Source organism: Anabas testudineus, chromosome 13, assembly GCF_900324465.2.
Source record: "Anabas testudineus chromosome 13, fAnaTes1.2, whole genome shotgun sequence".
NCBI classification, from domain to species: domain Eukaryota; kingdom Metazoa; phylum Chordata; class Actinopteri; order Anabantiformes; family Anabantidae; genus Anabas; species Anabas testudineus.
The window spans coordinates 11158569-11417005 of NC_046622.1; the positions used below are offsets into that span (position 1 = coordinate 11158569).

The window sequence follows — 258437 nt, forward strand, 5'->3', positions numbered from 1 at the left end:
TAGTAGTAGTAACCAGTGATATAAATATCTAAGTACTATATGTCTACCTAAGTCCAATTTCAAAGTACTTAGTATTTACATGTTATGTAACCATTACCTTGCTACATTTATTTATAACTGCTTTAGTTGATTCTCATGCTCAGATATTCAAAAGTATATCGAGAGGTTAGAATTAGCTCAATTTAATATTTTTCCGGTAATAAAAAATGTACTTGTCTCCCAACATTTGCTCTTTCATTAACTAAAGGGTCAATTTCTAAACTTAAAAATAATAATGAAATACATTTTCTTAAGTAACTGAGTTGGACTGAAATCAGTTTTTTAAGCTTCTCTACGTCTGTATTTAAGTGATGTACTTTAACTTGTGTTGAGTGTTTTTTTTTTTTTTTCTGTAAATTTCTATAATAAAACTGTGTAGATGTGAGGTTTCACACATAATTTGAGTGGCTTACTTTAATTAATAGATTTTCTAGAGAAACCAATGGAAACTTACGTTATACAACATTATCCTGCTAAAGACACTCAGACCAACTTCCTGCTGTTTTCTGTCTCATGCTTACAATGTGACTGGGAGCTGATGTACAACTATATTGAAGCTTTTAAGTTAAAATGGGATTTTCATGTCAAGCAAGTCAGCATCAGGCCACTGCTGCTGTCTCTATGTTTAACAATGTTAACAATGCAAACACAAACTGTAGGCGAGTGGGCGGACTGTGGGACCAAACTCCCTGAAGTGAGCTTTGGGGGGGGGGAAGAGACAGTGGAGACCACAGTGATGGTGCTCAGCTGCTCAACTTGGTCGATCACCATGACATCTACACTATATGTTTCTCCGGCTGTCTTGGATGTCTCATTTTTTTCACATTGAACCACCAGTTCAATTTATGTAGCGGCCCACTGTGAAATGTCCCGACCTTCCAGATTGTCTACAATTCTATCTTTTTGTATGACTAAATACTTTTTTAATTATATAATGCCCTTCTCTTATAGCTGGCAAATTATCATCATGCTTGTTTTTTCTTTAGTTTTCTTCCACAGAATACAGATGAGCTCCTGGGAAAGATGAAGAATCTGTGTTGAGTTTTATCAGTGCTATCTAGATGTCTTTTTTGTGTGTAAATCTTATTTGCACTACGGGCATATCTGCTTGGGTGCAGAAATTTAAACAAATGTTTTTTTTTTTTTTTTTGGATGCACTGAGCGCTCAAAGACAAAATCAAATCTCCGCCTGGTCTTCCCTCTTTTCAAATGCAAGCACTGAAGTCATGATGCTAGCTCCTCAGAAACATGCAAATTAGACTGCACTGGCTCATATAATCTGATAAACATCCTCTACTGAATACCAAGTGCCTAAACGCAATTTCTGCAGGAAATTATAGTACTGATGAGCAGGAGATATGTTGTTATAAATGGGGGTATAAAAGCCCATCAGGGATCTGCAGTCACAGTCATATTGTCTTTGAAAAATATGCTCATTGTGGCACATCCCCCTGTTACTGAATTACGAAAAACTATTTTACCCTCTAATTAGCCAAATATTCTGACCCAGATATGATCTACTGGATTTAGAAACAGAAGACGATACGCCTGCGGGCAGCATGTCTCCGAGGGCTATCTTATCCGTGAAAGCAGAATCCCAATAGAGACGACCCACAATCAGCTCTCTCTCTTCCCCAGACGGATCATAACCAAAGTGTGCTGCTGAAATCCAACCACCAAAGTCCTTGAAAGCACAGCGAGAAACAGGAAAAGGATTTAAAGCCTGAAATTAGCTTTAGCTAATCGCATCACTTGATGCTGTGGTAAATTAAAAATGGAGAAGTTGTTTTAAAAGGGTCTTTACGGGACTTGCTGTTCTCTAGTTTTAAAAACGGGGGAGTAAGTCAAATACATCTGTTCCTGCATTAGCATCTTTAGCAACAAACTCTACTTTTCACCTTGAGGGTGACGATGAGGATCTGCTCTCTGTGTTATCGATCTAGTCAGAGATGCAGATCACATTTTGAAGGAGTGGCTGTTTGGATAAGGGCTGCATGGCTGATAAGTGTGACTGTCAGCTGACATTGGCTGTGCAGCAGTAGATGAACTCATTAGACTAATGAATGGGGGGTGGAGGGGTGGGGCATTGAATGATGCTTTGCAGAGGAGAGGGCAGTACAGACTGACTGAAGATTGAGCAAAGTGAGATATGAAATACCCAGGTTAGCTGTGTCAGCGCTTCTGCAGCACTATCTGCAAATCTGGAGTTTTGGGCCTGAAAGCAAAATGTGTAAGAAATGAAGCTTTAAAAAAAGTTTTTAAGATGAAGTTTTGAAATGAGCTATTTATTAATTATGTGTTTTAATTCCACAGTTGCTAATTCGTGTTCATCTGACTGCATTCCTTCTTTAAGCATTTGAGATATTTCAAGACATTCTTATCTTTACTGTAATTTCTGCTTTAAAAGAGGGAAGAGCTTTGTATTTACTTATGCAGCTGAAGAAAGCCGCAGCAAAAGAAAATGTGAGCAGAGAAGTCGAGACCTTGTGAGCATGTTTACTGCAGCAGGCAAAGCCCATTAAATGAAAACCACAAATGAACATCTGCAAGTCTCTTTGTAATGAATGAATTCTGCAATGGGATTTCAGATTGGTGATGTTTAAAGGCACAGCTGGTCAGCTTGCATCAAAAAAGCTTTGATAAGAGCTTGACCAAATGAAGTGAGATACATTTTCTGAGAGGGTAGACGCTTTAAAAAAAAACTTTTAGGTTTCAGATTTTTACACTTTAGATATAACACATTTAATAAATTGCTTTAGAGATGCTGGCATCAAAAAGAGCCAGGCTGTTTCCCCAGGTTACTAGTCTTTGTACTTTAATTTGCAACTCAAACGCAAATTAAAAAGGAAGGTCATACACAATTAAATAAACACTATGAATTAACGCTGCACTGTGAAGACATGTTTTTTTTCACCATACACCATACACCATACATTAAAATATATTCACATACAAGCTCATGGATGCATTACACGTATTGTATATACTCACACACTACATAAAGGCACTTTGAGGATTTAAACAAAGGTGAGGTAAAGGGGTCCTGGGAGGTTTTATGGGCTGTCCTGCCAGTGGCCTGCATAGGAAATTGCTTCCACAGGGCGAAAATGACTGTGAGTCTCCTACTAAAAAGGCACAGACTGATGGGGAGAAATGCAGCAGAGACCGAAGGAGAAATGAGGGTCAATGAAAAAATCCCATGGGCTGATATTTTCTGGTTCAGCAGAAAAACTGCATTTCACCAGTAATTTCACTAAAAGAGCAGGTAGCAAAAATAGTCCTCGTATTTGTTATAGTTTTTGTTCAGGCCTTCTTAGAGTCAAGAACTTTTCACGTTCTGGCTAAAGGAAAAAACGATCCAGCTTGGCAGACAGACTAGAACAAGTCGAACCACAAGGTTTGTACAAGCAGCCACTAAGACTAATGCCCACATGCATTCAGTTCAGCACACTCCACAATTTTGATTTAGTATCACTGTTTTCTTTTAGCATATGAACCAGTGCATTCTCCTGTGTACTAAAGACACTCATTTGGTAATAGCTGCAGGGAAAAATCTCCATAAACAATTTACAATTTGCAAGGGTGAAGGCTAAAGTGCACAACTGACAAAGCGAATGTGCATAACGACACTAGTAATCACTGTTTTTAAAATAAATAGGATAATAAAGGGGACAGCAAATTCTCCCATAAAGCAAAATCTGCGACCTCTCCACAGAGAGACAACATGTCATTCGATGTGAATCCAGCAACGTCCCTCAAGTCCTCCAAAGATTAATACCCAGTGTTACACAACGTGTATTTACACAGTAAAGCCCTTCACCAGAGCAGTATCCCCCGAGCGCAATAGGCTTGTACAATGTGATTTCACAGCATACATTTGACTTAGTAAACACAGCAACTAAATATAGTAATAGAGATAAAAATTGTGTAATTATGTTATGTCCTATTAAAATGTCCTGCCTGGTAACACATACAATACAATAGTGATATTTTATAACTATTAACTTAGAAGACAGTTTGAAAATTGATGTTGTTGAAACAGGACTTAAGGAGTTATTTAATGAATCTGCAAGTTCGTGAGGAATCGTAAGTAATTAAGTGACCCATTATTTTGTGATAATTTTACATAGGATAAGATGAAAGACAGCAGCTGAGGCTGCAGCTCAGTGATGTCAAATGGGATTCTTTAAAAGCACGGACTCGCAACAAGCCAGAAATAAACAAGATAACTGACTCAGAGAGGTCATGGCAAAATCAGATTGGAAGTGAAAAGTGTGAATACTTTCAACTAATTAGGGTAGAAACTGAAAAAGAAAATATTTAAAGAAATAACACGATTATCAGAATTTTTTTTTTACTTGTGTTCCCTGCTGTCAAGAAAAAAATCTCTTTTTATAGTTTCTTCCACATAGTTTTGTGACTGCTTCTTGTATTCGCAGTGTGTTGCTGACAAATCAAACCGGTCTGGTGGCTGAATCAACCTTTGGATTTGATTCAACATAAGAGAGATTAAGCATAAGTCCATCTGTGTGTCTTTCACGTTAGGCTATCATTTAGATTCACTGTCGATAATAAAAACATTTAAAATATTTGTTTTAGTTTTAGTCAAATTTTTTGTTTAATTAATTTAATTAAATCAATTGATAATTTAGTTATACAGAGAAATTAGCAATATAAAAGACAAATATAATGATCTCTATGTCTCTACTGAAGCTAATTTTAGTTTGACTCACTAGCTAATGTAGCTAATGTGTGGTATGATATTAAAATCATGTAATGTATGTACAACCATATAAATCAAACAAATCAACGTCATTTCCAGCTGGTGAAGCAGGCCTCATTAAATTTATCACTTTGGTTCCCCATAGGTGAAGTCCCTGCATTTGTCAATTTGTAACATGAGAAAAAAAAAACCTCTAAGGAAGATGTATATACAGTACATAGAATAATTTTGTATTGTGTCCATATATTTTCAGTACCCCCACCATGTATCAGGTACTTCAGGTGACTGTAAAGGTTTTGACACTTTGAACCTTCAAAGTAGATGTGCAGTTAGACTTGAGCAGTGGCAAATGAAGAAGCAGAGAAATCAATGCAACAATAACACCAACTGCAGTCCTTTATCAAATCGATATCAGCGTGAGATGGTTTTTCTATCCGCGATTTATCGAAGTAATTCACTTCCTGATGAGTGAGGAAATGTTTTTTGTCCTTAAGATCCATTCATCACATGGCATTCAGCTCCTCAGAATTCCCACCACTCTCATTTACTGTAGATTTTTTAGCCCTTGATGAGCCTATCCCAGTAGAGCCACCACAGTTTTATTACCGTCACTGTATTCTTGATGCATAGGAGAGCAATATTCATTTATTTTCAAGATTTTCTAGCCGGCCTGGCGATTTGACGATCATTTTGTGAAAAGTCAGTTTTTCTAACCTAGCACTAAAGCACACACCATATTCTGCCAGCATCGTTGTATATTGTTTGTTGCGTGCTGTTGTCTTCCCATTTCTCCTGCGTCTTTTACTAAACTCTAATGCATTATGTTGTAGACACACAATAGCTGCAAACATCTGTGCAGTATGAATAAATAAAAAAGTTGGGCACAGCGGGATGTTGATTTGTTTTTCCTGGACAGGACACCATTTGAGTGCTGACTGGGCACCACTGAGCTTTTGAATAGACGCTCACACAAACACGTGCATAAACAAGCATATTTTTTCTTTGGCGACAGACACGGACGTTGATCATAATCAAAATCATTTTCAGGACACATTCATACAGTAGACAACAGACAAAATGTATGACAACACCAGTATTTGTGAATATAAAACAGCTGGACCTGTCCTGTTTTCTGCTTAAAATAACAGAAAGCACAAATACAGTCCTGTAAAATTTAGTAAAATAATACATGACAATATATTCTCATCCTGTAGTGTCACATAATGTGGCGTTCCACTTGGCATCGCCATAATCACAGTAAAGGTGCCCTTTGGCTTCACTAACTGGGAAATGTCCTCATGACAACAATCACAAACAACTGTGTACAGGGTGGAAATGACATGGTTAGGGTTAGGCATAAATTCTTCAGGGCTAAGTTAAGTTAAAAGATAAAGATTCAAAGTTCAGTCTAATAGGTCATGAGAAGATTAATGAGACACATAGCTTTGGGACTTTAATCCTTGCTATTTTGCAAACAGCTATTTAGACAAGGTGGTGATGTTTGGTGAAAATACTCGCTGACATCTGTGACAGGGCAAGAGGCCATTACTACAGAGCAGAGATGAATAAAGTACTGAAACCATTTACTTAACTAAAGGTGTCAATACCACAGTTTAGATGTGCCGTGTTTTAAGAAAAGGTTTAACTTATACTGCGTTCAAAATCTTATAGTGTATTTTAGAATTAATCAGACTACAAAAAACTCCTACGGTTAGTTAAATCCAGTGGTATAAAAACGTTTCATATTTGCCTCAAAAAGGTATTAGAGTCTTGTTCTTAAGTTTTGAAACACAATGAGTCAGTAAAGAACTCCCTGTAAGGTTTGTAAAATGGAACATACAAGAATGTGAAAGTCAGATAAAGATGTTTAATGCTAAATTAGCAGAGGACTGGTTGAGGAAAGAGAATACTTTAGATTACAGTTAAAACTAAACTGCAAATCAAGAAGGAAAAACAGTAGCAAACAACAAAAAACAGAACAGTGCAAACCTTTATAACGGGGAACACAGAATGAAAAACAGAAACACCAAAAATCCACGAGCCAGCCTACGAGTCCCAGGCAAGTCTATGAGCCAACTTACAGCTCAAACAGAAATAGAACAGAGTCCAGCACCAACAGGAGCCAGTAACAAGCAGAGAGCACACAGACCAGGTTGTCTAAGAACAAGACAGGACAAAGTGTGACCGTGAGAGAAGGGTATAAATGTTCTTAGCTAATTATCTTTCTGGCTGCCGCTGGGAATCATTCTGACTCAGTGTGTGTATTTGTAGAGGTTAAAAAACAAAAATTACTCTTCTTATCACAGAGTAGTAGTCACCAGGAAAACTGGCTCAAGAGAAGAGGGGCCCTCACACATGTTGTTACCGTGAAGCAGGGAAATGTAGAAAAGAAGATGATCACAAGACCAAAAGGTCTAGGCATAAGGAAAGTACCAAGGAAGAAACAAAGGACTAATGAAGCAATAGGAAGAGGTAAATAAAGAAAAAATAATTTATTTATTCAGTTAATGTATAAATGTCGTGCCAACCCAGACTTTTCTTGCCTAAACCTTGACTTTAGCCTCAAACTCGTGTCTGCGGCTGCTTAATATACATCCACCACCCACCCCTACTACGTCTTTGCGGCTGACTTTCTGTTAATAAATGTGACGCTTAATTTAGAACTTAACCATAAGGAGACAGGGCTGGTCATGCATATGTTCAGTTGCTCTTTCGTGTGGAATTAGTTTCATCACTTTCATCATCATTAAACACAAACTGCAACCCGTCTAGAGATATGTAAATGTCAGCACAGCAGACCATTTTATATGAAATTTGGCCAGATGTCAATAATGTATCATATTTAATGTACAGTCAGATGCATCATTTATTTAAGTGCTGAAACATGAAGATCTCCCTCTCTGAACAATTGATCCTCACATCAATAAAATGCATTGAATTACCTATTTAACCTTGCCACCCACAACCCACAGAAAAAGAAAGGGAGTTCAGCAACACACTGATTCACATTCATAGTTAACACACATTCACATTTTTACTTCGGGGAGCTGCATTTATTAAAGCATAATCTTACACTGCTGTTAGCAGAAGTTGCAGGTTAAGCGCCTTGCCCTTATGCTTTTCTCTTGTAAATATTCCCAGTTTGTGCAGGGATTCAACCTAAAAGTCACAAGATACAGTTGTTTCTCTAACTCCTTACTTAGACTGCTTCACACCCACAAACACATTTTAAGCCTTGTCAAAGTAGGTCCAACGTCCAAGGTCATTATTGTTGCTCTACAATATTACTGCACTGATCTCAAACTACTGAGAGGCAATGGGGCATTAGTGAATAGGAATGGGATTAGTGATGGGAATGTACTGTATATAACATACGTTGGGTAGAGTCCTCTTATGTGCATCACCATCACTGGTGATGCACATAATTCCTCATCTGTCCACAGTACATTTCCATCAGTGGCATTTATTAAGGGTCTGAAGCGAACTGAGCCTTGATCACTTGATGAAAGAAAATGTTCAATCTTTCAAATTTTATTTTGCTAAAAAGAGCTGTTGTTGTCTGAAGCCAAGGCTTCATTGATTACCTCACTGGTTTCAAGGTAGCTGAGGATTTTCCTTTTTGTGCATTTTTTCACAGGGTTTTTATAGGTCTCTGAGTGCATGCCAGAAACTGCATCCATAAATCTGAAACAAACCTGCCATGCTAGCAAATCATGGCCTCGTAAGGCGAAATAACAATCTCCAGTCGAAAGCAGAGGCAGAAGTTTATTTCATGCTGCTGTTGGTGTTAGCAGTAATGAAAATAATAATTCATACAAAGTAATAACTAGTGAATTGTTATGTATAACAAATGACTGTATTTATTAGGAATATACACTTAGTTATACAGCAAACCTAAATGCCTTAATTAGACAAAGATTCAATTTAGAAACTACTAATGACAATCACTGTATTCCTGTTTCCCATGCACCACTTCAGAGACTAATAGTAATTAATTAATTAATAGATTAATACTTTCTTGTATCAGCTGTCAGGAAACAAGTGTTCATATGGTGAAACTTGGATATTCTGTTTTCAATATAACTATAACCCCAAATATTCTCAAACAGGGGATGGTGTGTATGACAAAAAGTATGAGGGAAAAAAAGAAAATACAGCTTTGCTGACAAACTCAGATGGAAAAGTGCTGCCTTTGAATTTTATCTATTGGAGGGAACATTGTTATGCAGTGGAAAATCCACACTAAAGAGACACTTCTTAAAACAGAATGATGTGTGCAGGATTTTGAAAAGCAGGCCTGGGGTCACTGAACAGATCATCTAATATATGCAGCAAATGTGTTGTTGAGTTCAGTTTTGACTGACTCATTTTGCCTGTTTACAGCTCCACTTCCAAACTGCCAGCCGCGGATAATCATACAGTATTTTTCTAGGACTCATCATAAACCATTTGCCAAAGCATACTGATTAAACTTCATCTACTGTTTAGTGGGCAGAAATAACATGATTGTGTTCCAGATCGCCACCTTAAATCACACCTTTTTTCCTCTTCTGACCTCTTGCATATCAACCAGATGAGCACAGTTGCAGCTCTTTGTGTAGTGATCCATAATTGCAGGAAGTGTAGTGTTTGAATCTGAGGTGGCATCTCCATCCTCATTAATTATGCAGCGCAGAAAAAAAAAACAGACGCTGCATGCAGGTCATATTGTTGAGCCTGGGAAAACTGAAGATTGCATGAGAAAACACCAACATAATCAGTAACAGGTAAATACTTGTATTGTTTTAATCACATCCATATACACTGTATAATAATGCAGTATTTTTATGGTGTAAAAATAAAATCTTGACAAGTTTGTCATTCCTAGACGTCATACACACAAAACAAACTGCCTCAGTAAATATTGTTGTATATAGTACGTGATGTAACTCGGATCTGAACAGTCTGTGCTGAATCAATATTGACAGTGGCAGTCCATAAGTACTAGATACACACACACGCAGTATCCAACGCACAAGCACTCATCCACAGGTATTTTGAAAAAAATGAACATTTTGCCAAGTAAAGTTTATAAAGTATATAACTTTTCTAGGCAGTCCCAGTACCAGTTTTCAGCCCTTAAGCAGACAAGAGTAGAGATGGCAGACTTTTCCATGGACTGAATTTTCAAATAGTTGAAACTCTGGACAACCCTGGAGAAAATAAAACAGAAAGTATCACACTTCTAACCCTACTGACACGTTATATTGACAACATACTTAACTCTTCCCCCTTTTGCCAACAGGTTTCTGTACAGGTGCTCACACTGCTTTAATATTACCCTTCACAAATCAGATCCCATGAATCATTTATGTATATGTGTACCATATACAGCGAATAGTACGTCAAATACACTCTCTAGAAACTCTTTAAAACTGAAGAGCTGTTATAGCTACTGTACATGCTGAAGCCTAACCTTGAAAAGCCTTCACAAGGCTAAAGTTTCTGCTGCAGTGGTTTCTTTCACTCACTTGCAAAAGTAACAGATGCTTAAATGGGGGAAGAAAATATGTGAATGAAAAGCGTACAGTTGGTCCTTGGAATAGCTTAATCAGACCTTCAGGCCTCCACCAGAGGAGGTGGTTAATCATTATCATGCAGAAGGTCGTCCTCGGTGACGAACAATAATACATCGCTGTCCTAAACCATCAAATCAGAAAATAGCTGCAGGTTATTTTCTTGTTGCTGACCTGACTGCAAAGGTGATCGTATCGGCCACATGACCCTTCAGGTGAAGAATGACTAGTAATACGTTGAAGAAACAAATGATGCAACAATTATGTGTTGTGGGTATTGTGGTTTTTTTTCCCTGCTCAGACATAGAGGAACTGCTGTTCTACCAAATTCATCCAATAAATAGAAAAGAACATCACATAAAATGAGAAGTAGCACTGTTATATAATTTATTATTTCTTTCCAACTTCAGATCCCACAGGAAAACAGTGATCGATTGCCTGGATGTAACATTTTTAAATAGTGGGAAAACATTTCACTCTAAACTGTTTGCAGTAATACGTACATAAACTAGTCCACTGTACCTACAGTATGATCACAGTCATTGCAAATCTATTTTCCACAGAGTACTGACAGCACTGCTGGTTATGTAAATTTGACTTGTCATTAGCCATCAAGATTTTCCTGTCTTGTTTTTATACTGATGTGATTTTGTTCAATAAAAATAGATCAAAAACATTATTTTATGGAGACTGGCTGCCTCTTAGGTGTGACTGCAAGCCCTGGAGTGTGTTTTGTTTAAGTTATGATATTCAAAGACTCCAGAGTCACGTGACACAAATCGCTGTGTGAAATGCAGCCGGAGCTACAACACAATTTCTCAGCCAGTAACTCTAATACAGAAAACTGCTGAAGTGAAATAGGCTTCTGCAGGTGAGAAGGGGCATATCTGGTCTGTAGGTACAGGAATAACAGACATATACAGTATTTTTATCTGGACCGGAGTGTCAGGAGCTCAGCCTTCTTAGAGATGCAGGAGTGTCAATCTGTGATTTGTAGCTGTCTAAGGATTTGCCCTTGAATCACAGGCGTCAGACAGCTGTTTGTTGATCCGTCTGAGTCGCTTGTACGCCCAGGACCCTGTCCAAATGATGGCCTAATTCAATGTAAATACAGTCCCTCTTCAGCCTCCCTGCTGTTGCCAAAGACAGCTGTTCATCGGGTGGACTTGGCCTCCCGCCACTTCCCTCTGAGCTTTGGAAAACAGTGCAGACCACTTTTCTCCTATGAATAAAACAATTAAAGTGTGATTCAGGTTATTTTCCACATCAGTCTTATTTTCATTTGTTTACTCCTTTCATTTGGTCAAAAAGCAGGAGTAGAAATATCTTTGTCACATCCCATTTTCTGTACTTGCACTTTTTTAATATATCTCATATGGACATAATAATGTAACTCAATATCAAAAATATATCAGATTTACATTTGTCTCATTTCCTTGCCCTGCAGCATTATTCTTTTTATAAATCTTGCTTTTCAGCTACTATCTTGAGTTCATCTGGGGTTTGTTCACTCATCTGGACAGAGGTATGGGACAAAAGGTTGACATATGTAGAATTGTTTACTAGTAAAGTGTTTAAATAAATAAGACTTGATATAACAGTGATTAAATTGAGTGATCATTACAGTTTTTTTCTACATTATATCAAAGAAATGCTGTAATCTTTATAAAAAAAGTGACAGATTTTGGTTGGGGAACATGTGTCAGCATACAAATTGTGCCCACACCCTATTCACTTACTGCCAAATTTCATAACCACACACCCATTCAACATCATTTCCTACATAATGGTGAAGTAAATATGATGACAACCGCCCAACGAGTCACAGAAGCACTACGCCCATCTGGGCAAACAGTGTAATGAAGACTCACCCAGAACAAAAGTAAAAGACTAAACACTTTACATGTGCTTTAACACTCTATGTCTGCTGCTGCAAATAAAACTTTTTGGGAATTACTTTTATAGACAACACTTATATTTTAGTCAAATGAGGGTTTAGTCTTGTTCCCACAGCTGCTCTCTAATTTTGGCTCTAGAGTAGCTGCTCATTTGTTATTAGGAAACAGGGCCAGTGCACCTTCAGTATCTATCAGTCTTGTTGAGGGGGTCACCAAGCAACACACTCACCTCCAAGTAATGATACAGCCCAAGGCCGTAGACTCGAGGAGGCTATAACGCAGGCTGTTATTGCACCAACCTGCTGCCCATTGATCAGTTTAACGTTCTTTATAACCATCACATACAAGCCAAGATCATTCATCCACATCAGGGGAGGGTTTATTGCTAAGGTGTCTGATCCAGAGACACGTATGAGGCAGACATTTTGGAAAACAAGTTGCCACAGCCTGGGCACACTCTCTGTTTTTACTGGTCACATATTTACTCTCTTGTATGCATTTCCGAACAGTAGCATAATTGTGTCTGACACAACACTGACACTACCCTTTTCTATTGTCACTCTGCTGTTCCTCTTCCCTGGAAATTATGTGCGTGCCTCTAGGCCATCCTGCAAGACAGGAAAAACACAATTTTGCAAAAGTATTGTGTACCGTGGACTGAATTCCATCTAAATACGACAACTAAAGATGTTTTTGGAAGATGATCACTGTAATTGTTTAGACACACTGAGCTCTTTGAAGGCGTTTCCTTTCTTATTGGCGTAGACTGTATGTTGGGAGCTCTTGTTGGATGTAGTTTGTATTGAGGACAAGTAAAAGAAAAGCAGGATATTATTGAAAGCTTTTTTTTTCACAGGTTGGAATTCATTTTTGTGAACATAGTATTCAGTGTGATGTACTGTATGGGCAATATAAGAACAAACACAGTGGTTGATTTGGTCAAGGAAAAAACACATGAAAAATGTACTGACTAAACAAAAACTATGTAGCGGTGATAACCCTCACAATAAAAAAAAGTGCCATTTGTGTCTTAATAAATTATTCAGAGCACATTCCTGAAATAAATTGTAGCAATAGCGGATAACATCAGTCTGTCTCTGGCACACTGATAACACTTTTTAAATGAAACATGCTCTTTTTCAGTGACACTGACTGATGATTACTTTTATTTTTTTTTAAAAACGATTTTTTTTTTTTTGTGTGTGGTTTGAAATATATGATAAAACCATTTATCATCCAACCAAGAAATGCATTAGTGCAACAATCCCAAAGTGAGTCTAGTTAGCCAAACAAAGTAGATTTACACTGTCTGGGTGCAACTCCCCACTTCAAAGTGTGTCAGAACATTAGATACCAGTGGACCCCCAATGATGCCAGTGGGGCCTGCCCGCCGGGCCTGGATCCAGCACCAGCAGCATACTGGGGCCCCTACCATCTGTTGCTTTCATACTGTGTGTGTGTGCTAGCCTACTCTGCTCCAATCTCTATCATGTACTGAACTCCAATACATCTCTATTTCCCTCTTATTAGGCCTGAAAAGATATAGCAGATGGCTTGAGGGAAAAAATGATACTCCTCCAAAAAGGCAAAAGGCACCACCCACAGCCATGGTGGAGCTCTGAAAAATTAAAGACATGACATAATTGAAACACACACGGTTCTAAAAACCTCACTGGTTCAGGCCTGACTTGTACGAAGAGCCCGCCTGTGCCCAGAAAGGATTGACAGCAGCAGATACATTGATCAAGTCTTAGACAGATTCTTGATGTACTGATGCAGTGCACATGACCTTGACTGTGTGGCTGCATGGCATGTCAGACCGGGCTCTGTGTGTGTAATCAAGTTCTGAATAGTGGAGTTAATTTTATTTATAGTCCTTCACACCAGCATGTTTCAAAGGATTCATATATCAAACACACTCCAGGTCACTATCAAACTGATGGTTCACTTGGAGTCTCCAGTAGACCTGACCTGCATATCAGAGCATGAATACTCCACAACACGATCGGCCCAGCAGAGATTGATTTTGCTATGTGGCAATGGTATTAAAGGACTAGTTTGTCATTTTGGGAAATATGTTAGTTTATCTCTGGTGAAGGGTTAAATGAGTGGATCGATACCAGTCTCATATCTGTCTGTTAAATATGAAACAACAGCAGCCAGAAGTTCTTTAACTTAGCTCAGCATAAAACACTCCTCCGCAAATAAGATGTTATACAACACTGTTTTCAAAAATGTTGTTACGCCTACTAAAACTGCAAATACAAACATGTATATTTGATTGAAAATAGGACAAAAACAGCATAAGTAATGAATCTGAGAATCAGTCTTTTCAGTTCCTAAACTCTGGGTGTTGTTACTTTTTCCCAAATTTTGAAACTTGGTAATGGCATTAAGTTCAAAACATATATTTAAAATAATAATAATAATATGTTTATCTTTAAAAATGCATCTAGCTTTTGTATACAAGCTTTTAAAAAGCACACTGATAATGCTTTTTAAATGATTATATACAAAAGCTAGGTGTATTTGTAAAGAATGTCATGCATTTGTTTCTATCATTGTGCTCCAAACCATGTAATTACAGGGGTGAGTTGAAATAAAATTAAGTTGTTTTTCCAACATCACATATTAAATATTAAAAAAACAGAGCCAAGTGTGACATGCAGTTCTGCGTTTACCAGAAAAGTTCCTGCCAGAAATGTTCTCGAAGGATGAATAGACACATCATCTGTAATTAAAAAATGACACTGTCACACAAATATGACATGGCATATGAAGGGTGCCACTGTAAATCCTGGCCAAAAAACAAACAAAAAAATGTGTGGGCGTGTTGGCATATCTGATTTATCAAAATCTCTTCCAGAAGAATCTAGCAGAATTTAGGAGGTACCACACTGACTAAAGTAATAATACGCAACACTCTAAGAAAAATTGTCATTTGCATCCTCCTGTTACATGTTCAGATCCCATAGGCTGTAAAGTGGGAAATCTAATCTTTGTCCATCTAAAAGTTGTCTCAGTCTGTTTTTATAGATTAATGTAGCTTTAATGTAGTTTCTAATATTGGTTTTAGCTTTAGAGTAAGCTGCTCACTCTGCATGTATATATACTATATGAATATAGATTAAGGGGGCAGTTTGATCCTCAAACAGTCCCTTTTTCTTTCTGTGATGAAGATGCACTGGAGCACTCATCCTTTCCAGTAAACTGTTTTGTCAAACACTCTCATGTTTTTTTTTGCTCAGCACCTCGAGTCATGAGAGGCCAGGCCGACTGATGGACCGATGCTCAAAATACCTCATGACACTTTGCAGCGAAATGTAGCACACAGTCCCCAGATCATCTGAGGGCTTTTCTTCAGGTTATCCAGGCTTACAGACACACGCACACCATCATATTAGTGGCTTTGCTCTTAGCAGCAATTTAGTGATTTTAATTCCCTCTTGGCTGCTGCCTGCTTTTTTTTTTTTCTTTTTTTCTTCATACTATGTGCAATGCAGAGTGGTCTGCAAGGTTTATCAGACAGAATTAAAAACACATATGTAGCAATGTCTGTGTATGAGTTTTATTCATTTTCATGCAAGTGATACACTGAGCAAAATCTGAGCAGGGCCACCACTTCGTGTTCCAGACTTCGCGGCTCAGCTGCTCAGACAGCCAGGTCTGGTCTAGTCTCCAGGCTCCGGAGGAGAGCTGGCTGAGGTGAGGTTTTTTGACCCTCACACCAGACGCTGTCTCACCTCCACAACAGACAGGTTCTTTATTCAGCGACGCCTGAAATTACACAGTGCACTTTTTGAGAGGATGGAAATGTTGTGATGAAATTGGAATCTCTGCCAAGCACTGACGCTGTGGTAGCATCTGGACACAAACGCTGCGGACGATCTATTATCCAGAGCAAATAATTATTTTTCTGTGCATGCAAAATCTTTTTTATTCCACCCGATTTCTGCAATATGCTTCTGCATGCGTGCTGCTCTGCGGTCAGCCATGCAGAAGGGATTGCTTTATCTGTGACACAATTGCAACTCTTCCAGAATTAATCCACCACTGCCAATTCTAACACATGGTCTTGTCTTATACAGCGTTGCATATGTACAAGCTGTTGTCTGCCATGAAGGATGTGTACAGTGAGGTCACGAGTACATCTGTAAATTGCAAAGACAACTGAGCAGGGATAAGAATGCATGCCAGTTACACATAGTTAACTCTCCTGGACAATCTCTTTATTTCTGTCTGCAACCACATTTACTTCTATCATCACCTCTTCCCCATCTTCCTTTCCTCTTCTTTTCTACTCCCCTCTCCCTCTCTCCACGCAACTCCCGTTGCCTTCGCTCTCCATCCCCCTCTCTCCTTTCAGTGCTGCAGCCCACCCTGCTCCGAGCTTTAATGGTACATGCCATTAGAAAGCCCATCTTTGGAAGGGAGGAGGGGAGGGTGGTCTCAATCTCAGCTAAGAGGCTACTTTAGTCCCCCAACATAAGCACATTCACAGATGTCTCTGCACGCGTAGAGTGATCTCACCCGTCTCGACAGAGCAGCCAGCTTCTGTGTGAACCAACAAGCCGCGGACAGGAGGAGAGAGGGACAGAGAGAGACAAAGAGAGGTAGAGAGGAGAAGCGAGAGCAAGAGAAAGAAGAGGTGAAGAGCCACGGAGCAAAACACATACATCGCTGCCACTCTGACGTCTCCCCTCATGCGCCTGTTTCAGTGTGTGAGAGCGCAAGAAGAAGAGAGAGGCAAGGGAGGAAAATAAATCCTGTGTGCTTGTGTCCTCTCTTTGTTTTGTATTTTCTTCTTTCTTCTTTTTTATTTATCTTCATCATCCAAGGCATGAAGACGGGTGTCAGCTGGCACAGCAGAATAAGAGAAAGGGATGCTTGAATGCTGCCTCTATTTCAACAAGGGACAAGAAAGAGGAAGGGGGGACAACACACAGCAGGCACAAAAACAGGATTTCTAGAATGAATGGGAGTCCTTCTGCCGCATGCGCTGGGAATAGCAGTCTCACACTGAAGTCTCTGAATGAGGTAAATATAATGATACCACTTTATCTTCCTTTTTTCCTCTGTGCCTGATTGGCCAGCAGGGTCAGATATAGATCTCAGAGGCACTTGAAAGCCTAAACATACGCTTGACAGAGATTAACCAATTTCCATGCTGATCAGGTTTGGAACAGCAGTGGGGAGATTGCCATCTTTGTCCCCGGGTCGCTGTGTGCAGCGGCACAGTGGAAGTAAGAGGGAAAATCTATGCATGTTGCATGCCGCAGAGAGGCAGTGGGAGATGGGGGCAGAGGAAGAAGCAGTGTCGGCCTGATGAAAAGAATTGCTGATAATGATGATGTGCGTTTGGGGTCCGAGATAGTAGAAGTAAATGAGACCAGTAAACCTGCGGTCAGTGAATCCAGCTGATAGATGTTTTCTAAAATTAATAAGAAATGTGAATTCAGTTTCTTATGGTGCAAATTAAAATTCTGTGTAAAAAAAGCAAAATATTTGAAGAGTATTTGAAGAAAAAAATGTGGTTGAGGGATAGAACAAAATGTGATTCTTTCTGAAGCAAAGTCTGACAGAGCACTTTCACTGGTGACCCTGGGGAGACGTACACTACCTCCTAGACAGAAAATAACAACTTGTTCAAAGAAGTGAACAAAAAAAAAAAAGGAGTATTGACTTAAGAAAAGGGAAACTTGAGTTGGAGTTAAGTGGACTGCTTGTTCTCATTTCTGACACCTATCCAGGTGGTTGGTTTTTTTTTTAAAGGATGCAGCGGTAGTCTCGACCAACACAGGTGCACAAGACTCTGCTCCTTGATCCTGGAAAGAAAAAAAAATAGTGTGAAATACGTGTTTCAACCTTTGTTCCACCCTTTCTGCTAATGTGAGATATTTGGACTCTTATGATCATTTGGGCTGCATGATATAAATAAAAAGAACAGGAAATGTTCAGTACAGTGATGGTACAAAAAAGAGTAGTCTTAATGTGCATATGGAGCGTGTTGACAATGGTAAAAGGTTCTGCATTTATAAAGCGTTTTTCTGCCCTAGCTGTACTCAAAGTATTTTACATTACGTCTCTTTTACCCATTCACACTCACGATCTGTGTTCCATCGGGCATAACTGCCCAGCTGCTGTCCTGACCCACTGTCTTGCCCAAGGACAGTTTGACATATACTTGGGAATCAAACCACCAACCCTACAATTGGGGGACTAAGGCTCTACCTCCTGAGCTACAATTCAGTGCTTAGTTACAAGTATTCCTGTAGTTTGCGTGGTCTGTGAGTCATCTCAGTGGAAAATGTTGCACAGTTTGCTCAAGGAGCCAAAAGGTCTGAAGTCATTGCTCGTGTGTCAAGACACATCAACCTGAGACTCACTGTTCTGACCGGTCCAGTCACAGCACACCGATGCACCATTATCACACAAAGAACAAAAAACAGAGGCAGAATTGTTGATAATTAATAGTTTTTGTTAATATCAAAACTAGGAAACAGTTTGATACTTCAGGCTAGTAAGTCTATGACGTCATGTGGCACAATGAAGTGTTTCATTCCTCCACAAACAATAGACTTAAGTATTATGCTTCTTCGTTTCTAATATTCTAGTCAACATACAGTACATGATGTCAACAGCCTGTTCCCCAGTCTGTAGCGTACAGTCTGCTGCCATGCTATAGAGCCGCGTATGTTCCCAGCTGTTTCCCACATGGGTGTTAGCATGCTTCTATAATGCTGTGCTCTCTGACCATGTATATATTTAGTTTCTGCTCAGTGTGGCAATGTCAGCAAATAGCACACAGATCTCATTTATCGAAACTGACAGCTTGTCATTTCATCCTGTGTTCAGGGGTTACCCCCTGTCGCCGTACAATACACAAAGTGCTGAGGGGCTACACACATGATGTGGGTTAAGTCCATCTGCTGTAACTCATGACTTCCTGTTCAATAGAATAGATTAGAAAAGTTGTAAATCCACAATTGTGGTTACTTTATATGCATTACCAGTGTGTCTGTCAGCAGTGGCTCAGTTGTTAGAGCAGTCGTCCATAAACACCGCGATCTTTCAGGGGTCAGTCGCCGCATGTTGAGGTGTCCTTCGACAAGACGCTGACGCCCAGTAGTAATGCTTTATCTACTGTATGTGCAGCTGTCCAACAACAATTTCCCCAATGGTATTAATAAAGTCTTTCATCATTACTTTCTAGAGCCTTCAAAGCATTTTATCTCTTTAGTCAATTAGCAAAAGCCCCATTAACATTTGGAAGAAGGTCACAAAACATTGTAACTGGAAAGTTAATTACATATTTTAAAGGATGATATCAGTCCTTCAGATCATCATGTCACGGTTACCTCAAAGATCCTATTCAATGGAAACTGGGCCTGCGTGAGTTCAGATGCACTATGTCTGGTTTTTACTCAGGTTTGACAAATGTCACTAAGCAGATCATCATAATATTTGTTTAATTAGACCCAACCTGACTCATTAATGCAAAATGCATTGGCTTTGTGTGGAATAGGCTGCTCAATGGTTTTCAATTGCAGCCTATAAGGATTAACTGGTGCTGGTGGTAGCTTCGCCATGGACATTAGGAAACATTCACCGTGTTATTCTGGTACTTACGTCATTCTTGTCTCTTTGTGAACAGGGACAACATAGTGAACTACTTTGCATTAGGAGAGGTGGTGGTCCACATTATCGCTGTACACTGTGAGTTTGAATGCAAATGTTGTCATAATATCCACAATATACAATATGGGTATAATCTTGTAGAAATGCAAGCATTGCATGTTCACATGTGGTGTCCACATGTTAATCTCCAGCAGCTGTATTTCACACAACATCGCACAATGTAATAATGTGTATGAAGCCTGACACGACAGAGGGATTAGACTTGGCATACATGTTTTGAAAGCTATTGACAAGGCTGTGGAGTCTTCGAAAGTGAGGGCTGTGTGTGGGTGTGTGTAAAGCAGGTCTACCTACACTGAGAGCTCACTGATGCAGGTTTTTGAACCCCTCTCCACTGGGCAAAATTCATTTGTGTTTGATGTCTCTTCTGTGTGTGTTGTAGGTTTCTCTTTGAAGGTAGCAGAGCTTCTCTGCAGATTCAGTCATGGAGCTGTCCAGCCTTAGGCAACAGAGAGGTGAAACAGCAGACATGAGGATAAAACATTGCCTTTATCATAAACAACATATACACCGCATGGCTGAATAACTCACAGTACAAAGTGCATGCAGTACAGTATGTGCTGAGTTGGAGTAGTTCATGCATTCTTGCTGTCACCGCTTGCTGCTGTAAAAAAGCATCGGAATAGCACGCTCAACCCAGAGAACCAGTTTCTGCATCTATTATAATCAAATTATGGAACACAAAACAAATCCACACCAAGAATGGGAAAAGCAAATCATCAATAGCACTTTTTACCCTAAATTGAAGTAGGTTGTGTTTTGCAGGGCTTGAGGATAAAGATCACTACAGTTTACAGTGAAGTTACAGTATATTGCAAAAAAAAAGGAAAAGGTAAAAAGTTATCCTGCTCGGTAGAGGTGGAGGATAAACTGTCACTGTTTCTATATCAGTTAGAGAAGTTGGATCTACATGAACTAAATGGTGCTTGAACAGTTATTTGCTTTTCCAAAATAAAAATATAAGTCACTGTGGTTCCTCGTGTCAGCAGCTGAACTCTAAAAGGCAAGGGACTTAACACATGTCTCTTTTTAATGAACAGCTAAGAAGCAAAGTTATAGCAAAACGAAGACTAAGAACAATCTGTTGGGCCTTGCAGCAGTGTTGCCGTACCTTAGTGGATTACACTCTATGGGGCACTTAAAATCTGTCTGGCTGCCCATTAAGATAGCCACTATCCAGGCTCATTAATGTCCTGCAGAGGAATTAGAATAAACTGTGCTCCACAGACTCGTGCTGGCAGAGGCTCTCTGCTTTCTCTCCAGCAGCTTTTCTCCCTCAGGGGACAGCAGTTGTTTTGCCCGAGGTACATCAGAGCAGCTTGGAGTGACCAGAAACACAGAATAATTAGATGTTCAATTCCTATACTGCAGTAGCTATTGAATTCATCCTGACTTGTTTTAGCAATTTCGGCAAAGATTGCCAAACATAATCACTTTGCGGGACATCGGCACTTACTTGAACAAGAAATCGGGTTTGAAAACAGGGGATTATAAGAAAAAGATGAGATGCTGCTATGAGTGAAGCAATATGAGTTGCAATTTAAGTGCATTAAATCAAAGAAAGGAGATTTTATTGCTTTTTTATTATTATTATTAGTTTTTTTTTATATTTATTTTTAAATTTCCTCTACATGGTGCTGCGTTCCACACAGAAATGATTTTTTAAGTGAATGTCTGTCAAGACATGTAACATGATTGGTTGTTGGCTCCCAGGTCATAGTGAAACTGAAATTTCAGATGAAGAACTAATTATTTATTATCATTTATTTTTCAGCAATACTACAATAGCTGTGGTGGTAAAAGCAGCTTCATTGAAATTCTTTTTTTATTTTCAGTCCTCGACGGAAAAACAAAAATCTTCTTCTTGTGCTAATAACTTGTGTTTCTATGTGCATCTGCTGAACAAGTTGGTCTAAGTGTCAATAAAATTAACAGCATCATTTTCTATTTCACAGGGATTTGCTGCTGAGGCTTGTTTACTGTTTCAATCAGCAATGCTGCACAAAGTTCCCGCATTTTTCTTAATGAATTTTTCGTATAATCCCATTATGGGTATTTGTGGTTACCCACAGCCCCTTGGGGCAACATTTGCTGTGTTAGAAAAAAGAGGGTATTAGGGACAGCTGGCAATGTGGTATCAGTTGTTCTCACATTCATCAGGACTGCTGGAGATTAGGAGACGGAGCGGTGATGCTACTGGAGGCCTATCGTATGTGCAGTCACATACAGTATATCCAGACACGCTCTCACAAAGACGAACCCTGACGACAACATCTACAGGCACAAACAATAAGCAAATCTCCTGCCCTATCCCTCGAGCGTAACCTCCCCTCTGTCAAACCGCATTCTGCTACAGTGGCCGAGAGTAGAAGAGAGGAAGAGCGGGACACGCTTCCTTTCTTTCTCCTCTTTCTAGCTCATCTTATAATATTTTCTCCGAGTGTTACAATTATTTAACATAAGAGCAGGAAGAGCCCACTTCGTCCTTCATGACAAAATGAGCTTAACCTATAATCAGTGTGATGCCGCAGCTTGTGCATTAGCAGACAGCTCAGAAGGGAGGGGGGGAGTCGCATGGATCTAACTGTGAGGCTATACTGTCCTGTATGTTCTGCCTGGAGAACAGTAGGTGTCTGAGGTCAGGGGGCTGAGATGATCACTTCACATAATGACAGAGGTCTTCCTTTATCATTACCCCTCCCACTCAGCAGTGATGTGACTTGACAGTGACAGAAGCACTGTGGGTGACTTTTGTGGTAATTCAATCAGTGTAAGGCAGATCACAATGATGTCAAACATCTTTGCTGACATAAAAAAAACATAGAACAATTTCACGACTCAATTCCTAATGGTTAAAGCAGTGATTTATTTAGGCTGAAATCCGATCCGTACCTTAGAGGAAAAAGAAAAATACATCTTATTTTGAATAATTATTTGTGTCTCCCTGAAGATTAACCTATCCGCAGCTAAGACCACCAGATATGATGTTTTTGGCAGTAAATCCTCCACAGCTTGAATGTTTAGTTTAGTTCGTTTTTTTTTTTATGCTGTCTGATAAACATCCAATTCCTTCTATGAGTTGCTGCAGTAATTACTCACAGATTAGGCAACAGTGATGGCAAACACACAGCAACAACAAAAAAATCTTGGTTTTGATGCACAGCTCTCTCTCTCTCTCAAATACCCTCTTGAGAAAACCCTCGAGGCTTTGTTGTAAATCCCTCAGCTTTAACGAGAACCAAGTGTCCGTTCACCTCTGAACGGGGAAAGGATCACCTTATGAACATGGTCAGAAATTATTTCAGCTAATTTTTAACCCAGCAACACTGGCCACTTTCCAAGATCACCATCATGTTTAGTGTTTGACGTACACATTTCATCCAGTTGTAACAACGGTTATCTTTCCATCTAAAGCGATTATATTGGATTTTTTTAAAGCATGGACATTACAGAGGGTACAGTAATATTCACAAACAATAAACACAGAGATATTGGCATTTACAGCATTGATAAATGTCTCCATAGCACTCAATAAACGAGCTACTGTTTGACAAAATGAATTAGTAAAAACCACAACAGCAGTAAAGTGGAAAGCAGAGGAACATGGGGCACATTAAAAATATTAGTTTATTGCTAAGCACCCAGCAAGTGTGGCACCTCAGTTAAAACGTCCATCTCTCCAAGCCAAGAGAAGAGGTTCTTACACATTCTTATTCTTATATATACTATGTGAAGAATATCACCAGACATTACATTAATTGTACAGTGTACAAGTAGGTGAACATCAGTGCAATACTGTTTCTTTGCACCCTACAATGCAAATTTAGGCTGCAACGATATATTTAGAACAAACTGACATGTTTTCCCCAGGCTGTCTTTAGTCACACTCACCTATTCCTCTACTGTGGGATGATTCCATGTTGTGTTGGTTACTGTTGGTGGAAATTCACAGTACACATCTGCATGCTTGAGTTATTACTTAAGAAGAAACAACACTGAGCCCTTTTGCTCATTATTAAGCAGGATTTTGGTGTATTTTACTCATGTGTTTTTCCTCATTTAAGGTGTTTCTAAGCAAGATGAGAAATGGCTGGTCTAGGCTTACGTGGCTACATGTTTTCATGTTTTGTGAGTTTACTCAGATAATTGAATGGGGCCCATTGCATGCCTCTTTAACAGTTGACTGCTCCAAACCTGTTGTAATAAGCAGATCCTTGACTTAACCACCCTTTTCACAATGACAGAAACTTTGAGAGAGTGTTTTTGTCATTATATTATAGCATTACATACACACAAAGGCCTCTAATTTCAGAAGCAGCATGTCTAGTGTGCACTTGAAACACCCATACATGTGAGTGTGAACAAGTGAAGACGCTAAGGACGCTCTTAAGATATAAAGTAGTTTATAGTGAGCAATGGATCCAAATGCAACAGCACAACTTCCACCTGTGCATCTAACTCCAGCAGCGTTGTGTAAACCTGCAGCTCTGGACCTCAAACCAAACAGCTGAGTGCAAAATAAGCAGAAATACCAGGGGTAGTGCATTGTGGCTTCAAATTTCTGAATGATTTTCAAGATCTGAGACCAATCTGATTTACTAATCTACCCCACAAAAACACTATTAAAGCCATGACTTTTTTTTTTCTCACGCATTGATTCTGAATGGGCTGAACTCATTTACTTCCATGGCGCAATCATCCTCGTTCCTCAGTATGAAATAGGATTGGCACAGGGAGGCCTGTCTGGTTTGCCTATTCTGAGTTACTAGAAGTAATACAGGCAGCAGTTGTGACTGTTTTGACTGAGCGAGATGCAAAAACACTCATTTGCAGCAGGGAATTACCCTAGATTAAATATTAATACGTGTTTTTCCTTCTGTGTTACATTTACATATTTTCAGACCAACAATGCCAACACAGCAAAACTTGACTTAGAGCAAATACAGAAAGAAATGTGTCAAAGCACTGAGAGGGATTTGTTTACTTTCCACTTCACTTTTATACTTTGGGTCATGTTTATCATTTTCTAGTTGAACCTGATTGTGGTAAAGTTTAAACAGTTTAATGTGTGTGATTGACTTGAGTGAAAGAATTTAATGTGCAAAAGAAACATTTTTGCAGTTCAGAGCTGCCAAACTGAGTCATGCTGAGGAGTGAGAGATGACAGGCCTTAGCTAGCGTGTTGTTACTGTTCTTGTTGTTGCTTGGATGACATTTCATGTGCGGTAGGTGCCAATTACGTCTCACTTACAGAGCTGTATCTCTGAATCACACTGGCACACCGACAACGAAGGTGTCCCTGTTTCCTTCACGAATGCTGAGGAGTTGTTGCTAATATATGCCCCTTAGAATCAATTAGTTCAGTCACTTCTATTTTCCCAGACTTCAACTAACAGGAAAAAAAATATTTCTGACAAACCCTCTCGATCCCTCCAGCACCAGTAAATCCACCTACCAAAACCGATTTAATGTCAAAAGTTTTAAACAGCAAATGACCGGTTGGAACATACCATGCACATTTGTTGCCTTTTTACTTAAAGGTTTAATTAACAAATTCATAAAAGCGGAGGCACCAAGTCTGACCTTTCTTGCACCAGCATTAATTTGCCAAGCGTTTCCGCTGTAAATTAATTGCCATGAACAATCTGTAAAATACAGATACAAAGTAAAGAGCTTAAACTGTTCATGCTTATAATCTTTTCACAAGTGTCTGTGCACCAAAGAAAACTAACGAGAATTATAACGATTTTTTTAAAGACTACTGTATGTACTTTTCCTTTTAGCATAAATAAGGACTGGTAAAATGCCCACCCTCAGCCTTAATGCTAACCAGCAGGTTTGATATGCAGTTTATGCAGTCCTGAGGGCTGCAGCATGATGCTCCTCAGGCTATACCGACTGAGCCTGTCCATGGCACCTGACTACATATATCATGGCTCTGAATATTGCAAATTTGAGATTATGTGGGAATTATGAGGGCAGAAGCTGAGCAAAGCTTGTGCAGCCATAGTATGCAATCTGTAGTTTATATCAAATGCTGTGTTAGTGCATGTTCATATTACTTTAAGGGAATGTGTCACATTTCAAAGCGTGAACTCTAATCAGAATAAGGGCTTGTAGTAGAAAAACATTCTGGTCATTGATAAAAAATGAAGGGAATATATGCAAACCTTTTTGACTGAGTGTATTAATGGTTGCTGTTTCTAATTTAGAAGAGAAAGGACTCAAACAACTTGCCACCAGTACTGAAATTTACTGGCGGTCTGTTATCCACTCGCACAGTGAAGTCACATTTTATTCATTCAATTCTATTGCATCAGAAATCACAAACTTGCCAAAAGGGCTATACAATCTCTATGACATAAAATGCTCTTTCTTTAGACTCTCAGATAAGATAAGAAAGAACAACTACAAGGAAGTATTCCTCATGTTTGTTCTGGTTGTTTGCATGCCCCTATCAACCACTGAGCCTTATTCATATCATAAAGGTCTAATAGCATTCTCCTACTTTAACTAATCTGATGCTAGAGCAGTGCATTGCATGTCAAACTACACACCTCTGTATTAGCTGTTGGTAATTTGATAATCTGATAGTAATGTCTCTGTTTGACAGGTGGTTTTTGAATGACTCTCTCTACTTTGGTTTTCAGCAGATCAGCAGAATAGGGCACTGTGGGACCTATTATGTTGCTCCTCTCCAAACTCTAGTACAGTGTGAGAGCATTTCAATAAGAATGAATCGTTATTGTAGTCATTTTGTTCCCAAGAGAGACTCAAGTGAATGTCTTGTTTATGTCTGCCTTGTCTTTATGAAGTACAGAGGAAACAGAGCAAACGTATGTTGCTCGAGACACTTGTTGCAAATTACGTCTGTGAGAAGCTGCTGAGTAGATAAAGTGGTACCTCTCTTAAATGCCATCTAGGTATCTCTGACTGCGTAATAATTGTTTGTGCTGCCTGGTGATGCATCTGCGTGATGAGGTGAATTGTTGAAAGTGGTGTATGGTAATCAAAGTGGCTTGGCGAAATTGGAAAAGGCAGCGTTTGCTGCTTAGCCTTAGGCGAAGTCCCTGCTGTAGCCAGCTACAGTTTGATAGTGTCCAGCGCTCGCACATCTGCTGTCCTGATATTCTGTAACTCATGTACACAACAAACCCAGTTAAGTCTGGAACAAGTACATTTGTCTTTAACCAGGACTGCAGAGACTCTTTGTCCTTTTTTTAATCTCGTGAATGACTCCTTATGCTCTCAGTTTAAATTGAGCAGTCAGGTTTGGTTCAATATTGTCTGATAAAAATATAAAAAATATGATGTTAGCAAAAGTTTTTTTGGGATTCAGAGAACAGAATAAAAGAAAACATGAAAGCACATCACTGTGATGCAGACAATAAGCACCGTGTCCATTGTTCTTCAGCTGGAGTGAAAATTCTTTGTAATACTGAGAACAGACATGTGTGCGTGCAACATGTTTCAGTTTAATTGTTGGGAGCCTGACAATTGGGACCAGAAACATCAAAAACATATTGTAGATTGATTTTTTTATTTTTTAGTGTTAAGGTTTGGGTAAAGGTCTGGGTTAGCCAAGTACTGGTTATGCTTAAGTCAGAGTGTAAACCCCACAAAGTGATAAACATTAACGTGTTTGTTTCATGCATATGTATATTTTGTCCTTTGTCTGCAAGGACACTACATTTAATGTTATTGCAACAGGATCATTTGAATGAATGCCAAGAGGCTATTCTCTGTTACATGCAGCTCAGCATAGCGCCATCGCTAAAGATAACTGTAGACAGAACAGTGTTCACGCTGATAGAATAGGAGTTGAGTTATAATTTGCAGTGGGTTGGAGGCCCGAAACAAATGCCCTTGTGTGATTGATTACACGCTACAAGGTAATGAGATAAACAGAGCCTGAATCGATTCAGTCAGGGAGGAATCATGCCAGAGGGGCATATGCAGCCGTGTGCAATGGCTGCATTGACACGCTCATATTAAAAAAAAAAAAAAAAGTGAAAGAGACCAAGCTGGGTTTTTGGCTGAGAGCAGAGCTGGGTCCTCTTCTGCTCCATGGAGCTGCTTCGCCCACCGCTGCAATCAGGGTCAATGCTACTCAAATCAAACTGCAATGGGATCTGACAAGTTGGGTACTTAATGCTTAACAATCACTGCTAAAAAAAAACCTTTTTCTAGTCAGAGACAAACAAGACAAACAGGCAGTCCTGCACTGACAGATGTGCCTGGGGGAAGTACCTTTAACTACAGTCAGACGCAAAGCAAATAACAGTATAGTGAATAACAGTATGAGCATGGATGACCATCAGCCCAGATGATGATTAGGGACTATCTGCTAAAGCTGCTGCAGTCCTTGGCTCATTGGCTAATGACAGACACACTGATACTCTAAGTGCTACGGTTAACCAATTAAAACCTTTATGCTTCACCAAGATGACTCTAAGAGGATAAACAGGGCTGGACGCCATGTGTGAGCGAGACATTCGGAGCAGCGTGTGGTGATTCAGGCTAAATAGGAGGAAGAGAAAGCACAAGAATTGTAAATATCTGTTCTTCTTTTCATTATCGAGATTTACAAATAAATTTTGTGCTCTTCTTCTCATAATAATTGCCTTTCAAGCAACTGTACCTTCGCCAGTGCTGACATTTGTTGAACCAGGATTCGGCACAGGGAATTTTATAACTCAAAAGCAGGGAAATCGAAATAATAGCTGGACACCTGGAAGGACGTTCAGGAGGAGGTGTGTTTAATTGATGGCTTTATTGTTTGTCGCTAAAGTCTTGTGTGCCCACCGAAGGACATGATGAGGTGAGTTATCAATCACGGAAAAGGGAAAGGGGTAGATACAGTAGAGGACTTACTGTTTTATGCATGACAAAGGGACAGCAGTGTCTGTGTTGCCTGTGTGTAGCTGCATTTCAACAGTGTCCCACTGGATGGAAATTAATTTGTTGTGATGTTTGATTATGAGCCTTTGGGCAGGAAGGCAACAGGAGAACAGTGAGGATGACACAATTCCTTCTGCATATCACGGAAAGAGACTCTCTTTGTTTTCATGTGATTCCAGATTTGCTCTATCAGGTGAAGATTTCATTTAGCTGCAAACGACTTAGTGTGTGTGAGTGTGTTTGTGCCATATGTGCCCATTAGTCTCAATATTTTTCAAACCTGTTTTACAGCATTTATAAAATTAGCCTTATTTAACAAACAAGTGCCCAATCTCTGACTGTAAATGAGCCCTAATCAAAGTGAAATGTGAAATAATTTAATAGCAAAAACACTGCAATAACTTACTCCTGCTGTCTGTCATCAGTTCACACATGTAGCCAGGATGAATAGAGTATAAGATAAAAACAATTCTGATTAATTCAACACTATTCAATTGTCAGTGGAAAAACCTAGTGACAGTTAATAGTACAGGTCTTAACTGCTGTGATAAATCACTTATAAAATGTATAAGTAAGAAATATTGTAAATCTCTAGAATAGAATGTTAAAAAAGTTTTTCATAGTGGAAGAAAAAAAAAAACTAAAACAACTAACAAAAATGTCCTACCAGTGATCGCCCCAGAATGATCACACAGCATTTGGTGAAAATTACTTTCAAATAAAACAACGATTCCCGATTCCACGGCTCATTGCCCGTATGCCACGTTCACCGCAATCACAGGAGATTTGTAATAATCACCTATGATTGATGGGTACTGTCAAATGGGGGTTCTAACCTGCTCCGTTCAAATACACAGAGAGAAAACAAGCTTTTACACCACATACAAAGCGGGGGAAAGAGTTGAAAATCAATATGACTCCAGCCATGCCACACTACAAATGAAAAGCATGCAGGCGACAATAATAGATATGGATTTGTGGGGGTGTGGCCCATGTTTTCTTTCCGTGCACTGCTAAAATCTCCATATAAAGTTCCACAAAAGATTATTGATGAGTGCACAGGACAGGCAGTGTATTTTTTAATACTGTGACTTCCACTACAAGGTGTTCAGCCACTGGCTCGAGACCAAAATGTGGCCAGATTTCCTTCAATCAAGAAGAGCTTCATATACAGTATACATGTATATACAGTATGGTACTGTGAGGAATTTAAGACTACAGCTGCTGTATAATTAGTGACTGTCACTGGCCAATTTAGATAAAGACAGACGGTGCGATAGATGAACTTTAGAGTTCTGCCTAAACGGTGGGTGAGAAGCAGCGAGAAAGCCAAACAGTGTGCGGAAAAGGCAGAGAGGAATAAAGGGAGAAAGAGCAACATTACAATATTTACCATGCTGTGAGAAGCGGCATGGCAGCCTTGAGATGTCTCGCATTGTTTGTAATCAGTAAGACACCCGCTCTGCATCTGGCTTCCTGTTGTGCCTTTGTGTGTGTGAGCCTTTCATGGCGGTGTGTTTGTGTGTGTCCCTGCGAGGGTCACACGGTTGTTTCCAATATATTTCTCTGCTGAATAAATTGTGTGATATTTCTCTAAGATGCTGTTACCAGGGTGGTAGCGTGTTGTTGTCATAGAAGCTGACGCACAGAAGACTATCATTTTAAATTTTCCTTTAGATCTTATTTCCAGAGCAACCATAATATACAGTACGTGCCTCAACTGTGGGCCTCCATCATCATTATAACCACAGACTGAGGCCGACTGATGATAGACAGCCATGAAATGTGATTATCAGTCTGATCGAAGCATATTTATTGACTAATTGATATTTATGAGACTTGGCTGGCTATAAATACGGGTCAGACCATCTATTATTTATGTGTCTGAGACATGTGTTGTTGTTGCTTTCTGTTTACACTGATGTCTTTCTGAGTTAATATTGCACATAAAGTTTATTCTGACACAACACAAAACACTTGTTATAACTTTGTGTGCGTGTTTGGTCACTGTGCCCGGAAGAACATCTGATCCATCACCTGCTCTCTGAATTTAAACTGGTGAGAGGATAAATGTGGCATTAATCGATTCAATAGGTTAATCTACTGGTCCAGTGCTGATTCAAAAGTCAGTTTCCATGCCAGAGAGAGAGCCTAATTTTGAGGAGAATTGCATCACAACAGAGTGTAACTACATCCATAGTGCTTTTGAAATGTAAGCCCCAGCTAAGAAGTACTGCTTTCAAAAATCGCATCATCTTTCAATTCAGTGTGAGTAAACTGTGATTCACATCCTTTTGTAAGGCTCTAAAAGTATGAAGTACACGGAGTTCGCTTTTGTGCTGTGTTCCCACTTTGGTTCCAGTGAAAAAGTCTCCCAGGATGGTGTACGTGTTGAAAATGAGCTGTCATAGTCACCTTCTGTCTGTCAGTACACTTTCGCACTAACTCGCTCTCATCCGTCTTCATTTATTTCAACTTCACTTTCCTACAACTAGCAATTTGTGTTTTGCATTGTACACATTTGCACAAGTTGTTTTTAAAGTTGTGTTATTGTTATTGTGCATTTCCATGTTTTAGTGTTTTGCAGACAATTGTATCAGAGCAGCTGCTTAATTCAGCAGCTGAGAAACAATAAAGAACAATGTAATAATGTACAAACATTATGTCATAAACAAAGACTCACCTGAAGAAAACATGTAATAACTTCATGATACTGTTACAGTTCCTCCCTCTGCCCCTGTCTGCAGCTTTGGTTTTGTTTTGTTCTGGTCTCACCCTCCTGTCTCACACCATATATGGACTTCCTCTTCCCCCCACTCTCCAGTCTGGACTAATTATTGACTCATTTCACCTGTGCATCCCTTTGTTTTAAAAGCACCCCTCAGTTCTCTGCTCATTGCTGGTTTGTCACCCTGATTTCATTCATGCTCCATAATTCTGGTCAGTTTGTTCGTTCGTTCGTTTGTCCATCAGGAACCTCTGTTTTGTTTGTTAGTTTGAATTGTTTGGCCTGCCTTTTGCAGTGTATTTTTTGTTGTTACTTTGTCCTGTTAGTTTTGTACGTTTGTTTCCGTCTATCCTGCCTCCTGCAGTGATTTTGGTTTGTTACTTTGTACTTCTGCTTTGTCTGTTAGTTTGGTCCACATTAGTGTGTAGTTTCAGTTGTTACTTTGTATGTTGGGTTATGGTTTTGTTTGTATGTTGTTACAGCGTTTTTGGGTCTCTTTAATTTGATACTTTGTTGGTTTGTGTAGTTTCCTGTGTCCCCTGACCCTATTGTTAATAAATATATGTTTTTGTTCTCACTCGTTCGTCCCGTTAGTCCATTCGTAACAGAACAAACCAGCCACTATTGCAACCATGGAACCACCACGTTCCACCACTGGTTGCTTCTCCCTTCCGTCTTGCCCCAGTTTTGTGCGCTATGGGGGCCTGGCGGATATTCTGGAGGAGGAGTATTTGGACCTTTGTTGCAGTGCAGAGCATGTGGTCGGTTGGCTACACTCGGGTGTGGACCCCGAGTGTTTCGAGGCGCTGTACAGGGCAGCAATCGGAACCTTTGTGAAGAAGGGATACATGATGACGTATCCAGAGTTCCAGTGTCTTAAAGACACTGTGATGTCTGCTCTGAATTCCTTCAAGCAGGGGTTTCGTTTGACTGCCCTGCCTAGCCAGCACCATTTGCTCTCCTCCTCCAGTACTCCCCGGTCCCCAGCGTTTGTTAGTCCTGCAGCTAGTGCTGCTTTTGTTAGTTCAGCAGCCGAAGCTGCTTTTGTTAGTTCTGCAGCCGAAGCTGCTTTAGTTGGTTCTGCAGCCGAAGCTGCTTTAGTTAGTTCTGCAGCCGAAGCTGCTTTTGTTAGTCCTGCAGCTACTGCTGCTTTTGTTGGTCCTGCAGCTAATGCTGCTTTAGTTAGTCGTGCAGCCGAAGCTGTTCTTGTTAGTCCCGCAGCCCCTGCTGCTTTTGTTAGTCCCGCAGCCCCTGCTGCTTTTGTTAGTCCCGCAGCTAGTGCTGCGCTAGTTAGCCCAGCAGCCCATGCTGCTTTAGTTAGGCCCGCACCTACTGCTGCTCATGTTAGGCCCCCGGCTAGCACTACTGCTCATGTTAGGCCCCCAGCTAGCGCTGCTTTAGTTGGTCCCCCAGCTGCCGATGCCGGTTTTGTTAGTCCAGCAGCCGATGCCGTGTGTGTTAGTCCAGCAGCCGATGCCGTGTGTGTTAGTCCAGCAGCCGATGCCGTTTTTGTTAGTCCAGCAGCCGATGCCGTTTTTGTTAGTCCAGCAGCCGATGCCGTTTTTGTTAGTCCAGCAGCCGATGCCGTTTTTGTTAGTCCAGCAGCCGATGCCGTTTTTGTTGGTCCTGCAGCCCAGGCTGCTTTGGTCTCGGCTCCTGTTCCTGTCACGGATCTGGCTCCTGTTCCTGTCACGGATCCGGCTCCTGTTCCTGTCACGGATCCGGCTCCTGTTCCTGTCACGGATCCGGCTCCTGTTCCTGGTCCTTCAGCTGTCGCCGCAGTTGCAGCCACCTTGATTGCTGCAGTCACCGCTGCTCTGGTGTCAGCTGCTGCTCCGGTCCGTGCAGCCGCCAGGTTCCCAGGCGGGTCGACGCAGAGGTCGCCGTCGTCGCCGTCTCTTCAGTCTGCGGACGGGTCGACGCAGAGGCCGTCGCCGCCGTCTCTTCAGTCTTCGGACGGGTCGACGCAGAGGCCGTCGCCGCCGTCCCTTAACTTTGAACTTTGTTTGTCACCCCAGGAGATGTGGTGGGATGACAATGAGGACACCACCACCCTGCTCCTGTCTCCTTGGGGGGCCCCTGAGAACTGTGCTCCTGTCCTGGCCCCTCAGCTCCAGCTGGCTCAAAGTTCGTCGCCGCCGGGCAGTCCGCCCGGGGCTCCCCAGCCTTGTTCGTCGCCGCCGGGCAGTCCGCCCGGGAGTCCTCAGCCGTCTTGCTGTTCCCCGGCTCACTGCTCGCCATCCGGCAGTCCGCCTAGGGGTCTCCTGCCTCGTGGGTCGTGTGCTGGCCCCCGGCCTGGGGGTCCTCGGCCTGCTTTCCGGCTGGCTTTCCGGTCCCCGGTTCTCCAGCCGGCTCAAGGGACTTCTGGTTCGTCGCCTCCCGGCCGTCCGCCCGAGGCTCTGTCTTCTGGTTCGTCGCCTCCCGGCCGTCCGCCCGAGGCTCTGTCTTCTGGTTCGTCGCCTCCCGGCCGTCCGCCCGAGGCTCTGTCTTCTGGTTCGTCGCCTCCCGGCCGTCCGCCCGAGGCTCTGTCTTCTGGTTCGTCGCCTCCCGGCCGTCCGCCCGAGGCTCTGTCTCCTGGTTCGCCGCCTCCCGGCCGTCCGCCCGAGGCTCTGTCTTCTGGTTCGCCGCCTCCCGGCCGTCCGCCCGAGGCTCCGCCTTCTGGTTCGTCGCCTCCCGGCCGTCCGCCGGAGGCACTCCTGGTCCGTTTGCCGCCTCCTGGCCGTCCGCCGGAGGCACTCCTGGTCCGTTTGCCGCCTCCTGGCCGTCCGCCGGAGGCACTCCTGGTCCGTTTGCCGCCTCCTGGCCGTCTGCCGGAGGCACTCCTGGTCCGTTTGCCGCCTCCTGGCCGTCCGCCGGAGGCACTCCTGGTCTGCTGCGCCCGGTCCCTCCTCCGGGCCTCCCTCCGCCCGCCCGGTCTGGTGTTTCGGGCCCTCCTCCGGGCCTCCCTCCCCCCGCCCGTCCTAGTTTGTTTGGGGCCGTCTGGGATCCGCCCCTTTCCGGGGGGGTTCTGTTACAGTTCCTCCCTCTGCCCCTGTCTGCAGCTTTGGTTTTGTTTTGTTCTGGTCCCACCCTCCTGTCTCACACCATATATGGACTTCCTCTTCCCCCCACTCTCCAGTCTGGACTAATTATTGACTCATTTCACCTGTGCATCCCTTTGTTTTAAAAGCACCCCTCAGTTCTCTGCTCATTGCTGGTTTGTCACCCTGATTTCATTCATGCTCCATAATTCTGGTCAGTTTGTTCGTTCGTTCGTTTGTCCATCAGGAACCTCTGTTTTGTTTGTTAGTTTGAATTGTTTGGCCTGCCTTTTGCAGTGTATTTTTTGTTGTTACTTTGTCCTGTTAGTTTTGTACGTTTGTTTCCGTCTATCCTGCCTCCTGCAGTGATTTTGGTTTGTTACTTTGTACTTCTGCTTTGTCTGTTAGTTTGGTCCACATTAGTGTGTAGTTTCAGTTGTTACTTTGTATGTTGGGTTATGGTTTTGTTTGTATGTTGTTACAGCGTTTTTGGGTCTCTTTAATTTGATACTTTGTTGGTTTGTGTAGTTTCCTGTGTCCCCTGACCCTATTGTTAATAAATATATGTTTTTGTTCTCACTCGTTCGTCCCGTTAGTCCATTCGTAACAGATACATGACTGGGATTTAATAAAAGCCAAACCATGCACACAGGCTCAGGTGCAAATAGAAGAGCAATATAAAACACAATTGAGAAAACAACAATTTCAACAAACTCAACAATTTGTCCTTCAACTTGCAAACATCATAAAAATGTGCCTGTCACTCTCTTCTGTTGAATCCCTGAGTAGGATCACAATTGGACTTGTGAAGATGAGACATAGGTTTTAGCTTCTACGTATGAGAAATTAAGTCGTGCGCTGAAGTGAACCTACGTTGATGTTTGGGTTGAGTCTTGTGCATTGGTTTGTGCTGAGCACCGTATAATGAGGGGTTACTGCACCCAGTAATAGTGGCACATTACAGCAGCATACGGGCTCAGTCTAAGAAGGTTTTAAGCCATTTAAATAAAGAGGAAAGGGTATCCTTTAAAGTGTGGCTGGTGTTAAGCTTCACACAAATCTGATAAGTGCACTGTGCCTGAAGTAGCTACGCTTTAATCGATCTTAAAGCAGCAGGTGGGTAGGATGCAAAATGTTCAAATGGCTTATGAATTTGTCAAAGAATATTATAGGACAAAACTTATATGTAAACTCATTAAGTTGAAGGAATATTATAGAAACCCATTGTACAGACACCAAGTGATCATTAGAAACATGCCACTGCATTCTGCCTCACTAACCACAGAATCAATACAGTTAATTCATACTTTCCTTTACTGTCAATAGACAGATGAGATTAGTATTGTTGAGCTCTCATTGGGATCCAAATAACAGAAAATTTTTAAAGGTGGCCATTGTAATAAATAAAAGATGATTCATGTCTCCTGTGTCTGTATAAATTCCGTATGACAAAGACAACCAGAGATTCAGCTTCGAGCATGTGTAGAGTTACTGTGTGTGTATACACAGGTTTTCTTTCCACTTGTCCAACTGTCCTTTTCTGGTTTAACCTGAAAGTTTTAGAGATATTTTAACCACCAATGACTAATTTTTTAATGAGTCCTTTCCTGGGCCTTTAGTTGTTTCTATTCTGTGCGCTTGTGTGACCTCTTTATTCAATAATGTTGCAATCATGAGTCACTAACGCCCACATTGAAATGATCACAAAATAACTAGTTGTAAAATTAAGGTAGGCAGTGAAATGCACACCTACGTCCCAATCAGGACAATAAAGACTGATAAGGCTTCAAAGCTGTTATTTGTTCTGGCAACAGTGACTGAATCCAGACATATTGTCAGAGCATGTCAGGAGAAGGATGTCCCTTTAACAGTCTCTGATGGTACAAAGGAGGAAGAGAAGCAAAGACTGAGCCTTTTCCTCTGAGCTCATATTAGCTCACATGGCACGTAGCGAGATACAAAAACTGAGTTTTCTCACCGCTGAATTATGACAAGAAATGTTAACTCAGATCAATTTGCCCAAGGTAACATTTCAAGGTTAAGAGAAGCCATGCATGATGTCTTTATTCTGTGAAAGGAAACCTGCTTCTTAAGACCACCTGAGTCATTTTTTTTTTCCTCCAAGGGCACCAACCTACATCTCTACCCGGCCTTCCAATGAAATCAGCAGCCTAAAGTCTGTACGGGCCTTCATTCTGCCTGAAAGCACTGAGGTTGAGTCAGGACTCAGTGTCAGTTGTAAAGCCCCACTTGCACCACTTACAAGTTAGAGGTCATGGTGAACCTGCAGGTGTTTTCTCACATGGCCTCACCTTGACATGGGCACCCCTGATACCACTGGACCATATAATAGCAACATAGTTCAGTGTTAAGACGATGGAGTTACAGCAGGGAACGGGCTGTCAGGATGAGCAGACAATGCGCACACGCTCTATTACTGTTAATTGAAGTAGAAAAAAAAAGGGATGGGAAAGACAAGAGGAGGAGACAAAAAAAAAAGAGGGCACAGAGAGAGAAAGAGGTAGAGAAGTAACAGTAATCACTCATTCTAGATGAATCTTTGCTAGTAAGCGAGAGGTTAATTCAATGTCGTGCCAGGGAGATGGACAGTCTCATTTGGGAGATAGAGGTGAAGATGCTATCTCATCCCATCTAGGTAAAGAAGCAATGTGTAGCTTATTGCAGATGCATGAAATCCAAAATAAATATCATGCATTTCAACTCGAAAATGAAGTGCCACCCGTGCTAATCCCCTCTTTGAGAAGTTCGAGAAACAAGCTCATGGAAATGAATGTCATTTTTTTCACAGCTTATTTTTTTATTAACAGATTTCCATGCCGACTGTAGATTACGATGCATTAATCCAAATTACATTTACAGTACGGGGATTCGTTTCCCAAAGGTGCGAGGCACAAGCAACATGAGTCGCAACGCTCAGCTGCTCCATCTCTGCGAGAGGGGAGGAGATGAGTGCTTCATTTGTGCTTCTCTGTTCCTGTGAGAACAGACTTCTGATGTGTTAGGATTTCTTGCAGCTACTGCAGCCGCACACACACACACACACACACACACACACACACATCAGCTCAATTTTTTATTGCAAGTGCTCTGCCAAGGCTTTGCACCCGCAGTATGTAGTGTTGACTTACCTTTGACACTTTAAGACAGCTTGAATGAGCAGGACCAGTGTGTCCAAAGAGTAAGAGACTAGTTGTCTCCACATGCCTGAAATGCCTTGGACTGAGCTGTCAGAAAGTTTCCATTCAGGGACACAAACCTGACAGATTCTGTAATATATATATATTTTTTTTACTTTTATCTGAGAGCTTTCGTTGCCTTCTTAGTTATTTTAAGCAACATTTCCCTGAGAAAATCAATTCCACTCAACACCTGACATACATTTAGAGCCCCTATGGGATAAGAAAAGATGGAAAATACTTCAACAGTATGCATACAAGTGGCATGCTTGCAAAGTCTGATGTACTGCAGGTAAAAAAAATGTCTGCTGTCATTCTTAAGGAAAAAAAAAAGGTGACTGAATTTTCTTTAAATACTTGATGGTTTATCCACATGACACTAATCCTAATTTATTGGCTTCCACTGGATTTCACTACTTTTCAAATAAATGGAGTATTAAGTCTTCTGTGACGTGGCCAAGTACAGTACAGTCTGTATCTTAGACACAGAAAATGTGAACACTGATAAATGTGTAATTTGGTCTAACCTACTGGATTTGCACAAGAGAAAACAATGGAAACATAGCTCAAGAGATCACAGAGCACCTCCTGCTACATGTAGAGATGGTCAAATGTACTCAAAAATACGAGCTGAGTACGACTGTAGCCTCAACACAAGCTGAATCTTTCAAAGAGTTCTTACTGATCTCCGTGTCAGAGCTCTATGGACCTGCAGATGCTGTCCAGCAAGAGTTGTCTGTCTTTAATTCTCTACAAGCACAGTAGCTGATGGATGGCAGAGTAAGGACACAAACCCTCACACCATTCATCTAAACCAGACAACCTCTTTGGGGCCCTGTGGCCCCCCATGACAAATGAAGACCAAAACCCCTGCTGGGAGGTGAGAAGGAGGTTTGGTGAAAGTCCCAGCTTGGCCAAAAAAGGACAGATAGAGCTTATTTGTGATCTCTACGTGCTCTCCTGCTCGGTTTTTATGCCCAGAGTTCATAAAATGCCTCTGAACATTTTGTCTTGAGCAATGAATTGCATGACAAATTGCTCTTTGCACTTTAAGCTGGGTTCAATAAGGCCACAAATTGGTACTTAAAAGTGTGCAGTGAGAATGACACAGATGCAGCTGAAGCAGGCTGTGGAGATTTGTGTGGACGTAAATCACATTCTGAATTTGGAACCACGAGGAGGCAGGCGGCGGAGAGAGAAGTGATTCTATTTGAAGGCGCTTTTCAACTGGAGGCTTCAATGCATATTGTTAGGAGACTGTTGAAATGGAGGGAGAGTGTGCTGGTCGGGGAGGAGAAAAGAAACATTAACTTGAACGTCTTTGCCAAGAAATAGGAATAATGCACATTCATTTCAAATCCTTGAAACGTCCTATGAAAGATGACTGCCTTTCTAAACAACCTCATTCACCTATTACAGTATGTGCTTGGACACTGAACAGATACAGATTTCTGCTAGAGTGGAGCCACTGTAAGTCTCTAAGTGTGAATGGAAAACGTGTTTAGCCATTTACAGCATCACTCAAAAAATTAATAGTATATACTTTACACCCCCCAGAAGACAGCTTACTTATTGAATTAACTGCTGAGCCTAGTTAAACAGTCTATTCTTAACATTTATCCAGCAGCTTCACAGAGCCCGTAAATATATTTTGGAGAAAAAGGTGATCGTTCAGGGGGATTTATGGCTGTGACAAACATGACTCTACCGAGAAATCCGAGTGTAGTGTACACTGGGAAACGGTAACAGCGGGGTGGTACACGCCGTGTAACCACAACACTGCTTTAGTGAGCAGCAGATTTATTCTCTTTATTCTATATCTGTATTATTTCTATGTATATACTGTACATCATCATCATCTTTCTTTTTAATTTATTTACAGGGTGACTGACATTAATCTCTAGAGATAAATCTGCTTTTTTAGTTTTCTTTAGCATCTAAAAAGAATCAAAAGAATATAGCCACCACTGTATTGTTAGCTTAAAATGCTTTTAACATGTAAACAAACCTCTGCCTGAATTGAAAGTCACATAAGTTGTTTTATTGTTTCAGTGTTATTATTTTAAAAAGTATTGATTAGTGATTAGTTTAAATTTAAATATCCGGGGTAAAACTTGTCTCAGCTTCACAAAGCCTGAGCTCATCAGCCTCCATTTACATGTCAAAAGGGAGGAACTGTGCACACACACATGCACACACTCTCTGCTTCACACACATACACAAGGGCATAGGCATGCATGCACATACACATTTTCTGCTAGCTTAATTATGAACTGACTTTCACTCTGACTTTCATTTTGCAGCTTAAACCGTCCATGCTCCACATGCATAGGAATCCATAAAACTCTTACACTTCCCAGGATAATTCTTATCACCAGTGACTCTATGATGTGTCTAAATGTAGTTTAGGGGATTTCTTTTTACCCTCTGCATTTGTTTTATGAAGATTGATTTGCAAATCTTGTTTGGTTTAATGTTTGCACATGTTATTGATTTTTGCTGAGTGCTCAGGATGGTATATAATCACAGTGGATATATTGCCTTCGCTGCAAGTTTGGCTTTGTTTGCCTAGGCAGAGCTTTAATTGCACTTTTTACTTATGTTCAAAGCCGTGCAGCTTCATATGGACCTTTTTTTTTTTTTTTTTGTGGTGTTTAATTGAGTTTATGGGCTGGCTTTTAAGTTTTAATTAAAAAAATCTATTTTGGAAATGTGAGTTTTGTTATATTTAAAGTTTTGTTAAAGTATTTCACAATAATATGTATATATATATATATATATATATATATATATATATATTTTTTTTTTTTTTCTTTAAGTGTGTTCAAACTCAGTGTGAATTGTTATCATGGTTAATTGTTTAAAGTTGCATAGTGAAGTCACAACAGGTAGAAATTCCATTCACACACAACTAAACTACAACGAAATGTCAAAAATGGAGACTGCATACCATGGCTGCCCCTTTGAGATCCGATAAAAGAATTCGCTTTAGACCTCCATGCCCTCCAATTCAATGCCAGTCAGTCACATTGGGGACAGTCTCACACCCACCACTGCAGTACACTTTACAAAGCCTTTTTTCTTTTTCTTTTTTTTTGCCTAGGGCAAGTGTTACGCACGGTTGGGTGTCCGTAGGGAGTCTCACTGAACATGCAGTCTCAATGTGACAGGTCGCTTCCGAAATACAGGTTACTCCTACAACACTTAACCACTGAAGACACACCTGTATGTACTAAGATTGACATAGCAGTAGACAGGATGTCCACAAATAGAGGCACATTGTACACAACATGCCAAAATAAATAAAGAAAAAATCAAACACCTTTGATGAAGGCAAATAGGGGGAAATGCACACAGTGGATAGGTAATTGGATCCTGGTAGCAATCTCTCCTGCAATTAATCTGTTCAGTGAAATGTGCAGATCTGAGGATTTATCTTAGCCAACATCGGCAGTTTGGTAATAGATTCCATACCTCTGAAACACATCTAACAACCTCCACTTTTTATTCCACTCAGCAAATAGTCCGCACTTCTACCTCCGATGTTTGTAATGTGATCTGCAGTGTCGGCATTCCCCTCCCTCATTAGAGTGGCTGTCTCACAAAATGCTTGCAATTAGAATGAGGATGTTTTTAACGCCAGAAAAAACCATCCAGCAAGTGAGACAGAGGCAGTTTCTTCCCGTGGACTGAGCTGACATATTGAAGCTCTGCAGCAATTAAGTGGAAGGAACAAAGAAACCGATACAAAGTCATTTTCCCTTGCAGGCTCTCTGGGAAACTGGCGAAGGAAAAGGCATTTTCATATCCAAATGGTGCTCTGTGTCCTGGGTTTGATCACTCTGAGCTTGGCAATAATGACTTGCAGTCCATAAATCGCCAATCTCACAAAAACCTTTATGTTAATGCCAAGACCAAAGGTCTAGTTTGGCAGTCCCAGGAGTGTATCAAATCAATTAACAGATCTTTCAACAATCGCCACAGGGTGCATTTTTTTATGATTTGCTTGAAGATCATATACAGTAGAAGAGTTCTTTTGAAATGATAAAATCCATTTCACAGGTTTGCAAAGACTTTCAGTAAACAGAGCCTGAAGGGAACATAACACGTACCAGATTCTGCATTTTATTTTTATTTTGGGGTAAAATAGATACTGCACTGTAGCATCTCCCAATCCTCACTCATCACTTATCAAATAAATGAAGCTGTGCCTTCAAATCTGTCAGCATAGATTGAAAGACGTCCTTACTGCAAAGTGTGGTGTTTTCTCTGCTCCTCCATCAGTGGCTAAGAAACAGGTCCTTCCCCAAGTGACCATGCTACTCTATCAAATCAAGACGAGACGTCGTTGTAAGTCTCAGCAACTTCACCCACTGCAGTCACCTGCAATGGCACTGTGCTGTTGTGACTATGTAGGAAGCATCATGTAATAGAATTGCAGAGGTTAAAATCCCCTGATCGGATGTGAAGCAGTGCCTGAAACAGAACTGAGTGAACCAGACAGTGCTCTGTCAGAACTGCTGATGGCAGATGGGGGAGGATGCCTCATCATTTGTCTCTGTTCTGATCGGACCTGTCAGCAGAGATTCATCTAGCGAGAATCACGCTGTCCACTCATGCAGATTCTGTCACAAGTGCTCCTTCTGTCTGGAAACTTAACTTGAGTTAATAATAACAAGATAGATATAACCTACATGTTAGTGCAGCTGAGCATTACATAAAGCCCATTGTTATATTTAAACCTGGTGTAGGAGTCATGGTACTCAAACTGCTGCTCGTCAGACGATGCCGTGAAGAAACGTCGAACCACGTCTTTATCTAAACATGGCAGGTTGTCCAAAATATGCAGCAGCACTGATCCAACAAGGACATCAATGTCCTTCTGAATGCCTCCCCCCTTACTAAGATTACTTAAGCCCCCAGTTTTATGGGTGGCAGAGCCCTTCAATTTCTCCAAGCCACTGTAATTATGCAGACTAGGAGTATGAACCATGCGATTGTGTTCTACAGCAGAGGGTATATTACCTTTTTAGGTTGTCAACGAAAGTACCTCAGGGAGCAACGCATAATTGCGGCTCACACAGGATTTAATTGTTGGAGAATGTTAAGAAGAATGAGGTATCTTCTTATTGTTTTCTTGACTGGTAGTCTGAATACAACTGTGGCTGCTGGTGCAGCATGCCGCAGTGGAGTGCAACATACCGTAGGTAATACGATACATGTTTAGAGGTCAGCTCTAATACAGTAGCCAACATTAGTGTGTGCTTCAAATGCTTGCCAAAATAAGTATTGGTGCGCATCATTACATGTGCAGAGTTTTGGTCACACAGAAATAAGCCTTAAAAGCATTAAAAGTGAAATATTATTAGTATGTTTTTAGTATATTTATCTTATTTAGTATTTATCTTTTAGTATATTTTGGTTTAATTTCACATTCATGGTGACAAGAGGATGAAGCTAATATGTTTACTTTTAGCCACACTGTAATATTGACTTACTGTATGTGGTTGACTTTTCTTGACAACTATCTATGGGCTGCTATGAAATTTAGTGCAAAGGATGTAATCACTTTGGTGAGCATCTAACTTTCCATCAATCACCATTATCAGTTAAAAAATTTTAATTTGCTCCCCTATTCAACAGCCAGGATCTACAGCAATGTCACCATGTCGCCATGTTCTGCAATCCTGGTTGGCAAGATACAGTGTTTCACAGTATTTGATGGCAGGGCTTGAAAAAACAATCAGGGAACTTGTAAATGTGATGCATTTGCAAGTGGCAGCTCCACGATTTTGATCAAGTGGCTTGAGAAAAATAAAGATCTAGCAGGATACACCTGTCATCTCACAGATTCAGATAATGTTTGGCACATAAAAAAAATCTTTCAGGATGAATTTTCAAGTTGGACAGCCGTATCATTTTGATAAATATACTGTAGGTGTATGTAAATAAACTAGAGCCTTGCAGTGCTACTAGTGTGGTCGTTTAGAGTTTAGTGTTATGTGTATTGATAAGGAGTAATGGATTTATAATATCTGCCTTATTTTCACGTCATTATTGTCATATCACCTTTAGCAATATAAATATTTCATGTGAAGAACTGATCCAGTTATGTCATTGTCTTTTTTCAATAAAGCGCTGAAATCAGCACGTGTCAGACAAGGCAAACAATAATTACATAAAATACGATACTGCAAAAGAACGAACCAGATAAGATCAAGTGATAAATGTTTCAAGCAGCATAGGCTTGTTGTCTTTCTACAGCAACTACCCTGGTTGAGATAATAGCAGTTCATAAATATTCAGCACTTAAATTGCTGAATTTATATTCGTGCTTAAATTATAAGCCTGGAGCATGTTATCATCTCCAAAGTGGCTGGTGACCGTCTTCCTACCAGTCTGTCATGGTAATGCCTCAGACCAAACAAAGGAGGCAACGTTATTGAGGTCAAACAACAGCAGCTACCTACCTACGAGCCAAGAGTAAAAATGACCCACTCTGTGGGATCAATTGAACCCTTGCAGAAGCTGAAAATGACCCTAAGAGTTTGAGCGACAGCTGGGAAGATGAAAGGCATCTAGTGAAAGGTTGTGGTTGCTTTGCTTTGGAAGTGAGTGCACTATTAGTTTAATGGTACTCAGAACATCAACACTGGCCTGTCATATCTGCCACTCCAAGGGTAAAAGACTATAGGGATGTAGGAGATACACGGGATCCACGAGGCACACTCAACAATACAGATTCACACAAGCTCCCGGAGGCAGTCTAAATGTTTTCTTGTTGTTAAAACAATAAATAATTCTTTAAAAAAATGCAAATAAATATATAAATAAACTGGATGAGCGCTTGTCAATATTTGAAACAATATTTCAGAGGAGTGCTGTGTTTCAACAAGACACAACCAGGAGCTATGATTTGTTTGTACCCCAGAGACCAAGTGAGATTCTGCTGTTTCACCCAGCAGCACCTCCAGGCAGCTGATGTTATTCCTGTACAGCTTCGCAGCTCTGGCTCAAACTGGAAATACTTCACAGGGATCAGTGTATTCCAGAAATGGTGTGTGCATGTGTGTAGGTGTGTGTGGCGGGGGGGGGGGAGCCAGGTAATATTATAGGGGGATTGCCTGCAAAGCCACAACCTTCTCCCGTCCTCTGTCTCTGTCAGAAGTTCTCCCCGAGGGGGATCAGCAGGTAGCATCGATGGGAAGCTCTTCAAAAGTATTTGCCAAACTCCTGGAGGATGGAAGATCTTACTGAAGATCATAGGGAAATGCAAAAAAAAAACTCCATCTAACCAAGTAATTGAATATTTAACTCTAATGTAAAAAAAAAAACTGAAGGTGCCAGTGGGTTAAGAAAAAGCTAGTTTTATTCATTTTAAATATTTGTCACTTACTTTCTGTACAGCAACAATAAAATCTAAATAAATAATAAAATCCATTTAATGTTTCTAATTTTAGAAGTTATTTTGGCTGTCATTTGTCAAGGTTCAAGGCTAAAGGACAGTGAGATCCTATTCTGTGCTTTGGCTACACGTTGTTTGCTTTTTATTGAAAGGAATTATGTTTCTTACTAAACAAACACATGGTTAGTAGCCCATATTATTATATAAAGACTCAGTAAAGTAGATTCTCGTTACGTTTAGGTTAATCAAAAGTAGATTCACACCTGAATCTTATTCCTGTTGCTTTTATAATACTTTGAAACAACTTTTAAACCATAAAGCTATAATCTTTTGGGTCTGGGGAGGGGCTGGGGACGGGGGTACGTGTTGAACCACTGACCTCAGTTCATCTTACATTCTGTCAAAGTTGTTGATTTATTTACAGTGTAGTAGTCAGCTTTGCCTGCTATCACTGTGGACATGGCTGGGCAAGTTTAACTGCTCTGGCTCGATGCCAAAACATGTAAAAATAGTATTACAGAGACCCTACAACTAGAACTAGTCAAGGGGAGCAATTCATTGATATTTAATACATGTCATTGAGTAATGTTGGCAAGTGCACTGGACTAGAGAATTTTTAAGGAGAAGTGACAAATGAAGGCAGATTTGAAGAATTATGGTTGATTAGGTCTGAGATGTATGTGGGATGTCCTGTATCTCGCCAGTTTTCATGTAGAGCTTCTCAATCCTTCTCTTCTTTAGCCTGATCGTGTATTGAGCATTTTCTAGGTGAAAAGCAAGTGGACAACAAGACCTTTGAAGACAACAGTGTTTGGCCATTTTATAATTTTTCTTTCGTAGTTGCCATCATGTTTGAAAGAGGCCCTCGGTCGTCCCTAATGTAACGGGTAGCGTGTGGTCTGACAGTGATAAGGGTAAGACAGCAGCACAAGGTAAACAAAGCTCTTTTGATTTAACCTGTGCCGAGCCTTTCCAACACGCCATCAATCCCAGTTGCTCTGCGTCACCATGGCAACCAATAGTCAGGCTGAGCTCAGCACAGTTTTTGGTCTTGAGAAAAACCATAAACAGGAGGACAAACAAAGACTGCTCGCCAAAGCTGTGACAAGAAAACACAGCACAGTAATGACACCAGCCTGTGTATTGTCATGCATATGCAAATTACCGTGCTTATGTGAAGTCTCTGCTGCATCCATCATCCACATCTCATGCTCTTTCATTGTGTCAGCGTGTGTATACCACACAGAATGCATGAGGTCGTCAGGAGATTATTGCTGTAAAACCTTTCAAATAAATCACCTTGGAGATAATTGCATCACATCATCACTATTAAGCCTCTGACATTTCCTTTATTCTTTAATGTGAGTATAATAAAAGGCTAACATTAAATTCAACATGCGCCTACCCGGCTGATAATTGACTAAATGGGTAATTATGCTTTAACTGGACGGCGGTGAGTTCTGGAGGCTCCAGGTTGACCTGCATGCTGGATGATTGTTCTTGTAAAAGGACATCTTGTGCACTGCAGCTTGGCCTTCATTGAGCTGTCTGGAGCTGTGGGGGATGCAGTGCTGTCAGGCTGCCTGCCCTCCTCCACCATCCATGGGATCGATCACGCCACCACCTCCTAGAGAAACCTAACCACCACAGCTCCTCCAATTACTGCTGATGGGCTACATCTTTCGATCAGAACGGGCGTCAGCGCTGTACAGCACCTTTCAGAGGCAGGGACAGAGACGAAGTGGCACGCTTGCCATGGCAAGAGAAAGAAAGAAAGAAAGAGTAAGAAGGGATGTGGTGACAGGTTTGCGCAGCTGGTGAAACCTTCTATGTTGAACTGCCAAGACGGATGCTGAACTTAGACCCGGGTGTGAATTATTAATATTGACCACTTACGCGAGAATAAAGAAGCATTTACTCTCCAACTGACATGCCTGAATTAATCATAGAGCCGTACTCAAAGGCACCATGAATTCTCTTTCATGACAAACCTGGCAATTTTCACTTAAATGACAGATGTCTTCAGAATAAAGGAAGGCCACCAGCTCTGTCATTATCTCTGGCATTATCTGACGCACCATCAAAGATTCAGCAGAGGACAGGTTTTGTTTTTTTTGTTTTGTTTTTTGTTTTTTTCTCAGCAGGGCATTTTCCACTCACTGAAAATGATTCCGCTGCAGTTATCATACATACTGAAAGAAGAATATTACTATCGCATTACTATGACACACACACACACACACACACACACACAGTAAAAGTGATGTATGAGAGGAGAGACAGGATTATCAAGCGTCTATGGAATTTCTCCAGTGGAGTTGAGCAGAGCTCTGACCCTCCAAGGATGCAAAGATCCATAAATGAAGCAGTTACCATAGTGAATCTGCAGGAAGTAAGCATATGATTCTCCCTCCCCATAATGCGGTGGCTATTTTCTTGCCTTAAGTAAGTGAGCCAGTATGTGCTCCATATACTGTTAAGGGTCCATATACATTAACAGTGTGTATGTGTTTTTTCTATCGCTGTCCTGCATACAGCTCCCAGTGGATCCATCAGGTGAAGAGTATTAGAAAGGATTGTCCCTGCAGGACTCTCAGCCTTTTCACCAGATTCTACAGACTGTATGTGGTCGGCACATATAGAAATAGGAATCATAATCAGAAGTGCATCAAGGAAGAAGTTTAACACATACTGTATATAAGTATAAGTGTGAAAGTAAGTGCAGATCCGTGTCTATATCTGAGAAGATGCATTGCCAGGTATCAAGTCAATCAATATCAACAGCACCCTGTCAGGCTTCTCTCTTTATGCTGCCTCCATCTAATTGTTCATCTATCGTGTTCAGCCCACATTTGATCCAAGGTGTGAATTGGTGTGCGGTCCCAGGCATAATCACTTGTAAAGTGAAGTGAAAGTAGGATATAACAGATTGGTGGTTAGACAGTAATCACATTTTCAAGGAGTTTCTAAGTATAATGGAAACACAATGCATCACTATGTTGCTGTATTAAACTCTGAAATCTCCAGAAGCCAGAAAAGAATGTCTGTTTCACACCAGAGGGTTAGGTTTAGGGTTATGTAAGTATGTTTTCATGTGTGTGTGTGTCTAAGCATTGCTACTGCCAAATTACTATTAAAAATATATTTTGTTATGGTTAATTTAAGAAGTATTATACAAGACTTGACTAGTCCTTGGTTGTTTTTTTACCTGAAAATGTTTTCTACATAATGAATGCGTAAAAGAATGAATGTCCTTTTCATGGTTCCACCACTTTTAATGGGATGAAACAGCCATTCGGAGCTACTTTCACCGATATTCTGTTAGGAATAAATAAATGCATTGAATGTTTAAATAGACCCTTCTCCTCAATCAAATTTGGCAATCTGGATTTGTGTTTCAAAGACCCATTGTCAGTGATGGGGGTCAACAGCAGTGCCAACCAATGACAGCTGCAACTCATGAATAATGATGTTATTATCCAACGAAAATTAAATGAGCTCCAAACAGCTAGATTCATTGTATAGTATGCAGATATGCAGGTGTAGTGCCTGGTTTTATCTGAGCTTTTGGCCCAAGATGAGCAAACTCGTGAGGCTCCTTTGTTGCTCCACAGTCTGAGATGGTGATTATTGCTGTTTGAGCTTTTTTTTACTTTGAGTCCCTCTGCTCCCGAATGACCTCCCGAACAATTCAGTGTCCTTTAAAATAGTCTCTTTGTCTCCAAACTTGTGGTCTGCTTATTTCATAGTCTATGCTGTCTTTTGTTAAGCTGTTGTTTTAAATGTTTAATGCATGTTTTGTTCTATTTTGTGTAGTTTGTTTTCCCACATTTTATATGTGATTTTAATGTGATATTACTGTAGATTTAGGAATGTAATAATGATGGTTAATGATGAGTTTCTAGGTCTTCAGCCTTAGGGAGATAAGCTTTTACTAATTATATGCCAGTTAAACCATTAACATAATGTAGCATTTGTGGTTGAAAGACATTGTATTTCCTGTCATAAAGAATAGGTCTTTCAATCTTTGTCGTGTTAAACACAATACAACACTGTCTGGTGGACGTGGGAGGAGGGGGTGTATCTGTGTGTGATTGTGTACATGGTGAAATTGCACTTACATCTACATTATGAGTAAGGAAACCTTAGTAAGTATATGCTCCATGACTTATCTTTTTAGCAGGCGTTGCTCTGGCTCGTGCATGATACACGTTCCTTCTAAAATAAACATAAGGACAGTGCCTGCATGGAAATCTGAAAGTGACCCTGGAGCTTGTTTTCTCTCACTTAGCTTTATGTCTGTTTCTAGACTCATTCTCTTGTTGTTATAATTTGGCACCACAGAGAATGTTTTAAATCCTGGGGCTCAGGTCGAGTATCTGCAAGTCAGCTGCATCTATAGCAGGGGCATTCCCCACGGTTTCGAGATAATTACTTTCTTCCCTTATGACAACCCTATTGAATTTAGATTAAGCCAATAACAAACCTGTGACACGGCATGCCCTCTGCATTGCATCCTGTCAATAGGCTGTTAATGTGCCCGACCCTCGTCTCATTTTTCCTCGCATATCATCAGCTGGTCCCCCTCTACAACCACACAGGCTGCCCACGGGCGAGTACAGCTAACACTGTGGCAGATGAGGCCGACAGAGGAAGTCTCATCAATGATGAAGAGGGGTAGCTGGGGGAGTCATGCGGAGGAATTGTGGTGGAGTGAGTGAGAGGTGCAGCTGGTTTGTTTGTCTCGTTCCTTCCAAACGGACATTGTGAATAAAACTCCCCAGAGAGCACGCATAAGAGAAAAGTGGCTATTAATAGCTGATAGGCTGAATAAAGCTGTCGCAATTTAGATAGGCGTCCACACAGATTTTAGCACTTATGGATGATTTTTCAATGCTGTACTGGCATCATTCCCACTGGGAGCAGGACAGATAAGCCAATTAATAACAGAGGCAAGTATATAAATAAAAAATGTGCTTTTTGTCTTATTATTCTTTACATGTTTGACGTGCTACATGACAAAAATGTCAAAGAACTATTCAGCTGAAGTCAGCTACATAGGTGTAGCCCCAAAAGGCAAAAGCAAAAACAAAAATCTTATCAATTCCTTGTCTGTCAAGCACCGTGTGTGTTCACAGAATTGATTGTTTCCTTAATTATCTTCTCTGACATCTGTCCAGATGCAAACAGAAATTCCATCGCCAATGCACTGAGAATGAGAGTGGCTGTGTCAGTGTGGCAGCGTCTCCTCCCAGCTGCCATCCTGCTCATTCCCTTTCTTCAATAACCCTCATTGTATTAGGAAGAGGAGGCCCATTCTTACGCACATCTCTCGTGCTCCTGTTTCTCTAGGGCCCAGCCCAGAGGATGTGAAACTTGTTGGGGACAGCGGTGACACAGCTTCTACTGAATTTGACCACCTTTAGCTGCACACGTACCCGCTCTCCAGGAGACTTGAGACGAAGAGTCCCGCACTACCTGACAACACCGACGCAAGGGGAAAGGAATACACTGGAGGAGGGGTTTGTGCTTGCTGCAGACGGACAAAGGACTGCTTGTGAGTATCCTATTGTTCTCTGTGTTGTGGGCAAACACATTTTCATACAACTGATTTGGTTGTTAATATTTCTATTATACAATATTTTTCAAGTGCACCAGGACACTTTTTATATCCCTGTAAACTGTCTGATGAACTGACACCCAGTCTGACCTTGACAGTGTTGGTTTGTTCTTCTTTTTTACTGCCTCTTACAAACAATGTTTTCTTTTGTTTTTGGTGTATATTTGTTTGTTGTTTTATAATACAAGGCGGCTAAATTTAAAATCCCGATCATCAAAGGACGTGGACAAAGGTAAATAGAGGATGCAAGTAATAGAGCCCACTATCCACCCACTATCTCGCTTCCTTTTGGTTTCACTCTCACATGGCTGTCTTTATACTTTCTCTCTCTTGCTTCCTGCCCAGTGGATGTTCCATTTTTACCAGGAAATCCAGTAGAGGAATTGGGTGGAGGACAGGGGAAAAATGACCTGACAGATCCACTTACCTGTGCTGTCTACGACTCCCCGGCTGCTGATATTATTAGATGTTGATATATACTGTATGTAGGCATAGCGCACAAGAGCAGGGAGGAAAAGGTTTAGGAGGATGGAAGAGGGAAGTGCGAGAGCTCACGAGCCAATGCTGCTGATGTCAAAGCTGAGCAAATAATCTTAAGATGTAGAGGCAGCAAATAATGAGATAGTGAGGTGAGGGAGCAAGAAAGAGCAGGAGGGGTTTGGATGTTGAATCACTTGTAGGCTCTGTTGTTACCTCCCTAGTAAAAACTATATTGTGATTCCTCACTGACCAGAGCAGTGTGCAATGAATCTAAACCCTATATTCTCATATTGACTTTTGCCCGGTGCAAACAAACCTAGCCGGAATAAGACAGGTTATCACAGAGATCTATAGGACCTACATAATCCACAGTGCCTGTGGATCATTCCACCAGTCAATAGCAGAGCTCAACAGCACAACAAATATTAAATTTCCATGTGTGATAATCTGATTAAAAATGTATAAAGAGAGCGAGCGAGAAAATGCTGCCATCACACCATGATAAACACCATAGCAGCAACATACAATTATAATGTAGTTAAAAGACGGGAAACAAGATAAAGTGTAGCTCTTGCCTGTTATTGGAGAAAGGGGTTTTTAGCTATGCTAGGGGTGTTTACATGTACATTTAGTCATTTGGCAGACGCTTTTATCCAAAGCAACTTACAAGTGAGATTCAAGATACAATAGTAGACAGGGCAAGCCTAAGGACCCCTACTGGAGGTGGGCCACAGCTGGGATTCGAACCCCAGTCTTACCACTGTTTAACACAGACTTTTATAGTTCCCAAATAACCCATCCCACTAAATTTGATAATCTTCTGATCTATTACTCTATCATCACTTAGTTTATACAGTAGCAAGGATGTGAGTTTTTGGGATTGTATGGTTTTCTGCATTCATTTGTCATGATCTGATCTGCATCTAAGTCAAGAGTATAAACACATTTAATGGTTTATCATTAGTATGTCACCATTGTCATTGTCAGTAATACTAATGTTGCATTTAGCTTCACAGAATGAAAGCTGTAGGCTGAACTACTGTATGAACACAGTTCATTTGGAGCAGTGGAACTACACACACACATTTAATGAAAAGACTTAACTAGCGGCACAAATTGATGCAAATACTCCCCATGAGTTGAAAATGTATAAAACTTGACTAATCTGTATTTTCACCTGGAAATGATTTACACATAATGAATGCATAAAAGAATGAATCTGCTCCTTTTCATGGTTCCATTACCTTTAATGGGATGAAAAAGTCATTCAGAGCTTCTTTCAACGATATTCTGTTGGGAACAAATAAACGCATTGAATGTTCAAATAGTTCCTATCTATAGTGAGTTGGAAAATGTTGAACTAGAGTATAAAATCTGCATGAAAGTCCTGTCTTTTGAAATACATAACAGAGAATGGACAAAATAACAATGTTTTACAGGGATATGCGCTGCAATACAACTGACCTGAAATTCTCTATTCTATAATTCTATATTTTATAGTTTCTGAGGTCTGCTTTTGTTGAGACTGGCAGGAAAACAATGATTTAGTTGCTCATGTTTGAGGATATAGGTTGTGATGGTTTTTACGCAGCTGGGTTACAAAATATTGCAGCTGTATTGCATGACGATAGATGCTTTCGCATGCAATATTTCCATTAGCACCCACTATTTAGTCAGCTGCCAGACAAACTGTTGGGGCTCATGTCTCTCAAGTGAGAAAAGACACAATACCATAATGTTTTGACAATCGTAGTTTTATTTACAACCAAGCTTCGAGCTAATAGCATATGTTGTGTAATCATTTAGATAGCACTCCCAACCCCTTTAATTTGTGTCAGTTGAATTAGCACTGACTAATCAACATAGCAGCCTCTCATCATAGATTTATAGATGGCCATGATTGCTGCCAGGGTGAAATTAACTCTTTCAGTCTGCAGGGAACTGTTGAAAGATTCCTGGCTGAAACACATCCCACTTTCACACACACACATATGCAGTATATGCATATGAGAGTTGTCTGTTCCTTCTGGCTATCTCTGCAGAGCTGTCACACATGCCGCGTCTTGGAGCACCAGGAGACCGGGGTTGACTTGAATTAAACCGAGAGAATGTCCTTTCCAGATCTGCAGAGGACCACAGAGACACATCCGCTCCCAGAGCGAACCAGTCAAAAAGACGAAAGGGGAGAGCGAGTCAGAGAGAGAAAGAGAGATGAATGGAGGAAAAAGAAAAGAGGCTGAAGATAGGGTGGAGAGGAGAGGGAAGTTAATAAAAAAAAAAATAGGCAGGGAAGGACTCTCCGTGAGAGAGAGGAATGGAAGATGAGGTGGTGAAGGAGTGTGTGTGTGTGGCTGTGTGAGAGAGTTTGACAGAGGAAAAAGAAGATGAGTAGAGAAAGCTCCTATAAAACCACTAGACACAGACACACCTACAACATAATTTCTCTTTTCCCTCTGCTATGGCCAAAAAGGTAACCGCATGCAGTGTGGATAAATGAGCAAAATGCGATTTTATCCTGCTGCAACATGTCATTTTGAAATGAGGTGGGATTTTGATATATTTTTCCAAAATAAATAAAAAAAAAAAAAACAATTGCAATTTAAAGGTGGTAACTGTTTTGATTTGATTGATCCACTCAATTATCACACTTTAAATAGTTTGATTCATTTCAATTGTGAAAGCTCACTTCACTCTAAATACTCTAAATACTCTAAAAGTTGAGTATGGTTTTTATTACATCACACATAAGTTTTTTTTTTCAGTCATATAAAAACTAATATATACTTTTTGCAGTTCCAAATTATAAAGTATTGGGATTCTGGAAATATACTCTGTTGACAGCAATTACAACATTATGCAGACAAGAGGAGACATTCTGAAGTTGTGCTCTATATTAGATGCTTCAGACAGAGGGACCCTTTACCAGTATCAAAACAGAGGGGCATATGGAGTGTATGCTTATAATAGATTACAGTAATGTATGTTCTGACCTGAACCTTTGAAGTAGATTTGGAACAGACCATAATTTTAAAGATCTCACCTCCAGGCATGATTATTAACAGTGCATTACATATTATGTTATCGCCCTGTGCCTCTCCCTTGCCCTGGATGATAAACACACTAGAGACCAAGGTTTTTGTAGAACAAGAAATTGCAACATAAATTATTAAGTATTCCAAAAAAAGGCAATCATTGTATTTTCTCTTTACTCCTGCAAACTAGGCAATCCTTAAACTTCTTGCAGGGACTTTAGCTCACTAATGCACAATGAGCTTGTTACTCTTAATACAGGGAGACATTGCTTATCACTGTCGCTCCACCAAATCTACAGTAAGCCCTTTGCAACATTCGTCTCTTTGTTCTGTAATGATGCAAACCTTCTTTACAGAAATTCTACAGCTCATGATTTCTCATTTCATTTTAGTGCATTAGCTGTTGAATCATTAATGCAAGTCCAAGCATGACAGACAATCATTGTAAGTGATTACTTACATAAAAGGGGAAATGAGCAGTTCAAAGATAATACCACATACATTTGGTGGTTTTAGGAAGCATTTAAATGCATCAATATTTACATGGTTTTTCAACCTACACCACAATTACATTTGTGCCTCTGGCAGTTTTCTATACTGTTAATTCTAACAAGGGAAGCAAGCGTATAAATGGCTGACCTAAAATTTTGTGGTGAAACAGCAGCTGCCATAAAAAAATCCTTTGTGAATGAGTTTTAATGCTTCTTAGTTTATCTTTGTTAATTCTAAATGGTTTTTAGACCACGGCAGACCTTTGAACTTGTAATTAAGCTATCTAATTACTGCTAAGTTCAAAAAACCTATTACTTCTTCTATTGTAACACGCTAAGCTACGAATTTACACAATATATTAAAATGAGTAATTTTTTTTAAACAAATATTAAAAAGCTGCTGACTGAGGTACTGTGTACATCAGTAGCTTTTTAAATCGCTGAACTTGGATGCAAAATGTGGAGCACATGTACAAAGACACAGATTTCACAGACATGGATAATGGTCTATTTTAAGGTTAGAAGTTTCAAAAAGTGTTTTGCTGTGATGCAACTGTTTGCAATTTCATTGTTCTCACGAGAAATGTTTCTTAACAATTCTCTCTTGAACACTGAATTATTCAGTCTACAACAACCTGGTTTTGGAGTGAGGTGGAGGTGTATATCACAGTTACAGTAACAAAACAGTACATGCAGAAAGCAGCAAAGGCTAAAATGTTAACAGAAAGTTTGAACAACTGAAATCCACCTAAACTATTATGACCCAAATAACTAGTGTGGGCTCCCAGTCGGTTTGGGATTTATCCATGTGCAACACGTTATGGTACCTGCACACAGTGAGCTCCTGCAAGATTAGATAACTAGCACTGAACTAAGGCTCAGCCAGGTCCTGGGGAATTATGAAAGCTGTGGTTGAAATGTCTGTGGAAACCCACACACAAATAGCCAACTTGCAGCCATATGTGGACACGAAAGAGACAAAAATGCAGCTGCATCCACTTGCACACACACAAAAAAAGACAGACAGGGATCCTGGAGGCATTTAACATGAATGTGTGTAATCTATATGTGTGTCAGCCCTAGGTCAACCCCAAGTAGCGCTATTTACCAGGATGACATCCTTTACTGAAAAAACATTGTCGTGTGCTGCAGCTGTGTAACCTCAGCAAACCCCTGGAGCCAATATTTGTGCTCCGTTTACTAACCAAGCAATGCCACGGTGTATAATATTTAGATTTGGGAAAAAAGGGAGAAGGTTAGATTTAAGATGATAAACCAATTTACTGTGACTTAAATCACCATATCAATTACTTTTTTTAAATGAGCTATGTACATAAAAAATGGCATGAGATTATTTTGGTCTGCCAATTTGATTTAGAAAGTGATTATCGCGGGTAATCAAGAACATATGAGTGTTGCCAGATCAGTGGCATATTGGGAAATTAGACCCAACATTAACAGAGGCCAGCATATGGTGCACGTACCAGAATGCAACAAGTCCTCCGAGCTAAATGGTTAAATAGATTGTCAGCGAAATCCAAAATGACTTGTACAGTATGAACGCTCTGCTCCCATAGGGTTACAAAAACAGTCAAGACTGATCTGTAATATTAGTCCAGTCTCAGTCTTGTTCTTGAATCAGTGAACAGAACAGAACAGGACAGTTAAAGAAAGCAACAACTTACTTGTATTAAGTCTAAAAAGTGCATCACCCCACCTTCAGGCTAACTCAGAACTAAGACTCATGTCTCCATGGTAACAATCGGTGACATCTACTGACTAGTGTTTCCATGGTAACTGTGGGTGACCTGCTGACTAGTGGCACCAGATGACAAAAGAGCAAAACATGGTTCATAAATTTCACAGTAGTTGCAAGCAATGAGAAGGTGAAGAGTTTTTTTTTATAGACTGCAGTAACATGTTGGAGATAATTTTATTTCCATAAAGAAACTGCTCTGATCCTGACAGATGAGTTAGAAGAAGTACTGATCTCTGCTGTATTAAGAAGCCACAGCAGGTCAGCTCAGCTGCACTGTGCTTACATTCTAAGTTTTTGTTCTGTTGTGTGTAGACTGATACATTTTTATTGTAGATATTCAATTCCTGCAGAAACCAAACATGTTCTGCAGCCTTGTTTTTAATTGAGAAAAACAAAAGTCTAGATTTATCCAGAATTAGTTGAGATAGTTAAGCAATGTAGACAACATTTTGCAGGGGATGCATTTAGAATAAGAATAGAATAATCATCCTGAATATTCTGTGTATTTGTAAAACTATACCCCGACTTTCAATGTGACAGATGCTATGACACCCTGTTGTTTTTTCTGATAGGGTCAACCTCAGCCAGGAATGGAAGGGGTTAAAAACTTCTGTGAGCTGTATCAAACAACAAGCAAAACAAAAACTGTGGCTAAGCTTTGTGATGCTAAATTATGTTAACATAGCTGCTGGATTTGCAGGCAACAGAGAAGATGGCATTCATCAAGTTTTGTGCCTCTGGGCCAATGAATTTGACTTGTTAGCTTGTTTCGGTCTGTAATTGCAATTCCCCCATGCTGGGTCCAGTCATTACAATTCCTGAAATCTGTTATTTTCCTCAAGTTTTGACAAATTCACATTTGCCTGTCTGTAGATCTGGGGTGGACGCACACGCAAAGAAATAAACAAACAAACGAACAGATGAAGATGAATAGTTGTGCTCTGATTTTATCAGGACATGATCAAAGCAGCGAGGTTGATAATGAACAGTGACATGTCAGTGTGCGGAGCTTGCCAACCATGACAAAACAAATTGACACGAAAAGCACGCTCATCTGATTTGTGGAGTGGTAGAGCTATAGACACAGACATAGACTTGAAGCAATTTGCAGGAGGAAGATGTATGAAGCTGCTTCCTCCTGTAGGCTCTGAACACAGAGGTGCACTGTACGTCTGAGCATGCCTGGAGTTCACAGTTCTGCCTCAACTCAGAACTGCACGAAAATCTCTGAAGGCCTGAATTGGACAAAGAGGATAATCAATAGTGAGCTGGTGAAAATCTGTTTTGATGGTTACCCAGAGGTTATTACAAAAATGCCGCCACACTGGACAGAGAAAGGGTCATTTCTCTACACACTGGCATCTGTAAATGCCTACGACATTCAGGTTTTTTTCTCCTAATTTATCAAAAATGTATATATACATATAGATGTAGTGTTCCTAGACTGATTTATGGCCACATTTAGGTGGGTAAAAATGAGGGATTTGTTCACCTTCACAACAACATCAATAATAGACTGATGGTGAGAAAGTAAGAAAATCAACAGATTATCATCAATGCAAATGTACTAAAATATTAAAAATATATATAAAATATTATAAATGTACATTATATAATGTACAAATGTCACCTCCTCGATAGTACACTGCAGCAGATAATCTTTCAAATGGAATACTGGAGCACATATTTCAAGTAAACATTTGACGTTATTACATGATTACAGCCACAGTAGATGGATGGCTGTGCAATGGCATTGGCATTTCCCTTGCTTGTTTATTCTCTATCCATCCAACTGGAAATCTTTGTGTTACATTAAAGGGCAAAGGTCCAGATAGGTCAGCCAAACCTGAGAGACAAATTCATCAAACACATGATGACATATCACCTCGGAGAAAATAAATGGGGTCGTAAATGTAGCTTGATTAGTTACCAGCTATGAGATCAGACCGTGTGAGGCGCACTACAGCGGAAGTGATAAATGTTTTTCGACGGCTAAGTTTCCCTCAAGGCACGAAACGCGATTATTAAGATGTAATAAGCATGCATTGGCATCTGATGTCACGTAGTGAAAGTTGTGACTGTATGAACCGAATCAGAAGCCGTTTGGTGGAATCGCTTTGCAGCAGTGTTGGTCTTTGCACAGGAAGCATCCTGAGAGGAAAAAAAAACAGCCTTTGATTTGTGCAATCAGCAGACTTTTAAGCAGTGCAAAAAGGCAAAAGCTAGGACCAGAGTGACTGAATGCAGCTCTGATAACACCTGATTATGGCTCAGATGAATCCACAACCTCCTCCCTAACTTTGTTATTGTCTAACCACCTCATTCTGTGGACTTTACAGCTGGATGGCCTAATTGGAGCCATTTCCACATATAATGTGGCATTCCCAAAGGGGCTTATTATAGATACTGCGCTGACCCACCTAAGCTTTTCTTCAGCTACCCTCACATTAGGCTCCCATGGTTCAGTCTAGTGATTCCTTCAGCCTACAGGCTATTGATCACCACTGTGAGGGAAGAAAAGCAGGCCGGAGTTATATATGTGTCTGTTTCACTGTGGGCACAGGATCATGCACTGCAGAAAGGACTTACCTCTTGTGCACCAAAACTCAACTAAAAGAAATCATCATATTTGCTGTTGTAGTAGTTTGTGTAATAAAACAGGTAATAATATAATGCAGGGCTGATTCCAGTACTACAGTACAATAGTACTGTAGACTCCTGTTCCTGGTTGGTCTGGTAATGAAAGTGTTGAATGCTAAATGTGCAGTTTGGTTCTGGTCTATTTGAACACCTGTCCCTTATTATTCTAATTACCACTTTGACCCAGTACAGTGTGTATTCACAGATGCTTGCACAGCATTTGTCAAGCTGAAAATCATCTGTGGTTTTAGTGACAGAGTTGTTGTTGTTGTGAAGACATGTCGTCAGTCGGTGCTCTTTATCTCAGCAAAGTCATTCCTCTGTAGAGGCAGTGACACCTCTGTAATGTAACATCAGTAGACACACAGTCGCTGTGTCAACACTGCTCTGTCGGTGTCATCTTTCTGTGCCCCCAGCTACTCTTAGAATGCGGCCGAGCTTAGCTGCATACAAGCAAAGCAGGGGGACAGATAATACGAGTAAGTGATAAGCAATGATTTGAGAGGCCAGCAAGGAGCAGATTGGCTGGGTTGAAAACTTGGGTTGAAATGTCAAAAGCATCTTGTTTTTACACCGAGCTGGAAACTATGCTGACTTGCTTCTTCATTAAGCCTGCATTCAACATCGTCACTTATCTGACATTTTGCCACAGAACTTTAAATGTCAGTGACTTTATGACAGTATTCAAGAAGAACTATTTCTACGAAAGTGGTGCAGTACATTTAGATACGCTTACATTAGCAATTTCATGTTATTTTTTTTTTTGTATACGCCAAACAGGAAACATACTGAAATGTAAGCAAAAAACTGTACTTTTAGTCGCTATTGTTGATCTGATTTATTTTGTGTTTGGAATATAATTGGTAATGTGTCAACACATGAGTGCAAGTGCATCATCGGTGACACCAAAGGTGTTGAGCTGTCAGAATATCAGTGCGTTCATTGTGCTTTTCACCATTGTGTAAAGCATTAGCAAATGGAATGACTCACACGTGCAGTTAGCATGGGAAATAATGACAATAATCATGTTTCCGCTAATTACCAAAGCTATTAAATGAGTCTCCACCACAAATTGGCTGCCTCCTGGGGCCTGTGTTTTACTGGCAGGTTCAAAGCTCATGACAATATATCCTAGAAGGAGATCACAACTACCGATACGCTGTCTAATTATGTAATGCAAAAAAAAAAAAAAAAAAAAAGAAAGAAAGAAACATGAGCAAGCTGGGAGCTGTACCGTCCATAAGTTCATCTGCTGTATCTCTGCCATCAGATCTATCTTTAAAAAGCTCTTACTTGTCCTGGGGAAGCAGCTACACTACACTGCTACTCACAGTCGATAACTCAGAGACACCTAGTTTTCTCATGTTGGTCACGGAGCTGACTCCATTTTCCCCACTGGCTTGTCTCTCCCACCTGAGGCTACTGCAGTTCCCATATGTCATTTTTAATATCATCACCATTTTTTTTTTTTTTTTTTTTTTTTTGCAAATGTAGATCATGACACATATAATATTTTGTGCAATCAATTTGATGCTAGTTTCTGATATGTTGTCATCAAACCATTAGTGTGTTGTCTTAGACCCTCCTAAATGAAGGCCTTCCTTAGTTTCTTCCTTGCACTTCTCTATTTACTCCAATTATTTCCAAGCCCAAACAAAACACTCAGCTGCAGTGTCACTGCATTGGATCAAATCCCCCAGGTTTAATTAGCAATGATCAGATTCATAATTATATATATTTTCCCTCCACAAGGGCATATAATTGGGGGACTTCTACGCAGGGGAATCTTTCATCTGAGAAATCCATGGTCTAACCCTCATTAAGGAACTCAGAGCTCACCAGAGCTAGCATGTTGAAGTCTGAGAGTGAAGGTGCAGCTGATAGTTGAACACCTAAACTCCCACTCAGGAAACAGGCTTTAATTAGCTAATGAAAACAGCAGCTTTCTCTGCCAACCTTTGACCTTATGCTGAGCCATATTAATCATGTTCATACTGCGTTCAGAGCTATACATGTCACATGCTGTTGAAATTGATGCCACCCTTACATCAGGCACTGATTTCAAAGAGATAAATGCCGTGCTGTCACCATTTTTTGTTAGGAACCGTCTACATTCACGAATCATTCTTAAAGACTCTCTAAAGGTTGCGCTGCATAGATTTTGGGTCATTTGCAAAAAAACCAAAAACTCAGATTTTAATTGTCATGTTTATGACACACAAAGGATTCAGAGACATTTTCTAACACCTAAACATCTAGAATAAATTATGATTAGGTTATTAGTATCCTTGTTTATGCAGGTTTAGAAATTTAGGCAATCATTGCCTGTAATGTAAAAAAGTCATAATTGTCGATAAAAATTCATACAGCAAAGACAAACAATCTGTCAGTGTTGTTATTTAGCAATAATTCACATTAACTATTTATTAAGTACAGTGAGTGTAAATGGCTCAGTCTGAAATACATCTATTTGCCTAATCTTAATGCCCATTTACAGTGTCCCAAATGTCCCTACCCTCACATATGAACCATATTGTTAAAGGTGCGTCTATAGAAAGTGTAGCCGCCAGACATCATCAAATAGTAATACATAAATATTAGTAGTTTTTTGCTGCTGGTACAAATGGCCTATATTGTGATATTTTACCGGAGAACAGTCTTAGATTTTGCACAGACCTAAACAACTTCAAACGATAGAGCAGAGCAAGACACTGAGTCACCTCTTTCATCACACGTGTCCTGCAGTATTAAATGTACCACAAAAAATTCAAAAACCTGTAAAGTTTCCAGTTCTCTAAACAGGGAACTCACACAACTGAAAAAGGCGTTAGAGTTGGACACCTCAAACTTTGAGGTGACACAAAAAACCAGAACCTGCACAAAACAAGTGCTTCAAACACACTGCTTTATGGATAATGAATGAATAAACTGTGATCCATAAGTGTTAAAACAACAACCTGCAGAAACGAGCTCATGTCTAATTACAAGTATTTCTTGCATGTCAAGAGGCCATCGTCATCTGTAACCCCATTATCCTCTGCAGAGGTTTTTCATGGGAGCAGCGGATGCAGACTGCACATAAAAGACTATAAAAACTCCTCTGTGTACTAATGAATCCTTTCAGTCCTCACAGGAGTTTAGGCAGACTGCACAAGCTTCTTGTAAAGTAAGTACAAAAAGAAAAGACTAGACAAGCCTTCTTCTCTTAGTTTCTTTTTTTTACTTTTTCCCGCTTGTTCTTTTTTACTTTCTATTTCATAAAAGAAAAATGGTCATAATGCAGCTGGTGAAATTAGAAATTATAGGATTGTTTGTGCACCTTTGGGTGGTTGTCAGAGGTTTCTTCCTGTTTTAAGATTACTTGACCTTAATAATAATAATAATAATAAATAATGAATACTATGATGGGACATTTGAGAAGTCATGATTTTGACGTAAATAAAATACTATTAACCAGTGACTACTATGTTTGACAAACTAATATTCAGGTACATTAGTACTCTAGATAAGGAGAAACTATGAGGCCGTTATTACTCACTCCCTGTGGTCTCTCTCCAAGATGACATCTCTCTTGACACCATTCTGATCAGAGTTGAGCTGTGCTGACCTAACATGGCAGGTCCATTTCTCAGCGGCAGCTTCTGCAGTCCAAGCGCAACTCCTTCAGACTGCTCAGCCAGCTGTGAGGCCGCTTCATGCTCCCAGGTCGAGCACTGGAAACGAACCCTGGGTGAGCTGCACCATAAATTAGTTAGGATAGGTTAAGGGCAGACGGCACTAGGCTATCCCCCACGGTTATCAACACAGGAGAACCTGCCTGAAGGTTGATGCTCTTAAATCTTTTATCATTGCTGAAGCAGCCTGATCCAGGCATGGACTGGGGCCATCAATCAGGGCCTGTGCCCACAGCTAATGGCTTATTCAAGTTTCCCTGAAAATAAAACAGCCATTCCCATCTAAATCAACCATGAGAAACTGTCACGCTCGCTGTCTAATTTTTGTATCAAGCAGCATTTACAGACATTGAGCTAACTACTCTAGCAACAAGAGAATATGTTTGATGTCAGGTTTTCAAACTGTTTACACCTGTTAATAACACAGAGCACTTTGATTAATTACTTCATTAAGTATCATCATTAAAGTCACTTTCAGTGTGTATGATTTAATGTAAATTTAACATAACATAGCTGCCTTTCCACTCACTGGCTTCCGCAGTATTTATACCGGAGCTGCATTCCCTGTGTTTCTATTATTAGCCTGACTCAAGGCAGACACTTGTTTCATGAAGAGGGGATCAAATATTGAAGACACTCACTCCGTGACAGGTGTGAATTGGACTGATGGGACAAGTAACAAAAAACTAGCATGACACACTCGTGCAGCATGCACAACCTTCTGTGGGTTCTGTAGGTTTTAAAGGGAGAAAAACGCTTCCTCCAACAGAAGTCAAATGAAACGCCTCAGCCTTAGTCTGCATCAGCCACAACAATCTGGTGGTTTTCTTATTGTGGTGGATAGGGACGGGTGCAATCTAATCTGATCTGCAGCTACTGTATGTAGCACTATACACAGTGTCAATGAAGGCAGCATTACATGCCTGACCTCTGTTCACATTTGGAAAGCTAAATAATTGCTCACCAGTGTCTCTGAGCTAAATGTGTGCATTTATTAAATATGTTAATGATGTTCTGATGATTCTCCGCCTGAAAATCCAAGGATTACTTGAGAAGCAAAACCAAAAACGAGACACATCACCTGTCCCTTGCATACTTTATTTCAAAAGCAATTAAGTCTGTTTGAATCAATGACGAAAGATTCAAAATTCAGTTTTAACGACACCTCCAGGCTGACCTGTTTTCTGCGGCCATGACTGTGACATCAATAATGATCTATTGCAGTTACTTGTCCTCCAAGGTTGCCCAGATATCTCTGAAAACCGTTCTGGGTTTTACCAATTTGGTCGGAGACCAGTGAATTCATCAACGAAAGCAAGCAATTGGACATAGCAGGACACACTATCTCCAGAGAGCTTCTCATCAATGTTGACTGGAGGGTACATCAAAACATGCCACAGCAAAGCAAGCAAGGAAAAGATGGTGTTATTATTGGTTCTTGGAAATAGGAGATAGTCGGGGCCAAGAGAGCTCAGAAGTCAGAAGCAGACTCCATTACAAACTTGGAAACTTGCCCCTGCTTCGTCTTTGAGGACTCAGCTTTACAAAACTGATGGAGGGGGGAGAGGGAGGGGGGGTGTATGAGCCAGCAGTGCCAACCCGATGGCTATGATACACTTCTTACTATGAGGAGTAATAAATGATCAATGTTTGATGTGTGATGCTTCATGATGGATCTTTACAGCGCAGAGAACAGTCATGCATGTCAACTAATTTTATGTATTTCACTTTGTGATTCCATGTGACACAAATATATGCTAGATATATGTTAAATACATGTTACACATAGCATATGATTAAATCCTATTTAACACAGTTTATCAACTTATGCTAGACTGTAACATATAGGACTCAAATTGGACAGGCAGCTTGATGAAACCATGACAAAAGACTTAACACTGAAGTGAAACTGGAACTTCTGGAAGCCCCATTAAACAGTCAACTGAGATGTTGCTAATAACTAAAACTACAGTTAGGTGTATATTTACTATATATGTTATGTCTTGAGATAAGTAGGCTTTTAAAAAAATCTAATATCAGTGTTTTTTGGTGGCCTTTAAAGAATACAGTTTGCCATAAGCCCTATTGTTCAGTATTGCACAGTATTGGTGCCAACAAACGTGTAGGCTACACACCCACTCTGTTCTGCTCTCTCTGCCATTATTCCGAAAAATAATTCATAATTTTTAATACTATATATACTGTATGTTGAAGCAAATTTGTCAGGATAGATAATGTTTAACACATTTTAAAGTTCCTTTCCTTTACATTGGAAATCTTAACTTAGTGTTCACTTACTACTTTTTTACCTCTTCACCGGCATCATGAACACATGACCTACATAATTGAGATTATTAGAGGTCATGATAGTGAAATTTAGTATTGTGCAATGTACCGGACTTGACTGCTGAGCTAGGCTATATTCATGACAAAAAGGCTAATTTCATCCACTGGAGAGGACCAGTTAGGAAGTGGACCTTGAGTAAAAAGTATTTATTCATTTATTTTTGGTTTTTAAAGAAAGCCTTGTTGCAGATTGAAGCTACATTTAATTTGGTGGCTCCATACAAAAGACATCACAAAAACTCACTTTAATTAAAAAAAAGCCCTCTTCAAGAGTATAAAAGAAATTAATTTGTCTCACTGTCCAACAAAAAAGTCACTTGGAACCTCAATTGTTCCAACTGCTGCCTGATAAATCTGTGGAAGATGAATTGTTAAAGAATAAAAGAGACATTAAGGTGGGTTTAGAGGCTAATTTAATTTAAAATTAAAATAATAATAATAATAATTTTCTCTATCCTACGTACTTGCTTCCATACTCTATTGTATCTACAGGACAATGTGCCTTTAATGCTACTTTGGTTTAAAATGCTGTGAATGTTATTTACTTTATAAGAGGTGAAAGAGGGAGGATTTCAGATGCTAAAAAGCATGATGTAGGCACGTTTTTTTTTTTTTGTTTGTTTGTTTGTTTGTTTAATTGTGTTTTGCATGTAATTCATCCACTTTATGGATATGATAATAAAATGGTCATAAAGAGGTGTGATGTGTTACGTGTAACAACGTAAGGTCTTAAAACAAGGGAGAGCATTAAAGATATACTGTTGTCCACATCTCCCATCTTCTCTTATCTCACACACAGAACCTCTGGCACAGTCAAACCCGGTGGAGAAACATATTGTTTTCACCCCCCTGTTTCACCTTTTGGGAATTATGGTGTTAGTTCAGCAATCAGTACAACAATTTCCACATGTGGCACTGTTGCAGTGATTCTTTATTAATCAGCAGCAGGTGTTCCCTTCACAGCTGGTTAACCTGTGCTGATGGTGGATGAAAGTAGTACATTTGTAGTCTCAGGCCCTGAACATGGTCCATGCAAGTATGCCGATGTAAAAATAAACTGTGCAATATGCATTCTGGCTGAACATACTTAAAGTGAGCTGTTATGTACTGTTGAGGCTCAAACTCAACATAAGATACAAATCATAGAACTTTGTGAAACTGGTGATTGTTATGAATAGAAACTAACCCTAACACATGCGGTGAATGTTCTGTCACCGGTCCATGCTAAACCACCCCCATCAGCTACAGACAGACTGCAGCTCGCACTTGCTGAGGATTCTTCTGGTGACACACAAGAATGCAACAACATGTGAAATCAACCTTGCGTAGCCCGAAGCATCTGTGTTTGCATACTTTCATAAACATCTGAGGCTTTCCAAAAAAGCAAAGCATAAGTTACAAAGTTATTTTATCTTTGCCCTGTAACCACGAACAATAGTCCTTATTTACCATTATCTTCCAAAATGTTCGCCTAAATTTGCACTTAAGTCAGATTCACATGTTCTGAAATCACACATTTCCTTGTACTTTTATTATTATATTGATAAATCCCAACATCAAAGTGAGGTAGCTGACCTAATAAAATTTTGATTTGAACTAATCACTGTTAATAAACAGTCCTGAAATTCTAGAATTAGCAATAAAACAGAAAGCAGAGAAATGTGTTCAAGTTAAATCGGTTTCAAGTTAAACAACATAATGAGTTCCAGCTGCATTTGACTGGCAGTGCTCACCACACTGTTTAGCAGCCACTGAATTGGCCTTTAGGAGGATCGGAGATTTTGCAGAGATGTTGTACTATACTGCGTTTCCTTCTGTTTCACTCAATCACGGTGCACACAAGAGAGGAGTGTGTTATACAGACATCAGAGCGACAACACTGTCATTGTGAGCTTGCATGTATGACAGTACCTGGCAGCAATTGTAAAGCCTTTCTATTGCTGCTGCTGTTAAGTTATTTATTTTTTTGTCACCACATTTCTTGCTTGTCGCTGTCAGAAAAAACAGATACTGCAGAGGCTGCACTAACACATGACGACCATTTCTCATTTTCATCTTTTAGTCCTCTTTCCACATATCTGCCTCAAGCCTCAAAAGCATGACTTAAGGCAATCTGTAAATTTTGGAAATCTAGTGCACATCAAGCACAAACAACCGCTACTGCATTACGGTGTCACAGGCAGGTTCAGTAAAATGATTCTAGGGCTCCTGCTGTTCATTCCTCCGAACCTACATATTTGATTTTATATGATTTTCTATCACAAAGCCCCAAAACAACTTTTAGCCATTCAGTGTTGGAGCTGATGCAGCAGGCATCACTGGCTGAGTGAAGCAAAAGCCTCCATAGAAACACTGTTCTCTCAGATGTATTTGAATAAGACATGACGCCAGTTTATTTTTGTAACATCCCCCACCCCAGACTGCTGGCAAGCAGTGGAGTTGTGACTAACCCTCTTCCAATTTCCACATTAGGCATGAATAAAAAATGAAAAATACTGACTGTCTTCGCAGTTCAGATTGGAGTCAACAAAGAAAAATTGCATACACTAAATTTACACAATATACATGTGCATTGTACAGAACATTGCTGTGCATCTGAGTGGTGTGTATACAAATGAACTCTATCATTACATTGTACTGACACACTTCTGCTCTGCTGCCCTTTCAACCTGTGATGTTAAATAATGTATATACGTCCCACACAGGCACACTTCTCACTATGGGCTCTTTAATGGAGAACCTCTGTAATGCATCTGACTCTTAAACCCTGTCCAAACTGCTGTGTTTAAACCTGGCTGGCTGACTGTCCTTGAATGTCGCATGACAGTGTGAGCTAGAGAAGCAGAAAGTATGGGCTGGGCATGCTGTGAAAACACAAATTAACAAGTATCCCCAGTCTATCATCACTGAAATTATATTCTCTCAAATGTCCTTATTCTCCAGGTGTGGACTCCGTGTTGCCTGTCTGCATGAGTAGACACGGCAGAGGAAGTGGACAAAGAAATGGCTGGCTGACGCATCGTGGAGGATGTCATCACTACATAGCTCATTTAGTATGCAGTGTTGCCTCCCCAGCTGCGCATCACTAGTGGTGCCATGATCCAGTTATAACTGTGGGTGAGCATCCAGAGCATTTTTTTATTCTGTCCTATGGCTGTATTAATTACAAAAGCAATGCGATTAAAGAGGCACAATATCAATTTTACACATCAAGGTCAGTTCAGTGTTCACGAAGAACTACTCAACCTGTAAAAAAAAAAAAAAAAAGAGCTCTGTGGCTCTTCCGGAGCTGTTTCAAATCTGGCAAAGTAATCCTGATGATGTCATAGCAAAGCATCGTGGGTTATCTCTGCTCTGGATGAGAAACAACAAGTTCTGAAAGCCTGTTACAAACGGGAGGTGTGAGGTTTGAAATAGTTTACATGGATGTTAACTTTGCAGTGAATAGAATAGAATACAGTGTTGTTCCCACAATCAGTCTCTGGAGATTCCTCCAACTATGTGGAAGTATAGTTGTATGGTATGCAAGACCATAAATTAATATGTGCAGTGTCACTTTCCTCCTATCTCGGTTTTTCAGAAAAACAGGTACAGGTACAGGTTTTTTATTTATTATTATCAGATGAAAGCACTCTGTGTATAGGGTTTATTTAACGCTATTCACACTTAAGCCACTCTCTTCACCTGATGGCTCGGGCATTAATAGCTTATTTATTTACAGAGCCCAATATACATAATTGCTATGTACAATTATGTTAAGCCACAATATGCTGCCACTTTCCTAAGCAGTGGGAGCCGGATCACTGTGGGAAATGTGATGACTTGTTTTCTCATGTGTAAATCTGAAATGAATATGCCAAACACCTGTGCTCACATTACGTCTGTTTTTCCTCTTTTGTTTAATTGAGCAGATCAGTTAATAACTGCTTTTTTCCTGTTAGGACTCGGCATAATGTCAGAAGCCTATTAAGGGGGAGGGGAGACATTCCCTGAGAGAGATTGTATTTAAATTAAATGTAAATTAGCTATATGAGCATGAATTAAAGGCAGAGGACAATAACAGCAACATAATCATGCAATCCAGAACAAACGTCATAAAATACCTATTCACTTGATTCTGTGCATCAACAATTGTGTTTTAATGCAAGTGCTCTTTTAAAGGCTTTTACAGGCTCAGTCCTAAATGTTTTACACGACCATAGACATTTGAGTACACTGGGCTGTTGCCTAAATGAAGATTGGTGGCAGTAATGTTCCATTAAACATTGCATTATAGCATTAGGAAATTGAGAGAGGAGAAGAAACCTTAAAAAAGCAAACAAACAAAAGATCAGTTTTTCTAATGGATAGCAAGTGTTCACTTTATTTGTTAGAAAATAAGGTGCTTTGAATTTTGACCTTTACTGATGTAAATAAATTTCACCAGCTACGTAAGATTGGAAGCATGACATTTTTAGAAACGTTATATATATATAGGGAGCATTTGCCATACAGTCAACTTGTGGCATCATGTTCTGCCATTTGGCCAGTGAATAGTTAGAGCAATGGGCAAGAAGTCACGGCTATGTCCTCAGTGATGCCAGCGATGACCTCATCATGTTGGCAGAAGGAACCAGCTCCTGCTCCGTGGCCTCCTTCAGGAGCTATGACTTTTTTGTTGACTGTTTCATGCTTAGTTATAGAATCTTTTCACTTTCTTTAATATTATTGTGTTTCCTATAATAAATGCCTTTGGTGGTCCTTTGGTGCCTAATATGGTGTTTCTAGGGCAATTAATGTTAATTAAGGGCCTCTGAAAATCTCTTTTCTTCAGGTAATGCCGAGCCAAATAACCAATCCTGGAGATGCCGAAGAGAAGAGATATTCTTGCCATCGTGTTGATCGTGTTACCCTGGACTCTGCTCATCACTGTTTGGCACCAAAGCACTATAGCTCCACTCCTCGCCATCCGCAAGGGTACGTAGTACACCACACTCCACTGGTACTATCACACCTGAAGTGGGTCCTCGAAGGTAACACTGCACTTGAGGTTCAGACAACAAGCCGTTCAATCAGAGGCACTCACTAACCATGACCATCAGCTTCATTAGATCTCAGTAACACTTGTCCAGTCATAAAAGTTTTTTTTATATGACATAGGTTATTAACCTGTCAAATGAATGGAAATATTTGTTCAGCTATTTATGCATTGACAATGTAATGCAATTTTTTTATGTTGATAACAATTTGACTTGAATGCAATTGTCCCTAGCTTGTGTACTCACATGAGATCTCATGAGATACTCATCAACATGCAGCATGCAGCAATTCATTCACTTTATCCTTTCGGTTTTGGATTATTGCCAGATTTCAGCTATTTAAAGTAAGCGCAAATGAATTTCATTTGTTTTATCAGAAATGTTGAATGATAAATATATTTGCCCAATCAGCTTAATATACTGTAATATCCACATGTATCCACAAATCCACATGTAGTATAACATTTGCACACTGGTCTCAGTCATGAATACACACTCATGAGCCCCCCCCCCAAGTCATCCCACCGAGACCACAAACCAACAGTGGAAAATGTCAAGTGTGTTGCAGAGTAAACAAACCCAAATTACAGTGACAGCAAATCAATAGAGCTCTTTACCTTCTTCTTATAATGTCATGAATGCACATATAGGGGTTAACAAACCAGAGCAGGTTTAGACAAATGACCCAAGGTACTCTATACTGAAGGTAATTGTTGAATAATTTAAAACAATGTGTTTTCCAGGACCTGCAAACACTTGAAATTGCAGTCAGCCATTGCATTGCCAATATATATATAGCCCATATATATTGCTATCTGATTTAGCTCTGCCTATGTGCTCTTATAAAAGAAGCTCGAGGTTTGCTGGCTGTTTGCCCACTGGCAGCTTCTGTTGAACATCTGGCCATCAGCAGATTGTGTTAATCTATGTGCTGCAGAGAAATCCTCTTTATGTTGGAGGTGTGAATGGAGCTCAAGAAGAACAGTGACAAAGATTGCCAGTAGCTGTGGCACAATAATATGAAATTAACAACCTTAATCATAATCAACCATAATCATGTTCTATCCATCATGAACAAAGTGCTGTGGCCAAAATATGACAGCATTACCAGAGGAGTCAGAATTTGACTGATTCTCCACTTTTCACTCTTTTCCAAATGGCCCATTACCATCCTGTGCAATGAAATGAAACCCCAAAAGTAACTAATATGACCATAAAGACAAAATTTCGCTTGAACAGACCCGTGTTAAAGTGAAATTCTTGTTTTCCCAACTTCTCTCTCAGGGGTGCCGAGATGTACTCTGGTCATTGTGATATCACTGTTGGATGTGACACTCACTAGTCCCCTTCACACGTGACCACACATCAGTGAGACTAGCTGTGATCAGAAGTGAAGCAGGCTTGAAATGTTCAGCCGCACAGGGTTGTGAAACGCTGCTTTTAATCTGTTTAATAAGTTACTCTTGAAACAAAAACCTAACAAGTAAAATGAGTCATGATTTGTGCCGCATTTATGCATACAAGTTAGGCATAGAAAGTGTCATCTGCCTAAAGCAAAATCAAAATCTATTTCTCAGTCTGAAACTGTGTCTGGAAAACTCATGGATGCAGTGTGAATACAGGCAAAATACCAAACCATAGCAAAGGTTTTAATGCATGCAATGTATCTGTGTCAGTCTCACAGAAGCCGTTTTACAAACTTCAAACGCAGTAGATACTATAAGCAAACACTGAAGTCATTAAATATATATATTCAATTTGTGTCTGTGTGTTTGGCAGTACCTGCATTTACAAACACCAGGAGACCTGACGTTTTTTGAAGTTACAAACACCATACAGTACAGTATTGTCTACAACTCAGGGTAGTTTCTGCTTGTAAATTTTAAATTTACCAACCTGCAAACCCCTATTACACTAATAAGTAACTGTATAAAGCAAGTAACAGAAGCAGAGAGGTGCAGGCAGAGGAAAGAGGACTCATAACAGTACATAAAAAAGACAGCATGTGTACTGGATCCATAACCCCAATTTTTCTTTTTTTGTATATATATATATATAAAAAATAGCCCAAAGGCAATGCTCATCTCTCCAGTCCCTCGTTTTGTGCTGTCTCTCTGTCCATCAGCTGTGTTACCCTCTCACGGTGCCTGCTTTCACTTTTTGCAGCCTGTCACCATCTAGTAAAAGAGATCTTTATCATTCCAGAGAGGCTTGCAGTTCGCCATCACCGGCTCTCAGGTACACTTTACCCCCTTTGGGTCTAAGTTACCTGAGGCATATATACAAAGGACAGCCAAGGTTGCACTAATACCTTACATTTCTTCTTATCCCAAATCTGCAGATGATGGTGTCGAGGGTAAGAGGGAAGCAGGTGGCCAGGCGCAGGACTCTAAGGAATACTGTGCTTCAGATAGGGACATTGTGGAGGTGGTGAGGACAGAGTATGTGTATACACGGCCTCCACCATGGTCGGATGTGCTGCCTACCATCCACATCATCACCCCAACATATAGCCGACCAGTGCAGAAGGCCGAGTTGACGCGGCTGGCTAATACGTTCCTCCATGTTCCCAATCTGCACTGGATCCTGGTGGAGGACTCCCAAAGGAGAACGCCTCTTGTCACGCTGCTCCTTCGAGAAACAGGACTTAACTACACCCACCTAAATGTAGAGACACCGAGGAACTATAAGCTACGAGGTGACACACGGGACCCCAGGATCCCCCGGGGGACCATGCAGAGAAATCTGGCACTGCGGTGGCTGAGGGAGACCTTCAACGCCAACAGCAGCCAAGCTGGAATTGTCTACTTCGCTGATGATGATAACACATATAGCCTGGAGCTCTTTGAAGAGGTTAGTACTGACCTACTGTATAACGTCACTACTGCAGAAGGAAATAATTTAGCAATTAGTTTCATATAGTTGCGGAAACATCATCAAATTTACTGGACTGGGAGCTCTGTTTACATTCTTGCCATAATCCCGTTAATTTTAAACTTTAACTGTGAACTGTGCCATCTCAAGCTTATTCCTAAACATAATCATTCCTAATCTTACAGATTCACAGCTATAGTTTCAGCCACAGCCAGGCAGAGTAGCGGAAGTTGTGCTTCTATGGGTGAAATGGAAGAGACTGTGCATATTGCAACTATTTAGAGTCTAGTCAAAAGTTTACTTCTGGTCTCAGCAGATAACAGCAACTTCTTCCAATTGATATTAGAGTCTCTCACATGCCAACGGCAAACTCTAGTAGAGATTTAGTATGAGTTTTATTTTATTTGCCACTCCCTCATAAAGCTTCAACTGGTGAAGAACACAGCCAGTTGCTGTATGTACAGTCTCACATATCTCAGCTGCTAAAGCTGGAAACTCCTTCAGAGGGGTCACAGGTACCTTTGTGGCCTCCCTCACAGGTCCACCTCTCACTGCTGTAGGCAGATACAGCCATGGACCATATCGCCTCCATTTCTTAATGATGGAATGAACTGAACTCCAAGGTATATTTACTGACTTGGACATTTTCTTCCATTCATCCCCAAACTTGTGTTTTTCAATTAATATTTCCACATAGTTGCTTGGGAAAGTTCTTTTGCCTTCATGATGGAGTTTTTGGACCAGGATACTCATACACCAAAGATTAGCTTTCCAGATACATGTGTATTTATGCTACAGTCCTGGGAAAACGTTTATGTCACTCAGGTGATGTCCATTTAACTTAAGGTGTGACCTCTTGAACCAACTGGCAGCACTAGTAAATCAACCATGATTTAGTGTTGTAAAAATAAATAAATAAATAAAGACAAGGTGAACCCTAAGCAGGCACTTTATGTAAGGGAGGGTTGAACAATAAATTCTCAATTACTTCAACCATTTTTTTAGCTCTTTACAATCATAGTCACGGATCAGGAGCTAGTGGACAGAAGTTTTGGCCATGTAATCAGTATGTCTCAGGCCATCCATCTTGACATCAGCTGAATTACCTGCGTGGACACGGTCTAGAGCTTTTGAGCCTCTGCCTCAAGTCTTGTTAGTAGTGCAGGCGCGGTCCATAGTAAATGGAGCACCCAGTATTGACGGGGCCTGTCATTACCTTTCTCTGGGAATCAGCCGAAGTGCTCTGTCACCCTCAGAGCCCCTCCATCACCTCCAACAGGCCTATTTATGGGCTTGAATAACGGCCCTGAGGGAGCGAGAGAGAGGCGGAGAGGGGAAGATAGAGAAAGACTGAGAGAAAAAGCAAGGGTGACAGCCAGACAGACAGAAGGCAGAGAGCTGACTGCAACTACAGTATGGTTTGCTGACATCGTAGTAAAAGTTCTGTAGTTTGCTGACACCATAGTAAATATTCAGTGACTCCACTAGTGTCAAGATAAAGTTGAAAGAGTGATGTGCACTGATACATTTTAAAAAATGGTTCATTGTATTCTGCTAAATTGTGCTAATTCTTTGACTTTAAGTAATTGTAACTGCCAATCATTTTCAATTATAAATGCACATTATAATGGCCACTGAATGTTAAACGAGAATTAACTATGTTTTTACTATATGACTCAATTTACATTACAGGTCGGGATTCATACTAGCAATAGACGTGACCCATCATTTAAAGACATGAAGACTAACTGGGTATAAAGTTGCCTCATTAAACAGTGAAGCTCATGTATTTTTGTTGGGAAAAATTCAAGATGTTTCCAACTTTTACTACGGTATCTGCTCCAATATGCTGCAGCTAACGTGTTCCTCTGTTCCTTATATCATCAGGATAAATTAAGGATATTAAAGTATAATATAATATAATATAATATAATATAATATAATATAATATAATATAATATAATATAATATAATATAATATAATATAATATAATATAATATAATATAATATTTACATAAACAGAAGTCCTCTCAGCTTTTCCTACATTTATAAATATGAACAAGAATTTTGTTCAAAAGACAATTAGAAAAATAAAGTGCTCAAATTTAGGTCATACTCAGCCACAGTTCAGTTTGTTCAGCAGCAGCAGTGACACACAGTAGGGAGCAGCAGAAAATCAACTCAGCTGACACAGCCAGACACACTGATAATACACTTGAGATCACTTCACACAATACTCAGCAGCAACAAAAAAGTCCTCACTGAAATTATTGTAACTGACCCACAGTCTCTGCTAACTGAGACTTGAGTGTTGTGGACGGCATTGCTGTTGTTTGCCAACTATACTGCAAGGCCAAATAAAAAGTCACCACCTTGATTTAACTAAGTAGGTTATTTAAGCAAGTTATTTAACCCAAACTAATGCAGTGAGTAGCTTCTTCTTTCTTCAACAACCATGTCTGAACAAACATCCTGTGGTCATTGAGATGATAATCTGTTTAAGAAGGGTCAAATTATTGTTATGCATCAAGCAAAGAAAACATCTAAGGAGATTGATGAAACTACTAAAACTGAGTTAAGAACTGTCCAATGGAAGAAGGTCATGTGGTCTGATGAGTCCAGATTTATCCTGTTCCAGAGTGATGGCAGCATCATCTCTCCCATGTCTCTCCCATCATCAATACAAGATCTTAGTGAAAATTTAATGCAACTCTAAACGAGAATAAATGTTGTGACACTGCAGCTTATTCTTTCATTCCAGCAGCAGCACATATGAACTTTGGTATAGTGTCTTCTATGAAATGCCTTATTTTTGGGTCAGGCCTAATAAAAACTTAAGAACTTAATGAAAAATTAATTCCCCACTGTTTAAGTGCACGCCTGTAAAGAACTATGATGAATTATTGAGGCCTCATAAGAAATGTTTATGTTTCACTCCCAAACCACGCACTACCAGTCTCTAAGAAGACTTCTAACCAATTACATACAAAAGAATAGACTTAATATATACTAAATATTGTCTTAAATATAGGAGTAGATGCTCAGTTTTATTATCGACATAATTATGATCTTCTGCTTATTGGTGCTGAATATTATATTAACACTAAAGAAATCTTTAAGAAAAGAATCAGCTGAAAATGTCAAGATGTCTGTGACAGACATTCTCATTATTAATATTATTATTACATATTCAGGGTATTTTGATATTGAATAAATATATATACAAATATATAGCAGGATACATAACTGTAAAGTACTGTACTATTAAATCAACATAATTTAACATTATGCACCCTGCTTGCATTAGCAATGATAACTGTGATGTCATGAGTTTTCTTTAGCTTATCACTGGCTGCCTGGACGTACCATACCTTCTTTTTTATGTTAGATTTTTTTTTTTTCTGTTCTGACTATTCTGAAATACAGGCACTTCGTCTCTGCAGGCCTCCCTCTAAGTGGAGCAGGAAATAACATTTTAATGCACACGTAGGCAGGCACACACAAACAGCAGAACAGTCAAATTCTGTACAAACACATCATACAACAGAATGGGGCAAGTGGAACTTTGTTGCATTTTCATTCGCATGGCTGCCAGTAGAAGAGGGATTTGTGCTGTTTTACTCGGGCTTATATTCCCAGCAGAGGCAGCAGGCGGAACACTCATTTTCACATTTTCAGCATAGATGGGAAAGTGACAAGGCTCTTGACATTGCCTGAAGAGAGCCTGATTTATGCTTCTTTTTCATTTAAGGCCTACATATATATGTGTGTGTGTGTGTGTGTGTGAAGAAAGCGGGCAGGTGACATTTGAGCAACATGGGGGCTTGAATTAGATGTGTCCTGGCTACAAAAAAAGCTGCAACAGTTTGGACAACCTTGAGAATGACACTTCACCAGCATCCAATAGAAACACACGCACATAAGCACTTGATCTCTCGTTAAACATCAACACCCAGAGCTCATTAGGACTGACCATCCAGACAAGTCTTGTCTGTGTGACTGGTGCGGGTCTTTTACCTAAAGCTCAAATCCTTAGATTCCCATAAGCCCCCAGCCCACTTTATGGTGTGGATCTCTCTGATCCCTTGAATTGACCACACAGCCTCCCACCGCATCACACAGCAGCTCACACTCTGTGCAAAAAAGATATTTGCATGTGATTTGCATAAGATATGTGCTATAAACAAACAAGTTTTTCCATATGCATAATCTTACTGTATATATGCACATAAGCACTTTATCTTGGAGCTGTACATGTACTTGCAGACACCTTTATATTAAGGAGACCTTCTACCGGAGAGGCACCAGCATCATTATTTCTGCTGCACTGAGTTTGATTAAATGACTCTGCTGTTTCTAAACCTTCCTCTTCCCTCATTATAAAAACTTACCTTTTATTACTGCAGCAGCTCTCGCCAGAATGGCAGAGGCACACTGAGAGGCAGACAAAGGAAAAGGGCGGAAAGATCGTTTGATGGTGGAAGATTAAAGGACAAGAAAAAAAAAATAAAAGAAAGAAAGAAAGGAAAAGAGAAAAGATGACGGTGGTGCTCAACCTTAAAGAATCTCCACACTTGCACAACTACAGCCACTTGCTCTAATGGCTCGGCTCCTTCAAACCCTCTTGGCACTGTCCGCGTTTACTCCCTTTAAAGATGGTTGTGTCTTATTATCTCATTGTAGGACAGCCGTTGAACAATGTGTGTGATCTCCTTTCATCTCGCAGTGTGTCAGCTGCACATGGTACTTGGTCAATATTTGTCATCTTTCAGAATAGATAACAGCAGCGGCTCTAAAAATTCTCCGTCCACGGTCTGTTGTAATGCTGGCAGCTGAGGCTCAATAACTGTGTCTCACTGTCATGTACACTTTTTCAGATGACTAATTTGCTCTCTTCCCCATTTGCTCTCCATTTCTCTCCTCTCCTATGACTAGATGAGATCGACTCGGAAGGTTTCAGTGTGGCCCGTGGCCTTTGTGGGTGGCTTGCGGTATGAGTCCCCTAAGGTCAATGCAGCTGGAAAGGTCTACGGCTGGAAGACAGTGTTTGACCCCCATCGGCCCTTTGCCATCGACATGGCCGGCTTCGCTATCAACCTGAGACTCATTCTCTTCAAGCCACAGGCATATTTTAAGCTCCGCGGGGTGAAGGGAGGCTACCAGGAGAGTAGTTTGCTCAGAGAGCTGGTCACATTAAATGACCTGGAACCTAAAGCAGCCAATTGCACTAAGGTAATTTGCTTTTTTTATGTTTACTGCCATTAAGCAGCTTCATTTAAAAAATGTATAGTTGTAGGGATTTCCTAAACTGTTTGTGAGAAAGGTGAAAACTGGTGTTGAGGGAATCAAACCTGTAATGACCCGTGATAAAGGAGGTATTCATATCTCTTATTTAGGTTAAAGCACTAATAACACTATGTTAAGAAAACTATTTCTATATAGATATATAATATCTATGTACTTAAATTCAAGCTAAATTACTAAAAACTGAAATACATATTTATACATGTAATGTGTATATTTAGTATACATGTACATATTCATCAGAATATTTGCATTAAAATTAAAATGTAAAAAATACTAGCAATTGCAAATTAAATAAAAACTATTAATAAACTCCAACAAAATAATTTAGACATAACTTATTTGGCTTCTATACCAAAGCAAATTGAGCAAATTCAGGGATTTCCTTCCGAGTTTCAGCTCATCCAGTGGCGCTTTCTGAACCCTCCAACATGCTGCATCTTTCTGACCTTGCATCCAGCTCCAGGGGACTGGTTCATATTTCCATGTGTCACACAAACTGAAGAAGTGCTGCTGGACCTACTTTATGTTACTCCAGTCATTTAGCAGCCTACAGGCTAAGCAGTTGGCATTGTTTTTGTTTGTTAGCTTGTTTTTATTTTTTTCTTCTCTCCCCGTGTTATACCCACTATCTCTCAGCACATTTATTGTCTGTCTTTTTTATTTATTTATTTTTGCTTCCTTGCATAGTTATAAGAGAGCAGACATCAAGTTAACTCTCTCTTGGTTTGAGCTTCATATTTACTGTAGACATGAGAACGTAATTGAACTTCTCGTCTAATTTCCTGCAAGGAAGCAAATAATGACATTTTCCAGAATGTCAAACCAAATGACACTGAACCAAGCAGCCTCATTATGATGAGGAGAAACAATATAGAACTGCAATATTACTGTACATAATTAGTTTGTCAGCAGCAATGTAACATTCTTTTACTTGAATTGGGAAAAGATATGTTTTAATGGCTTAAATGTACTTGATTAAGAACTCTGAGCAGAATTTAACATCTTTGTGTATGGTTTGTTCATCTGCCCCCTCCACAGTCACATACTCCTATAGAAACACATATTAGGAGATGATTCTATTTCTATATATAATGAAACTTTTTTCGAATGATCACAATGAAAACTAGAGTAAATGTGCTGCTGAAAAGTTTAAAAACCACACACATGCGGCACACACACACACACACACACATTTGAACAATGAGTCTTGAAGGCAGCAGCAGCAGCAGCAACGATCTTCTCCATGCCCACTCCACCATTCCTGCTTGCGGCCTTTGGTCTGGTTCACTTCACTAAGCCTCTCTCTGGGAAAAGAGGAGTCAGCCAGAGGACTTTTGCTAGCCAGTATCCACACTCTGATCACCCCGTGAGCACACACACACAACACACACATAAAGAGAGAGAAAGAGGGGAGATGAAGGGAGTGAGGGATACTTCCAGCCAGCTTTTTCTCCTGCTCTCTCCCAGTCATTCAGGGGGGTAAATGAAAAGAGGGGATTCAAGGAACGGCTGAGAGAGCAGAATTGGAGTTGGTGGTGGGGGCAGGGAGGTAGGGACATCACACTGATTACAGATGAGCGCAGGGATGGACAGAAGGGCGGGAGGGAAAGATGAAGGAAAAAAAAAATATGGAAAGTCGTGCATTGGCATCTCCATTCCTTATAACCTACCACTTCAGATGCGAGCATGACTATTAAGCTCCCTCTACACCTGAGCTAAGTAGGGGTGGGCTACTGGCACATTTCAAACACACCCTATGCATAATTCATAAGCACTGCCAGGCCGAGATGAAAGAAAGGAAGGTTCCAACACAGAGGAGAGAGGGGAAAATGAGCCCGACACGTCTAGTTCTTTTTTCACGTTTCCTTTTTTCTCCCTTGTTCTTCGTGCCATCCATTTCCTGGATGTTTGTACGGTCCTCAGGTCCAAATCAAGCCAGGTGTGAAAGCTTGATGGCACAACAGCATAGCCAGAAGAACTTTGAGATCTTCAGTTGGCTGTCATTTGAAAATAGTCATTATCTTACTGTCAGCCGAGGACTTCGCACGGGCCGAGCTGCTAGCGCTGTGTCATATTTGTAACCTAACACGCTCCCTCTTCACTTCTTTCTAATGCAGAGTTCACACTCATCTAGCTCTTTACACATTGACAAGCCCTGTGGTGGTGTGGGGTTATGTACTGTTAGAGCTCTAACCAAAATTGAATGTTTTGAAGAAAATGAGAGGCAGAGTGGGAGCTAAGAGGGAAAGCAGGCTGAATGAGTGCATTAAGGGAGCAGCATGTTACTAATGTCGCTGTTGTTTCGTTTCCATGCCGTTTTCTCACCAGATACTTGTTTGGCACACAAGAACAGAGAAACCTGTCCTTGTGAATGAAGGGAAAAAAGGATTCACAGATCCAAATGTGGAGATCTGACCTTTTTCTGCACAGACCACGGTGAGTAATTATGTATTACAAAGTTAGAAATACCTCATATGACTGAGCAGAAGCCTTTATCCAATCAACAAATTTCCTTTCTGAAGTGAATTCAGGACATGAAGTGGAAATATGCTGATTATTTTCACCTGCTCCCGCCTAGTCGGACTGCAAATAGAGCAGGTGTTCCTAATATTTGCAGATTGATTTTTTATTTTTTTTTAATGTGTGGCAGGTGTTGTATTATTAGATGTCACAAATGAAATAAGCGCTTCTATTAACCTAAATGAAACCTTAGTGCTCTTTCTCAGCATATCTTAATCCCTTCTATTGCAGGTGGTTGGCCTTGGACCTGCAGAGGAAGAAAACGGCCAAGTCTCTCGATAATTGCATCCAGCGCTCGTCTTAATCATAAGAGAAAAAAAAAGAAGAAGAAGTGGGGGCCTTTGAAGTGGTATTGAATCCTCCTGATTAAATCTGACATTTTTCAGCTTTGGACTAAAACAATACAAATGTACCTTATAAAGCACAGATTTGTAATAGGTGGCGGGTATTTGTCAGGATTGAAGTGCAGAGCAGACAACATAAAGGATGCCTCACAGGGTCGGCGTAGTCGTGACCTGCACCTTTAGCTGAGGACGACCTAACACAAGAGACAGCACAATATGAAAAGCATCCATCCAGTGGATTCACCCAAACAAGCAGGTTAAAGCAAATCCTTCTCCTCAAAAAACGAAGAAAATAAAAACACTACGGAAATAAACACAAACGAACATGGAGAAAAGAGAAATTTCTCTTGGATTCAAGGACACAACCAACATCATCAGCCTGGACAAAATAAATAAAGAAAAAAAAAAAGACGACTCAGAGGACAAATATGCCTCATGTGGATTCTCCTTTGAGTAAATATAAACACAGCAAAGAAAAGGAATGTTTTTTTTTTTTTTTTGGTTTGTTTTTTTGGATAATTATGAAATGTTTGGTTTAATTTAATTTAATTGGTTTGAGTGATTTGCAAGCACTTGACTTACTTGCTAGTTCAATACTACTGACTCTTAACTACATTTACTCTTGGGTTATCATTGTTAATTTTCAAGTGTCATTATAACTCATGCATTTAAGCCACCCATACCCCCCGAAGTGAGACTGCTGGTTGAAATGTGTACCTCTTGTTGTGCTTGGGAGCAGACATGTACATGTAAAACATACAGCTCTTAACAGTCTGTTAGCACTTAACATATATATCACACACAAATGGTGTTCCTTTATAGAAATGTGTAAATAGCAATTCAACATCAGAGTGAACACAGGCTCGATGACAAATTGTGACAAAAGCATTGTAATAACTGTATTTACATGTAAAACAAAACAAACTCTCTACCCTCCTCCCCCCAATGAATTCCTCACAGTGACACACAACAGGGCATAGGTTCCCTTTAGGTTCGACACACGAGAGGAGTAATAGCACTGGTTTCATTTGGCGATTGAAAGTCCAGTTTGTGATGCAGTAATACGGCAAAGAGAGGAACATCAAATCAGCACCACAGTGGACCCATGAGTTCAAACCTCATCCCCATGTTGTTAGCTTTCACATGGTGGGGAAAACGGTGTGATGTATGTGCATGAGCCACTGGTTAGCTGTGTGCGAGGATATAAAAAAAAAATGAAATAAAATAAAAAAGCAGGACGAAACAGCATCAAAGCCCAAGAATGAGGTTTTCATACGCTTGACAGTGCCCCTCCTCTTTAAAATCTTCACTACAGCGATGTGGAGGATAAAGAATTTCCCCAAAAGCCTAAATTTAGACACACACAAGCAACATCTTCTGCATTTTAAAGAAACTCACCTTCAAACAGCTGGTATGAATGATGAATAATAGATTTAAATAACTTATGCATGGCCCCAACATTTTTGTTTTTTTATAAAAAACACTCACTTATGAAATGAGAGAATACATTCTACTCTGAAGTGACATCAGGCTAAGAAAAAGCACAACAGACTAAATCTTATTTTTGCTAATGATGTGGTAGCAATGTCAACATCTTCCGTGTTGTGGACTGATGTTTGTATGTCATGGTTTTTTTTTTTGTATTAGAATTCATCTATTGTACATTAACTGGATTACAGAAGGGAGTCGCTGCACCTCTAACGATAGGCATCAGTAGCTGTGACGCTGTATGGCTGAACACTGTAACAAAATTATTCTACACCTCGCTTAATAGAATCTCTCCTGTACTTGATAAATCATCCGTCTAGTGCGGTACACAGTGGTGGCTCTTATCTAACGTAGCCCGGCAGAAGTAGCTGGAGATAATTCAAACACTGAGCCTGTGTACTTTTGCCAGATTATCTCTGTGCACCCCAATGCCTCTCCTCTACCCCTCCATCCAACTTCAGCACACGCAACCCCAAATACACCAAAAACTTACAAAGACATAACAGCCTCTCTGTTAATCAGCCAGAGAAACCTTGTTATTACACATTTCACTTGGAATATGATAAGATACACATTCAGACAATGGCTATATTGTATCTTTCATCAAACTGGTTGTTTTCATTTACTGCATGATATTACACTGCGCTGGGATTCAGCCATGCAGACTATTTTTGGATTTTCTTCTATGTTCAACTTGCTTCCCTTTATTTATTCAAAATCAGATTTAATATATTTATTTATGTATTTATTTCCAAGAGTGGATGTGCAATTAAATCATAGCAGCGCTGTCCCTTAAATCTTTATTTTCAAGCTGCTCTTTCAAACAGCATGCACACATACAGAACAATGTACACATGGATAATCATGTACAATAGCTCAGAAACAGGTTAGCTCTACCCACAGGCGGACCTTCACCTTCTGTATAGCACTGCTGTTTTTTTATTTAAGTTCTACTTGAATGATCAATATCGGCTCTTAAACTGAATGAATGATGAATTCTGAAATGTTAATACAAGTAATTAGTAGTAAGAAAATGGAAATAACTCATCTGTAGAATTTTTACCTTAAACAAAAAGCAGATTAACAAGTTTTCCTAAAATTGACTTAAGTTTCACTCATTCACTTTTCATGTAAAACTGAATTTTGGCCGTCATCTTCTAAATGTTGCTCTCCTTAAGCAGGCAAACGTGTTATGTGTCCTACAGATCAGCATGCAGTTGAGTAAATAAGAATCGGTGATGTTTGTCTCTGTCGTGTGTCCTGAAGCAGCAGAACCATTCAAAGGGCTTCGAAATACTGTCCGATTGTTTGATTTGAAACTTTTGCTGACTCTTAACAGATGACGTATTAAGCAATATCTAATATTCAAAATAAATTATTCTACTAGGACCAACCTATCCATACATCAAGTCTAGCAGTACAGTATTTACCATCAGTTAATGCGCATCACCCACTGAGGGTTTCTATAAGGCACAGTACACTTTACACACTAGCTCTCCCCGTTTCTTCATCGTTCATATTTCCATCTCCACTGTCATCTTCCAGCCTCACGTGATTCACATTTTATGCATGTGACTCTTTAGGACTCTTGAGGTTGTTTATTTGTCACAGCAATTCTGTCTCAGAGAAAGATGTTAGTTGAATCAAGAGAAATAAACAACTGAGAAGAACCGCACCTGGTCCTGAGTGTTGTGTCTGACAGCTGTCTTTACACTGTATGTTCTGTATGCTATATGTGGTTCTATTCAGAGATCTGACACATTTAGCCTGTGGGCATGTGTGAGAATGATAGCTCATACAGCTGTAATTACATGAAATGGGAACAATATTTCACAATTCTACAGATGCATCCAATAAAACGACAATCATTGCATAGAATGGCATGCATTTCCTGACATTTTCTTTAATTCACCCATGGTTTTATAAAACTTTGACTGGACTGGGTTGACCCAGCTATTCATAAATTACTATTAGTGTCAAACAATTTTGGATGGATGGATGGATGGAGATATGTAGATAAATGTATGCAGTTTAAAAATAAACAGGGAATGGTTTAAAATTATTGGCATCATTTTATAATTAAAGTGATGTCATTTTAAGTCTTACAGTCTAGAAGGTAAATGTGTCTTTATCTTTACATTCAGCTTGTGATCTGGACATGTCTGCAGGAGCTCACAGCAAATCACGAGAAGGCAAATTTGAAATTCACCAGTGTTAAACAGTCTCTCAGAGTGCAGGATAAAACAAGTTCACAAGCTTCCTTGGCCTTGGATTCTGACACAGAGGTCAAATCAGTTTTTCCACACATAGCACAGCCTGGATTTTATTTATTTATTTAGCTAGTTTAACTTTTATTTATTCAGGGTAGTTTCTCTGAGATCTCTCTTTTGCAGAAATGCCCTGATCGCATTCCCAGCTACCATAGTTACTCCCAATCGTACCTGGAGCAGTTGAGATAAAGGGCCTTGCTCAAGGGCACCACAGTGTTGGTAATGAGGCAAGTGCTGTCCTAATCCGAGTTCCTCCCGCTGGTCTGGGGGACTGAAACAGCAATCTCCTGTCACAAGCTTTCTTCCTCTAACTATTACTGTAGGTCACCAGTGCCCCCAGAGATTTTCAACACTAACCATGATCACCATTTATCACAGTCCCCCGGTCTCCAATTATGTAGCATATAGGTGCAGGTTAATGATACTTTTTATGATACAAAACTGAATATAAAAAGATTGAACAGAATGTCATAAACACAGTCATCACATGATTACACTGCGGTGTTGGTGTTTACTGGAGGGACATAAAATGTCATGTTCACTGACATGCTATTTTTGAGTTCTGCTGGTCACGGTCGGGCGTCAGTGCCTCAGTACTGAAAGCTCACGACAGTCGCCTCAGTGGCATCCTCCCCAGCTACTCTCCCATCATCATCCAGCTTCCCCTCTCACCTCCTGTCCTCACTCGATGTCGACAGTCATGCCATAGTCAGGGCTGCTGGAGAATTGGATTTTACCATCCATTTCCTGCTCTTCAAACACTATGACCTGTGATAAAGCAAAAAACTACCAGCTTAGAAAGGTCACGAAAGAGCAGTGAGAGTGGGTGGTTGTGCAACAATGTCAATATATACACTGACAGAAAAGTTGGAAAATGCAAGAAACGTGCAGATACAATAGATGGAGCTTCAAGCCTTCTCCAGAAAGTGCTGCAGAGGTCAACAACATTAAAGCTACAGGGTGTCAAATATCACTAACTATTGATCTGTGATGTGTTTTTACATTGCTGTATTAAAGGAAGTGAAGAGCACATAACTGAAGGAACTACAGTAGATCCCACTCAAACATCAAGTACATCCACAGCTGCACGCTCCCTTAACTTTGTTCCAGTGTTCAAGCACAGAGCATTTCACATTGCTGATGTCAGGGTTTCATTTCCCCGTGGCCATCCATGCCAAAAAAGTGACTTTGATAAAAGCATCTCCTAAATGATAAGCACGAGTACAGATAACACAGTACCTGGTTGTCCCCCCTATGAAGCCAGGGACCCGGGACATAGAGAGTTTGCTGTGGACCAATGGACCAGTACCGTCCAAGATTCTTTCCATTGATAAACACAACACCTTTGCTCCAACCCTGTGAAAACAACCAGTGAATGTTCACCATGACAACAGACACCCAATTAAATGTGTTTGAGTAAAAAAAATAAAGAAATAAATAAATGACATAGCAAGTACTTCTAATCTGAGAAGCTGGTGAAACAGGAGGAGGAAATGATCTGTCAAGAAGCACTTAATTTATTCACTTAATACTGGCACTAAGTAGAATCACAGAACATTTTAGCAAAGACCTGTCAAGATATCCTCACGATCAGATGAAATTAAAGACGTTTTATTGTATTAATATATCCAATGAAAGTGAGCCAGCAATAACTTCGAAAGACTGAACCGTCATTTCATTTATTAAGAGTTCAGTAAGACAAACTGAATAAAGTTAGTGTTGTGTTTTTCCAGTGTGTGGTGTGTGGTGGCCGCGCTCGATTGAACACACCACTGGGCGTTCAACTCACCGGGAGTTTGATGAAGGTGTCTTTAGGGAAGCTGTTCACAGAGAATTTGGCCTGGAAAAACCCTGGGAAGGATGGCTGCTGACGCATATTCATCCAGTGGCCTGAATTTGCAAGTCTGCAGAGGGAGAACATATTTCTTACATATCACAGTTTTCAAACTAACCTTCACGGTTTAACAACATGCATTTTGGTTTGCCGTGTGTTGTTTGGATACATTCTGCTTGACTTTTATGATGCCTGTTTGTCAGCCAACAGCATATCATGTCCTGTTTTTATTTGCCTAAAGTAAATGTCAAGGGAATGTATGGCTGGGGAAATATTCAGGTTCATGTCTGTGTTTTGGTTATAGCTTACTATTTGCCTCTAAGAAAATTCAAAAGGTTGCCATGATAAGAATTTCCTTCCTCCTTATGCATTTTACTGTTCATTTGTAAAGGGCTTCAGGACTTGACATTTTCAGCCTTGTGCTGCAGTCGAGAAATTGCAACAGAGAAATTGCAATTTTGCAGTGGACAGTGAGAGACCCCCGAAATGACTTGAAAATACAGATAGATAATCCACTAAGTATGAATATGAACCTCTAAGCAAACTAGAAGGTCAGCTTATTCTGGCGACCTTGATGTTTATGTTTACTATCTGTGCAGCAAGTATGAGCTGCATCCAGAGGGTATCCAATGTAAGAAACGCCCAGGAATTATGAATATAGAATTAAGATGTGGAAGATTGACTTCGATCTGGTGTTAGAGATTCAAATGTTGCACACGATTAGCAAAGTAAAAGAAAATCTTATAATCTTGTTACAGGGAAACCTCATGGGTGGAGGGGAAACACATTTTCATTTTTGGGTGCATGTGACCCTTAAACCTATAATGCGTGAGCTGCCTCACTATAATCACTTTTTTCTATTGCACAGCTGTCTGCGTTCTATGCTTTTAGGCTGAGGATGCATTCGTGTGTTCTGGCACTAAATGCAAGTTTCAACAATTTACAGTTGAGCCAGTGTCTCAATGTAGATTCAATCATCTTGTCACTTAATAAATGCTACAGTGTATTATATAATAATTAGAATATCTGAAATCATTTTCACAAACGTCGCTTAAAAGACATTTTCAGTTTTGTGTTCAACACATCTGGAGTACCTAAACTGTTCATACATTCAATCTGTAAAACACTTAAAACAAATTGTATGTGTGCTCCCCTTTTCCTATTGTGTCTTCATTATTGTTATTATATGCATACGTAGTCTTAAACTCCTGCACATTTTAATTTCAGTGGCAAAAAGTAAAACGTTTCTCTATGTTGTTGGACCTCTTGAACAGCTAAGAATACAGATCGCCAATCGTTGCAGCTGTGTCATCTACCTGCTGAACTGCGTATAATTTAAAATGTTTCAAATGAGGCGCTGAATCAGAGGGCTGCATTTTCATCTCTGAGTTCTGCCATCATGTTCCCCTTGTAATTGTGTTAAGCAGGGATATAATCAGCAGGATTGAATCAGAGGCAAGCAGGTGTAATGACAGAGAAACACAAACACGGAAGGAAACTGGATAATAATTGAAAGACACAAACCTGTTTACAAAGCCTGGCTTCATATCCACACTATGAATAATGAAGTCTCGGAGGGGCTGCTTGTTTAATTCAATATCTCCAACAAGACCTGAAAGGTGAGGCAAAGCTGCTCTCAGTTTCCTTATGTATCATAAGACACGGCTAATTACTTTCTTTCAAGTTCTCTGTTTAAAAATCTTTTGAAAAGATGTGCTGACTGGAACATCTACAAAACCATCAGTTTGTGAAACAATTTGTACCTTTGCGCTGATCGTCCAGGGTTTTCCCGTAATTCACTCTTCCACAGTTCTCCACTAGTAAACCTAGAGTTCTTTTTCCCTTTAGTGGGAGGATACATGAAGCACAAGGCATTACTGAAAAAGAGCAGCATTCCTCGAGTGGAAGAATTAACTACAAAACAACAAGGCAGAGATTCCTCTTAGCTGCTCTGACCTTGCTGCCAAAAACATCAGCATCAGCATCCCCCGAAGCTTTCACATAGTGCAAGTTGTTAAATATTAACAACTTGGTTTTAAACTATATATAAAAGGGCACAAACACACACACGGTACCTTCCCATCGAGCAGTGCAAGTTCTTGAGTATTATAATCCAGAAGGCCAACAAAATGTTTGTCCACAAAAACCTGAGAGGAAATAATCAAAGATAAAGATGGAAATCATACATGAAGTTAAAAACAGCCACAACAGAAACTAATGTAACCAAGAGAAGACACTCACATTTATGAAACCTACCCGAGTTTACTGATGCTACCCTCAACATGAAGCATTACGTGTATTTGTCTTTACACAGCATTAAACATTTCCTGAAGTTTGTTTTTGACCATCAACTTTGAAGAACTGCACATTCTTATGACTGACACAAAGCAACTTGTCCCTATCTCAGCTTATTAGCTGCGCTCTACACGTACACTGCTCAGGGGTGCGATATCTAACAGATTACAACTTTCCAAGCGCAAATGTTCTCACTCAGAAAAGTGTAAATGTGCGAGTTTAGACACAGCATGTCTGTGTCTGACTTCGTTGTCCTCACCAGTGCTCTGTCTCGGACGTTATTCCTCGAGTTGAGAACTCCTCCGCTGGTGATGATTGTCTCATACAACGTGTAGCCGTATGACTGACCATTTTTATTGTTGACAGGGAGGTTCTCCATGTTGACTGGCCTCTCTGACTTCAAAGGCTTAATAGGGAAAACAGAGGGCTTCAGATTAATAAGTTATAGTTCAATTAAAGTTAAATTGGAATATTTTGAAACAGTTACACAAAATGTATTCTATTAAAACTTTAACTCGGTACACATGGGATCATACGATTCCTGCTGGACATTCTCCCACTTGCAACACGGTTTCATCCAAAGCAATGATTTATCAGACCTAATGAAGCTTTTTCCTTTTTGGCATTCAGAGCAATTGTTTTATTCAACAACATTCTTTGCGCATACCCTTGGGAAATACATTATGCACTCTTCACAAGACAATAAACACTCCCTGCTATGACACGATTAACCACCTACCACCAAACACACAGATACAATATCAAACTCAGATATCCCACTCACTCTCTCTAAAGCCACCGAAGAGAAAATGCTTTTTTTTTTTCCCCCTCTTTCTTTCTTTGAACGAGGGTGTGCGGCTGGTCAGGGGCAAAGTAATTGTCATTTCAGAGGGAAGCAAATTGTTGTGACGCCGGGTGAATAATTAATGGTGTGAGCAAGTGCCAGACGTGCTACATCTGGTTTGAATATAAATGCATGCACGGTGTAAAAGGCAGAAGCAGGCTGGGGGGACATGAAAGCGGACATGACGACGCCCTACAAACATGTTGTTTAACCAATCTCATCTTCTTGTTTTGCAAGGGGAGATTTTCTGTTGCAGACATTCTTTATTTTCACAACAACCTGCTTTACACTCGTGAGGTGATGCACAGTATGTTACTGCTGGTCCCTGAGTAGGTCGCTCCTGCAGTTCGGAGAGAATGTCTTGCTCAGGGGGCACCTCTCCAGCAGTTGTTCATTATCAGATTTTCACAATTAGTCCAGAAAATGAAGCTGGTGATGGCTGATAACGAAGTTCACTTATCACAGCCACATCTGTACTTTATTCTCAAAGCTCCAGCTTTGATTTTTATCAAGCATCTAACATGTTATAGAGGTGCCAAATGATCTTAGATTAGAGAAACATTGCTACTGCAACAGATAAAACTAATTACTATTTGCAGATGATTCTGTATGTTGCTTCTCGTGTCAAAAAGTTTTCTTAAACCATTACATTTAAAATCTGCTCAACTCGATACAGATTTGAAGGTGATGCAATGAATCTATTGCTGAGGTATGCAGCAGTGATATAGATTTATGATGTAAACATAATGATGAAGAAACCGCTGCCAACAGGTGTGAGAGTGGTGGTGAAAGTGTAGTGATCATCTGTAGATGCTGTGTTTTTTTTTTTTTTATTATTCTTAATTCTTAACTTACGTCTTAACTTAACAAGTTTTTACTAACCTGCAAATAAATTATAACATCTAAGGGTAACAGGTAGTTCACATATTATAGTTTAAAATAATCAAGACAACCACAGATTCTGCAGATGAGTCAGCAGATGCGATAAGGAGCCTGTGCTACGGTATCTGTATTTACTCTAAACACAACCTGTCCTCAGGCTAGAACAGACTTAGGGAAACACAGCTGAAAAAACTATGTGCTTTTTAGCACTACTTGAATAGAAGTACACATTTTGAAGTAGTACAAAGATCACACAGGATACACATTCACATAATTAATGGCACGTTTTCTTTAAGTCTATTGTATCTTTTGCTGTATGTATTAGTTATGTATTAAGTAATTTTATTTTTTTATTGTTGTCTGTCCGTCATCAATCTTGTAGCTGTTTCAAACAATGTCACACAAATCACGTTTATTCTTTGTGCCTCTAATTTTGGCACTCTCTGTTTGCCTATAGCTTACCTTGTCAGTGAAATGCAGAGTGTCCCACAGAGACAGGTGCTGTTGGATGACAGCAGGCTGGTATGCCCTTTTCTCCAAAAGACGGGGCAGTTCAGGGAGAGGCTGTGCTGAAAAAGAAGGAGGAAAATGATGGTAGGTTGCTGTTTGTCTGTATGTCAATGTGTTTTTCCATGGGTACTCAGACAGTATACATTACATGATTTTGACCCTGCACATGAATGTTTACTTAAATATATGTGCATCTAAGCATTTTAATGATTTGACTAGAGCTAGTAATAAATTAAGAAGGGTTTTTTAATTTAGCTGTTGGCTTGCTAAGGTTTACTCTAACACAAACAGCTTTTCCATAGTGCCTTAACAGACACTAGCCTGTTAAAGCACTGCAGCCTCACCGGTCAATGCTGCATTTTGTTGTATAAGTCTTCTTGTTCTCCAGGCTGTGAATCACTCAATACCAAGAGCAACATGCCCCTTGGAAACTGCTTTTAAGGCTCCTTGGGTGAGCCATTTGCCCTCCACAGCAGAATCTAGTTTCTGCTCCATGTTATACAACAGTCTCTTTACAACTATTAACAGTGGTCACACATGCCCTCTAACTGCTTTTAAAGGTGTTAAAGCACGCAGAGACACCAGCAGCCCCTTTGGAAAAGGCTTGACAGCCTATCCTTGTCACCAGATAGTAAAAAGTAGATCACTTAAGGAAAGCTTCAAGTATAATAGCCAATGCCTTTAACCTAAAAGGCAGCCTACAATACACATTTTAGTAGTGTATAAATTATATTTGATATATAAATTATATTAAATATAAGAAGGGGAAGAGTGAGAGAGAACTTATGTGAAGTTTAATACTTTTAAACATTATGACATACTGTATCCTTCCCATTTTTGATAAGTTTGAAATAATGAGAAAACCCCAAAGCACGTATGTCACAAGTCTATTTTAAGAACAGTGTTGTTGAAAAATTTCCATGTCAGACCTCTGACAGATCAGCCTGAATCTATTCAATGTTATGCAAAAACAAGACCACAGGGCAAAGAGTAACTGACACAATGCACATAATTTGACAAGCAAACAAAAAATAAAATATCAAGATCAAGCTGATCTAATTAAAGAATTAGGTCATGTGTTTGTGGCTGCTATAGAACACGAAGCCTTCTCAGAGTCGCTCTCATATTCAGGCCACTGCTCATTGTTCAGCAGACTGCAACACATAAGGATGAATCATGTACAGGCAGCCTTTCAAACGATCTTCAATCACCACAACACTGGATAAATTATTACTTTGTTGTGCTGGATTCAATCCCAGATTGCCAAAAGCTACATTTCCGGTGCTGGCCACAAAACACTTGAGACTTCTGACCCCGACCACAAAAACCTTGTTTTACAAATAGAGTAAACTGCATAAGCAATAAACATGGTACAAGGCCTACTCTGACATTTCTACAATGAGTGGTAATTGAAGGTCTTCGACTTGAGCACATATACACACACAAAGCCATTCTTGTAATCATATGTAAAGTTATCCTGCTTTAGCCAACAGACAACAGGTTCTACAAGGAGAATTAACTTAAGAGTGGAGATGAAAGGAAACGGGAGAGAGAGAGAGAGAGCGAGACAGAACATGTGGGGCCCATCGCAGCCACAACACACAATACTCACTGTGGTAGAGGCTGAATACATTCCTCAGAAGATGGTACTTGGTGGTGTAATCCCCAGCCTCGGATAATGGAGCATCGTAATCTGAAAGATAATGCGCTATCAGAACAGCAGGCTCGGGAGCAAGAGAGAGGCAGGGATGCCTCTTACCGTGGCAGATGCTTGCACTGTGCTCCCCTATCAAACATCTTGAGACATCAGCGGGCCGAGACACATTTGGGGTTATCTTGACAGAAAATTGAGCATTTTTTGAGGGAAAATGGTAAAAGGCATTCAGACGAGTAAACATGGGTATGAGGAGTGCTTAAGGTCAGAGGTGGTCTTCCCAGCTGCCGAGGGGTTTTAAGAATTCTCCTCTTCTCTCAAGAATGAGGTCATTACAATGTTAAGTGCCCTAGAGGAGGATATAAAACCCATTGTACTATCTTTAATTTACATTTCTCATGCATTTTATTAGGCAATGAATTCATTAGTCTGCACTACATATTCAAATTTATAAGCAATTGAAGGTCAGAGGCTGCAGAGTACAGATAGCGCCATCTACAGATATTTTAAGTATTACAGTATAACCATATTTAAATCTACCTACAGTATCTTGTTACTTTATCTATGTTGCATCAGATTTTGATCCAGACTCTATTTCAAAGAGGTAGGTGACTGATGATTAAATGGACACTTGACTGGAAGAGTATTTTCCATACTTTTCATCTTCTGAGGGTTTGACAGCTAGAAGTGACAGTAATTGTGCCAAAACAAAAGGCAGTTCTGTGTTGAATTCTTGTGCCATGAACCTATTACAACCATAACAGTCAGCCCTGTATGAGAAGATCTTAAACAGATTCATTACACATACCGTAACTTGTTACCATAGGTTTAGGTGCTGGCAGGCCAATGGAAAAGGCCCCGCTCATAAAGCCAAAATTTGTCCCTCCGTGAAACATGTAGAGGTTGATCGACATGTCTTGTTTAAGAATTTCTGTGACCACAGATATCATGTCTGAAAAAACAGTGAAAGAAACCAACACAATTAGATATTTACTTTATCAATCCCAATTAAATAACAGGAGAAAAATGTATCCAGATAATAGAATAACAATAAACAAAGCTAAACATTAAGACACACAAGTGACAAAAAGGAAAAATCCATTTGACTTCCATTTTAACAAGCCAGAACCATTGTTTCAATAATCTCATTGCCCTCAATTCCACTTCAATTGTAACATGGATGGACCTCAGTCAAACATCCTATTACAGGTTACTATAATTCATTACAGGGCAATTTCACAGGCATGAAAAATTACCTACCTCCCTACACAAATTAGCCACCTATATTTTGTAGCGAACATAGCAGAGCAAGTAATTAAGTATTCAAATTGGACTTTAGTAGCCAAATTGGACTGCATTTAGTGATTTGAATCAAGGGCATGAGCCTTGGAGAATAACAATGGAGCGCCGTGAGTGACAGAGTCAGACTCAGTTGGTTTCATGGGGGTGGCACTAGCTGTGACCAACTGCTGGGCTGTGTTGCAGTCTGCAGAGAGCTGAACTGTCAAGGACATGAATCCCCCTCTGAATATTACAGTGTTCATTTCGAAGCTATGACACTTTCTGCATGGCGAGGGTCTCTTTTTTTTACCCTTCACTGAGGAGAAAATACATGAGGAAGCAAGACTGGTGGCCCTTTCATTTTCCGGACAGTTTTTGTTAAGATGCGTAAGGCTACTAGGAATGACAGGCAGTAAAGCTCGAGGCTCTGCGCTGTGTGTTGAAGTAAGATGTTTCTGAGAGCACTCAACATGATGACAGCAGGGTGTTCGACTGTCATTAAACAGGTGCTACTGTGTCATTTTCACGACTACATACATTATGTAACTGTAATACCGTCCTGACTGTAGCATGCGGACCATGTTATATTATATGTTATATGGTATGTGGGCTCTGAAGTGCATATTAGTTAATTAACTGCTCAATAAATGCTTTATATCACGGGCACCATTATTTTCCAGCTCATTTCTTATAATGTTATAATGTAATGCATAAAAGCAAACTGATATTTAGCTGTTAATTACAAAGAAATGTCTATAAACTACTTAAAACTAGCTCCACTTTGACCATCTGCAACACTAAAATGTTGCTTACACATAGATACATGAACAACAAAAATAATAAAGTAATATAATATAGATAGTACTGGATATAACATAATGAACTGTGCCTACAGAACCTTTGCTTTTGACACTATATGTAACTTGTGCTAAAATCCATTTCTACTTCAACTTTTATTGCAATACTCTGAGTATTCAGAGTTCACGTTTTACTTAAAAAGTTAAATCTTGGCCCCAACAAAAGGCCAAGTAGAGCAAGTCAGCTAGCAAGAAATCTTAGATGCAAAAAAAGTCGAGTTTCAAATTCTTTCAAAAATCTATTCAGTAAATGTTTTATAAGAAAAGCAATGCAATTCTGCACATTTTTAGACTTCTGGGATAGACGAGAAGCAGCCAATATGCTGTTGTGAACAAATTTTGTCATTTGCTGTATGGGAAACTGTAGTATAGGTAAAGACAACTAAAGGAAAAGCAAACAATGACATGTCCCATCAACTGAGCCATCATTTAATGCAGCCAAGGGTAAAACAAACCTAGTGTATATACAGCTGTAGAAGATGGCGGTGTATAGATACAGACAAAATGGGAGGATATAAATGTGACTCCTCCAAAGCATAGCACATCACACCTGAGTTCAGTCTGCGAGAGTCAGTGGAGCGCGTCGTTGAACAATCCTGTACAATGAGGTGTTTGAAAATCTGTCCTCTGAACATCAAATATATGGGCCGGAGACAGTAAGAGGATGGACATACACACTCTGGCTTGTGATACTTGGCTTCCAACCCACCACGTATGAAAAGTATATAAATCTTTGACAAAGCCACTAAGCAAGGAAGAAATTACTAAATGCTAAGTAGTGCATCCCTATTGTTCTGTGTGGGCTCTGTGCCTTTTGTGAAGAAACCATAGAGGCTCTCACTTGGCCTGGAGAATTTATTTTACACTACCTCCACAGCAGTGAGTTTGTCCTTACCCTGCCTTTTCTCGGGCACTGACGGTTTTATTCCCAGTTAAAACGGTTTGGCATAAGCCTTTTTTACCCTAAGGCACCAACACTCTGCCTTACCCACAAGAAGGTCTGTTTTATTTCCAGAGATGCTGTATTGACTCGCAGCACAACACCTGTCTTACCCCAGTCTCAAATTAGCCAGCATTATCGACCCTCTGTACAGAGAGAAGCTGTTTCGGCCTGAACAAAGAATTCATCTGCAGAAATCCAGTTTTGCCCTCATGCGAACACCTGTCTTACTCCAATCTGTGATCCTGTGCGTCTCTCTAAACAAAAATCTCCTCATCTACTGTAAGTGCTTGTTACCTTTGCGAGAACAAAATATGTCTTACCCTCAGCTGCATAAACATGATGAAGGTTCCCCCAAAGATCAAACCAGCCAGACCAGTACTCCATTACCATCTTAGGCTTCTGTGGCTAGTAGAAGAAAAATAGCTTTCACACACACGCACACACACACACACACACAAACCCCTACACCTGATTCTAACAGCATATTCTTAACTAAGGTGCCTTCAGGATTTAAGGTGTTCTTGAAGATTACGAAGAATATTTCTTAAATCATCTTCACAGCGGGTAGCACCATTACATTACATTACATTACTTGCATTTACAGGCTAGAATGAGAAAACCAATTCATTTGTATTTGCTGTACATTGAAGACATTTGGGTTTAAGATCAAAATAGGTCGTTTTATTTGACACATCAAACATAATTAGCATTTGATTAGACCAGAAAACTTGCAATAATTGACTAGTATTAATAAAATAAAATAAGACCTTTAGGCAATCTCCCACAAGCAAGACTTACTTGTATTGCATCCAGATAACTGATGGCATCTGGGTTTAGTTTCTGAAAATTGATGGTTTGCAGTGCTGCAGACACAAAAAACATCAATATATATTTTATATTGCACAAAACATCTGTAACATCCATATGAACTAAAGTGCTTGCTGACATCGCAATATTTATGCCAGTGTACATTCAAAAAGAGCAATGTTTTGGTACTACAATACAGAGAATCCTTTGTGTGTAGAATTTGATTCTAAACCGCAGCTGTCTGACACTGGGCAGCCCTTGGCTCAGACCTCTTGTCATTGTTTGTGGAAACACAACACACCAACCACGATATTGTCTATGTGTGTTTCTGTGCGTGTCTGTGTATGCACAGTCTTGTTCGTCTGTCAGCATATCTGACAATACCTCCTTTCACTCCTCCAAGCTTTAGTCCCTCCTTGTCGTCTGAGGTCAGCAGCAGCTCTGTGATGCCCCTTGACAATAATGCCTGAAGAGAAAGGGGATTAAGAAGGTAACTAAACAAAACAGTGGAGGTTCTTTCTGGAATTGAAATCGTTTATAATTTCATTTCTCACCTCCTTGATGAAAGACATGTAATCTTTATCCTTGGCATAGGCGCCATATTCATTCTCCACTTGAACTGCAATAATTGGGCCACCCTTGGAGTACTGAACATTAATAAGTCAATGAATTCAGGACACATATGAGGCCATGGCACCAGTTCTTGACCATTTCTACCTACACTCAATACAGCTGAAGTTTTAAAACACCATGAAATTGAAAATCCAAGCTTGTTAAATGATGCATGGAAATGATAAAAATAAAATAGGACTGGGAGCGTATAAGCTGTGCATTGGTCACCATACATTCCAAAGCACATAGTTTTTTTGTTTTAAATTAGATTATTTCTGCGCATGCATTTCTTTTCTTTTTTTAAGGTATTTAGTAACAATTCTTCTTATATTATGTACATTTTTGTGAAATTGCACATTACACACTAATTGTAGTATAATAGAAAGTACCTGATGTGGAACAACTTTCTTCATGAGTTGATTAAAAAAGGAGTTTACTGCAGTAATAAATCCCGGGTAGGTTGTCCTGAGCTTCATGTTTGGATCCCGTAATAGCCAACTGAAGAGAAATGACAATAAAACGTTTAAACTGTCTAAAGAGTAATATCACTGCGTGCCCGCTGAAACAAACTTTTTTGATGATTATCAAATAAATATGACCTCAACCTCACACTGCCTGAGGCCAAAACTACTCCAAAAATACACACTGACAGTATTTTCCCTTCAACGTTTTCTCCATTATCATTCTGAATGTATTTTAATTGTAGAACTAAATGAATTCATCCTTTCAAGGAGACGTGCCTGCCAGATTTAATTATTGTCCCCCTTAATACGTCAGTAAATCATCAGCGACATACATATGAGTAACATTGCTGATAAACTTATCGCCTCATATATGCAAATCTCTTTGCTCTATACTATGTAGCACACATGTGGTGATATAAAATAGAGACAGACAGCACATTTAATATAATAATTCACATAACTACACTATGAATTATTTTCAAGAGTTTAATGGATTTAGCCTTAAGCAAACGTAGCGCTGAGTAACACACTACCTGACTGAACAATTGATTTCAAAGCCAATTTAAGGGCTTAACTGAGCACCCACAGGCTGTTTTAAAAGAATGCATTATAACGAGACGGTGGCTGTGAGATAGATGCAAGATGAAGGTAACGCTCTATTGTGATTTTTTTTTATTTTACCTTGGCAGTCCCCCTAAATCCCACTCTGAACAGATGTAAGGACCCGGTCGCAGAATCACCCACAGGCCCAATTTAGCTGCAAGTTGGAGGTAGGCTCTAAAAGAAGGATACAAAAATGAGCAAATGCTGCTGTCATGGGATCGATTTACTCTAAATACACTTCATTTAAAATGTTTAACAGCCACTATAAAGTGGAGACAGATAATCATTATCTATTCATAATAAAACAGATGTTTAATTATAAATGATATATCTTTTTATATCTTTTATTCTTTAATTTCTTTATAGTTTCAGATCATACTGTTGTTTCTAGCAGTAGCACTAGAATGCAAGCATCTCATTTGATGGATCGAAATAGATAAATCAACTATCACTGGACATTGCTTAACTGATCAATCAAAAACATTACTTGAGGGTAAAGATATACTGTATCTTCTGAGTAGTATCAAACGATGCATGACTGTAGAAAGCTAAGGATTCTTCGCAGTGCAACAATGCCACCTGCAGGAGTTTCACTCCAAAACGTCTTACTCCAAATCAAGCTGATCCTCAAAACTGAACACCCCTCGCTCGGGCTCATGGAGGTTCCACGGGACATACCTGCAAAAATAGATAGAAATTAAACAGTTTGTTTTGTGTGCATTTTGTATTTTAATAGCAATTAACTTCAACTGTTAATACATTAACTACTTTTCATATAAATGGTGCTTTTCTTGTCTTTTTATTTGATCTGTATGCATATAATCATTTGCAATAAAACAGCTATTTGACACTGTTCACTTCAGTACTTTGAGGTTCTGTATATTCAGCTAAATGTGAGCTGCAATAGGAGCCTACGTTGTGAGAGTATTGAGGCCACAAGCCTTCATCTTCAGCAGCCGATCCTCCCAGTAGGCTCTGGGGACACGGAAGTAATGGATGGAGCCTCCCAGGATGCGGAAGGGTTTTGTCTCCAGAGTGAACTGTGACGAGTTGGCCCTCAGACCCTCCAAACGTCTCATTTTTCTATCTCCAGGGTTATTCCTGAGGGACAAAATACACTTCACAATTGAAAAAGAACCTGTTGAACTGGTGAAACTAGACCAAAGACTATGTGATTTATATTCCTATGAAAGCAAGCTTGTGAATGAATCCCGCCCTTGAGCAGTTGTACCTGTTCAGAAATCCCATCCGTGATATCACGGTGGTTGAGTGGCAGTTGTTGTTCTGGGTGTGCCTCTCACATTTTATGGCTTACAGTAATTTGAATGCTTAGATAACATGAGAGGTGCAGCCTGGGGACAACAGTGTGAGCCTTCTTCTAAGAACATGTTCTTGGGCAGATTGCAAGGTTTAATTAAGGCAGATTATCCCTTAACTGAGGCTGATGATTGGGAAAAAAAAAAAAAAAAAAAACAACTGCTCAACACGGGGAAAACCTGGGTTCTTGCAGAAAAGCATGAAGCAAACACCTTTATGATCAAGGTTCACAGTTCACAGCACCCGAGCTGAGGCTTAACTTCTGAATACGAGCAGCGCAAATGGAAAACGGCGCATTATAACAAACAGGTGCTTATATTGTCATTTTTCAGTGGGCGTGGCATTCATCAAGAAATTCACCTAATGCAGGACGTTTGGTTTCACGTTAGATATTCACTTCGCAATCAGTTTCACGGGTTGTTTGTCTTACCTTGCGAATCGATAAGCAACTACGGCCCCGACAGCAACGCAAAGCAGGAGAACATATCTCTGCTTGAGAGACAGACGAACTCCAAACAAAGATGAACTTTCCATTGGCAACGACACGATGACAGCTGCACATAGTTTCCAAAGTTTCTGTGTTTTTGTTTTTTGGGTTGTTGTTTTTTTTTTTTTTTTTTAACAGAGTCCTATCATAACTTCAAAGTGCGTCGCATGTGCTGAATCGCTTTCTCTGAACCTGTCAACATGACATGATAACGCCAGTGAAGCCGCGCTTCAACCCCCCTCTCACATATAATAATACTTCCGGGATTAATAATTACAAAAGATAAAGCATGGTCTATGAAAAATTAAACTCGGTTTTCTGCTGTGCTCACTAATAAAACCCGTATTCGTGGCAGAAGAAGCGAACGTAGAGCAAAAAAGTATTTGGACAAACAGCCAAATACAAGCTACCACGCTCTGTATTTAGGGACCGTCAAAAAAAAATCACATCCCGACCAAAACGCAGAAACTTAAGATAGCAGAGGCTACATATATAACATTCAGTTAAAGATAAACAGGAAATGATAAAACAAATGATTATTAATACAATTGTTGCTACAATGTTTTTCTGACACAAAACCCCAAGTTACCCCTGTCTGTGGTTCCTCACTTGTAAGTTGTTGATTATTTATGCCTGACTAATACAATTTGTAATGTTTGTATTTATTGTAATTTCAAATCTGTTATTGTCTGGACTCTATACTGATAGCAGTGTATGCAGCATTTGTCAGGGGAGTTAGGTAGGTAGTTGCATGTCATTTATAAAACCTTTGGTCTTTTGGTCTAGGATGTGTTGACACGCTCTTAAACTTGGTTTTATCTATTTACTTTGTTAATTATTTATTTCCATTGTCACTTATCTGGAGATTGTGTTTTAAATTGAGAACCACTAGGGGGCATCTCTACTTTTAAGTCAGTAGGTGTAAACTGTACCATGAAGTCCACATTACATGTGTACATTGATGCCTCCCTTCTCTGTCTGAATGCTACAGAGAAAGGGAGACAGAGACAGAGCACTATTATGTGCTTGTTCTGAAACAACAATAGTTTCCCTTATCCACAGTGTTTGAGGCCTCCCGGCACAGTCCTCCTTTCAAATGCGCTGGCAAGCTCAGCTTCAAGGTAGGCAGCAACATTGACTGTGTTTTTTCTGTATTCTGCATGTGACTTTTCATGTCTTGTTAAGCTTGTAAAAATGACTAAAACAAAATACAATTTTTAGTGCAGCGAACAGTAATTTCTACCTGTATTTGTCATACTGCACTGCACAGTATCATTTGTTATTGTAAAACACAAACTTTCAAGAGCTATACCACACCTTTGCATTTTACTATTTAATACTTATGACTTATTTCAGAATGGACTTTTATCCCTTAAATAAGGTTTCTCTCCACCAGACACCCTGCACTTAGGAGAATGAGCCGTTTCCAAGGCTTGAAGGTCAATGCATCTCAGTTCAGTCTTATGGGAGAGCCCTTTCGAATTCTGGGAGGCTCCATCCATTACTTCCGAGTGCCCAGAGCCTACTGGAAGGATCGACTGCTGAAGTTAAAGGCCTGTGGCCTGAATACTCTCACAACGTAGGGTTCTGCTGATAGCCATGTTTAAATTCACGGGAGTCTCACCATTTGTTGCTGCAGCTGGGAAAATACAAATAGAATTTGATGAAATGTGGTTGTATTATAGAGTTAGTTAACTTTGAAATTAAATAATTTATATTTGCATATATCAGAAGCCCCAGGATAGCTTGAAGAACTATTTCCTTGCTTTTCTTTTAGATATGTGCCATGGAACCTGCATGAGCCAGATCGAGGAACATTCAACTTTCAGGATCAATTGGACCTCAGGTAAGGCTTCCTTATTTTCAGCCTTACATTTTGTTAAACTCAGAATGTCTCTGTCTTTCTCAGCTCTTATATCAGTTTAGCAGCAGAGTTGGGTCTCTGGGTGATCCTGCGTCCTGGACCATACATCTGTGCTGAATGGGACTTAGGTGGATTGCCTAGGTACACTTCTGTAATACCATCTGCCAATTATTTAAAACTATAACTGTATATCGTATGAGCCTTATGGCACCACAGTTGTTCTTGAATTTGTTTCAGCTGGTTGTTACAAGACAAAGACATGAGGTTGAGGACAACTTATCCTGGATTTGCAGATGCTGTCAACCTCTACTTTGACAAGCTTGTCTCAGTTATCAAGCCTCTCATGGTGAGTCAAACTCACCCTTTCCTGAAAGAATATGAGAGATAGTTTAACATTGGTAAAGAAAACATATAATTACCCTTTTTTTAGTTTGAAGAGGGAGGTCCAGTTATTGCAGTCCAAGTTGAAAACGAGTATGGGTCTTATGCCAAGGACGATGAATACATGCCATTTATAAGGAATGTGAGTTGTGTTTTTTTTTACCTTAAATGATTATATTAAACCACAGTGTAGTTAATTTAGCATTATTGTGATTTAACATTTACCTTTTCATGCAGTGTCTTCAGTCCAGGGGGATCAATGAGCTTCTTCTGACTTCAGACAACTGGGAGGGCTTGAGATATGAAGGAATGGAGGGTGGTAATAAACATACAACAATCAACCATTCAGTTAAAATTACTATTGTCTTTGCCATTGATAATTTGTTATGTTTAAGAATGTGATCTTGATCATTTCAGTTCTAAAAACAATAAACCTTCAGAGACTGTCATTTGGAGCGATCCAGCACTTAGCTGATATGCAAGTAAGCCATTCTAATAGATGGACATTGATAGACATCATCATGTTTTGGATATCAACATGGATATCATTATCATTATTGTTTGCATGTATTAACAATGGTATTGTCAATTTTACGTAAGAGCATCAGCTAAAAGCTAGTGATGAAAATATTTCATTTTGCATTTTAATAAAGATTAGTTATTTGCTAAACCAGTGATGGTAGAATAAAATATACATATTTAATATGGCTATGTGCTCTCTCTGCACAGCCCCAGAAACCTCTAATGGTGATGGAGTATTGGTCTGGGTGGTTTGACGTCTGGGGAGAGCATCACCACGTGTTCCGTGCTGAGGGTAAGGGGCACTTTTCAACAGTATTTTAAAGGGTAGAAATCACTGTTCAGTTGAGTTTAGGTATATTGCACTAGGACAGGTCAGCTCACATCATTACAGCTTTACATAGCAACCCATTCACTGCTGCATACCTTGTGTGCATACTGCACACTTTCTTTTGTATTTGGATACGCTATGTTTGTGAAATAATAGAGGTTGCTGCTCAATCAATTATTCGTGTGTTGCCCCCTGACAGACATGCTACCTGTAGTGTCAGAGATCCTGGAGAGAGGCGTTTCCATTAATCTGTACATGTTTCATGGTGGAACCAGCTTTGGCTTCATGAATGGAGCAATGGACTTTGGCACTTACAAACCTCTGGTCACCAGTTATGGTTGGTGGGAATGCCGTTTGAGGTCACAGACCACAGAGCAAACAATGTTTCAAACATTCCATGATTATATATGTCACCTAAACAAATGCATTGCTTTACACAGTTTTTGTACATGCTTTCATCACAGATTATGACGCTCCCCTATCTGAAGCTGGAGACTGCACGACAAAATATCAACTCTTGAGGAATTTATTCAGCCAGTACCATAGTAAGGTCCTTATAAAGCATCCACTTGCATTGATTACATTATATCTTTTACAAAACTTTTACAAATTATGTACCCCTGTGGTTGATGATTTCATTTCCATAGAGTAATGGAATCTGTCATAACTAGCTTAAATTAAATGTCTTTACCAACTTATATTACAGATGTGCCTCTTCCTGAAGTGCCCTCCCCTCAGGAGAGAAGAGCATATAACCCTGTTGTTATCCAGCAGCACCTGTCACTGTGGGACAGCCTGCACTTCACTGACAAGGTAAGCACTCGTCTCTTTTGACAGTTGATTATATAACCTACAGAATGGAAAATGTTGTATTCAAACATCAACTAGTCCATACCATCGTGATGGAATGAAACCAAAATGAAAGATGTGTTGGACTTCTGACAGACTGAACATCTTTGTCAACCTGTGTGTTGGCTGAAGTGACTCCATTTGTCAGCAACTTGCTGCTTATGCTCAATACAGATGTCTTGCACCTGGAAGCTGCAGTTTGGTCACACATCAAGGTGTCAATGCAATTGCTTTTCTAAGAACAATCTGTCATACACATTGTGTTTTGTGGCCTCTCCTCTCCTGAGAAAGGTTTCTCAGCATAATGTAGTCTCTAATATGTCAGGATGTTTGATTATGTTTGTCCAGCCATTGAGGTCAGAGAGACCAGTGAACATGGAGAATCTCCCTGTCAACAGTAGCAATGGCCAGTCCTATGGCTACACACTGTATGAAAGCACCATCACCAGTGGAGGAATCTTCACCTCCAGGAACAACATTAGAGACAGAGCACTGGTGAGGATAAACAGATACACCCATAGACTGACAATTATAATGATTTAAACACACAAGGTGGATACACATATACTTGTCATATTATAATGACTGCAAATGTTCTGTAGGTTTTTGTGGATCGACATTATGTTGGAAGTTTGGACTACAAGACTCATGAACTGACACTCCCTGATGTAAAGGTACTGAATGTATTTTATTTATGTTCTTAGTTATGTGTGAAATTTTCCCAACAACCCTCTTCCTTACCTCCTTGTGCATTTACTTTTCATTTATACTCATACTTATACTGTACTATACTGTACAGTAGTTAGCCAGCTATTCACTGGTCCCAGAGCCTCATATACATCTTCACTGAAATATTGCATCATGTCTTTGTGATTATTTTCCTTTGCTAAATAACTTCACAAAAAACACTTTTGTGTGTACATTGAAGGGAGAGAGGACGTTGAGCTTACTGGTAGAGAACTGTGGAAGAGTAAATTATGGGAAAGCTCTGGATGAACAGCGTAAAGGTGAAACTGTAATTTCAAGTGCTGTACTGTACAACCAGAGGAATGTCTACTAAATAGGACAAAGCAAACCAAACAGCCCACCTGGTGTGTCTGCATTACATATTTTCTATTGTATTACAGGAATTGTAGGAGACATTCTGCTGAATCACATCCCTTTGAAAGAATTTACCATCTTCTGTTTAGATATGAAGCCAGGATTTATGAAAAGGTAAAGTTTCATTTTTCATGATAGAAGTAAGTTGAATGGCAGATTCAGTTTTGCCACATAACAATGATTGTTTTCTTTTCAGATTAATAAATTCAGGTCAGTGGAAGTCTGACTTCAAATCGTCCTCTGTTCCTGGATTTTTCCAGGCAAGATTGTATGTGGATGGTGCTCCCAGAGACACTTTTATTAGACTCCCTGTGAGTAAAATAACTGTCTTTTGCAGTAAACTAATAATACAATTGACTATTGCTGTAATGCTACTGTCCTAATATTTTAAGCTCTATTTATTTTTATAGAATCCATAATGGTGGCTATAACAAAAAGCCTCGTGATAGATCAAAACATCATTTAACATGCATTCTGCACTTCTATGTTCAATGAAACGCTCATACTTTCATATTATCATATTATGTCATGTTATCGATCATACAAGTAAATCCATCCACAGGGTTGGGGTAAAGGAGCTGTGTTTGTCAATGGTCAGAACCTGGGACGCCATTGGTCCATTGGTCCCCAACATTTTCTTTATCTCCCAGGACCTTGGCTAAGAAGTGGAGAAAATCAGGTACACGTCTGTAGGAACATAGTGGTGGTTTTGCATCATTTTTAACTTTATAGTAGAGGTAAATTTAACCTCTGCATTGTATTTTGTTTTGGATAATTAGTGTTAAATGTTTAACATTTTTTGTATTTTTTTCATCTTCACTTTCAGATGATTGTTTTTGAGGAACACCAAGCAGATGACAAAATACTGTTTGCTGAAAATCCTGATCATGGAAAGACAATTGATGTTTACAAACTCCCCTTTTGCACACTGCTGTGAAAAGTGTACAGGATCAACACAAACCTCTGCCAAAACACACACGCCCACATAAGGGGAATTTTATTGATACTGGCAATTATTGTCAATGATTTAAAGCTTATAATTTACTGACTATAATATTTTATTTATTTATTTTTAAGTCACACACTCTAATATTTTGTTGGACTGCCTTTAACTTTGATTACAGATTCGATACGGTCAGCTGACCTCGTTCTTTGGACACATTACGTTGCTGAACCTAGATCTGAGAGAACTGCAGATCATAGCACTGCCCTCACAGGCTTGTACAGTAGGCAGTAGGCATGATAGATGCATCACTTTACCTGCCTCTCTTCTCACCCTGATGTGCCCATCACTCTGGAACAGGGTTACTTGGACAGTTCTTAACCCAGTTTTAGTAGTTTCATCAATCTCCTTAGATGTTTTCTTGTCAATAATTTGACCCTTCTGAAACAAAATAACATCTTTTCCTCAACAACAGGATGTGCCTTCTGACATGACTGTTTAAGAAATAAGAAGCTACTCACTGCATCAGTTAGGGTTAAATTACTTGCCAGCTGAAACATAATCATCCATACAGTAATTAACCAACCAATCCAATCCAATTACCCAATTACCAATTTGCTTAATTAAACCAAGGTAGTGACGTTTTTTATTATTTATTTATTTATTTTTTGGACAGGTATGTATCTCCTTCAAACTGAAATGATAACAATTTAAAAATAAAGTATTCTACTACCTTATCTTATTAAAAAAAAACATACAATTAAAACATGAAAAACCTTCTCAGTTGTCTTGTTTTTTGTTTGTTTGTTTTTATTCTGATAAGATATTAATTTTCATTATTCTTTTTAATTGTTCACACATCCTCACCGGCTTCTCATTGGGCCACTGGATTGTCCATCACTAGACACCTACTTTATTATCCACACGCTGTTTCACCATGAACAAAGCCTGGTAAGCGGAAACGAACTCGTCTTTTCCTTCACAATAATGGCCTGGCATTTGCGAGCACAGGGAGAAAATAATTATTCGTGGCAGATAATATTGACAGATTTCGTTACTTTTATGAATATAAGAATACGTATGTTTGTGACTATGTAGGCTGTAGCACAAATGAAAGATAAGCCAGAAATCCGTCTAGAATAAAGTGCACTTTGAGCCTAGCGATTTTATTGTGAACACAAAAACCGGAAGCTCTTTACGGGGTTCTAACTAGCTTGACTTGTAACTAAATCATATCCGCCGACGTCCCCATGTCAGCGCAGCGAGCGGTCGGTCATTTCAACTTGCAGAGGAGTTCTCCATGACCTTTGAAGCCTCTACTCTACAACTTTATATGATCTAATTCTACGGTGCATGTACTGGTCAATTTACGACTTTTAAAATGAATGTATGTTGGCTGTTGTAGCAGCTTCTCGCTGTCTTAGCTTAGCCCCAAATAGTGACCTGCTTCAGTGTAAACATTGTAGATGTGGATATTATATTGCGTTCATACGAATAAAGGGTTCTCTCCACTTCCTAGCATGGAGTCAGCGGGGGTCCTCGGCACTGTTCTTGGATGCTCGGCGGGCTTGGCGGTGTGTGGGGTTGTGTTTGCAGCCTACAAACTTGGCTTGCTCTACCAGTTGTTTCACAAGGTAGGTTTGTCACAACTCGGCATGCTAATAGTAACTCCCACATGCTTCTGTCCCTTTCCCCAGCAGCATTATAATTAATAGCATTAGATTGGACAGAGCACCTGCAGCAAGTGATCCTGCACTTCTCAAGTTCTTTGTAGGTTGTCACAGGTGAAAGGTAACCTGTGACAGCCATTAACACATACTTTGACCAGCCTTGTGGTTTACCTGCACAAAGGGTATCACAGACTTCACGCTGTTATTGTGATAACACAAAGCCTCACTGCCATATGGGGCTATTGTGAAATGTGAAAAGGCTGTCAGAGTGTTTAAAAAAAAAAAAAAGACCTTGAAAAGAGCCATCAACTCACACTGACAGTTGTTTATCAGTGATTTTTCCAAGTTTACAGAACAGATTATTCTGAATGCAACGTTTGTTTTGTCCTCTGAATCGCTTCAGGCTGAAACAAAGAGTCCACGGCATGGTGGCGAGAGTGTGGCAGAGGTCCTCCGTGCTCATGGGGTCAAGTACGTTTTCACTCTCGTTGGTGGACACATCTCGCCTATCCTAGTGGCCTGTGAGAAGTTGGGCATCCGCATTGTGGACACCAGACACGAGGCCACTGCTGTCTTTGCTGCTGATGCTGTGGCAAGACTCTCAGGTGCAGATTTGCATTAGAACAGTAGACATGTCAAAATGTATGATCCGAGGTCTCCTTTTAGCTCATGTCATGTAAGCAGACATTATGGAGATTGAAGGAATTGGACATGTTGTAAGCTTTTTAGGGTGTGTCTTGCTAGAAGGCCTTTATGCTGCACAGAGCATGACTTGTCAAACAAAGGTGGAACTAACAGCACTGGTAATGGCTGGATTATATGTACACTGCCACTTCAAACTTTGTGAACTCCTTAGATTGTTGTCTATTTCTGTAAAATGACCTTAAAGCAACAGTTGTTGATACTCACCAGACTGGAAAGGGTTACAAGAATACTGTGAGCTTCACCTGTCAACAGTAAAGCAGGCTGGGTATAAAAATAGGATATTCAACACATAATTTTTGAATGAACTCTTCAGTTCTGGTTGACCAACAAGATTGCACCTAGTGCAATGTATTTGGTGCAACTAAACCAGTCCAGGTTGCAGCGTTATGATTTGAGCCTGCTTTGCTGCCTCTAGTCCAGGACAGTACCATCATTGTTCCATCATTGATGGAGCTATGAGTTGTGAGTTGAACTGACTACAACAGTTATTTAGATAGAACTGTATCAGTGTATTGAGTCTGTAGTGCATGTTTTCTTTTCCTTTTTCTTTTTAGAGCTAGTTGACAGTTATTTCGATTGTCTTTCCAGGCACTGTTGGTGTAGCAGCAGTGACTGCAGGTCCAGGCCTCACTAACACAGTGACAGCTGTGAAGAATGCTCAGATGGCTGAATCTCCATTGCTACTCATTGGAGGAGCTGCTGGTACACTACTTCAGGTGGAGTGAATTTGAACACTAATGTGAATGTCCACGTAGAATAAATTCAAATACAGTTTGAGTTTGGATCAGTGGATTCTGCTTCTATTACATTGTTAAATTTAAATATGTTATACTGTTCTCAGCTTCAGTTCTCAATCAACTATGTTTGTGGTACAGGGCAGAGGAGCCCTGCAAGACATTGACCAGATGTCTCTCTTCAAGCCGTTGTGTAAGTTCTGTGCCTCCATCAGAACTGTCAGAGAGATAGTGCCTACAGTCAGGGAGGCCCTGGCCATTGCCCAGTCGGGAACTCCTGGCCCTGTTTTCATAGAGTTCCCCATCGATACGCTCTACCCCTACCATGTGGTGTCCAAAGAGTTTGCAGTTAAGAACCCTCCCAAAGGTCTGATGGGAAAAATTGTCTCATGGTGTGTTATCAGCAAATCTTGTTAATACAGAGCATGCATAAAGAAATATTTCAATTTACCATCTTTAGTTTAGTTAGATGATTTAATGTGATGACTTTCCATAAGGTACCTCAATAACCACCTCATGAACCTGTTTGCTGGAGCCTGGGAGACCAGAGATGTTTCTCCACTACAGGTTGACATCCCACAAGCCACAGATGATCAGGTAAGACAGGTTTAGGTATTGAAGATGTTATGCTATGTGTATTATTTGTACAGGTAGCATTACATTTTACCTCAATCAAACAATCCTCTCATTCTCTACATAATGAAGAAGCCCACAGCAAAGTTTTGCATGTTTTGCTTATTTTTTTTCTTTCAAAACAAACCAGGTACAAAGGTGCATAGAACTGGTGAGTCGAGCCAAGAAACCTGTTATTCTTCTGGGTAGCCAAGCAACGCTTCCTCCAACACCAGTTGATGACATCAGGTTGAGCACAATGTTCAATGCCCCTTTTTCTTTACATTTCCATATTTTATTTGTACTTTTTCTCACACTCTACTGCTACTTACTACTCAGTTTCTAAATGTTGGTACCAGAAATGTTGATGCTAAAATAATCCACTTACTAAATTACACAATTCCCTTCAGTATTCCAATTCAAATATTTCAAAGGTTGTCTTAATGTTTCATAGCAATGCTCATCTCCCGTATTTTCCTGCTCTACAGGAAGGCATTAGAGGATCTGGGCATCCCCTGCTTTCTCGGGGGCATGTCCCGTGGCATGCTAGGTAAAGACAGCCCCATCCACATCAGGCAGAATAGACGAGATGCTCTCAAGGAGGCTGATTTGGTGCTATTAGCAGGTCAGTCATAGTCCCCCTGTAATTATAATTAGATTTTGTTGTAACTGGTATTGATATTACAGCTTGGGTTATTAAAAAAATCAACAATAAAATACAAGGATAACAAATGAAAGTTCTAATACTACTATTACTACTAGTAATAGTTTAATACTTTCTAGGTGTCATAAGTTAAAACCTTTCCTAGCTGAAATTAACTTGTTAGTGGTTTAACTCCAACTCCCCTCTTTTTCCAAAGTAGCTTGTATAACAAAAGGCTAAAGTCCAAGAATCCTTGAGACATGTTAACACTGTGTATTGTGTTTGCAGGCACAGTGTGTGACTTCCGGTTGAGCTACGGTAGAGTCCTCAGCAGACGCAGTAAGATCATTGCTGTCAACAGAGATAAGACTCAGCTGTTGAAAAACTCAGATATGTTCTGGAAACCAACTATAGCAATTCAGGGTATGTAAAAAAAAAATACCAACATGACCCAGTATCACTGTGCCTTTTTGAAAAAAACATTTTATCATGGGATCCACTCTCTACACTGAACAATCTAAATCTATATAAGTGTGAAATTCATTGTTACAGCAGTGTGACATTTAGCATAAACTTTTAACATCAATTTGTTGACTCACAGAACAGATACATTTGTTAAAGGGGTTAAACATTGGTCTATTTTAGGTGATGCTGGTTCGTTTTTATTGCGGCTCTCCAAAGGCCTAAAGGGCCACCGCTGTCCAGAGGAGTGGCCTCAGAGCCTCAAAGCTGGAGATGTGACCAAAGAAAATGCAAACAGGTGAGCAGAGGTGATGACACCCTGGTTTCTGGTGTGTGTGTGTGTGTGTGTGTGTGTGTGTGTGTGTGTGTGTGTGTGTGTGTGTGTGTGTGTGTTTTTGACTATGTATAAACTTAATTACTTAGTTTATACTTAGTTGAATCTTTAAAAGAGACAGCAAACACTTTCATTAATTCATGTAGTTTTAATGCAAATTCAGATACAACTCTGCTGCTACAAAATCATTTCTCCATTCCATAAACAACAGTATTTTTTTTATTACAGGGCTAAAGCTGATGAGAGAACAGAACACCACTTAAATCCTCTGAAGGTCCTCCATTGTGTGGATGAGCTGATGGCAGAGGACAGCATTATCGTTGCAGATGGGGGTGATTTTGTTGGAAGTGCTGCTTACATAATGAAACCAAGAGGGCCTTTGCGCTGGCTAGATCCAGGTTAGAGTTATGTTTGCCAAAATTTCTTCATAATCAGAAGATATGTTTTCTTTATGCCAGTGCATTCTCAGGGTAATCAAGCAGAGACATAACATTTCTTTTTCTTTGTTCTTGAAGGAGCCTTTGGGACTTTAGGAGTGGGAGGAGGATTTGCCCTGGGGGCAAAACTGTGCCGGCCTGAATCTGAGGTAACATACTGATATGCACATGCCGGAAAGTGTTTTGTCTGATCGTCTATTTTTTTATTTGCTTTTCATTTCTGCCTATTGTCTAGGTGTGGATAGTGTATGGGGATGGCTCTTTGGGCTACACTGTTGCAGAGTTTGATACATTCACTAGACACAAGGTAAAATCAGTGACACACAGTTACAATATACAGTGTCTTATCTATAAACACCTGTGTTATTATGTTATTATGATGGACAGACAGCAAGAAAACATATAATTGTGCAGTTTTTTAATTCTTTTAAAGTCATTACAGCTTTATTGTAAGGCAACATTTTGAAATAATTTTAGAAATAGAATTTTTTGTTTAGAGACTTTGATTATCAAGTGATTATAAAGCTGTTTATCTTTGCTGTTGTAATGCTAAATTAGCTTTTAAAATGCATTGGCAGCCACGTTGTTCATAGGCTTCAGCAAATAACTGTGTATTATTTTTGTAACTTCTTCTTTTTGTATGTTATTATGTTTCTTTTCATAATCTGCACATTACTCTTTGAATCCCAGACACCTGTTATAGCTGTGGTGGGAAATGATGCATGTTGGAGTCAGATATCTAGAGAGCAGGTTCCCATCCTTGGCAGCAATGTGGCATGTGGCCTCGCATTTACAGGTACATCGTCTGCATAACCTGTTGCGTGGCTACTGTGACAGCTTATAAAATATGTGTACATTACATCCAACCAGCTAGTTTACATTTATACTGTGCTCGCTTGTAAATCACAGTACTAACTTGTAAATTAAAAATTCTCCTTGTTTTTGCAGATTACCACATAGTAGCAGATGGTTACGGTGGTAAGGGCTACCTTATAAGGCGTGAGGACGAGGACAGGCTAAGCGACATCATCAGACAGGCTCAGAAGGAGACTCGTGAAGGGAAAGCTACACTTCTCAATGTTCTGATAGGGAAGACCAACTTCAGACAGGGCTCCATCTCTGTGTAGATCAGCTGTGTATTTAGTAGTATATTCTTCTTCCTTTTAACTCTGACTACTATTGTGCTCCATAAAAGGGTTTCAGAAGATATGAGAATACTGTTGAATACTGTATAGAGCTCAGTCCTGTTTATACTTAAAGCCATATTTTCAACTTGTTTGTTGTTTCTGAAATGTCACCTGCAGTTTGGCTGACTTCCTCTCCTCTGACTTGTCAAAAATCATAAAAAACAATCATTAACACATCTGTACACAGTGGAGTAATGATTGATCAAACACTGCTTACCTGCAGTTAGCATTTATACAGTAACAGCCACACATTACTATATATCATTTTGAGTTATTTACTGTTCCCTAGTAAATAGTTCTACTCTACCTGCTGGTCTAGAAACTAAAGCTTGTGTAATTGCTGCATTTTTAAAGGAAAAAACAGAAAGTAAGAAAATCTTGCTTTGTTAAGGGATTAAGGGATGTTCGATTTTTGTCCTTTTAAATAATCTGTTATAATCTAATTGAAACTTTTCAATTTCTACAGCTTAAGTGCAATTTATTTTTCTTGCAAATGAAGTACAGGTTCAGAGAAAGCATCGGCTTAGGATGTGAAATGTGGTCGCCAATATGCCTTTCCTCCTGTTATCAAGCAAACAGACAGCCTTTTTGTAAGGCTATGGCAAGTCTCACAGTTGTGAGATTTGATTTGTTAAGAGGGAAATCTTTTTGAATGTTGACAAATGACATGCCTTCAAGTGTTTGATTGTATCTTCAAATACATCAATATGCATAGATTGAAAATGTGTCTGGTGATTGAGTGATGCTTTTACATTATTTTAAATACTAACTTGCATTTAGTGGTGTGGCCTCATTAGGACAAGATGCTTGTGGATCATCTTATCAAATATACTGTTTGGAATCTAATTGTTTTGGTTACATTCTCCAAAAGATGCAACCTGGATCCGACAGCGTGGTTGTCATGATGGGCTTTGACTCTTGCCCAAAAGAAAATGCAAGGTGTAGTTTCCATTTTAAACAGGAGATGGCAGGATAGTAACAGTTTTACTGTTTAATCTCTGCTGACGTGTTCCTGTTTAGCATAAACTATAAGAGAAATGTATATGTACTGGGACAAAACCAACAGGTCATATGTAATAACGTCTGGTTTTGGGTGTTTCTATAAATACTTAAATTCAACAGTGTGGTTGGTGACTTAAAGTGACAATATTTGATTTAATATTGTTTTGCATTTAACTTTTGAATTATGTTAGACTTGGCTTTTAAATAAAGAAGGAAAATGAGTCTGTATTACATATATATCTATTAATGAGGCCCTAAACAGAAAGACAGTTTGACTTGTGGGTTTTTTTTAATTTTACATATTTAACTCAAATTTAATGTTGTCATAATTAGAAAGCAAAAGCAACATGGCAGTGCCAGAAAAAGACCTCAGTTTACAGTTGAATACATTGTGGCTTGTAGACATACTGTACTGTACAGCAGATTGTTGGTTCCCTGCTGACTAGTCTCCTGCGCTCCTTTGACGTTGTGTTCACGTACTGTTTGTAAATATTCACTTTCTAACTTAAAACTAAAAACTATTCGAGTGCGTTGAATGGTGTTACATAAATACTATGAACGGATGGAAACATGTTAAATTGGTGATTCAGCATAGGAACAGTACAAAAATAATACAAACTGTCAACATTTTACTTCAAATTCACTTTAAGTACAAAAGCAAGATATTAATTTCTGTGTCAAATAAGGTCTGTGCTTCATCAATGCAGAATTTATGATTTATGCAGAATCTAAAAAATGGGACTTTTTTAAATTATAATTATGATTATTATTAAGGTACAGACTCAAAATTAGCAGTCCTTCTTATTGCTGAGAAAAATCATCCAGTGTGAAGTAACAGAAAAATAACACAAAAAAGAAATTTAAGAAAAACCTAAATAAATTCTGCAAGTGCAAGTAAATGTGCTTAGTTACTGTCCACCTCTGGATGGAAATAACGTACACTTGCTCTGTTTTGTCTTGTCTTCCATGGTGCAAGACAGATTTCCTCTACGAGACAATAAAGATCATGCTGAGTTTTACGTGGAGCACCTGAAGGCATCGCAAGACCCGGCGTTCACCTCAACAAGCGGTGACTTCAACAACTCTGCTAAACTTCAACATAATCGGACAGTGCTTCAGTATTAACGCTATCCGGGAGAGGCGAGAGCATTTCTGCTGTTGGGCGAACATACTCTGGGGGAAATTAAGTGGCAGCATTTGTTGTTTTTTTAGGTTAACGTGTGGCTAACGACGGACACGTATCGCTTTAATTAACGTTACTCTACCTTCAGAATGACCAGAGAGGAGAGCAGAGGGGGTCCGGGCTGTTAGCCGCTTTAGCTTCAAGGGAGAAACTAGCGTTAGCTTAACGGCTGTTGGGTTCAGTTATGCTTCGCTTTAAACATTTAAACACAACTAGTGTTCAGAGTTAAGTTAGTTTACAGTATCAGAAAAGTCAAAAGCCAAGTCAGACCGATTCCCAAGCTGATTTCTAACTGAACAGAAACAAACACTGGGCATTATCTTACCGACAGGTGAGTAGTTTATTGTCATTGTGTTGAACTGGTTAACGTAACAGAGCAGACTGAGTGACACACAAATGCTCATCTAAAGCACATGTCTCATTCTTTGTTTTAGCTATTATTATTATTTTTTTTTTAAATGACAAGCAAACGCCACTTGGTCTGAAACCATTTAAAAAACTAACAGCCCGATTGTAGGTTGTATTGATGTGGCTTAGTGTTAGACAAGCCTGTTGTTTTTCCAGGAAGCAATTTACAAATTATTAAGCTAGTTATCTATTTTTGTAAATGACAGAAGAAGAGGAAGCAGTATCTAATTTGGCACGAACCAGTTTGTGTTAATCACCTTTGTTACTTCTGCTGTCCAGAAATGTTGTCTTGCCAGGTGTGTGGTAAAATAGCTTTCTAGGGACATACTAAACTGAGCCCTGCAAAGGTATTACATGGTTGATGTTTTGTTGTTACAGGAGTTGAATGGCATCTGTGGTAGCTGTGAAAAATGAGAAGCGACCTGCAGCTGATTCTCAGGATGCAGACTCAAATGCAAAGAAGCCCAGGTAAGCGTAGGGGCTGCTTTGGGACCAACAGCACACGCTGCTCATAACTTATCATGTTTACCAATAGGGGGGCTGTTTTTGCCAGTCCTGACTAACGGTAGGTTTTAGTTTCACACTGCATGCTTTTGTGAAATGGTTTGTTGTAACCTCATGACGCTGGAAGGATGTGGGAAGCTCCTTCTTTGGAACCGTCATCACTCAATCTCTGCCTGCCCCAAAGGAAACTGCTGCCCAGCCTGAAGACCAAGCGAGCCCCAGAGCTTGTCCTGGTGATTGGCACAGGAGTGAGCTCTGCAGTGGCTCCCCAGGTCCCTGCACTCCGCTCCTGGAAAGGTCTCATCCAGGCTTTGCTTGATGCAGCCAATGACTTTGATTTACTTGAGGAGGAGGAGAGTCGCCGTTTCCAGAAGCACATGCAGGAAGATAAGAATTTGGTGCATGTGGCCCATGACCTCATTCAGAAACTTTCCCCGGTAAGACTGTCTGAGCCTTTTTTGCCTTTACTTTCTGCACCACCCTGTGCACATGTACAAACACATGGCAGACAGACTGCCAGCTCACTGTCCTTTCCTCAGCCAGGGACATTTTGTTTTAACTTCCATGGATTGAGATAAGACATCTTAGCCTTATCTCATTTAAAGACCTATAGTTAATGTCACAATGCTTACTCGCAGAACTTGTTCTAATGAATTTTAGTCACTAACCTTTTAGTCAATTGATATTAAATCAACCACAAAAGCTAGAAGCATGCTGTGTATTCTGTATTTCTATCTATTCTATATCTCCACTTTTTTCTTTGTGTTTGAAAGAACCACCAATAATAATAATAATAATAATAATAATAATAATAATAATAATAATAATAATAATAATAATAATAATAATAATAATAATTTATTAATCCTGTTGGGGAAATTCTTTGTGAGGCTGCCCCCTTGAGGTGCCAGGGATTTGGGGTTCATTGTCCCACAGGAATCAGGGGGGAACTGGGCATTGAACCACCAACCCTGGGTTTTGTGGACAACTGCCCTACCAACTTTGATTATCAGGTTGTCTGGGTAGTCAACTGCAGAAAGCTTTCCATGCACAAAAGATTATGCAACCAGTTCCACATCATATAAAAGACCTGCCACCTATTTTGTGGGGCGGACATCATATATACCCCTGTGAGTATAGCTGCGTGATTTGAAAATTGCAATTAATTTTAAAGAGCAATTTCAGCATTTTTGGGTTTCACTGCAACTCGGTTCTTCTCTTATTGGACCTATTTGTTCCAGAGCAGGACTGGCAGATGGGAAACTTAATACAGTTTGTCTCCTGTGTTAGTCATGTCTCATCGCACCTTTGACATTGATAAAACACTCTTTGTTTCAGCTCTCAGCCTGTTGTCACAAAGGGAACAAACAGTGCTTTTATGGCTTTTTCCATCGTGTTTATTTCAATCCACAGTTGTGCAGACACCAGCCCACTTCTGTTGGCTGCATACACAGCAGGATCTAGCATGCTGAGGAGAAAAACAAGCATAGAATAATGTGAACCAGCCACCCCCCCTCACCCAGATTTTCCATTCAGACGGAGTTACAGTACAGCACAACCCACACAGCAAGCGTACAGGAGGTTACAGTAGAAGACACAAGCATGTAGCAGTTCCATTCACAAAACCCAGCGGTTAAACACATATTATCGGCAGTCCTTAGGTGATGAAGTTGTCTTTCAGCTCTAGAAAATGAATTTCTCCAAATGTGACTCAGTGTTGCATAGCTTAATTCAACATGCCTCTTACAGATGGGACCTCATTTATTTATTCATAGATGTTCAAATGTTTTTATTGCTCCACTAAAGTAGAAATTCTCACCATGATCTTAAATGTTGTAAGGGTGTGATTTAAAAACTCTGCTGTTAATGTAAATGTGCCCCAGTATCAGAATACTTTCAGGTACACTGCATGCATGTGTTGGAAACCTGGACCAATAACAGTGGGGCTCTGAGTTTAACCCACTTTTCATGTGATTGTGTATCAACGGGATTACAAAAGTCTGTAGTTACACAGTGTCAGTAATGAGGTTAATCTTACATTAAAACTAAGAGAGAACAATTCTGTTGTAAATTCTGTCTCACCATTGATCTTGGCAAAAACAAAATGCTAATCAGACAAATTGCTGACTTAAAGTCAGTCAAGAAATACTTTGTTTAGTTGTTTTCCACAGGTTCAGCAGAAGAAACTATTTGAACATCTGTTAATAGCCATTTAGGTGATGGTCTTAGACTTTTAAATATTTTCCTATTTGAATCTTATTGCATACTTGAAACTTACCATATACAGAAAAATCAAGATCTGTCATCTTCAGCTACTCGTGTATAAAATGAAATGTTTTTCCAAGTTAACCACCGTGTGTAATTACACAACAATAGGTGGCAACTGTTTGCCTGTCTGCTTAGGGGAATCCAGGGCTAGCATAACACTTTGATAAAAATATATCTCTGAAAAAATATTTATAGTAACTTATAGTTTTGTATATATATTTAGAGAACAGGGTTGTTTACTGGCATGTGATTTAGTTATTACACAAGTCCAGTGACAGTCCAAGGACAGAGTGATCAGGATGGGTGCTGTAGACGCTAGATGAGGATAATGAGGTTCTTCCTGTGGAAAGGACTCCTGCTGTTAAGCCCATTAGAGCTGTAATCTCTGGAAGCGGGGAGAGTATTTCCCTATGCTAGGATCACCTTGGTCACAGCATCTACAGCACTACCTATTGCTATTCTTAGCTGCCTAACTCTTCCTACCTCTTTTTTGTTCTCCCTCTCTCTCTTTTACAATAGGCTCTGCAAAGTAAGGGCTGGATTAAGACTGTGTAGTCACAGCCTATAAGCTATTAGCTGTCTTAAGTGGTACGAAAGTTGCTACTTGTAGATCTATGCACAGTATGTCGTGAGTGTTTAATGCCAAACTTGAGCAGATATTTTGAAAACTGGCTCACACGTAACACACCTGAGGAACTTTCTGTGAAGCGCTGTGCCAAATAAAGTCTTATCGAAAGTGTGTTAAAAGAAAAAAACATAAAGGCATATTCTGTATTTTTCTGCCATATTTATTGCCTGGAGTATATGACCACTTTACATATACACTGGTCACATAGTAGTTAGTAGTCAGATTTTTGTCCAAATTAAGCATAATACCTTGGCAGAAGTCTTTATTCCTAATGTGTCTAGAAATATGAAGACTTGTTACTTTTTAAAATCATTCACACATAAGTTAACTAAACTAAATAAAAAATATATATATATATTGTATCTACTTTTCTGTATTTTTCAAAGGGGGAATTATAACACACCATTGCTTTACATGTTCTCCAGTGTTGATGGTAGTGATCGTGCTGCTTCTAAGTTCACTTGATGCATACTTGGTCAGGGGTACTTGTGTAATAAACAAAATTGAAAAAGTCAGAGAAATGTCGGACTCAGGGACAGATTCCCTGTGGTGTCAGTCACAGTGTCAAAATGAGAATCAATATACTTTACAATCATACTGTATTTTCTCTTTATTATTTTCCTACAGCCTGTTTTAGTCAGTCAATCAGTACACACAACATTTTAGGTCAGTAACATTCTTTATTTACATGAGATAGTGAAGGGTTTTAGTTTTGCTACAATTTGACCATTTACGAGTTTTTACCAATGAAGGCAAATGTGGGACATTCTGAACTTTTTTTTGTTATGAAAAGGCAAGAGTTGAGGTAGTAAATCTTTTAATCTTTTATTGCAGCAATACTTCAGAATTTACATTTGGCTCCTTTCTCTAGATCACTGCTAATAGATCACTATATTTATTTACTTGTATTACGAGTTTCACTTCAAATTTTCACTTCCTCTTTGCACAGTAGATCTGCCCTGCTGATTGTTAGACACACCTTTGTTTTCAACTTTCTTAATATGTAAAGTGTTATTAAAAGAAGCTGAGTTGTACACAGGTCAACAGAATTGGCCAGGCCTGTTTTCTTGGAATGCACCATGTGCTCTATGTGTAACTTGGTGACTTGGTTATTTTTTAACATATTTTCTGAAGTAATGTCACCAAGACTTAACACTTTTACATTTAATCACAGTATGCCAGTGTGTGCTACACTGTTTGCTCTGTACAAAATACTTTCATGTGCAAAGGTTAGTGTCCCCTCTTTAAATTTTGCATTGTTGTTTTTGTGCGTAAAAGACACTTAAAAATTCTCTGATCATAGTGGGTATTAGTATTAGGCAAATACAACCTCAGACAACAACATATAACTGTTTTCAATGTGCTTGTATTTAACAAAGATGAAGTACAAGAAAAAAAGCATCTGGACAAGTACCCCCCATGGTTGAATAGCTTGTATATCCACTTTTAGCAGCAGTAACTTGAATAATTTCCCGAATGGCTTTATCAGTCTCTCAGCTCATTATTCTTTACAACATTGCTTCAGTGTATTAAAGTTTTTGGTCATTCGCTTATGCACTGCTCTACAACAGCATTCAAAACCTTGATTCTTTTATTCTGTAGATTTACTGGGGTGCTTTGGATCATTGTCTTCTTGCATGACATAATTTCAACCAAGCTTTAGCTGTCAGACAAATGGCCTCACATATGATTCTAGAATACTTTGGTATTGAGGAGTTCATGTTTGACTTAATGACTACAAGGTCATCATCATCTTCACCCCCCCACTTCACCATGATTGACAGTGGGCATGATGTGTTTCTGTTGCTTTGTTTGGTTTTCACCAAACATAGTTCTGGCCAGTAAGCCCAAACAACTCCAACTCCAGTGTCTATAGGACATTGTTCCAGACATTTTGTGGTTCATTCAGATGCAGTTTTTCAAAACTCAGTAGTGCCTTCATGCCTTCTTTTTAGACAAAAGAGGCTTTCTCCTGGCAACTCTTACAAACAAACCATACTTGTTCAATCTCAGTCCTGTGCTGGGACATCCACTGCTAGGAAGAACTGCAACTGTCTTGAAGTCTTTAATTTTTGTAAAACAAATAATGGGACAGTGGAAAAGGTCATGTTGTTTGTCTGAGGTTTGTATTGATTAATATATTTTTAGACCCACAGAAAAAAGAGGGGGGTAGTAACTTTTTCATAGGACTGTAGTTATGTCAAATTAATTTCTTGTGTTTTTTATTTGTTCTTTTACAGAGAACGGGCAATGTGCGATCCACATTCTTCAAGGACTGTCTATATGAAGTGTTTGATGATTTAGAGTGTAAGATGGAACATGCAGGGAAACATCTATTACGCTCAGTACTCCAGTTAATGGAGAGTGGTGCACTGGTCCTCACTACCAACTTTGACAACCTGCTAGAGATCTATGCAGCTCATCAGGAAACCAAGTTGGAGTCTTTGGACCTGACAGATGAGAAGAAGGTTAGTCGGTTCTTGGAATATGTTATGGTATTGCTTGAGCTTTTCTGTCACAATTCATCCAGTCAGCATTTTCAAATGAGCGCAAAGGTCACTGAAGTGTGCACTGAAGGAGGTACTTTATGTTAGGCTAAGATCAGCTTATAGAGCTTTAAAACACTGCCAAATGTTTAAATCAAATTCCAGACGCACTTACATATAGCCCTCAATTTTCTGGAGGAAGAAATTAGAAGGTACATTTAATGGAATAGTATCATGTCCTCTGAACACTTGGTTGAACTCTCTGCCTTTTAGTGAAGTTCCCTGTTGGCTGGTTTTGAGAAAAATAGATAATGCTCAGAAAGAGCGTTGGAGAGGGGAGAGAGGTTAAAGTTCTCACTATTACTCAGCTGCTGTCAAGTTTTATGGATTGAATGATATTTTCTTTTGGTTTAACACAACAGCTGAAAAGGAACTGTGTTTTTCCCCACTACATTTTCTCAGTTTCTCCACAGTATCTCACTGGTCCAGTCCGTATTTTTCTTCTAGTTAATTGTAAGTTTTCTTTATTTGTAAATAGAACAAAAATTAGCAAGAATTGGTTAAAAGGTTTTCTGAGAGACCATCTCCTTGCCTCTCAGTTCTGGTATTTATGCCTCGTCTCCATCAGGGATAATGGCCTCTTACTGCTCTTCAGTGATTTTACTCACTGTCCAGTCAGAACTGGATTGAGTGCAATGGACCGTTAAGTGGGTGCTTATATATGTGTGTGTGTGTGTGTGTGTTTAGGTGTTGGAGTGGGCTCAGGAGAAACGGAGGTTGAGTGTTTTGCATATCCATGGTGTTTACACCAACCCCAGTGGTATTGTGCTGCACCCTGCTGGATACCAGAATGTACTAAGGAACACTGAGGTTATGGTAAGCGCTGAAATCTGTGTTTGTTCTTTGGTTAATTGTTATTTTTTATAAAAAGCAATAACATATATTACTGCTGATTTCAACAGCGTGAGATTCAGAAGCTGTACGAGACCAAGTCATTTGTGTTTCTCGGATGCGGGCGCACAGTAGACGACACAACCTTCCAGGCTCTGTTCTTGGAGGCAGTTAAACACAAGTCTGACCTGGAACACTTCATGCTCGTGCGGCGTGAGGATGTCGGAGAGTTCAAGAAGCTACGTGACAACATGCTAGACAAGGGCATAAAAGTCATCTCCTATGGTGATGAGTATGCTGACCTGCCCGAGTACTTTGAGAGACTGGCCAATGAGATCTGCAACCGTGAAGTGTCCACCAGCAGTTGGGGTGAGCAGGGTAAAAGCCAATCCCAGTTCATCTGTGTGCCTGCTTGAGGACTTGTTCTACACATCAATTCATTACGGGCAACTGTGGTGTTGAAAAATAATCACCCTGATGTCATCAGGGTTATGATTCTTAGGTGCTACATTCACCAGTCAACAGGAAGTCCTATGTTATTTAACAATATACTACCTAAATTACTAGTTAGTGTAATAGATTAAGTTTTCAGTTTAACTCCTAATATTAACTTGTGTATGACAACTTAACCTTTTTGTTTTAAACCTGCTATGTTGCAGATTAGGTCACATATTGCCATTAGACACTTTGAGATAATAGAATGTACTAAGGAACACTGAGGTTATGGTGAGCCCTGATTGTTCTGCACCTGTGCTTGTTCTTTGGTTCATTATTATTTTTGTTAAAATAACAAAACAGCGTACTTATTATCAGTATGAATGATGCGGCTAACTTGCTACAGTAGCTCTAGCAGTTTCTAATTGTTTCTTTTCCATCTTTATCAACAGGGTCTCCCTCCCAAAATGGGGAGGAACAACAGAACGGTTTTAACACTCAGAAAAGCCTTCTTCAAGGATAGGATGGGATGCTTCTTTGACTTCAGACAGTGGCCACTCTCAAGAGACATTTCCAGAAAACACAATAAAGCTCTGTTCAAGACTCCTGATTTCTTACTGCATGCTGGTAGATAGTAAATCCATTTTCTCATTCCTGATTTTCACAGTCAAAAGAGCTGCTGGTATTTTTACACAAAGATAAAACTACCTGCAGTATTGCATGTACAGCAGGTCAGTGGTAACATTTTACTTTATGAATTGTTCACATTTTTCTTTCTGTTGAAGGATCAGTCTACTTTGATTTATTCTAGTCCGACTTCATTCAGTGTTTTTAGGAACTTAAAGGCCATGAGAGACCTTAAAACTGTCATTTTACTGCAGTTATCCATGTTGTTTCCTTTTACTTGTAAAAGGGAAAAGAGAAGTTTGAGGTGACATAAATAACACTACCCAAAGTCACATTTAAATGTTGCTGAAACTTCAGCCTTTCAGAAGCTAAATGCCAGTTTTAATTATGAGAATTGTGCAATGTTATCTTCTTACATAAAATTAATGAATCCGAGTCCACTGACAGAAGTTGACTGTGCTGCTGGATGTGGACGAAACCATTACGAGAATGCAGTTAAATAAACTGCACAGCCTTGACCTACCTGCCCTGTGGAGAGAAGCTACAGTTGAACACTATTACGCACATCACATGCTCTTAAATGTAGAGAATAAATACATAAAAGTCTTGTATTGATTTGTGAGGTTTGTATCTGTCATCCTCAGTCCTGACACCAGGAAAACTTGATTTGCACACTACTGGGTGGAGAACAGGAATGAATGATGTTTCTCAGTCTTGGACGGATACTTTTGCTGACGCATTCATGTTATGACTCAGTTGTACATTGTTTTTTCATAGCAGAGCAATCACGTTGCCACTTATGTGCTGAAAGTTAAAAAAAAAAAAAGTTCTTTGTAAGCCTTTTTTGTATTTTTAATACATGCATGTGTTTTTCTCATCTAGTATTTATGAATACTATTTTCAAAATAAAGCTTTTGGTATCTCATATGTCCTGTCATGTTTTTTTTTTTTAATCTAATGCTGACCACTTCGGAGCAGTCTGTAGCACAAGGGTATACACCCTTTATAATTCTACAACATATGACAGAACAAGTTTCACTTTACAGGCTGTTATAGCATATAGCAGCTTTATTTAGAAACTTTTACATTCTCATAAATTAGATCAAATCATCTGTATAACTCTCGATTCTCTTGTATTGCACTGACATATTAAAGGGGCTAGAGATATTTAGGACTCACATGTCCTTTTATAGATGAAAAGTTAATCAGTGGAGAAAATAAATAAAAGGCCCACAGGCCTTCAAGTTGTATTTTTAGATAAATGCAACCCTAAGAACTAAAAAAATACATTTACAAAATGTCTTTTCATCAACTCTAGGGCTGAGGGATTCAAGTTTACATTTTGTAACGATAATCCGTTAAGTGTGTGTTAAGACAGGTGAGGAGCTTTTGGAGAAAACAATTAATCTGAAACTAGTGTTGTCAGTTGTTGATGTTCTGGCCTGTCTTATCAGATCAGATCCTTACTTCTCCATCATTTATCTATTGATTTCTGACAGGGAAGAACAACATCAACTAACTTGACGAGTGCTGATAATCACAATCACTCTATGATCAACTGTAAACCGATTCATACTCCTCCTCTAGACTAGGAGAAGTGGTTTAAACTGCCCTGGTACTCTTGACAAATATCCACCCATCTAGTGAAAGTGAAGACAGTCGTCAGATAGGCACTATGGTCACTAAGCTTTCCTCAGGCTTAGGCAGCTGCTGGAATATGACATGCAGCAAGCCTTCACAACCTGACCTCATTTACATGAAGAGGGGAAAACTGACTGAAATGCCAGGCAGGGAAAATTTTGTAAGTCTTTACTGTATAAATCAGTAAATTGATGACATTTACAGACTAGGTCCATTTGGTCAGCTAAAACGTCTTTTAGATGAGACTTTGTCGTTTCAAAACTAAGGCTGAAATGAGGTACTTTTTTAATTTGGCCCAAATTACTTAGAAATAAAAGGTAGGCTCCTCTGGCTTTGTTGTACAATGTTCTGTCTTTCAAACTGCACATTTGTCCTTTACTGTGAGAATAAAGTCCTGTGCATGACTTGAGTTCTTCATTTGTTATAAAATAGAGAGGGGGAACTGGACGATGGGAGATGCAGGCTAGCAGGGCTGGAACATCTCACGGCAGCGTGGCAAAAGTACTGTTGGCTTTGTTTGCGACGATGAATAAACAGCAGAACATGCAGCCACTTAAGCCTTCATCAGGGCGCTGACCACGGCGCGGGCATTGAGGCTGCGCAGGTCGTTGTAGGTCTGCCCTGTGCCCACAAACACAATAGGCTGACCTGTGATATAGGTCATGGAGATGGCTGCACCAACCTGTAGAGACAGAGGGAATGAAAGTTCTAGCAGCTTTCTGACATATGATTAACTGCATTTAAATAGTCTTTTAAAGCCACACAAATAATAAAACAAACAAACAAACATTCAAATACCTTGTCATCAATAGTGTCAAATTTAGTAAGAACAATTCCATCAATGAGGCGAGGCTTATCAGACATGGAGTGATCAGCAAGAGCCTGATTGAACTTTACCTGAGGACACAAGGAAGAGAGAGAGAGATGAGTCATTCAGTGGAAAACTGATTACAGCCCAGCTAATATGTATGACACCAGCTTTCCACCTCTCTATTTACAAAGTGGAGAGGAAGGGGAAAAAACACATCTGTCCAAACACTCCGACTGCTTAACAACAGTAGAGAGCACACAACCGCAGCAACTCTGATCTCTGCCTGAGAGCTCAACAATAACAAAACCATTTACCGTACAGCACTTTCTTATTTATTTGTTGTTTCTTGATGACTGCTGATTAGCACACAGGCCTCTGGTCTGTAAGTTAATCCTAACCTCACCTAAAAGACTAGCGGTGCTTTCCAGGTCAGTATACCCATGAAGCTAAAGGTGATTAAAAAACAAATCTTTGCTTCAGTTGGTACTAAGCTCAAGCAGCTGATCACATACAATATAAAATAAAGCTGTGTACACCTCTGGTCAGTATCACTAAATGTTTTTTTAAATCTTGTCTGTTCAGTACAACTGTATTTGTTTGGAGGCAAAGAGCTAAACCAGTGGTGGCCAACTCTGGTCGTCCAAAGCCACTGTCATGCTAAACTACAAAACAAGGCCATATCAGGTTAATTTCTAATAATGTTCATGTAAATAGCCTTAACTGGAAATCACTGGAGTCCTCACTTGCACTGGGAGCACTGGCGCTGTCTGTTCTGGCTCATAATTTTAATATTTAATGTCTAATATTTTCTGGTTACTAAACATACAATCCAAGACCCTTCACATCAATTTAAAAGTGATACTATTATTATTATTATTACGACTGTACAAAATGTTGGGCAAGTGAATATAAAGATTTAGAGATACCAGAAAACATAAATTTTCTCTTTAGTGTCAGTCAGTAATTACATTTCCTATTAATGTCCAAACAAGTAGTGACTTTGTCCGGGGTCTTACCAGCTGGTCAACTGCTTCGTTGCCCACCAGAGCCTCCCCAACAAACAGCACTAAGTCTGGCATGTTGACTGCAATAAGTTTGGCCAGGGCTGTCATTAGGGGGGCGTTGTCCTGCATACGCCCAGCAGTGTCCACCAGCACCACATCAAAGCCTTGGTTGCGGGCTGGAAGGATGAAACACAGAACGTATGCAACGTTACCATAAAGGTTATATTAATTACTGATGTGAGACGGCTTATTGGCGAAATTTAACACCTTCTCACTACTTAGTATAATAACTTAAATCCCTATGTCCATTTCTCTACGTGTCTATTAAAACTCCATATTTTTCTGATGAGTGAACTTTGTGTTATTTAAATTAATCCTTAGTCAACTGGAATGAAAATCTTTTACCATAAGCAATGGCCTCCATGGCAATTCCAGCTGCATCCTTCCCATAGCCCTTCTCATAGAGCTGGACTACTGCCCGTCCTCGGTTCTGCTCTGGAGGATGCAGAGAGTTAAGGCGGCGCTGATGAGTGCGGAGCTGCTCCACTGCACCGGCACGAAACGTGTCACAGGCTGCGATGAGCACTGTGAGACCATTCTCTATCAGCCAGAAGGAGATCTGGACCAGGACAGAGAAAGGTCAGATTCAAACAAACATTTGTATATAAATACTGCAATCCTGAGACATGCTCAATATTCACTGCCTGTCCAAATAAAAAAAAAATATCACCACCTTGATTTTTAACTCTTAGCTATTAACTATACAAATAGGTAAGAGCCTGCCATTGGATAATTACTGAATGGATTATTATTTTTCATCTGCCAACAACCCTCACTGAGTACTCGGCTGGTACAGATAGCTGAGTGAATAGCTTCTGTATCAAGGCCAAGCTCACAATGTCAATACCCTTTATCTCACCTTGGCCAAATTGGTGGACTTTCCAACCCCATTGACACCACAAAAGGTGATGACATAAGGCCTCCGCTGGCTCTGAGCCTCCATGACATCTCTCAGAATATCCACCCTTCGCTTGGGTTGCAGAATCTGCACCAGTGAGTCCTGCAGGGCCTGCTTCACTGTAGAGGCCACAGCTGCAAACACACATAATAATAAACGTTAGCTTCAGTGAACTTCTCATGTGAGACCCAAATTCAAAATGAAACATTCCCCTTCACCTAGAATCTACACAGATTATATATTTTTTAAGTTCTTAAAGATGAACACTGCATCGTAACTAGTCCTTGCACCAAATGAGAAATAATTTATGAACTGATGGTCTTAATCATTGTCTATTGTAAGTAGATAAAATAAACGTGAATGGTTACTTACTGGTGAATGTGCCCATGACTTTGCCCTCCAGTTTTTTGGCTACAGAGTCACAGAGCTGGGAGGCAATGTCGGCTGCTACATTCTTTGCTGTATAATGATAAAGGAAAATAATAAAGATTTTCACATCTTAAAGAATAAACACAGTGTGTGACAGAGAAATGTGGCATCATACCGATGAGGTGGTCCCTCATCTTCTCCAGCACTGGTTCCATGTCCTCCCGGGTCAGGCTCTTGGAGCCCACCAGGCCCTTCAGCATCCCAAACATCCCCCCAAAGCTGCCACCCTTTTTGGAGCTGAGAAGAACAACCAGAACCAGATACATGTTTAAAGTACAACATACATCTGAAACTGATTTAGAATTATTATTCCCAAAATAAAAGAAACACTTTCTCACCTTGTCTTGCTTGTTTCACTAACAACCACTTTCTCCTCTTCCTCCTCCATCTCTTCTTCTTCACTGGATTCATAATCCACAGGCTGCAGGTCTCCCTTCATTGAGGTGAACTGCATTCCCTGAAACACAGCCGGGACATTGAGAACTTACCAATTCTAAGAGTTAGTGCAGGTAATCCTGATGTTTCTATAGCGGTAAAGTGGAGGGGAAGAGTGTACATACTGCATCAATTTGTGCTTCCTGGCTCTGTTCGACACCGTTGGCGGAACTGTCTCCATTTCTCTCGCTGTAGTCCAGGTTCTTGGTGCTGCTACCACCCATGTCCCAGACACGCATTTGTTTGCCCTTTGGCTGTTTTGGAGGCTTTGGAGACTTACTACAAGATGACAGAATATCAAAAATATATGCAATATGATTTAGATGTGGTTTTACACTAGGACACAACATCTCTAAGCTATTCTAAAGAAGTGAGATCATTAAAATACATAATTTGTATTTCTGATGAATTCACAATATATCTCTACTTTGACTGGATTATTTATTTTAACTAAATGACATTCGTTGTCTTACGTGGGTTTTTCAGTCGCTCCCACCATGCGTCTACGAAACTCCTCTCTCTTCTTCTCTATGAGCTCCTCAGAAGTCAATCCTTGGTTACCATTCTCAGCTGCCATCTTCGGCCCAGATGATGAGGCCTTAACTTGATCACCTTTGGCAGGCTCAGCTGCAGGAGCTAGAAAAAAATTGAGATATCAAATCAAGTCAGAGTATAAGACTGAAACTATATTACACTGGCAATTTAGACCAAACTATTTCAGAACAACCACATACAACAGCACATACCCTCCTTTTTGGTATTTTTATTCTTCTTGCCACCCTGTTCCTTGCCTTTGTCACCACCCTTCGTCTCAATCATTGACTTCACAGTTTTTTGGGATTTCTCTGACTCCTTGAAGGAGCGCATCGGGGCAGGGCTCCGACCTTTGCTGCTCTCCTCCGCCTCTCTTGTGGTAGACATTTGGTATACGTCAGCATAAACAGGTTGAGAAGGAGGTTTTCGTTAGTGAAGCATATTGCCATTCATTCTTTTATCCTTAATTGTATATATAAAGAATAATAAATAAAAATCCCTCCCATGAGGGAAAATGTCTTTACCTAAGCAGAATCTTGAAGTCATCCTCAAATTCAAAATTGTTGTTGAGAAGTTTCAAAGCTCCATTTTGCTCAAGTTCATTTTTATAACGATCCCTAAAATGAAGCTGAACGTCGTCTAAGAACTTGTCCACATACGTCAGCGTCAGGATCTTTTGAAAACCCACCTAGACAGAGGACAGAGACCAAGACCATCAGTATGTAAAAGAATAAAGCAACAAATACAAGTCACAGGTTTCCAGTTGAGCGCTTGATTGTAATTGATTTAGTGTGTAAATTAGATACTTACCACAAATATCAACTCAAACTCATTGTCGAGCTTGTATTTCAGACTCAGGGCCTCATGATTGTATGAATTGTTTCCACTTCTCTCCTAAAACAACACACACATCGTTGACATGTCAGCAGGAGTTAATGCTAAACACGCTTCGTAGCCGCTACAGCTAGCTTGCTGTCTCTCTCTTAACAATGTCAAAAACGTCACTATAGCAGAAACTATGTCAATTATCCGCTTACAAAACACATTAAAGTGAATTTAATCTACTCACATGAACGTTGCAATACTTGCCTGGCTGGTAACTTACACTATCATTACGCAATTAGCTCCCATTGGCTACCTACTGGTGTTAGCATTAGCTATCGAAACCATGCCGCGATGTACATAAACACAGACACCTATAACAGGGTTTTATCTAATCATGAAGTCTTACCTGGAGGATCACAGAGTGGATCAAAGCGTTGACGGGCGCTGTAAAGGATTCAGTGACCCCGGCTCCCTGGAAACACCACAACACAATCCCCCCTTTGCTGAAGATGGTGAAGAAATCTAGCATCTTGCCACCACGTATCTACATTAAAAACACAAATAAGGGTAAAACAAAAGCCTTGCTGTTAATAAACGGCCCTTTAAACCTTTCAGTAGCAGTGGATGTCGTTCAAATAATCAAATCTTACCAGATAACACCTGAATGGATAATAAATGCCCCACAAGTAAAATCCACCACCAGTACAAAACAGTTTTAGACACGTCAGATGCAGAACGCGGAAGTGACGCTCACTTCCGGTGTTAGCTTTTGGTTTCTGAATGTCACGTTTGCGCAGTTTGAACGCAGCGTGTTTTAAAACCTTCACTATTAGAAAATAATCATCATCAGCTAATAGCACAAATCTGAGGACGCTGTTTACAACTTCTTGAAACACTCTCTTTAAAGTGGTAAACAGAATATACAATTTCTCGAGTACGTTTAGATGATCACATTTAAAATGAAGCATATGATAAACTAACATAATTTGGTGCATACAGTGTACTCAGTAAGATCTGCTGCATAGGCTATATTCAAGATTCAAAACTAAAACTATATGAAGGAGACATTTTCTGCATTGAGTAGGTAATGGTTATGATTCTGCAGTAGTTTGCTGGTAGTGGTGGTGCAAGCCATTAAAAACACAGATGAGACTGTTTTATATATTAATTTGAAAAGTAATTTGTAAAACTAACCTTGGAAATGTTAGGTGTTAATGAGGCATATGTATTGCTTGTTGCTATTTATTAAGAAATGTTCAGAATAATTGTTACATGCTGATTTAGAAATCAGGCCTCCCTTGCTAACTGAGTAATCCTGTTTAGGGTAATAACCCACCTTTAAGTTTCTGGTAGGCAGGTGTCTGACTTCTGAGCAGTGTATATAAAACTAAAGCTGTCTCTTTTTTTTACGCTTTCCCATGAGTAGTGGGATGTTTTATTTAATTTTAGTTTATATATGACCTGTGGACAAGTAGGCAATTTAAAACTCACTAGAGTAGAGTGGCTTGTGACTTTTTTATTAGGCCTGTATGTTGTTAATTTCTTGTATCACGTGCAGATTGTCAATTTGATATTTTTTCAAAAGGTAGTTTGATTTACTTTTTGAGTAGCTTAACAATATTTCTGTCTGTAGTTCATCTTTATCCAATGTGAATTAATTGGCAGTTTGTACAGTAACTCCTCCAACACTGTGAGTAGGGTTATTTTATTTTGAACGTTATTACTTTTTAATAGCCTACCAGTAGGATACCGGCATTCACTAATGTCAAAATGGTAAGGTTACAAATAAACTTTAGATAACACACTTTCTATGAGACTTATTAACTGGAAGTGAGAAGTAGCTTTACTGAGAAGATGGTGTGCCTTCGGGGAAGAGCTGCAATAACATAGCTTACTAGATTTGCAGGTACAAGTACAGTAAGATATTACAATTCAACCCCCCACACCTTTTATTAAGTAAAAAATAAAAACTGTACTGTGTCATAGTACATGTGTATACTATGCATGTCTGAGGATAAATGTCATGTAAGACATGTACACTGTATATAAATCACAATCAATACAGCTCCTGGACTCAATGTAGACTTGTTTGCATATATGTGCTTTTGATAAAGTCTTAACCACTTGCTCCGTGAAGTATAACATCTGAGACACTTTGCATTTGAAATTTGACTGCACACGATGAGACTTCACATTCAGCAGTTGCCAACTTCCTCTTTTTCCGGTGATGTTAGTGACACTCGACAACATTTTCACTTTGGCTTTGTTACATTTGGTTACTTTCACCGGATTATGTCACATTGCAGCAACAGCTAACTGTTCTAGTCACTGGGTATGTGGAGAAGAGAAAACCTTTCTAGAAAATGAGTCCTTTTAGGCTATTTACCAGAGGTATTTTGGAAAGGAGAAGGGAGAAGACATGATCATGTAACAACATGAATGGTAAGTTACAGCTTCAGTCATTTCATTTTGAAGAAACCTTTTTTTGTTTCAGTATCTTTTTTGTATTTTATCTTTATCTAATGATCCATATAAATCTGCTCTCTCCTGTGTTGTAAGGGTTGTCTAAAAGTCATTACACTGTTATGAAATAGATGTGAAGAGTTCACAAGCAGAGATTGATGATTGCTTTACAAATTAATATTTATGATTACTTATTTTTTTGGCCTATAGCAGGACTAACAATGACTCATGGATATCAAAAAGTAGCCTATAATCAAGTGGACACTACAGTTTGTCTTTCTTGTTTCAGGTTGGTTCCAAAAACTGTTGAAATCAAGAGTATCTTTATCAACACAGCATGAGCAAGAGACTCAAGTGACAAGCGTGTCCACGGCACCTTCATTTACATCATCATCCTGCTCTTTATCATCATCCTCATCAGCAGCAGCAGAGACAGCCCCTTCCAAACCACAGCCGCTTCGCTCTGCTCTGAGCTCACCACAGAGATGGAATCGAAAATATGACTTGCTTGTGTGCCACAGCAGTGCTGACAGTGACACTGAGGAGGCTAAACGCCTGGTCTCTTTCCTGGAGGCTTCCCCTCGCAGCCTTAGGTGCTTTCTGTGGTGTAGGGATGTCTGTCTCGGAGGTGCAGTTTCCACAGAATTCTGCCAAGCTATGCAGGACAGTCACTTGCAGGCTCTGCTTATCACGCCAACTTTCCTGCAGGACGACTGGTGCAGGTATATGATGCACCAGACTCTGGCAGAAGGGCCTATGTCCAATCGACTGATCCCCCTTGTTCAGAACCTGTCACACTGTCAGTACCCTCAGGAGCTGAAGTTCTGCTTCTACATTAACCTGAGCAGCAACACTGATCGTGGTTATAATAAAATCAACGAGACTGTGCTCCGGTGTGAGTAATAGAAAACTATGTTTGCTGGTTCACCTCCACAAGCCTTAAGTTAAATATTATTTAGAGTATGTATATAGTATTTGGTTTTTCTCTCTTGATACAAAAGCAGACTATCTGCAATGACTAAACGTTTCTGGGATTTAAAAAAATGTTAATAATGTCCTAATGTTGTTTTGTTCTTCAGATTTGGAAGAGCTGGTTAAAAAAGAGAAGAAAAATGAGTGCAACGTGGATACAACTGGTAACAGATCAACCGGGGAAGTCAACTCACAAACAGATGATCTGACGATCTAAGTACGACTCAATGGGGACTTCAGTTCTGCTGGAAGTGACACAGAAGAGAAATGGAAGCTCTGACGACGCTAGCTGACAAAGATGAAAGAGTCTGAAAAGGCTCAGAAGACGGCTGCTATTGGGATACCTGTATCACACCATGACACGATTAAAAGGAACGTTAAGCTTCCTACAGTTTTACACTTTGTCTTTTGTGCATAATCAACACTGCGTGTGTATTAAGGATGTTCATCCAATGAACAGGAAACATTTAAGCATGGTAGATTATTTCCTCTGTCATATCTAGAGAAGTACTTTGTCACCATGACTGTTAATTAGCCCATATCATGGGAACTGGAAGTTACTTCCAAATGATTTCACCTGGACGACTGAGAATCTTCACCAACATATCATAGGAACTTCAATTTAGGTTTTTCAATAAAGGGAACTAAAGTGCAAAACTACAGTGACAGTATATTTCCCCAAGGAGATCAACATTTCTTTATGGGATGTCTCTGTTGTATTACTTCGTGTTTACCACTAGGTGGTGTATTTTCTTCTATAATCCATTTGAGATGGCTGGAGAGGAGATGCCAGCCGTGAAGGTGTGCTCTGTCTGACATCAGCACCTTGTGCATTTTTTTTACTGTTTCTGTTTTAAACATTATAGACCAGCAAAAATTACAGCAACTCTACATCTCTAGTATATGTGTGTATGAATGAGTGAGAAAGAGAGAGAGAGAGAGAGAGAGAGAGTGAAAGAGAGTGAGAGAAAAAGGGAAAAACCCACTGCTGACAGAGCATGACCTTTTTACTAAACTCAACATTAAGCAACAACAGAGCATGACCTTTTTACTAAACTCAACATTAAGCAACAACAGTGTAGTGCAAAACTACAGTGACAGTATATTTCCCCAAGGAGATCAACATTTCTTTATGGGATGTCTCTGTTGTATTACTTCGTGTTTACCACTAGGTGGTGTATTTTCTTCTATAATCCATTTGAGATGGCTGGAGAGGAGATGCCAGCCGTGAAGGTGTGCTCTGTCTGACATCAGCACCTTGTGCATTTCTTTTACTTTTTCTGTTTTAAACATTATAGACCAGCAAAAATTACAGCAACTCTACATCTCTAGTATATGTGTGTATGAATGAGTGAGAAAGAGAGAGAGAGAGAGAGAGAGAGAGAGAGAGTGAAAGAGAGTGAGAGAAAAAGGGAAAAACCCACTGCTGACAGAGCATGACCTTTTTACTAAACTCAACATTAAGCAACAACAGAGGAGATGTGATTTTCCACTCGCCTCAACCAGTCGAGGCAAATGGCCTCCCACCCTGACCCTTGTTCTGCTGGAGGGGCTTTTCCTCTACACTGTCATCACTTGCTCCAATGGGATTGTTTGGTTTCTTATATAGTTTATTGTTGTATTGTTGTGTTGTATAAAGTCCTAAATCTCACAGTGTAAAGTCCTGTGATTTGGTGCTATATTATAATATATATAATATTCATGTTGCAGCTGTACATATCTGTTATTAGACTGATCACTTTGATCTGTTGGTATTATTATTTTTGACAGAAGGAACTGAACTGGGAACACCCTTTCTCTCTCATCCAAAAAAAAAAAAAAAAACCTTTCAGGTCTTTGTTGACAAAATATTCTTGGCAGCACCTTCACCCGTTAATCAAGCATACTGAAAGTTCTTTATTCCTGATAGCTTCCATTTGAACCACTCACTAAAGAATCTGGTCTTCAATCATCTGGATCATAAAATTGTGATCATATTTTTTTTTTTCTTCTATGCAAGCAAGACCTAATATTCTTTTTTACTAGAGGCACCATCTGCCTCCAGGAAGCCCTACATGTTCTCTCTTTCAGACATTTATTAACGCTGTATCATCCTCCCACTTTTCCATCCCCCTAACCAACCTCAGACATTTAGCAGCACAATTAAAGACCTTCGATAATCGCCTCTTTAGTGGCTAGCCAACATTTTAATATAAAAATTCAGACTAATCTCTGACAGGCACAGATGTTCTACGAGGCTTTTGTTTTTACCACAACAAATCTTGCACCAGATGACACACACATGTACAGACTGAGCTATCAGAATGCTTTCAGATTAGCAGTTTCCTGTGTAACACAGTATATTAATGGTGGTATTTACATTTAATTTTTAAATCTAACTATTGATAGTCATGACATGTTCAACACACTATTAGTACTGTATCTTTCTTTTTGAGTTGAGAAGAGCTGTGATATTCTGGTGAATATTTGGGCCACATATTAGTGTTTTTGTCTGGGTCAATATAGATTTTTTTCTTTTTACTGTTGTGAGCAGTGAGTCAGTAAATGATGGTTTGACATTTAAACTCCCTAACAATGCCACAGAAAGTTAATATGTAAGTGACCTTTCCATTATGTATTATGTTTTGTATTAAGCCAACTCTTAAAGACAGTTACTGTATTGGTTTCATGGTAACCTCTACTAATGCATATGGAGCTTTACCGGGCCAGATTATAAACACCCATTGGTCTTAGTCCTAGTTTAACTACACCACCTTGGGACTCTTACCCACGAATATTGTAATATTTTGTTATTAAAAAGTTTTTTAATATTAAAACAAAACAGCAAAAGGGTCCCCAACACACATAACTCCATGTTATGGAAGAGAAGTGTGATTCTGTCCAATGAATACAGCATTATTGTAAGACAATTTTGCTTAAAATAAACATTAACATAATCTGTATCAATCTGTGGCAATCTAATTCAATTCTTTTAATTAAATAAAACACACAGTAAAACACAAAATCAATAAATCACAAAAAAAATATATATATATATATATATATATATATATATATATATATATAAGAAAGTCACCCTATGAGAGTATAAAACATACTCTGATGTTTCCCATTAGACAGGTGTTCTACAAAACAATTACAAAACAAAGAAAGCAGCACAAGATAAAATTAACAAAAGGGAAACTCTGCAGTTTCTCACTGAGGTCTCATGCATTCTCCTACATGTTAACATTAACACACATTAAAATCATTAACACAGAGGCAACACAAAGAGTCCCCTGAACTGGTGTTTTGGTTAAAAAGCAAAGTAATAGTGTAGCAACATATCTCACCAGAAAGCCAAACACACACAGCAGCAGAAAGAGGGAGGTCAGCACAAACTTGAGAGGTGTTTATTTCCTCAATGGCTGCAACACAAACGTGATAGGGTTGTGTGGTTGGTTGTGCTAACCATAGGTTATATGTTATGTATATATTATACATCATGTCAAAAGTCAGTATCAAAGTCAGCTTCACTGTCTGAACAGTGGAGATGTGCAATTCCAATGTACAGCTATGTCCAATGGTGTTTATACCATGTACATGAAGGATGTGAAGTACCACAAATATGTTCGCATATATAACCTAACTGCTTCTATCCACTCTGACTTCCCTTCTTTGCTTAAACAGTACAGATAACACACAGGCGGAAACTGGTTGACTGTTGCAACACAAGCTAATTTTCTCTTCAAACCTCAAAACCTCTGGCCCAACTAATACAGTCTTTTAAGAGCTTTCAATATGAACCACTCCAACCTTACAGTTTCTTTAAAAAAATTATAAAAAAATAAAATTAAAATTAAAATGTTAAGGTTGCATAATGAAACTGGGAGTCTTGTCAATATATTACATGTCATCCAACACATATTACAGGCATGGATCAAAGATGTCAAACGCACATGATGATGGGCGAAGAGGAGTTTAATGAGTTTGCATGTATGGTGGAGGAGTCACAGCATAAAAGAATAAAAGAAGACTAAAGAAAGGTGTTTTTTATAGAAAATCTCTTTTTGACAGGTCAATTTAACGTGCAGAGTGCAGCAGGTTTTGTTATTGGATCACCTTGGAGAGAAGGTTAAAATCATATCATTCATGCTCTGAATCATCGTTTAACTCTGTAAAGTATCAGCAAATGGCACAGGCGTCTGCCACACGCAAGATTAAAGTGGTTTGTGTTAAAAGCTGTTTGTGCTCTTTTTAATCTAGAGCACTATGCAAAAACAATTTGCTGTGTAACTGTTATTTTGCTCAGTCATCGTCTCGTTTTTGAAAATGCACATGTGTTTAAGTAAAGGAGGAATACTGTAATGTGTGCTCTGGGCTGGATACTTTACATAGTTATAGGATGAGGCAAGCAAATATGTCCCAGTAGGAATTGTATTCTTTTCTCCCAAGTTAAATGTACCAGAGATAACAAACCCTGTCGCACTCTGCCCCTGAACTTTCATATGCCTCTGCACTGGCAATGGCCAGAACCAGAGGAATCAGACTGCCAATCTGTCCATCTGTACAGCCACTCAGTTCTAGTGAACATGATATCTGTGTTAAATGTTAATGTTAAATAGGAATTCTTCAAAATGGACTCAGTAATGAACTGAGTTTGGTGGCCAGAATTCATGAGCTCAAAGTAATATTTTCAGCTTTTGTTTGACACTGTTTATTCAATTAGGTGAAGTGTCTTTTGTATCTTGTCTGTTTTGAAAAAGGTACTGAAAATATGTGAAACTAATGCAAACACACTGGCAAAAGAAGACCACTGCTGTACCTGCTGAGAAGGTGATGAAGTTTAAAAATCAGTAGTCATTCCTAGTTTCAATGAGCACGTCTTAGTAATTAAGGAAAACTGTAAAAGTGGAAGCGCAAGGGAAAACAGATACGCTTTTAATACTAATAGTCAATGGCAGCAGGATAGTGTAGTGGTAAGATAGCTACCTAGATGGAAGTGTCTGCCAAATGACTTAATGTAATGTAATGTCCGTGTGGTGGCACAGTGCAGTGACTGTATTATGACTAATTGTACAGTTTTAGGTTTTTATTGATTATACCCAGACAAAGTGGTTTTTAAGTTGTCAGATTAAGTTGTCTGGACTTTCTGTGAAAATAATTTAGATTTATAACAAAATTAACACTGGTTCAATTTTCGGAAAGCCCCCGAGCATGAGTGATACGTGTCAGAACTCCACCACTTTCACTTTAAACCAAGAAGTGAAATAAGCAAGATGAAGCAAGGTGCAGGATCACAAGTTGGTGTGCAGTTGTCCACTAACAGCGTAGAAAGTCACTCAGCTGTTGGCTGTTGGTCTCTAATTGGTCTCTGTTTTTATTTCTTTTCCATTTGGTGGCAGAATGACCACTGCTTATGCTGATTATGTGGTGTCCATACATTTTATAAAGCAGTAATACACCCTTTAGACTCTCTCAGATTATTTATAGATCCCCAAAACTGGATCAGAGTGACCAAACATTTCTTCATCGCACCATGTAATGTTCGGGTTGATATGTTATGATAATTACATAAGCACAGGTCTGATAGATTGTTTTCTGAGTTGATTAATATAATATAATATAATATAATATAATATAATATAATATAATATAATATAATATAATATAATATAATATAATATAATATAATATAATATAATATAATATAATATAATATAATATAATATCATATCATATCATATCATATCATATCATATCATATAATATAATATCATATCATATAATATCATATCATATCATATCATATATGATCTTCTGATAATATATAACTTATATATTATCAGAAGATCTCTGATATTAAAAGTTCATTAACCTGTCAATCCACAAACCACATTTATGCAGCCACAGAATTTGGATGTGTCTGAATTTGCCCTGATCATTAGTTCCTTATAGGTAAACATTGGAGCTCACATCACATCACTGCTTGCTTCTGCGTAGCTAGAAAGCCTGTTCACCTTATGCTAAAAGAACAACCACAACTGTAAATGGTTGATAGCGGCTGGCATAGGAAAGAGTTTGCAAATGTGCTTGGAAAAAGGTTAACTCAGAAATTGCTGCACTACATGAGACTTTGCCAAGATATTCTCTTTAAACTACTGCAAGTATATTTGAGAACTATTCTCTGAGGCAAATCAGTACAGTTTATCTGGGTACATGCTCGTGGGGGATTAAATGAAAATTAGGAACAACAGATACTGAAAGCATCAATAAATCTACAAATTCTATTAAGCAAAGCATAACTCAAAAGATTAGTCGTTAAAGGAGGGGGGGTTAAAGGAGTGGAACTATGGCAGGAGCAGTGGAACCATTAATTCAGTGTGCAGGAATATAGGTAGGGCTTTCAACATAATCTGATTATTTAAACAGCACACTGAAAAAACTGAGTGAAATCTACCTGGAATTTGTGAGCAGAGTCAGGTAGAGGAAACAGCAACACGTCACCAAGGATCGGCAGAGCTGTGAGCAGGAAAGGCAGCATATGAAGTAACAACTATTTTGGGAAAAGGGAGTGGATTTAGCAGAATTGTATGTGTTGAAGAAAAGAAGACAAAGTGATCCATTATGACTAAGATGTGACTAAGTTGCTTGGACTTTCTGTTGAGTAAGAATAAAAATGATGTTAGTCGACTGACATGTACTCTGACACCTGTTAAAATGACCACCAAATGAGCTTTGGAAAGCCCCTGAGCAGGTGGTGTCAGTACTTCACCATTTTCCCTTTAAAGCAAGAAGTAAAACCAACAAGTAAGTGTAGAGAAGGCCTACAAGGAAGCATGAAAGATGTCAAACGCACATTTTGACATTAAGAGGGAATGACAGAGATGCCGGAGGGAGAGGAGCGTGCATATGTTCCGCTTGGACAGGATACTCTAAATTAAATGTTTCTGTTTTTCTCATTTTGACACAAACAACAAAACAAACAAACAATCAAACACTGTGCCATGTCGAATGTTCAAATTGATCTAGTCTAGAGGCTTACTGTTCATAGACACAGAACAAGTACACGGGGCACGGTGCAAAGGTTAAAGTTTCTTAGAAAATCCCTATTTGACAGTATTGTAACAGCTCAGTTTGTTAGACTGTTAACTTTCCTGTGAAATGCTTGTCAGAAATGTCAGAGTAAAGTGGCACTATTTCTTCATTTGGAGGAGACAGACTGACGACTACGACGCTGTCCATGGACCAGAGTGACCAAACATTTATTGACTGTGTAATCTTCAGCTTGATGTTTGTTAAAAGAAACATTCAGACAATTATTATTAAGATTTGTATTCTAAACAAATACAAAACAAAACAGTCCTAGTTGTGATGAATACGTAAGCACAGGTCTGATAGAAGTTCATGTTCCTGAGTCTGTTATATCGAGATGTTGTTCTCTCAGGGAGAAGCATGCAGTCAGATTGAGGAAGAATAGTCCAAGTCGTTCTAATTATCAGAAGAGCACTGACATGTAAAGTTCATTAACCTGTCAACCATTGGGATGTGTCTGGATTTGCCTTGATCAAAGTTCATTATGGGTAAACTGTGGTTCCTGGGTATCAGAGCCAGCAAAGTTTCTTCAGTGAAGTCTACCTCTCAAAGCACTGTGACAACACGAGACTACTCCCTTTCCAACAGACATATCGCTGTCCAGACAAATGACCTTATCTAGACAAAACAACAGTGCAGGTTGGGGATAAGGCCTGATAAAAAGTGGCAGCAGGTTTTCAGTAGGAGATTAAAGACCTACTGGGAGAATGTGAAGAATTTGTTCAGTGCTGAGGCTTTTTTTTTTTTTTTTTTTTTTGTCAAAATGCACCATTACTCAACAAGAGTACAGCACATGTCAGGTTGAGGGAGAAAAATCAATTAGTAGGTAATATTTAACAAACACATTACTGACACAGGACCTCAAATCACTGAAAGTAAACAGTTGAATCTATAACCTAATGTATATCATTCTGAAATGGGATTAGTTCTATGTTTTATTCTAATACTTTGAATGCATCACTCATTTCTACACAGTACCATGGCTACTTCTTTAATTGAATCATTTAAAACAAAAGCAGAGTAAATCTTCCACCACTGTGTTTCTCTCTGCTATGTGCTGGTTTAAAAAAAACAAAAAAAACAAAACATCAACCAACAGAAAAGACATTCCAGATGTTCCCCCTGGGACCCCCCCCCCAAAAAAAGAGTCCAGTTTGAAACGGATTGGTCCGTGAACGCAGCAAATCGTCGTAAAACGCTGTCTATCACGCTGAACACTTCGATAACCTGCGTGTAGCCCCCCCCCCCCCTCAAACAAAAGCTCCGTGACATGCTGATACACGCTGTGTGTGCAGCCATGGCATTTGGATGCGTTCATTCCCAGGAAGCGGCCAATGCGCACAAGAAAAAAGAAAAAAAGAAAACATGCGCACACCCGTTTCCTGCATTTAGAGGAAACGAGATAGAGAGAGAGTGAGTTAGAGAGAGAGAGAGAGAGAGAGAGGCGGGGAGGGAGGAAGAGACCGCAAACCGTTATACCGTTATAGTCTCCGGCCGAGAAAAACACGCAAAGCCCACGATGGACGACCCCGCGGTCTGCGCGTAAAAGAGAGGGATGGAGTGAAATGATCTCAACACGCCTCTGCTTTTTTCCCCCTCTATGCGCACTGCAGCCATTTCTCTTTCTCTTCCTTTCTCTCTCTCTTTCTCTCTCTCTCTCTCTCTTTTTTTTTTTTTTTTTGTGTTACCAGCACAGTGAATCCCACCAAAAGTGACGTGAACTTGCTTTTCAACATCACAGCGCAGAAGCCTGCGAGAGGCTCCGAGCTCCGCTGACCAAACCTCATCTCTCTCGCTCTCTCTCTCTCTCCCTGTCGCTGGTAAGTGACACTGTTTAAAGCCTCTGTGAGCGCAGAGATTTCATGTCGTGTGTGTGTGTGTGTGTGAGGGGAAGTTTGGTAGTCATGCGGGAAAAGGCAAAACAGGACAACTAAACAAAACCAAACAGCACTGATCTGCTCCAACTGGCCTCACAAGATGTCAGATTTGATTCGGCTGGGACAAGTCTTGATTTGCTCTCTTGCCATCAGTGGGATCACTTTCATTTTCTTTCCGTTTTCTAGTTTGAGAGAATGGTGGGTAGAGGCACTTGACTGCGTGTTGGTGAAGGATAGTGACGTCTGTTTTTAAACATGTTTTAACCACAGATAAGTTGTTATGTTCCCTGTGGTCAGTGAATTGAAACCTTCTTTGTTAAAACGTGTCAGCACTCAGTGAGAAACATTTTAGATTTATTATAATTATACTATTAACTTCTTTGCTCCATACCCAGCTATTTTGACACTCACATGAGGCCACACACTTACATCCTGGATGTGCTGTTGACTGGAAGCTATCATGCTCAGTGTGCGTCTCCACCTCACGACCACGTTTTCCCCTCGTCAACCTTAGTGAAGCTCGGCTTCTTGAATCAGTCAACTGGCTGCCTACAGGCTAAAAAAACATCTATCGGTCGACCCTGTATAGGTTGTGCAACACGCAAACATTAAAGATCCTTTGACCTGAAGAAAACATTAAACTGCCTCAAACGATAAGAGGCATCGGAAGCGTCACATGACAGCTGCAGCACGTCCAGATGGCTTTTTGCTGTGCCCTCTCTGGATTGGCAACATGTCTGATTGAGATCCTTGTTCCTGCCTGGCCTTTTTGCCACCGAGCTTTACAGCTGAAGGAGGACGATAAAACCCATCCTCCCAAAGTTGCAAAATGTTAAGCAATTCTTGGTCAAACTTGAGAAATGATGTGTTGTCACAGCTCAAATAAATCGTTGGCGTGTCCCTCATGTCGTAACTGACTGCAGAAATTCTGAGTGCAGATGTTTTAAAGGCGGTATTATCTATTTGGGATTTGGGATTATTGTATGGATTAGTGATCCATCGCCACTATTTTATGTTAGGTTGTGGGTACTGTTGTGACTGCACTACTCTTCTAAGTGTGTGTCGGGCTGTATCGTATTCAGTCATTGCAGCAGGAGCTACATAGGGTTTTTGTTTCTTGCTGAGCTGAAACACTGTGATATTTCCTCTGTAGTAATGACTCACTCCTGCTTGAATCTATCAGTCTGAAATGAAAAGATGTGACGAGCACACATCTGCCTTCGAACCATTCGTCTAAAGCAAATCATCCTTCATTGGAGGCACAGAGGCCTCCGAGAGTCCTTGAGCGGGGTTTTCGTGGATTTACAGTATCAAATCCATCCCTGGGAGATGACAGAATATCTGCAGAGCTGAATTACAAAAGCAGGAGTCCTTGGGGTCCAGATTTACTTTGTGTATTGTTCGAGGTAATTTGATTTTGGACTGTGCACAGCTACATTACCATCTTGCTCAACCCCAGGGCCTTGTTTTATGCAACAGACCTAAAACCTAATTGGTTTTAATGTTGTTGTTTTTTTTTTCACTTTCACTTTCATAATTTACTGTGCTACACTCAGATTGTCCAGATCATCCTCCCCGAATCCCAAAGCTTCTACCTTATGAAAAAAGGGGAAATCTAGTCACTGCCTCTCCATTTTTACAAAAGCCTTTTTGTGCTGACCTTATCACAGATAGGCAGGGCTATAAAGTCCAGCGTAACCTTGTTCCATGGTCAGTCTGGGAAACAGTCAGCGATGACCAACTGGAAATGGTCAGCAGCTTCTAAAGAAACAACAGAGCAAACTTTCTGTTCCATAGAACTGATTAAAAGCAGATTGAACATACTGAGTCACCAAAGATTGTGAAAACAGTGTACCACACACACACACACACACACACACACACACACACTACATAGTTAGACTTATATCTGTAAAACTACATGGCTAAGATTTCACATTATATTGTGTTTTTGAAATATCAAATTGATATTAGGAATTAGAAAAGGGCATCATTAGGAAAAGGGCATCATTAGGAAAAGGGCATCATTAGGAATTATGAAAGATGTAATTTGACTTGTGTGAGTTGACACATAGTCTTACTGTTGTAGATCACTGTTGAACTTCCTGTTGTGAAAACGTTCACTCTAAGTGTTTTCCCTATGTCACGTTACAGTCATTCAAGAAATAAGAATTATTATTGACCCCCTTGGGAGAGTTCTTGTGGACAGGCAGTTGCATTTTAGGCACCAAGAGTATGTGTTCAGTGTCTTGTCCAGGGACTCTTTGACTTGTGGCCAGGAATCAGGGGGACAGGGATTCAAACCTCCAACCCTGGGGTTCATAGACGACTGTGTGAGATCATAGATGGAATGAGTTCTGTTGAAGCTAAATTGACAAAAAGTCCTATTGAGTCCTATTAATGTAGTACTTTTAATTAGTTGTGTCTTTTTCTCCGGTGGTACGTGTGCCTCTGGTTGGTTGTTACTTCATGTTTAAGAATTTTATTTTATTTTATATTTATTTAACAAGCAGTGGGGTGCTTTATAAAATTATGTGTCTGTGACCGTCAAAAACAATTGATTATGGCCTGCTATTTCTTTGAAAGCTTTATAAATTTGCACCAGATTTAGCTCTTCTGACTGGATTAAATGCTGGGATTATATGTTTTAGAGGTGACTTTCTATTGTGAGCGGAACACACATGCGAGCCTGTCGTTGAGAGGAATCAGCTGGTAGGCGAACAGAATTTAGAGAAAAAGGTCATTTCTGTGTGGTGAATTGTGCTCCACCAGTTCAGAATTGACCTGTGTGTATTCAGTCTTTATTAATTCAGAGATTATTGGCGGGCATGCTGTCTATAAATGACAGCATATCATGTCAATCTCTGTGTATTAAATACTTTAAATTAATACACGTCATACATTCAATTGATCTGTAATGCCATTCATTTAAATGTGACAATATGTTAATGAGCATCACACGTATATAACTCTACAATACCTACGTTTCTATTAATGCCCAGGCTATATAAGTGCAGACCATTTAATGCTCAGTACCAACAGTATCTGCCTTCACAGCCTTCCTTAGGAATTTGGGAGGAAGGAGCTTTAACTAATAAATCATCGACAACGTTTTTCCCATGGAGTGCTTTTGCTGGAATTGCTTCCACTGTGCTATTCAGCGGTAGCTGCCTGCTTAATCACTCCATAGTGTGACTAAGCTCTTTAAGTGGGCTGTCTGCATGGCTAGCTGCTATGCTTTGAGAACGTCTGCGGTGAAGGGCACTTCTGACAGGACTAAATCACACTGTGCTGTTGGTCTGCTGGTCCTTTACATGTCGAGGACCTTTGCCAGCATCAGTTAGCTGGGCAACGTGCCTCCACGCTATCGCACAATGCAGAGCTTGACCGCCCCTCTTCTCTCCCGGGCCAAAAACCTCTTTCCTCTTTCCACTGACACACAAAACATACATTACAGATACAGAGAAAGTAGGAAACGTACTGTACATTTGGGAAGCTGGAGACCACGTGTCATTTTCACTAAATAAAGAATGAAATAATTTAATCTTATGCCAATTAGTTCATATGAACTCTATTAAAATGAGCACAGTATCGATGTGTCCTGATCATAACTACTTTCCTTTTTAAACTGCAGTTATTTTAGTTTCAGTTATTGTGCTTTTGTGTTTTTTTTTTTTCAGAAATTGCTTATAGTTTTATATCTTTATATACATATCTATTTATTTTTGCAACAGGAAGAGGCCTGGACCCATTACACCTGTATCACTAAGGACATGCTCTTTTGAAATGAAAGAAGAAAAAGGTAAAGATGTTCTGTTGTTAGACGTGTGTGTGTGTTTGAAGAATGTGTGCAAAATGCATCTATGTTTGTATCATGAAACCTCCCGTCCGCATTCTTTCGTATTTACATCATTTACTAAACAATAACCAGCACAGCCCAGTCCTCATATCCTGCTTAGAATAAAACACACCCACTGTCAAAAACTCTACTCTGTGATTTAAGAAGCTGTGGTGTCATATGATATTTTTATGTTCATGAAGTGACAGTTGTGTTTTACAGGGAGGGGACATATTTTCAAGCGAAATTTAAAAAACATCTCTGAGGTGGTGTTAATCATGTGACTTCCTCTCTTTCATTTACTGGAAGATAACCAGTGTTACTTGACAACTGCACATATTAGATAGACATAGATCGTGGAATTCACATTAATCTGATCTACGCTGTAATCTGAACTCTCCAAAGTTCAGTTGAACCAGGCATAGAGATGATGTGATGCTCTAGGATTGCATATAACCTTCAGTTCAGGGACCAAGTGTTTATTAGTCCAGCATGAGCTTCTTAAATCGATCTGCCTTGATCTGCTGCCCTTCGCTCTCTAGCTTTCTCCACATTTCTTGTTTAGTTCTTGTCTGTCCCCCTTCTTTGTTCCTCCCCCTATTGTCTCTTGGCTTCCTTGGCATTTTTTTGTTTACCTACAACTCCCTTGACTCTAACCTCATCTGAACTTAGCTCATTCATCTAACACAGCTCATTTCCGTGTGTTTGTGCGTGTGTGGGGTGTCCACTACCACTCAATTAACTGCACTTTAGTCATTGTTCCCCTTTCAGGCCATTCTGTGAGCGATGCAGGTGCTGTTCTTAAATAAATATTTCAAATATTCAAAGTTTTAAGGAAATACTAATCACTTGCCCCTCCACTATTCTGTATTTGTTACCAGGCTAACGTTGTGCACTGTGTGGACATGAGAGGACCAAGGAGCATGTGAAGATGTTCCAGAAGACACCGAAAAGTGAGCTCTCATCACCGATTAACAATTATAACATATTATTATTTTTATACTGTTATGTTTCATTGAGTCAAATGTGCTCAGTAACTTTTACCCTCACTCTCTCCTCCTCACCACGTTTCCTGTCTGCCTCTAAACTGTCATACTATCAAATAAAGGCCAAAATACTTAAAAAACTATGCAAAAAACTCTTTTGCATAACCTTCTGCGACTCCAGCACTTTGCAGATTACAGGAAATTAACAAGATGTACTCATTTTTAAGCTTTTAGACAGATTTATATACTGAGCCCGGGCTAGCTGTTTCACTCTGTTGATGTTAAATTGAGCAGCTGCTATGTGTAGTTTTATATTTAGTGCATGCATATGAGCCATGGTGTATTTCTGTTAAAGAAATAAAGCAAATGTATGGTGGCAGTGAAGTGGTGTGAGTGTTGAGTGTTCACATGAGAATTTCGGTCTCGGTTTCAGAACCGTTTACCCTGGTAGAACATGTGCAGTGCCTATGCTTCCCACAAAAGGCTTTCGAACTTTAAAAAAGTACCTCTGATGTTCAGCTTCGTAAACAGGACACCTCTACAGGGGTTTTCCCAAACGTACTCCGTCTCACACGGATCTTTTGGGATTTGACTGGCATTCAAAGAAGAATACTTTTAGTTCATTTTTGCACATGTTTGAAGTTTCGCTCTCAGTTATTAAATCAAAACCACCACTTTTGGACCTTTTCCTGTGCCGTTATCTCTAAATAGCAGGTGGCACCTCCAAGAAAGTCAATAATATTCATTTCAGTTCCATTTTCAAATACCTACATTCATACTGATAGTACATCTGCTTTAAATTTAATGCCACCTCTTTTGTCGATTAGAGTCATTCATCATTATTCAAATGAGCAGATTATTTTTGAAACCTTAAATTCTGCTTATACGAGTCCAGGATGTAGAGATTTTTTTGATGATCCTATTATTTAATCCTCTTATTCTCTTTATGTCTATGTTTCCAGCGTGGTGCCTTAGGCTTCTCCCAGTTCTCCTCTTCTTCATCGCCCTCGTCATATACCACTGTCCCTATGTCATACTTCGGAGGTAATTACACACATTGCAGAACAAACCATGTCTTTCTTCTTTCTGTCTCCATTGCTCTAATATTGAGGTCACATCATTACAGAAATGCCCATTTCTGGTAAAAAGGAAACTCATGAGGTCTGTGCAGTGCTGAGTCACTTAAAGTTGAGAAGACATCCCACATTTAGATTATCCAGTGGTCTGAACTGCTGGTCAATTTAGGCCCTCACACGTGCCAATTCTTGTACTCGTTTAGTGTTTTAAAACCCAGTTACTGGCACAACATCTTTTCATGGATTGAGCAGTCGTTCTCATGCAAGTTGTGGTGATTCTCTCTCTTTCAGGTACATAGACACCAGCAAGTTTCTGAACAGTAGCAAGTCGCTGTGTGGCGGCAGGCTAATCCAGTGGGAGAGTCTTAACTTTAAGTGAGTAATGGCATGTCTGTGTTTTTTTTATAAACTAGGGGGAGTGGATGGCTTATTAAGGGAAAAAAGGGTATGCCAGCATTTTTATTTGAACATAAGGTGCCAGGAGTCTTGGAACAGTTAGGACCGGTCTTTACCAGCCATAAAGGAAAACCTAATTTTAGTGAGAAAGAAAAGGACTGTAGTATAAAAACAGTTTTTCCATTTAAACCAGAACAAGTTTCAGTAACTGAATTGGGATGTCTTGATGAAATGGGGAGTGAATATTAAAACCAGTATTGTCTACGAACGAGCTGTTTATTAAGTTACATTTTTTGCTCGAAGACAATAGCTGGTTTGTTCTCCTTAGGCTCTGCCTTGTTAAGTAATCATTGTTTCACAGGACACTTTATTATTATTATTTATTTTCCCTTGACCCATTATCAGTTTATTCAGCTGCACCTTTAGTTAGTTTTGTCAGCTTAGTTCTGTTACACAGTAAGGATACAGTCCTTATCTGGGGTTTGTCCTAATCTCTTTCAAGGTCAGTGTTTATTTCTTTAGTCCAGAAGACCTTTGCCCTTTAACCAATAAAACAGCCACGATTCCGAATCCATGTTTATCCCTGTAAAAGAACATGATTTGCATTAGGTTGTCATCAGCCATTACAGTCACAGGGAGACCTTCCAGGCAATCACAGTGACATTTCTCTAATTAGACCCCTCCCCTGGAGGTTTATCCTGATCCACTGTGGAGAGCTTGCTGGCACACAGGGGTAATAAATGTCTGAAAGACTCACTGTCAAAGACAGTAGGTCACGAACAGCTGTATTCTGAAGCAAACTAACACAGAGGAACAGTGTTTCACGTCTTACAAGTTGCCACATTTGTCCGACTCCAGAGGCTCTGTGAATGTTACTCCTTTGTTTTCCCTCTCATCAGCAGATAAATGCCACCAGATGATTTTAATGAGGGAAATTGCTTTTGAATGACATCATGTAAATGGCTGGTTTTCTTATAATGAATCTGGTATACCTGCTTAATAGATACCAGATCATTTGGCAAAGTCAAGGCATCAGTCAGTTATATCAGGCAGTTGTTTTTCCGTGTATCAATATGAATGCAGCACTGTTTGGCAGCGCAGTTGGTATTGTCCATTGTGCTGTTTGATAGCTGTTATAAACCAAGAAATTAAATCCTCTTCTTTCTCACTGCTTCGTTTATGTCCTCCCTCACAAACCCTTTGTAATATAATTTACCTATACAGTGAATACTGTGCACTCGAGTAAAAAGTTATAATTCCTTTTTTTCATGTGTCTCATGCAGTATTAACAGGACGAAGCAGCTCTTTCTGAAACTGGAGGATTTCTTCTGGAGAGAGCATGTATCAAAGCTGGCATTACCTTATGGCATTAAGGGCAGTGGTATGTCGACTTAACATCAACCTCTGCTCGTTCTGCTCTGTTTACTGAGCGCATATCACACACGTTCTTGTTTTTTTACAAAGCTGTATGATTTACATATTTTTTTCACACTGTATATTCTCAGTAGATGTCGTTTAAATTTAACATTTAACCACATGAAGCCCCATTTAGCCTCACTTTAGAGCTTAACACCCTCTTCTGCTGAAATAAATGACAGGTTATAAAGAACTGTTTTAACATTTTGGTTTGAACTCTTGAAGCTTCACTGTTCTGTGGTACTTATTTGATAAAAGACCTTCATTGTGAATTTGAATCGTGTATCTATACCACTTTTAGCTTTATGGCACAGCTGAAACACTACACAGCAGTCTTTTTAGGAATTGCACTTCTGTATTTAAATCTCTTTTCATTTTCATTCCCAGAACCGCTGCTACTGAAAGTTCTTGCTGTAACAGCAAATTATCAGGTGCCAGCTGATATTGACAAGTAAGTAATGTGGCTAAGATACTGTTTTTGTTTATTTTTACTTTAATTTTATTTGAAAGTATACTCTTTACTGTCATTACTTGCAGTGAACGTTTCAGTGGGTCTGTGTCTGTACCTGCCTTCATAGTAGTTTGGACTGTTTTAATTTTGTCAGACTTCATTGAAAGACACATATAAAGGTTTTTTTATATGAATAAAAATGTTTTTGTGAATTTTAACCTTGATGCAATGCATGCTTGAAAGCCAAGAATCTAGCTAAGCTAACAGTTCATAATAACTAAATTTCACAAGTTGATTAAATTAAATCCATTGAACCATTAGGCATTAGAAATGTGACACATCTTAACTCCTGTGTGTGTTTGTGTGTCTCAACAGTCTTGAATGCAGAACCTGTGTAGTCATAGGGAATGGCTTTTCCATTAAAAACAGCTCCTTGGGAAGGATGATCAACACATATGATGTAGTCATTCGGTAAGTAAACATATCACCAGACATCTACTCATAGTTCTGGTAAAACAAACATTGATACTCAAAATAATACAACATATAACAGATGGCTACTTGGTGGATGACCCACCGCTGTAAGCAGCATATAAACCCAGTTGGCTCTAGACTACTAAAGGACAGTATCTGACCATGTGACCTTACAGAGCTCTCTTCTCAGCAATTAGCAAAGGTTTGTGTCAAATCAAGTTCTTTTAAGGAGAAATGAAAGCATTCAGTTTACTCAGGGACAAAGGCGCGCTGCAAATCCGACTTTACAGCCTTGGAATGAACACATGCATTTCGAGTTTTTATAAGCCTCTTTCAAGCAGACAGAATTTGGACAGGCCGCAATGCATTTTTCTTCCCCCCCCATCCAGCACCCCCCTCTCCCCACAGTTCAGCCTGGCCACAATATATCTCTCCGTCTCTTCTCAGAAGCGAATCGTTCCCTGGGCAGGTCGAGTAAGGTTATTGACATTTAGTATTCAGTGCATACCTGAGAGTTTGACGTCATCAGGCTGTTTCTGTCATAGAAACCCTGCTAGAGTCTGTTAAAAGTCTGTCGAGACTTAAGTTTCCAAAGGGCAGACTAATCATTTAGCCAAGCAAGAGCTCTGGCTGTGCAACCGTGTTAATTATTTGGTTAAGGAATGGTATAAGTAGAAAAGTAAAAGGGAGGAAGGTTTACAGAATGAAGCACGTATCAAACAATGTCAATCACATTTTAAAGAATAGTTTCCCAGTTGAGTTTTTTCTTTCTTGTTGTCAGGAGACCAGATCAACATAGAAAGAGGCTTTGCATGCTGTAATAATTCCTCCTGTTCATACTGGTCATGAATAGATCCTTTCCTAAGTCCTCACAATAGGAGGGAAAAATCCACAGTATGAGGCTTTAGTAGTTGTATTTAATCAAATCAAGAAGCCTTCCAAAGGGTTTTTAGTTAAAATTCCCTCTTTGTGTTTCCCTGGACAGTTTTTCACTGCTGAGTTGCAGGATAGTAGCAGAAAAAGGGAATTCTGTAATAAAAAGGCTGCTATTTTTCAGATTTTGAATAATAGTTTATATACAAGATGTGTATGAATGTGTCCCAGATCATTTACAATCTCACATCTTTTGGAAAGCGCTCTCAAAGGTATCCTGTATTAACAGGAGCACCGTTTACAGCGATTAAGAATCGTTTCAGTGTTCATACGAGCATTTTTTAAGACAGACCTGTGAGAAAAAGAAAATGCGCACCTATGTTTTATGACATGTTTTGTCAGGCAGTCAGCCATGGGACAGGACATTTGTGTGGAAAGAGAAAGGCCTGAGTAGAAAAACATCCTAGTTGTGTGATTTGATAAAACAAATTGCTGATTAATGCAAAACAGCTCGCTTGTTAGCGACAGGAGCTAAAAGCCAAAGTGCTGAAGGCACAGATTAGTCTCTCTTCTTCTAGCTTCAAGCTCTTTTGGTGTCCTGAAAAAATGAGTTTGTTTCTGGAGTTTGTTTTCCAATTTCAACATCCAGTTTGATTTAACAACAACACTTGTCTTTTTTGTCATCTTCCTGTCTTTAAGTTAAACACTGATTCTTTTTTGCTTTAAATTTTTCCATTTTTAATATCTGCAGTGCCCTTTTGTTATTATGGATGTTTAAGTTTTAATGTACTGTATGCTGATGGGACTTGGTTTTTAAAGGTTTAAAAAAACAGAAATATGGCATAAACAATCATAATACATGTTTTTTCCTTGTTTAGTTTTATTTAGACATATAGAGGAAGAAAGAATATGTTTCACGGGCATTTACATTATCTCAAATCTCAGTGTTTTTAGATTCATGGATAAATGAAAAAACGTACTGTATATACAGTGGCAAGAAAAACTTTGTGAACCTTTTGGAATTTCATGGTTTTCTGCATTAATTTGTCATAAAATGTGATCTGATCTTCATCTAAGTCACAACAATAGAAAAACACAGTCTGCTGAAAATAATAGTACACAAACATGATATGTTTTCATGTTTTTATTGAACATAACATGTAAACATTCACAGTGCAGGGTGGAAAAAGTATGTGAACCTTTGGAGTTAATAACTGGTCGGCCCTTCTTTGGCAGCAAAAATCTCAACCAAACGTTTCCTGTAATTGTAGATCAGACCTGCACAACGGTCTGGAGTAATTTTGGACCACTCCTCTTCACAAAACTGTTTCAGTGTAGCAGTATTCTTGGGATGTCTGGTGTGAATGGCTCTCTTAAGGTCATGCCACAGCATTTCAATCGGGTTGAGGTCAGGACTCTGACTGGGCCACTCCAGAAGGTGTATTTTGTTCTGTTGAAGCTATTCTTTTGTTGAATTACTTGTATGCTTTGGATCATTGTCCTGTTGCATCACACATCCTCTGTGATGTCCAGTTGGTGGACAGATGGTCTTACGTTTTCCTGCAAAATGTCTTGATAAACTCTGGAGTTCATTTTTCCATCAATGACAACAATCTGTCCAGGCCCTGAGGCAGCAAAGCAGCCCCGAACCATGATGCTCCCTCCGCCATGTTTTACAGTTGGGATGAGGTTTTGATGTTGGTGCGCTGTCCCTTTTTTCTCCACACATAGTGCTGTGTGTTTTGTCCAAACAACTCAATTTCGGTTTCACCTGTCCACAGAATATTTTGCCAGTAGTGCTGTGGAACATCCAGGTGCTCTTTTGCAAACTTCAAACGTGCTGCAATATTTTTTTTGGACAGCAATGGCTTCCTCCATATTGTCCTCCATTGTACTAAATTCTTGTTTGATGTCCTTATTCTAGCTGTGTCAACAAAAATGTTAGAATGTGCAAGAGATTTCTGTAAGTCTTTAGCTGACACTCTAGGATTCTTCTTTACCTCATTCAGCATTCTGCGCTGTGCTCTTGCAGTCATCTTTACAGGAGGTCCACGCCTAGGGTATTTTTAAAGACTGTGTTTTTCTATTGTTGTGACTTAGATGAGTATCAGAGCACATTATATGACAAATTAATGCAGAAAACCATGAAATTCCATAAGGTTCACAAAGTTTTTCTTGCCACTGTATATATAAGTGAAAAGCATTAGAAAGCTTATATGATTATCACAGTGTTTCCTGGATCTCTACAACACAGGTGGCAAGTGCAGAGTTTACAGTAACATGGCCCATTGGTCAGAAAGGATACAATTATGAAAATAAATCCCAGGTTGTTTCTATTAATGCTCAACATTTCAGAGTTCGTACTGTGATATATAAGATTATGTAAAAGGAAAGAAACAGGAAAATGTGTGTCCCTAAATGTATTACTGTGTCCTTCCCTCAGGTTAAATGATGCCCCAGTGAGAGGCTATGAGAATGATGTAGGATCCAAGACTACGATGAGGTTCTTCTACCCAGAGTCGGCCTCCAGTGACCCTCGATTGCACAATGAGCCTGACACGCTTATGGTCCTGGTGCCTTTCAAACAGCAAGATCTACAGTGGCTCAAAGAGATCCTCTATAATGAGAAGAGGGTAGAGGATATGTGTGAGAATGCACTCTCTCTCTCACACACACACATACACACACACACACACACATACACGATTGCCATCTCACAGACTTTCTTTCTTTCACTTTCTGCCTCACATGAACACACACCTTTTAGCTTCTTTCACAGACCATGCCAACCATCCGTATCAGAAATAAATACTGAAAAGGTTGCCAATGCTCCTCTGAATGTAGTTTCCATGGCAGACATTCTTCACTCTGTTGCTCCCGGCATCTCCGGCCTCCTACTGCTAATAGTTGCAAGGTCATTACCCGCTAATTTGCACATTGATTTAGTTGCCTCCAGACATGAGGGAGTCATAGGTTCCATTGCATCTCTGTTTGTGTAAGTGCACTCAATGTGCCAATAAAAAGCCTTTTTTTAAAATCTTTTTCTGCCCTTTTGTTCGGTTCAGTTTCACAAAGCTGGGTCTCTGATCTTTCCTCTGTTTATGTGTGCATTCCAGGGCAGGAAAGGCTTCTGGAAGCCCCCTCCTCAAATCTGGGTGGCTGATGTGAATAAAATAAGGGTGCTGGACCCCCACTTTCTGTGGCAGACTGCAAACAGACTGCTCCAGATCCCTCTGCGCCATAGGAGCAAACAGGTGAGAGATCATTTTCACTTCACAGTTGTGAGAATCATGAATATTCGGTCAAGGTGATTTTAAGGTTGCCAGTTTTAGAAGCAGAAGTTCTTCTTCAGACACATCAAACTGTTTTGCTAATCAGCCCAAAATTGTTTGTTTATAGTGGTGGTGATAATGCTTCTCAGTTTCAGCTCGTCTCATTTTCAACTGCAAATGCCCCACTAAAACATTCTGTCTTGTGTTTTCCCTTTCTCTGGTACCTTTTTTCTTTCCCCTCTTGCCCTTCGCTGCTTCCCACATGAATGTTAACAAGGCTGGATGGAGCATCCACTCATTAGCCACCGCTCCTCAAGTGATATGTCTTGAGAGCTGTGATAAACAGTTTACTGGAAGAGGCTTTTTTTCTTGAAATGTAGCCCGGTCAATAGTGATTTTGTGGATCCAATTACTGCTAAACATGATGATTAGCTCCTGCTTGGCATTGCCGCGTCTCATTACAAGATAAGCTCCTCACGTCTTCTAGGCTGCTCAGTAAATCTGTGGGAATTAATTAGCTTTTGAAGGAAATTGTATAAATTTTAAGCAGATGCTCTGTTTTTAGAAAAAGGACAGTTTGTTCTCTGCAAAGTGGATTATTGCCATTTTCTCAGGGAAACGTCCAGATTTTGTCACACATTTTTTTATGATTTCAAGATTTATCTGACTTTTTGCCTCATTGACATGAAAATGAAAGTGATCCAGCATAACTGTAAACAAACTTATAAAAGAAGAGAATGCAATTTGTGCAACCCAGTGTAGCACTGACTTGTTTTTATTTCATAAATTGGACCTCATGTCCATCTTTGGCTGAGGAAACAGGGTTTTGAAACACATTTGATTTGGACTATTACTCACGTAGAATGACGTATTTATTGGCCCTTTGCATCCAATCTCCCAAGTGGTATATGTGTGTTTGGTGGGGCTAGTCTTTGATGTGAGTCTGGACTAAATTTTGTTGGTTCTGCTTGTTCCCCTCTCCTGAACCCTTTTTGTCAAAGTGTGATGGGGGTGTTACGCTTTCGGACTGTAGAACTAACACACATGGCTGGTGCATGAAAGGAGTGAGCAGTGGGAATGCGGCAGGGAGAGGAAGGTTGGAAGGAGGAGGGCAAAGATGGGCTCTAGAGGCTGTAACATTTAGCTTGTTCCAACAGTCTTAAAGGTTTCGTGAAATGATCCTTTTCCAGCTTTTAAAATGCAGTTACCTTTTCAGTCCAATCGACAAGGATCATTCCTCACAGGCCATCGTGTGTCTAGCATGGGATCCAGAAATTAGTGGTTTTGGGGTGTGTCCATGGTAACCACACCCCCTCTTCTCATGGATATTCAGAAACCAGTTACCATAGTAATGGCAGGCACAACCAACAATGTTTGAGAGAGTTAGAGTAAGACGTGCCTCCTGCACCAATTGGGCCAAGTCGGTCAGTTAAACATCTCTGCGGGTTAGTTAAACACTTTGTTGACACTTATTTTGCTTTTTGTATGTGGTTATGTAGGCAAAAGTGAGGTGGACATGTTGGCTACTGTGAGCATGTCGATGCATATTATGTTATGATGTAAGCTGCAACAAGTCACGTTATTAATAAACAAGGTTATGTAGGTTATGTAGGAAAGTATATGTAACATTGGAATGTATAGCACGTTGCCCAAAAAGATAAATCAATAAATAAATACAAAGTCTTTAACAGGGTAATAGCAACAACTAATGTTACGTAAAATTCAAATTCAAAAATATGGATCTCTGTCCTTCTGCAGTCAGTGTACGCAGACATAGTGGTCGCCAGCTTTCATACGAAGTATTGACATTGATCTCGCTTTCAGAAAAAGGTTTGATCATACTATCCCAGATTAGAGTAGCTGTCAAAATGGTTTGCATACACAAACCACATTACATTTCCTGTTCTTCTTTTCATTCAACAGCTTTAGCCATTTTACTATTGCTGTGAAAGGGTATGGTGGTAGCTTATGAGCTTGGGAGAAGATGCTCACAGAAGGGGTTTGATCCCAGGGTTTTAGACAAAGCAGGTACATAAGGAAACCACTGCACCCCCTGTTTTAATACTTTGGGGATCAGTACACAGGGCAAGCATCCCAGTGGGTGCTCAAAAACTAGTAAAAGGAGACCTTTGCATCTGATACCTCATCTGACAAGTAGCACCAGGGGTGGGATATCTTCTCTTCGCACTTGCTACCCAACCCTCTTTTAGTTAATGGAGCTGCCAGATAGACAAGGACCCCTCCTAACACAAGCATAGCACAAATTCTCACACATGCAACCAGCCCTCACTGCACGTTTGCAGCTCATGTGTACGCACACATAGTACTCTTGTACTATGGCTCAAATTAAGCTCCAGTAGGTTTGGCTTGCAGTGGTGACAGTATGCAGCCCCGCTCGCTCGCCTCGCACCAAGGCTCCACGGGCCTGCGTCCAAACTATGCGCTGGGCTGCTGCAGCGCTCTGGTGTTCACCCTTGTGTTGGTGACCACATGAGGCTAATACACACAGAATGTCAGCTGTGTCCCATTGTGGGATGCTCTGCAGTTCCTGAATTCATGCTCAGTGCAATGTCTTGTCAAACGGATCTGCTTGAATGTGTTAGAGATGAGTACAGGACAGAGGCTGTTTATCCTAGCAACACACAAATGCATAAATAGATATAGATGTGTGTGTGTTCATTCACACATTTCTTATCAGGGAAACCAGAAGTAGAAAGTTGTTGCTGATGGCAGAAGCACACAGGCCATCTTCACGTGTCTGGTCAAATGTTTAAGTACCAAACTTTGATGAAGGCCTTCTGGGCGAAAAGCTTGCAAGCTCTAGTTTGCAATTGTGAAGATAGTTCTTTCTTCTATATACAGGACACACCTGGGCAACAAAACACACCTGTCAGTCACACAATACTTTTGCTCGCATGAAAAATGGGTGGGTTCAAACAAAAGGTGCTATGTTCTTCTGGGTTATGTAACAGATTCAGACATAAACACCGGGAAATTAAAGCTGAAATGTTCCTTTGTCTTATATTTATCTTTTGATGTCACACCCAAATGTTAATTCCAAAAATAAAGAACAGTGACATGTTATCAATCATCTCTCATGAGAAAACCTATAGAATTTCCTTGGACATGATAAGTGATGTCTTATTCTGATGATTATTAGTGATGATATCTTTGCAGCTGTCAGCTGGTTGGTGAAGGACAATGTGTAAAAGAAAAAAAAAAATACTGAATATTATAACAGAACTTTAGTTTTTGATTATTCGATGATCAAAAATAGGAAGCAGCCCAGTGAACACTGCTACATGCAGTGGGGAGACTGAACATGTCCATGCAGACAGAGCCCCTGCTGAGGAAACTTGATGATAACATGGAAAGCTGTAGTGGAGGATAGTGTGCAGCTTTTAGCAGAGGGAAAGAAAGAAAGGAGGTGGGGGTTTCGTCAATCTGCAGGTCAGGTGGAAGTGATTCTCCTTCTTGCTTCTGTTGATATGGATAATCATTGAAAGTAAATTGGGAAACGGCTAACAATAGAGCGAAATCTCTGAGCACAGGAAGAACACACCCAGGACCACAGAAAAACATGCCTCAACTCTCTGTTCCTACGACAGGAAAAAATCTGTTATTGGAGTCAGACAATGTCCCTTTATTTTATTTTTCTTTAAAGATGGAATTACAACCTCTTTTAGACTTTGACTGCAGCTTTTAGAAAACAGGGTCCCTACAAAAGCGATTTCATGTTACCAACATTATTTCCAGTATTAGGCCATAATTTGGTCTTTGACAGTAAAGAGGTGGCAGGAAATGATGAGGGGGTAAAATGAGGAACATTGCATCAGAGTTCCCCGGTTACATCTGAGCTGTTACGGATGTTGTGGTTCACAGTTGGTTCCCTAAATCTCTAGACCATGTGGACAACCCATCATGTTTTTGTCTTGTTGTTAAATCTATGTAATAGATACTTAAAAGTTGTGATTTTGAATGTGGCAGAACCCTGTTTACATGTTATCTATTATAATTGTTTTCTGTTAATAAACATCACAGAGGGCTCATTGTCAAATTGACATTTTTAATGAAATATACAGTATAAACAAACAGATTTATAAAAAATCAATTAAATAAATATAATAAAACGTATTAAAGTGTAGCAACAGATCACTTGTAAAATATGTTGTCAGAAAAACAATAATATATAATATAAATCTTATGAATGAATTACATGTCTGATTTTTTACATGTGTACATAAACATGAATTATGCTATATTTGCATGGACCTTTATGAAGATTATTATTATAATTATTATAACCTTTGAAACAGAATTGAATACATATTTTAGCCTGAAAGAAAGCAGTTTATCAGGTATTTTAAACTGTGACAAACTAACAACCTTGAATATCTTTCTTGGAACTGGCATTAAGGGTGCTTTTCTTATGCAGAGGGCCGACTAAAGCATCATGTAAGTTGTAGGAAAAACATCAAGTCTTCATTGTTAGACTTAATAATGTTTAGCAACAAGCAACCTGCTTGACAAGTAATGCTTACACAGTATGTTATGGTTCTATTTTGTCACATCACATCGCAATTGCAGACGTTCCCATGAATCTGAGATTTATTCATGCCAGGGCTTGTGTTAAAGATCTGCTATGAAATATGTAAATATAAAGGTCCAGCACACCAGTGTCTGTAGCCCTCTATTGCCATCTGATGGTGAAAATAGAGGCTGCAGTCAAGTTGAAGTATTATCACCTAGTGAACAGATCAACAGAGGCAGTATTAGGATTTACCCTTTTCACACAAATGATCATTTCATAACTTTTTATAGTTCATGGACAAAGGTCATGTTCTTCAAATTATACATATTGGGGTTATGCAACGTGTGTCAAGGGACATGAAATCATTGCAGTACGCTGTCATTAAGTTTTCTTTGTTCCAGAAGTCAGTGCATCCTACCACGGGTATCCTCGCTGTGTTTGTTGCTCTCAACTACTGTGATGTGGTCCACATTGCTGGTTTCGGATACCCAAATTCCAGGACCATAGGGCAACCAATCCATTACTATGGAAATGACACCATGAAGTCAATGAAGGTAAGTAGAGGTCACGGTCCATGCAAAGTCCAACTGTTTGATTTCACCATTAGGATAATAGCACAGTGAGAGAGAGAAAGAGTTCTTCATTTTATCTACCGTATGAGTGCATACATTTTGCAAACATCGATCTAGTGTGTGTGACTTCATCGATTAATTGTGTCCTGAAAGTTCAACATAAACTTTATTTGTCATTCCATCTACAAACAAAACAACAAAAAATGTTATAGTTCATTCACACATTTATTGATTTTGTCATCCATATAACGTCCCCTGCTTGTACAAACGAACAAAATAGGGAATTAAAAGATAAATCGAAATCAAAGCAGGGAGAAATAATATGTGATTACCACTACTATAGTTTTACAGTTCTTATACTCTCCTACCTCTACTACCATCACAACTTTAATTAGTAATTAGTAGAGTTAACACATGCTGCACATGAACCAATCCACCTCTGTGACTAGCTGAACTGCTTTGACAGCTTGTGGCCACAAGATGTCTCTGTAGACCATGAATATACCATATTAAAGCATTTTAGATACTAGGGGAAAATGAAAAGAGTAATCTCTTCCTCAGATAAGCTGTTTAGGCTCCACTCATTTATCTGGTGTATGAATACAGTTCACATGTCTGAATCCTCTTGACTGATTTGACCTTGAATCTGAACACATACTGAATAAAGCAGTTTGTTCATTTTCTGAATACTGATGTTACTCTTTTCTCTCTTTTTGCAGAATTCTTACCATGACCTTAAACACGAGGCCGAAACCTTAAAAAGACTAAAGGACTCTGGCGCTGTTATGTACCTGAACTCAGATTCATGACACACTTTTCCAGATTGTATTAAAATAAGACAATTTGTATCAATTTGTATTTCAATTTGGTCATCGGACCCAATTCATGTCTTAATGTGCCTTCTGAAGCAGAACTGAAGACATTTTGCTGGTACAATTAGTCACAATGATGACACAATGTCACGGATGTAGCTCTGCAGAACATTTTACCTCCCTGGCACCTTATATTCTGCAGAACTAAGGGATACAGAAATGAATCGAACTGCTTCTTAAATGGCTTTTTTTTATTTGTTAAGGGGAATAAGTTTTGATACCATGGCCCAGTGTTTTGCATAACTCTTGAAAGTTTGTAGATTTTGCCAGATTTAGGCCACAGCGTCTAAAGTTAACTTGTAGGGCACTATTCATGTGATGACCTAGTTGCCTGTTCATGATATTCTGGTTCTAGCAAACAAGTTACATGTGATTATGCTGGATCTTTAATAATCCAGTGTGTTGGCGTTGTTTGTGTGGTCATTTAATAGTATCAACTTTAACTGGCACATTTTAGGAATCAAGCTATTGAGATGTACAGCTTAGACGAGGGTGTACAGTGATTTCATGCATACAATATCAGCGAGTTGATACTATGAGAATCAGTGCAGATACTTCTTTATCGCTTCATGTACCACAGTTTGCGATTCCTTTTCAATCACCTGCAGTTTTTCATCTGATCAATCAGTTTGAAAGTAAAAAGTTGTTAGAATGATTGAGGTTTTTTAATATAATTTTAATAAAATGAAAAGTTTTTGATACACTATTTACTCAGTTTGCTGAATTACAGTGATTTTGTTTTTTAATGAAAGTGGAAATGCTGCTTGTATTTTTGCTCAGTCGTTAGAGTTTTAATTACATTTTTTGCTTTACTTTTTAATTTATTTAATCTTTTTTTTTTTTGTATTTTTGGCCTTTTCAGAAACAAATGGTACCACTGGATATTTTTATTGTACAAAATGAAATACATTTTTAATTAAAAGAATATTGAAATGAATTAGACTTTATTTATTATCCATACTTTCTGTCAATTAATTTTTTTCTATTTGAAAGTGACTCACATGTGAGATGTCACTACACTTGTTTTACTGGACCTGAGCGAAATTGCACCAGTGTCATTTGTTTTGTAGACAATATTACTGTGAACCACTAGATGGCAGAAACCTCTCTCCCTGCACATCATAAACTACATATTGTGTTCTGCTGCACTGCACATGGTGCAGTCATGCAGCAGCCCATTTGAAGGTGTAACTGGGGTAATGATAACACGTACTAGGAAACACGTGTACAGTCTGAACATTAGGAACACCAGAAAATTACAGAATACACTTTTCACTGCCCGTTCACATGACCCACTATTAGTAGTATCATTTGCAGGTACACTCATATGGTGACACAGCATCAGTTGTGACTGAAATCAGTGTGACAGTAGATGTTTGGTGTGTTTTAGGCATAGGGTGCTACACAGTTATATAGCAACAACAAGGACTACTGCTTCTACTACTACTACTAATGGAAACACATTACTTACTGTGCTACATTATTAGTGTTATGCAAATGTATTCAGGTATAATCTCAGGTGATATGTTCTTCAGTGCACTGTTGAGTCTTGAGTGCGTGTTTTTGCATTGTGATGTAGACCTTCTCCTCAAGGTCAGACTGTAAGCAACTCTGTACTGTAAGCACTGTGCTACCAGAGAATGAAATAGAATAGAGTAAACAGAATTTCTACATTGTCAATGAACCTGAGATGCAATTCTCAAAATGCAAGAAAATAAACAAATATTCAAGTTACCATAAATTACCAGAACTTAAGGTTTTATACTACCACAACTATTTGCACAACTATGAATTCACTAATATGTGCTAGACTGTTGTTAGCTCGGCTGTTGTTCCTTTTTATCCAAATGTGTGTCTTATGCCTACATATTGTGCTGCACTCCTGTTTGCAGAGTGATCAGCTTGTTCAAATCACAAGAATTATTAATTGTTCGTGCCAACCGATCTTCTTGCCTGATGGCGAACAAATCATTTTCTGCCCATTTCAGTCTTATCATTTCATTTCAGCTATGAGCCTCCTCATCCATTTTGTGTGGTGAAGCTATTGTGTGTTCCCTTTCACCCCATGCATTTAAACATGCTTTTCTTTTTTAAAGCAGCACAAGTTTTACATTTACCAATTGTCTGCCTGCTGCACTGTTTGTGTTACTAGTTGGGCTGTTGATAAGACACAGGGCTAGTGATGAGAACGATCCCTGTCACATCACACTTGATGGGCTGTGTTTACTTCCCGTAAACAACAGAACAGAGTTACATAATTGGAGTTGTGTGATTTTGTGGACCGTTTATACGACAATCGGAAGTCAGGTCAAACCTTTCAGGAGAATCTGCAGCACTGAGTCTATATCTATTTCAGCCTGCATAGCTCCTCTATAAATTAAACTCCTAACCCTGGAGCTGATTGCACTGTGGTGTAGTACTGTATGTATATTACGACCAAAATGAGCCCATACAGTACCTGCACTAAACAATAAGATTCATTTGTAATGCGTAGCTTTGCACATTTAGGCACCCCACTACACTGTGATCCAAGATGCATTCGTTTAGCAATTTCATAGGAAAAATATATGATCCGTGATGATTGCATTACCACTGTGTAAGTGCAGTCTAATGCAGGCAGGCGCTATGACAGTGGGATTGTTTTTACAGCACTGTATGTCTCATTACACCATCTGCTCTCTGCAAAGTGCGCCCAACTTGCCAGTGCAACATCATGCACTACATTACAGCAGTTGTTGTCTATTTAGAAGTCATAATCCTCTGATAGCACAGAATAAACTAGTGCATCTCATGCATGTTTTATTTTGTTTTATGACAGCCTTAAAAGAAAAATGCATTCCAGGTTATCTTGGCATCATAAAACTGTAGCGAAGTGTGGCATCAAGGATCAGGATCAGGAAGTGGAATAATTTAAGATGCCACGAGCCAAAAAGGCTATTGCTGGTGTCAGCTTTCTCCCTTGAGTCTGTGATGTCAGTGACACCTGAGGCCTGCCTTCTTGTCAGCATTGTTAACAAAAAATGAACATGTAAAATGTGTCTCTATGGCTCGAATGTGTACAGAGTCCGGTAGACAGCTTGTGCGGAAAGAGGCCGGAGAGGTACAGTGTGGAGCTGGCTACCTAGAGAGAGGGCATCTGGCTTGGCTTACTGATATCTCCCCCACAGCCTGGAGAACTGCTGTGAGTCAGGTGCTCATGTAAACCACAGCACTGTGGAGAATGAGTAGGAAATAAGAAGAGTGAGGCAGGAAACAAAGATAAGCAGCTTTTCTCTAGTGTGAGTTTTGCTTGTTCTGCTTTTTCTTCCTAAAGCCCCGTTTCCTGGCTCTCCTGTGGGCACGGCTGGGTGACGTTGGATTTTCATTATGATTTCCGTTTATTCCTCCCTACTGAGAGGCACTTGGCTGACAAAGCAGAGTGTAATGCACCGTTTCTTGAAAATGACAAGTGTCAACAACAGCAAGAGACTGAAAAAAAAGTAGAAACAGATTAATTTACAATACATTGTGCTAAGTGGATCCATGTATCTGCTGAATAGCTCAAAAGGTCAGCCAGCTCAGCTCATTTAAAGGCTAACACACCATCATAGTCTCCTCAAAGGCAGCCACAGAAACATTTTCTGTTAGCTCAGTAGTTGTTTTATGTCATTAAAATGATGCTATATCATGACTTTAGAAAAAAATGGGCTGCTAAGATATAAATTTAGATTAGGATCAAGGTTTTAAAAGGCAGTTATGAAAGTTTAAATAAAAGAGACAACACAAAGACATAAAATGACTGTTGCATAAACAGGAAAGAGGAGGTGTTTTGACGGTTTGACATTTGTTGGAGCAGTTTGTGTTTATTCCACAGAAAACTGCAAGTCAAGAGGTCGTTTCATGACACAGCATTTAATGCAATTTGAAGGGTTTAATAGAATGTTTCTTTTTTAACTTACGCCTTGAAGTGGAACAACAAGAAAGCAAATGTGCATCTACAGTTGAGATATTTGCCACTCAGATAATAATGTCCAAAGCTCTATCCGCATGGATAAATGTATTCAGAATGAAAGCTAGATTAAAACTGCAGACAGTTAATCAGTGTAATAAGTGTAATTTAATATGTAGTGAGTGGTGTGTGTTCAGTTGGCTGATCCACTGGACATTATTTTCATGTGAAAATCTGTCCTGAGTGGCATCAGCTCCTTTCAGCACTGATTGGCTCAGTTCCCAGTCTCACTCAACCCTCTGATTGGACAGTTGAATTTGGTATGAATAGTGAATCTCCATGTCCAAGAAAAAAACCATCACCATCTTCACTTTAAATATGCCATGGGACATGGTTGTATAAAAAGGAAATACAAATAAGTGGGTGTATTTCATTTTAACTATATGTAATGTAATAGTACTGGTGCACAGTCTGAGATAGGACAACGATTTATTAATGAATTATGTTACTTTGTTGAACACTGCAAACTCTTCACATGAACCCCCACTGATTTGTGCAGTGGTGTTAATTCAATTCAATTCAATTACATTTTATTTGTAGAGCGCTTTTTACAATTGACATTGTCACAAAGCAGCTTTACACAACCAAAGAACAGTACATGAACAGTGAATGTGTAAGAATCATAATAATCAGATTGTCCCTGATGAGCAAGCCGAGGGCGACAGTGGCAAGGAAAAACTCCCTGAGAAGGCAACAGGAAGAAACCTTGAGAGGAACCAGACTCAACAGGGAACCCATCCTCATATGGGTGATTACATGCTGTGTAGGCAGCAGGCAGTCCAGTATAACAGTTAATGTCTTTTAAGTTAATGTGGAGTCCAGTTAGTTATTGCAGGCAGACTTGTTCCATTCCTGGACTATCGAGCGTTGAGTCGAGACCTCCAAGAAACAGCTTCCGACGTCCGCCGAGGCCGGGACCGACATCATAGTAGCTTGTGACCAATCCAGTCTCCAAACGCATCCCAAAGGGCAAACGGTGGATCCAGGCGACGAGATCTCCAGCCAGAAGTTGGGCATCAGGACGAGTCAGACAGGTCCAGAGGGCAAAGGGTGGAATGACGTGTAGCTCGACAGAGAGACAGGAAGAGGGAAAAGAGAGAGGGAGAGGGAAAGAGAGAGAAGAGGAGAGATTGCAGTTAGTTGTATTCACAGTCAGATAAAGTTTGAGGTGAATGTATATTTAGTGTAGTGCAGCAGGGACTCCGGCAGGACTAATTATGACAGCCTAACTAAAAGGGTGGGTTCAGAAGGAAACACAGAGATGAGGGCTCACTGGGATGTAGAGCAACTGAACACTTCACCATCAACAAACCTGAGTGATCAGTGAGAGTTGGGAAGACAGCATCTAAACATACCAGTTCACCATAATGCTCTACGTCCATGAGTCCTTCCCAAATCTATTTACTCAAATGCTTGACTAAATAAATAGGTTTTTAGCCTAGACTTAAACACTGAGACTGTGTCTGAGTCCCGAACGCTATTTGGAAGGCTATTCCATAACTTTGGGGCTTTGTAAGAAAAAGCTCTGCCCCCAGCTGTAGTTTTTAGGATAGGAGGCACTGACAGGTAGCCAGCATCCTCTGATCGAAGTAGGCGTGGTGGATCATAAGACACTAGCAATTCCCTAAGATACTGTGGCGCAAGACCATTTAATGCTTTAAATGTCAAAAGTAGTATTTTAAAATCAATGCGAAATTTCACGGGGAGCCAATGAAGTGTAGATAAGATAGGCGTGATGTGCTCGTATCTTCTGGTTCTAGTGAGGATTGCATGCATTCTGAACTAACTGAAGCTTGTTTATGCACCTGGTTGAACAGCCAGACAGTAAGGCATTACAGTGGTCCAACCTAGAGGTGATGAAAGCATGGACTAATTTTTCTACATCATTTAGTGACAAAATATTCCTTATCTTGGCAATATTTCTGAGGTGAAAGAAAGCTGTCCTGGTGATATTATCTACATGAGCTTCAAATGAAAGATCACACCAAGGTCTTTTACTGTTGCACTAGATGTAACAGAAAGGCCATCTAGGGTTACGGTGTGATCTAACATCTTGCTTCTAGCTGCAGATGATCCTATAACTAGTACTTCTGTCTTATCAGGATTTAGCAGAAGGAAGTTAATTAGCATCCAGTCTCGTATATCCTTTACACATTGCTCAACTTTATTAAGCTGTTTGATCTCATCTGGTTTTGATGAAACATATAACTGTGTGTCGTCAGCATAACAATGAAAGTTAATACCATGTTAACACTGTAAGCATTGGCAGTTAAGCAAGGCTGTTGTCATGATGTGATGAGTCTGATTATAGTAGATTATATATATATGGAAACATAAAATATGCACAGATTTAGACTAGCTAACTAACATAGGTGACTAATCTGAGCCACAGCCATGGAAGAAAAAGACTGTAAGTCAGAAAATAGCAGCTGTTTCCTAACCAATCAAGAATCCCCTCTATAAATGCACTCCAGATGCAGTGAGAATTATAAGTCACAGGTTGCATGTTTTGTGTGCATGTGGATGCACCGATTGGTTCTGGCTCCATGTGCAGATCTCCTGGTTGTTTGCATCACTAAGCCATGTAAATCAGTTATGTTGCTCTGCACATGGAGTGTGACTTGACCATTCTGTCCCCGACCTGTTTTGCCAAAGAGGGAGGAGTTTTATCCTGGCACCACTCTGTCTGTCAGTCTGTTGGTACATCTGTCTGCTTGTCTGGGAGCACTGGATGTCTGGAGGCTGCAGTACATTTTGTTCCCCTATAACACAGGATTGAGTATTTTATTTAATGTCAGTGGAGAAGACAGACGACCTCATGTGCATGTGCATGACCTGAATGCTGCAGCAGGCACCTTCACACGATAGAGGCAGAGTGATGTTGGAGTGCAGGGAGATGTGTGTGTATGTATGTGTGTGGGATGGGGATGCTGGGTAGATCAATGCTGCACAGAACTAAAGACAGTTATTTCTCTGTCTTTAGTTCTGTCTAGTCTACTCCTGGCATATTCCCTTGGCAGAATAAGCCGTTCAATGCTAAATCCCTTGATAAATGAATATATATGCAATTGTTTGTAATAACAGTGTTGATACTGTAAGTTTTAAGTTTGTCAAATGTGCTTTGGGTAGGGCTGAAACGACAATAAAAAAACACGAGCAGACAAAATGTAAACAGAAAATTCCACGGTCTACTATAAAGTAAAGTAAAGTCAAGACAGTTGTGATGAGTAGAGCTCACAGGATGAGCAGCACTTTAGGCTGAAAATGTAAAAGTATGTTGTTTGTGTATATTTAATTGATACTCTATGCTCCTAATGAACATAAAAAACAGAGTGGGAAGTGGTGCAATACACAGTGATGACATAAATAATGACATAAATATTGATTGTGATGATGGTCTAAAGTTGAATGTGAGGATGTGATCATGCAATAGCAGTCATTATTTCCTGATGTAGTTTTAGTTACACCCCCCTCTTGGACTTACTGAAGGGGGAGGAGTTGTAAAGTTTAATGGCCACTGGGAGAAAGGATCTCCTGATCTCAGTGTCCAGCTGAACGTGCTCCTTTGTCCAGCCAGTGCACTGTTGGTGGGATTGTCCAGAAGTAGAAGGAGATCTCTGGGAGAACAGGGTCAGCCCTCCAGATTAATTTGTTCACACTGTTAGTTTCTACCATCTTCATGTGGCTGCCCCAGCAGACCACAGCATAGAAGATGACACTGGCCACCACAGACTGTACAACGTGTGCAGCATGGTGCTGCAGACAACCTGCAGTAGACTCCAAGGTTACAGCCCCCACGTCCTCACCCAGGATAGATAGATGAGTGATGGCACGTATTGTATTCATCTTCATTTACTAGAGCTGCAATGAAAGTATATGGTGAAAAAGATTCTACTCGGGAAATGGGAGTAAGGTGTATGTGAGTTAAAAGCTGCTAAAATTAAATTGATGCTTCATGCACATGACTGATGCTAGAAGACAGCAGGGCACAACAGAGGCAGTCTCTTGTGTTTCTTACTTCTTTTTGGCACACTAAGAGTATTTGTTCTTCCATCCGATACCTGCTGACACATGGGAGCACTTCACTCATCAGGTCGTGTTTACAGTAAATCAAGACACAGGATTGAAGAAGAGTGAAGGCGGGATCTGTCATGTGGCACTGGATCTAACTGTTATTGCAATATACAGATAAATAAAAGTCAGCATCTCTGCCAGTATTTTAAGTAGCAGGCAAAGTTTTGTTTCTCTCTAAAATGGACTTAGAGCTGCTATGTATAATTGCACAGCATATTGCACCCTTATGGAAAAAATGCTTTTATGCTTTTTGGCTTGTAATGTGGGCTTACATAATAATGTGTTGCCACTTTTTCAATAACCAGTAGACGTTTTTGGAGTAAGCTGAAGCCTTTTGTACCTGTCAACCACCTCTCGATGTGGTAATGCCCACCCACATTATCAGGAGGTCAACTCTCTCTTTCTCCCTACTCTCTGTCTGCTTCTAATACAGGGGCTTGAACAATGACCATACAACACAATGTAAAAATACTACCTCAAGTGGACTGTTTCGTAACACCTAAAATTACTTTTTTCCTGTCTAAATCATATTCATAAATACTTGGAGTGGGGCAAAAGAGCTCATTTTCTGAATCCACTCATCACCACTATCACAGTAATAAGAATGTTTGTTTTGTTTTGAACAGTTTTTAGGATATTTGAATGCTAATGTGAAATGGACACAGGCTCTTCACACGCTAGATGAAATCACATAAAAAAGCAGTGAATTATGAGTTCATACAGAGTACATGCCTTAGAAAGATTTGAAATTCATATATGCTGTATTGATTTTTTGACTGTTTGCTTTTATTGCTGTAATAACACCCACTGTCTCTGTATATTAATTTTCTGAATTCCTGTTTCGGTTTGCCACATACTCAGAGAACAAGCCTCACACTGTACTGTACTGTACTGTACAGTAAGCCTAGTTTCTGCCAACTTGATTCACAACTTCTTTTCCCTGAGCCCTTAAATGACAGTGATGGATTATGCTGTCACTAGAAGCAGTGGAGCTCATCTACCGGCCCTATTTGCTGATTTCTGTGAACTTAACCCCTTTTTAGCCTGATCCCTTTAATAGGCACAAGTAGTTGTGAAGAAACCATTTCACTGTCTCACTGACTATGAAATAGATTTTATACAGTATATTTCTGCTACATGATTAGTCAGGAATCAAAGGGAATGTAACAGGAACCTTGTTGGATTAAATGATTAACTATGAGTCTGGGTCCAGGGGCTTACATCAGTGCTCAGCACACTAAGGCCTATACACACACACATAAACAAACACACACTCTTAGCTCAGACAAATCATCCAATCTCCTCTAAATGCCTTATTTTATCTTCCTGCTGATTATTAAAGGAGACCATATCTGACACTTCTGAATTAATTTCATCCAGTTTGACAGGTAGGAAAAGTGCTACAGTAAGCAGATGAGGTACAAGACCTTGATCAGCTGGTCCTATGCTACTGCATGCTTTTGGCAATGTAGAAGACTTTGGTGAGGAATTGTCAGGGCTCGTGTTTTTATATGAACTCGTGAGAGAGAGACTGAGATAAGAAAGCTGAGGAAATCTATATGCCTTCTTATCTCAAGGCACCACATTGAATAAAACCATAACCCAGGATTTCTTTGCATGTCAGTGAATTTTACTACATTGGTAGGATCTAAAAGATCTCTAAGGTAACGCAATGTGTAGTGCAGCATGCAACATGATCAGAAGCAAGGAAACAGTAAATAGTGTCAGGGGTGTCTGCAGAACTGTTTCTGTTTCTGTGTTATTCTGGATTATAATGCAAGGGTGAGTTTTTATTTATTTTTATACATTTTTATAGGATAGAATAGAGAAAAGCCTACAATACATCAAGTCAGGTAAGTGGATACTTATCTGCAGCTTCATGCACACAGGCAGCAGAGAGTTCCAAGTCCACGCTCTAATTGTGGGTGAGTGAGATGTTTTCCACTGAGTGCCTATCGTTTTCCAGCCAACAGGATTCTTTTCCGACATTTCAAAGTATCTAGCAATGACAAGTAATTTAAATTTTAGAAAAGGTAAAATTGTGGGAACAGAGGCAGTTGGCAGAGTTGTTACAGTCCAGAATCGACTTTATTCTGAAAGTTAGACACTAGTAATCATTCCCACATCATGTGAACGAAAGTGCCATGAACTTGGATTGGGCATAATGTACACAGGGGATCATTAAAATGCAATATTCAACTTTCTTTAGTGCTACCATGACACTTGAAATCAGCCCATTGTTTTCTGTCTAGCCCTCCCTGATCCAGCTCAAACCACCATGGCCTACACGACACTCCAGAAAATTGTTATGATATTGTTATGATAACAAATTAAAATACTGCAAAATGTACTAATTAAATAGAAACTCTTGCTATTTTCCATTTGAAAACTTTTAGAAGCACCTATCTCCACACAACTTCTAGGCTATTTGGTGAAAAAATTCTTAAAAATGTTACTGTAGCTCTGGCTTTAAGTTTACTCATAAGGTGCAGTTTTGCTGTGTTAAACCGGTTCTGTAAAGGTCACTGAAATCAATCTGCAGATTATGAGAGGCCACTTTAACATTTTCCTCATTGGCATTCCAGTGAAATAGAGGCAGTCTGTTTTTATATGTAATCGGGTAGGAGAGATTCAAATAAGGCTTCAAGAGGGGGTGTGTAGGTAAAGGGTCATGCCATAGGATGCCATGAGCTTTTGAAGCTTACCTAACATGTAAATAAAAGGAATAGGATATTGTATAGAAAGAGGAACATAGACCATTGTCATAACAGATATGACTCAATGAGTGAATGTTATTCTTGTTCCTTACTAATGAGAAACATGTCTACCTCTTATGGCTATGGAATAATGGAGAGCACGAGAGCCATTTGCAAGATATGTCATACTGCAATTCTCTTAAGTGCTACATTGGATGATATGAGAAATCATGGGTCCAGACCAAACAGCGAAGAGTTAAAGTCCACAAATAACCTGTAAAATTAAGTACAGAGAGCTTCCTATCCAAACAGTTCCTCTGAGTAGTAAATACTTTTAGGTGACATGGCTTTTTATTCCAAATAAATGTGGAGATTGGAGTTTTCCCAATAGCTAAGGGGATCATCCTATTATTATCTACTTCCCAGTATGATTGAATATACCAACTACCTATGTCTGACATCATGATTCAGGGAAGTAAACATATTAATGCCTGTATAAGACAAACAGTAAACTATAGGTATCTCAAAGGGGTCATGTGTCATGGTTATATCTAAAGAGGTCAGAATTTACCTCCTTTGTCCTTAGTTCCTGACACAAATAATGGGAAATGATTTTGATGAGCTGCAAAGTTTCAACGACTTACTGACTTAATGTAGTTTAAACCCTGGCAACTCCCCACCTTGAGTTAGAACTAAAGAAGCCCTTTTGCTCAGAGGATGATAGGTAAAAAAACGTCACTCCACTTACCATTAATAGTTCTTCCACCTAAAGACAAAAAACTTTATTTATTATTTTTATTTGACATTGGATATTTACAATATTTTCAAATACTATGTTTAGCACATACCACTATCACAAGAAGGCTCAACAAGAAGTCCTTCCAGCACCAGCAGCAACAACCAGGTACAAGCAGCACTGGCATCCTCAGCACTGGTTACTATTAACAATGGTAAAAAATTGTTAATATAATTATTACAACAGACAAATGGTTAAACAAAGTGAAAAATGAAATAATACGTCGATTTGCCACGGAGACTAATGTAGTGTCAAATAGAAAAAATCTACTCAGTATATTTATTGTATTAATCTTTTATGTTTATCATTTATTAACGCATGAACTTAATATGCTACATAACATAATTCCAAGGAAATTAACTAAATATAAACTCAAAACTAAATTATTCAGTGCAAGAGGGTTAGCAACATACAAATCAGTTGTGTGGCAGCAGGTGTGGTCGTAACAATCTTGCTTTGCAGTAGCCCCCAATGTGGGTCATTCATTACTGTTTATCTAAGGTGAGCAGTGACAGTCCAGGGCAGTCCTGTAAATACAGTACCAAGCTGCTGTAGTATTATCCCAGGGGTTGTTTTCTCAGTAAGATTCTTGTTCTCTTCTTTTGAGTGTGTGCACACGTGTGTGTGTGTATTGGTCTCAGAGGACTGGGTTAACCCAGGGGTACAGAGGCAGGGTGGAGCAGCTGGAGATCCACTCTCCCCTGGTTCCTGTCCCAATTAATTATCACCGATGTATACGTATGCATGCACGTACACACAGGCATGCGCACACATTTTTGTGCACACACAAAATTCCTCAACCTTTTTTCAACTTCAGGACTGAAAACAGCACATTACAAAAAATAAAAAATAAACAGTTGGTTTGATTCTCTGAACACCGGGTGAGTGGGGTTATCAAGCCATTTATAGTTCCAGGTTTTTTGAACAGTGATTTGAAAAAGCTGGATTGAAAGGCTGTAGCTACAGTATATACTTTGCTGTCATTATATCTTATCTCATATATATTATATCTTAACATATCTGAAACATCCATTTTAAATACGTATTTACTCACGCGTAAGCCAGAGTCACTTTAGCTGGTTTAAAATGTGACCTGAAGGCTTAACAAATTCAAAGAAAAGATTATACATATTTATCACATTAGAATAATTTTTTAGAAAATTGATCGGTCCCAAGGCAAAACTAGGGCTGGCTGACGCTATGTGAGCCAGGCACACAGTTCCTGTGGGGGATGGGATGGCAGCTTATACCCTCAAGCTAAAAAAAATAATAATTTGTCCCCCACTACGAACCAAACTGCATTCAAACAAGGAGAAGAAATTAGATACCCAGTCTGCAATTATCTGTTCAAATTCAAACGTACACAAACGTGCTAATTCTTAGTGTCACCTCATGAGAATAGAGATGCTAAAATTGCTTGCAGACAAATCTCTAAGCAACTCTTTTAAAAATAATATCACTGTAACATGGATGCATCAAACTGATTATCAATTCAAAAATACAGCAGAATCTTTTCCACACTTTATTAATTTTTTTCCATGAAGGTGGAGGGACAGTCATTAGTAATAGTAACCAACTATCCGTCCTAGACTGACTCATTAAAGGAGCATCACTTCAACCATGTTGGCAGATACTTTCTGCATTAAGTATGTACTGTCCTTTTTCCCTGCCATTGATTTCGTTCTGTATCCTCTTGCTTTTTCTCTTGGCAGCCGCCGCAGGAGCCTGACAGTCTGTGTTATAGCAGTGTCCTTAGTTTTTCACAGTATTCAAGGCAACCCTGCCAGAGTCAGTGCTGTAAAAATAGATACACTGTACAGACAAGTGCAGATCAGTGAGGTATTTTCCTAGACACTTTACCTGACAGTAAGAAATCAAGGCAAAAATGCATTTGGAGTTTACATTTGCTACAATAAATATTGCAGATGATTTTTTTTTTTAATCTATGTAGCATGAACATCTTTTCAGCTATAACTTTACATGTAATATTAATCTAGTCTCATGTATAATATTAATTTTAATAGCAATTAGAATTATATTATTCTACGTATAATATTTTTTCTATTTCATATAGGCACAGTGTACATTCCTTGGCATTGTGGTACAATTTTAGACTTTCATATTTCTTCATGGGTCCAATAAGCTACCATCTGTCTCATTTGATTGACTGCAACTGGAAGAAAGAACTGCAGAAGCAGAGAGGCAGACTGAATGTAATAGGAAATGCTAGAATTGAGAGCTGGGTGAAAATCGGGGAAATAAATTCAGACCATCAACTGATGATGTGTGTGATGAGGATGGTGTGTAAGGTGAAATCAGGGTTATTAGGGTTGTTCCCTGCAGTGATGCAGGGCCAAAGTACCCCTTAACCTCAGCTCAACTCACTATATCAAAACACCGGCTAATCAAACCTCAGCCGCAGGGGCATATTATGTTCTCATAGCCCTACATCAAAGGACTGCTGTCAGCTGTAGCTGGTTTCTCTATTAATTATACAGTAGAAATGGGAGAGCTACTATTAGGAAAATAGACATTAGACTGTCATATTCTTTGGCCAGTTGACTTTGTTAAGAGAAATGCTGGTGTCAAAAGAATCACTGAATTTAAAATGTGAATGAGTTCTTGGACTCCAGTCCAGATAATAATAGTGTCATGGGTAATTAGCCTTCTCTACAATTCAGTACAATTATCCAGCTTCTTACTAGGGACACACCAGGTATTGTTCAGTTGTTTATTATCTTTGGAACCAATTACATATTATTATTATTAAAACGTGGCACACTTACTCAGACACAGTTGTCAGGCTGCATAGATGAGTCAGTGTGATACACAGTAACTCTGAACTATAGTATTGGAGTGCCAGTGTAATGGTGTGCACAGTTAACGGCACAAGACTAACTATAGCTGACAGTAGACACTTTATACACTTCCACTTTCTGTCTCTCCGTCCCGCCTGTCTCCTGTATAGCACACTTTTCCTTGTGTACAGAAAAAATACATTTACTCATTTTTAAATTTACTTTTGCGATGATTTTTGTTTTTATAGCAAGAAGCAGTCAAAGATACAGTAAAGAACTGAAACTCATCTTCTTCGCAAAGCAAGCGCTTTAGCCTGAGGCAGGGTATTCAGTGCCAGTTCTTCACTTGGTCAGGTTGAGACCTCAACTTGCACTCATATTGATGAGCTAGCCATCTTGACGTGAAATCTAGGTTTATTGTACATACTGTACCATAACAGACAGTGACAATTCAGGGGCCTGATGCAGACAATCTGAAGTAAAATAGAACTAGAACATTTTAAAAGTGTCTAACATGTTTATGCCATATTGCTGTTTCTTACTGTAGAAAGTAAGAACTTGAGGGCATTGATTTTCCACAGTACTCCTGAGCCCATGTACCTACAGTTATCACAACAACATGAAGGTTTCTCATGCAATGCTGCCTGAGGGCTCAAGGGTCATGCACATTCAGCAATGGATTTCTGCCCTTGGCATCTACGAGCTTCCCTAGACATTTCCCTAGAAGAGTTCCTCAGTCTTTTTACAGTATTTTGTACTGTAGATGGTTAAAGACCTAAATACTTTGCAGTCTTGAGTTGAGAAACATTCTTTTTGACAGTTTTGTCATGAAATTTGGCTTAAAGTGGTGAGCTCTGACCCGCCTTTGCCTCTGGTGGATGCAATTAGGTGATCATGGAAATTGTGATTGTATCCCACCAGTTGGAAACTGGAAATGTTTTTACTTTACTCCATAAAAACACTTGACTACATTGGCACTAGCCTACTGCTGACACAGTGTTATAAACTCTTTAAAGTATTTATTCTTATGTTAGTGTGAAATAAAAAACAAATCATTTCAGCAGAATAGCTTCTACTGCCATATATAGATCGTTTTGTCCATGGAGTCACATTTTAAACATGGTATAATATTTGCAGTAAAGACATCAAAAATGTAAATGAATTGGATTAGAAATGATATTTCACAGATCACACTGGTGGTATAAGTAGGTATGAATTTCAACCATTTATAGTTGGCACACTGAGTGAAGCAGACTGTACTCATGGCGGGTATTACCTTTTTAACTGACAGGGAGCTGAAAATGGTATGTGATGTCTCTGTCTGTGCCAGCAGAAAAAGTGTCTGGTCTCTCATCGGCTCGAACTGGATTTACTTGGATACAGCATAAAACAACTAATCAAAACTGAAGAACAGAAGAACAATCTTTCTGTTGTTCGGTCAGGGTACTTCATAGTTCATTCATTACATTCGGTACCAGCTTTATGTTTGGACCAACATTAAACAAAGTGAACACACAGTAATGTAATTAGTGAAATAAAGAAATAAAAGTCATGATTTGCATTTAGTAATCTTTGGCCTTTGCCAAGTAATCTTTTATAAAGTATTTTCCTGATGCTTCTGTCACACTACAGATGGCTGAAACCCATTCACCCGTAACACCTACCCAGTGGGGATATGTGCAGATTAAGAATGACATTAACAAGAGCCATCAAGGTATTTGTCAGATGGAGTCTTAGTGTTTTGCAAACTCAAAATCATGTCACACCATTTTTGCTTTGTCATTCTGAATGTTCGCCTAACACAGAGGCTGAAGCAGTTAAATGGCCACAAGATGCAAGACATATGATATGAGCCCTTTGCCCTTTATGAAGAAATGAAATGGTTCAATAAGTCTTAAGGGAAAAAGGAGTGTCTCCATTACTAGTTACAGCTTGTCCCATTGGAGTTCAGCCATGTAATGATTGAGAATACCCAGAATACAAGGAACCGTCCAATCTTAATTAAAGACCTTTTACAGCTGAGCCCTCACATAGAAACCTGCACAGGCTCTTAAATGCAGGCAGCCAGCCATGTGCAGACACACACACACACACACACACGAATAAAATGTAAAAATTCTACAAATGCATATTATGTCACAATTATGATATTGTTTTAACTATTGCTATTAAGGCAATTGGCAAGTTTCCAAACATGTGAAAGACTAAAAACATATCATCTTTACAAAAAACATTACATCACTACAAGCTCATTGTCTTTACCCGATTTGGTCCATGATTACCCGATTTACCCGATACTGATGGCAAGGAGGTGCATTTTTCTAAAATGTCAAAAATATTTTTTGGATCTGTTTTAATGTAATCAAAAAGCTGATTTTACAGCTCATCACCGTTTTAGCAGCAATCTAATAAATCGTGCACCAGTAGAACTGAAGGATTCACAAAACATTATTCATCATCTCCTGAGAGCCATCATAAGATTGCTATCATGAGTTTTTGCTTGATTAGGTAGTGTAGAGTGTGGACACAGGAGATATGACGAATGGGCCTTCATTATGCCACAAATGTGAAAACTTGGACCTGCATTACTTAATGTGCCAAGATACTGTATGGCTCAAACTGCAGAGCCACCAGGAAATTACCCCTGACGATTTTTAAGGACATTTTAGCATAAATTTTTATCTATCTTTCTTTTTCTTTATCTACTTAATATTCAGCATTGCAAATTGCACTGTGCCACCATTTGAAAATCTGATGAAAACAAACAAACATCCATAACCACAAAAATCTCAGTGTACTACAATTTGATGGTTAAAAAGGCAACATTAATATTTCATTGTATTATATATAATGGCAGAATGTGTAGCTAGGAAACAAATTTAGAATCACATGTAAAAATCAATAGCCAGACACGGAACTATGTAGAATAGACAACCATTATCAGTTGCATTTAAACTGCATGTTCACTTTTCAGCATCACATGGGAAAAATAAGAAACCATCATGCTCGGAAAATATAAGAGAAACACCACATATGATTTTCCCAAATGCTGAATGATCTTTAAATCTGTTTCAGACAGTTCCTGGGTAGGTAGTAGCTGACATTCTCAGTCAGATTAAAGGAGCTGCAAAGAAGGAAGTCCTCCTTCTGCTCCACGATCAGTCAACAGTGTATTTAAACAAATCCTGAAAAGGCAAGTGAACTCATTAATGTGTGTTAACGCCTGCTAGAACTTTCTCCTGAGGAAGATGGAAAGAGTAGTAGTAGAGATTAGCCCCATTCTTTGCCAGACCCCGTGCTCCAATTAACCATCCCCACCACCAAGAGAGCGGTGCAATCCACACATCTTTGGTGAAGGCAATTAAAAGATTCATTGCAACAACCTCATCCACTCAACAGGTTTGACATGCAGATGCTGCCTGGAGGTTGGTCACATTTAGCAGCATTGTATTCAACTCCAGATTACAGGCCAGAGTAACTACTGAGTCCAACTGTTAGTGGCTCATCAGTGGGGCAAGATGAAACCACATTCAGTAATGAGCCCTCCTGGGAGGGCCTGATTAGGGAATGTCAAATTGTAAATCGGAAAATGGCAAGAGTCAATTCCCTGCTTTGTGCTTTATGCTAGCTTCCAAGTTACCATATTTAGAAAAAACACCTATGGGGCCAGACTTACAGACAGACCCTAAGCAAATGGTTTTACCATGTGTTTGCTGTGCAGGGCTGGACATTACTGTTGACCACCTATGCAGGAGTAATGCAAGTTCCTACTTTTTTTTTTCAGGACATTAGAGGCTCATTAAGCTCACTGGCCAACAAATTCCACATTGAATCATTCGTCCACAGTGTGTTTAGTGTTTCCTTCTTTTTCTGACACTACATTATTTGACAAAGAAATAAAAAGTTACAGTAGAATCTTTGTATTAAATTGGAGGTGTAGCAGTCTAACAATGGGTTTACTTCAGGTGATGTTCACGGTTAAATTGGTTAAATGCCGAGAAGTGGTGGTGACAGATGTGTATGTGATGTGTGTCATTGTGAAATTACCTAACCCAAACTTGCTCATCTTTCTAGTTATGCTAGAAATGGAAAACAGATCAAAAAATGGCCAGATGCCTTAGCCCGCTCAGTTGAGGTCATTGAACACTCCAGAGGTCAAAAGAGACTCTAGATCAGTCTTATGCTGGTTTCAAAGGACAGCACAGAGCTCTGCCAAAATGCAAAGCTTTTGCACATCTCTCTAATTACAGGTCATGACTAATTAACTAACTATTTATTACTCAATTTACTCTATTCTATTCTATTCTATTCTATTCTATTCAACTATCCATCCACCTGGCAGGTAACACAAAACATATTTCCCCTTCTGTTCATATAATTAATTCTGGATTTTTAATAGTTTATTCTTCCCAAGATTTTCTTTCTCAGACCAATCCAGATACTTACCGAGAATCAATGTCAGAGATTTAAAAGCTTACTACTGAAAATAACTTCCATTGATTTTAAGAACACTGTGTGGCTCTTTTAATTAGAGACAGCGAATGGCCCTTGTTTTATTCTTTTACCTAACATCCCAATGATGAAACAAGAAAACCCCTGTGCTGTGACGAAACTTGTTGAGGGCGAATGAGCAGTGAGACTTTACATTTGTATAACACAAGAGGATTAGGAATTAGCATAAAAGGTATGTGAGTATGAGCATGACTCATCAGTACAGTCAGCACAGTCCTGACAAGGGACAAGCGTCTTACCGCCATGCAAGTGAGCACAGTGATGGCAGAGTTTTCTTTCTCTTGGGACACATTAAGACATCTAATTGAGATGCAGAGCAGAAACTAATAAGTGTGAGAGTTCCCCTTACCCCTTTCACCCATATACATGTGACCCAACCTAATGTTATCCAACTTCATAAGCATATTAACAATGGAATCACAGTATAGTGCATAGAAGCCAAGAAAGAGGGATTTGGGGTAAAGATTATAGACTTGGCAAAGCATGTGTTGGAGGCTGTCAGATATGCCTTCCAGAAGCGAGGTGCTCATTAGCATACTTCATTTGTCTAAATATAGTCCTAATCCAATGCTGAAGGCCAAACAAACAAATCGCAGAGTGCATGTATTTGTGGGGAGGTGTGTACTGATTCATGAAATATTTCATTGTGACAACAATGTTCACAATCTAAATAAAACACATCAAAATGTCTACCTCTGGTGCTTGACATCCAGTTTATGACCCTTTTGGAAGCATTTACTATGCTGCTTGTGACAGAGCACACTGCAAATGACTGCAGGCTGCAGTGATGCCAGGGGAATCTGTTAAAAGGTCACAGGCAAAACAAGTAGCTTGGCTGGAGGGAGGACATGCAGTGACAAGGATGCACGTGTTGAAGATGCATAAAGCTTCTAGCACTTCAAGAGTATTTGAGTCTCATTGGCTTAGTTTGCATAAAGTAAGCAAGCTGTAGGGAGCGTCTCCCCCAGTGGTGCACTCTTAACTGGCCTAGTGTGAATACATATAACACAGTGTATGTGTGGTTGTAAATGCATATGATATGACTCATTAAGGATCGCTGCATTATGTACATAGAGTTACAGTGGCAATCCGATGGACTGATCTTAGTCAAGAGTATTAAAAAATATAATGTGTATAAAATAATAACAACAAAAGTCTGTGAACCCCTGGAATTAATTACTGGTTGAGCCTCCCTTGGCAACAATAACCTCAACCAGGCTCTTCCTGTAGCTGTGAATCAGACGTGCACATCCTTCAGGAGGAATTTTAGCCCATTCTTCCTGCAGAACTCATGTGTGGCTCTGTTCAAGTTGTTTCATAGCATCTCTATCAGGTTGGGGCTCTGACTTCATTACAAAAGGAGGATTTTGTTTTTCTGAAGCCATTTCTGTTGTGTGTTTTTGATCATTCTCCTGTTGCATCACCCAACTTCTACAGACCTTGAGCTTACAGTATGTACAGACATTCTCACAATATCCTGAAGAATTTTTGATACACCTGGGAATTCATCTTGCTCCCAATCACTGTAACCTGGACAGGCACTGCTGCAGCAAAGCAGACCCAAATCACGATGTTTCCTCCACCATACTTTATGATTGGGATTATGTTTTTATGATGATATGCAGTGCCCTTTTTATGCCAGATGCAGTGTGGTGTGTTCTCTCCAAATAGTTTCATCAGTCAGCTTTATGTAAATCAACAATTCTTGATCATAGATCCTCTGAAAGCTCCTTTTGGCAAGACATGGCTCACATAAGCTCATTCTTCTTGAGCGGAGCAAACTCAAAAAGTTTGAGGAAAGTGAAAAGAACAGCAGGCAACATAAAAATGACAACAACAACAAGCAGCAAAAACACTATGCAGGTTGGAAGGGCAAGTAACTGCACTCTGGAAATACACAGCTCCAAGGCCGAGGATACTTGCAGAAAAGTACAGAGAGAGGGAGACAGAGAGGAGGAAGCACAACTACGGGAGAGAGAAGACACAAAGTTAATGACATACAATGGTAGCGTTTGAATGGATAGAGGAGAGGAGAGAGGAGGTGAAGATCAGATCATATTTTATGACAAATTGATGCAGAAAACCATGACATTCATAAAGGTTCACATGCTTTTTCTTGCCACTGTATAAAACAAAACACAGATACATGAAAATGCCAGGACCCAAAAGAGACAACATCTCTGAGAAGAATAATTCAAACACAAAGTAGTTCAGTTAAATCTATAAATATTTGATAGTTCTCTCGAAACCCAAACAGCCCACAGAAGTTGAAGTGAGGGAGGAATCGTATTGTACAAGTAATGTGATTTGGTGGGATGAGTAATAACTGAGCAAGTATTTGACTGTTGGTATTCTCACTCTGTCAGTTGGTAGGATGCTGTATTTTCTAACACAGCATTACAGAGGTGCTATTTTGGAGCATGAGGAGAAAATAAAATTTTTTCCACGGTTTTGCTTATTGATGTTGAGCTATTTCAGTGCACGACAAAGACAAAGAACATTGTGCTGTGATGTTGATCTGTGGCCTAATTGTAACAGGCTTTCTGACACTTCAAATTCTTATTTTTTAATGATGTGGGTCCAGGTTTTGCAATATTGTATTGCAAAAGTAGATTTGTCCGGACATAGGTTAGTCATCTATAGGTAGGTGAAAACTGGACAGTGATCTTTCTGCGCTAGTATTGTTTTGGTGCGTAGGAGGGAGAGGAGTCATGAGGGTTACCTACTCAGTGAGCTAGAGAGATAGATAGAAAATGAGAGGGAGACTAAAATGAAAACATAACTTATACTATGTCTCAAACAGTGTTAGTTTCTAATCTTAGCAAATCAATAATCCCTTAATACATCCAAAGGCATTTTTGTGCTCTTGTTATTTGTTTTTCATTCTCTACATTTATAAGGTTGTATATTTTACTAAATATAGTCCTATAAACCTTATCGTCTGCATGCAAACCAGGTCTTAAAGAGTCTTAAAACACTTTTTGACTAACAAAACCAACCAGTGCCTTTAGTTGTAACTATTGTGTTGTGCTGTGTTGTATTATTGATTTATCTCTATCATTGATGTGGGATCTCTCACATCTCACAAACGTTTCTACTTTCTCCTACAAATTCAAATATTCTCAAGCGAGCTTAAATCTGAGTCCTAAAGCATCGCTTCCAGACAGAATGTCCTTCCACTTACAGTGAAATAATCGGGTAAGAGACAGTGAAAATATCTTATATGATAATTAGCTGTGAAATATTCAAGACCATAGTGTTAAAATGGTGCTGTGACAAAAAGGTCACTTGTTTAAGTGACTTGTCTACTTTTACAAAAAAGAGTAAAATAATTTTTAGAAGTTTTTAGCAAATAATAAATTAAACATATAAATCGCCACTTTGTGAAATAGCTGAATTACAATGCTTAAAAAAAACTAAGGATGAGAAATTTATCTAGCCAATTATCATCTGAATGTTTGCCCTGTTCTCACTAAAAACTCCACCAGAAACTTAATCGCTCGCCTTTTACGCAGACGTCAACAACCAGGGTTTGATGCATTGCTTTTGTGCTGTGCCATGATGTTGAGTCACTAAGTTTGTAAAATGGTGGTCGATTACAAACTCCTGTCTCCACCTCATGCATAAACTCTAAATTCAGCTCATGTTTCACTGCAGTATTCATGTAGAATAATGTCTGACTGTAATGCTAAAAGGTCAGTGGTAATTAATCCAGCCCTGTATGCTCTGTTGGCTTGTACAGTATTAAATGAGGCCTGGGGTGACAGAATTGGCCCACGGAGCACTAAAAAAATAATCACAGCTCCAGAAGTTTGTGACATTAAGTCAAGCAAAAACATTTAATTCATCTTACTTGAGTTAGTTCATTCCCTTCTTTTTTGTTTTTTTTTACCTGAGAGAGCAAGTACGCTGATTTACCTTCCTGGCGAATGTAACACACTAAATAATTAAAGTGGTATCAATCATTCAATCTCTCAGCAAAACAAACAAACAAATACCGTAAGCATATATCTGAGAATCCTGACTAGGCAGGGTGTATTCTTCAATATTCTTGTGATCTCAGTTGCCTAGCCCCTGCTTCTCAGCAAAGTGAGCCGGGTCTATCTGAAGCCATGTCCTTCTCGCTCTGCAGCCATAGAAATCTTCATCAAAGGCCGCCATCATCCACACATCAAAGAGCAGACCTGACTTTCTGTGCATCTGTCTGTTCAATCCAATCTCGGGAGATCCTTTATCAGTCTGTTTTCACACACAAACCAACACAGATGCCCGGCAGTGCTGGTGGCTTTCTCATTTTATTCTTGAAGAGACTGTCTGTGACATGCTGCCATGACAGGAAAGTCTAAGGAGTGCAGTGTATGCTGTTTTCAAAATTATTATTAATGTCAACAAATCCCATTAAAAGAACATAACATAACTTGAATTTATCCTACTAACAAGTAGGCCAATCATGTCCATATCTGGAACAAATGCTATGTTATGCGCCTGTGCCATAGTTTTCCATTGTTGTCCAGGAACTACAGTATTGCCCTGAGTGATATGTTTCTTCATTACAATAAATGTGGGCTCTCTTTATTTAGAAGCAGCTTCACAGATAAGTAACAGCAATAACTTTCACTGTCTTTGGAAAATAGTCCCTGTAAGTCCACAGGTGACTGCGCATGCTCAGGAATATTTTTTCATGTAAATGTGAACAGTCTCCATACCAGATATCATAGCACAACAAGCTAGCGTAGTAATATAAACAGAACCATGTTTTCAGGCATGTGCAGTGACCCTGCACAAAGTGCTTTTAGACACTGTGAAAGTGATTGCCATTATTAGTAAGTAGCGCTGTTTATACATAAACTAATGTGCTCACATTTTCCATAATGGAGCCACCAAGTGCGATAGTGTCGCTCACTGATGGGTTTTCAGTTGACAATAGAGCACTCGGGGACAGGAGAATAAGATAAACGCTTAGGATGTAACATAACGCCTTGAATGTATACAACAGGTCAACTTATTAGTAGGATACTATTTGGGAAATAGTTTAATCAGGTTTTGGATACATACACAGTACTTGAGTGGAAGAATACATTAGTTGTTGAGTTGTTAAAATCATCACTATGTCCTGATTTTCTCCCTCTGGTGCCTACACCGAGAAATGGTACAAGTAATGTACTGCATAATCAAATGAATAAAAGTCACACGATAGGACTTCATCCTAAGAACTGCATTATATTTTATTTACAGAGGTGGACATGCGAAACTGTCTAACCTAACTGCACAGCACATAAAAAAACAGGATGACAAAGAAAAAATCCATGAACATACAAATCGATAGGGTCAGAATTAGACTCTACTGTCTCACACTGACTGGTCTTAATGCAGTCAATCCTCAGTCAAATGACTTGACTTGATCGCTCACTTAAGATCCTCGCTATCAGCTCATTAAATAGTTAGGAGGCACATGTTATTATTATTATTTTACACATACACAAGAAATAGTTTGTCAAACAATTTATTCTGCCAGCTGTATTACGTTACTCATTGTGATGATAATGGAAGGCCCCCCACGTGTCACCACCAACCAAACAGCAGACTGTCACCTCAGAGCTTTCTGTGATTGGTTCACTGGCTCTGTGTGAAGCTGTCTTACATAAGGTTTTGTAACATATTTGGAGGCTCACAGCTTTTGTTTAAACTCACAGTGCAGAGGAAGATTCCCAGGAAACCCACAAGCTCTTGTGGCTTTGACATAGAGCGGCACATGAAGAGGCATGTGAAAAGGGGTCTTCAGCCTACAGTATATGCAGCAGTACCTACTCTTGAGGTGAAGCACAAGCTTTAGACAGGGAAAGAAAAGAAAACACAAAAATAAAGTCCCCTTTAATACTAGGACGTATACGGGAAAAGAAATAGGGAATCATTACAATGCCATGCAAGAATAGATTTAAGTATTTAATAAGGCACATAATTGCAGCAGGGAGTCACAGTTGCTAAGGAGGGGACAATGGCGTTTCGGAGCTTTTTTTTTAAATGTTTTTTTAATGTTGGATGGTAGAATAAAATCATGATCAGAGAATCCATGGAAAAACTGAGACATCCTTGTTCACTTCTCCTTCATTGTGCCTGTGTGTGTGTGTGTGTGTGTTCATTCTGTGTGGGAGTTGTTTGACTGGGTCAGATGATTTGCAAAAGCAAAATATGGGGAGTGCAAGATAGACAGAGCAAGAATGTAGAGAAAGGAAAGTTCCTCCCACTTGCTTTTCTTGTATTACTTAATTCTCTTTCTCATGCAGGATGTTTTATTCTGTGTATGCAGTTGTTAATGGTCGATGTAGTTACATTTTCCACAAGCATGCATTATTTAAGGGATAAGGGAAGAGTAAGAAAAGAGCACGGCAATGGCTAGTGAGTACATTGATGTGGTGCCATTCAGCAGCAATTAAATTTAATTTTTTCGTTCCTCTTCCTTTCATCACTTCCTTGCTCAAAAATGACGCGTCTGACTTGACTAAAGCGACAATGAATAGTTTTGTTCTTTGTTCGTCTCGTTATGTGCACTGGTGTTGCTGGCCTGAGGTTGTAGTGATTTAATCTGTCTCTTCCCCTTTCTCTCTCTCTCGCTCTCTTTTTCTCTCTCTCTCTCACACACGCTCACAAACGTGCACCTGCCTCAGATACCTATTTCAATGAACTATTCAATAGATGCATTATATTAATCATCGTACATTATTCAGATGTGAATCAGGGACTGTCAGCTTGCTGACGATCCAGCTTCCAAATTTAATAGCTTAGACAAGAATAGCCGTGACAGCACATTGCTGTGATTCAGTGAATGTCTTTGACACACTGGCCACCAAATGTAACATCATGTTTCATTTTCTGGTTGTACTGTGAGACACTGCATCAATGTGATTACCCCTGTGCCTTCTGCAGTGCTCTCTCTGTTGCTAGTTAATAGCTGTACTTGCCTGTTTGATTATTCTGTCAGCTGTTTATATGATTGGGCGTGTGTTTATGAACACTTTGTGTGAACATACAAAGCTGACCCAGGGAAATTATATTTGACTTTAAAGTCTCATTTAAGTGTTGAGCAGTTACTGCTGAGCTGCATCCAAACTGTGCTGCTGTACATTTTAATGAATTGATTCAAATTCAGAAACTGAATGGTTCTTGATGCTATCTTTCATATTTGTTTCCTTTAACGTGCATAAAGCAGTTTTTGCCCCAAGCCTTAGCTCAAGACAAGATTGTTCTGCATGGATAATTAACTGTTGCATATAACTCTAGTTCAGGATTTGATACACAGCTAATCCAGTTTTCAGGTTGCTTGTGAGCAAGACAGCAGTTTTACTCAGAACTACAAGGTTCAATAATTCGTTTCGTCACACTAAAACTGGAGTGCATGCTAAATGAAGATACTTTTCATACAAAGAAATGTGCAAAATAACCCACTGTCACATACACACATATACTCACTCATGCATGCACACATTATCTAACAGCAGCATGTTATTCTTTCGGCCATATTATGTTTATTCCCATTAGAACACACAGAAAACAGATGACATTCCAGCAATGAAAGATGTTTTCTCTCCAATGAAAACACATTAAGCAAATGGATAAGACGCTATGATGTCACAATAAAAATAAATACATTGATTGAACAAGCATCTGTAAAAAAACAAACCAAAAAAAAAAAAGAATAATTGGATATTTTATTGGAAAGTGGGAGATTTAAAACATGAAGATTATTTTTAGCACAAGTAATTTCTGACTATTAATGCATCATTTGAATTTCATGCCTATATAAAATACCCTGTGTTTCTTACTGTATTAAACTTACTCAGCAATGGGTGACATGCAAGCTCTGACATATGACCTTTCAAAAAAAATTATGGCCTTCACAGGTGAGGTGACAGCTTCCAAAACAGTAGTTACATGGGCTTCTAATTATATTAAGTAAATAACCTAAATGTGGATTATGGAAAAGGGCCAAGATGGAAACAAGTGCATGTGGACAAACAAAACCTAAAAGGCTCAGAGGAAAAAGTTACAAAAGATGAATTCAGGGTCCAAATGGTTGTCTGTTAATATATATCAGCCCTGTCATAGACTGGTAACCTGTCCAGGGTGTTCTCTGCCTCTTGCCTAATAACAGTTGGTTTCCTATGTTTCGTTTTCAAGTCATACCAAACAGGAAACAATTTCGCTTATGAAACATTTGAAATATTTATAAATGGGGTGTATAAAAATCAATCAAATTACAAATAGCAGTTGTGCATGAATATTTCAAATGAATGTTTTAATCCACACTTCAATGTCACTTCTAAGCTGAACTGACAAGCCTCGTCCAATAGCGACGGGAAGGTGGGTGGTCAGGTCAGTGTGGGGTCACCTCATGGGAAATTGTGCTTCATGAACCAATAAAAGCATTTGACATTGATGTTGCTTCAGGGGGAAGAGAAATAAAATCTCTAACTCACGAATACGTTTTTAAAAGAGCTGTGCAGTAACACATATACAGTAACTTCCACTAGCTTTGCCTGGTTTTAATGTTAATTATTTCAGCACCTGAAAAACAACATTAAATGAGGTATCAGCTGATGACCTTTAGGTCAAGACTCCTGTTGTGTTGGCAAGATCAGCAAAAACAATGACAATATTTGTGATTTAGGACTGTGGTCACCAGTAGACGATGCAGTTTATAGGACAGCGTCCTGCATTCTCTCTTGACCATGAGAACTAGAAGCCTTAGACATTTCTTCCCAGTTGAACGGGATTTTTGAGAATTAAAACATTGCTACCAAATAAATATAAAATAATCTCCCACAAAAAAAAAAGAAAAAGAATTTTATTACCACACAAAAACTGCATCCAGACACATTATTTGAGTTGTGAGACCGATGTTCTGCTTAAATGAAGTTGTTTCAACACTCTAAAATGAGAATATTGGAGTATCCATAATAAGCCCATTCTCAGTAATGGCTACCAGTTTTAGCTCAAGTTTACATTATAGAACTTGAGCAGTTATAGCAGTAAGTGGTCACTATGATTATAAAAAGACAATCTGAACCACCGAATTTTAAGTGTAGATATATATGCTGTTGGTGTGTGTCTGTGTATGTGTACTCAAGTCTACAAAACCAATCTATACTATAGATTGACGCTCTAGTAGAGGAGTATTGCATGGGTAAGGGGCTGGAGACAGATCTCTTGTGTCCCCCAAGCATTGCAATGGAAAAAGCTGGCCATTCACTAAATGAAGCATTATATTGTCCTGTCCTCTTGTTCGGACTGTCCTGGGTTTTCAGCTGATGTGTCCAGTTAGTCAGGCAGTCCATCAGCAAGTGGCATCTCCTCCAAAGCAGCAGCTGAGCCATTAGTCTCTCCCTTGTCACCGCCTGAATCTCTCTCCTCCTCATCCTGGCTTAGTGGGTCCTGTTCGGAAAGGCGGTTTAAGGGGTCAAAAGTATGCATTTTAAGCTCAGGGCTGAGGAGTGAAAGCTGAGGCAACAGTGGCTCCTCGCGAAGCTTAGCAGCAAGCTCCTTGGCGCTGCAGGTGGGGGTGTTGGTCTCATAGACATCGTGGAAGTTGTTGTAGTCTACCTCGTAGAAGCCCTTCTCCAAGGAGAGTACGGGCGTAAAGCGATAACCCCAAAGCACCTCTGTGTCCAGGTAGGAACTCCGTGCTTGACATGTCATCCCTGTCACAGTTATGGAGAGTCCACATGCACACAAAAACACACATACACCGTCAATACGTAACGCACGTACACAGTGCGTGAAAAGAGACAAGCACACACCCGATCAGAGTGGACAGGCAAACAAAACAAAGTGATGGAAAGATGTAAAGGGAGAAGAAGAGACATCATCATTAATGGTTCCATAGAAAGGGCCAACAACATGTGAAAGTAATAACACTATGAGCTCTCTGGCTGACAACATACATTACACATTTACACGACAACATTGTAAACAAGTGTTTCTTGTTAGTGTCTTATTAGGTACCTGCTTTCTGAGGTGGGTTTTTACCGATAAGTAAGAAGAAAAAGAACTTATTTGGCAACACAGTCTCACAACTGTACTTGATTTGTATACTGAAAGATACAAATTTTAGCATTTGCAAAAAAAAAACAGTTGGTGCTGGTAAGTGTGGGAAAATTATAGCACAGGTGTTGCTATTTCACGTGCCCGATAGCTTTCCTCAAATGACAACATACATGTGAAAACGACTAGTGGAAACGAACTGGAGATGGTAAGTCATATATGTAGGCTGATAACTAATTGGATAACAAACACAAATAAAAACTAATGTAAGAAATTGATTAGCAAATACTTACAAATTGCACCATCAATAGCAAAGAGTCAATTTTGTGACTCATTAATGCAATGTCAGTATTCATAAAAACATGTATGCTAACCTTTAATGCAGTGCAACACATGTGAAACAAGTGCTTAAATTAAATGACAGTGGTGAAAAAAAAATAGCTACATGTGTGAATTAACATCCAGAGTCCTACATGCTGTGACTTAACTGAAATGTGTATTTTCTAATTCTCCCTGCTCTTCTTCTTCATGACTATCATCAACTCACGCAGGTGTTTCACATTTAGCCAATCGGACTCACCCCTAGGAGAGTGTCCACAAGCTAAGAAAACCACGGCTCATTACAGCCATCTTACACCCATCTGCCTACAAGTGTGTGTGTGTGTCAAGAGTCACTTTAAGATAAAAACACCCGACTCGTCATTAGTCACCCAGCTGTTAAGTAACGTAATGTGCTGTTTCACACACATAACATGTCCCATAAGAAATGCGCTCTGAAATTTATGTGGATGCTGAACGGATATGGTACGTAATGTCGCAGAGAGAGGAGGGGTTTTTGCACCTTTTCTTCAGCTTGAGCCTCTAGACATGAGTGGCCTAGTTTCCACATTTAACTTGGAAAAAAAAAAAACAACAACTTTGTTTTGTATTTCTGTGACAAGATGATCAAATACAATACAGCACCTTTCAGTTACTAATGGCAAGGGCTTTCTATTGTGCCTATTACGGGTGATGGCATACATTGACGTTTCAGCTCAGAGCTCAACCATTAAGTTGTGAAGATCAATTAGTATATTGCTCTTTTAACATTTCAAATAAGTGCAATTGTCTTAACACGTCTGAAAGACAGATAGTTTACTCACACACACACGTCTATGAATTGGCACACTGTATAGCTTTGTAAGGGTTTATTAAATTACATTTTGAGAGCAGTTATTTCCTGAGGGATTCGATCAAAATGAAAAACCTGTTCAAGTGACTCAAATAATTTAGAAATATGAACAAACAGCTACTATAAGTACCACTCTTCATCTGACACACACACACACACAAGCAAGCAGACTTTTCTCTCACTTATTTGTAAAAATTATACTGGCATGATTTACAGTAAGAGGTCTTATACCAGTTGATACATGTAAAGGACATAAGTACAGTTGATTTTCTAGTAATATTACTATTATTATCATTATTATTTTACTGTTTTCTGCTCCTTATTCATAATTAGCAGTCACATGACCTATGCAGAGTAAAGGCTAATTAGACACGTCACACACTCCAGCACATCCAAAAGATTCTCAATGGGGTTAAGGTCTGAATGCTGTGGAGGCCAACCATGTGTGAAAATGATGTCTCTTGCTCCCTGAACCACTCTTTTACATATTAAACCTGATTTATCCTGGCATTGTCATCTTGAAATATGCCAAAAATGGATAGAGAGAATAACCTGGTCATTCAGTATATTCAGGTAGTCAGCTGACCTCATTCTTTGGACACATAACGTTACTGAACCTAGATCTGACCAACTGCAGCAAGCCCAGATCATAGCACTGCCCCCACAGGCTTGTACGGTAGGCACTAGGCATGATGGGTGCATCACTTCACTGCCTCTCTTCTTACCCTGATGCTCTCATCACTCTGAAACAGGGTAAATCTGGACTCATCAAACCACATGACCTTCGTCTTCCACTGGACAGTTCTTAACCCAGTTTTAGTAGTTTCATCAATGTCCTTAGATCTTTTATTTGCTATATCATGTCAATAATTTAAACCTTCTGAAACAGATTAACATCTTTTCCACGACCACAGGTTGTGTCTTCAGACATGGTTGTTTAAGAAATTAGAAACTACTCACTGCATCAGTTAGGGTTAAATAACTTGTTGGCAGCTGAAAAATAATCCTCTATGCTGTAATTATCCAATGGGAGGTTTTTACTTATTTGCTTAGTTCAATCAAGGTGGTGACGGGTTGGACGGGCAGTGTATTTTAATGAGGTTATATTTTATATAACATAACTGTAGTCAATAAAAACTGCAAACTTGTGAAATGTTATCAGCCAAAGCCCTATTCTGCCACAATTCAAAATATACATAAAAGTACAGTTAACTACAGATCATAGGACTAGAAGCTTTCTTTCTCTGCCTGGTTCATTGAGGATGCTCTGGGAACAAACTTGGAGCTAAATATCCTATTATGCATTTTGTGTCACAGTTACAAAGATGATCAATGGGCAAATGAAGATTTCTTGAAATACATAACACAAATTTAGTTGCTTCCTGCATAAAAACTAACAAAAAACTGCATTCTGGGTTTTCACATCATGGAAATGCAGCTTCATGATGCCATTGATTTTTCACTGATGCTATTTCTACCAACAAGGCTGCATAAACAGAAATATACATCTTAACGGCACGAAAACAATCAGTGTAGTTAAAAAACAATTGAGGTCTATTCAGGATAATATAGAAAACCATAAGAGTAATCTTATATAAACGGTATATGCATAAATGGAAGAGAGTAAACAATATTTTTTCTCCTTACATACTTAATGATCAACATATTTTCTCCACCATATTTTAAAGATCTTATAGTACCATATTATCCAAACAAAACACTACTCTCAGAGTACAAGTCTACTGGAGTTTCCCTACGTAGAAATGGGAGGCAGACCTTTAGTTATAGCTCTTCAGATCCATCTTGTAGGCACACCATTACATACATAATGCTAATATTAACTACGATGAACTGACAATGGATCCGTAAAGTGCAGGTCCGTAGCTCCAGCATGTGACCTGTCATTAACTAATTATATTTGTATTTAACAAAAATAACCATTTGATAAAATCAATATAGACTATTTCCAGAAACAGAGATAAAAACAAAACAAAAAACTATATTTTTCATCCATTTCTCCTGTAATACATTTCTTTTGTATTATGCTATAAGGAGTCTATGGGAATTTAGGAATTACCTCCAGAGTTAGAGTTAGTCGTTAAAGTGTTGTTAGATGCCTTCACAGACTTAAAACCAACTTGGTTTACCATCTCTGTGACTTCAATGTGAATTGGATAGGCATTGTTAGGGTGAGAAATACTATAAATATTGAGTTTTGCAACATAGCATGGAGCTTTATAGTCATTTGTTTTCACCTTTTAATGTAAAGTGCCTTGATTTGGCACAATTGAATTGAATTGAATTCAATTCAATTCAATGCAGGATGCATTGTGAAATAGGTTATTATAATTTGAAAAAAAGTTTTCAGAGTTGGCCAGATGGAGGATTAAAAAAACTGTATTTGTTAGACTGTGATATCCCTGTCACAGACTAAAAGAAAGGTTAGCACCCAACAATACGGTGAAAAGCAGACATTTGAGAACAGATTATGAGCAGTTTGTTGTCTGAAAAATATGCAGACATAGGTCTGCAGATCTGTTTTCCTGGATTTTTACAAAAAATATCAAACAAAAAACACCACTACAGACACTTGTGTGTACATAATAATAATAATGATGCAAGATGCTTCAGCGATTCTGAGAACTGGGGTAAAGCATATTTTATATATAAATAATGAACTGTCAAAGAAACAGGTGACAAAGCAGCATTAAACCAGCTACATTCAGAAACACATCAGTAATAAACACAAGGTTTGTTGTCAGCAACACAGGCACATGACTGGGCATCCGGCACAGCAAAATAAGTTAGAAATGTTACAATAAATTGCAGCATGATCAAATTTTAGTTTGATGCAAGCATCAGTTCACGTAGTGGTATTATGGTTGACCTAAATGCAAAAACTATACAGACAAGGTACATAAATTATCCCTCAGCTGTTTGTAAACAAGGTGTGACATTAGATAATACAGTTGTTGATTAGGCACAGATGAAATTTTAATAACTCTTTCAAATATTCAAATTTTAACTTTAATTGAAATGTGCCACAGTAGGAAAGTTGTCCCACAGAAATATTTGTTTAAATTTGACGCATGAATTCATATAATAATTAAAAAATAATCTAATTACTATTAAAATACTTGGTTCAATATATGAAAACAACAGACTGGTTGTCAATAGAGATGACAAAGGATCTTCTTAAAAAAGAAAATTAAGTCTTTTGACCACCCACTCATCTGTCACATCCAAAATTGGTGTAATTTTTCACTTAATAATGAGTTTATTTGCTAAATATGGACTGTTTAATTCAAGGACAATCGGATTAAAATATTTTATATTTGTGCTTAAATTATGGCACCATGAGTTGTACAAAGAAAAACTTTCACTAATGATGTACCACTACCTTAACATTACTCTTGACATATTCAAAGTGCTTAATATGCTTCTCAGTTTGATCAGATACACTTTTGCATAATATGGCTTTGGCCATCTATTCGTTGATACCCAATGCTGCTGATTCTTCACTTTTAAAATAGTAAGTGATTATGCTCATTGAATTCAAATTTGAATGTTTATTATGATCTTATGACTTTACAATTCTGCATCAAATGAGCAAGTTTCAAAAAGTTAATATTATTAATAATAATCATAGTAATTAATAATTTAGCAGGTGTATTTTTTTATAGTGAGGTCATAAAACACTGAACAGTCAATGGTAATGGGTGTTGAAACTTAACTTTAGATCACAGGCTTATGGACTGGGAACTGTTTCATTAGTTGTAACAAGGAAGTAGGGGGATGGGCAGTGGACGTTAAATTGGTCTGTTGCCTTGCGATCAAGGACAGAGACAACATAACCCTGCACAATGCCATGGTCTCTACCACTGATACAAAATGTGATGTAATGTCTGAGTCAAGTTTCTAGCCATGTGAGCAGAAAGCAGGATGACTACTAGGGCTTTGGAGGGAAAAAAATATAAATAATAAAATAAAAAATGAATCAGATAAGAAGACAGCAATGCCTGATAGCACGAGGGAGCTTGTTGGTTTGTTTTTTAAAAAGATAGTTCATCCAGTGAATCCAATAAATCAGCGTGTCACTTTTTCTAAAGTCCAGTGTGATATAATAAAGCAAATTAGGACATGTACTGCATAATGCATTGCATTTCAAATGAGCAGATTATAATTAGTGTTTGAACAAAGGCCAATAAACAGTTCAGCTTAGGCATATAAATAATACCTAATTTAGCCAACACCCCACATAAAACAAGTTAGAATAGCAAATTAACTGCTAGCTGTGCTCAATTGCCTTGTAATTGTTTTCATGTCACTGTATGTTTAGGAATAATAGGGAATATCTTTAGAGTAATAAATGTGTAGAATATCTTATATTCAATGTATTTGAAAATGGCAGCATCATTATCAGATAATTATGATTATTATAATGAAGATGTTCCTGCTTTTATCTTTTAATATGACAAAAGAAAAAAAGTCCTGGCCACATCTGCCTTATAAATATAACCAACCCAGTGCACTTTTGAGGACTGCTTGACCTTTATCCAAAACACAGATGGACAGTGTGGGTAGCGACACTTCATTCATTTTGAAATAAACAATATCAAAGACATAACTTTGAAGTAACAACAATAGAAAGACGAGCTGCAGTGAGTACAGAGAAACACTTGAAAGCAGTTGTAGATTGTCCACACTTTGAATCGCCTGCCTACAGGAAAATACTTGGAAATGTGTAGATATAATTTGCTGATGAAAACATAATGGTAGCTGTAGGATTAAATTCTCCACTCTCCTGGTGGAGTGGAGATTGCCACTCTCCTTGAAGAAAACATTTGTCAGCACTTATGAAATTATTGAATCAATAAAATCTGTCTTTCCGTCTATTAAAATGTTATCTTTTGCCATTATTAATAATTACAGATCAACACTCTTTTGCCTCCTCTCTTTAAAATCTTTCCACAAGAGCCTCTACAGTCTTTCCATCCATTTATCCATGGCCCCATCCCTCCAACTCAGCTCACTTCATACATCTAACGATTTATCAATCTGTTTCCCAGTTCATCTATCCACTGTTCATTTCCAGCACACCCTCCATATTTTTCCCCTTTTTTTAACCAGTGCCCTTGATCAACCCTCCACCCCACCCCACAACCACCTTTCATACCTGTAGCTTCCACCATGCCTTCAAGGATAACCACAATCTCAAACTCCTCCTTCTCCATTTGCGCCAATGACATCTCCCAGAAGGGGCTCTTTTCGTTGATCTCATGGGAGATGATAAGCGGGGACACCAGGAACAACCGGTCATCTCCAGTGTCAAAGCCAATGTTGATGTCAGTCTGGTTGAGTGGGATGAACTCCCCTTCCTTGGTCTGCTGCGAGCGGATCAGCTTTGCTCTGATTGATGCCTCCACAATGTGAGAGTTCCTCAGATCCCCCACCCTAAACATCAGGCACATCTTGTTGTCTCGCACTGATATGACAGCATTGTTCGAGAACATGAGGGTCTCTGCACGGTTCTTTGGCTGTGAGATCTTGACAAACATGCAGCCCACCATCATGGCATTGACAATAGAACCCAAGATGGCTTGCACTAAAAGCAGTATGATACCTTCGGGACATTTTTCTGTGATTACACGATACCCATACCCAATGGTGGTCTCCGTTTCAATAGAGAACAGGAAGGCTGAAACAAAACTGTTGAGGTTCTCCACACAGGGGGTCCAGCCCTCCTCGTCAGCATGCACCAAATCCCCACGGATGAGCGCTATCAACCACCACAGAAAGCCAAAGAATAGCCAGTTGACCACATAGACCAAGGTGAAAATAAAAAAACTAAGGCGCCATCGTAGGTCCACCAGTGTAGTGAACAAGTCACTGAGGTAACGGTAGGTCTCTTGGACATTTCCATGATGGACATTGCACTTGCCATCTTTCTGCACATATCGTTGGCGTGGTTTCTTTGCCGGGTCAGAAATCAAGTGGGTTCTCTCTGTTGAGATCTGAGCCTCACGCAAGTGTTTTGGAAGCTTCTTCACCTGTGTACATGAGAAAAAATAAAGAAGGGAGAAACAAAGTATAAGGATAAGGAGGTGAAGGAGTGCAAGAAAGCAGAAACAGGAAGGGGAAGGCAGCAAAAATATAAACAATCTAGATGTCTCTCCAGATGAGTGTACGTTTCAGAGGCTACAGTGTAGTTTAAGAGTTTGTTCTTGAGTATATATCTGTTAACCTTTTTTATGTGACTATGTTTCAAACTTGGCAAATCAACACTTGTGCTGTTGGTGGGAAAGCTGACAAAATTACAGGCTGTTACAAGTCACTGCTCTGTGCTGCTCCACAACTATATTGTAGGTATCAGTATACGTATGGGAGGCTAGAGGAAGAGACAATAGGAAACAACAAGAACACAAGGACAGCCAGGTCTTTGTCTATGTTGGCCCATCTCCAGCGAGGCGATCTGGCTCCACAGCTGCTACTCTGTCTCCCTCTCTGTCCCCTGTGTTCCCTCCCTTCGCACCCTATGGGACAATGACAGGCCTGGATAACAGACCCTACTCCAATAGACCCCTAGTATCATTGAAAAGAGACGCATATGCCTGGGCACACATATTGCACCTATCTCTAAAGTGACTTTCTAGATAGGTAGATGCAGGATTTCAATATTGTATGTTTAAGTGAATTTAGGATTATGAACAACAACGAATGATTCTGCAATGTATTCCTGCATTATGTGTTGTTGCTTAAGCACCTTCTTGAACAGACACGTGACTGAAAGGCACCTATGTAGAAGGCTAAAGTTATAAGGCATCTTTCAAGGAGACTAAGGGCGTGTTGGCATCACCCTGACACTTTCCAATCTGAGTTGATAATTGAAATGCATTGTGCTGAGGCAAGAAAACATCTCCTGTGCCCCCTGAATCTGTCGCTGCTAATCGGACACCTGTGATCCATCTCTCCCTGGAGTTGTCCTCACATCACCAGGGAAAGTTACGTCCTATTGTGCTTGTGCTGACTACCTCTCTGCTCTGTCACAAAGACAATGACTCCCACAGTTCAGCCAGGGAAGGACATTGTCTAAGGCACTACTATATCATTGCACTGCCTTCCCATTGCAGAGCTTGCTAATCTGTTGGCCAGGTTAATTCAGGGTGGTTTCATAATGGGAGGTATGTGACTATTTGCATCCAGGCAGACCTGCATGTATTGAGTTCAATGATTGATTTGAAGTGAGCCCTGTTTAAAGAACATTTTGACAAAGAAGTGAAAGACGATTCTTATTGACCCACATTGCAATTAGTGGCTCGATGACATTGTGCTCACTAAATGTCAATGTGCTCCCTTATTACCAAGTGCTCAGGGAAACTGGATCAAATATAGATTGAGACTCACAAACACACAAAGCCCTTAAAGTTAGACTTTCCACTGACAACAACAGTTAGTGTATAGAGTAGTTATTGTTAGGTTGTTGCTAATAACTACTACACTGCTTTAAATGAAAGACAAAATTATTACTCTTTTGGCTTGAGCTAATCGAGTGATAGATGAAGCTGTCACATGCAGTTGCTCCCAATCTTTGGCCTATGTAGTCAATATAATCCCTGGAGGAGATGGTCCATAAACAGATTCATTAGTTCTCTCTGTGTGGCAGCAGTAAGTGGTGGGTGGTTTCTCCCACCAAGCCTGTCTGGCTGTGCTTGGATAGACAATATAAGTTTGAGTCAGCTGAGAAATCATGATAAGATAACCACTACAACTCCACTATTTGTTTTTGGGAACGAGTGGGGTGTCTTTTCTTTGTTTCCCTATCTTTACTGCCAAGTAATGTGAACTAATGTATCAGAACCACATGCTGCTTTACAGATATTGTTTAGTTATACTTTGTGACGTTTGATCTATAATGTGTACTGCTTATTTAATCTATGAAGTATCTATGCAGCATATGTACTGTGCATCTAACAAGCGTTTGTCCTCCTAATTTCCACTTTTCTTGAAAAAACGTGAAATCTGTCTGGTTTACTGTGTCTCACACACAGTACAGTAGCTCTGTTCGAACTAATCATTCCCATTTCTCTTCTCTTTCGCTTTTCTTTCTCGTTCCCTTCGACTGCTCTTTAAATGAGCTCCTACCATCACCCCACTTATTCTCATATCAGCTCTCTCACGTACAATATAATCCTTTCCATCCCAGTTGTGGAAAGACAGTAGAGATCAGTTTGACCTGTAGTGGTGGTGCGGTTTACCTGTGCAGATGTGACTCCTATCTCCATGTTGTGGTCCATTAGGACTCGAGAATCTCCTGCCATCCTCAGCTGAAGTTCAATACCTGTAGAACAGGAGCAAATTAGTCAGTCAATATGTAAGCTTTAAAATATACATATTTACAATGTGATCTGTTTGTAAAGGTCAAAGTTACTGTGTGTATCCTGTAAATGTCCATTTGGCCTTTCTACCTTTGAACCATCCGCTATCTAAAATACACCCTCTTTGAAAGATACATATATTATGTCTACACTAACAATGGTATGTTGATGTATAGCGCACTCCACCCACTTCCCCTCCATCCCCAAGCACTGTGTAACTGTCATTAGTTAACATGACCATATTTGCCAGCTGGTGTAATTAGAACATACAGGAATTCACAAGGAAATTTGAAATAAAAGAGTTAAAAGCTCAGTTCTTCAACAGAGTAAGATGTTTGCAGTTGTTTAATTTGTCTGCATGCACAGGTTTCAATATTATATATTATATATTCCAATATCCTATAATCCAGCAACAATGCAATCATTCAAAAACATTTACATGCGCATATTTCTCTGAAAGATACAATAAATACCTGGAGCCTAAACACTGGAGTTTAGATGGTTTAGGTTTTACAAGGAATATTCTAACTTCCTGATTATTGTTATATTGTTTGGTATTTATCAATGTCAAAAACCAGAAAATCTCCATTGGTGTATCACATCCTTTTTATAGTGAATATAAATTATTAGCATCAGGACAAAGATGTAGTGCAGCACATTTGCAGACTGCCTGTGCACAGACATCCCCTATACCCTACAGTATGGCTCTGTTAAACAAATCCTTGTGGTCACCATCACAGGAGTTTTATGTTGTTTGATATGTGTGTGTAATAAACTGAGAGTTATTCGTTACTGAGGCTGCTGCAGTCTCTTTACATCCATAATGTAGAGGACAAAAAAAGAGCAAATTCTGTTCCTGTACTTGCACTTTGGATAATGACACAAACATTTTAGTCTTACTGGTGGAATGGAGTGACAATGTCAGTCAACCAGCTGATTGACAGGCTGGAATATTTTGACAGCTGTTAAATAAATTGCCCTGGAGTTTTGTCCAAAGAGATGACTATACTTCATGACTTTTCTTCTTGTGTAACCATTAGGGTGACACTTGTGGTTTAGATTGAAATAACTTGACAACTGTGTTTTGACATCCATAGTTCCCAGAGGATCCTCCTGACTTATCCTGGAATACTTCCAGGAGGTTAATGTTTTTGTGTTTTACTGAAATAAATCAAAGTATTGTGATATCTGTAACGTTAGTTATTTTAGCTATGTGTGTGTTTACTGACTTTTATAATCCTGATACAGAATTTGTCTGAAAAATGTTCACTGACAAAATTTATTTATAAATATACTGCAATGCAATATCAGCTTGCAGCAGCTAAAGATCCATCCATCCATCCATCCATCCATCCATCCATCCATCTATCCAGGAGTGATCAATTCACCAGGATACACCCAGGATAGATCCCCAGTCTATCACAGGTCGATGTAGAGAGACAGACAACTATTGCATTCATACTGCAGCTCAAGTATGATGACGATGTTTTTAAAATAATGTTCAGTATTCACAGCACCAGGTCAGGTAGGGAACATATCTGTCAATATAGAATTGAGAGGTACTGCAACACCTTAACAACCAGCAAGGATGAGTAAATGCATATGCAACATAATCTGTAAAAACACACTCCACAGTAAGTGTTAACATAAATTGCAAAATTTAAAATGTTATTTTATATTTAAAGTTCAATGTGAACACAGTATCATTCATATCAGAATCACAGCATTCTGTTTATGGAGCAAAATACTGAAAATGTACAGTATGTAAGTTAATTAACTCTAAGAGAAAGTGATTTCTTTCTTAATCAGCTGGAGACGGAGAAAGAAGTATTTGCTGTCACAGAAAATGCAGTCTGTCTCTTCTATTCCTTTACATTTTCTCTAATTTGAAATGAGAGTACATATTATCTTTGTGGTTGTTTTTAGAAACTCCGGAGCAGCTAGGTGATGTGCTGACAGTGTACAATATATCTGTGATGTGATGTGATTTTAAAGATAATTTCTTTGCTCCTGAATTCTGTTCCGACCCAGGTATTTTTAAACATCTGTTATGTGAGGTGCAAAGTGACAGGAGAAGTAGAAAAGAAACACTTTCAACATGTCCTGAATGATGTGGGATTTAATAACAGCCACCGCTGTAGTTGTAAGAGTGGGAGTGCGAGTGTGTTGAGGGAACCTCAGATAAAGCCCTAATTTTAGCAGCAATCTTTTAACACCTTTGTAGCTCCAAAAGAGGAAATTAACTTATAGAGCCCTTAGAGGTCTACTTTTAATTTACTAAAAGAATAAGGCATACATCTGGCTTTATAAACAGCAAAGCAAAAAAAATAAGATACAGGTAAATTGCTTTTGCCGCTGGTTTCTGACCTTAACAACATCTGACATTTCTTTGTCATCTGTCTTTGATGTTACTCTATTTGATTGCTGACAAGCAAGGAGAGGGAGTGCAAAGGCGAGAACGGAGAAGTGAGAGGACCACGTCAAAAATCAGATCCACGTAGGAATGTAGTGTTGACATTGATGGTCCAAAGCAAAGGGCAGAGTAACGTGACAGGCATTTGAGTAGGGAGAAGACAGACAGACAGATAGCAGAGGCGCAGGACACACACAAAGCTTCCGAAAAAACCTTGCAGAATACATTAAAAGGGGTTGCAAGGTCTGACTCATTTTAGGTTCTCTCATGAATTAAACATGACTCCCTGGAGATTTGTGAACTGCAGACCTGCGTGTATTTTCTGAGAGGCTGGGACTTTGGTGTGTGTGTGTGTGTGTGTGTGTGTGTGTGTGTGTGTGTGTGTGTGTGTGTGTGTGTGTGTGCGTTCACAGCAGCAGACTCAACAAGCCCAAATGAGAGGTGTTCGAACATGGATAGCAGCAAGAGTATTTTATCTTGGTGCTTTAAGAGGGTAACAAGCATTTATCTTGTTACCGAGAGAATGACAGGATGCTTTAGCTGAATTGTGCTTGTGTCCTGATAACAAGAGCACTCATCTATTGTGCTTAAAGCCAAGGGGTACTAGTAAACCAGGGAATCTGCTTCCTTTACGTTCCTGTAGATACATTTTCAGTATTTGCCGATGCTGCATAATGTAAACAGAAATCTGTACAGATCATAGCATTTTTATCATGTAACCTGTGGCACGCTCTGTCATTTTCCCCTATGGCATGTATTGAAGTGAACAGTGCTTGCTTTGAGATTTAATTTTCCACATTTTCAGATCTTTAAAAACCTGTGTTTTCAGCTGTGGGAGCAATTCTGAAACTATCCTGAAGCTGGGCAAAGAGAGGGTTTACATCAATGATAATCACTGCTCCAGTAAAGGGTCCTGTGACAGATTAATTACCTGAATTACAATTCTCACTTAGTCAACATATTTATAAACTGTTTCATTCTATAAATTGCTTTATTTATTTATCATTATGTGGAGGTAATTAATCTAGGTATTCTAATCTATGGAGAAAACTGTTTGAAATTTGCCCTGATGTGCTAACTTTGCAAATACAGAGAAATAAAGCCTGCAGCTTTCAAGGCTCCGGATCTCCAAGTTTTAAAAATCTGCAATGTTTTACCAAACATACTACATAATGTATTTCAGGCTGTTACCTGACACACTGCTTATGTTTTCACAGTTACTCTTATGGATTGTAGCCTTGCTGCTCAGTATGACAAGGTTACAAATGGCAGTAATACTGCAGTTGCAAACTCAGCAGCATCATTTAATATACAATACAAATTGACTATTAGTGGGAACTCATCCATACGTTCGGAGGTCAGAGCTTGCAATTTTCTGTCGGTTCATCAAATGCGTTGCTGACACGAGCGAGACACAGAAAAATATATAAACAAAAAATAAGTAAATAAAGGAAAAAAGTATTGAAACAGCAACTTTATTTACAGAATAACCAAATCAGATAGATGTCTACTCTGCTATAATTGTTATATCTACTCTTTCTGTTCCTTGGCCATGGAAGCACTACAACTTTCTATTCCCTTTATTCCGTAGTCTCCTTCACTCCTTCCCTAAGTGAAACCAAAGAGTCATGGTTACTGGACCTGTCATGATTATGTGCAGGGCTAAGATTGGCCTATAAAATAACATGGCTTCATCCCTATCTCTGCTCACTTATGACACTTTGAGGTCGGGCAGGTCAAATGACTAAAAATGTCCCCAGCTAGTTTGGCTCCAGGGGCCAGCAAATACAAACAGTCACCCACACACACCAAGTTCATAACATTCCCTCCCTCCCATTTTCCATTATGCCCGATAGTGTGGTGAGTGTATTCAGTTGTGTCCTTCTCATGGATGACCTTCTCTGGAGTGACACTGCTGCGCCGAGATGTTCGATTCACACTTGAGAAACAATTTCCCTAATGATATGTCCAAGTCTCTCTCTTAGGCACACATTTCATCCTTCTCTCTCTCTGTTGCGCATTCACTCTCCCTCTTACAGTACATTTTACACACATCCTTGATCAAAAGGAGAGTTGTTCAAACCAAGAATAGCCGGTGCCTAGCTACATGTTTCAGATCTGGGATGGGATCTAAACCTAACACCTGCTGGAGACAAATAACACCCTCTTCAAACACGCTGGCCTGGAGCGTGAAAGACGTGATGGAGAGAGAGTCATGAGATATGTGAGGGTGGGTGGGTAGGCATGGGCGTTTCTGTCAATGTCTTGCTGTGATTGAAGGCTTCCCCTATGCCACTATTCTGTGTTAGCAGGAATAAATGATGGCAAAGCAAAAAATGTGACTGGAATGAGGGAGGAGATTTGTGGAGATGATGATTATGATCTGCAACCAGCAATAAAAACATAATAATTTCATAATAATATTATAACAAATCTATTTGTTAATTGATTATAAGTCAGATGCAGTTATCTGAAACCTCTGCTTCAAACATGATTCTACTACTATTGCATGTGGTTCATTAATTTCATGTTTCACCTCACTGTAGAGGACAGGGAGGATGGGAGGACAAGAGCAGGGTGGGGTGGGGCTGCAGATCCAGGCAGTGCATGGCAAATTCTAGAGGAGCCAAAGGTCAAATGGCCTTGATTGGAATTCCTGACATGCTTCACTGTGTCCCCATGCTTGTCCCTTTGAGAAGCCTCCTTCTCTATAGTCAGCACATACCAAGTCAGAATAAAATGAGATTATGACCCCACGGCTCCATCTTACAAACCCCCCAGAACAGTTTGTTTGACACAGAAGCTGAGTAACGTGCCCTCTGTTCAGTACAGTTTCTTACAAGGTGTCCTTTGCCGAAGATCTTAATACTCTGTTGCAGACAGCTGATGACAAGTGTGAATGAGTCTTGCATGTGAAGCACGTTGGGGTTAAAGAAAAATGCTCAGGAAGACATCATCTAAAAAAACATGTTGTTTTTAAAAATCCATGCAGTCGCTCAGGCCTTTTTAGCCATCTGTTTTATTAGGTTGCAAATCGATGGGCATGTGCTTCACTGTGTAATGGGTACTCAGGCTTCATAAATGTTTACCTAAAACATGAAAAAATCTCATCTCAACTTTAGTTGAACTGCCAGTTGTGCATCAGTGTAAGCAAATCACATTGCTGCACATTTGATATCCTGGACAATAATAAACTGTAGATGCAGTGTTTGTTTATAAATCATATAAGAATCTCTATATAAATAAAATATATAAAACAGGCTATATGTAAGATGAGTATATTACATCTATGCGTACATGTACTGTGAGAATACAGGAAACCTTTAACACAAGGAACGAGCATGTGATTTAGTAACACAGGCCTCCCTGAAGGCCTAACAGCTGGACAGGAGACACTGCTGCGATTCTGCCATCATTTGCCATTCTTAACAAAGGAGTCGGCATGAGTTGCAGGATGGATCATCACTTATCAAAGCAGCTCTCCGTCAAAGTTGGATTAGACCCACTGGATAAACCAGGAGCAGGAGACGAGGTACAACTTTCAATACATGCCACATGACCTCTGCAGACGAATATAAACCTTTACAGAGATTCTTTAAAAGCCAGTTAACCTGGACATGGATTGCAGCTCCACTGCATATTCTTACTGCTAATCTGCTACATAAACTCCCACCAAACTGTCCCCTTAACAGACAGTTTACAGAGGAGCTCATAGACAGACACCAAGGACAAGGTGACCTTACACAAGAAGCCATTTTTTGCTTATTTGTTGATTATCAGGTGTAGAAGCCAGGTTAACTCAGATTTCTGTACCTATAACCCCCTATCAGTGACCTGAGACCTGACAAGAGATTTGTTTTGGTGTAGCGGTGCTGACAAGACGTGAACCATGAAACAGCCATTTCTCTCTCTAAAGAGAAGCTGAAGGTTTATTTGTGCTGCATGTACATCCTGGAGCAGCAGCTCCGAGCACTCGATCAACTTTATGTGTGACAGGACTGAAGGAGAAATACATGCATCGTGAAGTTGTTGCCGAATCAGTGAGTGGATGGCACCATAAATCTCGTACACAAACATGGTAGACGACACAACACACAACAGACGCAGGGGCTTGAATTTGCATTGGTTACAGTTTTATGAGGGCATAAACAGATTGTGTAAGAAATTGTATGCTGCTTATATTGAGTGTGGAGAGATTGGACGGTTTTCATATACAGCAGACACGTAAGTGCAAAGCTATTGCTTTGAAATTATACACAAAGATATTTTTTTTAAAGAGGGGAGTGTACAAACAAGAGCTCAAGCAGAATATATGCATGACAACTAATCCAGCAGTGCGGCATAAATAAGGCATCTGCATGTAGGTCTAACGACAACTGATTCGTTTGTTTGCAGTACACAGCCATGCACACACAAAACAAAACAAACAAACAAAAGAAATCTTCACGCCTGGCTAACCAGAATTTGACACAAATATGCCGCTGTGGTATTAAAGAACGTGGACTCCCTCGACAAACTTAGCTTTGTCCCCATCCCCTAGAGATGCAAGGTCTTGACTATATAATCACCTACAATTAATAATTCACAGGGTCTTCTCTTTCGAGATCGTACTTAGATCTTTCTGAGAATTATATCTGCTCTTTGCACTCTTTGCTGTCCACCTAACAGGGAAATCAGGAAATAATAAAGGAGTGAGGTAGACGGCACTGAGTTGTTGTTACAGTGATAGTTCTGATAAAAAAGGTCAAAAGGCCATCAGTCAAAAACCATTAGCACTTTCTGTTACTCTCTGGAAATAGCCAATCAGAAACTGGCTGTGAACAGGGTCATGGTTAATTATAGTGATAAAGCAACTTGATGTGCAGCAAGTCGACTGGTTTTGTTTTGCAAAGACAGAATTAAATAAAATTGCATTCACTCAAAAAGGAGATTGAGAATGTGCCGTATGTAAAAAGGTAGTTAATGATGACAGCAGAGATGAGTTGCATGAGTAATGGAGAACAGTTATTAATAAAATGATGATTGACTTCACACCCTGTCTTGACGCTGTCTCTATAATGAGACAATAGCAAGCAGAACCAGGGCTTTGGGAAAACTGTGCTCAATTACTGTGGCTACTAAGCCCAATGCATTGTCATCAAAGTTTTGCAGCAATAACACCTCTTCACCAGATGTGTGTTCTGCAAAGTGCATTGAACTGAGGCTATTGTGGGGACAAAGTAGAAAGAGAGAGAGTTTTTCAAGAGAATGAAAATATATCACCTTCTCCCAGTGCTTTTGGTGGACCCTACAGTACTCATAAAAACGCTACCGAGAGCTATCGCTCCCTCTCATCTCACACTTTTTATTGTATGTATAAAAATGTGCAGGAGTTGAAACACGCTGCACTGTGTGTCGGTGGCAGGAGACCCCCTCCTCCACACACGCACATGCTGTTACAGTACAACACAGAACGATGCACTCCTGCGTTGCTCCTGCTCTCACTGCTGCTGCTGCTGCTGCTGCTGCTGCTGCACTTGTAAAACTCCTGCACTGCACTGAAAGAACTACAGCGCAGCACCTGAGTGGGCACGAACAGTGGAGGCTTTGACAGGCTTTTCTCTGCTTGCGTCAGAGAAACCCAGCGGCTTTTTGATCAAACCTGTCCCTGCCGTGAGGGAAAAGATATGCATGTTGATGATTGACACCATGTATCAATCAGTGACACAAGATGTAGGAGACAAGATGTGATGATAAAGATCGTGGCTGATGAACGAGAGCAATCCTTTTCACATCAGCACTTTTCCTTTCCCAGCGTTTCTGCTTGTGAAGTGTCTTGCTATCTGTTCTTGTGTCGCTGTTTCTAGCTGAGTCTCATAGTTTTAATCTCAAGTAATGCACACTTTTTTTTTTTTTTTTTTTTATTAGGCAAGCCACTCCAGATGGGCTTCTTCGCTGTGCAATGACACACATAATACAATCACAGCATGCAGTGCCATCCACAGACAAATTGAGGGGGAGCTCGGATGTGGAGCCGCGGTCATATCATGCATCAACGGCTTTAAAACCTCTCCTCTCCTCTTTTGCCTTCATCTCTGTCTCTACCTCTGTTTTTTTTTTCCCCCATCAGCGGTACACAAGGCTTACCTTCAGGTCTCTGCAGGAGTAGCTGGCAGGCTCCCTTCGAGGCATTTCACAGCTGCTGTTCTTCCCAGGACTGCACGCTCGTTTCCTGGCTTTGTTCAGTCAACAGCAGCCCTCCTGGATCTTCTTTGCCATCCAGCTCCCTCTGCTCTTCACCGCTCTCTATCTACTCCAGTGTGAGAGGGGGGTCTGTGCATGCATGTGCGTGTGAGGGAAAGGAAAAGGGAGAGGGAGAGAGGCAGAGAGGTTGGGAGAAGAGATGGAAAGGTTGTAAACATCTGTGTGCTCTCTTTTGAATGCTCCACTCGTCTCTCTTTCACGCAGAGACTGGACCTCTTGTCTCTCAGGATTCGTTCCTTTAAAGGAATGTATGCATTTGTGCCTTTTTATAGAGTACACATGCATTTCTATCACATGGCTCCATTTTCACTGCTGCAGAGGCAGATAGATATATGCTCAAGTACAGTAGCGGGGTGAATGTGTTTCTGTGTGTGTGTGTGTGTGTGCAAGCAGGGGAAGAGAAATAGTGAAGAGGAGCGTGGTATAATCAACTGCTCTAAAACTGCGCTTGAAGAAAAAGACTAATAGGTTTGAAAGAGAAACAAAAGGAAAACACACAGATCAAGACATAGGAGGAACAGAAATAGAGGAATGTGGGGAAAAAAGAGAGAAAATAATGATGAAGAGTATAATATCTCATAAATATCTCATCAGAAGCAGCCAACAGAGCCAGTTTGGTACAACTTTGCTTACAGCATTTCAAGTCATAAAGTAAATGATGCCTCCTGAATGATCTGAACTGAAAGCGAATTGACCTCAGCTGTTAACAATTATCATCACATCGACTCTGATGATGGGCAGTGTGCTCATAAGGCAGGGTTCAAGAGTAAAATAAATTAACGGAGCATGGCAGCAGGAGGGACTCTGTGAGCTCATTTATTCCCCACAAATTTAAAATCAGTTCAACAGTCACAGGGAAGTGTGTGATCTGCGCACATGAAAGGACACGCAGTACAGGCCGAGACAGATGAATGGATGCTTGACACTGTGATGTTATTAGGTGTGGAGAAAATGAAATGTGACTCGACATAACAGAGGAGTAATGAGAACAAGAGCAAAGAGAGAAAGACGGGGAGATGATGATGATGATGAGTGGGGGAGGAGCAACTGAATAAACTATCACCAGAAAGGCACTACATGTACTTCCTGCATTGAGTTTGGGAGAAGATTTATGACTCTGCAGTCCCCTCTTTTGTTCTTCCATGTATCTCCCCCACTCCTTGCTGAGTTGTAAAGGACAGATAACTATAAGAGATTTTTTTTTTCCATCCTCTACAAGCAGGGGAGACAACGCCAGTAGATTTTGGAGCTTCAAGGAGCGAGGCTTGTGAGAGGTGATGAGGATTTGGAAGATGGGTTAAAGCACTCCTCAGGTAGTGGTGTTAATCTCCGCTGTGGCGGTTCCATTCGTACAAATTATTAGTTTTTTCTTTATTCAGCATCAGCACCACATGGCTCCTGCGTGCGAATCTGTCCCCTGTGGCACCCAATGCCTCAGATCCCGGGCGTGTATAATCATCGGACCTCCTGGGAATTCACCGTTATTGATCAAGCCCAAGCCCCTTCCACTTCATTACTTCCACTGTTCATGCTGTAGAGAAAACCATTCAGGGGACTGTATCACCTCACGTGAATTGCTCATCACACAGAACAAAGCTTGGAGGAGACTTTTGGATTATGTAAAACAATCTGCCTCATGTTAAAGAGGTTTAGGAAACATCAAATAATAGGCTTTTCATTCCTTTAAAAAATGATCCATTAGAAGTATCACAATGACAAATTCTGCTGAGGTACTAGAGAATAGTTCAAGAGTATAATTTGAAGTCCTATTTAATATTCATCATCATATTTACATGTGAAATGAGAGGTAAACCTTAGATTATGTTTAATATTTTCCATTATTCCTAAAAACAGTCATGGCTAGTATGTATACTACAGTGTAAATATGTAGGAATAGTGGGCATAAAAAAGAGAAACACATAATATAAATACTAAGTGACATGTGTAGCAAGGCATGGTCATCAGCTGAAGAAATGGTTCAGAGGCTATAACTGCGGGAAAAGAAATTAGTTCTACCTGCTTGGAGGGAAGAAGCGACGAGGGAGTGTCATTTTTCTTAATCCTCCCTGTGCTCCTTTGGCTCAAGTATTCTGTTTTCTCCTGCAATCCCCCGCCTTAACCCCACCCCCGTCCTCACTCTTCCACTCACTCACCCTTTGACTCCATCCTTCATTGCTTTCTCTCACCTCCTCCCAGGCTTCATTAGCTCTGATTGATCCTCTTGTCAGTCCTCGTGGCACCGCAATGAACTGCACTGTTACTGTCGGCCCGAGGACAAAAAGGAGTGGGAATGAAAATCAGAGGTGGAGATGTTTCTTAAAAAAAGTTTATAATGGCACTGCAACAGTCCACAGACATAAAGGTTAAATTAACAGGTGACTGGCAACCTGTCCAAGATGTACCCTATCTCTTGTCTCCAACAGCACCAGCCCACCCCTGAGGCACTCCTCAATGATGAATGAATGAGTCTGTAGTTCTGTAGGTGTCATCAAGTTGAACATAATATTATTACGGGATTATTTTAGCTGTGTTTAATGCTTACTGTGCTGTTTGTCTCAGCTCACTTAGTGTCTTTTCCTAAAATCAGACCTACTGACTCACAAAGAATCAAGAAAGGACATACGCCAAACTATGTACGTATCAAAACAAAGCTGTAAAATGAATTCATGAAGAGAACGCAACCACATTAATCAATACCTGCATCTCTTGAAGGAAATAAGAAAACGCATCAGGGTTCACTGTCAACCAGTCAACCATTACACGGTGGTTATGTTATGCCCACTATATGTGTGCTCATGCATATGATTGAGAATACGCTTGACCTGGTTTATCTCTGGAGCTGCACCAACAGGTTTATCTGTGTATACCTGCATGTTTCAGGTGTAGCTGCCCATTTTGTATTCCCCATGTTTAATTGTTATAAATCTTTAATGTCTCTTAAAGGGACCCGATCGGCATTATAATGGACTGAGCGGCATGTGTTCAGTCTCCTTATTCCAAAACTTGGGTCAAAATGTATCATCTATAACAACATATGGAATTTGTCGAGTGAAATGACCAGGTGTTGTTTGCAAGAATTCCCACAACCTCAGGAACAAATGTGAGGTGTTGGATTTACACATCCATAAAACACTCACAATGAAATAAAGATTCTCAGATGTATTTTTGTGTTCATTCTTCAGACTAGATATTGGCACATCCATCAGATTTGACCAGAACACTCAGTTCCGTGTTTGTATGATACCAGCTTGTGTTATATTTGGTGTTGCTTAAAGAGCAAAGGTGGACACCAGTATTTAAGAGTACGGTGAACTGGTAAATGCATGAAGAGTTGTGTTTTCAGTGGAAAATCCGTATTTTAACAAGCTGGTACTTATTTAACTTAAACAAATAATTGTTTTGTCAACATATTGGTCCTACACATCATAATATTAAAAAAAGGAACAGAGCAACCCTGACAAAATACAATTATACTACATATAATGAGGCATTGTTCAGAAATAAAGATATTTTTACTCTGCAACACTACAAAATCACATGAGAGGTGCATTTTACTTGTTTTAATTGGAAACATTGTAAAATGATCATTTTGTTTAGTCCTCACTCTTCTCCTGCTTAGTGATTATTTCCTGTTGGATGTAGCGTTCATTAATGCTAGAAGCATAAATGCAGTTTGAACTGGGTCAGCTGAATGTGCCTTGTCTGAACACCACAACCATGTCCGGACACAGTGACACTCTGTGGAGGAAAGAGGTACAGCAGCGAGTGGTTCAACAATCACTGATTGTGCTCCACAGGAAAACTCCACAGACTTTTAGCTTGCTGCCATTAGTGAAAATAGACACAGACTTATTTTACAGGTTTATTTATTTTTACAGGTTGGGGAAACATTTCAACACCACAATGATATAAAGCCTTGTAAGCAAATTGTCAGCAATGTCCGTTGGAATTTTCAGACCATGTTTTATTTCAGTCCAAGTCCATCAATATGAAAAAGCTTAGACATTGAGACTTTAACACGACCTGCTCCTCTAAATACTAAAGATGCAGCCTGCAGGGAGCTGCTGTCATGTTAAGTTCTTAGTGGTGCACATTTTAAGAATCCCTGTAGGCGAAGGGATTTCGATATCTCTGCTACCTTCCAGCCTCAAGATGATGATGTGAAAGCTTTGGTATGCCAGTTTAGAGACACCTCTTATATTTCAGTGTTCAGCGAAGCATTGTCAGGCCACCATTGTTACAAATGAAATGCAGAGATTAGTCTTTGTAACACAAGAGTATCGCTGTCAGTGTCATCATACAGTTTTAGAGAGTAACTGTGGGTACAAAACATAAATGATTCCATTATGAAGCCCAGTAGTTAATGTACTATCAACCAAAGTCTAAATCCTGTAGCAGTAATCACCAAACCCTAACAAAAAAGACCTTGTTCGGCTCTTATTGATATGCATACCTACATTTCAGAACAAGACAGGATGATTTTGCAAAATGCATGCTGACAGTAAGGCAGTAAAGTGCATAGACATCTTATGAAAAAGCTGTGCAGCTCATGTTTGTATTATCACAAGAAGCAAATGCTGGACAAGCACAGCTGGGGATTTCAATGCTTGGCATTTAGCACTTTGCCATTTTTACTCTGAGACTGATGGGTATGGAATATGAATGCTCAATAACGTGTTGACCCAGCAAAACAGTGTACAGGCCCTCTATTCACACACACACACACGCTGCACACTGCCAAAACATGTCTAAATCACAAAAAAAGGTGTAATTTCTGTTGAAGCCAGAGTTAATTTTAAGTTTTAAATTTAATGCTTAAGGCTACGTTTCATAATTAATTTCAAGTGCAGTGCATTTTTTATGTTGTTAATCAGCCAGAAGTAATTTTGCAACTAAACATAAAAAAGCTGAATGAGTAATAGGCTACTTGAAAGCTAAGAAAGAACCGTCCCATCAAACATTTAAAAGTGATGTCAACTGCTCACAGACTAACAAGTGTGCACTTATGTGTTTGGATTGGAGTTGCAAATAGGCCGAGCAAAGGGAACCCCAACGTGAGACAGGAAATGAACCTTAAAGCATCTTGACAATACTGATTTTACTCCAGTGCAGTAGATGTTTTATATTTACATTTACTGCCATTTGGCAGATGCTTTTATCTAAAATGACTCAAGAGGTAAAATCAGGGAGAACGTAAGAAGGTTTTGCCCAGAGGTTTCAGCAGTAAATAAGACAGGCGTCACTAACGTCACCATTAGCTTTAACATTTTCTGCCTGTAACTACATCCGTCTGTACATTGTAAAGTATCCTTCTATAGAATCACCTGTCCAATAAATTCCCTTTGACATCTGAAATTTGTTTGATAATGATAATTATCATCAAAAGGTGACTAAATTTCAGTGAAAACACTGCTGATTTATTCTGCAATATCACATCACTCTGCCTCAGAACCCATGTTTTGTTTGGCCTTTTGTGGCAGTAATTATCTCCGATTGCGTCGTTATCAATCAAAGGTGGTCCCCTCAGCTCTTACGTTGCTGAACCAACCCAGCGATCAGTGCAGCCATTTACCAGAATTTCATCTGAAAAATTGTGATTTCGATTGTTCAACGGACAAATCAGCTAACAAATTCTAACATAACATAAAAACCAAACGTCTTCTCCTTTTTTTTAATAGTTGCATGGATTTAGGAAAGAAAAGCAAAGTCTGACCTTGTTGTGTGTCAACAGTAAAGTATTGTAGCTGTCAATAGAATACACATTTTTTCTCCCCACACAATTCAAAACACGTTTTGATCATGCACCTATTTGGTTACTGGTTGGCCCCTGTAGAGGAGAGCTCGCCATTGGATCTTCACTTTTTATCTCTTCAGCCTCTGTCGTCTTTGTCCATCACCCAGGGTGGGGAAATGCTTGCTGCTTGGATAAAGATGATGATGATGCTGCTTACTGACTGATAGTGATAACTGTGTGTTAACCATGCTATTACTTATGATGAATTTCAGATAAATGATGTATAATTAATTTATCTTTTCTATAATGAGCATAGTCTAATGACAGCATGACTAGCAGAAGTTAATATTAGGTCCTAAAAAGTTCTTCCATGCTGATCAACACATTCGTTCGCCAAATACTGGCACTATTTTAGAATTCCCCCAAACACTACCCGTAAAGGTGTGTGTGTCTGTGTGTGTGTGCGTGTGTGTGTGTCTACAGTAAACAATGCTTCACAGGCTGTTCGTCAATGAGTTGCAGAGCACCGGAACCATATACAGACATAGCACATGCAGGTTTGGCATTTACAGTTATTGGTTTCAGTTATCTTTCACCTGGATGTTTTTTCTACAGTAAATGGAAGTAGGCTATAGTATTAGCTCCCACAAAGTCTTTACACTCTCCACTTGTCAATTAGTTTCTTCTACAGTATAGGATTACTCCTTTTTGTAACATTGCATCCTAAATCAACCACCCACTCGTGCTAAGCTTGACACACTGCTGCCACCCCGATGTGTAGTTCATTGGTGTAGATTTGTGTATAGACACTAAAGACTGTAGCAGCAGCATAAGTAGCAGTACTGCACTATGATTGCAAATAAATAAGAAAGCACATACACAACTGTTTATTTTGACCATTCAGCAATAATAAAAAAAAAAAAAATTCCATATCAAAGAGGGTGTGATGATGTGCGTGTGTGGGGGTGGATGGTTACTCCATGTTTTTGTGGGTGTAAACGTTACCTGGATGATTTTAGCATATCTAGACAAGACACTATAAAAGTGTGCAGGTGTTGGCAATAGAGGCATAAGAGAAGGACATATTTAGACTGTCTCAAGAAGAAGCACGGACGGCACGGAAGAGGAGACGCAACCTCTTGATTTTCATCAACCCACATTTCATAAAGGTGAGTTTGAACTGAAGTAAGCTGGCTTTTGTTGAAATTATTATTATTTGTTTGTGTATACTTACTTGCTGTAACTTTAAAACTTTAATGTCTCAACTCAATACATCAACCATTCAAAGCTGTGTAACTGCTTTACACAACCCCTTCACACTTTACATATAGTTGTTTTCTTATGCTACAGTAAAACATGCTGACCTAATGTTTAGGTGAGGGAGGATACGCTTTACTTTCAAAAGTTACTTTAATTCAAAATATACGTTGTGGTTATCAGATTTTCTTTGGCAAAATGAGTGTATGTGAGTTTTAAGGGCTGAAAACAAAAACATAATCTCACTGCACTGATTGTTTTGTCCTATTTCATACAGACTAACAAGCATGCCATGATCCAAATGGGTAGTTTGCATGAGTTGGCAAGAACAGAGGGGATACTTATTTGGGAACCTTTGCACAGCCAACACTACCAGTTGCCATCCATCAAGCACCAGACTTAAGAGAATTCTGAGCTTGAATAAAGTCAAAGGTTGTTATTTCTATGAGCAGCTGGTCCTTAGGCAGGGTTTACCCAAATTATTTTAATGCCACGTTTATTTTTGCTACATTAAAACCTAGAAAACAAAGATAATCCTTGTGTAGAGATACTTGCATAAAACCAAAATTCCTAAATTATTTGGCTTATTTGGAGCATTTATGTGTTATGCTTCAGTGGAAACTTTAGTTTCTCATTAACTCCAGGCGTTTACTGCACTGCTTTAACCCACTATTATAGCCTTTCAGTAAGCATTAAACCTGCAGTGGGACAGAGCAGCTTGATACATGTGAGGCTGTACATAAGCAGTCCACAGTGAGCAAAGCCTTTGAAGCAAGATAGCAGAAAAGCTACTTACTGTATACAGAAGTAGGGCACATGCTTAGTGAATGTGTATGAAGTTGCTTTTTTCCAAACATTTAACAGATTACATCTCTATTTCAAAGTCATCCAATAAGTGTCAAATATTGTTACATATGCAGCACATTCTATGTAAATTATATTTGCTCTTGGTTACATTATGTAAGAGTCATTCCCAGTTGGAGAAGGCCTGCGGCTGCCTGACTGGTTAGATGATAGGTCCCATCAACTGTACTTTTTATGAGTATTTGTTAGTTCTCTCTTTTTCCACTGATTTTTATTGCTCATAAAGAGATTTGTTGTCATTACTGGGGCTGCCAAAGTGTGGTGGGACACCAGCTGCAGAGTCAAGTCAGCTATGATCAGACTGGTATTGCTACTGATAAGCAGTGTAACATACAGTATTTATTTCATAGTATATACTTTTGTGATCACATTGTGACGTGTTATCTTAGACAACCCTAAGAAAAGGATTGTGTATTCACACATCTGGCTAGTTTTCTACTGGTTGTTTATGTAATTTCTTTATGATTTATTGTCTTTTAGGCCGTCTGCTTTTAGAAAATGTGTGGATCTTTGAGCACCCGTATCAGGGAGTGCCTGGCAACACGAAGAAGCAAAAGAGCAAGACTAGTGAGCAAAGATGGTCGCTGCAACATTGAATATGGAAACATCAAGTATAGCAAGCAATACGCCTTCGTGGCTGATTTCTGGACCACTTTTGTGGAGAGCCGATGGCGTTATGTTCTCTTGTTCTTCATTGGCGCTTTCACCCTCACCTGGTTCATTTTTGCCCTGCTGTGGTACTGGATTGCCCGCAATAATGGAGATCTGACATGGCAAAACCCACCCTCAGACCACAATCCATGTATCTGGGGTGTTGCAGGTCTCACTGCAGCATTTCTCTACTCACTTGAAACCCAGACAACTATTGGGTATGGTGTGCGAGCAGTGACCCCTTACTGCCCTGGTGGTGTGGCCCTTGTCACCATTCAGGCAGTCTTCGGAGCCTTTATTAACTGCTTCATGTGTGGACTCATCATGTCAAAGATTGCTTCACCAAAAAAGAGAGCAAAGACCATCACATTTAGTAAAATGGCTGTCATCAGCCCCAGGAATGGTTCCCTTTGCTTGTCAGTCAGAGTGGCCAACTTGCGCAAGACTCTGATGATAGGAAGCCAGATCTATGCCAAGCTACTGAGAACGACAAGCACACCAGATGGGGAGACAACCATCATGGACCAGGTGAACGTTGACTTCATGGTGGATGCTGGGAAGGACAGCCTCTTTTTCATAAGTCCTCTCACACTTTACCACATTATCGACAAGAACAGCCCTTTTTTTGAGATGACAGTGGACACGCTCCAAAAGGAAGACATTGAGCTGGTCATCTTCCTTGATGGCACAGCAGAGTCCACCAGCACATCCTACCAAGTGCGGACCTCCTTTATTCCTCAGGAGATCATGTGGGGCTATGACTTCTTGCCCATCATCTCCAAAAGCAAGGAGGACAAGTACAGGGTAGATTTCTCCAACTTCTCCAAGGTGGTGCCTGTGACCACTGCACATTGTGGCTACTGTTTCTACAACATCGCTGGTCATCATCACCACACCAGACATGGATATGACAACCAGGGGTTTGAGGTGATTGAAATTGGTGATACCTCAAATGTCACCCAAATGTGACATAGAGTTATTGGCTACCAATGAACATTAGCAAGTGAGACTGGTAGGGTGGAGTTATCTAGCAGACAACACAGTATGTAGCATTTCAGTGTGAAGTAGAGGAAGCTTTTGTGTTTAACATATGTAGATATTAAAGCTATTTTGCATGTAACTATTTGTATGTAAAACCGCACACATTCTCTGCTGAACAAACTTTCTGGGAGGCCAGATCATGTAAGATGGTGAGGCCACAATTGTAGAACAGGGAAAAAAAGACTTCCCAGTTTCTACTACTGGTACTATGCTTATGTGTTCTTGCTATATGTAACAAGTGACTCTAATTCTCTGGCCTTAAAGGTTTGCAACGTTTGAGGAGACAGCAAAGCAAACCATAATCCTGTGTCTACATCTTGGAATTACTAATTAAGGACCTGTGTTTGTGACCATACTATTATCATGAGTGAGACAAAGATAAAGTGCTTGTTCAATAATTAATGTAAATGTAGGCTGCTGTAAACAAACAAATGCCTAGAAGAGTTACCATATGCTTAACCATTTAGACACTGAGATATTAGCTAAGGGTTGGGCTTAGGGGCCAGTCTATCCAACCTTTGAATTTTTGGCAATGTAGTTGTGGTTTTCTCCTGTAGTTGACATTGTGAGGACACCAATGATCTCAGGAAGCACTTAGAATATGGCTGCATGCAGCACTAACTGTACTATGAATATTAATTGTTTGTTAAGTCTTTTAAAAATTTGATCTCAGGGGATAAAATACACCGAATAAAGACTATTTTTGTGATCAAAAATCTTTTTGTTGTGTATCGTTTTTCTCTGCCAGTGAGCCAAAACATTATATGAGGACTGTGATCAAAAAGGTCAAAGCAACATAATGACAGGTGCCAACCCCTATCACAGCTGTTCATTTAGAAACAAAGAGAAGCTGTGACAGGCAACAGGGACCCAACGACAACAGAGCAAGATAAGAGCTATTGCTTACTGCCCATAATTTTGCCTGAAGGTTCTGAACACGAAACCAGAGCTCTCCATTTAGGAATATAACAGCCCCTATTATATGATAGCTTATAAAGGTTTTATTAGGGCGAACCTAACCACATGCTTTGAGTGTAAGTGACCGCAACCAGGAAAGCTGATAGAGTAAAAAGCAAAGTGAGAGTAAATTATTATAAATACTAGTGACACATGTGTAAAATGACTAATTAGCATATGATAGCAACTTACCAAAATAACACTGCATATCATCATGTTCTTTAAACGTTAATATGACATAAGAATCATTATTCAATAAGTAAGTTAGTTCAAAATGAATTTCTGGAATAACCAGACTTTATGTTTACTCACAATTCATAATTGTATATATTATAATAATCCAGAGGCAAAATCTTTTCCAGTGTCCAATTAAAAATTATTTAATTTCTTTGAGGTATATTTTTTTTGGAACTGTGGCAGTTTGTAATAATGCTTTTTTCTTTAGGTTTAATAGCAACCAAAATTATTTCCTCTATAAGTAGTTCCAGCAATAGATAGATTTGGAATTTACATATTTACACTACATACAGACTACACTAGACTATATACAAACAGAAAAAAATGAACCATAGTGAACATGCTAAATTAGTAAATATGGATGTATTGCATCTGCCCTTCAGTGACAAATAGGAAAATAAATCAAAAATAAAGAAAATTCTACCCAAAGACATAAAGTCTATGATGCAATGGGAGAAATGTTCTTATTTTACAGCTAAAGAGTTCACAAGTTCTGTTGTATATCACTTTGAGTGTCCTGGCTGCAGTGCTGGATATACTGGAAACTCTGAGTCCTGTGTGATTAGTGAACACTTTGGCATCTTGCAAAGAGTTTAAACATCTGACTGACAGACCGGACCTGTTACCTGGAGCCAGGCTGGAGGCAATTCATTCACAGATTAATTACTTATGGACATTTTACAACAATATGATAAATGACCAAGGTAAAACCTGGATCACATAGTTACTAAAATAAGGTTTTGCCATGAGTAGATATAAACGATCCTTAAACGGTGGTTTAAAAGCTTTTAAAGACATTAAGTTGTTTGGATAAGGTTATGAGCACTGTCTTTGAATGCTGTGTATGTGTTGTTGTGTGACCTCAAAAGCTGTGAACACCATCAGCTTATTTGAGCTGTCTGAGTAATCAGCTTCACATCTGGTATTTATTAAGTGTTATTTTGTTGTCACCCCTGCCTCCTCCTGGAAATAGTTCTAAAACTAAAATCTAGAAAACCCCAACATGCATACAGATGTGGACAAAGAAAAAAAGACAAAAGAAAAACACCACAAAAGTCACTGAAATAACTTGAAACTGACAAAAGTAATAGATACAATCTTTTGAAGCAATCACTGTCATCCAGTGATTTCTGTAACTTTCAATGAGACTTCTGCACCTGTCAACAGGTATTTTGGTCCACTCCTCATGAGCAATCTGCTCCAGCTGTCCAGGGTTCGAAGGGTGACTTCTCCAAACTGCATGTTTCAGCTGTTTCCACAGATGTTCAATATGATTTAGATCAGGACTAGTAGAAAGCCACTTCAAAATACTCCAATGATTCTTAGGTGTTTTTAGCTACGTGTTTTGGGTTATTATCCTGTTGAAAGACCATGACCTGTGACAAAGACCGAGCTTTCTGACACTGGGCAGCACGTTTTGCTCCAGAATACCTTGATAGTCTTGAGATTTCATTGTACCCTGCACAGATTTAAGACACCCAGTGCCCGATGCAGCAAAGCAGCCCCAGAACATAACCGAGCCTCCTCCGTGTCTCACAGTCTCACTGACTTGCCAAACAGTTGCAGTTTTGTCTCATCTGTCCAAAGGACATTCTCCCAGAAGCTTTGTGGCTTGTCGATATGTGTTTTCTAGTTTTTTAATAATTCGCTTTCATCAGTGGAGTCTTCCACGGTTGTCTCCTATTAAGTCCACTTTGGCTTAAACAGTGACTCATGGTGTGATCTGACTCCGATGTACCTTGACCTTGGATTTCATCTCTAATCTCTTTGGAAATTGTTCTGGGCTCTTTGGTTAACATTTTTATTATCTGTCTCTTCAATTTGTCATCAATTTTCCTCTTATGGCTATGTCCTGGGAGGTTGGCTACAGTCCTGTACACCTTGAACTACTGAATGATATTTGAAACTGTAGTCACAGGAACATTAAGTTGCCTGCAGATGATTTAACAGTCTTTACTTTTAATATGTTTATCTGTAATTTTCTTTTTAATCTCCATGTTCATTGTGGTGCACAGCATTTTTTAGGAGTACCATCATTTTTGTCCAGGCCAGTTTCATTAGTTTGTTTTTTAAATAGCTTTAGAACCACAACTCAAAAGCAACGTCTGTTTTTCATTAGTTTATTTTTAGTAATTTTTTCTTTATTATTACTTTTATCAGGTTCAAGTTATTTCAGCAACCATAGTGGGTTTTTTCTTCTTTAATGGAAGGGTACCAACAATGTTGTCTGCGTCTGTATGTCCACTTTATGAACGTTTGTTGGATCAACATTTGAAAAGCTATTTATGTTACAATCTTCATTAAGGAAGGATTCATTGCATCACTGTTGTATTAGGTTGCGTTAGGTGTATCTAATAAATTAGTAAAGGACAGCATATTCTCTTAAATAGACACACAATTTATGTGGAGCCTTGTCACAGTTAGTTTGTGCATAAATTTGATTATACTACAATCAGATAATAAGCCTCTCAAGGACAATAAAGATAAAGTTTCCTGTATATAAACCATAGCAGCAACTCTGTTCTTGTATAAAACACATAAGAATCCAGGTGGAAAAGCTACACTTCACTTATAGTTGAAGTATTAGATGTAAGACTGTTTTGTTAGACTTAATGCATTATGTATGTTTTGTTTCTTGAAGCAGATGAAAACAAAGTTGTCTTAAATAAGAAGACACAGAAAAACAGTTATCCATCACCGGGTGTAAATAAATCCAGCTAAGTACAAGAATACAAATGTTGTGGCCTAAAAAAACAACATAACACATTACTGCTCACTTAAAGCAATGAATATGTTAAAGAACAATACTCTTTGAATGTCTGTTGAGTTTCACGAAATGTCAACAACTCAAGGTTTTTCAACACAGCTGAGACAGTTGCGTAAAATGACAAGTCACGTCAAGACTGTATTGTACTTTTGTAGATATGGTTTCTGCAAATATTCTGACAGCCACTTTATTTTCATCTGTCTAGACACTCTTGTGAAGTCACAGACAGGCAGTGAAAGATAACGTAAGAGGTAAAAACATTTATTTTGTCACATTTTCCTATACAAAAGCCCTTTTCCAAAAGGTATTACTTCATACATTTCAGGAATGACAATAACAATAATACAATGGTTAATTGTAAAATTATAAACACACACACATATATATATATATATACACACACATATATATATGTATATATATATATATATATTTGATATCCAAAATACATTGCATATACGAAGTAACACAGATCCCTTTTCATTGATAATGCTTATGAAACATGGAAGTTAAGGGTACATTAGAATAATTTCTTTATGCTACAAATTACGTTCCCTTTTTATTTGTTCTTTTAAAGCTATAAATCTTCAGAAGAAGCTGTTTGAGGATATTAGTACTGTTGTTATTATTTTGCGAAATACCTGAAATCCTTTAATGCACAGGAAAAGCCGCCAATCCCAGGGCTATCTGTTATGGAAAGTGATTCACAATGGGAACACGCCATCATCATCACACATTACATACAGAGTAAAGGAAAATCCCTGGCTATTGGATTATAATTCAAGCAGGCATTTATAGTTTTGGGAATACAAGAAAATATCTTGTGCACGTGAAGGCACTTAGGATGTTACAACCAAATTTCAGAAACAATAACAACAACAACAAGACAATAAAAATGTTAAAAATGTATTGCCCAAATGTACAGATATAAAAACACTTAAAATGCCGAACGCAGGGGTTACTAAAGCCGGTCCTCAAAGCCCACTACCCTGCTTGTTTTCCAACTATCCCTGCCCTACACACTGCTGATTCTGTGATCAGGTATCTTCAGTCAGTCAGGAGCTGGGAGTGAATTGGTATCTTACAGCTTCTGATTGACTTAACACACCTAATCCAGGTAATCAGTGGTGGGTAGCACAGCAGTGGGCTTTAGGAACCAGGTTTGGGAACACCTGACTTAGCAGAAATGGACTTAAAATGTTTGCATTTTTGACCGAGGTCAACTCGTATTAATTCTCTTGACTTTTTTTTAATTCTGTGTCACATATGAAAATAACTCTGCATAATTTATACAGTAAGTTGCTTTAATGCCTAGTTGAGTGATGCTTATAAAATAATAAAAAATAGGTCTGACAAACGCACAGCGTTTGCGAATCTGAGGATTTCTTTGTTTCATCTTATCATACTTTATTGGTTTTGTTCTCTGATAAACTACTTGGTCCCAAGTAATTTATTTTCAAGTGTCCACTTTTCAGTTACTCTTAAGAAATACTTTTGCTATATCAACAGCTTTGAACACCTGAAGATGGATATGTTTTTACATGATACTGTTACATGATGATGAAATCCTGACTCGAAATTCTTGTGCATTTTGCTGGGCTTTAGATCAGTGAGAAACTAACATTCAAACACACATGCTGCTCTCAAACTAGGATCCAGCCCTGGTAAAAATGCATCTTGATTGTCTATTGAAATGACTTACTGCTAAGCCACTTCTCTGTGCTGACCTATACGGTCTTGACTGGCCTACATAGAGGAAAGAGACAGCATGGCAGCTGTTATCGGTCGCACCTCAAAATCAAAAGATGTCAGATATCTGGTGAGAGATCAAAATGGTTCATGTATCTCATCTCATCATTTGTAAGATGCAATGCTGTTTCATATTTAATGAAGAGGGTACATGATATTAAACAGCAATTAAGGCAAGGCACTAACACTTTGAGACTTTTGAGTCTTATTATGGCGCATAATAAAAATGGTGGAGTAAAAGTAAATGTATTTGTGGTCCTGTAAGGTACTCCAGATTAAAAAACAAAAAGAACATGCACGAAATATCCAAAATATACAGCCTTCAGCCTTAGTATTTCGATAATATCTACATAATCACATCTGAATCATGTTTTAGATTCAGACAGGTGCAGCAAACATTATCTCAAGTGTGAAGGAATTTCTCCATTATGTTTTAACTAAATGTAAACATCTGACAAATTTTGATTTTGCTGCAGGGTATTCCTTTTATGTGTGTTTCACAAACCAGAAGACATTCACATTAATACTGACATGGTCGAGCAACAAAACATCTGGAAATGGCACGGCTGAAAGGCAACAACATGGCGAACATTTAATAGCCTAGTGTGTGGCCCCCTGAAAACATCTGACCTGGGTTGAATTATAGTTGCAAATTACTTAAATTACATCTTGACTCAGCTTCTCCAGCACAACAAGTCAACTGTACACGTCGCCTATCTTGAACACCACACACAACACACAAAAAGCATTTTAAGTACTGTAACTGAGTTGACCCAGGTCAGCAAAACATACAGCGCTTCCTTCTCTGGCATTTAACTCTTCTCTAGCCTTCCAGTTTGGAGGATAAATTAAATCATGATTGGCATATTCCAGTTGCCAGATTTCATTCAGTGCTGAGAAAAGTCCATCTCTTTGAGAGCTCCTTCTTGTCCAGCGAATTCCAGAAGACTCTCCACACAAACATAAAGAGGTGCAGATGGACAGACAGACAGAGACAGTGGAAACAGAGGGCCAGTTGTGGTGGGAATAAGAAACCCCGACAAGGCTTAAGACAAGCGGAAAGGAAGATACTTTTAAGCATAATGTACATAATGTACTGAGGAGGATGTAGATTGAGACCCATAAATCATAGGCCCATGTCTGGTATTGTAGTGAGGTGAGGAAGCAGACAGACTCAGGTTTTACTGTTCTCAGACTTCGGATTGGGAAGATTTTGGAAAAGACCCCTCTGGGTGCAACCTTCAGGAGGATGGGGAAGAGAAAGGCACGGGAGATTCAGATGCACATCCAAAAAAACATAAAGAGTCGCAAGTCTTGTAAAGATAAGTAGTATTCCATTTTGAACCATAGCATCCAGTTGTTTCTAGATTCTAAAATATATATATATTTATATATAAAACTCCTTCAATTAAATCATCCTTCATTCAGGAGCTAAATATCTCAAGAGGACAAATGCCTCCATCAATTCAGTCTTCATTGGTTTGATGTTAGTGGGAGTGCAGGTCAGCAAATATGGACTTTGTTGTGGCAAAGGAAAAGTTTTTGGGGGTGGTGGTTGGTCAAAACGGGCGTTTTAATAGTAACTTCCCAGGTGGGATGGCACATGGGTATTTGGGTGGCGAGGAACATTTGGGTTAGGGTAGATGCCTGCAGTGGGTGAGCTCCAGTATGGAGCAGTGGGTCCAAAGAAGTTGGAGGAGGTGACAGGCATAGAAGGAGGGTGTGGGGATACAAAGTTGACCTTTTGCTGGTGAGCGTGGTAGGAAGGCACATATGCTAGGTCCGAGGGGTACTTATACATTGTGGACTCAGTGGGGTGCGGCTGCAGTGCCTGAGCGATGCCGTGGAAGTCGAACTTGTAGGCGTAACGCTTGCCGTGCACCTTGGTCATAATATTTTTGTCGTAGTAGTAGCGCAGCGCACGGCTCAGCTTGTCGTAGTTCATGTTGGGCTTGCTCTTACGCTCGCCCCAGCGCCTTGCCACTTCGTCCGGGTCTGTCATCTTGAACTCGCCATTAGTGCCCTCCCAGGTGATGCAGCCGGCATTTGCACTGTCTGACAGGAGCTCCAGGAGAAACTGCCACAGTTGGATCTGACCTGAGCCTGATGGGAGACACACACGCTGGTCAGAAAGTAATGCAGACACATTTAAACAAGAACACACCCAAATTAATGAATCACTGTCACTTTGTTGGTCTCAAATCTCCAAGACAACTGCCCATCTGCCTGGCAACTGTATTCATAAATCATAAAGAGTTGAGTAAGCTTAAAATCGTACCTGGATTAGCTAAACGACTACTGGTGGGACCCAGAATCTGGTATGGATCTGTGGGCAAAAGAAGAGTTCTGTTACTCTACACATTAAATACACTGGTGTATAATAGTAGGTTATTTAAAATAATGAGTACATGACTTATTACCTGGCTGAGCTCTTGGTTGCTCGGTTGATTTGGTTATATTCTGAGCAACCACTGGTGAGCCTGCAGAGAGAGAGAGAGAGACAATCAGGGAAGGAGAAACAGACAGCGAGAGACGGGGACAGAGAGAAAACATCAGTGGGCTAGCTACAGATAAGCTACACATCTTGAAAGCACGTCACCAGTGGTCCAAAGTAAATAGGTCAGTAGCTGGTAGCTCGACAGACTACATACGACTGTGTGTTCATGTTCTGACAACAGAGGCTGTAATCTTTACAAGTCTGTCCCACATGTCTAGACTCTGTGGATGTTGGAAATGCTTCAAGTGTGATGCTGACTTATTATTTGGTGTTTTTATTCTGCACCGCATACTGATGAAGCTCAGCAGAGGAGGCACATCAGGTGAAATGCGTCACGAATCACATCTGTGCTCTCTCTGGACAGTTACAGCCGCACATACTTCCTACATTTGTCCAGTCAAACATGCATGCAGATCTTCCATTTTGGGTCCTTACCTTTGCCACTGTGCATGTTGTTTGACCATCCTGTCCGCCTTACAGCATCATATGAAGGGTCTAATGAAAACACAGGAGAGGAGGGAGGATAAAGTTTCAGTATGTGTCATAAATATTTCCCGGTTGAGGGTGATAAATATGAATGACTCATAAAGGATCACTTATCCACATTTTATAAAAGTGGTTTGGAGTTATCCAACCAAGATATCTTCTATTTAATCAAATTATAATCTCTAAATGTGCCTGTGTGCGTGTCTACTCCAAGTGTGTCATATCTTTTGTGCAACAGTTTCAACACAGGGCAGGGAGATTGATGCCAAATGTGTTCAATAAATCTATCAAAACATGGTGTGAGATGCCCCTCACAGGATATCTGGACAACATAATGTGGTTTTGTTTGTCACACAGTGGTGCTTAAAACGTAGATGGCACAATCTCTGACAGAAAGTACAGTTGGTTAAACAGCTTGCAACACTCTGACCACAAATAACGAGAATTATGTAAATTAAAGTAAAACAGACCAACACAGACAATATATGCACATTTTATACAGCCTCATCCCATCTTCCCACACGAGTGGCTTCTATGAAACCTTGACAAACAGCCAAACAGGGCCTGTTTGCATGAGTTCTACCTGCTGTGTGTCTGTGGTTCAAATCTGACTGAGTGTGAAGCTGGATGATTTCCAAGAACAAGCAATCACTCTGACACGAGCAGATAAAACAGAGCATGTATCGTTCCCCTGGCATACTCACTGTGCACCTGGCCGGCACCTTTGATGGTTTGTATTATTGCAGGCTAAAGCAATTGAAACACTTGCCAGAATACAAGGAAATATGATGTGTACTGTGGCCAGATAGGCTTAACACTTTATTCACACTGTTATGGTGATCTGCAAATGTTTTTGTCAGCAGTATTTCTCCCACAGGGAAGCAAACAGAGTCAGTGTAAAAGTGATGACAGATGTTGTTGCTGGGATCAGCAAGGTGTTTGAAGGTCAAGCTGCAATCCCATTTCCCATATGTTTGGGCTGAATTTTTTAGATAACTCAAATTGGGGGGTGTCAAATCTTAAAAGAAGCAGAATGACATAGGTGGAAGTTTTCTATATCACAATAACTAAGTAGATGCATAAAGATGCTATAGATAATTAAAAAGACCTGGGCTTTATCATTCCCTAAACACTGTGCCTTGCAGCATGGTGTTAGACAACATGTTTGATTCATTATCAAACTGAATAGGTGTGATCATTAGAATATTTTTCATTTCAGAAGTGCATGTGCTGATGCCAGGCTATAGTCTGGCATTCTGTTATACTGGTGGGTGTTTTCCAAACATGAATATTTATATTGTATATTCTCATTTATGCTTTATCAACAGTTAACAGTTTTCACTGCCATGTGATTCTCTGTATGCACTTCTGTAGATGATGTTTGTGTTTATACATGGAGAGTGATTTGGTTTAAACAATGTCTGTTTTGTAAATGTGGCAAATCCTTCAGTTTTAATGTGTCATGGGCAAACAGAAGTGGTCATCTTCACCCTAACAGCATATTTGGGGTTTGACCCATTTGACCCCATACAGCCACACCAGAGTCACGTCTGATCATCTGCTGCCAAAGCAGGTCCGGCCATTTCTAAACGTTGTACAATACTGCCCTCGTGTGGCAGTGCTCCTTTGAGCAAAACTGAGCTCTGAACTCACCGCAACGGTTAAAACTGAACTTTCCCTGGTAACCTGCCACATAAGTGATTTATTGTTATACTTATTTCATAATCCATCACTAAAAATGTAAAAACACTTCAAATCCAATTATGTGCCTTGAGCTACTTTCAAAGGATGTTTTGTTGCTTTTCATCCCTTTTCCTTACTAGCAGAATATTATCCAATGAGGAAACTTCCTGCTGCTCAGGGACCTCTTGATCTCAACTCTTAACCCCTGTCGTTCGAGCAAAGGACTCATTCCTGTCTGAAGACGACAAGAGGGTTTTTCTTTATGACTGAAAAGAGCGGTTTAAGAAATAGAGAAATATGCAAAAGCATGAGCACGGAAACATATGAATAGAATAAAATGAAGGATAAAAACTTGCTACAAAGCACAAAAAGCGAATAAATTAGAATATGATCAAACAAATTAAAGAAAGGAAAGGGTAATAAAGAGAAAGACAAAAAGAAAAAGAAGAGGGGCAAATAACAGGCCGGCTGCCGTGGCTCAGCAGGGCTGTCAGGTTCAATCTGGTGTGGGCTGGCAGGATAGCCAAGGAGCACTGACTGGGGGAGAGTCCTGGGAGACTTGCGTTTCCTGCCTGCTTCGCCTGCAGACAACCTCTCTTTGTTTTACTGGCCCTTTTTTCCCCTCTGCTCACCGCCAGCACCCCCCCCCCCCCCCCTTCTACTCTACACCACCCAAAAAAAAAAGCAACGGGGCTACCTACATCTACGTGACGAGTGGGGGGGGGGGGTTCAAACAGGAGAGGACATAGTTGGGGAGAAGCAGAGATGAATGAAGGAGAAGGTGAAGCGCAGAGAAAGGCAGATTGTTAAGAAGCACACAGATGAAGGTGGACAGAGTGAGTAAGTGCAGAAAAATGGCACGAAAGAGGAGGAATAGGAAAAACTTAAGAGAGGGAAGAAAACGATATTGAAAAAATAAAGACGGACAAAACACAACTTTGGAATTTGAAAAGAAAACAATGGCAGCAAAACCATCTACTGTCTGATATGGGCTCAAGGAGATCCTACTATTAAGGGCTCTCCTACATTTTTTTAGATACTAGTTGCTGGCAGCAGATTACATTAACTTCTAAAACGATTTTCCCGAGCATGAAATGAGCATGGCGGGAATGGTCCGGTTGGTCTTGGGCTAACTGGACCTGTGGTGGCGAAGTGGAAGTGAAAGTGCAGAAGAGGGAAGAAGAAGCAGATGCAAAACATACAAAGCCCAAGTGGTCGGGGGTACGCGATGCAAGCCAGCCATACAAACACAGACGCAGACCTGAAAGTGTGCACACACAGAGCCGCCTCATCCCCAACCCCCCCCCCCCCCCGCCTTCATTTTTCCAGGCCTCGCTGTGACTGAGACTTGAGCCAGTTTCCACTCTGGTCTGGTGCATGCTCCTGGGAGATTTCGACTGCAGGACCAGTTAGTCAAAACAAGGCCTGAGCGCTAGACAGAGAGGGAGAGAGAGGCTGAGAGACATAGAGAATAAAAGAGAAAGACAGAGAGAGACTGAGTGGGAGAGAAAGACCAAGCGACTGAACACAGAGAGCGAGATAGACAGAGAACGAGAGAAGAGGGAGAAAGTCGGGCCATGGACTGTTTTTAACCTAGAGTCTGAGCCAAGGAGAGAGACCTAGACAGGGCAACCTTTTTAATTCCCATAATACAAGTGTTTTAAAAACTATCTGTGTGAGGAAAGAGCAGTGAGAGGAAGAAAATGATGGCAAAGTCCAGGAGGTAGCGGCAGTAAGGAGACAGGGTGCACCAGAGCACTGAAGCATCAACAATTTAGCGTTAGCTGCATAACTTTTTGTTTTCATTTTAAAATGACAACATCAAATAAATATTTTTCTTTTATATTTTTCGTTTGATTGAAAATGCATTAATTGTAGGGTGACGGTCACTTTTCCTTTTTCCTCATTTGCTGAAAAGCAGAAGCACAATAATCCAGGTCAGGTCAAAACCATTATGCTAACAGTACAAAAAAATCACTGGAGAGAAGCAGTAGGCCAATGTAATGATGTAAGACCTAGATACTATATACAACGTAAGTACACAGAGTTCCCAACATACACACTCAAAAGAAATGTAAATGCATTTGTAACACATGCTGCACTAAGACATGCAGGAACCCACCCACACATACATGCCTGTCCACAGGCAAATAGCAGACACAGACTTTAGATACACACAGACACCCACACACACACACACACACACACACACACACACACACACACACACACACCCTTTCATAGCTGCTGCATTCCGTGTTTTATATGCTCTCTTTTATTCATAACATTGCATTTTACACCAGAAAGTCTGGAGCAGATTAAGGGTTGTCTCCTGCCGTATGATTGTGCTTACTCTACCCCAAAGAGTCTGTATGGTATTTGACTATACTCAAAAGGCAATATGAACTTGAACATCTGGCAATGCTGATCTGAGAAAATGTTGATAAAGACTTCTCCCGAAGCAAAACGTATTTTATTGTTGCTCCAGCTCCACTTTTAATCTTTTATTTTCTTCTTCATCTCCCTTATTTTTCCATGTAATATTGCAATTTTTAACAAAAGTAAGTTACAAGTAAGCGTTTCACTTCAAATTTGGATGGACATCAATCTGATAACGTTTTCGCATTTCCTAATTCCTGAAAATTCGCCCTGTTGGAGTCACCCTGTTGCTTTTGCTCTGCTTGAAGCTGTAAACAGGGTGTGATCACGGGACACAAGTGGAGGCACAGCCAGTGTGACAGGAGCCCATAATAGAAGTCACCTCTTGTGAACGGGAAATGCTGTTGAAGGGAGTGACCCTCTATTCCTGCCAGTCTAAATACCTGGTGCTGAGAACCAGGAAGACCAGGGTCGAGGGTGACCGAGCAGAGTCTTATCTGGCCTGCCCATTGGTCTATTGGTATTGAAGCCGGAGCAAGAATAAGTGTACGCAGCCTGCTAATGCTCACCACTGGGGAAGATAGAGAGAGGCAGAGGGCATTCTCTGACACTTATCAGACTAGTGTTTCCTTTCGTCCTGCCTTGATAGGGCCCCTCATCCTGTGAGCAAGGCTATCATTGTTATTTCAGTCTGGTGGTGACACTATATGGCCGATGTAAAGGATGTGTAGTTCGTTTTTTCTTTTTTTTCAGATAGGCAGTGCAGCCTTCTCTACTTTGTTAATGTTGTGTCACCAAAAATAATGTTTACACAGTAAAAAAGTATCCAGAGAAAAAAGAAACTTGCCATTAATTCTCTTTAAAGCATTGCTGTATGGTGTAGTGGTAACACTGTCACCTTCCATGCAGGAGACTGGGGTTCACATCCTGGCTGTGACCTAGGCACAAGACCTCCTTATGCTTACTCTGCCTTTTACCTCACTTGTAAGTTGCCTTGGATGAAAGTGTCTGCCAAATTACTAAATGTAAACCTAAGCACTACATTGCTTTCTTCTCCACATTTGTCTTAAGCAGCCACTTTGCCATGTGTGCCATACAAATTGCTGCTTCACCACCTGTCCCTGGTGCATGTCTCTCCAACGAATAATTGAAATCGCATCTTAAGTCCTGCTTCTTTTATTTAATTGAAAGTCTGCACTTGCCCCTGCTGCTGTGGGTAGTGTCTTGTCGTAAATACGCCTCTATTTCAAGTTTCCTCTTCCCTCAGAGCTACATCGTGTTGTCACAATGTTAAGGGAGCAGGTCTGAATAGCACAGTCTGCAGCAGCAGCTTGGCACATATTATTTTACCAACACAAAAGAAGCACCTGCCCAGAGCTTCGTCAGTGCCACTCAGTGACTACACATGCTTTAGGTTTGTGTGAGGGGTCTTTATTCTCAAGTGCATGTGCTCCGTGCATGCATTTGTTTTTTTATGTCTGTCTAAAGCAGGTAGTGTGAAGCACAAACAGAACTCCCTGATATACTTCACTCCCATGACATAAAACAGTTACACCAGTGCAAATATACAGACACATGAATAGAGAATAGGGTAGAAAAAAAAGGGCTCCTACCCTCTTTGGCAGCCAGGCGTGGGGATGGGTCTGTGTGAGATGGCGCGTTGTAGGATAATGATGAGCTACCTGTAATAACATGAGATAAAAGGAAGAACAGTAAGATCAAAAAATGTCTCATCTATATATAACTTATTATTACTTGGTGTGGAACAACTCATCTTGCAGATTATAACCCACTGTTAAAAAGAAATGCAATAAATAAAACTGTAGTTCTGTGTCTAGTGTACTCGTGTTGAAGAAGATTACAACACTAGCCAGCAGATGGCAGTAGACGAATCAACTCAGTTACTTTAAAGAAGCACAATATTCCTTTTCATTTCTTGAATTGTGTTCCCGATCTTCTGAGAAAATCATCTCAGAAGGAAAGTCATTCATGAAACATAAATCTTATCCCAAATAAAGTAAATCCAGCAAACAGCCAGTCCTTTACATAAAGGAAAATCCCCATCGCTTGTCAGCATTTTAACTGCACACCCTGCTTGTGAATAATAAAGTTGGAGAGGCAGAGACTCTACATATGGTTGCCTATTCATTTCACCTTATGGAGCAGAACTCTGGACTGCATTCCTCCACTTACACAGGCACCCTGGGCGGCACCAAAATGCTCTCTTAATTTTAGCTGCCCCCAGGCATAAATCAGCGAGTGGAAAAACAGACCCAAAAATGCAAAGAGAAAACACAAGAACAGCTACTACATAGGGAGCGTAAAGATTTAACGCTAAGGCAGCTATGGGGAGCTGCTGACTAGGCCAGATATCTTTTTCTGAATGGAGCAATCTGAAAAGAACAAACAAACAAACAAACAACAAAAAAAGCAAGTTTGCAATGTGCTTTTCTAGATATTTGATGCAGGACCCTTCCTTAACTCAATGAGCTGCTGGTGCTAAGGCTGAAGGGGTGAAGGGGCCCATAGTGGCAGACTAGGGGTCTGTTTTTTTAGGGGGTGGCTGGGGGGAAGAGTGGGGTGCTCTACAAATGTATTCTAACCTCCCAACACCCCACCCCTCCCACTTTTACCTACTCCGCAGCACCCCCAAGGCTCTGGGTCTAGTTTAGAAACCTAGGGGCCTCAGAACAGGGCAGCCATTGTATGAGACAGGGTCCCTGCACAGCAATCAAACGCAGCTTCTCCTACAAAAATAATTCCACACGTGTGTGAGTGTAAGCGCACAGGGGCAGGCGAGCCACCGAAGCACCATCTTTGGAATGAGGAAGAAAGTGTAAGAGGAAGATGAACAGACTGACAGAAAATGAGAGGGAGAGGAGGGAGAGGAGGGAGGAGGAAGGGGCCGTTAACCCTTTTCCTACTGTGTGCCACATATGTGGGCTGACCCAGACAGGCAAACAGGCAGCATTGCTGAGAAAACCTCAAACCATCCCACAGAGAAATTCAGGACTGCTGTATGGCGGCGAGTGAGGCTGAGTGGGAGCGCAGGGGCGAGGGAGAGAGAGAGAGAGAGAGCATGCGAGACACCACGGCTGATAGTTTGGTGGAGGGAGTCTTGGCTGTGTTACCTATTTATTTGGACAGCCTCTTCCTCGCTCGGAAAACAAACACGTCCCCGTAATCTGACAGCACAGTGGGAGGACTGGCCAGTGTTCAGTCTCTAGGACCCTCACTCTCTCTTTCCCTACGCAATCACATCTGTTCAGAGTCTGTTACATTACATAACACCCACAAACAGTTTTCTCTAAAGGCCCCGTCCTCCAGTCTGACATGCACACAATACTGACAGGGATCTTGGGGGCTTGTTTAGCATTGCGATAACCCTTTATTAGAGACTTCTGTTTATTCTGTTGATCACACAATTGGCTTAAGTATGTGGTTTGGGTCGGAGTCACCAAGTTTTGGCAGTCTTGGCACCTCCAAGTAGCCGGATGGGTTCCAGTAAGCATTATGTTATCCTTTTAGCTCCATATTATAGGATCTCCTCTGTATGTCTTAATAGCAGCAACAAATTAAATTCAGTCCACAGGACTTCTTCTCAGGTCTATGCTGAGAAACCTACTGTACAACGGTCACAGCAATGTCAGCAGTGGCTTACATTAGCCAGTCAGGGAAGACAAAAGTTTATCTGCCTCCTCAAACCTTTAGCACCTGCACAAAGAGCATCAACAGCACAGGCTGTTTCTTTATAGAAGTAAAGTGACAAAGGCTGAAACCAAATGTTCTTATGTCTTAATCAAAGCTCAGATATGGATTAGTGAATCTGACACTGACCTGTTTGGGTTTCTAACAAGTTTTTGAAGTCTACAAATGAAAGCTGCCCAACACTACCCATTCAATTGTTTTCATCCACTAATCGTAAAGGACCGAATGCTGCTAACTTTCTATAAAATTAATCCTTAATCAACAAAATTAAAAGCTTTTTGTCATTAAAGTTAAAAAACGTGGTTGGACTATATTTCAAGGTTTCCCAGAAAAGCCCGATATTAACATTCTTTAACAAGCAATTGGGTTCCAAGTACAACAAATATGCATCTAAGCGGGTAGCTTCAATTAGAGCGGAGCTCATCATAGTGTTTACACGAATAGCAACTGCTTATTACCCACCTCCACTTATGTTAATGTGATATGCACATAAATTCCTGCAGTGCTAAGTGTCTGAACCTCAGCAGACAAGTGAGCAGCCACAGACTGTTCTGTAATGGTGGCTAACAGCAGACAGCTAACAGTAAAGGGCGCGCAGCCAGACTGTTGAGCCCCTGTGCACCAGTGATAATCTGCCAATAGAAAGAACTAATGCAAGGGGAGCTCAATAAAAATGTTGTGAGGGGAGAAAGAGGAGAGAGAGCGAGGGAGATAGGGAAAGAAGAAGAGAGAGAGAGAGAGAGAGAGAGCTCTCCAGACCTCCTTTTTCCCTACTCAGCCTTCAAGCCCAGATGTTTATGGTCTGTATAAACTATTGAGGGCTTGAGAATGTCCCCCACTCTGGATCGAGCAGCAACAGTGCAGAAGCCCAGACTTATCACTCTCTCTCTCTCTCTCTCTCTCCTTCTCTCTCTGTCTTGACTCCCTCGCTGTAAATCCATCCAAACACACAAGCAACGGCGACAGCTGGGAAACAGAACTATTGCTATTCTCCAACAGCACTTCATCATGACCACCTCAGACGGTTTCCGTGCAGTTCTACAGAAATGGAAATGAGCCAACAGTTTGTGTTTTTTTTTTTTTAATCTATCTCACACTTGCTTTCTAAGGGTTTTGGTGGCTGACACTCTCCTGAAATCTGTCCAATTATGTATCTTCATCTAATTTATACCATTATGGGTTTTTTTTTTAGATCTTCCTCTCATTGCTTTCTCTCTTCTCTGCCTCCTTTCATTTCTGTTTCTACTTCTCCCCTCTGTTTCTTTCCCCTCTTTTCTCGCATCTCTGTGTGTCGGAGGATCCAGTCATTGTCTGAGGTTTTTTTGCTCTGCTCTGTTTGCAGCACATGTGGTATCAAACCGACCTACATGGGTGCGATAAAGCAAACAGTCCATGGTCCCTCCCTGACAGACTAATTTGAACAAATTCTCAAATTGCGCCCCAAATTGAAAGCACATTGGGGTGCGGGCAGCCATCGCTTATAAAAATCTGGATAAGTGACCAACAATGAGGCCAAAATAATGCATGGGCAACTACCCTTGTTACTGCAAGCAACTGGAGAGCCAGACAGATATTCAGATTGTGCCCGCGGTTGCACCAGTGTGGGTGTCTGAGTGATATTTCTGTGCATGACGTGGCAGGAATGTTTTGTTATGGTATGGCTGTAGGGTGGGGAAGTGTGTCCCTGCCCTGTGTAGAGTGTACATGCAGGGCTTAATGAGTCTGAGGAATGTTAATCAGAGGTTCAATAAACAGAACCAAACATACACGAAGCACACAGATGTGAATAAAATGATTGCAATACCCCCCTGGACCATTCATCTTTTGGAGGAAGATGAGGGCTAAAGTAGGAAATAGTGGCGAATGGGGAAGACATTACATGACCTGTAATCATTACTACTTCCAGAGCCCGGCTCAGCCTTTACCCTACTCTATTTTTCTGTACTCTGGAACCTCAGGCCAACTCTTGTGAGTGAAGCCAGAGGTCTATTTTCTGGATGGAGTTGCTCCTCATCTATGATTGTGTTTGTTTGTGCTGTGGGGGCAGAAGAGAGAATGGCTTTAGTTTCCAAATCATCAGCCCCTGTAGGGTGTGCGTAAAGCCTCTACCCTCCTCCTCTTCCTTGTTCTCCTCCTTCTCTTCCTCCTCAGTCTTCCTTGGACATTAATTTACTAACATGGTTTCTTTTGCCCTTAGGGTCCCAGTGTCAATAATACACACTGCTCGCCTCTCAGAGAGCTGTACCAAAACAGGTCAGTCAGTCCAGGCACGGATCGGGAGCATTCATCTCTTTGAGTGTTAGGAATGCATCCAAAGCAATTTCAACTGGCAACTGAAGAGGATTCCCGAGACATCTTTACTGTCTCCAAAACATACAAGGTTAAAAAAAAAAAAAAAAAGCGCACCAATAGGCAGAGTCGTGGCGCAGCACGCCTAAGTCGTGGCTAAGTCCTGCAGCCAGTGGCCATAATGAAAACTGCTCTGCGGAGTGTGCCCAGTGGCAGTCAGACAGATCCACCCGCTGCAGCTCTACACAATGAGGCTGTTATACTCATGACAAGCATCTCTCTCTGCCCAGACGCCGTGCATAGAGAAAACTGTTGACACCCACAAAATACAGTTTCCCATTACATCACTCAGAGGTCCATCGCAATTTTTTGGGAGTAATGTTAAATTTAGTTGAGCCATCAGTCACTCCACCCAACGTGGTGTCATGATACTCTGCAGCCACAGCAGACGCAGCTCGCACTAGTTGAATAACACATTTGTCCTCTGCATATAACAATCACATTACTTATCTGCTTATTTTCATAGTAAATAATTGACATTTCTGTTGTATGAACTAGACATAACTGTGTATTCAAACCAGCAACCATACCAGATGTTACATCTTATATTAAAATGCAATCTGCATAGTGCCTCAGAAAATTGGCTTTGCTTCCTAACTGAAACATTTGTAGCTGGATTGCATCGAGGTTGTCTTCAAAGGTAAGAGGCTCAAATTTAGCTGCTTCCATTGCAAATTGCAGATCAGCTTTCTTTTCTGTGCTGAACATACAGGCCTAGCGTGATTCCTGAGGCAATGCACCTGGGCTTCATCTTTCTGTGGACCACATGGAATAAGGCACTGCAAAGTGTAGTGGGGGATGTAGTCGATGGTTATCTTAAGAGGAGAAAAAAACATCTTGGTTTCCAAACTCTGCTGAATACTGGGTAGACATAACGTTGAAATGAGTTTCCAGTAAAAAGTATTTTCATTGTTTATTGACGGTAATATGAATACGGTGTGGTAAGAAAAAAAACGTGTCATGTTATTTGTGCGGCCTTGGCATTTGTTCATTCTCACTTCTCCCCAAACACAGAGGAAAGTATATGAAAAGAGGCTAGTGTTTTGATTGAAAGTTGATTTTAACCCTGAGCATTTTTTTTTCTTTCAAAGATGGATGCCTTCAGCTTAGGCACAAACAGCGTGAATAGCAGGAAGACATTGGTGACAGAACATCAACGTCCTTTTGCTGTTTGCTGTCAAAAAAGTCAGCATTTGCTGAGTTTTTGGAGTTTTTTTTCTCATTTTTCTTTTCCGTGTACTAAAAAAATGATCAATCAATTTAATATGATTCACCATCTCTCTTGATTATCCCTCTTTATTTATCATTAAACTCATTTTTACAAGGCGTACTTACTTTCCCTGAGGTAATTGAGATGAGAGAGAAGCACTTCGGCATTGTACATGGTAGTGAGCCGGAGGAAGTCCTCTTTGCTCATCTTGCAGAGCTCCTTGCCGTCTGTGTTCTGAAACATGGTCGTGTCTATCTCTAGCAGGCCGTATTCCTTAATGGCCCACTCTAGCCACTGGCGCACATGATCCTGGGACCACAATGATGGGTCTGCAGTAAGACAAAACAAGAGAGAGAAAATGTATTGACAGTTAAATTATTAGTTGTGGACAGACAGAAGGGGGGGATAGAGCCGACGGAATCTCATATCTCACTAAGGTCCTGTATATTTTTGCCTTTTTTAAATCTCATGGGTCCAGTGTGCCTGACAGGACTAACATAGGATTAATAATTCTAAAATCCCATCCTGTGATTTGTCAAACTTGGAGAATGATTTGATTGGTCAAATCTGACAACAAAGAAAGCTAAAACAAACCAAAACATTTGCAAGTTTTGCTTGCAACTTGATCCAGTCTCATATATGGCACAGCCAATCTGGAAACCAAACCTCTGAATTTACCACTTGTGGCCTAGATGTAGAGTTCCTATTAGTAGAATAATGGACAAGTGTCCTTGTCTGGCAGCATTGGCTGAGTGCTCACACTTCAATAGCCTTTAAAATGAAACATTTACAACGTTTCTAATCATCCATCTGTTATCTTAACTGCTTTTCCTTTTCAGTGTCACCGGGGTGCTGGAGCCTATCCCAGCTACACCAGGGATACGTACGACAGGTACGCAGTCTATCACAGGGCAGACAAATAGAGGCAGACAACCATCCACACCTGAGCAATTTAGAGTCACCAATTAACCTAACACGCATAGCTTTGGATGGTGGGAGGAAGCCACGCAAACAAGAGGAGAACATACAAACTCTACCGAAAAGCACCCGACTGACCGGCGAATTCAAACCCAAGTCTTCCAAATTGTGAGGTGACGGTGCTAACAGCACCACCGTGATGCCCAGGTTCAATACAGTTTCATTTAAAATGAATAACATGTCCTCCTTTTTGGGAAAATATTCCCTCTGGCTCTCCGCCTTTGGTGTAACAGCATAATCAAGTTACGCATTAAAATAATTTTTCTAAAGGCTTTTTTCCCTGAAACTGCACTTGTTACTCCCCGGACTACATTATTTACCTTACTGAAAACTAGAATTTGTGAAAGCAGTGCAGGAATATATGGGTCTGGCAGACAAACAGACATATCTACCTGCATGCAATCAGCTGTGCTCCCACGGGTGACATAAAACACTGGAACAATGCTTTACTCTGTGAACTAGTTAAATAAAAATAGTCCTCATAAAACATTTACTGCATTGGCAAAATGATACCAAAGCAGAAGAGTGATTCTGTCTGTACCCACAGCACCAGCACAGGAAAAACTGCTAGAACAATTTGCACCTGTATAAATATGGAGTGAATATACAGATACACTCCTTTATGAATACAGGCACAATCCAAATGATCAATCTCATGTCAGATATAATATGTTTTTATTAGACTGTTGGTGGAAAAGGTCTTCTTACCTGCAGGTACAATGACTCTTCGCTCATTCGTGGTCATGTTGGGAGGAGGGGCATTCTTCTCGTCCATGTAGTTTCCATAGTTCATTTGAGATGTGTCGTTACCCCCCACCAGCTTATTACATTTACCCACACTGCAGTCCACTGGAGACTCCCTGCTACATAAACACACATGTACAAGTTAAGTTGTAAAAATATTATCAGCAGATAAATTGGGTGTGTTGGTTTTCTTTTCCAGCCATTGACTTTGGCATGGGATATTTAAGCCGTGGCCAGGGCCAATTATAATGAAGATTAGAAGCAAAAGTGAAGGTTAGCTGTCGTAAAGAAACGGCCTGCTAAATGACAAATGACAGCAGTAGCTGTTTTTAATGAACAACAAATGTCCAATGTGTCTTGAATAAAATTATAAAGATTATAAAAAGTAACATCTCATAAAACACAGAGGAATGTAAGACAGGAAGTGGCTGTCATGCCCTACCTGGATCCATTCATGTGCTCATATTCTCTCTTGACATTGACCCGCACTTGTTGGTTGATCCACTCCTGCTGTGGGGGTAAGGGGTTGATTTTGTGGGTCTGGCCGTAGTCCTGTGTGCCAGATGCAGTCATGTCTGTCTTAGGGAGAGGGGCAGCAGCAGCGTATGGAGGCTCAAATAAGGACTGGTCTTCACTCACCACTGATAGCGCCTCCTGTAGGTGGAAAAAACGAATACTTAGCATGTCTTTCTCGACTGAGTGTATAAGTCTGTGAGCAAGACAATCCTAACTAAAATACACTGTCAACAGCTGTTTTACATGTCCTATATAAATAAAGTGACTCCACTTGAATACACGATACAGTTCATTTCATGACTATGTGCATTATATAGTCATTTTACAGTTTATAACGCCATTACCATCAATCCATGTTTATGGAATCATTGCAAAGCAAATATCCTAATGATTAGTTTAGTATGTTTCCTTAATCCTAGCCCTGTGACAGGAGGTGGTTGTGGTTGGTAAAGTTTAATCACAGAAAAATAAAGATGTGTTCTGTTTTGTTTTGTTTCTTCTTTTTCATTTTACATTTGAAATATGGTAATGCAGTCACAACATGGACGAAAAGACTGCATTTGTTAACAGTCTTTCAACAAGTCTGTAACATACAGTACCAAACTTTAGGTCAATAGAGAACTTGCTGACATCAGTAGTGTCCTGGGAGCGTACTGATGTCAGCAATGCTAAACATGATCTGTGAAATTATTTCTCAGTTCCTTGAATTCATTTACACATGCTTCGTTCTAGATGTCTCGGTTACCACATGAAAGCAAACAAACATTGTTAACTTACATTCCTGTCACTCTTAGTTTGGTTTGGCCAGATATGAGCTGGTTTTAATTTGTTTGTGAACTTTAATGGGAGACCCCACTTTTGTATAAATGTTTGTTTTTTGATTACATTTACTATTGTGAGACAAGCTGGACACCAGCTAGTCAGTCACTGCTTTCTGATGCTAAATTAAAAGTAAGTTAATCGAATGTCCAGTGTAGTAAAGCGAAAAACCAAGGATGCAAACATTAGCAGAATAGATTCATTATGCACAACTTACAGGGGGTTATTTGTTAATTTCTTAAGAATGATAAGAATACAACATGACCAACTTCAGTCTTCCACTTGACACTACCCAGAAAAGTATGATGTCCAATTTTCAATCTCTTGTGTATTTTTGTTTATGGTAATTATGAGCAGTTATAGGTCATATCAAAGTCTGGCATCCTAAATAGTTTGTGTTTACAGCCCACATAGCAACGGTAGCTTCCTGTTGATTTTAGGACGACTTCAATCATGCCCACAGTGGAGTAAGAGTTGTTAGATTGGGCACATCTAACATACTTTGATCGTGCTTTCTAATTCCACTCTACTTTTTTCATTAAAGGCTTACACACAAAACAAAACAAAACAAGCTATAAAAATGTGACCGTCGCATCATTTACTAAATATGCCGACATTATAAAAATATCCCAAATAAATTCCCCAGAATGCTGGCTGTGTAATCATTTTCTCCCACCCATTTTAAGTACGTTCTTAACTTCACTGGATCCAAAAAGTCCCCTGTCAGCCCCTGATGTGTCTGTCCTGTCTGGGCCTTGGGCTTTACTCCACAGCTGAAGACTCAACAGAAGCAAAGGGGGGGGTCACAGATACAATGACCCCTCTGCTGTGGCTCAGCTGGAGCAATGTAAGTTTATTAAAGAAAACAAACGCAGAAACACACGGCTGGCCAAGATATTATATGGTTTCAACATGCTCCTCGTGCACTGTCTTGAAAGTCAAGCGTTGATTGTTTACTCAGTGTGTTACATTTTCAAATGTCACTATTCACTTATCGCTTATAGAAGCCACTACGTCAGACCCAGAAACTAGCTGATGCTATTTAACAATGACTTTATTATTTAGCCGTTTTCATTTTTGCCCCATCCATCATTGTTTAAAAAAAAAATTCAAGGGAAAAAAAAAAAAAGCAAAGGACAATAAGTCAGAATATCAAGTGAAATGATTACAGTCATATGACTCTGGGGAGGATTAGGCTTGGGTCTGAGGCACATCTGGATCTGATGGGATCTAATGGCACAGATCAGACTGAGACGTGTCTAATCCCTGAGGGCTGAATTATTTCATTCCAAAATGCCACATATCTGCTTCAGGGGGGAAAAATGCTACTTGATATTCATTGATCAATATTTCCAACATGTAGCTGTTTGCATTCCCTGAAATGTTACTTTTATGAAAACCGTAATCCCCATGATCTAACATAACTTCAGTGCCATTCCTGTCTAAGTCATTTCATGCAAGAGAAGAAAGTCTTTGCATGTGTCTGTTTAAATTAGAAATGTGACATTTCGTGGCAAAGGTTTTCACTGATACGACTGGAGATTGAGTGCATGTGTATATGTGTACGCATCTACACAAATCCTACAGAGACAGTAAATGACGGGGATGCTCTGTCACCAACTCAATTTTAACAGTGAGTTAAAAAAGGCAGCATGTTCAAACCTCTTATCTATCCAGTAACGGCTTTACACATTATACACACAGACAAAAGGACTATATTCATTTTAACTTGAACTTATGTGGGGATACAAAATGCCTCATTACACCAGTAGTTTTTATACCAGATGAATGTGAATCAAAATTAAAGGAAATGTTAGGTATCATATTAAAATTTCCTTCTCACTGGTAGAACATCTAGGCCTAAACTTCAGGTTAATGAGCAAATGAAAAAGAGGAACCTCTCCACAACATTCAACTATATCGCCAGAATTAGATTTTCCAGTGATTTCATCAGTGGATCCATCATATAGTTGGCACAATGGCAGCAAGCCTCGCTATCTGAGCAGCGCACAGCAGCTAGTCTGTGGATGATAAAGTGTAGAAGAGTGAGGGAATGTCTCATTACAGCCTGATAAGGGCTAAGTCAATTACTTTGACTGTTGAACGTTGTATTTCCAGTGACATATCAGTCTGCGCAATTGAAACCATGATTGGCAAGTGGTGTGTGTTTATCAAGATTGCAGTGGTATTTTAAAAATAGGAGCGCAACACTCTGAAACACTGAAAGGATGACAGACCAGTGCCAGTTTTTGGTGTTTTCTTTCCAGTATCTGTGAGGAACACACACATACAGTACTGACAGTAATGGCTACGAGCAGTTATACTTGGAAAATGTTTTTTTTTTTTTTACTTTATCAGAATGTCCACAGTGACGTTTGCGAATTTTAAAGCAGCACAGACACATTTGTCATGAAAACTACATATATAAACTAGAATCTAACATGTTCAATAAAAAAAAAAAAACTCTAGAAAGCTCCTAAAATAAAAACTGTTTAGTCTTTAAAGTTATATTTCAAAAAAACATGAATGCCACCTGAGGTCCTGAGCTATAACCCAATGAATTAAGCTGATTCTTGTGCCATTGAAGTTCATAGGTTCAAGGTTCTGCTTTATTAATGTATACTTCTATAGAGGCTCAGACAAAGGGAAAAATAAGTCATGGCTCAGCTGTGAAGCTGCAATCACTGCTATAAGCATTGTGTGAGTGTGACACCTGCTGGGAGTCACCTCTGCTGTGTTTACATGAGGCAAGTCTATGTCCCAAAATGCGTCACGACGCGTCTGGAGCAGGCTGGATACATGCAATAGCTCTACATCCAGACTACACGTGTGTCTGTTTGGCGTTCACACACAGTCATCTGGCAGGAGCCACCCATCGGGGGGGGGGGGGGGGGGGGGGGGGGGGGGGGGGGGGGGGGCATTCCTGTCTTTTGTTTAAGGAGGAAGAGGAAACCTGTCAGGAAAAGATTGTGCAGAACGGGAAACTCTCATGGCTAGAGAGCACTTCCTTTCTTTAAGCCAGCATAAATGCAGTTAGCAGCCAGTCATGTATACCCAAGGACTCAATTACGATTACACTGATTCACACAACTCCTTGATTTGTTGCAAACATCCAGGCTGAGACAGTCAAGTCTTGCAGCGTTGAAATTCATCCTCGATACGTTACAGCACAGTCACAGCGCTGCGAGCGGTAAATGACGGGATGAAGTGACTATATGCAGCCTAACATTTTTTTTTTTTTTTTTTTGGTCTGGCCAACGTTTACACTCTTCCAAAACTCACACCACACCCTGTCGCCACAAACCCGCTACTTTAAATTTCCAAAAAAGAAAACGAGACGCGACAGTGAACGCAGATGCTTCATCGTTCTCAGCTCACACTTGTTAACCGGAGGACACGAATCGAAGAGCGAACGAACAGAGACTTGCCATTCAACATCTGGTGGCTGGAGCCATAATGCAGCTGGAATTTGACTGTCGGGGGCCGGTAGCCAAAGTTAATGTAGACCAGCGCTGTCGACTACCAACACACCATTTCAAAATAGTTGTGCAACTATATAAGGAACAAGCCAGGGTATCATTGTGAAGCCGTGCGGTTTGAAGTGTTGCAAACTGAACAGTTACCGCGTGAAGTTACCAAATGATAGTTTTTCCTTACGCTTTGACAAAATGCTTGTCCCGCGGCGAAGGGGAAAGCGTTGACATTAATGAACAACAAAAACATCCCAAACAAAATCAAAACAAATATCAAATACCAAAGCATCACATTCTTTTGACCTACGACAGGATCTGTGGACCGAGCCGGGCGACGTGCCACACCGCTGTTGCGCAGCTCGACACATCGTATCCAGCGGTACATCCAGACATGGCTATTGCTCAATTCCTGCTGCCCATACTAAAGCAAATCGTCGAACCGACGGGGTTACTTATACCTACATGAAACTAGAGTCTACAGTGTGCTGTCTGACACAAACTGCCAATCCCTTATGTCTTTCCAGACGTGCGTAATTGTGCGCTTGGTCCCCCCCAAAATCCAACGCGTGATTCTGATTTAGCCTTAAATCCACACTGTAGAGGATCCTCGCAACCAGGCAGCTTATCGAAAGAAAGGAATGGGATACTTTCAAAGAAAGAAGAAAAAGAAGGATATGTGGTTACCCCTTTTCAGACCGAGGGAAAAAAGGCGCTCATCGTCGTCAGCTTGGAGGTCCCAGCTCACAGACCAACACAGAGGGGCATTTCAACCCATTGCCTAAAAAAGGAGGCGCAACTCCGAAAAAGCAGTCTCCCACAAACTCATACACCCCGTTCTCCACCCTTACCTTAATAGTTCCGTCCATTTTGCGCAATTTTCAGCGGACCCCAACAATATCCCAAACATGACACGCTCCTGAATTAATTCCAGCCCCCGGTATGTGGCGGAGAGAAAGAGACACTTTTACCGGATTGAGTTTTTTCTTTCCCCTAAATTTGGGAAGTGAAGTCACCACTGTTGAGAAGGTTGAGAAGGAAGCTGTGTGTCACCAAAAGCCCTGCCTTCAAAAAAGCAGGATACTGTCCCAGAGAGATAAGCAGGGAAAACAATTGAGTGTTCGCTCCGCTGTTATGTTTTTCTGCTCGGAAATATTTACAGGATGGCTGCCTGCGTTGTGCACAGCCATTGCTGCGTAGCCTGTTGTAAAATAGTGCTGTGTGTTTTGCTTTCCCAGTAATGCCACAGATGGTGTGGCAGGGTTTACTATTTTGTTCGACTTATGAATTATGTCTACACGCATCCACGCATCCACTGAGGTTTTCTTGGGTGAGGTTCGCTGTCGCAGGACACTCTTAAAGTTATGTTATCCCATGTTCAAGAGCACTTTTTTTTTTTTTTTTTTTTTTTGGTTCACGCCTACACTTTGCATCTGGCCATCCCTTTGTAAATAAGCGCATTGTCCGGTTTGTTCTATAATTCATGGGTGAAGTAATACATTCAATAAAGATCCCAGCTGGATGTGGACAGACGCTTCTTCAGCTTTAACTGCTGATAGAGCATTTAATCAAAAGAGGAAAGAAACCTGGACATCTTTGGCACAAGGTTTTTGTAACCTTGTCTTTTTTTTTTTTTTTTTTTTTGTATGTGTATGTGTGTGCGTGTGCGTGTGTGTGTGTGTGTGTGTGTGTTTCAGCTCTACGTGAAGTCTCTGTGAAGTTTTCCTGAGACACCATTAATAAAATCCAAGCATTCAGCTCCTGACCGCACTATAGTCTGAGGGTCTGCTCTACACGTGTGCGTCTGCTGATCCGCACAGAGTGAATGAATTGAAATGCAGCCCTCCTCAACAAAAGCACACTTGAACACTCAACACAAATGCATGTTTTTTTTTGTTTTACTACTACTGCTACTACTATTACTGCAGCCTTACTTTCTATCTATGCCTGCCTGAATCCACAATATAAATCTCCCCCACCCCCCACACAGGTATTTTCTTTACATCTACCCCATTAAATTGCCCTCATCAATTCTGAGCATAATTGTAGTGCAAGTAGCAGACAGACCAGTCACACTGCAATACATGCCTGCTGCTTTCAGAAGACAAATGAACAACAGCAAACAATAAAGTCTCCATGACAAGGCTTTTTTTTTTTGAGAGAGAGCCTCAAAAATCCACCTTCACTCAAATTGAACTACTTTCATTGTTTCAGGGATTTTTAAAACAAGCTTGAGAACCCCAACTTGGAAAAACAGAGATCATTGCACCGGTATCAGGAAAACTGATGTATCTGCTTCCAGTGTCAGTTTTATGGTGTCCAGTGATGTCACAGGGCTACGTTTAAATACTGATGATATTTTTATTTGCCGTGTTTAGATTCTACCCTGGGGTGAGACCTCTGAGTGGACAAACAGAGACCGAGCCACTGCAGCGACTGACAGCAGGGCCGGCCTGTCTGCTCTCAACTTGGGGGTCTGGTCGGGCTGTGGGCCCCCACCCTGGGGACCACCACATCTGGATCCTGCTAAGGGTCAAGGCTTCTCCTGCCTGAGGCCAGTTCAGACTCGTGTAATTAAGGGAGACACCTTGTTTAACTCTTCGATGACTGGTTTGGTTTCTTTTTTTGTTTTTCTATACATTCCAGCGTCTGAGGTTTTCATGCACTCAATGCGTTGTAGGCGCTGGTGATTAAGTGGCAAATTAAAGAGGTGCTTGTGCTGTGATCTTGGGTTGGTGATCACCACACGGGGCTCTGTGACCACAAATACTCATATCTTAAACGATCCCCTCCTGTCTGTTAGATAGTGGGATGTGCTTCTTTGGATTTCTGCCATCAGTCTTCATTAATAACAAATGAAGTTTGCCCTCCATCGCACTGCAGAAGCCAAAGCTGCTTTAGATTCTGCAAATAATTGCATAAAACGAAGTTACGAAAGGCTGCTTCAAATTCACAGGATGCTTTTCAGATGACACTAAACCCTCAGACTCCCTGTCTGTATGCAAATACCTTGAAACATAAAGCCTGTTAGGGAGACTGGGGGTACAAGACCTACCGAGACCATAATGAATACAGTGGTAACAAACATTTTGGAAGGCCAATAAACAGATGCAAGTTGGTTTACACAGCGAACCACAGAACATCTGGCTCGACGCTGGAACTAGACAGCCAGACATTTCTTCCTTACACCACGAGCCAGTAGCTCCTCTGTCTCTCCGGATGGGGCAACAAGCCAGAGGTGGGCGGACACTATGGTGAGTGTATGTTCAGAAGCCCTCTAATTGTAAAGTCCATCCTTTCTGCTACATCTCAACATGAAGATCCACGATGAAGTGCATGAGGAGAATTTGGTTCAGGGTCTTAATATGAAAATATGAAAATATTATCCCACAGGCTTCACAAGCCAGAACACATCTGTCAGAAGGGAATAATTAGCTTAAAATGTTCCTTCAATAAAGTTTATTTTTCTTGACAACGTGTTGAGAAAGTTCTGAATCACACGAACTCACTGCATTTGCTTCTAAAAAAAAATAATATTGCAATTAAACACTCATGTGTGAAACGTCCCACAGTTGTTTTGTCTCTTCTATCAAACCGCACTGTTACTGTGAAGTCTGTGAATCTAATTTAATGTTTTTTTTTTCTTTGTCATCAACATGACTTGCAACTCTTTATCAAACCATCATTTCTGATATGATGCATCCTTTGCTGAGCGCTGTGAGAAACCTTACGGCGGAGTGTTATTCCAACAAAGAAATAGTCCCGGTCCCCGTGAGCCTGCTGTTTATTAGACTGCAGACTTGTATTCAGACCATTCCTTCTCTCAGGCTATAAGACAGCCCGAGTCAAAATACTGAAGGCAAAATGTGGAGTCTGCAGCACATTTGAGCACGAACTGTCTGGCCCCTCGCTCTAGGCCATAATTAATTTGAGATTTATTTTTATTGGAGAGTTCCAGTCTCGCCTGGCCTTAACCAAACAAAACCAAATGCTTGGCCGTGGATTCGCTTGAATGAAGAATATTTCTTTTAAATTTTGTATCGAGGCGTGCCACATTCTGACCAATACCTCCTTGAATGTGAATAAGTCAGTACAGCGCTTGCACGCAAACACACACACACACACACACACACACTCACACACACACACTCCATCCCTGACTCCAGGGGAGAATGAAACAGAATAATCTAGGTTGCATTTCCGCAGCAAATCAAAGAAGATGATGAGATGCAAACGATGTAAAATCGGAAGTTAACTCAAAAACCCGGCCTCCTGCTGAGCTTCCACTAACCTCCATCTCACTCCTCGCTATTCAACCACCTCACAACAAATCAATAATTGTTCTGAGGCCCGAAACACCGAGCCTCTTTGCAGTGGCACAAACGCCACGTCAGGATGAAAGGGGCCCTTATTCAAAAAGGAGCAAGTCTTCTAAACATTAACAAGTACCCTTTGGGGGGAAAAAAAAAGAAAAGAAAAACTTGATTATGAAGCTTCTACCTTACTCTGTGCACAATGAGTCATTTTATTAAGACACAATCCGAGCAGTCAGATTAGTTCAGCAGCCAGACAAAAATTCATAGACACAGCTGAGAGAAACGTGCAAGTGCGGGGTATGATGCGGGGGAATATATTGTATATGTCAAAAACAATCATATAATGGTGTGAGTGCCTCGGATGTGTGCAGTTGCAGGTATTTACGCAGCGCCAAATGTGACGCGCTGCAGTTTTTTTTTTTTTTATGTGAAAACCAGATGTGCGCAGTGCGCTTTATTTACATTCTCTGGACTGTGGTGAGAGAGAGAGAGAGAGAGAGAGAGAGAGAGGGACCGATTCATGACGTCAAGCATGATAATGAGCCATAACAGCAGCATGTTTTGGATTGTACACACACACACACACACACACACAAAAAGGCAAATCGATCTGGACATATCAGATGGACCACAGCAGAGACGCGTCTCAGCAGGGACTGTGGTGATGCACGGGCCATCAAAAGCAGCAAACTGGACATGTGCTGCAAGTGCACAGGTGTTGAACTTTCATCTGCATCTTTAAAAATATTTTCTATAAGTCGGATATAGAATGAGGTGGGACATGTAAATTTGTTTTTCAGCTCATAGTGGTTAGAAATAAAAAAAAAAAAGCCCAGTTTGTCCGTTCAACATTACCTGTTGGAAGAGACGGTGGTGTCTTACCTTGACGTAAGACGACGTGTCAGGGACAGTTTGAAACATGTCTACTCGACAGACAGGCCCCCTCAGTGTCCAATGGGCCCTGCAGAAAAGAAAAGAGAATCAGTTATTATTATTATTATTTATATTCTTCTTATTATTATTATTATTATTATTATTATTAATAGTAGTAGTAATAGTAGTAATAGTATTTCTTGTTGTCATCAACACATAAGTTGACATGACAGCTATGTGATGTAAAACAAACAGTGAGAGACATTTCGGTTGTGTGAGGGCACACCACAGGGTTACCACTTCCACCAAAATAAAGTGAAAGTCGCATTTGCTTAATGGCCTCACAATACTGTCATTCATCCAAACCAGCGGGCTCGTTTCCAGTAGTGACCAGAAGGTATTGGCTTGTTTTATTTTAATTACTCCAGTTGCCCACGCATTAACAACATACGAATTAAAATAACACCACTAGCAGATGAATTACTCCAAGTCGCTGGGCTGCAAGAAGAATTAAAAGGCCCCCGTCCCAACCCCCATCACGTTTTTTTTTTTTTTTTTTTTCCCCTGAAGCTCACCACATATTGAAACACTTTTCGCTTTAATAAGTGCAGCTTACAAAGTCTCGGGTGAAAGGGCACTTGGAGGACGGTGTCTTTAGCCCTTCCCTCCCTTTGCAGTTATTAGGAAGGCGGTGGCATTCACCATCCCAGTTGGCTCTTCTACCGACTGTGTGATAAAGCATATGAATGTATATGGACCTGTACATTGACAGTCAGGACGCACCATTAAAGGCCCACATAACTCGACAAGGCCTCTGGGACATCTTTCTCCCTCTCAGTAGCATGCAGGTCCTGCTCTGTCAGGATTGTAAATATACAATCAACAACCTCTTTTATTTTATTTTTTTTACAGCTCTTTATTTGACTATAATTACTGATACATTCAAGTCACATGCTCTTGTAATCTGGAGCCAACAATGAAACAGGACCCAGAAAGAAACAACAACAGTGAAAACAAATGGAGTTTCTATTTTTTTAAGTGCAATTCTGATTAGTTTTCAAATGCTTGCATGTGAACGCAGCACAGGTTAGGCAGGTTTGTGGGGGGACCTGTTTTTTCTTTCTTTCTTTGGATTTCGTCTTCTCTCGGCTCCTGCAGGCAAACGCAGGACTCGCCTCATAAAGTTTCCCAAATGCATCCAATATCTGCGCGGTAAAAAAGGAGCACAGGACACCGCATCTGCAGCCAATTAGTCAGAGGAGGACTGGTTGAATAACGGCGTGAACCTTCCTCCAAGACAGCCCCGTGGGCCGGGACCCCTCTAGTGTTACATTTTAAGCATCTTACCTTGCTGTTATCCATCATAAAACGAGAGCCAGCACATTTTCTGCCAATGCGCGTTTCACTTCTCGACCTCCGCACGCTGCTAAAGCGAGACTGCGACGACGTGAGCTGACAAAAGTTTAGTAGTTTCGAGACAAACTCAAATAAAAAAATAAAATAAATAAAAAAAAAAAGGAAAACTGCAAATAACGAGTCTAATGCTGTCAAACACAAGTATTGAAATGGAGGCTGCAGTTTCCTTTCACTGTCGGTGTCATTCCCGACGCATGTTGTATCGATTGCGGTTCAATCTGCAGCTTTTTGTTTTTAACTGTGCATCAATTCCAGTAATAAAACAAGTGCAAATGATTTATTGCCGCTGCGCGTGTGCGCACACGCTGCGGAGTTCGCGGGACGCAAAAGCGAAACAGCTCTTTGTTTTGTTTTGTTTTGTTTTTTTTCTCACTCACCTGTCGTTATGTTGTCGGTCGATTGATCTGTTCTGTTTCTTTTGGTTTTTTTTTTTTTTTTTTTTCGATCTAACCGGTTCCTCCTCCAATTTGAAATAATTAGTCCCGTCCAGGCAGAGCCGTTTTCCCAATGAGGATGACAGTGAGTTATTTTGGAAGGGGCTGAAAAGGAGCGCCGGGTGTATGAATGGAAACGTTACTGAGATGGGAAAGTAGCGACCAATGAGCAGCGAGAGAAAACCTCCCCTCGCCTGCCGTGAGAGGCCACTGAACCATGAAATAAGGGAAAAGCAGGGAGAGAAAAGGCGTCATAAATCTCCTACATGCAGTGTTTTGGAGAAGAACAAAAAAAAAAAAAAAAAACAAAACCTGTCGATTAAATGTTTCTGTGCAACTTTTGCTTGTCCTTAGTATTCATTTGTGAATTCACGACGCTGCAACCGTCAAGTGTAATTCTGCGTGTGGGTGAAAGAGCCAGACGACTTCAAAATCACCACAAAGACCGCTGCAAAAAAACAACTCTTCTCTTCCCAGAAACTGTGAGGTCCCTCTCCTGTGAGCTTTACTTTGATTAAGTGGTGGACTGCGTCTGTTCACACACCCCATTGTAACAGTAACGTCCCGTAATCTGACAAATGTTGCCACCCTAATAAATACTACTCACAATGCTAACTGTTATTTCTCAAAATATAAAAATAAACAACTTTTACTGAAAAAATAAAGTGTCTGTTCCCTTCAGGTGGACTGAGGACGAATCAACCCCAGATAATAATTCTTAATGGGCACCAATGTGTGGTTTATTTTGAATAATCAGTCACTAACAGCATCTCTCCAGGAGTTTTCATTCATGTTCCCGCAGGAATCCAGCAACAGCAAACCGCAGTTCCTCTGCAGCGGGGTTGTCTTTTCCTGCTCAGTTGACCCCGCTCACTTCACTAACTTCATTTCCTTCACGTTGCTGCCCTCATCTTCGACCAAGAGTGCCCCCCCCCACCCCCCACCAACACCACCACCTTCACCACCACCCCAAAGGATGTGGGGCAATTCACGGTGAGGAAAGTCACCCAACCATAGCGTTTTATAGCCTCATCAAGGTCGCTATTTCACACAGGGCAACCAAAGTGGAACAGAAGAAGTCGCTTGTAACTTTTTTTTTTTTTTTGCAATGGAGAGCTTATTAAGACATGGTATAGATAAGTGTGAGGTGCAGGATGTGTGGCTGGAAAATGCACACATTTATATTATCATTGCAACAAAGCATCTATTATAAAATAAGTTAACATTTTTTATATCAGTCATATTTCTTTCTACCAAATTGTAGACAAACTTTTGTTTCACTTCACATCAACCAGTGGATTGATTTTGGCAGTAAGTTCATTAATGACGCGTCACTGGGTAAAATAATCACGGTATTAATTGACTTGACTTTTTTCTTTTTCTTTTTTCAGTGTTCGGGTCATCTGATAAAAAAAAAAAAAAAAAAAAAAAAAAAAAAAAAAAAAAAAAAAAAGGTCGTCTTTCATCACAGGCTAGACCTTCTGTTTGTTGCACCGTTTCCTAATGCAATGATTAAGAACAACAACAGTGATAATAGTGTTCCCAGCACGAAACAATGGACGGAAACCCCAACATCCGTTTTACTGAAAAATGGCATTCATGTGCCTGCTGTGTTGCCTTCCTGAGGATACAGTAGAAGAAGTTTTCTAACACATTTGAACAGCAACTATTAAATTCTCAAAAAAAAAAAAAGGAAAAGAGGCTGAAATGACATCCACTCCTCTGTACATACTGTTAGATGTACATCAAGTGAATTAGATGTAGTTCATATGTAGCACTTGTTTAACCTCATGTAGTGGCAGATATCAGAGATATCAGAGGCTGTGCTTTGCTCCATTTGGTAACCAGCAATACGCACTCTTGTGTTTTAAAGAGGTGATAAAACAGTAAATATTTGCAAATTCAGGTTCAGGTCTGGTTATTTGATGAAGTCTTCCATCACCCACGGCTTCTCGTTTTTGTGTTTTGCCATGATAATGACATTAGATGTGAAATATCACTGTGAGGTGATTACTCCTTTTGTGTGGGGCTAAAACATGATTTGTGACAGTCCCTAACGTCTTTCTTAATCACTTAGCATAAGTAGTTTATATAATGGGTGGATGGATTGACAGACAGATGCAAACACAAGAACCCTTGTTGCTTTAATAAGCAGCCCTAAACCCATTCTGCATTATGGCCAACAATCTGCCAGGTTTCCATTTGCAGCCCACTGTCAGTCTTTCCACACTAGTATTCTAACATTTCTGATCTCCCTCTCTTGGGATTCTACTAAAACACTTGTACTTGAGATGATGTGGGCAACCTACAGACATCTGCGATTGCATCGCCTGCAGTAAATGAAGCTCCTCACTCTGAACTGTAATGAGTTATTTATTTAGCTGAGGGGGCTACCAAGAGATGATCTAGAGATGGAGATTGGTTCCATTCGAGCTCTTTCCCTCGTTCCTTGGGGAGGGAGAAAATGGCAGTGTGGCACCAGGGAAGGCAGGGCCCAATGTGAAGTCTTTTCACGTAAGCTCCCAGACCAGTCCTGAGCCAGACATACTGTAGAATAGCGTGTAAGCAGAGGGCTCGTGTAGAAAAGTGTGGAAGACATTTTACCTTAATATTAATATACAGTTTGGAATATTTAAGAGAGGCTCAATGCGGAAAAAAAAGGAATTGGAGATGCATTTCATGGTAATTGTAGCAAAACAACTGTGATATCGGCAGTTCTTGCATGAAGATCTTAATCTGTGTACTCTCTCTGAACATTTACACGCAACAAACTGCAAACATATCAAAGCTGGAACTTCATTTGATGCGAGAAAACAGTTAGAGAGTGTTTACAAGTTGCACTGCAGACTAATATGAGACAGTGGCCTCTTCCCTTTCATTTAAAATAGCTCAGGAAATGCAGAATACATCAATATCCTAGTTGTGTGTGCAGTGATAATTAGTAAGAGGAAGTATTAAATTAAAGCAAAGCAGTGTTTTTATGAGACAGGCATTTATGAAGGTAATAGCATCCCTATAAATTAACGACCTCCCAATGCCTCCTGCTGGGTTACCACTCATCAGGCTCAGAGCAAAACACTGATACGTCCACTAAATCACCTGATCCGCCCCGTCTCTGTATTTTCGCCCCCCCGGGGGTTAACATTGAGACGAGGGCTCGGGAAATTGGATGTTTGGGAAATGACATGTGGTGTCAAGACAAACTGTTGTCGTTGCAATATGTTCTCGTACCAAGTCAAAAGAAAAGTGAGGTATACTTGGATCTGTGCCTGTCTAAGCTTTATGCATCGGTAATGTGTGCTCATTGAATTACTTTTCTCAACACCACAGAATACTGTGAATTTCTCTGCTCTGAGGGTACGTACATGGATTTCCCAGACCACTTATCCTGTGTCAATTCAGCTGTAAGTGTGGACACACCCTGCCTGTATTCCAGGCTGGGCATGGGAAACCAAGGTGCTCACTCTACGTTTTAGATGAATCTTGGTTGCCAAGGGGGAGTCATCTCTACATGAACAACACAGGGCTGAAATAAAGCCCCTGAAAATGAATGCTCCTGTGGAAAAAAAAAAAAAAAAAAAAAGCCGGCTGAGCGAAAGTAGGAGGAAAGCAGTGCCATTTAGAAAGCCTAAACCATCCCCTGAACTATAAATCCACTGACCGCTCATCATTCAGCAGCATTTTAAAAAGCCCTTAAAGAAAAACACTGAGTGAAATGAATATGCTGTCACCTCTCATTTAGGTCTGGCCCGCTGGCTCAATAAGAAAAGTGTTGTTCCCTGGAAGGCTGCTAGCCCAGGCTGAGCTCTCAGGTTTAGGGTTTACCCCTGTCCCGCATTCTCAAGGCTTTTACTTTGAGGCCCGTGTCTCTCTTTCCTCCCCCATGTCCCCCCAGACATGTCTGACAGCCTGAACTCAATGTGGGCTGCTCAGCAGACTACAAAAATCATTCATCTGTGCCTTCAGACGGTCAAATCTGGATTTAATAAAGAGAGCTTGCCTATTGATCCTATTCATAGGTAGAGGCACTGCCCAATCTCCACCACTGGAGGGCTCTCTGGTTCAAGCTAGAAGGGGCACCCTTTGGTACTCCTCTATTCTGTGTCATTATTTAATTAACTAAGCTGACATAAAGATCTCAAATATTTGATTTTCTTTTTCTAATTATATTTCTACGTAATAACGTTTACAACCTGCATACTGTACAAACCTGCAACACAAACCGCCTGCACACAAATGCACCATCAAAAGCTTTACATGTGCAAGACAATGTTTGTTTGCAGCTTAGTGGGGTCACTGAGGCCACAGACAACAACATGCACCCTCCCTTCTTCACCTGTGGCACAAACAAACATGTGAAACAGGAAGCATACGCTGCCGTGCACTGACACCGTGCCAACCAGATGAGGGAAGGACATTGTTTTCTTTTAAGCTCTTAAGTGAAGTACAGAAGGCGAGCACAACCCACAAACCGACACAAGAAACATCCTCACACGACTGGACACAGACAGAGATGCGTCTGAGGAACAAAGGAGAGAGAGGGAGAGGGAGACAGCGAGAAGAGTAGGAGAGTCAGAGTCACTTTTAGGGTGGTGTTTATGTGTGGGTGAGGGCACTACCCCAAACGCCTAGGCAAACCACAGCATTCCACGCCGGGTCTTAAAGAGACAGAGCGACGCTGTCATCATGGGTATGGGGAGCAAAGTGTTAACACATGGTGAGGGCTTTTTCAGACGGCTGGTGAGACACAGAAGCCAGTAGGTGGCCGTGCCAGCTCTCTAATTGCACTCTGACAGCTCAAACTGCATGTCAGGTAGCATTTAAAAAAAAAAAAAGAGAGATGCGTTTGGTTTAATTTCACCATCAAACGTCCAAAAACATCTACGTTTCACGTTATGAATTTTCACTCAACGCCAAGCAGACACTGATCTTTGGTTTGTGTCATGCTACTGGTAGAAAAAAAAAAGACTGTTACAGATGTGCTGCATCTGTATTTCAGGGACTGAATGGTAGAGGGCAGAGTTGAGCTTTGAAACAAGTGTGGCGGCAGCGGTGGGTTATATCAAGCTCGTGTTTGGAAGTTTTCTCAATATTTTGCATAAGCCTGAGTAGACGAGTGGTAAAAACTTCCACATACTTCAAATATTTGCATGTTAACATAAACTTTCAGGATTGTTATCATTACTGTATTTCCTCAGGTACTGCTGAAGCTTTTGTCATGACTGTAACATTCAGAACTTATGTAAACAGAAAAAAAAAACGTCAGCTGATGCAGATCACTAAAATTCAAGTTTAAACTTGAAGCTTGACAAAAAATAATACTTATAGTACAAATAGTTTGTGTGTCAAATTGTCAATTGTAAGTCAAATAAAAAAATGTACCATCATGTTTCATGATTTTTTTTTTATGTTGTTGTACATCTTTGATTGTTTAAGTATATATAGTGCTTTGGCAACATAGTGTTCAAAGGTGCCATAAAAGTATCTTCCATCCACAGACAGACAGCAGAGTGGGTGAGCAGTCTGAATGATGACAACTCCAGATTGCATGTAGAAAAAAAGAAGGCGCACTGCTAGGAAGAGAGAGAATGAAGACGAGAAAGAGAGAATGATAAAACAAGAGAATTGTGTAGGTGTGAAGAAGTAGGTGATAGCATGGTGAGTGGTGTTGTGGTGTTGTCAAAAAGGTTGCTTAGAGAGACGGCGAGGCTAGCGTATGGGAGAAAGAGAAAGTGTGTTGGTGAGAGGGCGTTGTGGGGAATGGGCCTCTGAGAAGGAAAGAGAGGCTGCAGAGAAGGAAATGAAATGGAAGTGAGGGGTCAAAAAGAGAAACAGCTTGTTTCCGCTATGAGAATCCATGGCAGAATATGGACTTAACATCCTTAAACCATCAACTGAGCACTAAAAATAGCCCCACTTCTGCACAGTAAGAGGTGGGAGTGGGAGTAGGGGCGAGCGAGGTGTAGGTGAATAGGAGCGGCTGGCAGTTGGAAGCAGGGAGAGCTTGGGCGCTGGGGAGTGAAATGTCGGAGACAAAGAAACACCGCCGAGACAGACAGACAGCGGCGATGAGAGACGGGATAGAGTAGTTGTGCATGCATGTGTGTGTGTGTGTGTGTGAGAAAGACAGACAAAGTGGAGAGCGATAGAGAGTGTGGGAGTAAGAGTGTGAAAGTGGAAGAGAGAGAGAGAGAGAGAGAGAGAGAGAGAGAGAAAACCCAGTCAAGGCCCCACAAACTCACTAACTGCACTGTGCTGTACTGTGTAAACTCTTTTAAATGCTCTTTCTGTGGGCATCGTAGCAAGAAATTTGCAGTGGTTAGAATTACATCCAGTGCATGTATCTCATCTCTATAGTGAGTAGCTGTGATGCATTTTCAAATTTCTCCAAAGAATTTGAGCTCACAAACCCAACCTGCAGTTCATGCAGTAGTTAAGATGAGCTGTGATGCATCACTAATCGATCAGTTACAGTATTAGTCAAAGATGAGCAAGTAGATTTAGCTCAGCAGCTTGAAAACCTGTTAGCTGAGTGCATTTGTCCTGGTGATATAAACAATTTAGCAGCAAAAACTCAATTTTTGCAACTCATAACTCAAAGTCACACCACTGATATGTTCACACATGTGGGGGATGATGAAATGAACTTCAGTAGTAGTAGTGTAGTGAATGTTCTTTATGATTTCATTCAAAGTTTTGACTTTATGTTTTTGAATTCAGCTTTTTTGACCCGAGTCGTGGTGATTTGTAAGGGAGTGAAGTTGTACGCCAGGAGAACACGCTGTGGACACGACAC

The 258437-nt window shown here is 39.8% G+C and overlaps 11 protein-coding genes across 23 annotated transcripts; 7 read left to right on the plus strand and 4 right to left on the minus strand.

Annotated features, from left to right (window-relative positions):
* Positions 1 to 16735: 16735 nt before the first annotated feature.
* Positions 16736 to 84429, plus strand: b3gat1a (beta-1,3-glucuronyltransferase 1 (glucuronosyltransferase P) a). Of its 2 annotated transcripts, XM_026378240.1 has the most exons (9): positions 16736 to 17252; positions 50517 to 50721; positions 68150 to 68323; positions 70020 to 70162; positions 72391 to 72462; positions 72566 to 73077; positions 78035 to 78331; positions 80735 to 80842; positions 81158 to 84429. In XM_026378240.1, the coding sequence occupies exons 4-8, from the start codon at positions 70051 to 70053 to the stop codon at positions 80819 to 80821; spliced, it is 1080 nt and encodes a 359-aa protein (XP_026234025.1). In that variant the 5' UTR covers positions 16736 to 17252; positions 50517 to 50721; positions 68150 to 68323; positions 70020 to 70050; the 3' UTR covers positions 80822 to 80842; positions 81158 to 84429. The 2 variants fall into 2 exon arrangements, with proteins under 2 accessions (XP_026234025.1, XP_026234033.1); XM_026378248.1 differs by lacking the exon at positions 72391 to 72462.
* Positions 83538 to 100812, minus strand: LOC113174322 (beta-galactosidase-1-like protein 2). Its single transcript, XM_026378226.1, has 19 exons — positions 100362 to 100812; positions 99530 to 99715; positions 99224 to 99292; positions 98693 to 98788; positions 97937 to 98045; positions 97490 to 97582; positions 97320 to 97401; positions 96927 to 96991; positions 96449 to 96533; positions 93856 to 93999; positions 93006 to 93086; positions 91346 to 91452; positions 89417 to 89563; positions 88938 to 89009; positions 88626 to 88704; positions 88387 to 88474; positions 86818 to 86932; positions 86268 to 86384; positions 83538 to 85796 (listed from the first exon to the last, which is right to left on the minus strand). The coding sequence occupies exons 1-19, from the start codon at positions 100463 to 100465 to the stop codon at positions 85710 to 85712; spliced, it is 1926 nt and encodes a 641-aa protein (XP_026234011.1). The 5' UTR covers positions 100466 to 100812; the 3' UTR covers positions 83538 to 85709.
* Positions 100813 to 101833: 1021 nt separating this feature from the next.
* Positions 101834 to 106429, plus strand: LOC113173791 (beta-galactosidase-1-like protein 2). Its single transcript, XM_026377354.1, has 18 exons — positions 101834 to 101997; positions 102196 to 102264; positions 102328 to 102423; positions 102520 to 102628; positions 102713 to 102805; positions 102901 to 102982; positions 103081 to 103145; positions 103393 to 103477; positions 103713 to 103850; positions 103978 to 104058; positions 104220 to 104326; positions 104711 to 104857; positions 104965 to 105036; positions 105291 to 105369; positions 105490 to 105577; positions 105660 to 105774; positions 106026 to 106142; positions 106290 to 106429. The coding sequence occupies exons 1-18, from the start codon at positions 101834 to 101836 to the stop codon at positions 106398 to 106400; spliced, it is 1818 nt and encodes a 605-aa protein (XP_026233139.1). The 3' UTR covers positions 106401 to 106429.
* A 1201-nt stretch (positions 106430 to 107630) lies between these two features.
* On the plus strand, positions 107631 to 113913 carry ilvbl (ilvB (bacterial acetolactate synthase)-like). 3 transcript variants are annotated; one of them, XM_026339525.1, is made up of 15 exons: positions 107631 to 107793; positions 107926 to 108040; positions 108480 to 108681; positions 109370 to 109497; positions 109657 to 109907; positions 110013 to 110112; positions 110279 to 110376; positions 110616 to 110752; positions 111059 to 111193; positions 111416 to 111530; positions 111795 to 111964; positions 112082 to 112152; positions 112239 to 112310; positions 112694 to 112799; positions 112952 to 113913. In XM_026339525.1, exons 2-15 carry the CDS (start codon positions 107927 to 107929, stop codon positions 113128 to 113130), a joined length of 1878 nt encoding a protein of 625 aa, XP_026195310.1. In that variant the 5' UTR covers positions 107631 to 107793; position 107926; the 3' UTR covers positions 113131 to 113913. The 3 variants fall into 3 exon arrangements, with proteins under 3 accessions (XP_026195310.1, XP_026195301.1, XP_026195319.1); XM_026339516.1 differs by having other exon boundaries at positions 107631 to 107761; XM_026339534.1 differs by having other exon boundaries at positions 107631 to 107755.
* A 1317-nt stretch (positions 113914 to 115230) lies between these two features.
* Positions 115231 to 124559, plus strand: fam118b (family with sequence similarity 118 member B). Of its 2 annotated transcripts, none has more exons than XM_026372369.1 (7): positions 115231 to 115706; positions 116162 to 116251; positions 116472 to 116724; positions 121424 to 121651; positions 122417 to 122545; positions 122632 to 122938; positions 123448 to 124559. In XM_026372369.1, exons 2-7 carry the CDS (start codon positions 116169 to 116171, stop codon positions 123516 to 123518), a joined length of 1071 nt encoding a protein of 356 aa, XP_026228154.1. In that variant the 5' UTR covers positions 115231 to 115706; positions 116162 to 116168; the 3' UTR covers positions 123519 to 124559. The 2 variants fall into 2 exon arrangements, with proteins under 2 accessions (XP_026228154.1, XP_026228162.1); XM_026372377.1 differs by having other exon boundaries at positions 122632 to 122929.
* Positions 124560 to 125415: 856 nt separating this feature from the next.
* On the minus strand, positions 125416 to 130994 carry srpra (SRP receptor subunit alpha). Its single transcript, XM_026372357.1, has 15 exons — positions 130910 to 130994; positions 130666 to 130803; positions 130245 to 130328; positions 129959 to 130122; positions 129647 to 129807; positions 129374 to 129536; positions 129026 to 129179; positions 128804 to 128922; positions 128581 to 128702; positions 128409 to 128495; positions 127998 to 128170; positions 127484 to 127697; positions 127091 to 127254; positions 126062 to 126160; positions 125416 to 125945 (listed from the first exon to the last, which is right to left on the minus strand). Exons 2-15 carry the CDS (start codon positions 130786 to 130788, stop codon positions 125817 to 125819), a joined length of 1956 nt encoding a protein of 651 aa, XP_026228142.1. The 5' UTR covers positions 130789 to 130803; positions 130910 to 130994; the 3' UTR covers positions 125416 to 125816.
* Positions 130995 to 131116: 122 nt separating this feature from the next.
* Positions 131117 to 134726, plus strand: LOC113172910 (toll/interleukin-1 receptor domain-containing adapter protein). Of its 2 annotated transcripts, XM_026375998.1 has the most exons (4): positions 131117 to 131168; positions 132566 to 132701; positions 133012 to 133617; positions 133802 to 134726. In XM_026375998.1, the coding sequence occupies exons 2-4, from the start codon at positions 132695 to 132697 to the stop codon at positions 133909 to 133911; spliced, it is 723 nt and encodes a 240-aa protein (XP_026231783.1). In that variant the 5' UTR covers positions 131117 to 131168; positions 132566 to 132694; the 3' UTR covers positions 133912 to 134726. The 2 variants fall into 2 exon arrangements, with proteins under 2 accessions (XP_026231783.1, XP_026231773.1); XM_026375988.1 differs by lacking the exon at positions 131117 to 131168 and having other exon boundaries at positions 132499 to 132701.
* A 7460-nt stretch (positions 134727 to 142186) lies between these two features.
* On the plus strand, positions 142187 to 162173 carry st3gal4 (ST3 beta-galactoside alpha-2,3-sialyltransferase 4). 2 transcript variants are annotated; one of them, XM_026367271.1, is made up of 12 exons: positions 142187 to 142588; positions 146380 to 146447; positions 147365 to 147436; positions 148432 to 148513; positions 148837 to 148920; positions 150225 to 150322; positions 150745 to 150808; positions 151184 to 151279; positions 154599 to 154788; positions 155272 to 155409; positions 160360 to 160512; positions 161250 to 162173. In XM_026367271.1, the coding sequence occupies exons 3-12, from the start codon at positions 147415 to 147417 to the stop codon at positions 161337 to 161339; spliced, it is 1017 nt and encodes a 338-aa protein (XP_026223056.1). In that variant the 5' UTR covers positions 142187 to 142588; positions 146380 to 146447; positions 147365 to 147414; the 3' UTR covers positions 161340 to 162173. The 2 variants fall into 2 exon arrangements, with proteins under 2 accessions (XP_026223056.1, XP_026223064.1); XM_026367279.1 differs by having other exon boundaries at positions 142188 to 142588; positions 160363 to 160512.
* A 25608-nt stretch (positions 162174 to 187781) lies between these two features.
* Positions 187782 to 210550, minus strand: kcnj5 (potassium inwardly rectifying channel subfamily J member 5). Its single transcript, XM_026364174.1, has 5 exons — positions 210523 to 210550; positions 208390 to 208967; positions 199731 to 199813; positions 196652 to 197525; positions 187782 to 189961 (listed from the first exon to the last, which is right to left on the minus strand). The coding sequence occupies exons 3-5, from the start codon at positions 199791 to 199793 to the stop codon at positions 189582 to 189584; spliced, it is 1317 nt and encodes a 438-aa protein (XP_026219959.1). The 5' UTR covers positions 199794 to 199813; positions 208390 to 208967; positions 210523 to 210550; the 3' UTR covers positions 187782 to 189581.
* Positions 210551 to 215300: 4750 nt separating this feature from the next.
* LOC113148922 (potassium inwardly rectifying channel subfamily J member 1) lies at positions 215301 to 218771 on the plus strand. The gene is made up of 2 exons (XM_026340678.2): positions 215301 to 215409; positions 216842 to 218771. The coding sequence occupies exon 2, from the start codon at positions 216860 to 216862 to the stop codon at positions 217979 to 217981; it is 1122 nt and encodes a 373-aa protein (XP_026196463.1). The 5' UTR covers positions 215301 to 215409; positions 216842 to 216859; the 3' UTR covers positions 217982 to 218771.
* Positions 218772 to 222259: 3488 nt separating this feature from the next.
* On the minus strand, positions 222260 to 251822 carry fli1 (Fli-1 proto-oncogene, ETS transcription factor). 7 transcript variants are annotated; one of them, XM_026365411.1, is made up of 10 exons: positions 251585 to 251822; positions 249774 to 249879; positions 240240 to 240451; positions 239762 to 239913; positions 238201 to 238404; positions 232422 to 232490; positions 226696 to 226755; positions 226184 to 226243; positions 226042 to 226089; positions 222260 to 225866 (listed from the first exon to the last, which is right to left on the minus strand). In XM_026365411.1, exons 2-10 carry the CDS (start codon positions 249837 to 249839, stop codon positions 225337 to 225339), a joined length of 1401 nt encoding a protein of 466 aa, XP_026221196.1. In that variant the 5' UTR covers positions 249840 to 249879; positions 251585 to 251822; the 3' UTR covers positions 222260 to 225336. The 7 variants fall into 7 exon arrangements, with proteins under 7 accessions (XP_026221196.1, XP_026221212.1, XP_026221190.1 ...); XM_026365427.1 differs by having other exon boundaries at positions 249801 to 249879; positions 251585 to 251820; XM_026365405.1 differs by having other exon boundaries at positions 239762 to 239916; positions 251585 to 251816.
* Between the last annotated feature and the right edge of the window lie 6615 nt (positions 251823 to 258437).

What these genes read in the sequence shown, in the direction of transcription:
- b3gat1a (XM_026378240.1), top strand. Translation starts at nt 70,051, where the DNA reads ATGCCGAAGAGAAGAGATATTCTTGCCATCGTGTTGATCGTGTTACCC. An exon ending in TCGCCATCACCGGCTCTCAG is followed by an intron (nt 72,463 to 72,565) that starts GTACACTTTACC and finishes CCAAATCTGCAG; the next exon opens with ATGATGGTGTCGAGGGTAAG. An exon ending in AAGCAGCCAATTGCACTAAG is followed by an intron (nt 78,332 to 80,734) that starts GTAATTTGCTTT and finishes TTTTCTCACCAG; the next exon opens with ATACTTGTTTGGCACACAAG.
- kcnj5 (XM_026364174.1), bottom strand. Translation starts at nt 199,793, where the DNA reads ATGGCAGGAGATTCTCGAGTCCTAATGGACCACAACATGGAGATAGGA. An exon ending in TAGGAGTCACATCTGCACAG is followed by an intron (nt 197,526 to 199,730) that starts GTAAACCGCACC and finishes TCATGTACACAG; the next exon opens with GTGAAGAAGCTTCCAAAACA. An exon ending in AGGCATGGTGGAAGCTACAG is followed by an intron (nt 189,962 to 196,651) that starts GTATGAAAGGTG and finishes TAACTGTGACAG; the next exon opens with GGATGACATGTCAAGCACGG.
- fli1 (XM_026365405.1), bottom strand. Translation starts at nt 249,839, where the DNA reads ATGTTTCAAACTGTCCCTGACACGTCGTCTTACGTCAAGGTAAGACAC. An exon ending in GAGCACATGAATGGATCCAG is followed by an intron (nt 239,917 to 240,239) that starts GTAGGGCATGAC and finishes GTGTTTATGTAG; the next exon opens with CAGGGAGTCTCCAGTGGACT. An exon ending in TAGTCGTTTAGCTAATCCAG is followed by an intron (nt 225,867 to 226,041) that starts GTACGATTTTAA and finishes GTCTCCCATCAG; the next exon opens with GCTCAGGTCAGATCCAACTG.
- srpra (XM_026372357.1), bottom strand. Translation starts at nt 130,788, where the DNA reads ATGCTAGATTTCTTCACCATCTTCAGCAAAGGGGGGATTGTGTTGTGG. An exon ending in AGTGAAACAAGCAAGACAAG is followed by an intron (nt 128,703 to 128,803) that starts GTGAGAAAGTGT and finishes TGTTCTTCTCAG; the next exon opens with CTCCAAAAAGGGTGGCAGCT. An exon ending in AGTCATGGGCACATTCACCA is followed by an intron (nt 128,171 to 128,408) that starts GTAAGTAACCAT and finishes GTGTGTTTGCAG; the next exon opens with CTGTGGCCTCTACAGTGAAG.
- LOC113172910 (XM_026375998.1), top strand. An exon ending in CAACGAGACTGTGCTCCGGT is followed by an intron (nt 133,618 to 133,801) that starts GTGAGTAATAGA and finishes TTTGTTCTTCAG; the next exon opens with ATTTGGAAGAGCTGGTTAAA.
- st3gal4 (XM_026367271.1), top strand. Translation starts at nt 147,415, where the DNA reads ATGTTCCAGAAGACACCGAAAA. An exon ending in GTGCCAGCTGATATTGACAA is followed by an intron (nt 150,809 to 151,183) that starts GTAAGTAATGTG and finishes GTGTCTCAACAG; the next exon opens with TCTTGAATGCAGAACCTGTG. An exon ending in TGCGCCATAGGAGCAAACAG is followed by an intron (nt 155,410 to 160,359) that starts GTGAGAGATCAT and finishes TCTTTGTTCCAG; the next exon opens with AAGTCAGTGCATCCTACCAC.
- LOC113174322 (XM_026378226.1), bottom strand. Translation starts at nt 100,465, where the DNA reads ATGGAAAGTTCATCTTTGTTTGGAGTTCGTCTGTCTCTCAAGCAGAGA. An exon ending in GAGGATCAGCTTGATTTGGA is followed by an intron (nt 98,789 to 99,223) that starts GTAAGACGTTTT and finishes TCCTTCTTTTAG; the next exon opens with AGCCTACCTCCAACTTGCAG. An exon ending in TCATGTTTATGCAGCTGAGG is followed by an intron (nt 94,000 to 96,448) that starts GTAAGACATATT and finishes CTGTTTTTTCAG; the next exon opens with ACATGATATCTGTGGTCACA.
- LOC113148922 (XM_026340678.2), top strand. Translation starts at nt 216,860, where the DNA reads ATGTGTGGATCTTTGAGCACCCGTATCAGGGAGTGCCTGGCAACACGA.
- fam118b (XM_026372369.1), top strand. Translation starts at nt 116,169, where the DNA reads ATGGCATCTGTGGTAGCTGTGAAAAATGAGAAGCGACCTGCAGCTGAT. An exon ending in TCATTCAGAAACTTTCCCCG is followed by an intron (nt 116,725 to 121,423) that starts GTAAGACTGTCT and finishes GTTCTTTTACAG; the next exon opens with AGAACGGGCAATGTGCGATC. An exon ending in CAGCAGTTGGGGTGAGCAGG is followed by an intron (nt 122,939 to 123,447) that starts GTAAAAGCCAAT and finishes CTTTATCAACAG; the next exon opens with GGTCTCCCTCCCAAAATGGG.
- LOC113173791 (XM_026377354.1), top strand. Translation starts at nt 101,834, where the DNA reads ATGAGCCGTTTCCAAGGCTTGAAGGTCAATGCATCTCAGTTCAGTCTT. An exon ending in CCACGTGTTCCGTGCTGAGG is followed by an intron (nt 103,478 to 103,712) that starts GTAAGGGGCACT and finishes GCCCCCTGACAG; the next exon opens with ACATGCTACCTGTAGTGTCA. An exon ending in ACCTCTGGTCACCAGTTATG is followed by an intron (nt 103,851 to 103,977) that starts GTTGGTGGGAAT and finishes CTTTCATCACAG; the next exon opens with ATTATGACGCTCCCCTATCT.
- ilvbl (XM_026339525.1), top strand. Translation starts at nt 107,927, where the DNA reads ATGGAGTCAGCGGGGGTCCTCGGCACTGTTCTTGGATGCTCGGCGGGC. An exon ending in CTGCTGGTACACTACTTCAG is followed by an intron (nt 109,498 to 109,656) that starts GTGGAGTGAATT and finishes TTTGTGGTACAG; the next exon opens with GGCAGAGGAGCCCTGCAAGA. An exon ending in ATACATTCACTAGACACAAG is followed by an intron (nt 112,311 to 112,693) that starts GTAAAATCAGTG and finishes TTTGAATCCCAG; the next exon opens with ACACCTGTTATAGCTGTGGT.